This window comes from Melospiza georgiana, chromosome 2, assembly GCF_028018845.1.
Source record: "Melospiza georgiana isolate bMelGeo1 chromosome 2, bMelGeo1.pri, whole genome shotgun sequence".
Taxonomy (NCBI): domain Eukaryota; kingdom Metazoa; phylum Chordata; class Aves; order Passeriformes; family Passerellidae; genus Melospiza; species Melospiza georgiana.
The window spans coordinates 43,945,034-44,233,391 of NC_080431.1; the positions used below are offsets into that span (position 1 = coordinate 43,945,034).

General features: G+C 35.2%; 2 protein-coding genes across 3 annotated transcripts in view; one reads left to right on the forward strand and one right to left on the reverse strand.

Annotated features, from left to right (window-relative positions):
* The first annotated feature begins 20,105 nt into the window (after window positions 1-20,105).
* On the forward strand, window positions 20,106-205,956 carry KLHL1 (kelch like family member 1). 2 transcript variants are annotated; one of them, XM_058045329.1, is made up of 11 exons: window positions 20,106-20,593; window positions 77,874-78,056; window positions 86,328-86,464; window positions 101,478-101,674; window positions 138,362-138,574; window positions 156,987-157,173; window positions 172,304-172,528; window positions 184,797-184,959; window positions 198,235-198,447; window positions 202,578-202,749; window positions 203,739-205,956. In XM_058045329.1, exons 1-11 carry the CDS (start codon window positions 20,106-20,108, stop codon window positions 203,796-203,798), a joined length of 2,238 nt encoding a protein of 745 aa, XP_057901312.1. In that variant the 3' UTR covers window positions 203,799-205,956. The 2 variants fall into 2 exon arrangements, with proteins under 2 accessions (XP_057901312.1, XP_057901313.1); XM_058045330.1 differs by lacking the exon at window positions 172,304-172,528.
* An 80,887-nt stretch (window positions 205,957-286,843) lies between these two features.
* Window positions 286,844-288,358, reverse strand: part of CCDC70 (coiled-coil domain containing 70) — a 3,362-nt gene continuing 1,847 nt past the window's right edge. Inside the window, 3 exon segments of the mRNA XM_058045503.1 lie at window positions 286,844-287,142; window positions 287,145-287,606; window positions 287,609-287,617. Coding sequence (XP_057901486.1) covers window positions 286,844-287,142; window positions 287,145-287,606; window positions 287,609-287,617 — 770 coding nt within the window.

Consider the following 288,358-nt stretch of genomic DNA (forward strand, 5'->3'; position numbering starts at 1 on the left):
GTAGGGATAGTGGGCTTGAGTTATTCTCCAGTAATCTTGTTCCAATATAGCGATGATTTATGCTAGGTATTAATTTTGTCATGTTTCATATTGCATCTATTTATGTGTAGTTCTTGGTAAGAATAACTAGTCCAATATTCCTTAGGTAATGAGCTATTAAGTTCAACAAGTGAACTTACGGTGTCCTTTGAAATATAACATTCACATTTAGCTCTCATTCATGTCAGAGGTTAATAATTTCACAATTTAATAACTTCCATCTACCAAAGGTAATCAATATTATTTTTGTTCATATGTTGTAATGAATATAAATTTATCTTGATAACATGTATCAGTAGCATTAAAAATTAAAAAAAAAATTCTTTTCAGTTTCCAAGAAGTTTTTAAGAATTAAAATACCACTGAAAAGGAAATGAAAAGCTTTCACATTGTGGAAAGATAGCCCTAATTATTTTCATTACAGAAGTTGGAGATACATTCCAACAGCAGATGAAGTATCTTAAATTCATTTTGTGCTGCAGTGCTGACCACTCTTTGGATAAATAATCATTAAAATAATGTATAATTCTATATTACTGATTCTTCTCAGCAGCAACAAAATTCAAGAACCTTAAATCTGTCAGGGTCATGTGCACACCTTGTAAGCACTCATCTTGCATTTAGGGGCACTAGATAAAAGACATTTTGCCCCAGAATGTTTTTGGTATTATTTTGTAGACATAGCTAAATAAACTATCAGCCTATTTTGATTTCAGAACTCAACAACAGGTCAAGTAGACACTCCAATTACTTCACTAAGAAAAAAATCATTTGACCTAAAATGGGTTAACAGGTTCAAATAGAAAACTAACAGTTGTAAGAACAATTTCGAGTAAGTTCTTGGAGATCTGGATGTAAAAAAAGAGATTAATTATAGGTGAAATACTGAGCATATTGCAATCAAGAAGAAATTAAGCATAATTTTAACCTTTGAGAACTGTTCTACATGTTTTTCTTGTTCTCAGGTAATATAAAAATATTGACCACAATTCTGTTATATAGACTTCTCCATTCAAAAGTTACAATGTCCAATCTGCTTATTAAATGGTAAATATTTTCAAATTACTTGATTGTGTGTACCTAAATCTATTAAATTGACATAAGGGGTCAGTTCTCGCAGCAGAATCTTTTCTGGAAAGGGCTCTGCAACGGATTTATCTGAAATCAAAAGGATTGTGGGAGAAGCTATGGCACATGCATAAATAAACAAGAACAAAACAGGTTGCATAAAGAATGCCATGAATTTTTAGCAAAACCACATGATATTTTGTCTAAAAGCATATTGATATATGGATTGCAAAGTAAACCTGTCTAAAGAAATACATTTTCATGTGCAGGAAGAGAACTACATCTTTATAACACTTATACCAGACAAATTAAGATGCAACGAAGGACAGAATTAATTTATATGTGGATAGATGCGATCATTCAGTAGATTATGTATGCTTGCCTCTTTTTGTCAAGACAAAGAAATATTTTAAATTTCTCTTTTCAAATTGCATATTTATTCCACAACATCTATTGACTGGAGGAGAGGGCATATGACAAACAAACATACCCAAACAAAACTAAACCCACCAGAAAAAAGTATGTTTAAAACTCAATCTACAGCTTCTATATCAAAATAAACTTCTCTTGAAAGGGAAACAAAACTGTTCTTGATGTGCTCTGTGTCTTCAGAAGAAGGACTGTTAATCATGCATGGAGAAAACAGCCTCCCTGGGGCATGGTATTGTCTGAAGAGAATGGCACTGAACAGATACCTCTCACTGCTGGCTGACTATTGGCTCATCATTCAGCACTCTACTCAGTGTCCAATATGTCACTTCATTTAGGAAGCTAATAGTCCATCAAAATTGACCGGGATTTCAGTCTACAATGAACATATCTTCAAAATAGAGTTAAAAATGAGGAACAATAGCATGCTGCAGTGCCTAAATTCCCTTCCAAATTTAAACTCAAATTAATTTCTTACAACACTTTCACTGTTTGATTCTTTCTATTAATGTAGAATGTTAATCATGCTGGAAACATATTTGTTATAGCAACACTTTGAAAATAATATCTTTTTTACTGTTTCCAAATGAGCAATTCATAAACAAAATATATTGAGAGTAATTACATGAAACAATTTTGGAACTACAAGAGAAGAGATTTTGCTTTTAACATAATTGAACTAGTTTTTGTCATGAAATTGAATTGATATATTTTGGAGTACACAGCTATAATTGCTTCTGCAAAAGTAAGCAAACAAACAGAAATCAAACCAAATAATCAAGCAAAAATGATTCCTTTTCTGCCCAAGTGGTCTGGTGAAAGCGAGCAGAGATACCTAACAAATATGACTTATCTAGATGGGAGCAAAAAAAAAATGATTTGAGCTCTTAGACAAGTCAGAAGGCAGTCTTGAATTTTCTGGACTGTACAGTTCTGGATAAATTATATCCGAGGATCACAATGGGAGATGTTTGTATCACGGAGAAATATATTATTTTTATTACGTTTTGTTATTGATTCAAATTTCTATACAAGCAGTTATTTGGGCAGCTCAAATGAGAATTTAAAAAAAAAAACCTCCATAGTTCTGTGTTTTTTTATGATTTTGAGTTATCTTATTAATTGCAGGCTAACACATTACAAACCATGATTCTCTGTTTTCAATGAAAACGAAATCCTGAAAAATACTTCAAAAACCTTCTGCAGAGATTTTTTAAAATGCAAATTAAACCATAAAAATTACAATAAAAGAGGAGGAAGAAATATTCTGTAGATCTTTATCAGTGAACTTATGCCCAACTCTAACAGAAGACATATGTTTCATGAAAAGCTTTCCTCTGTCATGTCATCTGACACCTTAGTTTCTTCCAGTTCCTTCCATCATGTTGCCAAAATACTATTGCCAAAAAGCGCATGAAGATCAAAAAGCCTTTAGAGCAACAGAAGGAACATAACAATTGCCAAATCAAGTGCAGGAGAAGGTTTATTTGCTTATTTTTTATTTTGTTTTGGTTTTAATTTCCCTTCTTAACCATTTTTTATTTCATCATTTATATGGCCATTTCTGTAGCATCACTTTTCAGTCACAGAGGACTTTTACTTCTCAATCTCACTTGGCCAAAACTATTCCATACATGATGCTCTGCAGGGCACATTACCAAGTCAGACTTTTATCCACACAGGTAGCTTTCTATCAAGGAGGAATAATATGACATGGAAGTCTAATGAGGTTAGTCTGTGCTTCAGTCATTTCTGTTGGACACTAACTTCATTGAATTTGAGTTTTTTGACCAGTTATTCTTTCTAGCATCAATATAAATCCAAATAAACAGTTTATTAAATTACAAGTAAGGAAGTACTGACAAGAGAACATAGTGGCTGTGGTGCAATCCAACTTTCAAGCACATCTGAGACTCAGACATCATATTTCTATCTGTCCATATAATACACTTGGTTAAGAGCTAATACAGCATTAACGAATTTCTGTTGTTTAAACAGAACACAATGTACAGGCAAATCAGAGACTTCTACAAGGTTTGAATACACTATAACAAAAAATACCTAAAACACTATGTGAAAAAATTCCTAATAAATAGGCACTAGTAAATGAAATATGACAAATATTTTAAAAAAATCATCAGTAGAAGACATGTCTTTAAGTGCCTCACACAGCTGTAATTTGAAGGAGAGAAGGAGGACACAGGAACTGTGTAATATCTGTCATGTCACTTTGGATGGCAAGGCAACTGATGGTGCCAAATCATTGACTATAATGCAAAGCACAGATTTAACTTTCAAAACCACATGTGATATCTGAGCACACTAGATTTTTAGTGTGTGCAGTCTGGAACTCATTTGCAACTTGCATGACCTTAGGCTTCCTCTATCCTATGTTCTTACCAATTTCTGTCTTCTGGCCACAGAATTATCATTTAAAATCTGCCTTAAAACCTAAACTACACCTGAAAAAGGATCTGAAGACGGTGCAGGGAAACTAGAGATTATAAACTTTGCATTTTCTCTGTTTGTTAGCAGTAAAGTCAAAACCACTTTAATTGTTAGACACACTCAGAAAAGGGTCAAGTTCCAGACAATATGTGTACAGAAGACCAGATTCACTGATGGTCTATTTCCACACTAGGAAAATATACAAATATCTTGCGGAGTTTAGTGTACAAAATTGTAATAACTAATAGGCATGTTTCAACTACATTTTATTTCATAAATAAATAATAAAATGCAATACTTATCTAAAATAGCGATAATAATTTTAAGTTTTCAAAGTAAAACTCCAGCAATTGGTGGTAATTTTCTTTATAGCTAAAATGAAGAGCACTGAAGGAATAATCAATACCTCTGAAAGCAAAATTGACTTTGAGTGCATTTTTTAATTAACTTCTTAAATCACAGTTTGCTTTTAATAACATTTTAACATAATGAAATATCATATTGTTTGCAGTGTTCACAAATGTAGAATATTTTTTTAATTAGCTAAAATCTTTCATTCTCATACTTGATGACAAATCTTCATACAGAAAACATAAATACAATGGACTGCCAAATTCTCAGCCACAGCTTTGTAACTTTTTTCCTTGTTCAAACTTTGTAAGGATCATTTACACTAAAAGTCTAGAAGAGAATTTTTTTCCCCTAATAAGAGATGTTAAAGCATGTTTTTACAGTATGGATAATTTCAGTGAGAAGATGATGTCAAAGTTGATAAAGAAACAAGCAACTAGTAAAACGTGACATAAAGTGATGTAGTATAAATATGGTAATAGCATAGAAGTAAAATTTTATTGAAGGCTGAGAAAAGGAATCAAACCCAGATGGTTCTAATAGTTATCTGACATCTCTCAATGCCAAATATTTTTAGTAGTATTACTGGAAAAGTTAACTGACCACAGGAATGTTAGGAAGAGGGGTACAAAAGTGATGGGCATTTATCTCTATCTGTGCCATAAAAATTTGAACTTCTGTCATTGGCATTTTAGTCCCCTTAGTTGCCTGTGTTAAGAGTACAGTAAAAAGTCTGTACCTAAGTGTCCATGAACATGAAGATTGGCTTTAAACAGCTGTGAACTTACATAAAGGGTGGAATCTTGTTAGGGCTGCAAGCCCATGACTATGCTGTTGGCTATAACCGTGCCCCAAGATAAAGTTAACTGAGCTGGACACAGCACGGCATGGGAAATGGCTGGATGTGACAGATAACAGTATGAGGAGCTGAAATAAATTACAGAGAGCACCATGAGGCATGGCATGGGTGCAGAGGTGGTTAATGCAGAATTATCCAAGAAATGGCCAAATTTCACAGCTAATTGGAGGGATAACTTGGGACCTTCAGGATGGCAGTTTCTCACTGGCAAGCAGTGACAAGGCAACCACGTTAGCAATGACCTACACTGAGGCTCAGGCAACATGAGTAATGGTCACAGAAGTAAACAATTGGGATAAGGATGCAGCAAAACAAGCATCAATAGGGAAGAAGTAATTGAGGTCAATTACGAGGAGATTGGGACATAGAAAAGGAGGTGACAAAGAGAGTCAAGATAAAGGAAAAGAAGTAATAAGGTATGTTAATGTTGAAATTCGTGCTGCCTGGATGTACCTTCTGGGCAGTCTTGCACTTGACCATTGCAGCCTAAATCAGGACTGTAGACAAAACCTGTTCCTCTGAGCATAACACAGGAGTCAGCCCTGCAGGAAAGACACCTTAGAGGAGCACACTTGGAAAACCCAACCAACAGTGTCTCCACGTGAGGTCTTGTTCCTGACAACATCCACATCTACCCATCACTTCTACCAAGAACAAAAATTTGACACAAACATTTCCATACAGTTCATGCAATTCATATTTTGGATCTTTCAGCTGCAGATATAATTTGAAATAAGAATACTGTATCCACTGGAAATATGATATCAACATTTAATTATTTTGTGAGGTCAAAGCAATACTTTTCTTATTTTTTTTAATTGTTAGTATTCATAGTTTAGGATTCATCCAAGCACAATTACCAAGTTTTACTTTCAATAGTACCATAATGCTTCTTTTTTGACTTGCAAAAAATGGAGAATGGAAAAAAGTAAAAGGTAGACAACAGAGACTGTGCACACACCTGGGATGGATTAAACTGCTAGGAAGACTTTGCCTGAGAGCTGAAACACTTGGTTTCCTGTACCCGAGGAAGAACTTGAATTAGTATCTTGAATTTATTGCAATTAAATGGCACCTACTCACCTTAATAGTTGGCAATGCATGCACACATATACAACATTGCTGGACTGCAACTCTCTTAAATGGTGTCAGCAAGAAAGCTATAAAACTTAAGTACATGAAACACACTAGGGAGAAGAAACACAATTCTTTTCAGAAGTATTTGTAAATTCCTTATTCAGTTGTTTTTTTTTTTCATGGAGCCTTCATGATCAAAAGAATAACTTTAAATATTCACTGCCTACTCTTAACAAAATATGGAATAAACCGCAAAAAATGTAATTTACTGAGCTGAGAATCAAGTGCTACATATTAGAGAATCCATTGCTTCAAGAAGACTAAATATACATTACCTTTATTATCAAGTAAATTTCAACAGAACTTAATTGTGCCATCCTTCTGCTCATCCATCTCTATATCCTATACTTTCTTAGCAAAATGACTTTTTCATAATTTCTTATTAAACAAAAATATTTTCACTTCATTTATCTTAGATTTATACCTCCACATAAGGAGCAACATGCGATGAACTCCAAGCAGGAAAAACAGAAACTTTCAAAAGGAAGCAGCAGAAGTCTACTGCAGTAATGATAATTTCTTTTCTTGATTAGAAACAATTAAATATGGATCTAAAGAAATGAAAGCTCCCACCTCACTTTGTATAGATTTATCCTTCATTTGTAACATTATGGATTCCAATAAGGATTTTGTTCTATAGCACTTTAGTGCATTCAATAAAAAAGCAAACTTAACAAACCATGAAGTATTTAAAATACAGTAGAGGCCAGATTAAAAAAGGATTACTATATGACCAAATGATAGGATGTTATTTAATTATTTTAAGAGATACAGAAGGAAGAGTTTATATGCAGGCAGATTTAAAAAAAGAAAACTCTGTATAATCTGGTGTGGCTTCAGTTTTAAATATGTAGGCAAAGCCCTCACTTAGCTGTCCATTATTGGTTTCTTTTTCCAAATTAACATGAATCATATTCATTAAAATTGTCATAGTTTAGCAACTCTGACATTCAGAGACATTTTAAAATGTATCTTTGAAATAGTCCCTTCTGTTGTTAAGATGCCATGGAAGTTACAGCCTCAACAGCACTCTACAGTCAACTGATGGAGACATGGATGAGCATAGGAATGGTGGCAGTGACTTTGGAACTCAGAAGCAGGCAATGCTTCACAAATAAATTCTTCTCCTTGCAGAAGTGCCTTGTGAAACACTCCAGCTTACATTTCTGGAAATAAAAAAAAAATTTATGGGAAAACCCAGAATCAATCAAAAAAGACATGGGCTTAAATGTAAATAATGACTTTTCATTTCTTTCAGCATATTCCATCCTATTTTGTGCTTTGAATTTGTATTCTTACTAAAGGAAATAACCTAGACAGTTTTCGACAGTTAAAAAAAAATGTTGCACCATTAGATCTACTGTAATTTGGTCAAAAACTTATGGTGGGCCTTTCAGCTCTGAAACTCTTTCATGAAGATGCCTAACTTATATCCATCTAGATCTACCTCAAATCCTGTGGACAACACTTTCAGGTAAATCCTTTTCTTAACTGTTATTTTATATTTCTATTGTCATTAGGTTTCTTGGTCATCAGGACTCTTAATATTTTCAACCATATGATGCCTTTATATATACTCTAGATGTAACTAAGATGGTATTTTAACCTTAAAACTTGCTGGATCTGCACACCTGATGTAGCTGCAGTACTAAGGCTTATAAAATTTCTTTTTTGTGTCCTCAGTGCTTTGATTACCAATTTTATTGAGATGGAAAACACGAGGCAAATACAACATACTATTACTTCCCATACAATTTAGGGTAATAGAAATGGATGCTATATTGAGATATTTTCCAAGAATTGTTTACTGCCAAATGTTAATGAATAGTAGTTTAGATTTAATCAGGACAGTATTTCACATAAATTTCCAATTAAAAGGAATGTGTTTTTCTGTTGCCAAGAGATAAGTGGTGTTCAACGAAGTTTAAAATAGATCTAAAATTCAATTTTGATTTTGATACACATTTTATTAAATACATATCAGGAGGCATAAAAGCTAGTTTATTTGAGAATGTCATACAATCTACTTAACAAAGAGATTTAATTTATGATTAAATGTTAGGTGCTTTGTGACTCAGATATCAGTGACCAGCTATCATTAAAAATGCAAAAATATATATTCACTAATAAAAAAAAGCATATTTAACACTGAGAAATTTATTTAATTTTTGGAGGATGAGTAATGCCTTTAAAAAATTATAAAGTATACCAATGTTAATAATCTGAAGACAAATTTCAGATAACTATTGAACCTGAAATCCACAGAGAACCATAGAGTGGTTTTGGTTGGAAAAGATGATCTTTTTCTAATCCCCTTGCCATGGGCGGGGAACATTTAGTTACAACAAGTTGCTCAGAGCTCCATCCACACTTCCAAAAATAGAGCATTCACAACATCTCTGGCCAATCTGCTCTAGTGCTTTGCCACCTTCTCAGCAATTTGGTTTTTTTTTTTTAATATCTAATTAAACCTTCCCTATTTCAGTTTGAACCCATTCCCTCCTTGTCTTGTCACTGCATGCTCTTGCAAAATGTCTCCCTCCATTTTCTTCTAGGCTCAGTTCTGGCGCTGGAAGACCCCAATTAGGTCACCTTGAATTCTTCTCTCTTCCAGGCTGAACAAACTAAGTTCTGTCAGCCCTTCCTTGTAAGAGAGATGCTCCATCCCTCTAATCATCTTGGCTCTCCTCTTGCATCCAGAGGCAGACCTCTGGATTCGCTCCGATGGGTCAAAGTTTTTCCTGTACTGGAGACTGCAGAGCTGGATGCAGCACTCCAGGTGGGGTCTCACCAGAGAGGAGCAGAAGACAGAATCACCTCTCTTGACTTGCCTTTGATGCAGACCAGGGTATCCATAGCTTCCTGGTCTAAGTGGATGTTGTTGGTTCATTTCTCATCTCTCCTCCACCACCACCACCAAGTCCTTCTCAGCAGGGCTGCTCTCCATCAGTTCACCCCAGCTCTCACTGATACTGGGGATTCACCTGACCCAGCTGCAGCACCTTGCACTTGATCTTATTGAACCTTACAACATTACCACAGGCCCACTTGTCAATGGTTCCTCTGGATGGCATTTCCTCCTTCAGGTGTGTCAACAGCACCCCTCAGCTTAGTGTCCTCTGCAAATTTTCTGGGGGTGAAACTGATCTCACTGCCTACATCACTGATGAATGTATTAAATAACACTAGTTCCAGTATGGACTCTTGAGGGGCACCACTCTTCTCTGATGTCCACAGGGACCCCAAGTCATTGACCACTTCTCTCTGCATGCAACTTTCCAACTGACTCCTCATTCACCTAACAGTCCACCTGTCAAATCCATTTCTCTCCAATTTAGACTGTTTGTCTGCAATGCTTAACTGCTAAATTAAGCTTCTGGCTCCTTTTTGGAAATCTGTCAGTAGTCATCTTCAAGAATAATTTTTCATTAAAATGGCGAGGTGTCAGCAGCCTTTCTCCATTTGGTCACTGGGCTACTGATAATTTCCCTGTCTTCAGTAAGTTAAGAGCAGCCAAGATAGCCATGGCAAGGGAGGGAATACATACTGTCAGTTTATCAAAAGCAAAAGGGTAAGCACGAAAGAGCTGAGTCATTACTTAAGGGGCACCAAACACTGATGCTGGGAAGGATGAAGTGTCTACATTTCTGCTTCAGCTTTCATTAAGGAGATTAGGAATTAATAGACATCACACTAAGACAAAATAAGGAAAAAACTTACTTAGGTTTAAATGATGAAATTTCATCAAGTTGGTGAACTTTTCTACAGGGGATTTAGAAAAGTAACTAAGGAAAGAGAATAAATGATCTTCCAAAGTATTAGAATAAGAGAAAACCAATATTTTTTAAAAAAAGGAAAGGAAAATTTCCCTAGCAAACTGGGTCCCATTGAAGAAGAATATGTTAGTATAAAAATATGGAATATCAAAAGGTGTTTACTGTCGACCAGTACATTATGCCCTAACAAATTTCATTCAACCAGATACCTCATCTCATTAGTATGTTTGAAATACTAGGGTATTTCAGACAGTGCCTTGAACTATTTTCTTAAATGGCCTAGAAAATTACAGTAAAGAAAATCTGCCGCAAGGTAGAAATATAAATGGTAGGGAAAATGTACTTGGATGTTATTCATTGCACGCAGTAGTACACAAAAAAATGTTGTGCATGTTTGCATATGTATTTGTGTTTCCTTAACTACTGTTTATTACATTTATCATTTTATTACAGAAAATAGAGTACATTATTTAATTTTCAGACTTCAGACTGGTCTAGGCTTTGGAGACCATACTAAAATTCAAAGAGAGTTGAGAAACTGAAGTTGTTTATCTTCCAAAACAACTGCAAATGGAATGTTTGCTGACAATAATCCATTTTTAGCTTAAAAGAATAGGAAAGATAGCCATTGTCCTCAGTTAAAAACTACATCCTGACAGTCAAACTGCACATATGAATATTTGGGGCAAATAAGAAAATTGCCCAAAAGTTTACGATAATTTTTCTATTACTTGGTATTTTCTTCAGTCCCCTTCTTTAGATTATCAGAAATAATAAGCTTTCTCATTGTAGGTTTTCTAGGTAGCAGTGCTTTGTAGTGCCCATATAAATTCTACTGGACAGGTAACATATGTTCTGATCATCGCAGTATCCTAATTAGTGACCTTCTTGGTTAATTATGCCTTCTTATTTGTTATATGCTGTAGCAATCAAACTGCCAAACTCAGATTAGAACAAAATAATGAAAAAATATTTCAGTCCTTATTTACACATGTGCAGCTACAAACAAAGATTTGCCTTGGTTTTAAATTTAAATTTAATTTATATGTAATCTTATGGAACTGCTAAAGCCTACTGGAATAAAATGGAAAAAAAGATTGACTTTGCATTAAAAGCATTTTTTTAAAAATCAGAAAAATATCTGTTGGTTATAAATCACTCAACTTTGAGGGGAAATTTGAGAGGAGAAGGGGATAAAAGGAGAGTAAGAGAGAGATTAAGCAGAAAGATATCACCACCACATATTTTTTTGTGGCATCCTGCTAGTCCTTCTTCACCGTGGTCTTCTGTGGGGGAGTCCCAGAGTCATTCTCTGTACAAAAATACTTCTGTACAGTCCATGTCCCAGGTGTCCACAAGGCAGAAATGCCACTCCCACAACCTGGGTTGGCATGTGTATCCTTCCCCACAGTTTGTGACCATATCAATTATTTTTTTGTCTGGATGAGTCTTATCTCAAGTTCCCATAGTCTGCACACTCTGCTGTGCTACTTGCAAGTCTTCACCTTTGTTAGACGTGGAATTAAGGCCTTCCTGTTTTGCCACTTGTGCTTATCTCAAGTTCCTGATGTGGTGGCTTATCTTACAGGAACTTTCTTCAAAACAGTGTTTTGAGAAATGCAACTGCATTCTTTAAGTTCTCACAACATTCTACCTCTAAAAAAATCTGTGAGCAAGGGATTAAAAATATGGCATAGTTTGTTAGGTAAAATCAGAGAAAACACAGTAGGAAAACAATTCTGCAAACAGAAATAATTATAATTTTGTGAAACTTTATATATAAACTAATGTAAAAAAAATTTAGAATGTCCTTAACCGTAGAATCAAATCTTTCTGCTTTTGTACTATGAACCTAGAGCCAGGAATTTTCAAGCAATTTTTGATATTAAATTGTTATGTTAACAGTTATTACTGTAAGTGTCATGACATTTGGATGGAAAACTATTAAGTTGTTCAAACAATTACAATACTCTAATCTGAATCAAATAGCATTTTTTTTTCCAAAGGAAAAAGCCCCAACAGTATACACTTTGGGACACACAGTTCAAATGAAAGTGTGAATAGGCAGATTAAAAAACCATTCTCAAATATTTTTTAATTTGGTCAGGCACTGAATGTAAACAATCAAAAGACCATTTGTACACATAATCATAAACAAAGCCCCATCTTTCCTTTTCAAAAGGAAGGACAGAAGTGAAAAGAGTTTATTTTATTGTCTTATATTCAGTGCTGAAGAATTCTTTTAAAGAAATATTATATTTCTGAAAAAAAAGCGTAACTTCTTGCTCGCCTCTTTTTAATGCATTATCTGATTGTGACAGGAGATGTGAAAGAATGAAATGCATTGTAAATAAAGATTTCATTGTCATTAAAGTTACTTTAAAATTAAAATGGCAGTCAGAGATCCTCAAGAGCATAAATACATGTATATTTTCTTGTTAGGATTCCCAGAAAGAGCATGAAGTCAGAAGTTATCCAGACATCCAATATTCCTTGAAAACAACAGAAAAAAAATCTAAGGAAATATAAAACTTTAAACTACTCTTATTCATGTGGCAACAAGGCACTTGATACAAGTAACAAATATCTCTACTGCAACTAGAAAGTTTAATATCGTGGTGAAAAAGCCAGTAGCTTACTAATCTGGAAATATACAATTTTTCAGAACCTGGAAATCTGTCTACTGAGATGGGAAAATACAGGAAGGATAAGGTACTAAAAGTTTGATGCAAAATAATAAGTCAAGTGAAAGAATATACCTCTGTTCGAGATCTTAGATACCATGAGAATGGGGAAAATAGAGAAATGCTTCTTCTGTTAGTGTGTGTATGTTATATTTTCCTATAAAATAACAAATAAAATCATAAGTCAGACTTAGTAAAAAAATGTCAAAAGCTTCTTTTAAAACAACCTGTTCATAAAAGATCCTTACAAAATATCTCATAAAATGTTTTCAATGGTAAAATTACACCAAAATCATAATTTTTTTTAACTACAAAAGAACCTGTAAGCTGAAATATAACCATTGTAAGGTCATGTCCAGAACAGTAAACAAAATGTCCCTGTGTCTGTTCTCTGCTCTGTTCAGCCACTGGACCCAGGCCAAATGGCATGGCACCATTTACCTCCATATGGCTAAATGCTCCTTTCCTCCAAAATTCTAGCTCTATTCAAAGTGCCTACTGAGTATGTTCCTGAATTTTACTAACTTCTGAATGAGATTGAAAGATGCTGATTTGTACAACCAAAACAATTTAAAACTGTGATGCCTTATCAGTATTGACCATCTTATGCCAGTTTCATTGGCTCTGTTTAATTTAATTAAGTCCAATATAATTTACTACTACATGTGTAGTTACAAAATTTTAGCAATTCCCTTTTTATAGAGACTATGTTGCAAACCATTGGTGTCTCTATTACTGTGATTTGCCAACATATATTTGAAAATTTTCAATTCAGATTAAAAATAAACATTGAATAAAAGATCAGCAGGAAGCTGCAGATTTTTTGAACAGAACATGAAAGCAAACTGGTTCTAAGAACATTCTGAATCATAGAAAAATGACAGCAACTATTATTGAATCTAGCAAAGAAAAAACACCCTATTTTCTTCGCATTACCAGAGATGGATGTCATTCATAAAAACACCACCAGAAGTGTTAGTTTTAGATTAAAACAAAACAACATAGTGATTTTTACAATATATTCTAGCACTTAAAATATATAGTAATATTGTCTCTGTGAATCAGCAAGAGGTATGGATGGCCTCCAGATGCTGAGGTCGAAGGATGGAGTGTGGCATAGGAGCAGAGATGTGTGTGCTCTGCCAAACCTGTAGTAGGTGGAGTTCAGCTGTTTCTCTTGACCATAACTTAGGACAGAAGACATGACATTTTCTTCAAATAAGGGTGATTAATAGGCGTCTTGGGAACTGTGGGTAAAAAATATTTCACAAGAGAACTGACAACTGCTACAACCAGAGGAACTGTGGGAAATGATTTAGGAATTTAAGAACTTTAATATTCTTCAACTTCCCTACTTTTTGAAAAAAATTACAGTCATAATTTCATTTTCTCTAGCCTTAGTTTACTTGTGAATCTACCCACAACAAATCCTGTAGCATTTGCACTTCTTAAATGTAATTCTCCGACCATTTAAAAACTGCTTTAGGGTGTGTTTATACAACTGCTTGTGATCCTGGTGAAATGGATTAAGAAATTGCTGTCCCTTAAGCTTATATAAGATAAGCAACTGCTCTTCTAGGCTCCTGCAATGCCAAATAAAATGTATTTGTTCAAGTCACCACTAGGGGTAATTCATATATCATTTTTTAATCCGGCATTACTAGGGAGACACTCATAAACAACTGTGAAGAAATATTTTAAAACCCTGAAATAAGTGCCGTTGGTCATGTCACCACACTTTCAGAAACCTAGCCCGTGCTGCGCTAGCTCACTTTTAATTTTGAGAAATCACACCATTTGACTGTTCAACTTATTGAAGGCAAAATAATTCTCAAAATTTCAATCTCAGTTGAAAACTCACTACAAAAAAACATACCTAAGTACTGACAAATGAGTCAGCTCTGGTTTGTTTTTTGTCTGGTTTTGTTATTCCTTTATTGGCATTAGAAAACAATGATAGTAAATAAGTGTAGGCATATCTACAGTATTTTAAATATGACTTTGCATACTATTATGGGAGGAAAATCAACACAGCAACTTGACTCAGAGGAATAGCATGGTATTATGTGTATGCATTATAAACAACATAAGAGTTTAATTTCTCCCAACTACCATCTATTCCCAGGGTTTCTCAGTTTACTTACCAAAATAGATTCAGAATATATCTACATATCATAAAAATTGTTCAAAGGCTTTATACACACCAAAAGTCTAAATAATAATTCTAAAGCATTACTTATTTGCTTGAATCACTTAGCACACTGACATTTTCTGTACTGAGTTTTGATCTCTGTTGCTATAGGACATGAAATAAAACAACATGGGCACTGGAATCTCCAAGGTAAAAAGAAGGATGTTTAATTTCTGACTCCAACATTTATAGATTTTCAAAAGTGACAGTGGATTGGAGGGGGACAGTGCCACCTCTCCAATGACACTGGACAAACCAATAGTCCATCAAATTTCTCCTCTTTTAGAAAAGAATGCAAAACTATAATTATTTAGAGGAAAGCACATGAGAAAGTTCATTACAAGAAAATAAACATCAGAAGGCTTAGAAGATCTTAGAAGAACAGGGTAACAGATCTCTCAATGGATCTCCCATCCCATCAATTTCTTTCTCCACTTTCTTTAGCTTGAGTATTCTGTACTTCTGTTTCACATCATCTTTTAACACTCTCTAGCTTCTGAATGTGTAATTAACCACCCACCAAATAAGCATCTTTATAGCCGAAGTGCATGTTCATTCATTTGTGTGAGAACTCCCACATTAAAGTGAGAATTGTTGTAAAACTATTCATTCTAGTATCATCCTTACCCAAAGCACAGTGCTCTCTTTTTTATTTTTGCTTGTTTTTTCTTGTTTTTGTTTTTTGGGGTTTTTTTTGTTTGTTTGCTTTTCTGGTTTTGTGCTTATTCTCATTAAAATTTAGCGTCTTCTGGATTAAATTATGTGACAGGATGAAATTCAGTAACAAAATTATGCCTTATCCTTATAGTTTGCTGAGAGGTATATCCCTTCTCCTATTAGTAACTGCCATTCCCCAGTACACATATAAGCTCATCACTCTCAGACTCACTTGCTGCATCTTTTGACTTTCTGTAATGCAGAGACTCACATAAACTAAGACTACTCTTAACCCTAAGGGGTTTCTTTGCACGATGGCTCCTCTGTTGCTTGTCTTATCAATCAATAACCAACTGGAACTCAACTTCAGTTCTAATCCACCAGTTCTCCCTGGGATACAACATGCAAATAGCTCGACATAAATCATGTGCCTAAAAATAAACAGTACTCCAAACCTTTGCAACGGAAAGAAGGAAAAAAGAGGGTTAATAAAACCTTACTCATTTGGATACCTGCTTCAAGCTTTTTTTCTTTGGAAGTGCTTTTTACTACTTGAAAGATTTATTAAAAGGATATATATCCCTAGGCCATTTTTCCTATAAAACATGAGCATGAGACTTCCTTAGGGACATGACTATGTGAATTTATTTCATTTGAAGAGCATTAGAAAGGCAAAAACACAAAGAGAAAGTGTCAGGAATCTGACTCATAACAGGAACATAAAGATTAACCACTTTCATCTGTTTGCCTGACTAATAGATAAAGAAAAAAGAGCCTTGAATACTTTCAAGCAAAGTCTGTAAAGTTATTCAAGATTCGAGTGGCAATGAATAATCCAGGGAAACTACATCAAGGGTGGAAGTTGAGAAATGCTGTTTAATAAACAAAAATACAATGTGATACACAGTGTGCAACCAACAGACAGGAAAGTTTACCTGTGATCATTATTTTTTTGGCTAAATTTCATGGAACACGTAAGATATGGACGGAAGGCTGCAAGACATAAAAATGTTTCCCTTTGACAACCTAAAAAACAAGTATAATTTCATAGTTCTGTTCATATGTCTATGTCAATCTTATATCAGTAGACTAAGACATATTTGACTAGTAAGCTAATTATTTTAATGTAATTCCTATGAGTAAGGTCCCGAGAACTCCAGTAGGAGAACTATTTTTTCTTCTTCTTGATGGAGACTCAGGCCTAGACAAATTAGAAAGTTAAGTTAATATTTTTTATGTACCAGATGTTTCAACTGAAACTCAAATGTATTTTGTTTTTCTCTCATGTGATAATCCAGAATATGTTCTTTGCCTCCCCGGCATATGTCAAAAGCATTCACTGGGAAATATGAAGATAAGATTCTGTGAAAACCTAACTAAACCAGCCTGTTTAATTCTTTTACTTCATGCTCAGAAATTTAATAATTAACTGTAAATACTGACAATGACTGCATCTTCAATATAGCTTTTTTTGGGGGGTAGCTCTTGTTTTCTGTAAATTGACAAAGTAATTGTGATCATTATATGAACTAAAATAATCAAGACAGTTTTCCAGATTTCATTTTATGATACTTAAGTGTTCATACATCTTCATGTAGGAAAAAAAGCTGGCATACATGCCAAATTAATGCATCTCTTACTGCAAAAAATTATTTATGTACCAAAATATGAAAGGTTCAAGTAATGTTAAGTATGTCAATGCCTGTACATGATATATTGAAGAGCCCATTTTTTATTTATTAAAAAAATTCAAGACTTAATTTCAGTTACTGACATAACTGAAATAAAAACATGAATAACAAATAATCTAAAGCATTTTCTACCTTTTTCCTTATAATTGCTTGATAGCTTGTACTACATGGACAGGTGATAAAAAACCTAAATCACTTTCTTGGTTTGCACTATAATATATATTCATTGAGTGACCTCTGAAGCATATTTAGAAAATATAGTTTTTTGGAATGTACTGTCTTTTATATTTATCTATTTAGGTGAAGTAAAGATAGAATATCTAACTTATCAGTGGTTCACATCAAATTATCAATTTAAATATTAATGCAGATTTAAAAATTAATAAGATTTATAACATGGCAAGAAATGATGCAATTTTCCTCAAATCAGAATATCTGAATAGGCCTAATCAGTTAAGAGGTATTAAACACAGAGGAGATAGCATTCTATCTATCTATATATTACTTGATTAAGTATTTTATAAAAACACCCCCATCTTTTAGAGCATATAACTAGACACCAAGTATAGTCAGTATACCCTATAGATGATTTCATATATTTCATTATAAGACATGCATTTCTAGACTCTCAAATTATTGAAGTTTCATCTGTCCTATTCTAGATGAAGATTTCTAGGCATTTCTTCCCACTGCTCTCCTAAGCAGCACATACTCAGATCAGTTCCTGGATAAAAATGAACTGTGTCTTCTGTTTGATTTAGAATAGTTTTTGTCTTTTTTTTTTTTTTAATCACTGAAAACTGAGAAAAAAGTTGAGGCACCAGGGAGTTTTCAGTCCAGCTGTTGTAGCATAGATCAATATTTAAAATGCACAGAGGCAATTTTTCTTCCCTTGAAAGTAGGACTTTGTGCCCTGAATTCTGGTACTGTTAAATCCAAGACTTTATCAGTGTTGAACACAAACCCTAATATTGGTTTTTATCCAGAAGCACTACTCCACTGACAAACTAAACAAAACAGTAATATACTTCAGTCATCAAGTAAATATAACAGTAATAAAATTTTTAATTTGTGTTTGATTTTTTTGCTTCCCTGGAGGAATTTTCAAGCTATAATACTTTATGAATTAGGAGTTAAAACATTCCAGCTTGAGGGAAATAACTCCTTCAACCTTATTTCTTGATTTCACAGAGTTAGAACAACAAACTTTTGAGAGCTCACGAGTGCATGGGTAAAGCTGGCCAATGGAAAGGTTCCTGGTTGAAAATACGTTTCATCATTTTCCTAGGGATAAATCTTCTTCTAGAAGACTACTTAGTAAGGTACAGGTGAATTGCAGGTGTTCTGTGTATCATCTTATTGCCACCACCTTCTCATGTGTGGAGTTTATGAGCCAGGTGACAATATGCAATTTTGCTGCCATATCCCTCTCCTACATTGCACCATAAAGCTTTTAATTCTGTAATTATGTCCCCGATGCAGTGTACTCTGTGACACCCCTCCCAAGTGGGCAGATGTTCCTAAGCAGATCTCTTATGTTGTGAAAGGAATCTCCCTTGGGTTTAGCGCTGTCAGACTGCATTAAGAGCAGGTATGAAAGGTAAGAGGCAGATGCGTCGTGCTATTTCTGTTTGACACGCTGTACCTCCAGCCAATGTTTTCCACTGGTACAGCAACACTGAGCCAACAGGCTAATGAATGGAGCCTGCAGAATACATTGTTAACCTGCAACCTCACCCAGTCTCCATGCAGTCTATTAAGTCAGTACTCCTATCACTCACATTTTTGTGTTTACTACTGCTGATACATTTGCTGTTGTACTTTATTTTGCTCCCAGTAATATACAGCTGTCTCAGAACCAAAATACCAAGGTGGAGGGAGAGGAGGAGGAGGCTGTGAGGGGCAGTTGGTGACCTGCCGACTTACTTGCACGACGAAGCTTGCAGCATCTCCTTTTCCCTCTGTCTCCTCTCACTGACGGCCCCAGAGCACATCTGCGTCACATGCAAGGGAGGGGGCGGCTTGGTGAGAGGCGCCGAGATAGACAGAAAATTGTATACTGAGGACCTTGACAGCCTCACGGGCGGGATTTTTTTTTTTCCCCTCCTACGTACAGTGCATATAAAGAAGCCCCGATTTCTTCCTGTGCCAGCTCTCAGGCTTTGCCATCCCAGATAACGGCAGGCATGGGACTCCCCAGAGAAACGGGATGGGAAGGCGGGAGGTGGAGAGAGGCTTCCAGGTGACTTTTTCCTCTCCGCCTGCACTCGGTCACGGAGCTCTGAGAGACTGAGGAGGTGCCACCTGCCTCCCGCTGCGGCTGCTGCCGCCGCCGCTCCTCTCCGGGCTCTAGCTCGCTCCCCCGTTAATCAGATTAGCGCGTCCTAGCAGCCTCCCTCACCCGCTCTTCCCCCTCAAGTGTCCGTCTCCCCTGAGAGATGTCTCTCAATTCTGCCTCTCTCTCCTCCCCTTTCCACTGATCACCGTGCAGTCCTCGTCAGCTCTGGGCATCTCGCCCTCTGTCTTTCTCCCTTTCGTGCTGGCTGTCTCTACCTCCTCTTGGCTCTGTGCATCGCTCCATCCATCCTCCCTCTCTCTCCGCACGGTGTGTGCGCGCATCTCTCTCCGCCCGGCGGCTGCCACCCCTCGCCCTACAAGCCCAGCGCTGCCCGGAGGAGCCGCCGCTGCCGCTGCCGCCGCTGCCGCCGCCGGGCCCTGCCTGGCCGCCGTGAGTCCCGCCTCAGCCCGCGCCCGTCCCCCGCCCGCCGCGGCACCATGTCCGGCTCCGGCAGGAAAGACTTCGACGTGAAGCACATCCTGCGCCTCCGCTGGAAACTGTTCAGCCACCCCTCGCCGGCGGGCGGCCCGGCGGGGGGAGGCTGCCTGCCGCCCGACAGCAGCTTCGAGCACTGGGGACCGAGCCAGAGCCGCCTGCTGAAGAGCCAGGAGAGAGGCAACGGCGTCTTCTGGAAGAAATCCGCCTCCTCCGCCTCCTCCTCGGCGGCCACCACGGCCAGCCCGCCCAACGGGACGCTGCTGCCCGCCGGCGGCCGGCCGGCCGCGGGGCACGGCCCGGGACCGCCGCCGCCCCGCACCGTCTTCTACGTGGAGTCCCTGGAGGAGGAGGAGGAGGAGGCGGTGCCCGGCGGGATGGAGGTGGCCCGCGAGCCCGAGAAGCCCCTGGCGCCGGCGGAGCGGGAGGAGGCGCCGGGGGGCTGCGCCGATGGAGGCAGCCGGGCAACAGGTGACGGAGGCGGGCACAGGTAGGGCAGCTCCGGCGCCGCCTGCGCGCCCCGGTCCGCGGGGCATCGCGGGGCTCATCGCGGGGCTCATCGCGGGGCTCATCGCGGGGCTCATCGCGGGGCTCATCGCGGGGCTGTGCGGCCCCGGGGCGGGGGCGCAGCCGGGCCGGTGTGCTGGCCTTGGTGCGGGAGGGCGCGGGTCTGGGAGCGGGACGAGTCCTACAGTTTGAACCGGCGGGGTTTGGAGGCGGAGGGAAGGGCGGCTGGGGGGCTGCCCAGGGTCCCGGGGGAGACCGGCCAGCCTCACGGTCAAGGTGCCGCGGACCAGGGATGCTGTCCTTGGCCTGCCCCTGGCCGTGCCCCTGCTCCTGGCCTGTGGCTGCCCCTGACCTGTCCCTGTCCCTGTCCTGTCTCTGTCCGCACCTCCGCCCCTGCACCTGGGCTGCCCCTGCCCGAGAACAAGCTCCTCTCAAAGCCGGCGCTCCGCGCTGGGGACCGTCGCTCCCCAACTTTCTCAGAAGTTTATTAAAACGCTAGCGGGAGGTGGTGTTGTGCTCGGTACTGGGATGACAGGTGAAAGCTCGCAAGTAAAAGCGTCCACTTTCTTGAAACTCGGCGGTGTTGCAGCCTACCTCAGAGAAAAATAAGACCTGAAAGAATTTTATGAGTCATCAACTGAGTGACACATGAGAGAATGTAAGAGCAAGAAAGACACATCCAGATTCTTGCGTTTCACACAAATGCGTTAATGTTGAATTACTTTTCCTTCCCATTCCCTGCCCTCCTCATGCCCAGCTGAAACAGAAATTAAAATCTTTTGAAGAAGGAAATGCAGCTGACAGAGAGCTTTCAGAAAAACTCTGATACAGATAGTCCTAAGCGTAAAATGAGTCATTACTTTAACTCTGCTTGCTCCTGCCTCCCCACAGTTAAGATTACTTCATTTTAATTTCCCTTGGTTTTTATTTTTTTTTTCCCTATGGAGAGAAATGTGCTGTTCAGTTTCTAAATATGAAAAGAAATAAAATAAATTACTTGGTTTTTTGTTCTTATTTTCATATTAAAAATTAAATATATAGTATTAAATATTTTGTGACATGAAGGGATAGCACTGTGCTTATGTTTGGATTAGTACAGCTGTAGATAAACATATGGGTATGTAACTTTAAGTATGTTACACCTTTTCAGAGAGCTCTAAAGCATGTATTCTCTCCTTGAATCTCTTATTGTTTTGTCTGTTAGCATAGTTGATTTCATAGGAGCTACGTAATTTAAACATGTGAAATAGCTACTAAGTGGGTTACAGTATATTTTTAAAGCAAAAGCAATACTGAAGTTTTTATGAACACTGGAAGTTGCTCTGAGCAACAAGAAGGTGCTTATCCTAGGATTCAATTCAAATTATCAGATACACTACAAAGACAGGTAAGACACCAACCCTAAAATTATATCTTCAAGGTTTTTTAAGAGGGAATGGGAGAGGTTAAAAACTATTACAAATGTAATTTCATTCTATGGACTTTTCATTTAGGTGTGTCACTGATCTGAGATTCTGTAGAGATCTGCATACTAACCGAAATTTACTGAGTGGCATCACTTGATTTGTACATAAGATTTTACTTGATAGAATGTATGTACTCTGTGACACTATGTATCTGATTACTGCTCTCGATTTTCATAATCCATTTTATGTTCTTCATTCATTGTTACTGAAACAACACATCTAGTCATCAGTAGCTCATAATCCTGTTGAAGAAATATGCTCAAATTTGTTCAGATTTAAAATAACTGCTTCAGGAGATGTGATTTCATTATTGATGAAAATGCCACCTTTTAAAGTATGAAAATGTTTAAGATAGTTTTAGGGTCTAAGACTTGACTTTCTCTTTCTTATTAAAGAACCTTTCATTTTAAAGTATGAAAATGTTTAAGATAGTTTTAGGGTCTAAGACTTGACTTTCTCTTTCTTATTAAAGAACCTTTCATTTCCCTCTAGGAACATTGTATGTTATGTCAAGAGGTGGTCAAGTGCTGCAAAAATGACAGTTCTGTGCTTGAAAGTTCTTTGATCCAACAATCTTCTAATGCCCTGGAAAGTTATGTCTCACTCATTCTGTAGACATAAGTCTTTTTATAAATGTTTTTTCTGCTATTAACATATATGTAGAAGTGAAAATTGCTTTTTGTTTTTTATTTTTAGTGCCTACTTAGTATGATTGTATCTCCAAAATAGTGTTGGTTGGATTCTTGTTTGGGGTTTTTGTTTGTTAGTTTCTTTGTATTAATTTTTTTTCTCATTTACTCTCCTCAGCTTGGTACATGAATTTTGTACTAGTATCCTTTTTCAGCTCAGCTGGATTTGTTTTTCAGTGGAGTTTTAGTTACTGTTTCTACATCTAAGCTAAACACAAAGCTGGACAATCTTGAATTCTTGGTTTTAATTCTTGGTTCTGTTAGATATTGTGGGATTTATTTAATGAGAGAATATGGTTGTGTAATACATTCTACTTTGCTAATTTGGGTTTTTCTGCATGTTTCTGAAGAAGATCTTGTCATTAAAATTGTACAGTTTATCTATACATAAGTAAGGAATAAACGTGGATAGTCCTACTGGCATTGAGAAGACTGAAGGGTTAGATAGAGCATGTTATAAAGTATTTATCTAATTGTTCTACTTTCTATATTGTATCTGTAAAAAGAAAAAAAATGTTTTACAGTTAACAATTAGTGTTAGAACATGGTCCAATTGCTTGAAATTGGTTAGAAACATGCATATCAAATTGGTTTAGAACTGGCATGACAAAATTGTCAATAGATGCAGTGGGTATTTAAAGATTCTTTTTTTGATCTTCATTTCCTGAGACAAAACCGGTAGGAAAAAAAAAAATCTATAATATGAATTTTTAATTATAATTTACAAATCAGCCTCAAAATGCTTTGAAAAGACCATCAAAGCCTCAAGGTTTATAATGGAGATTTTACATGCTCACAATGGCTCTTTTCAGGTGACTTGTTAATCAACCCTCAACGTGAATGGGATTCACTTAATAGGAAAAGAGTTAGTATTTTAGCTCCTCCTTCCTGAATGGGTGGTAGCACGTTTTCCTTACCTCACGCTATTCAAATCCTATGAAGATGTAATTCCTCATGAGCCCTTGGCACTGTTCACCACTACACTCAATATGTTCCTCACAAACTAGTAACAGGTTTATTTTTGCAACAGCCCTATTCTACAGAGGAGGGGCAAGCCAGAAAGCGAGATAAAAGTTAAAAAAAAATTGAATTGATTGGTTTCAGAACATATAGCACTTTTCTCCCACTAATTTCTCTGTTCTCAATTGCACCCATAAATGATAAGCCCATCTGCAAACCAGTCCCAGACTCCTCTGTTTGTGTGTGAGAGGAGTGAAGAACACAGAATTCAATTAACATTTGGTTTAAGAGACACTTCCAAGAAGAATATGCCAGATATGCCTAACCCACGTAAAGCAAGCACTGACAATGCAGAAGTCTTTCATAAAACATACAAGAATTCAAAAATACAGCTTCTGAAAGAAGATGGCAAATCCTCCCACCATTCGATACTTTCTAATAGTGTACTGTAAAGAAAGAAGCAAAAGGACTGAATACTGTGCCTTCCTCACACAACAGAGTTTCATGCTCAAATGTTGAGTCACTAGAAAAGTAATGAGGAAGGTATTTTACTGTGTTTCTGTCAAGTTTTGTCAATGGGAAGTAAAAACTTCAGTATTAATGGGAATCCAAAAGGTTAATAAGTGAGAGAATAATTTTCTAATTCAAACATTAACTGAGAAATTTAGTTTGCATGTCTCTGTGGTCAAAACTATTTATTTAAATTAAATCACTGTGATCAGTGTAGAATCAGGAACATAAAAATGTGCATGGTTATACTATATGATCAACGCTTTTGTATAAGCATTTCTTTTGTATTTTTCTGCTCTGAGCCCAGAAATCCTGCATTTTGATGCTTTTGCCCATTAGTCTCCACTTCCAAGTCTTCTTCCTTTTCTCCTAGCAACCTACAATCTTGTGGTTGGCATGCTGCTGTAGAAAGTTACAAATTTGAAACCTATTAGGACGAGCAACATTCCCGATGCAGCTTTCTAATTTAATGAGAAAATATTTTGTCCATTTTAGAAAATGTAGATAAAACTGTCATAAAATATGCTACTTGACTATTTCATGTACTGATGTAACTTTATCTAGTCTTAGGAGAAGATTCTGGTCCCTGGTTTCTAAGTAAGTGGAGCTTCCTGTTTACAGCTTTCATCTTGGTACCTGAGCTTACAAGAAGAGGAGAATCAAGATCCCTTCCTGTGCCTTAGTCTACCCTGTGAGCTCTCACAACTGATCATGTGGCCTTTCTGAGGTGTTATCCATGTTTGAACCATACCTTCCTTCTCCTGTGATAACCAGATCCTAAAATTAGATCCTAAAGAAATCAAATTAATATCTGCTTATGTTTTTTGTATTATCTCATATAAACTGCTTTGTTAAGAAGGTAATTTAATTATTGGGGTGGAATATAGATCACACAATTCTGCATTTCTAGGTTATGGAATCAGAAGAGGATAATCCATTTGTTTTTGTCATGAGCCAGTTTTTCAACTTTATTATGAAACTTCTAGAAATGGTTATATAACTTGTAGGCTTTTATATTTATACTTTTAACTTTCACAACAAAAGAATCAGGGTTGCTACACAACACAGGCCACAGACCTTTCTCCTCCAAAGTTCTTATTCATTCTCAGAGGATCTATGCTCCGTGCATGGGATGCAGAAGAATCAGGTGATAAAAATAGTGCAAGATCACATAGCTGAAGACTGTATATATATATACGTGTATGGAATTAGATAAGTTACAAAGAGAATCTGGGTCTAGAATTTCCTAACTTTAAAAACTGGCTTTGGTACTTGTAGAACAGCATTTCTAAAGCTTGGCTGTTTGTTTTGGTTTGGTTTTTAACAAGCAGAAGAGCACACAAGTCACTTCATGTACTGGCAGTTCTTTCGTCCATCACTTGAATACAGAACTGAAGCCTGAGGATTCACTGTGTATCCCATTGCCACTTGAACTGATAGAATAACTGACATCAGAAGAAAGTTCTTAATTTTTTGTTGGTAATTAAAAGGGAGGTTGTGTACTTTCTCTGCCGGAATATTGAGGACTTCCACAGCGGAAGATATTGTAAGGCTTTAGAGTCTTCCACTGCATTTGGAATTTTTGTGAAAAGCAGACTCATATATCTTTCTTCCTGCTGCTCTGGAACTTACTGTCTTTTGTTACATTCGTTTTGCTTTTTTTGTGTTTTTTTTTTTTTTTTTAATTGAATACGTATTGTCCTCTACCTTATTCTTGCTTCTTTTTTTCATGCTTTCCATGGTCTCAAAGGATTTCCAATTGCCTTCTTCAAGTCCTAGGTTCCTTACCCAGAAATCATTACTTGGTTTTACCAACTTCTCTTACCATCTGCTTCATTGATTTACTAACCAGGTTACTTTCTGTCCAATCTTGCCTGTACCTTGTCCTGGATGCTTCCAAAACTGAAGTCAGATTTCCTCTAGTTCATTAACAGCTTCTTGGACCTCTCATTCTTCTGTTTCTCCCTAAGTATTTTGCAATCTTTGAATTTCAGTATAATTTTCCCTTATCTCCTTAGCCATTTTTTAAGAAAATCCTAATAGAATTCCCATTCCTATGTTTTTGCCTCAGCTCCCCATTTTACCTTGTTCTCTGATTTGTTTCATCACTGGCTGCCAAGCTGATGGTGGTATTTGCTGTGTTTAATGGGTTAGCAAGACACTTTAGTTTGAGTAACTCGTTCAGTCCATGATGGGGCTTTATCTTATCTCATCTCATCTTTATCTTAGATGCACATTTTTGAAGAAGGTGAATTATCTTTCAGATGTCCCTATTTCTCTTCATTGAGTGTAACAATAGTCTAAAGTGGCTAATTCAGGTTCAAATGTTTGATTTAAATGTTTAATGTTCAATCAAATTTGGTAAAAAGAACACCATTTGAAGTCTGCATTGCAAATTCAAGCTGTTCTAAAAAGATAGAATAAATGGATAGAATTATTGAATTATTATATTCTCACAGTGTTAGTAAGAAGCATATCACTCATCTCAAAAAAAGTATGGATGCTGCTAGAGAACACGAGCCCATTAAACATACCAGGAAGCAAAGGACTTGACCAGTTTTTTGATTGTTGTTATCCAAGTACTTTCAACATTGACAAAACCAACCATTGTTTTTTCCTATGGACTAAGTTGCACTGTTTTGCAGGAATATTTTTAAAAAATGCAACATTAAAGAAAGATTTGGCAGTGAAAATATCAGTTGCACAGGGAGTGACTGAATCAGTGAAATACCTCTAAAACTATGGACCTCTTAAGGGTAACATCAAAGAACATTGCAAAAGGGAAATGCTTTTCAACCTTTTCATAGTCAAAGTAAAAGAAAGAACAGAGAATAGCCATCTTTAAAATCCAATTGATGATGAATCATTGTAGATAAGTCTGCAGAAATACTGTTGGGTTGAATGTAATTTTTTCCCTCGACAAAATAATTTCTGGAATAATAACAGTAGGGACCTATATAAGTCTATATATGCTTGAATAAATATGTATCATCTGTATTTCTCTCTTAATATAAACATGATAAGATTTACATATATAAAAGTGCATATATGTGTATAATTTATATTGTTCTTAAGAAATAAATTAGAGTTGATTCCTATATAACATTTTTGTGAACACTGAAGTTCATTTAAATATTGTATATGGAAAAAATAGAGCATATTGTTGGAATCTGTTAAATTCATAAGAATGCTGCTGATACATACAGATAAACATACTCTTAACACATAATCATTGCTTTCCAGCAGCTTCTTCTTATCCTTGTGACACATTTTTTTGTACCCTGTTGGAAGCATTTTAAGAATTTGCTCTTTCTTTCTGTATCTCAAGCTTGTATTTTTTAGGTGAAAATTACTCCTTAAATGTTATGCTGTGATGTTTTGGCAGAATTTTCTAGCATACAAGTTTCCTGGTGTTGTTAGAACAATTTTTTAGAATACAGAACCGATGATCTAATGTAAACTATTGACACTAAGGAAAGAACTAGATGTTATTAAAAGTTTCAGAAAGGAAATTTATCTTGTAAAAAGTTGAGAACTGATGCAACCCAAATCCCCAAACTTCAACTTTACCAAAAATTTAATTTCATCAGTATCTAAATTTTCTGATTTTTATTTCAAAAAGTCATAACTTACCAATAATTTGAGATGAACATAGATCCAAAATACTAAACTATTATGATATTTTAGTAAGAGTGTAAGTTAAGGTTATAACTTTGTTTAGATGTTTTTCTATTAGTAATTTAAATCTTTTATTTCTAATTTTTTGAAAATGTTACTTTTAATAGTAATATTGGGTTGAAACATTATCATCATTTATACTTTTAAAATAGTGTTTTACGTGAAAACTTTTTTCTTCAAGATAAAAGAAATAAGTTTCTCCAAAATTCATGTTAAAATTTAGCTGGAAGTTTCAACACATGCTTCAAGTTTATGTCGCATTGTTCTTTCCATATCTTCTCTTTCCAGCTGAAGTCTTGAATATTTGTACTGGCTGTGCTGAGGATTACTGTCAGTTTAGGTCAGTGTTACAGTTCTGTAGTCCTAATGATATATATTCAAAGCATCAGAGGGGATTGTCACGAGTAGCCTGGTTTTCCAAAGCACATTTGTAATCATATCTCCTATTCCTTTACTCTTCAATCCTTTACTCCATCTCTCCCTGCCACATTTTGGCTGTCACACAGACCTTTCCTATCAATTAGGACCCTCAGTCCATTCTTTCACTTGCTCAGGCACATCTTATCTCTTGATTTCCATTTTGACTACTTTATGTGGAATTTCATCTGTTCTTGACTCATGGAAAATATTGACTTTAATTAATGAGATAAAATGGAAAATAATTTATGGGTGTTTAATTCTCAGAAATAAGCCAACAGAAAAACATGGAGAGAATTAAGACTTGGTTAAATGTTGTGTGTGTTCCAAAGTTTGGACTTCAACTTATTATATTAAAATGGAATATTAGAAATAAAACATGTAAGATTATGTAAAATTGAAAATAAGAGCTTTTAAATTTTAGTGTTTGCCGTTATCTCAAAATTTGAGAGATGGAAATGTCTTTTTCAAAATTTAAAAATTATCTTTTTAATCTTAACCAACAATCTTTATCACATAGGATTGATTTTATGGATTTAATAAGCAATGATTTTCTTATTCTTTAATAAGTAGCTGGGTTAAGTTCATGGAACACATCATCTGTAGTTCATTCCTTTTTTAACTGTATCAGTCAAATTTTCTGTTTGACTATATTTCATCAACATTAAAATATTCAACCTTTTGTAACATTTGTATTTTCCTGTCATCTGTTTTCATCCTTCCTCCCACTCTTACCATATGGAAAAAACAGCACTGTTTGGACCTTGGTGTCTTTTTGCTGCTACATAGGTTTGCTTTGTGCAAACTCATGGAGGAAAACAAAACCAAATTAAATTTTAAAAATCACAAAAGATCCTTGAATCTGAATGGGTATAATCACATGCAGCATCTTTGCTGAAAAAAGTCCTAGGACTGAATACTATTTGGCCTCCTAATTATTTCTAGAGATTCTTCGATGGTTTAAGTGAACCATACCTAAAAATAGTGTTGAATTATGTAAGGAGAAAAAAGTGCAGGATACATACTTCATGCCAAATTCTGTTGTGCTCTTTATTTTTCTTTGAAACTATGGTTTCTGAGATTATTTTATATTCTAGCTGGGAATAGGTTCTTTCAGAGTGTAGAAGTTATTTTACCTTCAGCAAGTATGGAGAAAACATTATAAAAACCACTGCATATGTATTTGCAGGAATATATGGCACTTCAGGTACTCAACTTTTGGATGGACTTCTGATTGCCTACAGAGATATAACTTATTTTCATTTCGTAGGCCTGTCAGATGCATCACCTGTCCAAGCCTTCAGGCCAATCTGGTTCACTGCTTTTTTTCTCATATTCCTTGTTATTTCTCTACTTATAAATTGGAATATGTAATATTGGTGTACCTCCATCCACTACTAATTTCCACGTGCATTGCTATAATTTTGTTCATGCAGTCAAATGATAATAGTTTATGAATGTCCAAAAGATTAAATTCATGAAGTTATTTCTGTTATAGAGTTTTGTAATGATAATCATCGTGCTAAATGCAAACCTTCTGTGTGTAATGTCTGGTGGCTTTTATGCTCTATTTATTTATTGAATTCTCTTCTGTCAGTTGTTTCATCATAATTTTTGCTATTAACTTAACCACAAAGATAATCACATTTTATATGAATTATCTGACGTTCAGAACAAAAATACCCCTTCAAAGCAGCAATAGTAAGAGCAACTCCAAAGTAAATGAGACATCAAAAATAGGGAAGGGAAAAGGAGAAAGAAGGGAAGAGAGAAAGTAAACAATATAAAATAAACAACTCCATATTATTAGTTAGTGGGAACAGTTTTTTAAACTATTTTTAGTCTTCTATTGATAAACATAAGGACTTCAAATTACAGTCACATCTAAGAAGTTGTTTTTTAATAGCAAAATTCAATTAATAATTGTTTGTTAATCAACAATGCCTTCACCAACATATTTGATGATAATTCATCCTCCTGAGTTAAGTTTTTGCATATCTTGACTCTGGTATTTTAATTTAGAAGATTAATGACTTTTGTTTGAAAAGTAATAGTCTTTGAGAGGATAGAAATTTAGATGAAAGTGAATGCTTCTCTACACTGTTCATTGGAGATTTAAATGGAATTTATGAAAACTGCTATAAAAGGAATTGAAGAGGAAAGCCTTGACATGCAAAATTAGGAACAGTAGTTGTATCAGTAGGAATTCGATGTTTCTTTTGCACCCAGTACTTTCATTTAAGTCAATAAGGACTAAATAATGAAGTAAAGCATATGCTTTTTAAAAATAAAAATGAAAATATTTTTAAATGATTCACCCATATGTTATAGGAGAGAATTAAAATACACGCAATAGTCTTGAAAAAAGTAAAAGACCTCTGAGAAAATGAATATGGAATAGTGCAACTTGCTATCCTGTCACAACCATAATCAGCAGAGATGTGAAGTAGGATCAAATGTCTAGATAGCATTCTGCAGAAGTGTTGCACTTAGTACAAAGCAAGTAAAATATGAATCGAGTATTCCATACAACTGCTAAAATTTAATCATAGGAGTACATGAACAGACACATAGCCTGTGAAAAAATGAATTTCTATTTTCTGATCTGTTTGGGTACAGCCTCAGCTCTACTGTATTGTCCAGAACAATCAAGGAATGCTTGGATTTTTTGAAGAAATTCCAGGTAAAAAAAGTTACTATCATTTTAGAAAACATGTTGTACCGAGAAAAGATTATCACAGGAAAGAAATGTTGCTGTATTTTTTAAATACAAAACAGTTTTACTGCTAGTGGTGTGGAGTCTTTAATATCTTGGATTATAAGATTATAGAAAACTAGACAAACTTCTGTCAACTGTGACATGTTTAGACATGACAATCTTTTTGCCTTGAAGAAAGAAGAACATTCAATAATATCTCACAAACTGTCACTAAGTATCTTTCTATGAAAATGTTGCCTGCAGATACTGACACAGATTAAAAAAAAATCTAAACTTTTGTATGAGGACTCAAAGTATTTTATCATTCACTTTTTACAACAGTCATTGAATATATCTTTTAGAATTTAAGTATATCCTCTCTTTAAGTTTTATGAGTCCATCTGATTTGCTCTTCTGCTGGAGTACTGTGGTGTGCCAAATCTCCTGACTATGCATAACCAAAATCAGTCCCCCCTAGTATTTAACATAATGCACAGACTGATCTCTTAAAAAGCTTAATGTTTAAAGAAATTCCACTTATTGAAAGTGAATGCCAGTACTATTATTTGTGGGCAATTTTTTTTTGTGTATTTGTTTACTGTGGGTTTTTTTTTTCTGCTTGTTTTCTAAGACAGAACACTGAAGCAAAAATAAATTAATTGCATGGGGAAATTTATGAACTGAAACTAGCGATTTTGAGTCTGAGTCCTTAAAGGCAAGATCCTAAATCTCCATCAAGTAAATGTTAAAGTAAAATAAATTTATCCACAGTACTCATAAAAAAGAAGCCTAAGTACATAATGAAAACTTTTGTATTTAGTTCATCAAACTGTAACTCTTTAACTATGTGAAATTTAATGTGTTCCTTTCTGTGCACAAGCTTTGTCGTTATCCCCCCTAACTATCCCACTCTATGTCAGATTTTTCATTACATTATCTTAAAAATATTGTGGAAAATATAATGAAGTTTCTTGCTTCCAGATAGTGAATTAGATACTAAATAAAAACTTAAAACCATTTTGTATGGTTCTCTAAGTAATGGCTAGTGACATTTCTCTCACCACCATGAAAGTTGAAAAGTTGATTTTTCTTCAGGTGATACTGTTTTCGTGACAGGCTTCAAACATTACTAAAACTGAGAGTTGAAATAAGACCTTTTTATGTGTAAGACTCTTAATCCTCTCATAATAAAAGAGTACACAATATTAAGAGTGTAATGCATAGAATGAAACATGGTTGTCTAATAAGGGAGATTTCTGTCTGAAGTGTCCCATTTCCTTTGTAGTGGTGACTGGAAATGGAGCAAAAAAGAGGCAGTGAGTAGCTAGGAAAGGAAGGAATGTGAGTTATCTTATGAATCCTAATATAAGAGGCTTACTTCAGAAGGAGAAATTCATTGGAAGCTTTCTTTCCAAATTTTGGCAATTAAGGAATGATACAGATGTTTCTTAAATCTTTGGTCTGCTGTTGAAATTAATTCCTTTAGGGATGACGCAAAAACATTTTGAAAAGAGAACAGTTAAAAAAAAAAGATACAAAAACCTAAAAAATATTGTGAGATCAATTAATCTCAAATGAAATTTGGAAAGTACCCTTTTTTTCTCCCCCCCCCCCCACAATCTAAGTGTTCTTTTACCACAGAGATGTGTCTAGGCATATGTTATTTTGCAAGGTGAAGTCAAATAACATCTCTCTTCAGGGGCTTGTTTTTGTTTTTCCCTCTTGGCTTTTTGTGTAGTCTAAACAGAGCCACCCATGATTTTTGTACTGTAGGAAAAGCTCAGTATACTTCAGGATCTTTACTTAGCTTGACTTTTTATGTTAGCATATGAAAACAGAAGTCGAAAAAACCAACCCAATCCAACAGATGGTCTGTGCATTCTGCTACAAGCAGATGATAGATTCACTCTCTAGTGTATGCATTGTCTGCTAAGAGTTTTCAATAAAGTATGATTATGGCCTAAATTGCTCAGAAAAATGTCAACATCTTTTTAAAAGTCATTTTAGATGGTGAGAAGTCTACATATTTCAACATATATACAGTTGTATGCTTCTGTGATATAATGAATATAGATATTTGATATTTAAATATAGTAAGACAAATCAGAAAAATGCTAATTTCTGGAAGTGTTCCTACCTCTCTTTGCAAGTGTCATGTTTTGACTATCTATTGCAAACTTTGCTGTCAGGGCCACAACACTGTAATGAAACTTTTCTCTCTGTATGTTTGAGCATATTGAAATAACAAGTAGATGGATCTCACTTTCCTCACTGATTTTTATTGATTTTTTAAATATATATTTTTCATTATTTAGTCCAAAATTTCCTGGAGAATACACAGATAGTAATACTGGCTTTTTTATCTTTTGAAAAAACCCACTACATTGGAGGAGAGTGTGATGGAACACAGAGAAATGCAATTCCCATTTGTGTGCAGGTGAAGTTTAATTTATCTAAGATTCCTTTCCATTACCATAAAAGGCAATCATTCTGTTGGAAAACAAAATCTAGCATCATATCAGAGTAAGCAGCAGATGTAATTACTCTCTTTCCACATTTGTAACAGTTTTTCTCTTCAGGAACAGAGCTTTGTCTAAAAATGTCTAAAAATGTGCACCAAATAAACACAAACTTTATGTCATGTACAGTAGACAATCTTAAGGATATCAAAACTCAATCTAAAGCTGACATAATTTAAAAATAAATTATCTATCAAAACCAGGTATTCCTAATGACTATTCATGTAAATGTATTGCATGCCTTGTCTTTGCTATGTGGTATTTCAGAAAATCTTGCAAGGTTGTGCATTTTTTTGCCATAACCTTTGTCTTCTAATCCCTAATTTCCTTTGTCTCATGCTTATTCATATAAGAATGTCTGCTTGCACTAAATGATTATACTAGAATGGTCCATGTAGCAAATTTCTTTAGGCTTGTTTGAAAATTAATGGAAGCCAAAGTGTGTTAAAAGTAGGAATAAATAATCCTTGTGTGTAAAATTTGATCATTCTATTCTAATTCAATTCACTGTGAATGGAAGGGTCAGTCAAAAAAAATCTGATGCTTCTTTTCTGTACACAAAGCAGGGATTAACATGACTTTGCCATGAAAATATTTTTGTGATAAAATACTGTTTTATAAAAAATGGTGGGAAGGTGTTGTTCCACTGATACCATTTATTGATTAAAATAAATAATTAAGCTTTTCAGAGTTACTGAAACTTCCTATATGGCATATGAAAAAAAAATCCCAGTCTCATTAGGAAAAAAAAATCACAGATCATAATTAGATAGTTAAAAAGCCTAAAGAGTATGACAAGAACTGGTGCTAAATTATTCAAATTATATGTTGGATTGAGCTGATAAGGATTTTTGTTTTGTGGTTTTTGCATTCTGGTTCATGAAATCATCAATGTTCTGATTGTATTGCTAGAATTATGGAAAATGATTTATCTCTAAATCTCATCAAATGGTTCAAGAGAAGATTTCAAATTTAATGAATGAATAAGGAAAATATATTTTATTATTAATTCTCACAGATCACATATGGTCACAGATCATATTTTGGGGAGTTTGGCAACCACATGAAAGTTTTTAAATTGCATACTTTTTTCTGAGCACATATGTTCTTCCCTGTGAACAGTTCTCTGGCTTAAGTAATCTTTTGGGTTTTAGAGTCTCCTATGTTTATATAGACTTGCTATATGATTGAGACTAGATAAAGGTTTCAATAACAGTAATAAGTTTTAGATGGATGATTTCACGCTACTTCATGCCATTTGAAGAAAATATGCTAAATAGTCTAATATGCTAAATTAGTCTTATATTAAAGTTTATAATTTACTCTCAGCATAATTTTTCAGTCTTATTTTCCATTACTGCTGATAGCTACTCAGTAAGATGTAGTGTCAAAAGGAAATGAGCCATAGCGATCTTATAGATAGGAAATAATATATTTGCTAAAAGCATAATAGGGGCAAAAAAAAAGCAGTATTATTCTTCTGCTAAGCTTTTTGTCACATGCTATGCATTGTCCCTGCTTTATGACCTTTTCAAATGGCATTTAATTTTAATTCTCCACATTGTATTTGAAACTAATTTCTGAGATAAAAGCAACATTACTTAGGGTTTATAATTAGAGAAATTAGGAGACATGGCATACAAATCAGAGGAACTGGATTTTTAGTAAACCTCCTCCAACTACTGTAACTTTTCTTACTCTTACTTTTGTGTATTGGATTACTAGGTCAAAAAAAATTTAATGACTTTTCCGAATTTTCTTTGCTAAAACTCGAAGCTTTGGTGAATTTCTTTCAGCCTTGTTTTTCAGGTGATGCATTAGTTTCTTCAATTTAATTTTACTCATCTAATAGAAAGACACCTAGTTCCATAGTCATCTAGTCAACATAATGTACTTGGTATTTGAATATAGCTTGTCTTAAAAAAGAAGATGTGCATGTTCTGCACGAGATGAGTCCTCTGTGTGATGAGAGGGAAGCAGGATCACAGTTCTTGAGTGAGATCATTATTGAGGTAGAGTATTTCAATGCATTTTAGCTGTTTTAATTTAGACTACACATTTTGATGTATCTTCCTATATTCTATAGAAAGTGGAGAAAAAGACATACTTTAAGCCATGGCTCAGCTGACATACATCAGATATCTATGGTAGTATGGATTGGATTGTGCTTAAGAAGTGCTTAAATTTCTGTACTACCCATTCTACATTTCCATAAAAATTGTCCATGATTAGAATAATGAAGAATAAACTGGGGCAAGGCAGAATCTGAATTTTACTCTTCTAATGAGCTTAAGTTTCTGGGAAGGCAGTCCAAGCTTGATCATCTTAACCTGAAATGATAAAAAGAATGAATGAAAGGAGAATAAATATTCCTTTAAAGGTAGAAATAAAGAATAATTTTTAGCTGCTCTCTTTCATACATAGATGGAGTTACTTCAAATTACATCTAATAATCTATATAAGAAGACATTAGGATAAAAAGGCAGTACATTAGTAACTCATAAGGTTCTAAAGAGATACAAAACAAGAATTGCACAGTGCTGCTAAAGAAAATTATATAAACTACTTTATAAGGAAAATTTTGCAAATTAGAAAAACAAATGCAAAATGAAAATTTCTGAAGTGATATTACTCTTGCAATTGAAAGTGTTGCAATTTTCAGTCCAAAGCACATATTTTTCACCTGTAGAGAAGAAAACCTGCAACTTTTTAACATTACTGAACCACCTGCTGAACCATCTATTCAAATTATTTTCAAATGTGCTTAAGAGCTGTATATAAGAATTTCATACAGAGATACTGTTCAGAGATGCTTGATGAAAATTTTTGAATTCAAACAGAATTTATTCAGATTGAGGCTCAACTTTACTGAGCTCCTGAGCTATTGACAGTGCTACTGGCATCGAATAAGATCTTTTTGATGTCCGGTGACTAGTAGTTCCTGATCAAATTTTGAGATTAGCCAAGACAAAATAATTGAAAGTTCTGAAAGAAAATTTGTAACAATTTAATTTTATTTGATCCCAATGCTTATTTTGCTTTTTCTTTTTTTCTGTTATGCATTGACCAAAAATAAATATCCCATGAGAAAGGAGTATCAAAAAAGCATATCCATAAAGCAGCAATGCAAAAAAATCTGTATTTTTTTACTTTCTGGTAGATACATTTGCTGTCTTTTAAACAGAAATTATCACAAGCTCAACTCTTGTCTTAATATTTCATAACCTTAAGCCTTATAAAACTTTAACTCAGATATAAAATTTTTATAGATAGCAGAAGATGCTGAATAAGAATATTTTGAAAGCGGTTCTTCCGCACAAAGAAAAAAGCAATGAAGTAATTGTGAATATTTCATGTTGTAAGAACTAGCTTCAATGTCAACCTTCATTTATTTGAGAAAAAAATTCCACCAAAAGGTTAGTTATAACCTTTGGAAAAGGTTACTTTATTAATACCAAGCAGGGAAGCATATGAAATGTTTGCAAGCCTTTGTGTTTTTAGTATGTCTGTTTCTGATGTCAATTAAAAATATCATCACTCAGGGAAAAGTGCATTTTGAAATAAACATTGGCATAAGCTTTATCCTTCAGAAAGTATATTAAAGGAAAACAAATAAGGGGGAAATGATTGATAAGTATTTCAGATTGAAGTCTGCAGGCCCCATTTTATTGTAGGAGTTAAACAGTAGCATTTGGATTTTCAGTTCTGACTGACTATACCATTTTGCTTGGCTTCATTGCTTCCTCTAAAATTAGAAACAGAAGTAATGAATGACAGCAACAGAATTTAAGAAAGTCCAACTAAAGAATCATGCCTGAGATCAAGATTATTTGATCACAGCTGGATGGGGTACTCCATTTATGGCAAGTTCTTCCAGTCACAAGTAGGTTGCTTAAAGCTATATGTGGTGGCACTATATTAATAAATTATTGGCTAACTAGTATGATTGATGGGTATCCAATGTTTTTGTGTTTCCTATCCACAACTCAGAAATAGCTTCAAGGACTGAAATGAGGGACATTTTGTTTTGAGCTGTCATTTCTTTGCTTCCTTTCCATGCCCCAGTTGCTCTGTAGTTTACAGCACTGTCAAATATGGGTCACCTTATCACTGACTACACAAGTTGTGACAAGCATTAATGTGAAGGAGAGTTTTATTCAGAATAAAGGAAACAGCTTTTCAAATTATCTTTTATTCTTCTTTTCTCTCACCCTTTTTTCCTCCTGTTTTTTCTTCTCACTCCTCAGCATTGAGCTGTATTGCTGTCATAGCCCTATGAAAATACTACTTTGCAAACTGCAAACATAATAAAATTGCTGGTCATGACAAATTACTCAAGTCAGTCTTTCCTATTAAGTCCATGTAATGGCTGCAGTATGTACTGTGCTGTACTGAGGAATTGGAGTACAGCCTCTGCAGGAACTAGCCTACCAATTTTTAACCTGAAGTAAATCAGACAACAATGAATTGTCTTCTTCTTCAAGAGTATTCATAAAGTCTCTACTGTGCATTTTCTGTGGAGGCAAAAGTTTCCCAGATTTCTGAAACCTTGTGCAGATTCTGTGTACTAGTTTTTCTTTTATCAGGTTTTGTTCCCAATTACATTGCATGCAAATTTCCATGGGGACTTTGAGAAGGTTTAGTTCAATAAAATGATATAAAATTGACTCTTCATTTTACATCTGAAAAGCGTGGACATTAGAGACATTACCAATACCTGACAGGTATAAGATGCTCACCAAGGTGCCTGTGGCCTATCATCTTAAATGTATGGTATCTGATTTAAACATGGTTCTAAGAAATATTTATTTTAAATAAAATGGCTGTGGTGGTACATTATGCATTCTAGATCACATATAGACACATACACAAGCAGATGAATTTTCCATTCCCGCAGAATAAATATAGTGAAAATCTCTCAAAATGAAACTGTGCCTGTATTTCAAAATATTAAGAAAAGAATGGTCTTTATTATGAGAATGCTAAAAGAGGATTAAAGTTAAATTACTGTCATATCAACTTTTTGAGAAGTTAAAGACAAAAACTCACTGCCAGATCAAAGATTCCAACATCTGACTTAGTAAGTGGCTGCTAAGCATATGTTAACATAAGGAAAGAGGATCAAATGGTATTCTATATTTATTAAGAAAACAAAATTATTGACAATTAATCCAGAGTTATTGTCTAAGTGGTAATAGCCAAATTTTAGCCAATTTAGAGCTTATTGTTTCCCATCTGTAGCAATTGTTCCCCAGTCTCCTTAATTCTGCCGTTTTCAACACTGAATTTAATCTACTTTTGGTAATGTTCAAATGTATTGCTCAGTCATTTAGAAGCATGAGATCTTTCTTATGCCTCTATGATCTGGTTAGATGTGATTATCTTTAATAATTCAAATAAAATATTTGATATACTCATTTTTCTTGGGTAAATAATTAACAACAAACGCAGCACACAGATTATTCAGGGATGTTTCTGTGTATATCTCTTCAGTATGAAAAATGACCCTTTGTTTAAATTCTTCTCAATTCCTATCTTTTAGCTGATAATTAATTCATTAAAGATCTTCTTCTTCCTTTAAAACAGGATAGGTTCTTTCAAAGGTGCTGAGGGGATGACTTAACCTCAGTTTTATTGAAAAAAAGAATATATTGTCCATATCATGTTTATATAATTGCTGATCCCTTTACATACTAAATCTTGTAAGCTCAGGGTTTATTCCTTGTAACCCAGTTTGAAACTGTAACTTATGTATTCATGTGTACATGAATCATGATTCTTATTTTATTTTTATACTAATTTCCTTGTAATAGAGACAATGACTAGACGTTTTCTTGCAGTTCATGTCACACTAATAGGTTCTGCCCATTGTTCTGATAACATTTGTCTGATTTAAGAAATGGCTTAAACCACAGCAGATTGCTGTTTATTTCACAGAAGATTTGTGGATGAACAGTGAATTATTCAGACAATTTATTGTTTTCTATTTCATAAACCCTTTTCTTTAGCAATTTCATTTTGTGACTACTTGTCAAATTTTGTTTCCAGTGAAAAGAAGACATCTGGTCAGAGAACCTACACGGGTCCCTCTGTGACTGAACTCTATTGTAAATAGCAAATTAGAAAAGATACATGAAAAAAACAAAACAAAACTGAATGAAGCATAGGGCTTTTCATATTTTTAAACCCTTGAAAGTTGCATATTTTTATGCAGCTTCCTTCCAGGTATGATTCACTCTTTCAGTGTGTGATACTGCAATATTTCTGCTATCCATTTCTTGTTCTTTGCTAGAGCTATCATCTTCATTTCAAGAGAATCTCAAAAAAAAAAAAAAAAAAAAGCAACAGGCATCTAAGAATAGGAAACTAAAAGATTGTTCGATTTTAGAGCTGTCATTCTGTCAAGCTTTTTGAAAAACGCATCAAAAATATGAGTTCATTATAACAGAAAAATAGAATGGGAAGGAATAATTTATTTCCTCTTTTTTGCTATCATTTTCTATAATTTTTCAGTATGCAAGGCAAAGTTAGAGATACTTAAATTTTAATAAAAAAGTTAATCCAAATATTAATTTTTTGTAGAAATGCATAATTATGAAATGAATTATATTTAATTTCTGTTATCAGATGTTTAGTAATGACTGTTTAAAGCTCAGCAAAGAGCCTTCTGGCTTTGTGAGTACAAGGAGATAATGTGGCATCTCACACAGAGATCATTTGATGCTCAGTGAAGCTCATTTGAGCCACTTAAGTTTCACCCTTTATTTGGGAAAAGGATTAGCTTCCTCATTACATTTCTCATATATAACAAAGCATCTTTGGGAAGGAAGAGCAGAAGGAAGGAAAACAGGAGTCGTTTAAATGCTTTTTAAATGTCCTCAGCTTTTGGTTATTCTCTGCATGAAAGTTCTACTGAAGTATACAATGGCCTGAGATAAAAGTCAAAGTTCAGGAGAGAGTCCAAGGCCAGGACATACATCAGAACATTTGCATGCCTCTTCCTGGCTATGCTGGGTGTTTAAACTCTCTGGGTTCTGGGACTTTTGGTTGGTTGGTTTTTATTTATTTAACTTCTAAGTCACTTAGCAGAAAGTAATCTGCTTTAATGCTGGAATTCTGATCAATGCTACTATATAACCATTTTACGCATTGAGTATTCTGGAAGTATTCTGATAATGCAGAAAAATAGTATGAGAAAGACTTTCTCCATTTTGAAGAAATCAGTTCAAATAGTTTGTTTATTAAACTTTCCATGTCTATGTTTGTACACAAATATATAAAATTGCAGAATTACAAGAACTTGAAATATGATGGTGAATTATGCTGCTAATGAATTCTGTACCCAAAATTTTCCTGTGAAAATTTTAGGCAAATAGAAGTCAAAAATAATGCAGTCCCCTACATTGTAATTTTATTTCCTTATTTAGGAAAGTTTGACCATGTCTCTGAATCATTTGTGAAAGACTGTCTTTATTCTTTAAAGGGTTTTAAAAAATATTTTGCTGACTAAAGGATTATAAAGGTCTTATTAAATTTAATAAGTTAGATTAAAAGCATAATTAGGGAATTATGTAATCACACCTCATTTCCTGCTCACTTTTATATGCACCTACTAGGAAAAATTCAAAGTAACTTACAGCAGACAGCTAACATGAAGCACAGGCAAATCTTGTTAACATAAATGTTTTTTTGGGGTTGGTTATATACAGATATGTGTGCATATAGATACACACATACATATGTGTCTCTATGGTCAAAATATATCTTTTTGTTCAGTGGAAACTCTCTATGGGAAATAGGCTTGGATGTTTTTACAGGAACCATTCACTTCTGGACACTAACAATCATTCCTCCCCCGCCACAGAGGGCTGAAAGACTGAGGAAGGGGAGATTAAATAACCCCATCCTGTCCTGAAGAGAGTACCAGAAAAGTTCAAGCATATCCCCTGATGCATAACTAGAAGAAAACAAATCAGTTTAAGTGAAAAATAGTTTTTAAAACTACGCAGTACAATAGTAGTGTAAATTATTTCTATAATTGATAAAAGACTATGACATTCAGTGCAAAAATTCCCATGAGCCTCATAGACTTTGAATGAAGATCTCATCTCTAGAAAGCCTTAGTTATTTCAAAATAGAGCACGTGTTGTTATTTTAAAATAAATTCAGTGTGTTAAAATTTTATTTTAAGAATAAGATATATATATATAATATTAGAAAATGTGGGTTTTTTTGTTGTTGTGCAGTATGTTTTTTAGATTAAAGTCAAGATGATACTTTCAATAGCATTGCAGGGCTGGCATAAGTTTATACAATTGTATCTTCCTGAGAGTCAAAACAATTGGCATGTTATTTCCAAATATTTTTATTTATTATTTAATGTAAATTACAATTATTAAAAAAGGTCATAAATTCTTATTGATATAAATATTTTAAAGTATTTTCATATATTCTGTAAAACATATTGATATCATCTTGACTTTAATCTAAAAAACATTATGCTACCTCTATGATAGTTCAAGTTTTAAAATTGTTCTTAATTATGTTATTGATTCTATATTAACTGGAGAAATTTAAATAAGAATGTATTTGCTTTCCTTAATGAGATCTTTCATGAACAGTATCTTCATTACAGTTGCTCTTCAATACATAGGAAAAAACTAACACTGAAGGATCTATGATTCCTTCTAAATAACATTATTACAAAACAGCGATAATGTTTTCATTCTTGAAAATTTTATTTGCGGCTTTTGACCACTGAACCAAACAGAATTGAAGAAGCTAGTCCTCTTCCTTTATGGAAGCTTTACACAACAGTAGAGTTTAAAAAGGGAACAAATAATTGAGAGTTTAACTTTTTAAATAGCTACTAAAGTTCAGAATGCCTTGTAAACAAAACCAGAATAAGGAGTCACCAGAAAGGTCTCATAAAGATGCCAGTTGGAGTCCTTATTCTATAAAGTATTTCCAGCTGTTTAAAGTTATCAGTGTTGTCAATAACTAAGGTAAAATGTGTGTGTGTGTGGGTGTGTGTGTGGGTGTGTGTTCAAGGACCAAAAGCATTGTTGGTTTTCTCCATACTTCTAAACAGGGAAGTGAGAGCAAAAGATGTTTGCCTCCTGTCTATCTCCCCACTGTTCACAAAAGAGCCCATAATGGCCCTTAGCCTTGCCTAAGCCTGGCTTTAGGCATCTGGTTGAGGCATAAAAGTGAGGAATACAAGAACTTGCCATAGTGATACTAGAAAAAAGAAAACTATTTCTCGGTAATCTAGCACATTTTCAGTCCGTTACAGCAGCTAACTCAGTGTGATAAATGGAGCTTCTCCTCATTATCACCTTCAGCTTTGTGACTCTTTCAAAGGGAGGCAAGAGAAAAATAAGGGAACATATGGTCGTGCTGTAAAAGGTATGGAATCAGCCTCTATGGAGGTCAGGGGAGACTGAGAAATTGCTCCCAGCAGACACCTCCTAGTCTATTTGCTCTAAGCAATTGCTCTCAGGTCAGTATTGGGCCATGAACTGTGGAATCCAGCTTGAAGGAAGCATAGATGCATACTTTCATGAGTCCAATATTATTCTATAAAATTAGATTTGCTGTGGAATTAAATTTCTTGTAGTCTTCTCTTGACTTCTTTCCTATGTTCTACCTTCACATGAGCCTATGACATGAACATTAAAGGAAGATGCAAATAGAATTCAATATCAGGCTGATGAAGTGACATTTAGAAACAGCTTTGTTTTTATTACAGACAAAAATCCAAATAGGTATAGATTTTTACATTCTAAGACCGTAAATCTCCTGCCCTTTAATGAGACTGTTACTGTCACTGATTGTTGCAATTTCAAATACCATTTTGAAAAATGTTTTTAGAAACTCAGAAACAATCATGTATGTTTCTACTAATTGAACTAAACAAATTTGGTGTGTCAGCCACATTTAATTGAGAGTGCTCTGCATGCATACGGGTTCAATATTGCAAAGCTGTCATCCATTAAGATGTTTTTCTTAGCATATTACCCGGATAAACTGAGTCAGTGTGCCTAACATAAACAGGAAGGAGAATATAAAAGCAAATTGATATCCTCATGCACGAGCATAAGTAAAGCATTCCAAGGAACAACACTCTAAAAAGGCACTCTTTGGAGAGGTACTGAAATGTTGCAATGGTTAATTCTTGTTTAACAATGGACTGGCAAAAAAAAAAAAGTATTTCTAAACTGAACAGCAGGCCTGCGAACACTTAAATGTTACTGAGTTAATAAATCCAAAGTAAATCTAAACTGACACATATTGGAAATCCTTGAATTAGGGCTGTCCATTAATGCCTTAAAATTTTTTATGCATAGATTGAAGTGAATGAACTCTCCCTTCCATTTTACCGTGTTGTTTGCCTTAAGGATTGTTGATCAATCTATCAATCAATTATTGCAGATACTCCCTCCGAGTAAAATTTGTAGCTACTCTTGTTATCCTTAGGCATTAAGCTAGAATTGCACACAGTTGTACTTAGGCAGCTAAATGTCAACATGCCAGTCAGGCATTGATCCACCTAAGTCTCTTCAAACATCTCTACTCAGACACTTCTGGAATAGCGTTGCTATTCATTGAAGAGAATAAAATGCTTAAATTTTTATCACTATTCTTTTATTTCAAGTGATTTTTTTTTAGAGCAGGAGAATGCACTTTACGATTCTGACACAGAGAATATAGTTCAGAAATACTCATTTGTTTATCACTCCCATGAAGTGACGCATGGGAAATTATAATATTGTCATGTGCTTGTGATACAAGACAGCTGATGGTTTGTGTGCCACCGTCTACCAGCTATATACAAATAACTGCTGAGGATGACAGCTGTGGTACTCCCACCTAGCAGCTTTGGTGGGACCCTTTCAGCTTCAACAGAATGTCTTAAAGAACATTCATGATGTGTGAGCAGTTAGGAGAATATTTGTCCGTTGACTACCCTATCTGGCTTTTTGAGCCCTAAGCAGTGTCCGAAGTTAGTGAAGTCAGGAATTTGTTTTTGCAGGCTTTACACAAATCCAAAGCTCAGAGCTTATATTTCATTATTTATAATTCCTGTTGCATAGCTGGATGTATGTACTTATCCACAGAAATGCTGTTGGATTTTTCTAATTTTATTAAATATATTATAAAGAATGAGCAGTAGCAATGTAATTATTAAACTCAAGAAATATTAATAAAATAACAGTTTGGTTTGCATTTAACAGTCAAAACAATGCCTGCTCCAGTTCCTTCTTTATGCAATTTTAAATCTTTTTATTGTCTTTTCAGGAACAATAAAATTTTACTTGCAACTTCTGACCACTGAGCCAAACAGAATTGGAAAAGCCAGTCATTTTACTTTACTTCAGTTCCTGTGATGTAGTCATTTGAATGTGGTCAAGCAATTAAGCACACGTTGTTAAAAGAAAAGCGAAATCATGCATTCAGAGACCTCATAATATCCTTACTAAAGGAAATGTCAGTAAATGTCCAGATGAATACTGCTCTAAGCTCCACTAACAGCTGAGTTCAGTTCCCTCTGGGTAGATATCTAGTGCCATTTGACATGCCTTAAGATGTCTGAGATATGTTCAATGGGGTTGACAGGAACTACACTGGATCTAGAGGAGACTGTTCTTTATCTGATGCCATCTGAAGACCAGACAAGACATGTGAGAGCCCCTTAGATTGCTTCAAGATTCTGGAATGTGGCAGTTGTGCTGATATAAGATAAAGAGTGCCACAGTCAAGGCATTAAGACTTCTGTCAGTAAGAAGTAATAATTTTAAATATACAGATTTGTTTTGTGTTTACTTGGTGAACAAGTATACTGCAGAAAGGATAATTTCATAATCCCACATGTAATATTACACATTTTACTAATTTCTCAATTTTAAAACAGCATAATAGGGTGATAATTGACATGTTACAAAATACTCATTTGTTACTTAATATACACATACAGCAGCTTTTGTTTCTAATATTAAAAATAAACAAAAGAGCCCAACGTCTCAAAGGGAAGATAGACTGTACTGTAATTTGGTTTTAACTACTGCAGTTTATTTTCAGGAAAAAAAATCCCACATGAGCCACATCATACTGTGATTTATGATGACATAGCACAACTAGAGTATTGAAAAAACTATGTTCCAATACAGGAATAAAAGCTGTTAATTGTGGTCATGAAAAGAAAATAAAACTTACTAAAAATATTTAAGATTCATATATCACATCTTTCCATTTAGTGTTTTCTCTCCTATATTATAAAATAGAGAACAGACACATTAATAATTTTTGCTGTGTTTCTTTACATAAGTTCTTCACTTAAATTGGTCCCTGCATTCCAAAGTTATTAATGATATGTATTCACTTCAGTTGCCGTGAAATTTCAAATCTAGGGAACAATTTTTGTAGACTCTTTCACTTTCAAGAGACTCTACTGCAAAGGTTTATTTAATGGGATAATCATTGACTATTTTGCTTGAAAGAAATGTCTCTTATTTCAGGAGTTTGAAAGCAGCAAAAAAGTGATGGATTTATAACAAATCAAGAGGGGATCATTGTATAGGCTTAAGACACATGGAGCACATAGACAGAATTTCACTGAGGTACTTTTATTCTCAACAAATAAACACTGATCTTATAAGATTGTGATCAAGAGATAAAACCTATCTTCCTATCACCAGTATTTGAATAAATCATGTCTAACCAATCTCTTTGTTAGATTGACTTTCTCAATTAATTAAAACCCAGGAAAGATTTTGGCACTTAAGCTAACTGATAAATGAACTATTGATATATGAGGTAGGTGTAATCTGCCTCTGGTAAGTGTTCAACTGCTTAAAAATCAATCACAGGATAGTTATTAAAGACTTCTTGTTATCTAAAAGGACATTTATTACAATTATGTTCAGAATCTAGTTTAATCCATTATTCTAATAGCTTGAATAATAAAATAAAAATTAATACAATATGCAGGTGAAAGGCAAAAGATATTAAAAAATATTTCAAATATAGAAGTCTGATCTTCCATTGATTTTAAACCATTTGGAAGGAAAAAACAAAAAAAAAAATGGAGAAATCTAGATTTTGAAACACAAATCTCACACATTCAAGCAAATTACCCATGGGTACTGTTTTACTAATCACAAGTGTGTATATCCCACAACAAATTCAAGGTAATTGGCAGTAACATATTTCTCTTGCAACAGTGATAAGCTATCCCACATTTTTACTGTCTGTGGCTAAGAATTGAAATTTTTGTCAGCTGACCAAAAATTTACTGTCTTTTGGGAACATGTTTATCCTGAGATATAAACACTGAAAACCATTATTACAGATACCTCTAAATCTCATTCACTAAGCAGTTTTGAGTTTTGAGAATTATCCAGATATCTTTTAGCAGTTTTCTAGGTTTGTGTAATTCTTACTAGGCAAATGTAAATTAACAAAAAAAAAAATTTAAATCACTTTTATTTTAGCTTTTTGTTCACTATATCAGAATCATATATCTTCCCATTACAGTTTATATAATGAGCATTTCTCACGTTTCTTGCGTGGCCAAATGCATCCAAACGATGAGCACTGTTCAGAAGAACCCCTCTGACTCGCTCTGAGGAATGCACCCTCATGTAATTTACAGAGTGCACCAGGAAGACCAGGAACAAGAGTGTCACCCCTGCCACCCATGTTCTGAATTTATCGGACTATTTACTGTGCAGTTGAACTAATCTGCCTTGTGTTCCTAAGTGATGTGTGTGCACAAATGCTGTCTGGATACCTGTGCTATCTGAGAGACACAAAGTGCTCAGCCTTCCCCAGGAAGCTGATGCCAGGTCTCCTAAGCAACCTGCTATGACTTGTTTACTCTTCCTGTGCCTTCCATTAGCCTTCATGACCTGCTGTCCAAGGACACTGTGAGTGGTGCAGCTCTGAAGTGGCACCTCCTGGTGCACAGCTAATGTGCGTGTACATCTCCTGAGCAATCTCAGGTCAATTCAGAATTGTTCTGCTTACTGACAGTATCATTATACAAGGAAATGCACTGCAGCAGTACTGCATGTGAGAAAATAAGGAAACGAGATTGGCAGAACAAATTAGTCTCTTACTGTAGCTTCTTTTGAGACCACAATAGCAGTCCCCTGCTGGTGTGTCTTTTCTCATCTCTAAATCTCAAGTCACACTATGTGCTAGCTCAGTAATTTGGTGCTGTGAACATTTCACAAGTTATCCACAGGTGTCAAACTCACAGCTGTCATTTTTTTATGAGCCATCATCCCTTCTGATAGGTCAGCATCTGTCCTACAGGCTCACCTTTCTCCCTGCCTGCCTGACTGTGTCTAAGGATGGCATGCAGCCACTCAGTTGTCCTCTTCAGTAACTCAAGGTTTCTACATGCACTTGCCATTAACTGCAGGAAAAGGAGCAATAGCTCACCTTACTGAGCAGGACCCCAGACACTGGCAATAGCTGGAAAGGGAAAAATTGGTAGCAAAATATGTGGTATTATAATTGCCAAGCTAAGATACTTCCACATCAAAGCTCAAGAAGAGAAAATTAATTCTCCCTCAGATATTGTAGTCGTAAGACTATCCTCTCTTCCAATTTAGGGCGCAGTTCTGCACACATGCATGTGTGTATGTGTACACACACGAGATATTTGTGCAGTGCAAGTGCAGTGCAAACCTGCTTGGCAAAAGTTGCTGTCTACATCTGGATGAGGTCTGCACTGTAATGAATTTTTCAAAAAGAAGGAAAAAGGAAACCTCAAATTAGATGTTTTTTTTTCTTTAGGAGTTCAGAGTATTCTGACAAAGTTATTTACTACACAGTGAAAAACTTCTGCTGCAATTGTGGCAGTAAATAAATTCCTCTGCTCATCTGCTCTCTCATTCCATACAGACAGTGATGATAAAACCTCTTTTTCAAGAGTAAACAATTTTTGTACTTATCTTTTCTTACTTATTTATATTTTTCAGCTTTATTAGATTGTTCTTATTTGTGTGTTTTTTTTTTTTAATGCAGATTTCTGAAATCTTTGCAAGAAGCAATCCTTTAAGAAGCATATAGATTTATACTTTTTTAAGATACAGCTAGATAGCAAAGTAAACAATCAATCTGTGGATCATCTGTTTTCTCAGTTCAGCATATTTTTCCAGGATTCAGCATGATTCCTGCCATAACAGAACTTGATGAACCAGTACTTCAAAGCTCTTATATTTGTTGTTATTTTGGCCACTGGTAAGTAGGCTATTGCAGCTAATGCTTAACTGTGGCCAAATCTATCAGAAGGAAATGACAGTCCATATAGTTTTATGTAGTCAGCAATGAATTTCACAGAAGCTTAAAGGTTAGGGTTTTTTCTGAAAAAAAATCAATTGCAGCTAAGCAATCCCGTATTTTTGCTCTCGCTGTTGTTAGATCTATGTTGGATTATTGCCACTAGTTAAGAATGCACATGCCAACCAGAAACTGAGTTTCATGTAGCATAAATGCAGTTTTGTTTTAAAAGAGATAATAATTTTATAGCTAGCTCATATTAACAAATGTAGATAGTAATAAGTAATTTATGCTGCTGCTTGTCCTCATCAAACTCATTACTGCAGAGTCTTTCATCCCTCTCCCTCAGAAATATGAAAAATTCTCCCAAAAGGCCATCTTCATATCTATTCCCTTTCCAATCCCCACAACTGAAATTTTCATATAAAAAAGTAATGAGAACAAGATCTCAGGACATGCAGTAAACAAGGTCTGGAAACAAGCTCCAGCTTTCTGTTGCCATTTTACTAAAAGGAGTGATTTCTCATGGTCAAAGCATAATTTAGATGCATGGAGTTCCCTGTAAAAAGGCAAGAGAACGGGGGGGGGAGTAGAATGGGAAGAAAAAGATAAAATTTACAGAATATTTTTGTAGAACTGCCTTTTAATTCAAACAGAATACAACCAATGGATTACCTTAAAATTTTCACCTTCCTTAATTTCATGACTGGGTCCTCAAATGGTTTTACTGCAAAAGTGTATCTCATATTTTTGGGAGAGGCGAGGTCAAGGACTGCTCTATAGGGAGGGGGAGCAGTGAGCAGAGGGTGACCATAACATGGACAATGATGGGGTACAGCCCCAAAGGATCTGAGCACAACACACAGAGAGCAGGGCTTGTCACTCAGTCTGTGCTAACCCCAACACAGCAAACAAGGCACCACAGCCAGGCTGCTTCCAGGGATCAAGACTAAAAGGAGACAAGGTCAGAGGAAGACTTGGAGATGAAGCTACAGTATAGACAGCAGTGGAGTTTTACTTCTGAAATGAATCCATTTCCTCTCATTATTTTAAATATGAGCTATATTCCTGCATGCCTGCAAAATCAGCAATAACTCAGAAAACTTCAATCAAGCCTATAGGACCATCAGTTTCTGTAGACGTTAGAAGGAAGAGTGCTGCCTTCCAGTTTTTATTCCCACATGGAAACAGTCTTAAGGTGCTTGTGGGTCCTTCAATTTAGATCTAGTTTGAGACATTAGAAGTATGCAGTCAAGATATATATACAGGCATATAAAGCAGGTAAACATGTCCATGAAAAATTCTGAGCAGGACTAAGAAACAAAGAGAACAATATTTTCAATATTAGGAAGAAATTTACTTTGCTAACATCAGAACCTGGTAGGCAGGATGTACTGAACATACAGCAATCATATGCCTGATATGGTGCATTTGTAAATTTTCTTTCATTGAAATGCTAAATGATCTGGTTTTAATTTGTGAGATGTTAATATTGAACTATTAAGAGTACATAATAGATAGCATTCATAGTAACAATATGATTATTAAAAGTGAAATTCTTCATCAAATCCTTGAATTATTATTTAAAAAAAGCCAAACAGAATGTTGGAGCATACGTCGATGTCTAAGGAAAAGTTTGTTTCTTCTAATAGTTCAAAAGGCCAGCTAAATGTTTCTGACAAACTAGTCCCATTTTAATCCTATGAAAATATTAGAGAAGTTGATGCCATATGCACTATGAATTAAGTAATTCAAAACAAAAGAGCTTAATGAAAGATAAGTTTTATCAACTCAAATTATCTTTCTTCAAAAGAAAAAACGGATACAGTTTTGTAACACACTAATAATACATTTTGACACCTGTAAGGTTTTATATTAGTCTTTCATAAGATTCTAATTTAAAAGAAAGTAGTTGGACATGGGGGTTTCTTTACCAAATAAATGAAGTGCAACTTGCATTGAGTTCATTAATTTTCTCTGCTCTAGACTTTATGCTGTCAACATGCATAAATATATAATTATTTTAAAGATAATATATAAATTTATTGATGCAATCTGCAGATGATTCTGAAATTATAGAATCTTACATAATAATTACAAGTAGTATGGTCAGCATCCATGCTAGTAATGGAATAATGCAAAGGGAATCTTTTGAATACAAGCTATTTCAAGATACCAATGTATATCTGCTAAGAATACAAAAATATATTCCTATGATAGGAAATAGCATCCTGGATGATAAAAAAAATGTAAAGAGAGGATCAACAAATTTTGAATGTAAAAAGAAAAAAAGATTAGTTAAGAAAATATATGGCAATGATAATGACATTACAAGAGCTCCACATGCTATACTGGTATGCATTTTAGAGAGATAATGGGTCTGAAAACCAAACAAAACATAGCAAAAAACTTTAGAGAAAAAAAGGAAGAATGATCTGATAATTATGCATTAAAGAAAATTAATAAGCCAAGTAATATTTTCTTGACCAGAGGAGAGGATTTACAAAGAATTTGATCATGCCCCAATTATTTGTACACAGGAATGCATTTCTTGTGTACCCTATTCTTTGTAAAGCAAAAGCATCACCATGTGATTTCTGACTTTCTGGATTTCAGAACTGGTATTTGAGTTATCTTGTAAATCCTGACTCCTTTCTGAGCAAGCAAAATATGTAGGAATATTACTCACATGAAGCATGTGTGTGTTTCTACTGAACTCAATTGAGTTCTCATGAGTTTTTCCAGATGGCTATGGGGAATTCAGTACTAAACTGCTGCAGCATTCCCTTCTGCATCATGTAATGTGTTCCCATGTGTATGACTGCATTCATCTTCCTGTATTCTGGGGCTCTTGCTGTCTGTTGCTCTCAGGCTTGTTGGTAAATATGCATTTAACGACAGCTTTCTGTACCTTTGACTCAGTAAAATGTTTCTTCCAGGGACATTAGTAACAGTTTGGACTCTAGAAAACATTCAAGGAGACATAATCAAGGAGGCGGATCTCAGTCATCTTGGAAACTCCTGAAAAATGTTCACAATAAATAAAGAAGCTGTAGATTAATATATATTTGGAAATAATTGTGGGGTTTTTTCCATTTATTATTTTCTTTGCATATTGTGGCAACGTTTCAGTTGTTTTGGTTTGAGTTTCGGATGCCAAGGAATTCCATGTATATTGAAAGGAAGTGGTATCTCTAATCAAATAAATTGTATTAAGTGTGAAAAGAGCACATCCTCTTTTTTTCCCCTCCAACTCCCCCTGCTCCATATTTGCATTGTCACTGTTGAGCTACAGTCTTTTATAGAGGAAGCCAGGAATTTCTTATGTAGACTCCCTTAAAGAGGAGTATGGCCTCTGAGGTTTATTAATATTATCCAGTTCTACTTTGTCTCCAGAGAAACAGTGGAATGTGGAAAGGGACAGAAGAAAAAATAGAATATAATTTATACTTATCTCTGATTCTCATTATACCTTAACTGAGAGACCATTTTTCTAATGAAAAGCATGGGTATCAAGGCACTGTAAAGGATTTTACTTCAGTGATTCTAGAAAAAAATTTAGCTAGGCTTTTTTGTTCTTACTTGGTTATCATTAACTTTGTGAAATACAAGATTTAAATGAAAAGAAAGGATGATTCTGTTGTTGAAACATTGTATTAATGTGCAGGAGATTTAAGATTAGATTTTGGTTTTACTTCACGCCTTCAATGTAATTTTGCAGACAAGTTACTTAATCTCAAAGCTTCCACATGAAGATATGATATAAAGATATAATAAGATATAAAGATATACATGAAATTATAAAGAATACATTATATAAAAATATTATATATAAAAGATACAATATAAAGATATAATAAGATATAAAGATATAATATAAAGATATCCTCATTTTTCTTTGTATTAGGCTTGAAGGGTAGTATTATTCTAATAACATGCGATATTAAACTCATTGAAATTTCTTTTTTTATTTGCCAAATATTGCAAAATATATAATTCTACAACTTTATTTGTAAACTCTTTACATTTTGGTAAGCTTTCCTATAACCTAAAAATTAAAAATAAGAGAGGCAAAAAAATTACTGCAAAAGAATAGTTGTTTAAGAATTAGAAGAAATCTGTCTGATATATTGCTCTTTTCATATCAGAGGATTTTCTTAGGATACAGCTATGAATGCTGATGTGTAGACACATTTAGGCATTCTTGTTTCTTCTACAGCTGATCTGATAAAACTTGTTTTAAACACAGGAAGAACCTGAATCCATAGGATCATAGGATCACAGAATCATGGAATGATTTGGGATAGAAGGGAACTTAAGGATATTTTGGTTCCAACCCCCCTGCCATAAGCAGGAGCACCTTCCACCTTCTGGGTTGCTCAGAGCCCCTTCAACCTGGCCTGGGACACTTCTAGGGGTGAATAATGGAAATGGTAGCACTGTGATTTGTATGGACTACCAGTGAAAATGCTAATTATTCTGATAAAAGACTTAACACTGAGGAAATTAATTGTGCAGCCAAAGGCATCTTCTCACCATAAAGTTATGTTTAAGTTACGATTAGTAATCTTTTAAATATTTGTTTCTTTTATTATTCTTTTCAGCATATATTCTTTTCATGATTCTTTCCAGCATATAAACAAATCAGCAAACTAAAATCTTCAAATATGGCAGAATAAAAGTGGCAAAAGTGAAAATGAAGTCTGTGGTTTAATATAACTGAAGGATACATAATTTTTATGTGCTGTACATTGACCTGCTTTTTGTCTGTGTATTACATGCATTTGTCTAATTAATGTTTGCCCTAAACAAATGAAAGAAAGAGAAGAAAAAAACTGATGACACATAAACTGCTTCTTTACTCATATTGGGGAAACAAGAGGGAGCAATAAGAGATCAGCCAAAAGATACTGGAAGGATATTGGCAGTGGGGCAGATTCTTGAGGAATAAAGTCATGTACTTGGATTAAGATCAATGCTTGCAAGGGTAGACTATTTATAACTCGTTTTCATCATTTAAATTGTCTGTTTTTGTTCAGGGATTATCTTTCTTTTTAAATAAAAGGTATTTTTGGTTTATGGTTTTGGTTTAAAAACCTATTTTTAATCTAAGAAGACACATTTCAATCAATGGGGAACACTGCTCAAACCTGACTTTCTCCAAAGGGCAGCGTTTCTTGATCTGAGTAAGAGTGCTTTATAAAGGCATAAAATCAGACATGTATAAAGATCATGAAGAGAGGAGATACAGTTATTTTAAGCTGTGCCATTCAACATTTATGCTAAAGCATAGTTTCCTGTTTAGAGTGTCCGCTTATGTATTAAAACAGAACTTTCAATTGGTTGCATTCTGCCAAGGAATCTTAAGGTTTTAAAATGGTTAATTCTAAGTGGTAAGCAGGTAATGTGAAATGGTTTTAAAGAAAGGAAAAAATAGTGAGGTGATTTAGTTGAGCTGAAAATTGAATACTAAAGACATATCTACAGAAGGGCAGATAGCTTTGAAGAAAAATAATTGGGAAAAAAGTGATTATGATTAGAAGGATTAAAGTATATTTAAATATGTGCAGTATATTAAACAGTAACTGTCTTTCCAACATTTGTAAAAGGAGTTGGATTAATTGTTTCTGTCAAAGTTGTGTTTGCTATTGACAAGATGGTACAGAACAGCTTGAATAGCTTTCAGAGATTAATTATGAATGCCAGTTTGAATCCTTTAGAATATATATCTTATGAATATATATAAAATGTATGTGGTAAGGAAAAATCTTTTAAAAACACATTAAAAGCTTGGGGAGAATAACTCAGTCAGTTGATGGTGAAGTCATTATTTCTACAAAGCTTAAAAGCAGTGTGGGGAAGCTGGGGAAAGCACACTGTTTGTGGTCCTTGGTCTTGAAATGAAGCATTCCAAAATGACATGTTATTGCAATTAATTTTTTTTCCTCAGCCAACATTTAACTTGGCATTGTATACATTAAAATCTCAAGATTAATTCAAAAGGCAGAGTTGTGAAAATGCAGTGTAGTGACAATTTCATGTTTAAGAAGTAGAATTTGTGGTGACTCTATTTCAAGTGACTATGGTTTGGAAACATATAGTGAGCAAAAGTAGTGTGAAGTGCACTGAAAAAGGCTTTTGGCTTTTTGTCCATGTATCGAATGGCAGAACTATGAATGCACAGCAGTATAATATCATTCCACAGAAGAAAAAATGTTATCTCATTTTTGTTCAGAGAGATGTAATACCACTTATGTATAATACTTTTTTCAAGCTTAAGAACATATCAAGTTCCTAAATTAAATTCCTTCTACATGGTCTTCTCTTGAGTCATAAATAACATGTTTCAGTTGTTACATGATGTAACAATCAATGTCAGTCGTCTGTGTTTTCTAGAGAGGCTTCCAGTACAGAATAGTGTCTAATCACATGAACAACAGGCTTTCCTGGGCTGGCAGACACAGAACTCACAGTTCTGGGCGTTAGACCCATATCTCTTACTGTCTGAGGAGATTCCTCTTACCCTGAGCCATTACAGACTGTTACTCTGAATAAGTGGACTGAATAATGTTAAAGGTCTTTTCCAAACTAAGTGATTCTATGATTAGTAAGTCCAGAATGGGTATGTGTCTCTTCATCTCTGTTTTATATTTATACTAGTTGAAGTCATGAGGGAGTCTCTTTTATGCTCTATGACTGTCTTTTCCAATCCTACAGCATAAGGAAATTCAATCTTTTTTCTTTTCCTGGTATTCTATGCTGGCTCAGTTAGGTGCTCCAACCTCTGATTATCTGAACTTGTTATGAAGCAAACAACTTTTTCTGTCTTCTACAATTCTACCTGTAGGTGCACTTATCAGTTTCATTTCTGGAAGTAATAAGCATACTGTTAGCATCTCATTATGGAGGGACAGAATGTAAGAGAATAGTGCAGAAGGCAATCTCACCCCTGAGGAGTTGCAGCTGGGCTAATCACCAAAGATTAGGAACAGGCCTGCCCTTGGAAGGCCACAGCTGTGTCCAATAAGAAGATGAGTGCTACAAAAGAGTGGGGTAGCTGGGTGAGGAGAGAGTTGGGGTTTGTTGGTTGTGCTTTGGAGAAGGAGTCAGTGCTGTGAGGAGAAGCCCATGAGAAATCACTGAGAAGGTATGGGAGCTTTTGCATTAAGAAGCCAACCAACATCTCATTACACCTATGAGTGTAATGAACTATAATTTAGGTTTAAATCCTTTGGATTTTGTTCATCCTGCAACAGATTTTACCTGACATTATTTTATTATCAGCTTAGCCCTCTTTGGTCAATCAAGGATGAACTGATGCAAGGTTACAGTATCCGCTCTCTTGGTTTCAAAATCTGTGAGATCTCTGGTTTTACAGGTGAGGGCAGCCCTTCAGTTGCACACATTTGCAGAATTTATACAAGAGGTGAGTCACTGCTGAGATGGTATTTCCAGAAGTAAAGATAAAGGGTAAACTCATGTTTGTTTCAGCCATTGGCAGGGCTTGGCAACAAACAGCTGTTAAGTTCATTGAGGTCATTTAATGTAACACGTTTCAGCTGTGAATTAGTACCCTTTTAGGCAGCATAATAGAGCTTGGTGGGAAGGCTATATTGGCTCTGGTTTTGTGTCTCAGGTTTAAAGGTTTTAAAACTCTACAGTAAAATAATTTGGAGTTAGTAATTTATCAATGAGAGCTGGAATTGAATTAAGGTGTAAAGGTCATTTTAAAGCATTATATAAATTTGCTCTTCTGTTTCATTTGGTTCCAAGAGTAGAATAGTTGATGGTTAGGTATGTAAGGGTATACGATGATTAATATGTGTATGTTATCAAAACATTGTTAGGACAATAAGAGCCTTTTAATGATAGGTAGGTTTGGGGTTTATTTTTAATTGGGAAGGTTAAGGATGAGATTTTAGTTGAGTTTTTTAATTGCCTTTTGTTTCTTTAGCAACAGTAGCTTGTATTTCCAATTAAATTTTTATTATAAGAGCTACCAGCATTTAAATGCGTATCTATTTCATCTGAGAGTAGAAATGTTTGGTGTATAATTGTTTTTCCGTGCCAAAACCTTTAAATAGATTAACTGTATAATCTTTTTAAAATCAAGTAAAATCTTTTTCCAAGGATACAAAATAAATTAATTTTAAAAGTAAAATTTACTTCATTATAGTATAAAACTTTATGTATCCCAGAAGTTGCAAATCTTTACTGCTAGATTTGCTGCTCTGACACATAGCAATTTTTCTTGTGTCTTGATACTTTAGTTATACAAAAATCTATTGTTTGTCCCTCTATTTAAAATTATTCCACAAATCTAGATGTAAAGTACACATATGCCATTGAGTAAGCAATGAGAGTGAAAAGTGCCTATTGGACTGTAAAGAAAAATCTTACTAAAAAGATTAGTCTTACAAACTCTGAGAAGTTAGGAGTCCTTCCTTTCCCTTTGCTAATAACTAGCATTCCATTCTCTTTTCCCCTTTCTTTCTTGGATAGGCTCTCTGGGTGAAGAATAACAGACTGCTTGTAAAGATGTGTGAACATTCAAGTGTATGGCTATTTTTACCTGAATACATTAAGCCTTTAAATATTATTTGAATGCTTTGATTTTTGAATGTTATTTTCCACACATTATTTATATTATTGTTCTTTAAATTGGCTCCTTGGTTTAATGTACTTAAGCTAGTTGCTTGTGGGCTTTGAAGCTAGTTTGTCTGTAGCCCAGAATAATCTGCTGGTATGTTTGAACACACAGGCTTTCAAGAATACATGACATGATAATTGAGACAAATCCTTTTTATTTCTGTAAAAAATCCTCCAAGAACTTTCAAAATATGATCCATCCTGCTGTCAAAATACTAAACCCTGTTGCTTCTCACCTCCATGCCATGATGGAAAGCAAAGAAGAAATCTACTAAATGATCCTAAGGGTCTTTTCCAACCTAATTAATTTTATGACTCTAAGTTTTAACTATTCCAAGGCACAGCTTCTGATATATTTTGTTTACTAATATTTATGAAGCTATTGGTTTTTTTTTGCTTGCCTACATTACGGTATTTACAGAAAATACAGCCTTTTCCTGAGCTACAAACATGATCTGGTTAATTCTGGCATTTATTGCATCATTTTTTTATTGGCCAGGATTTTTGCAAATACATCTTCATGTATTGATGACACAGCTTCTCCAATACTAAAATCCAGTTAGTAGTGATAGCATTTTTTTAAAGAACAATGATGTTGAATATGCACACTTTACCTAGATAATATTTGAGTTTAATAGAAATATTAGGTTAGGAAGAGTAAATTAGTATGAAGGGTCATATGAAGTCATAATGTGCTACATTAGTGTTAATCTCTTAATCTCTTAATGTTTTCATTTTGAATGCAAGAACTCTAAAGCAGTCAGTTCTTTGCATATTAATGCCTTTCCCAAATGTATCACATATGAAAAGGCATTGTAAGAAATTTATTTTTTCATTTTTCAAAATTAGGTGAGCTAAAATCTGTGAGAGTAGTTTGACAAAATCCAATTGAGATAATGCTACTAAAAGTTCATTAACTGAACTTGGCTGAACTGATGTACAGTGCATTACTGGTATCTTCTGAGAACTAATGTCTTAACCACACAGTCCTTGAGACCCATAATACCATCTTGAACTGTACCTGGAATTTAATACGCAGATGATGCAGCTTACAATGCAGTCAGGTCACAATGCATCCTTGGAAGTTTGGGGTTTTTTTCCTTTCAAAGCATTGTGAAGAATCACTAATTACAGCTATCCAGGCTAGAGGAGATCGAAAAGCCATGTTCTGATCTGACAGCTACGGTCATAATTATTGTGCAAAATGCATTTCAATTAGATGAACTTGACAGTGAACCACTTGAAACTTCACAGATTATTCCTGACCTTATTGAGTTCCTCCTACATGTGTAGCTCAGTAGTACTGCTAACAGTGCTTTATACAATTTTGCTTTCACTCCTTCTTTTGAATTGCACTGATTATTTTTTGTGTTAAACTAAAAGCTAAATGTGATATGCCGAAGCTCTTTGTGCATGTATATGTGTCTGTATGTTTGATCATATGCACATATAAATATGAAAACTCACACATACAAAATGTATTTTACACAAAATATATAAATGCCTAATAGATTAAAGTCAAAGGAAAACCCTGAAGAGAAAACGTTCTGGCACATCAGATGCCTGAATGGTCTGTTCCCTCTCTTCATTCAATAGTTTTTCTGGAGTGTGGAAAATGAAAGGTAAAAAGCCAGGTTTTTCTTTTCTTTTAAGGAAATGTACCCTCCAATTTCTGTGTCTCAGGTTACCACTGAAGGACTGTAAGAAAATGTTTAATGCTATACTTGGATTTCTTGTCCTCTACTGCTTGAAGAGGGTTATATGGTGCTCATGTGAGGAAAACTTTCTTAGCCTGAGGATTACTGTGTTTTTACCTGAGACAGAAGCACTCTTGTGGTTGTTTTTCCAATAATTGCCATTGGCATGTTTTTTCCGTAACTTTTTAATGTGTCTTACATTAAGACACTTTGAATTGGTGAACAAAATCAAGGTTCTTTGTGGTGTGAGATAAAGAATGCAGGGGCTGTGCCAGCAAGCAGAGTGGCCTTTGACTGTGGTATATCCAGGTGCCAGAAACTGGGCGATGGGGTGTCTGAACTTGGGTGCTGGAGACATCCAGAAGATGCATTGTGCATAACTTCTTTCTCCTGGGTTTTATTATGCTCTCTTTTCTTTTAATGACTATGCTATAATTATTGATAATCATAACTTAATTGCAACTATTATATGTGGGTTCTTATCTCAACCCACATGTTTTACCTTTTTCTGATCCTCCTCCCCATCCCACTGAGGGAGCAGGGTGTGGTGGGGAGTGAGCTTAAGGTGACACAGCAGTGTGCATTCCACCATTCAGAACTCCTATTAGAACAAAAGTGTTTTCAGATATTGCAGTTGTATCCTAAATATAACAGCACAGCATTGGAATTGACAAGCACTTCAATGAAATCATTTTGGTATTAAGGTAAATTTGTGATGTGTGATTTGTAACACAAGAATATGGAATGGATGCACCTTTGAGTTCAATATTAGTTTAAACTTATTTTGCATTTCAGCAACAGTGCAGAAGGTTTTCCGCAGAATTAGGAGTTCTGTCATGTATAATCAACTTGCTAAATAAACGAATGTGTTAAATGATTTCCTAAATATTTTTATAATCTGAATTGCTTGAGAAATTATGTACTAAATTGATTTTTCTTAATTTTTATTAAACCCAGTGATTTTAAATCATCAGAAAATATATTGCCAAGGAACAAAGTGAATAAATAAAACACAAACCAATAACCTTTTACTGTCTTTTATTGTAAATAGAATGATATTGTGCATGAAATTTTTTAATTATATACTTGTGCTAGCCATGCACATATATAATTTACTAATGAATTTGTGTTAAATTAAACCCATAATGATAAAGTCATCATAAATTGCTTAAGGAAGGTGAGCATACTATAATGAAAGCAAGAAAAGTGATAATGAAATGTTATTTTAAGATTTTTTTTAAGAGGCAGCATATAATGATTGGAAGTTAGGCTTTTTGAGTGTTTAGATATTCTGGTGATGTTTTAGGGATGAGATTCTTCCATACATGCATGAGTAGCATAATCTTGAATAGGCAGAGTTTTGGAAGAAAACTCAGAGTTGGTTCATTTGTTCTGTTTTGTGGGGCTTTTTCCTCCCAGCGTTGCTTGTACCTTTGAAATAACTTCTGTTGATGCCTTGTCAGTGGTGGCGTTTTAAATCAGAAAGCTCTGTCTAGAAAGAATGACTGGTATTTTACAATCTGTTGCAATTTCATGTTATGATTGAGAGATTTCATATCATTACAGGATGAATGAATCGGTCTTTTTGACAGTGAGAAAAAAAGATCACGTCAAGCACACTGGACAAGTTTCAATGAAATATGAATCCTGGAAATCTGTGCCAATAGCATAATGCATCCTTGACAGATGCCTAAATACAACAGCTGAGAAGCCCAAAAATTAGTGGGCTTGCACGATTTTTCAAATTGAATTCTCCATCATAGCAAATCTTGGCAGACATGAAAATCATTAGCAGGTGTATTTTGTTAATAAGAGCCAGTCTCATACACAATTTTACCTAATTTCATAATATATAGTATGCATGATTGCAGTTTTCTAACAAACATTTATTAGTAACTGCTCTATTATGGCCACACAGTCTACAGACAAGATAGCCTGGTTTGTTGCTCTGTTTAATAGTAGCTCTTGTTTTAGCTTCTGGCTATTAAAATGTGATGATAACGAATATTAGGATTGTCAAAATAATTTGGAAATAAAGAAATTGTACTCCACCATAACATGCATAAAAAATACAAGTATGCCGCCTTAATCTTTCATTAGTGAGAAGTTAAAGGTCCTCTCTACTAATAAAAACCCCAAAAAACTTGTGTTGGGAATTTACTGATGTGGAGTAAAGTTTCTTGACTTTAAACTGGAGCTGTCAGGGTCTTTTTTGATAAACCCTGAAAAAAATGCATAATCAAGCAATTGTTGTTCATTCTAGTAATTCTAGTTAACATTACTTCCTGTTAAAAGAAAATATTGCATGGTGTCCAGTGGTAGGCAATTTATCTTTGCTTCACATTAAGAAGTTTGGCAGATACCTTTGTGTTTGTTTTACAGCATTCCTAATCGGACGTGGGTCATGGTTACAAGGATTGATTTGTCTGCTAAGTTTGTGAATGCAAGTTGCTCAGGTACAGGAAGAAAGCTGTCAGCAAAGCTCTTGTAGCCTACAGACCTCTCTGGCCAAGAGACTGAGCCATAACATTGCCAAGTTGTCACATTCTGCCCTTAAGCATGTGTATGATAGTTTGATGTGTTCCACTTATAAAACCTTTTTATACAAGTTAGTTTTTTAAGTGACAACTAAACGAAATGAATTTCACAATTAAGGCTCTTTAAATATGCACTTTGTAAACTGCTCATCAGTTTCAATAGTGAAAAATTGTCATATCTATGATCATTCTTAGAGGTAGGCTAGTAATTACAGCATTAATGCCTTCTCTTTTGTCTTACAGCTGCCAAAAATATGGCAACATTCAGTCATGACTGGAAAGGGCTTTTCAGCAAAATAATCTCAAGCAAATAAATGGATATGGCAGCAGATAATGTGTTTTATAGCTAATGAATATTAGCTGTTGAATTGAATAAATAATGGACCTGCCAGGGCAGTGCACAGGACTAGGCAGTCAGTACAAATCATAGAGCTATTTAAAATGCTTCAGACGCAAACAATTACTTATAGATGGGGGTTCTGATCTGATTCTTTAATTTTCTTTTTAAAATTTTATTTAGTTTTTATTATTTTATTTATTTTATTAATTTTTATTACTTTTATTATTTTATTTAATCCTAAGGGCAGGATTTCATATTAATTTACTTCTTCCCTCCCCCTCAGACTTCTGATATGGAGGAATACTCTGGTAGCAAGAGTTTTGCCACACAGCAGCAAACCCTGAGGAGATAAACCTACCATGTCCCTTTTGCTGACATGAGATTGCCCTAGAGCTGTTCAAATTTGAGGATAGAAGTGAACAGTCCCAATAACCTTACAGGCAAAAAGGTTTCTCAGAGATACCCTGTGCTAGCACATTCAGTTGGGCTCTACATGAAACATGGTGAGGTTAGACATGAAATAAGACTGGTTTTGTTGCACCGATGTAAACAATTGTAATTGATTCACTATAATTATACTAGTATGTCTGTAGTTTGACTGGATTTCAAGTGGTTGAAGAAGAATATTTGTTGAGCCTCTATGTTTTGTTCTATGTATTACTGAATTTGATTTGTTGCAAAAGCAAATTTTATGTAAATCTATAGGTCTTTGTGCAACAGTGACTTTTCACTTTTTGGATATTTAGTTTATTTTAACATTTTATATTTGTTTTGATTTCATTTAATTTTACAATTTTGAAAATGCACTAGAAAACTCAGCTGAAGACTGTATATATACATATATGTATTTATAGACATAACTTCCATTTGAACTGATGTTGTAAAAAAACCCACAACCTTCTAAATATGAATCTAAAAGAATGTGGTACCTACTTGATTACAATCTTCATGACCTTTGGTTGTTTAATCCCAGAGGGACATTGGTAGTAGCTTGTTCAAGTCTGAGGCCTAAGAAATATGCTCCTTGCAGTGGGCAGGACTTTCTTTATCTTCTGAGTCATATGAAGGAACAGCACTAAATCTTAGAGCTTTTTTTGTTTAAGTAGGACTACTTTCATCTAAATAGGCTTTAAAATGTCATTTATTACTGAATTTGGGTAATGTCTGGATTCTTTCTAGTTTAAAAAAAATAATTGAAGTTTGCACTTATTTATTTATTTTTAAGGCACTCCTCGGGTGTGTTCTATTGTATTTACATTTCATCCAAAGAATGCCAAATCAGTCAAAATCTTTCTAATCTTTCTAATCTTGGGTACAGACATAAACAGTGTTACAGACATTTTTAAAGTGGGTTGATTACATTTTTGTTCTGCTTTTATATATTAATCTTCTCATTTCTTCTGAATATTAGATTGCTCAAGAAAGACTATTAAGTTATAGTATTCAAATGTACTGCTATATTTTGTAGCATTTTAATATTTATAGCAATATAATGTTTTTATAATAGAGTTATCAATGCAATGTATTTTAGTACCTTGTATTATGGTGAAGAGAACATTGAGTTATAATTCGAATAGATTTTTGCATAGTTTCAGATGTTTTCCTTCAATAAGTTGTATGACTATAGAACTAAGTAAAGTCACATTGTACAATCACTAGTCATTTTTAAGTGTATTTCCAGAGGTACTGGATCCCAAGAATATCACATTAATTGTGTTGAATGAATATCCCATAATAAAACTATTTAGTTGATTTAAGAATTATCTCAGAAGTTTGAAAAATTGTTCCAAATTTGACTTTGTCATTCATATCTTGACGCTGCTTGGTAACTTAATTGAGGTTGCAGGGATTCTTAAAGATGTAATATTTTTAATTCTTTATGAATGGTATGAACTTTAATTTTTTGTCTTTTCAAGTGTATTTGAGCTAGAATTTTATTTTATCCCAAAGTTATAGAAAGAAGTATAAAAAACCTATCAGTCACAGGTCTTAACTACTATTTGATTAGTACTGTAATTCACAGCTACACTATTCTACATAGATGAAGTTTGATTCAGATAGTCAGGGAATGGAAGGCCCTGAAAAGTATTCCATATGTACTAAAATTAGCTTGACATTTGAAAGCACATATTCAGAAAGCAAAAGTGAGTTCATGCAAGAAAAAAACCAAATAGACTTGAGACTTGACTAGGCAGACACTTTTTGAGATGCAGTACAAATTAGCCTGGTTTATAATGAGTCTAATTAAAATTAATCTTATTCTAGTCAGTAGTTCTTAATTTTGAAATAGTGTGGGGTTCACTGAAGCTAGTTAGGAGTGAATGCTTACAATTGTGTAGACCTGAAAAATTAGGGGATTACATATTTTGTAACACAAGTGGGTATTTTTAAAATACTTGACAAGTTCATGGATATTCCATATGGATTAAAGGAAAAATACCAAATAATCATTGCTATCATGCTTTAAAGCTGTTCTGAGACAGTAGATGTGACAGAAGATTCACAAAAGATGTGAATAGGTTTACTCTCTATGTATATGACCTGCAGTTTGTTTCTCTTGTTCTATATCTAAATATAAAATGGGAAAGAAAAAGAAAGAGAATGGCCTCAAAACAATTGTGATGTAATAGCCTAAGAAAAAATGGGAAGCATACACAGCAATCAGTGTTGTTACACAATACTCCTGGGCACTCCTTTTCACTTATACCAGTGTTACATTATATAGAATGTAGGTAGAAATGTAGACATTGCATATTCAGAAATCTAGACATTCCTTTTGTCATCACAGTAGCTCAGCTTCCAAAGGAGACTGTTGCTGCAATGTTCAGTGCTGAAAGGCCTAAGGATGGGTACCCATGGTGAAAAAAGATCCTTGGGTTCCTTAAATGCTTAATACAAAAGGCTAAGTACCACAAAATGGAGATCTGTGGAGAGCCTGGTTCAAACGTGGCTTAAAGAAAGAGGCCATGAAGGTATACAGCTGATGGGAAAGTGAAAAGGCAGCTGTAAAGCAGCAGCTCCCAGGCTTGATTCTGTAAATAAGTAGGTTCTCAGGCACATTTTCTATAAGCAACAAGATTCTCAGACAGTCTTCTCATAACAGGTAAACATTCTGTCCTTGGCTGCTCTGGGAACAGATAGCTGCTCTGGGAGCAGATATGAAGGTTTTGGGAACTTTTCATATCACAGTGAGAACACTAATCTTGGTTTCAATAAGCAAACCACAGGTATTGTAAACAAAAGGAGGGGTTAGAGTTTTCTCTGTAGCCTATCGTGAGCTCGAATTTTGCAATATGCATGATCTTAATTAACATTGCTATAAAAGGTGACTGATTTGATCAATAAATCTGAGTCGATGCTGATCAACAAAGATGGGTCGTCTCCCTTCACTTCAATAGAGATCCATAAAAGCCATCACACTTCAAGTCCTCCTAAACTAGCTAATTTAGGGCAGGTGAAACAAAAAGATACACCTTTCTTTATAGCTTGTTTTTTTTGTGTATGGCTGGAAGTACCTCCACTTGTGTCAGACTAGCAGGCAGAACTGTCTCATATCTGTATCTCTCCAAAGATATGAGAAAAAAGTGCAAAATTCCTGATCACTAAGGTCTGGCTTCTTTGTGCTATTTAGAATTAAATCTGTGGTGAGAGCACTAATGCTCTGCTCTTGATTCCTTCTCCAGGGAAAGGTCTTACGTTAGGTTTTACAGACTGATCTCTGAAGGAGAGAGTAGAAGTATTTCAGCTACCTCATCTTTCAAGAAAAGTTAAGCAAAAGGCAGAGAGATACAAAGAAATACCTTTGCTTTAATGAAAATAAAATCAGAATTCTAAGTTTTGTTTTACTGTTTGTGTCACATTTTGCATTTAAAAAAATTCTAATCAGTAATCTGGGAAAAACATAACACTGGGTTTTTTTTTTTTTTCAGTTCTGTGAGGTAATCATTAATTATGCCACAGGCTGCTCTGTAGCGCTCTGTAGCTGTACATAATTGTGAGGCTTTGACTGGAGGTTTCATACCTACAAATTTTCAAATTAAGGGCTGTATTTAATGTGGATGTATGTGTACTTACCTTTTTATTTGGTTCAGTCTAGCATATCACTCTTCTTGCTGGATTTGAGCCTCTCTAGATAGTAATTTTACAAATACTGCAGTAGACAAAAGCAGTATTAATGGCTAGGTGTTTGTGCCACCATGCATGCATATGAAAAATTCATTAGACCTTTTTCATATTGATCATAGGATGAAGAACACAGCTTGGGTTAATGAGTGGTAGCTATTATGAAATATGTAGAATTTAATTGCTTGCGAGTTAAATTCAGTGTTTTAGTGATCCTGCAGTGTAGAAACTGCAACCATCAAGTTCATCTTAGACAGGATTCACCAAATTGTCAATTTTAATTGGTGTTTTCAAGATTAGCAAAAAAATGTACTGACACTTCAAAACAGCAGGGTAAAATCACCTACAATTTATTTCTGTATTTCAGACATATCTTTCTCACTGATTTACAGGTGCTGTGAAATTTGAGAGAGCTGCCAAAAGATATATGACACTTGACAGATCTGTAATAAATAGCAGGAAGAGTTTGTATGCTGCTTCCCACTGAATGCTGCAAGCTCTATAAAAGCTTGTCTTGCAACAGGACATGGGCTGAATCATTCATAGTTTACTGAAGGGCAGGTGTGTTGTGATCTCCCACCTCACCAAGTGCAGTACTTAACTGAACTAGAATTTTCATCTGGGAGTTTTAAACATTCAGCCTCCAGTGGTCTATGATGTGATTTCCATCTCAGTTATAATGTGTTTTAAGCTCTGACATGCTACTTACGCTGTGGAATATCAGCACATAAAATAGTAGCACAATGAAATTTTATTGAAATGTGTCCTAAGCTCAATATTCATAAAACACTTGTTTATCCTTTTTTGAATGTCATTGCTATCACTCACATATATAACTTCTGTTTATATAAAGTCACTATGTCACAAATTAAATGTTGGAAGAAAATGTCTCTTAATAAAAAAGAGATGTGCATCCTTGTAAGTTTTTGTGCCCACTCTGAATAACTGTGTCAGCTAATTTACTTCATTTATTCATATAGAAATGGCCATTCATCATGTCTGGATAGTTAACACATGACACCAGCATTTCTCTTAGGCACAATGCAGGCCATCCATTCAGAAGACAGGGCACTGTTGCAGAAGGAAGCAAAAGCAGCTCTATTTTAGGTGTCTCGCTAGTAAATCAAGTCTCTTTTATAATCTGAAGTTGGATTATTCTGAGTAGCATGGAATAGAAGAGAGCTTCTATGTCAGTGGTACTGGCACTGATTTTATGTAGTCTTAAAGTGGCAGTTCTTGAAGAATCCACAGTACTGATAGCAGCTGGTTATGGAATTATACCCAGAGCTCCCTGAAAGATATGGGAGTTTTCCTCCATAGTGTATTAGAAAACTCTCCTGCGTGTAGTGTTGGCTTCATCAGTTTCTGAGTTTTTAGTGTGTATGTTTGTAAAAATCTTATTCTCTTTGGAAGCATTTCCATAAGTGCTGGGTGGTGATACTTGAATGATGTAGGAGAACTACTTTGTTGTGTTATGTTTGACCACTTAGGTAAACCACAAAGGCTAAGTGCAGTTTGTCATCTGGAATAAGATGTTTTAACAACTGGGCATTGAGGAAACTGAAAGTCTGTGCTTTGTGAGCGACTGAAGCCTGTGGTTTTGCTAGCTCTACTCAGCTGATAGTGCATAGTGGTATACAATACATTTCCATTAATTTTTTGAGCTATTAAGAAAGGAAAGAAAATTTTCTCATTTTCACTATGGCACCTATTTCTTGGTTTTCTTCCTCTGCTTGTCAGGCATTTAACTGCTCAGGGCAGTAATATTAGCCTCCTGTACAACAGTCTTACCATTTGTCTCAAACTTTCCAGATGATAACTCCCACTGGGAGGACTTCCACTTCTGTAGGGAATTTGAGGTTAAGTTAAATTAAGTTTTGAATTTCCGAATCCTAATAATTCTTTTCATTCAACTTTTGGTTGGTAGAAATGGGGAATCATAAAATGCTAAAAAATATTTAACCAGAGTGTTAAAAAAGTTTTATGGTGTCAGTCTGTCTTCATAATGGAGCTGATGTATTCCCATTATATTAACAACTGAGTAATTAAAATATGCATGAATGCATTGTGGCTACTTGATGCCTGTGATGGATACTGCCTGGACACTTTTCTGTTCTATGTATTTATTTGCCATAGGAGCATAAGAGGCTTGGAAGACAATAAATCAACTTTTGGTTTTGGGGTTTTTTTAATGAGAAGCAAACAGTCTCACAAATATAAGGGATTTCATTTTTTCAGTGGTGCAGTTTTATTTATTTATTATTTCAACTTAGAGTCAAAATCTTCATTAACTGATCATGGTGAATGAGGGCAATGATTTTGATGGGATTGGGGAATAATGGAGAAAGAGTGCCTATCTAAAGAAGTACTTTACTTCTAAAAAAAAGTTATTCCTGGTCTAAATCAAAGTTGTTTTCTTTCAGCAGGAATTTTGTCTACTGCTATGGTAGTAAAAGGAAAGAGGGAAGGAAAGCAGAGCATCTGGGTGGTACTCTGATGAAGCAGCCTTGCTTGAGTCTTGAGCTAGAAACAGAGAAATATTATTGTCAGCACATTCAGAAAAGGAGGTTGTGCTTCTTGATTGTTCTTTATTGTTCTTGAGTGTATGTATTTAAAAATTATGGTTTCCTGTGTAGTTTTTTTCTGTATTGTGTTTTCAGGAAGAATGTGTTCCCTCCTTTCCGGAAACAAATTGCCTATTACTGAACTTGCATTTTACTAAAAGCATGCTTTGGGGAATTTTGCATAGCACAAGGAAAACAGTTGCTAAAACCTTTTTCAACTGGAAGAGTTATAGAAAATGGATTTTTTCAGTAATTGAACCATTTCTTCCTGGGCTGCCCTTCATTTTCCCTCTCAGAATATCTAAATTGGAAAGGAAATGTCCCCATTAGTTGTACAGACCTGTAACTTTTCAATAGTGTGAGTTTATATGCACCTAGTATCTGTTTGCAGGGCTTTTATACTTGTAGGCTCTCTGTTTCCTGTATTCTTCAGGATACAAAAAAGAAATTCATTCAGCAAGATCCAATATAATAGAAAGTTCTGTCAGCAATGTGAATGTGTAAAATATATCAGTATGTTTCCCAGTCATTAAAATGTGACTGTGTTTAGCTAGGAGAACTCTGTTTGAGTTAATCATTGGTTTTCCAGGAACAGCTGGAACAAACTGCTCCCTCTATTTGGGCATGCAAAGCTGAAAAAGCAGTGGATGGATGCAGCATTAGCTGTGTGTGGGAGAGAGCAGTCCAACCAGCATCTTTTTCTGTTGCATAGCAAGACTATTTAGAGGCAGAATAAGTTGAAGATATGGGATGGAGGGCAGAAAGTGTGATTTGTCAAGGAAGTGTGATGGCTGCTAACTTGTGACAGAGGTTTGTAGTGGTACCATTATTACTATACCTGTCAGGTGCCTGGCACAGCCAGTATGATGAACCTTAAAAAATCAGCTTTCCTTCAACACTTTCCTCTGGATTTTAGGAAGTGCTTGGAACTTGAAATAGAGTTTATAAAATGATCATCTTTGTGTTGAAATGAGTTTCAGGAAGCGTGAGAATGGTTTTAGGTATGAATTTTCTGCTGTGCTACACTACAGTAAATTGTTGTATCTTTACATGGTGAGAGAAACACTATGAGATCTTAGTTACTTTTCAAGGACACTATAAGAAGCAATGGATTTGAAAAAGTATTAAAAAAAATAAAATATTCCTTTGATTGGTGGATGTTGTACAGAACAGAACAAAATAGAACAAAATATTTAATGTCTTAGATCCTGTGTGGCAACTCAGCTATCAGTCAAACTTTTAAATACAAACTTTTAGTTTAGGGGTTTTTTTTGTATTTATAATTTTTTAGTCATGATTTAGATATTTTGGGTTTTCAGGGAAAAAAATAAAAAGTGAGAACCTGTGAGAGAAACAGCCCTGCAGATGCCAAGGTCGGTGCAGGTGTGGGAGGAGGATGTTCTCCAGGCCCTGGAGTTGGGATTCCCCTGCAGTGTGTGGTGCAACACATGGAGGTCCATGATGCAGCAGAAATCCACCTGCTGCTGGTGGTGGACCTCAGGCCAGAGCAGGGCAAGACTGTGACCTCATCACTCTCTATAACTTCCTGAAAGGTGGCTGTAGTCAGGTGGGGTTGGTCTCTTTCTCCAGGCAGCAGTTGACAGAACCAGAGGACACGATCTCAAGCTTCATCAAGGGAAATATAGGTTGGGTATTAGGAAAAAGTTTTTACAGAAAGGGTGATAAATTTCTGAAATTTTCTACCCATGGAGGTGGTGGAGTCACCATCCCTGGGTGTGTTTAAAAAAAGACTGGATGTGGGACTTGGTGCCATGGTTTAGTTGAGCGTTAGGTCATGGGTTGGACTTGATGATCTTGAAGGTCTCTTCCAACCCAGTCATTCTGTGATTTTGTGAATTCTGTGTAAGGAGTCCTCCCCCTGAGGAAGAAGGAGTGGCAAAGTGTGATGACTTACTGCAACCCCCATTCCCCATCTCCCTGTGCTTCTGAGGGGGAGAAAGCAGAGAAACTGTGAGTGAAGTTAAACCCAGAAAAAGCGAGTTATTGGAGAAGGTGTTTAAAGATATGTTTTATTTCTCATTATCCCTCTGTTCTGATTGTTAGTAAATTAAATATCTCCAAATTAACTGGGTTTTTGCTTGTGATGGTGATTTTTGAGTGATCTTTAGAGTCATAAATTAGGTGTCTCAAATGCTGTTAAAATGAGATCTGAAATTCTGAATTAAACCAAAAACACACACACACGCATATGAAGCAAACAAAAACCTCCTCCAAAATACAAAATTAATCTTAAAAGACCAAATTGAATCAATTATCATATGTGAAACTAAGTCAGTTCCACAAACTTGCTCTTTGCTCAAATCATCTTTGGGGAATTTTGCTTAACTTCAGCAAAACAGTTGCTAACAATTTTTTTAACTGGAAAGGTTATATAAAATGGATATTTTCTCAGTAATGGCACCATTTCTGTCTGAGCTATCTTTCATTTTACCTCTCAGAATACATAAATTGGAAAGTGAATATCTCCATTAGTAGCACAGACCTGTAAATTTTCGGTTGGAAGCTTCCATATCAGAGTACTTTTATGCATTATTTTTTCCTGAAAATTCTTAAGTGAATAAAATTGATAAAAGCTATCCTTACAAGATAAGTATTTTGGTATATCTTTAAAGACAGTTTATAGTTGTAATGTAAAACAATATCAAAATGAAACTTTTTTACCTTGTCAAATAAAAGTATTACAATGTAGAAAAAAGGAAAAAAGCCCCCTCATCCCAACCCCTGAACCTTTGACTTAATTTAAAACTGCCAAACCAACAAACTTCAAATTTTACATATACTTAATTTTTCTGCAAGTATTATATTATGATATTTTAATTTTTTGAAAGTTTGAAATCATCCTATTGATAATTGTTGATGCTCACTCTGTCTTTATTTGGAAATTCCATTTTTTGAATATCAGTCTAAACTGTGTTGGACTGCCGAGCCCATTTATTCCCTAAATTGCTGGGAGCTGTAACTATTGGAGAGAGGTGCTGAAAATAATATTGACAGAAAGAAGAGCTCAATATTGGTAGGAGTACTAGTAGAGGTGTGCAAAGGCTTATGCTATTTTTAACACTGGGCACTGGACTGTGGAGAAAGACAAGAGGAAATAGGAAGCTTGAAGTAGTTGTTTAGAAGACTGTGGAGGATAAAAGATGGAAAAAGTATTCAGAGATAAAGGATCAATTGAATACCTAAAGAATGAACCAAACATCCTAACAGTTTAAGTGGTTCTTAAGGCATAGGACATGAAACAAACTCATTTCATCAATAAAAATAATAAAATCTGGAAAAAAATGGGGGAAGACTGAGGGAAGTTAAAGCATTTGTCATCAATATTACTGAATTCTGTAAGTAATTGCTTTCAGAACAATTAAATTTTTTATTAATTTATTAATTATTAATTGTATTTGAATTTTTATTTTTGCAACAAAAAAAGGCAAAATTAAGACATTTTAAAAAGAACTGAAATGTAAAAACCCTGGTATTTCAGGAGGCTATGGGATTTTTATGTTTTGGTTAATCACCACTGGCAATAGAGAGGTCTATGCTTGTAGCTTAAGTTAGACCATTATCTGGTGGAGGATCAGAAAAAAGCTGACTGAGAGTATTTTGAACTGATTCTCCCTTCCCTGGGGAGAGTTCTCCATGCAATTTTCCACCATAAGTCCATCCCACAGGCAGTGACTCTTCCACAGGCTGCAGCCCTTCAGGCATGGGCTGCTCCGGCGTGGGTCCCCCAAAAGATCACAAACCTTATGAAACGAAATCTGCTCCAGCATGGGCTCATCTCTCCACAGGCCTGCAGGTCCCTGCCAGTGCCACAGGGCTCCCACAAGTTCACAGCCTCCTCTCAGGCACCCAGCTGCTGTGGTGTTGGGCTCTTCAATGGGCAGCAGCTGGATCTCTGCATCCCCATGAACCTCCATGGGCTGCAGGGGCGCAGCTGCCTCTCCATGGTCTGCACCACGGGCTGCAGGGGAACCTCAGCTCCAGAGCCTGGAGCACCTTCTCCCCCTCCTTCTCCACTGACTGCAGGTGTTACTGTTGTTTCTGATTTGCCCAGCCTTGGCCAGCAGCACATCCATCTTAAATTTGCCTGGAATTGGCTTTGCTGGGCATGTAAGAAGTTCTAGCAGCTGCTTACAGAAGCCACCCCTGTAACCCACCCCCACTAATAAAATCCGATACAGCTCCTACACAAGGGAACTCTTTCTTCTCCATAGAAGCAGTTTGATGTGGTACAGTAGTCCCTTCTCATTGTCCTTCCCATGTTTCTGAAGAGCTCCTCAAACAATTTGTCCAGGATCACACAATAAACTGGTATTTAGTATTTTGTTTCTTGTGTCTGGTAATACTCTTAGGAGGTACAGAAATACAGAACAGAAGGGGATTCAGCTGCACTTTTGCTGGGCACACAGGTGTCCTATGACTGTCTTTTGCCTTATGGTGTTCAAAGAATGAGTTACAAGTATCTTGATTCAAAAATTGCCTTTAGGAGGAGATACCATTGTAAAGTATACATTACGCAGGTTTATCTATAGAATGAGTTTATAATATTCACTGTATTCTTTAATTTTTTTTATTATTTTCCATAGAGAAGGGATCTCTGAGACAGGACCAATTCTTCTCTGAGTGAATCTGGTAAAATTAAAAAGTCCTGTTTGATATTCTGATTATTTTTTTATCTGGCACTTCTACCTGCCGAAACTCTGGGCAGAGCCTGTAGTTGTAGACGTGTTTGCTGGTAGCAGAACTAAAAGAATAGATTTTGTTCACAAACAGAACTTTTAGCCTTGCTGTTGCACTAAGAAATCTTAAAGTCTTTATGAAACTCCCTCTTGCCTTTTTGCAAGTGATCACTAATGAAAGCCATGACTTCTGACAGTCCATCTTAGATGGTGCAATTCCACAGGCTATTGATTTTTAAGCATTCAATAAATAATTTTTAGAGAATGAATTGTGTGAAGTTTTTTTTTTCCACTCTTACATATGGAATACTTCTTCTGGCTTTGCAAGTTATAAATAGCAAATCAATGTTTCTTTCACTGAAGAACTGGATATATTTTGTTTCTTGACTATGTATTTTGGATATGTACCCAATAATATACACTAAATTAAACTGAACAGGTTCTGGATAAGTTTGTGCGATCAATCCTGCATAAGTGAAAGCTGAAAAAAAAACTGCTAAATAAAACAGGGTTTAATATTCCAGTAATGATGAAATTATACGACATTTTCTGGTTAAAGAGTTCTTTATTTGGGGCCAGGGCCTTCAGTGGAATGAAGAAACAAAGTATTTTAATTGAGTATTTAAAATACCTAAGTAATCTGTAAAGTTTTCTGCTATACACAGTGATATGAATCTGTTGTTTTCTGCACCTCTATGAATATAATTTCCAGAATGAAAATATTTCTAAATCTAAGCCTCTGTTTACACAGAGAAATGTGGTATAATTTCAAGTAATATAAATTCTCTATTTCTTGTTGTTCTTTTGTTCAGGATATGGTTGAACTACTGGTTTTACTAATTGCTTAACAAGAAAGGTATAGGTAGCTAAATCTGTGTGTGAAGTTCTTTCTTCCTTGGCATTTTCTCTTTAAATCCTTGACATCACTTTAGCTTAAAGGTTTTCATTTCTGCATTCTTCAAATCAGTGGTTTTTTTTCTTGTAAAAGAGAACCATTGTGGAGTCAGATGTTTTTGATTCTCTATTTTTTTATTTCTGTGTACACTGTTTTAATATCTGTGATGGCTCAAAGACTGGATTTTTCTCTACACCTTCAGGCTCTTTAATAATTTCTCTTTTAAGAGCAGGATACTGTTCTTAGCAGTGAAAATAGGATGTACAAATTTGCTAAGGTGGATTTTAAAATTTTTTTTTATTATTATGCAATATGCACGCTGGTTTGCCATTTCATTAAAAAAAACCTTTAAAGAATATTGGTTATTTGCAATGTTGATAATTTTTGTGAACCTTTTAGTATTCTCGTACTGCAGTCACCCTTCAGTAGCATTACTGTAATCTTGAGAAAGGTTTGATTTCCTTATTTTTGTGCTATTAACTAAGTCTTTTAAAGTATTTTAGGCTGGACAACTCCCAAATGTTTGAAATTTCCACACTGAGTTCAGGCTTTGCACTTGCCAGCTGAGGAAGATTATTGAAAAACTGGAGTCCGTCCAGTTCACTGATTTCAGGATTCTGAGGTACACAAATGCTAAAAAGGGTTTTGAAAGATTTAGGAAAATTTCAGTCAAATTTGTGTTGGAATTGCTGCTGAATGCAATCACAAAGCCTCTCACTCCATATGTGGTTTGAGTGCCCTGCACCTAAACAAGAGCAATATATGCAAAGTGACAATGTGATTTTCATATTGCTAATTGGCCCGGAGCACCTTTATATGCCTTTCACAAACTGATAATTGGTTATAAATGGTATTTGCTTTAACTAATTCCTACTTTAACAAGTTGCTATCTGAATTTAGAACATTGATTATGCAGACAGAGCATTTATAATGAAACAGAGATAGCTACTGAATAGGATACGTAGCAGGCTTTTTATCTGGGCTTTCTTAGAAAATAAATAGAAGATTAACTTATTGTCTTCTACCAAGCTTATTGCTTGCTATTTTTCATGATAATATTTAAAATATGCTTTAGTTTTTGGTGGCTTGCTTTTGAGCATTTATTGACTGGCAAAGTGACAGAAACACTGAGTTAGTGGGTAGAAAGTGTTGCTTATAAATGGCTAGCAGGAGAAAGCAAAATTTGTGGCAAACACTGCCTAGCAATTCAAGAACAAAATAGACTAAGCTTATAACAGTGCAATCTTAGTTCACAGGACCAGCATAAATTCAGTCAGGATAGTTCTCTTCTTCTGACCTGGGAAAGACAGCATTTTAAATAGGCAAAAAGATTCAGGACTAGTATCCTATCTGTTCAAATTTAAGCTAACCTAGCTCTACCTCCTGAACTAACAAACAGTATGAACCCATTAAGATCTGCTCTTTCCTGTTACTTTCCTTTCTCAGAACTGCTGTTGTCACTTCTAAATTCTCTAAAGGAGAGGAAGAAACATGTCTGTTTAAACCTATCAACCTCATTTATTAGGCATTAATTTATTTCTTGTAAATTATTTGACATTCTAGTTCTCCAGCAATAAAACTAAAGAAATCTATGTATGGCTACAAACATAAAATGGAAAAGAAAAAGAAAAAAAATAGCTGAAATATCTGCCCACTGCCCATTCTAATGAGCTTAGGTCTGTCAGTAGTTTTGTGGGAAAGCATCAGTTGATCAACCAAAGATATGAAAATAAACTTGGATATCTGATCAACATGGTTGGAATCCAGATTGGATAGGAATACATATGCAAATTTCGTCACTCACAGAATGAATGTGTTTGTTTTATCCAGGAGGAAATATCTGGTATTAAGTACTTGACAGTATAACAATATTACCTGTAACAGAATTAGGCAAATGGTTCTTTCTAAATCATCATTTTGTAACTGCTTCTGTTGAGAAATCACATTTAGTAACATTTTGCCAGTTCAGTTTCCTATATACAGGCTCAGGTATATGAAAACCTTTGCAGTGTAAAAATAAAAATATTGACTAATTTAAACCAACTGATAATTTTTTGCTATCCAACTTAATGTTACAAAAGTTTGTTTACTTATTTTAAATTAATTTTAAGTGAAGTTAACTTCACTATACTTAATTTTAAATCATAACTGATTCTGTTAAGCTAGTACCTGTACATGGCATAGAATGGGTGATGGGGGAGTGAGATACAGAAGTAGCTGTGCTGGTTCCCTGGGAAATTACCTGCATGTCACCTTCAATTATGCAGGATTCCGGCTACTTTAAAGGAGTGCCGTGAAGCCTAGTGATTCCTGTGATGGAAAGACAGGATCAGCCCTTCCTCCTTAAACCTGCTGAGCCCTGTGCAGTGACTGCAGGAGACTATGTGGGACACTTTTGTACAAAACATCATTCAGAAGCAAATCACTAGCATGTCTCAAGAATGTAGGGGTTTTTTTCTTATTTATATTTTTATAGCTGCATTTCATTCTGATGTTTAAGATTATTTTTATGCACTTTTCAATTTTTTTCCTGCACCAGGAATGCAGACTGCATTTTCTTACACATCTTTCAATATAATTTTTTTTGAGTGTAATACCTACTGAATTCAAACCTTGAGTAAGGAAACTGTTGTATTATTGTTCTAAATAATAAATGTTTTTTATGTGCTCTTTAATATTTCTATTTCAATAGAATATATAAAATGAGATTGTTTTGAATTAATTTATAATATTGTTTCATATGCTGGACTAAGATAAGTTGTCTATTGCTCTTCTATTGATTATGGAAATCTTTTGTATATATCTATTGAAGAATAAAAAATTAGCTTCATCTGTGAAATCCTTCATTTTCAGCACTATAAATCATACATATAATCTTAAGGCTTTCATTTAAATCCATCTCATTACATATTTGTAAAAGAGAAGGTATAATCTATGTTGAGAACTCTTTCAAAATTCTATCATAGTTTCATAATTTCCTCAAGGACTAGTGCTTCCTGACACTGAGTTTCTACTGCAACACTGAACTGAGTAACTTCAAACTAGGAATAGATGTCTATATAATGAAAAACAAAACAAAACATTTTTCTCCTGTTTATTCTTTGGTTTTTGTTTTTGTTTTTTTTCTTTTTAAATGTAGACATCGTTATCTTTGCAAGCTAAATTCAGTTTTTATTAATAAATATTTTTATTAAAATTAAGTATGTAATTCTTCATTGGGAAAGTAATCAGGATTCATTACAAATTAAGTCAATTAGAGTTTTATTTTTCTTCCCCAAGGGGAGCAAAATGAATGTGAATTTGAGAAAGTAAACTAGAAATTTGAGAGAAATTTGAACTGCTCACAATCAGTGGAAAGATAGGATTGCCTTTTCTATTTCTCTCCCAATGCAGTAAGATTTTTCTATCTTGTACTTCCAGTGATGAGAACAGGGAAAGGATGCATTGATTTGCATGTGTCAGGTTCTAGAAGCTGTGATGGAGTCAACACTTGGTCACATCTTACCAACCTGGAGTTTCTCTTGTTGTTTGCAGACTGTCAGGAGCCAGCCACCCCTTGCCACCCCACTGTGACATGGATTCCTGCAGCTCCGAGGAATTCTACCAGGCTGTTCACCACGCAGAGCAAACCTTCAGGAAAATGGAGAGCTACCTGAAGCAGCAGCAGCTCTGTGATGTTATCCTGATTGCTGGGGACCGCAAGATACCTGCACACAGGTAGGAGATTGGCATAAAGAACTGAAATTACAAAAGGCAGTGGTTGGGTATGTGTATTTCTTAGAGCAGTGTTTCCTGTTGCCCCTTACGATTATTTCCTCTTTCTTTAAACACAAGTGTAAGTGGCTGGAAAAGGTGAGTTTGAAGGTTGGGGCTTTGAAGGTGAGGGTTTTTTGTACAGCTTTCAAAAGTTCAAGTAGCACTCAACTAGCAAACTGATGGGTGAGTATGACTAACAATTCTCCCTGCTGTGATGCTATTCTTATGTGAAGAGAATGTGAATTTCTGAAATGGGGTGCTGTACAGCTACACTGAACAGAATCATTTCTAGCTTAAGATCCTGACCCTGTGATAAGTCTGTTGTACATTCTCTCAGACACTTAGAATAGAATACTGAATACTTTCTTCCTATGACCTGTGCCTTTCAATGAACTAAAAAATTCTTATTTACTTTTAATTATAATTATTGGGATAAAAATTATTGAACACTTTAATTTCGAAAATTCTGTAAGATTATCTGGTATTGAAGCAGCTAGTATTTATGAAACTTGGTTTTGGATAAAAATTAAACTTAAAATAGTTCTTCTTCATTGGGATTTTCATCTCAGAAATAGGTTTTCATTTAATGCATGAAAATAAAAATATGGTCCTAGAGTTTAGATTAAAATACAGAGAATAATTCAGAATTTCCAGGTGAGCAAGTATTTTTACATCTGAACTCTGCATAAGGCTGCAAACCAAGAGTAATCTATCTCCTGCTTGCATCCTGATTTCTCTGGTGAGATACTAAATTCAGAGCAGGATTATGGTTTCCCAGCAGGAAGTCAGAAAAACAGCCAGTGCATTTCTGAACTCACAAATTAACTTGGTGCAGAAGAATACTCTAAGGGCATCTTAACAACTTGGACCTTACAAAGTTCCTTTTGCCCTGAGTGAATATGGACACAGAGATTATTCCTGTTAAATAAAGAAGCTGAATAGTCCATATTTCAACTCCTACAATAGTGAGTAAAAGAAAAAAAATGCAATATATAAGACTGGAGAGCCAAAGTTATTTTCCAAATGCTAAGACGTAAAACCAGACAGAAACTTCATTCATATATTTAAATAATAGGGTTTTGTAAATTAGCTTCTTTCATTTCCCCTATTTTTAATTCCACTTTTCAAGTTTGGATGCATACCTTTTAGTAGTAAATTTAATTTCACATTTGTCAATTCAATTCTACAATGTATATAAATCCTGAGCTGAAAACATGCCCTCATAAGAAGACTAACCATGAAATAATACCCCTAATCCTATTTAGATTTTCTAATAAACCTTTGGACACCTTTACATGTAATTTTCTACTTCTCTGTGGTCTGCAGTCAAAATTCCAAATCTCAAATAACTGGAAAAGTTTTGGTAGTGTTTATTCTATGTTTGTTTAGACAGGTGTATCTGGACAAGCACAGTGAGCTGCTTCTTTTACTGTAGTCATTAAAATCCTAGAAATTACAGATTCAACTTTCCCTGCTCAAAGCAGGGTCAACTGCAAGGTTAGACCATTGAGGTCATGCATAGTTAATTTTTAATTATCATCTCTTGTGGACGTTCTTCTCTTGTTAACCTGTTCCAGTTTTTATTATCCTCACTGTTTTTAGTGGTGCAGGATGTGTCGAGGCAAACAAGTCTATGGGTAGCTACATCCTTCTTCTTAGGGATTTACATGAAAATTGACTTTTCCAGTCCTTAGAAACCTCCTGCAATTGTCATGACCCATTACAGATAGGAGAGAGTGATCCTTCAGTAACATTGTAGAGCTTACTCTGGTATTTCACTTTAAACTTGTACTCCAAACATAATAAACAAAAGACTGTGCCAAATAAAGCTTTTTTGAGCAGTGCACAAAATCTTTCAAAAGTTTTGCATTTGCTTCCAAGGTATTTACAGAAACTCTTCTTTCCTATCAAATCCCTTGCTGTCTTCATCTGTGCCTGACCTTTGGGCCTCTCTAATTCAATTTTTTTACATTGACGCAATGTTTCTATATTTCTCCTGCATCATTCATCTCTGCTTTCATTTTCCATGTACTTCTGTTGTGCATTTAGGAAGTAAATATTGTTCAGAAATATAGTGGCACTATCAGAGTAAATGAAAATTGTTAATCAAGTAATAATCACATGGGTCAACATAAAATTAAGTATGTGTTTGCCATCAATGATTTAGTGGTCTTGAGTGAAGGCAATTTACATTAATTGCACTGGTTTTAGATAGCTGTGCTTGAAATGTGGTATTCTACATCTGCTGAAGAAGCATCAAAAGTCCTGGGAAGAAAAGAGTTAAAGTCACTGCAAATGATAGATGGATCTTAATATTTTTGCTGGAAAGTTCATTAAAACTTCCATCTAGGACTGCAGAAATGTTAGAGCATCTCTAAACTAAGACTGTAGTTTATTATGACGTTTTGACTAGTAATGCTGCACAAAACAAGATAGGAACTCTATGCTGAAGGGAAACAAAAGAAGAACAAATGTTATATAAGGCTAAAATCCACCTGCCCCTATCCAATTAAAACACTACCATATAACAGAGACTCGATTCAATAAAACAGAAAATTCAATAAAACCAGAAAATGCAAAGAAGATGTAGAAGGGGAGTTACATACTCAGCTTACAGTTCTGACTTCCATTGCACTTGTTGAGAAAACAAGAAATCTACTTTTGTTGTTGTTATAATGTAGTCAGGTATAGTTTAGTGTATAATGAGAAATACAAGTTTTTATCTTCTGTTTTCTCTTAATATCAAAAAATAAAGTTTTTCTTTCCAATAATCAAGAAAAGGATCATGGGAGACTCCCACCATGGCAGAAAAGGTAGTACAGAACTACTGGAGAATTACCAATAACATATGAAACAAAGAAATACTTTATCAAGGTTACCCAAATATTTCTACTAGTATCTGAATTTAATATTACTCGTTCAACAAAATGTAGTTAGCGTTGTCTGTTTCACTGCTCTGGATAGTACCAACTTTTTTCAATGCATCTTGAGTGCTACTGCAGAGGTACAAAGTTAAAAAAACAGTAATAGTAGAATGAGGAAAACATTAATGGAGAAAGTTTACCTGAAAGGCAAGATGAAAGAATAAAGAACTAGGCAGAAAAGAAAGGAGAACCGGGCAGAGAAGGAAGGAAAGTCTAGAAGCAGGGAGTGAAAGAGGAAAAATGCACATTAGTCTGAAGATGCACATAATAGTCTGAAGACCTGTTTTCTGTCACCAGTCAGTAACAGATCCATGTGGAAAACACAGGCTAAAAGCAGTACAGCAGCTCTATGTTATTCCCAGATATCTGTAAGGTTTGAGGAACTTCCTGTATCATCTGAACTCATCTGAACAGAGTTGTTTAACACAACCCACTGTCTGTGAGTTTAAAAATAATTAATTCAAGTAATATAGTTGGGAAAGAACAACAACAACAGCAAAAATTCCTGCTATCAGAGGAGCAGCACGGCAATTTAGATGAGCTTTAAATTTTAACCTTGATTGATAATCTTGAAACGAGGGTTTGGGTTGCTGGTAAGTTGAATGAGAGTCAGCAGTGCCCTGGCAGCAAAGGGCCAACCACGCCCTGGGAAGCACCAGGCACAACATCACCAGCCCATCAAGGGGTGATTGCCTCTCTCTGCTCTGTGCTGGTACACCTTGAGTGTTGTGCGCAGTTCTGGGAGCCGCAATATACGGATATCACGCTGTTGGAGTGTGTCCAGAGGAGGGCATCCAAGGCGGTGAAAGGTTTTGAAGGAAAAATGGATAAGGAGAGCAGCTGAGGTCACTGGGCTCGTTCATCCTACAGAAAAGAAGGCTGAGGGATGACCTCAGTCTACAGCTTCCTTGAGGGGAGCAGCAGAAGGGGAGGTGGTGATCTCATCTGTCTGGTGACCAGGGACAGGACCCAAGGAAATGGATTGAAGTCAGGGGAAGTTCAGATTGGATATTAGAAAAAGGTTCTTCAGCAGAAGGATGGTAAGTTGTTCCAACAGTCCTCCCAGGGAAGTGGTAAGAGTTCAAGGAGCATCTAATCATGGGCTTAATCATTTGCTTTATTTTTGTTTTAGGAGCCTTAAAGGTCCTTTCCAGCTAGACATATTTTATTACTGTATTAAACCAGACTACTAATGCTAATACTTTATGGACTGGAAAAAGGTGCAGTTACTGAAATGGACTTTGAAGGGTGAAAGAGCCTACTCTTTTTACTTTGAAACCGTTCTCCCTTGTCCTATCACTGCATGACCATATAAAGAGTCCCTCTCCACTTTCTTTAAAGGCTCCTTCAGGTACTGAAAGGCAGCAATTAAGTAATCCCTAAGTCTTCTCTTTTCTAGGCTGAAAAAGCCAAATTCCCTCAATCTTTTCCTATGGGAGAGATGCTCCATCCCCCTAACCATTTTGGTGACTCACTCTAAGAGGTTGATGTCCTGCCTATGCTGTGAATTATACCAGTATTTATTGAATGTGAGATTTTATTCCTTTCAGAACTCAGAACTTAAAATAAGTAATACTTATGCAGCTTTTTAAAATAAGTAATACTTATGAATGCATATATATGTCTGTAGATACATATATATATATATATATACGTACTTTCACAATGCCATCTGACAAAAGGTCAATGAAAATTAAAATGTAGTGTGGAAAAATTCCAAATATTATAATTTTTTCCCTAGAATCTTTGTAAATGAAAGCTGTTTGTATGCAGTACTCCAAGTGGGGTCTCACCAAAGCAGAGTAGAGGGGCAGAATCTCCTCCCTCACCCTGCTGGTCCCCGCTGTTTTGATGCAGCCCAGAACATGTTTGGCTTTCTGGGCTGCTGTGAGTGTGCATTCCAGTCTCTCATCCAGAAGCATCACCAAGACAGTCTCAGCAGGGCTGCTCTCTGTCCATTCATCCCTCAGCCTGGATTGATACTGGGGGTTGCCCTAACCCAGGTGCAGCACCTTGCACTTGGTCCAGTTAAACCTCATGAGATTCTCCTGGGCTCAGTTCTCGAGAATATTCAGTTCCTATGTGTATTAGCATAATATGCATGGAGAAAAAATAGTGTCTCGCCTACGATTTTTTAGTGCAAATTACATCTGATATTCTACTCAGTTGGTAGTAAAATATTGTAAGAGTTTTCTTAAAGATTTTAAGGGATCAAGGTTTGTTTACTTCTTTTAATTAATAAATGCATCATCAGTGGTCAGGCAATTCTCTATCAAAAGTGTATATGAAAACAGTTGTGAAAGTACGAAAGAAATATTCTATAATAAACTAAAATAAAACCTGCTATCCTGGGAAAAAAGGTCACAACTCTAATCAGTCATATGGGTTACGTACAAAAGAAACCACAAATTGATCAGGCTGAAATTAGTTGTAAAGAGAAAGATGTGTCTTAATCAGGAGAAAATCTTTCTGGGTTCACAAACTCATTTTAAGCCATGAGTTACCTGCTATGAGTCTCAAGGATGAAAGAGTTTATTATGTATTCTCACTGCCAGATCCGAAGTTGAAAAGGTGACATCCTCAGCCACCTGACCTTTCTTGATTAATAGGTCAACATGCCTTTAAACCAAGATTTAGGGCTGTTTGGATTCTTCTGAACTACAAAAAGCAGCAGATCATTACAAATTAATTGATCTCTTTGATTTCTCACTTTTGATCTTCCATCTCAACCCTGGAATACAATAAAGATTTACAAAAGGTGTCACCTTTCAGAATCAAGTGTAATTAGCAAGTTCCCCTTTCTTCAGTTCAACGTGCGGAGCACTTCCCAAGGCAAAAGTTAGTGTCTTGAAACTTTGTCTTTTGGTTATAGTAAGTTGATGAAATAGCTGATTCAGTATTTCTGTTAAATATTGATTAACATAAGACACTTTAAAAAATAATCCTGTTTTTTTTTTATCACTATGTTCAAAAGCTTGTTTTGCGTCTGTAGGTGAGCTGCTACATCACAGAACCTTTCTGCACATTTAAGCCATCTTCTTTGATAGGTGGTACAAACCAGTAGGGATAAACCTCTAAGAAAAATGGGTAATGCTGAGGACCTGACATGTGTCTCATTTATTTTTCTTTATTTTTCCCACTTTGGGCTGACTCTTGTGTGCTCTTGTAGACTGAATTCTCCATTGCAGATTAAATCCATTAGATATCATCTTTGACTTTCCTCACACAAACTGTGGAAAATCACACATTTTTATAGAAGTTTGTGAAAGAGATTTAATCCTTCTGTTATTTATTTTCTGCCTTACCTCTGTTGTTTTTTGGAGTTTTTTGTTTTTAATTTGACCATATATGTATATATATATATACACACACACAGTATGATTATATAATAAGTAACTGCTGAACATAAATCATGTGAATTTAAAATCCAAGATATTACCTTTTGAAAATATTTTCAGTGATCATTAGCTGGTGTATTAAAATTTCTGTTCACTCATTTTTCCTTTTTATTTTTTGGATGCAGCCAAGGGTTTTAGCCTTGCTCTTTTGGCCAGTGATCAAATTGAATATCCATAGCTGAATTTAAATGATGGCTAGTAAATCTGAAGCAACAGCTAATGCAAAATGAAATTAAATTAAATCTCCATGAATGAAATTGTCTCAAATGAAAATCTCCATCACATACCTAAATTACATGTCTGATATCTGTGAGAATTTTGATCTCATATAAAATCATGTTTTTCCTTTCTGTGATTTTTGTGATGCTTGTGATGCTTTTATTGAAGCATCAATGAACAATACAATCACTTATTTATAAGTGGTCAGAAAAAGTACTAGAAGAGATTTACAAATATAATAATATATAAATAAGATAGAATAAATAAGCTAATGTAGAAGTAAATGTTCCTCAGTGATGAAAAAAATAGTAAATTAGGAGTTTCTAGTGGCAGCACCAAAGTCTAAGTTGATGTTTTTGTAGTCATTCCTTGACATTTAGTCATTACATAAATATAAATTGTTTATGAATTAAGATGTTTCCTTCTAAAATTCATGATTGCTGAAGTTGAGCACAACATGAAATGTGATAAAAGTACTATACCTATTTAATAATTTCCCATCCTTAGAGGCAAAGATCATATATATGTCTTCAGTCTGCCCTACTTGCTGATAAAATATAGCAGCTTAAAGCACTGTAAAATTACAAAGTCAATTCAAGCTGCCATATTTACTTAGCTATCGGGGTGAGCTAAGAGAGCAAAGACAATCAATTACCATGGTGGCTGATAAGAATTAACTTGTTTATCTTCCCTATTTTTTAAAATAATAATTTGCCCTGAGCAAACTAGCTAACAATATACAAAAGGATAATTGTTTTTCATTTGGTTTCCAAGTTCTCCACTTGTGATTGTAGTGTTTTTGTATTAATAGGTTTGTACATTATGTTTTCAAATTAATCCAGAAATGTGACTATCTTTATGGAAGTACATAGTACACTATTTATAGCTGTACCACACTTCTATCTCAAGTTCATCTGTGAATATTCAGTCCTAACAAAATCAAAATTTCACTGTAGATGGTATTTGGAAGAATGCCTTAACTTAAAGCCCCAGTAATTACAGTAGTATCTGATACTGCAGCGGTATTGATTTATCTATATCAGATCCCTAAACAGCAAGCTATGAACATTTTGTAGGTATTTTCAAAATATTTTCCTTGGACAGGTTTGTTAACAAAAACATTGTATTACACAGTGATTTTATTATATGTTTTTAGTGAGTAGCATGTTAATCTACTAACAGTTTAGCAGATTATATTTAGTAGGTATATAGATTGTCTGAAGTCACATGCTCTTATTAAAGTTTATAACAAATAATCCTTTAGGAACAAAGAAGAGTACCTCTGGATTATGAAAAGCCTGCCAATATGAAGTTGATGATTTGATACTGAGAGATTATCTTGTTAAGAGTTGGGACATCTGCATGATTGGAAGATTATCAGAAAGACTGAGTGCTAATTTCTATGTCTGTTTTATAGTCATATGCTAAAGTACCATTTGCTTCATATCACAGGAGGCAAAACCAAATTAGAATCAAATGTCATTCTGTATTTTGCTGCCAGCAGGCATTAATAATATATTCCTCCTAATAATTAAAAAATATTAGGAGGATTATTAATGCACATTGGCAGCAAAATACAGAATGATTTAATTAATTATTATAAAAATAATTTTTAAAGAAATTTATAAATATGTGACATTTATAATACATATATCCAAGCAAGTTACACCAGTTTCTTACTTTTTCTGCAGACTTGTCCTCAGTTCTGTCTCTGACTACTTTGCTGCCATGTTTACAAGTGATGTTTGTGAAGCCAAGCAAGAAGAGATCAAAATGGAAGGCATAGACCCCAATGCGCTGTGGGACCTTGTTCAGTTTGCATATACAGGTATTGTGGTGCATACATTATATATATACTTCCTATAGAGGCAGATGTTGATATCTTTGTTTTCTACTTTCCAATCAACTGTATTTTTGTATAAATGTTTTTATTTTTAAACATAATCATCCAAAAATATTTATTTACCATTTCTAGGGATGAATTCAAAATATTATCTCTTATCTCCAAACTGTTCAATATTTTAGACTTGTTAAGTTCAATAGGATAGTCAAGAAAATATATAATTTTTCTTGGTTTTCAAATACTTAAAAGGAATATATTATACCCTCATAACTCAAATTATGTAAGATCACTGAAGGAACAGGTGTATTTTTTAAAGAATAATTTTATATTGCTTTTTAAATCAAATCTCAGTTTAAATAATTGCATAAATCATTAAAAATTTGAAAGAAAAAATGTGAAGTTTGAATAAGCAAATATTTTAAAAGGTTTTATTATGAGCCAGATGCTTTCACTTTCATTTCCCTTCATATGCTGGTACTCTATTTTGAAGTGTAAACTTATGAATAACTCACAATTCAGAGTTAATAACTCAAAGCTCTCTTCTGAGTAGTTTTTATATTTTAATGCATTATAGATTTGAGATTTATACTTCTTAAGCAACTTGTTATGCACATTTTAAATGAAGTGCATTAATCTGTAAAAAAGAATGCAAATATTACAAAATAAGGTAATTGAAAGAGTGGGACTCCCTATTATATTTGCCTTGAATCACATAAGTATAAAATATATACTGTGTTCTATTTGTTTCCTAAAATACATCCTTATATTGCTTAAATTAACCATATTTTATCATGATGATTCTATTGTATATTTGATTTAGATTCAATTTTAAATAGATACCCCAAACTTTGCAGTTTTAATCTGCTTTAAATACACATATTATAATTTAATCACAAGTTACTGTTTGCTTTGTATTTAATCAGGATATGTTCTGGGGTTTTTATGACATAATAGCTTTGCCATCTTAATAGAAAACAGAAATGGCAAAGAGGCATAATTTAAGCTAAAAATACTCTTTTTGAGAATACCGTTTGAGAAATAAATGTTCTAGGAATGTAAGACCGTGATTTAGATAGTACTCTATACGTTAAAAGGGTAATGCCTACTCCCTTCAGCTGTGGCTTTGCACATCATCTGGAGGGTTTCAAGCTAGGCATCCATGAAATAAAATAGTTCAATAGGAAGGATACAATCTGATTCCTTGGTGAATGAATGGCACAGGAATACTGGGGCAAAATCAAGGATACCTTGGCACAGAACAGCAAAAAGACTACAGGTAATGTTAAATCCTTTTGTAGGACGGAGGTTAAAGATAGAGGAGGTAAGAGAAGGGACAGCGTTGTTCGCCTGGAAAGAAAACTGTGGAAATCCTAAAGTACTGAATTGTTGTTTTGCCTCAGTTTTCACTAAAATGTATCACCTGAAAAGATGCAAAAGAGTTGTTGTTGACAGCAAGAGATAGCATGTAAGTGTAGATAGGGAAAGAAGGAGATTCAGAAGAAAGGGAGGGGAAAAAAGATAAACGTTTTCAGTATGAATGAAGCTATCTAAGAACTTTATGGTTATCTTTGAGAACTTTGGAGACTGGATGAAGCAATGAAAAAGTAGAAGAAATAAACTTCTGCTTACCAAAAATGTTTAAAATTTTCAGCTCCTTTATGTTCCTTGATTCTCCATGCTGTATGATGTACTCGGGTATGTAAAACAAAAGTTTCTTTTTGGTGTAAGACAAATAAGGGCCAGACTTCACAAATGGATGAAAAGAGAGCTCCACAGCTAGTATAATTTGCATGTTTTCTAATTTACTTCATATGAATTTGCATCTGTAATATTCTTTCATTTCAACAGTCACACAGTCCAAAGTGCCTCAGAAATGGCAGCATTATGTACTATTGTAACATCACCTTGAAGAATTAGGAATTTAAGATGATAAGCAACATCTCTAATGTCTTTCAATTGAAGTGGTAATACACCATTATTCTTTTTTTATAACTCATTTTGGAGACCGAATAAAACTTTAAAATGCTTTAAGTTTACACTTGCAAGTTTCACAAACACTTAATGACAATAGAAGAGTGATGAGGGTTGGGAAACGTGAGACAATTTTAAATGCTAAAAGATTAAATATATGGGATGCCATAGATCATTCTGGTTTTGATTACTCTATCTTGCATTTCTCTTTCCATCAGGTTCTTTATCCTGATTTATTCTTGTTTATCCTTATTTATTCTTGGTTTCTGTCCTTATCTCCTGGAGTTGGTATGGGATTATTTCTTTCTGTATTCCTTTTCTCTGCATCAGATATCTTAGCAGACATCTAAATTTCCTAGCTGCAATTATGCTAATAAATTAAACAAGGCTGGGGAAGGCTTGCAAGCACTGGAACATAATTGTCTCTATTGATCCTGGAAGTTTTAGCCAAATCCAAATAGCAGTCTCTCTAACACATGGTGGTCATACCTTAGATACACAGCTTATCATTAATGTGGCCAGCCTTGCACAGAGGGTAAGGACATTCAAAAATCCTATAGAGAATTCAGTGACAACTCATATGATTTGTGAATTCCTAGAAAATAGTCTCAAACTTACTCAGTATAGTTAAATTAGATACAATCTAGGCTTCTCAGTTAATCACTCTGTTTTCCCTTGACCTTGCCAAAGCAAAACGTTTTCTTTTTCCCATTTTGTTTCCATCATCTCATATGATTTATCTATATTCATAGTTTCTTATCTCCTTGCTTGCACTCTGATTCCTTATTTACCACCAGCCTTGTGCTGCATGGATGTGGACAAGTGGAAATTTAAGAAAATAGCCAGTGTTTCAATACCCAGAAACACAGAAGCCAACAGAAATTCCCTTTCAGACTTTTGATGTCTAATTGGGAGCACACACCTGTCTAGACTGAGGCAGAATATCTGGAGAATCTGGCTGCCAAATTCCAAGTACTGATTGCAGATGTGAACAAGTTTTAGCAACTCATGTCTGTAACCAGCTTAGCTCTTTATTGTTTCACCTCAGGAATAGAAAATAGTTTTGACAAATGGGCAGTTATTTACTCCCATTTTCTTTTTCCTGTCATTGCCTTCTTAACTCAAGCAGCTTAAAAAAAACCCCACTAATAGTTGCCCCTGTTATAGAGGAGGTTTCCCCTGGGGCCAACTGAACAAATCAGAAAAAACACAGCTGAACATGGACTTGTTTGCAAAAATGTAGAAGTTAAGAATATTATAGTGCAAATATGTTTAGATGTGATTTAAAAGATGGAACTGTTTCCACATCTTGTTATCTGTAATTCAGTCAAGTTTATATTTTTTCATAAACTAGTGAAATTATTGCAATTTTACCTGTGAATCATACATATTAAGCTGAAGGTTAAGAAGGATAAAATAGATGTGTCTATGAAAAGCATTATTATAGGTGAATATATCATAAACTGATACCAGACCCTCCACCAATGTAATCTAATATGGTTGCAAAATATCAGAATTAAAGTTCGTCAAAAGGGAGACACCAGACACATAGGGAAAAATAGTCCTGGGGTGCACCAGGCACAGCATCAGCAGCTGAGCACGGGAGGGGATTGTCCTTCTCTGCTCTGAACTGGGGCAGCCTCGCCTTGAGTCCTGTGTGTGGTTTTGGGCACCACAATATTAAGAAAGGCATTAAATTATTATAGAGTGTCCAAAGGAGGGCCATGAGATTTGTGAAGGGGCTTGAGGAGCAGCTGAGTTCACCTGGTCTGTTCGGCCTTGAGAAGACTGAGGGTAAGACCCCATTGCAGTCTTCAACTTCCTCTTGAGGGGAAGAGGAGAGGCAGACACTGATCTCTTCTCTGTACAGAACCCAAGGGAATGGCCAGTACAGAACCCAAGGGAATGGCCCACAGATGTCTCAGGGGACATCTGAATTCAGGCTGAATCTCCTTCACTCAGAGGAGATTGGGTGCTGAAAGAGGCTCCCCAGGGAAGTGGCCACAGCATCAAGCCTGACGGAGTTCAAGGAGCGTTTGGACAGTGCACTCAGGCACATGGTGTGACTCTTGGGGTTGGTCTTGTGCAGGGCTTAGAGCTGAACTCAGTGATCCCTGAGGGTCCCTTCCAACTCAGCTTACTCTGTGATTCTGTGTAATATAAATAGATTTCTAAATAATTGGTGAGGTAGAATTACATGGTGACCGGGAGAGCATTAAATCTTGTACAGCCTTGATTAGAGCAGCTGCTGAGTGAAGGCACCTGCCAATCTTAGAGTATTAACAGGAAGACAGAAAATTAGACAACCAATTTAAAGATAGTAATGGGTGTTGAAGTTTCTGTGAAGATTCAATGTGAATAATTATGTTATTTTAAAGTTATGTCATTGATGTACTTGTAAAGCTGAATTTGATTAAAGCTGAAAAAATTGGCATGTGTTAAAATATATTCTGTAAACTCTGTGTTAGGTCAGTCTTGGTGCTGTTTTGGAAGTGTTTTAGGAGTTATATAAATATATATATATATATTTAACTTCCGTTTTTTGTAAACAAATTAATAATGTAGTGACTACATATTTTTTTATCTGAAATATGCACAAAGTTTTCTAATTACATAGATGCATTATAATGTAATTATGACTTATATAATTCAAATTATGTAGATGATGTGAATTTATTAGAAAAACACTCCATCAAAATTATTTGCTTCTTGTTCTATAGATATGCTCACAAGGATAAATCAAACAGCTTTACCACTGTTTTTTGTAAAGCATATATTTGACCAGTAAAAAATATGTGACTTCATTAATCTATCCACACTTTGCTGCCTTTTTTGGGTTTAGTCAAATAGACAAAGTATGTTTTGTCTGTGATATAGCAGAACTGTAACTTAATAGGAAACAAAACTTCCTCTTTTGCATATCTACTCCTTGAGAGCCAGCTGAGGAAATCGGAAGCCAACACAGACAGCTGCAATGGCTATGCAGGAAGTATGGTTAATATTTCAAGCAGCAAGATGATTGATAGCAAAAAAATCTATGATTGAGATCTCCCATCTGCTCTGGGATAGATGGATGTGTAGTCTTTGATCTTTTAAGAATTCAGTGTAGCAGTTATACAGATGAGTGTTTCTTCACCTTATTTTCTTAGGTAGTGCTTCTTTCTTGATCTTAAAACTCAAGATTTCATTATTTTCAGTTTTGCTTCAATAGTTCAGAGAAGACTGAAACTATGGATTGATATTCTGTTGTTTTTCTGCTATTGGTGACTGTGGGAGCCCTCCTTTGAAGATACAAAAGAGCTGTGAAGTTACTATAGATTTCCTATATCAGGAAATTTAATTAGCATTGGACATCTAATTAGTATGCATTCCCAACAGTGATCAGAAGAGTAGGTTGGTGCTTTCATACTGTTAATGAAACTGGAAAAGCAAAATCCATTTAAGCAATAGAAAACTAAAAATCCTTGATTTATTTATACACCTCTGAAAAAAAAAGAGAATATTTCATACATGGAGGAGGTTCAAGCCCTACAGTATAGCTTTTAATTAAACTTTATTTGGGAGAGTCTTTAATTAAAGTACTGTCAAGTGCCTTTGTCAGTGTTATAGCTAATAACACACACAGGGCAGACAGCAGGGATGTAGCAAGCAGGAACTCGCCTTTAAGCAAAAGGACCCTTAGGTTCTTGCAACACAGAAACGATATTAATTAAATATCTCAAGGAGATTTCTTTCTTGGTTTGGGGACTTTTTTTTATTTTTTAATTGGTGAAAGCCAGTTGTATATGTGAACAAACATTGACGACAACTCAGCAATACTTTTGGCTTGTGCTAATTAATAGTGTCGAGAGTCCAGGGGTTATCACAGCCACTGGACAATGCTACAACATGCTGTTTGAATGTGATTGCCATTGTTTGAGGATGACAGTGCTTGGAGTAAAACTGAGACCATTTCATTCCCTTTTGCCTCAGTGCTAGAGGGAAGTCCCAGACAAGTTTAACTCAATGGATACAGTGTAAGGTATTTTATTAAAACCCCGTGCTAAGACAAATAATGCCTGGATTTTAGGTACTGGTGGCATTTTTACAGTTTTTCAGGCTACTCCTCTCTAGTGTATATTGATCACATTGGGAAGTGGAGCTACCCTGATATTGTAAAGGTCTTTGCCTCTACCTCTGTGTCACGTTGAGTTTGTTCAAGAGTTATTTGTTCTGTAGTATCATGTTAGAGGTCCCTGGGAAGGTGGACCATGTCTTAGTAGCACTTTTTGAAGGAGACTATCACCTCCTGCTGTCCAACTGCATTTTCTCTGCCATGTATTTGATGGTTGACTTTGCACTTGCAGAGAATAAGCCCTTTAATTTCCATTCATTTCAGCTGGGAGATCATTTGTTCCAGGAACTCTGGGATGAGTGATAAAAGGACAAATTAAGGTAAATGAATTGATCTGAAGGACTTTATCAGCTGTTGTGTAATGGAGAGTACAGAAAAATGGTCACATATCATATTAGGTGCTCACAGATATTGAATAAACTTAACTCTGGATATGGAGAGTCCCCTGTGAAAGTCTCTTCTAGAAGCAGATACTTGTCATGATACATGTCATACTTTTCAGGAGTCAATAAAGAGAGTTATGCAAAGAGGCATAACCCTTCTTTATCAGGGTTGCTCCAGTTTAGGAAGTGGTAGTGATGGCATGATTTGTAGAGCCATAATTCAGATTATTTGTCCATGGATGTTCCACATTGACTACGCTTCAAAGTTCATATGTACCTTTGCTCCAGTTACATTTCAGATTGACATTTTCATATATAGTGTTCTGCATAAGATTCTTATTTATGCACCTGCATTAAATTCTCAACTATGCAGTTCATTTGTACTATGCAAAAACCATTCACAATTCCTCAATGTAGCTGTAGGTTCAGATTGTTGTCTCCTGTCCTCTGTGAATGTCAGCCTGCTTGGATCAAAATAGCTTCCTTCACAAAATATTTTTCTGATCCTAAAACAAACTGTGGCCTTTCACATAATTCAGGTCTGTAGGAAAGAACTTCAGAGACCCATTTATCGTAAGGAACTGCGGAGACTGACTGCCTCCTCAATTTTATTTACTTTTTTTTTTAGCCAGTCTCTGAGGATCTTGTTTCCATCTGGAGCAGATATTTTCCCTTCCTGTCACTGAAACACAAAGTCCTTGCTCGTTTCTGGAGCTCTACACTGCACTCCAATGAATTGTTATTCTTCCTTTTACCCAGGATACTTCATTAGCCGACAGAATTGGCAATTATGTACCAGGAACCAGCTGTTGTCTCATTCTTTTGGCAAAGTATATGATAACGGCTTAGGAAAGTGCTCTGAATTGGATATCCATAAATTTTAAGTATTCAGAATTATCCAGAATATTATGGAGAGATGGATAGTGACTGTGTTTCCTCGTACTCTGATGCAATCTGTTATTCCAGAGAAGTCAATAAAAATAAATTCAGGCAGACACAGGGAAGCAATGAGTATGGAGGTGAAGAGCAGAAAACTGGGTGCATTTCAGGGTGCATTTTTAAAGCTGTCCCTCACTAGGCTCAAAGTTCTTCATCTCCACAGTGAGATTAAAACAAGTACTGAACATTAATACAGGACACGGCTGGAAAGTGAGTGTTCCTTTGAATGGAGTATCATCCCTCTATGCCACCCTCTGGCACATGCCAGCCTGTAGCTTAAATGGCATCAGTGCAGTGATTGGACAGGCTGCTGTAGGATGGTTTGCCTCTTTAATGTGTTTGCTCCTACATTGGACATTTGTACCCATATCCATGCTCTTGAGCTCAGCTGTGTATCTCCAAAACAAAAGAAAAAGAATTGTGAAAAATTGCAATGATAGTTTGTGAAAGAGGTCCTGACCTTTCAGGTATTTACTCCTGCTCCTGCATTGAAAAACACCTTCACTGCCTTTCTGCTCTGTGCCCATCTGACAGCAGCTGTGATGAAATGTAGCCTCAGAACAGGATGTGACTGGAGTGCTCACATCTTCCAGCAGTGCAAGCCAGCCCAAAGAAAAGTAGTTTTCATTAGGCTGTAAGGTGGACTCATAAGGAAAAATCTTTTCTCGGCAATTGATGCCTCCATTTCTGTAACTTTTTGTTCTCTAAGCATGGATTTGAGCTGCTCTGTGCTGTAGCACAAGCTGCCAGATCACTGCCTGAGAAGTTAAGAAGCTTATCTGGCAGAGGTGAGTGCTCCTGCTTCTGAGCTAGCATCAGGTATGGAGAATAAAATACTGCTCCTTCAAATCTGAGAGCTGAGCTCCTCTGTCCTTGAGACATTTTTTTTCTTTTTTCTTTTTTTTTTATTTTTCCCACCAGAAGTTAAATCTTGATCATGTTCAGTGTAATAGAAAGGTTGTATCTCTCCAAGAAGTACTCAATATTTAGTACAAATCTTGTGGACTGAAACTTCCCCCCCTTCTCAAGCTGAAGTTTGCTTTTGTTTTCAAGCATAAATTCCTGGAGTGCCTTTTGATGTGTGCAGCATGATGAGCAGAACATACAGTCTGGACAAACATAAGTACTGAAGTCCATTGACTAAAAGCAGTTAAGAGAAACTAAGGCCTTGCAGATTAAATGAGCTTTTTGAAATAATTCTTGTCGTTTCCCAGCTTATTTTTTGAATGAGTGCAAAATTTGTGCTGTTTGAAATTTAATTAGTAAGCACTGTTTATATTTATGTATTTTTTGAGGTAACTTTTATCTTGGCTTGTTTTTTTCTTTGTTTTAAACGGTGAGGTTTTATTCCTCTATTTATATACATAATTCCATATTTATATACTTAATTCCAAATGCAATGCCTGTATATTAGCTGAATAACTGGTGAAAAAAATTGCTAACATAATGGTCCTCTGTGCAAGTACAAACCAGTAATATTTAGCATTTAATCCCAAGAATGATGTTCATATTTTGACAATTTTTCTATAAATAATGGAAAAACATATTTTTTTATCTCAGAGTGCTAACATATCTTTCTTCACAGTTGATAAAAAGGTTTTATTAAGATGAGGCTCACAGCTAAAATGATTTGCTGCTTTTAGTCCTGTTATTTGTATATACATCTTACAGGTCACTAAGTTCAACTGTATAAAATGAGCTAAGGCACATGAATGGCATAAGGAGAAAATAACATTTTAATGTCTCTAAAAAGCTGATCTGTATGACTCAGTGGACAAAATTTCTTTAATACTTGACATTTCAGTTATACAACAGAGGTGTTTTGGTTTGTAGCTTTGAGGGGTATTTTTCAGAACAGGAGATGAAAAGGTAAGGTGTTGTGGATTATTTTGGTTAATATAGTTTTCTGATCTTTAGCCAGACATTTGCAAGAAGTTTCCTGCTCAAGAGGATTTTAATTTGTTACTAGCATTTCCTTATCACTCTGCAATAGTGTAATTTTCCATGCTATTTGAATAAAGAAGACTGGCAGTACTGACGAAAGTCACATGATTAGGCCAGTTTAGTTCACTTACTCAAAAGATATGACATTAGGGTGCAAATAATTGTACAGTATTTTAAAAGAGTGACTCTAGTTAATTTATAAGAATTCTGATATTACTGTGATGGTGGTTTTTTTTTCATTTTTACAAGCTGCATATTTATATCTCTAGAATAATTTATGAAATTATTTCATATATAATAATATTTAAATGAAGTGAGCCTACGAGAGAGGTGGAATGGGGATATATATAAGAGCACATAGAGACAGAAAAAATGCTTCAAACTGAAGTACAGTAAGTTTCAATTAGATAAGAGGAAGAAATTCTTCACTGTGAGGGTGGTGTGATACTGCAGCAAGTTGCCCAGAGAAGCTGGAGATGCCCCACCCTGGAAGTGTTCAAGGCCAGGCTGGATTGGGGAAACCTGGTCTAGTGGGACATGTCCCTGCCCATGGCAGGAGGGCTGGAAGTAGATGATTGATTGCCGTGCGACTGAGGGATGGGACTTCAAAGGAGGGGTGCAAAACATAGTCCAAGCAAGAAACCAAAGCCCAAGCAAAAAGAAGTTCGAGTTGAAGTCATTGAAGTCGTTTACTGAAGTCGCAGTATTGTTCTCACAGGGCAGTTTTATACTGTTACAGCTCCAGGCAGCCACAGCTTTGAGCAAAAACTTCCCACTAGCTGCAGATAGCCTATTGTTCACATTACTTGGCTGCCTTACAAAACTACATAATTTCAAACACCTTGATAGTTACATATACAGTTCTTTTCCCAGTTCTTTTTCATATCTGTGATCTCATTTCCCAGGGTCTGTATCCTACCAAAGCCAGAACAACCCATTCCATAAGCTCCTCTGTGCTCTCTGTTCTGTCCCCCATTTGTTGTCCCATAGATGATCTTTATGGTCCCTTCCAACCCAAACTATTCTGTGATTCTAAATAAGCACAATTAGCCATAAAGTGGCTTCTTCCTCAAGTACATGATCAATGTGGTCTGCAGCAAATAATTAATAAAAAATGAAACACAATTTGATCAGAAGAAACCTCTGCTAAGTGAATATATTGTGTTCTGTTCTCTTTTCTGAAAACATCTTCACCTTTATAATAAGCATGGAAGACAATACAATGTAGAATTTATCTTTTAAGGCATAGGTCAAACTGGAGACTAAAAGATGTTCTGCTACACAGACGATACTTTTTATAGCATTCTTCATTGGCTGGTGATGGCAGATAGACATAAGAGGTGATATTACACACTATGTCACTACCAGAAATTGACCATAACAGAGGGAAGTGATCATCAGAATTGAACCCAAAGAGTATTTCATCACCTGAAACCTGATGGCTCTAATGATTCCAGTGCTGTGTTTGGGACCAGAGTAACTGAATTCATATCAACAAATATGAATATCAGAAGTGTCTCAGTAACTCAAATGAAGGTGCTCATTTCCTATCTGAAATCAAGAAATAGCCATTCAGGGAGTGATTCATCTCATTCTGCAGTACATGACTGAAACAGAGCAGGTAAAAACAGCTCTAAGGCTTCCTGTTTCTCTCCGTGAACTGTAAAAGGAGATCTTGGGTGATTAGGTCAGGTGGGTACCTCAGAGTACCTAAGATTTGGAATGATTAAGGCAAGGAATGGCAGAGAGGTTTATTATAGCAGTGTGTGAGGCATAGCACCTTTTAAATAAGGTTTTTCAAGTCTTCAATTGAATTAGATGATTTTTCAAGAAACCAATTTCTTATTGTAGTCAGTTAATCTACTATGCATAAGATGAATGAATATTATCTTGATACCATTTACTGCCTTTTAAAAAATATTTTTTTTTTAATTTTAAAAATGGATTAGCCTCCTAAAACAGATTACCCTCCAGAAATAATTTTACTCAACAGCGTTTCAAAAGTTCCACACAACTGGTCAAGACACATGAAATAGAAAAGTTAAGAAGATAAATACCTGATTTCAAGGAATTGGTTTTAGCCTTTGTTTCTTATTCCTTGACACTTCCATGATTTCCCTTGTACACACAACACTCTTAAGAATGTTGAAGAGTCTTGTGGGTAAGTGTGTAATTACAAAAGAGAAAAAAACCTACTGTGAACAGGATGTAAAATGATATTATGATGTGTTACAAATTTAGGTTAAAATTCATTGTTTATACACAGAGCAAATGTCCTGTACCTACTGAGTTGTCCTACCACAGGTCCAATCTGTTGGTCAATACTTGTGGGGACCTTATTTAACATCAGACAAAGGTGGGCAAAGGTGCAGTGATTCCCTGTAAACCAAAATAGTTCTAAAGTATAGTCAATAGTGTAGGAGAGAGAATAAAAGAGAAAAAGAAACCAACCCAAAATAAACAAACAAAAAAACCCAAACAGAACCCCCAAAACAACAACAAAATAAAAACCAGCAACAAACAAAACCTCACAAACCAACTCCAAGACATAACTGTCCCCGAACTTGGGAAAAGGTCTAGTAACAGAACAAGAATATCAGAGAATTCTTATTTTATCTCTGCTTCACATTTGGTAATGAGGTAATAAAATTTATGTAGTCGTTATGAGAATGCATGATAAAGACAGGCATTTTAATTTCTGCATAAGCAATGAACATAAAATTTTTTCACAAATGCAGCTATAGTTTAGAATAACAATTAGAATTCATTAAAGTTCTTTTGATTGTTTTTTCCACAAATTTTTTCATCTTAATAATGTAATACAAAAGGAGACTTTAAGTTCTAGTTAATTTGTTTTTCTCAGACTAAGGCACTTGTGCAAGCTTTTAGTGCATAAAAATATGAGGGGGAGGTGAATTGAAGAAGCAGTAATATTAATGCCCCTTGAATATCCCATTAAACATTTTTAAATAGATGCTTGGATCTTCTAATTGCCAATATGAAACTGTGTGAAGATTTCATATTTTATATACAAAGCCCCTTAACAGCTTTCTTTTTTCAAACTCTGACCATGCTAAACACTTGATATCCCAGAGGAATTTGCATAAAATGTCACAGCACTCTTCTGAAAAAGGGAATACAGACCCTGTGAACAAATTTATGAAAGTGTCTTGATGTTTAAAAAAGAAGATAATCAAGATTTAGAAGACATTTAGATGGATTAAAAACCTATTTATCATTGAAGCTAAAAGAATGAAGAAAAAAAACTTTAACTCATACTGAGTGTATTTTTCTAGCTTTTATCATAGATATATTAAGTAGTAAATTAGTATTTCTGAATTTAGTTAAAAATAAGTAAAACTATAATATATTCGTATCCCTAGATATCCCAGAAGTGGTTGCATGTTTACTTCCTCTATTAAAGTATAAAGCAGAAATGTGTTCACACTCTTCTATACAAATGTGAATAATCTTCTTCAAAATTTCCATGTTAGTTACATAAAGAAAGGCATAAATAACTTATTCATAAACCAGATAATATGTTTCATTGATTTAAACTCAGTTTAATCCTTTTGTTTCCCCAGTAATGCTGTACCAGGACTAGTGTACCTTAAAGCAAACAGAAAATATCTCAATTTGAAAACAAATAGATTGATGTGTTTCAACTGATTCCTTTGGGTTCAGCTCCTAAGGGTAGCTGCCTTTAGTGATAAAAAGGCCAAACCATGAGGGTATTACCTTTCCTCCTAATGTGAAGATTTTGAAAGTGATTCTTTCTATACTTATATAATTTTGTAAATGCTACCTGGATCAGTATTGTAGGGCCAGAGACTTTTTGAGCTCATTGTTGAAAAAGAAATAGCATGTAAGAAAAGCAGATTTAGAATTCCTTTTTTTTGTTGTTGTTTTTGTTTCCATTTCTCAGTTCATCCAATTTTCAAAGGTGCTTTACACGTTTTTAATTTTTTTTTACTTCTGTTACCAGGATGGTCAGTTTTAACCTGAAAACAACTATCTTTTGAATGCTTCCACTTTACACAGTGGAAGTGTCTTCCAGAATTTTGCGTTGAGCCAGCCATTACCTGCAGGCATGCAGCAAATGTGGGAGTGTCATTGATGAATGTGTGGGTCAGCCAAGGATCTGCTGCTGAGTGTGCCTTCTGACCACGCGGCATAAAGATGGGGTGCACAGAAATTGTGAGAAAAGGTTAGATAACGCAAAAAAACCCCCTCATGTGACATTAATAAAAGAATAAAAATAAGGAGAGGAAACCCACTGAAATTAGGCTGTGCACTTGATCTGATGCTCTGACCTTTGCAAAAGGATGTATTATAAATAAATCTAGTAAAGTATAACTTCACAGTTTCCCTCTTGTATTAAAAGCTCCAGATCTAGCGAAAGGAGAAAAGATCAGATGTGCAGTGTTAATGCTACTTTATTTTGGGTTTGGTATTGCAACATAAAGCATCTTCTCTTTCCAATGGCATGCTGTTGTGAAATTGAGGATTTTAGAACTCCTTAGCACCATGCAATAGAATTATTAAGATTTTTAGATTTTTTTTATGTGACTGCAAATACAAAGCTTTTGTGGGAAAAAGAGTAAGTTTATCTAGGTGTTAAACTATAATACTTTTAAGAGAAAGATCAATATGCACTTAATCCTCTAATAGTCAGAAATTATTTTCTCTGAGCACAGTACAGTACAATCAGAAGTATTTTTTGACAATTTGTATTAAATTTGCATATTTTATTTTCCTATTCTTTTTTTTTTCAGTTCTCCAAAATATCCTTGTAATCGTTAGTTTGAAGATTTTTAAGTTATTAATGTAAGAGATTTATAAGATTCTAATGTAAAAATAAAATTTAATATTATGGTTGGGGGGAGCATTATAACATGAGTTACTTATTCCAGCCTAAAATAAATTCTTTTTACAGTTTATTTTATTCTATTTTACATTTATTTATTAAAAAGTGTGTCAGTCTGCAAGGTAAATATAATGACTTGTGAAATTACAGAATTAAGTGCAATATAAGTATTAATTAATGGTTCTTTTCCCCAATATAAATTATTTTAGAGGAACTATGTGTTATGAGAAGCCTGCCATATGTTTCTCAGATAGCATTAATCCTGAAATCACATTATGAATAAGCAACACAATGTTTGAAGATTGTTAAGCCTTGTTTTGAAGATGTATTTATGGATTTATTCATACTATACTAAGCAGTTATTTTATTCTTTTCAGGGAAGTAAATGGCTGTGAGGTTTGCTCTGTGCCACTGAAGATAACACAAGTTTTAATATGAATTTCAATAAAAATAAGAAAAGAAACCCAATAAAAAAGCATTCACAGCCTGGCTGATATCGAGATATTCCAAGTCTTCTATTCCATTTGATACAGTACAGTCTCTCTTTTTATGCCTGTTATATAGTTGAATTAATAGTAGTTTAAAAAGCAATATTTCTAATACTGTAATTTCCAGATCTCTGGGGTGTTCAGTCAGGGAGATTAATCCTACTTTTCTTCACTTTTTCTCTAGAGTTATTTATATAGAGCTACAAGTATTTATAAAAATGCATTTTGATACTGTATGTTTGTAAATACTAAGTAAATAAGTTTGAATTTGTTATGAATATTTCTTTTTTAGGCTGCCTGGAATTAAAAGAAGACACCATTGAAAACCTTCTAGCAGCTGCCTGCCTTCTCCAGCTCCCCCAAGTGGTGGAGGTTTGCTGCCATTTTCTAATGAAGCTTTTGCACCCATCCAACTGCTTGGGAATACGAGCGTTTGCTGATGCACAAGGGTGCACAGAGCTTATGAAGGTGGCTCACAACTACACCATGGTAAGGCAGTTTTGGAATACCTAAATTCGAATCTTGTGAGTCCTATATATCCTCTAAAAGTAAATATACTGTGTTAGGTATTGGATTGAAATTATTCTGTCCTATATTTGGTATTTCTGTGGAACTTCATTTCATAAGTGAAAACCATTATAGTGGTGATTCCTAAGACCTTCAGTGAAGTTATGACATTTGGCCTTCTATGATGGATGCACTGTTTGCTGGGTCAGAATGGTATATAACTTACTTAGATGCATGCTCTCATTCAGATGATAATAGTAAAGTGTATGTAAATCGTTTTAATACTCTTTATTCACTTTAGTTTAGCTTTAGGGAAGCTTTGTAGTTGTCATTGTTCTGCATGGGAACACTATAAAGGGAAGTTTTGTTGGGTAGTTGGCTTGGAGTATTTTGTCAAGAATTTTAGTCATCCTTTTAGTCATCTGTGAAGTAGATTAAGAAAGGAACTTCTATAAATAGGAAATTTTATCTGCTAATATTTAATATTTTTCTAGTTTCATCTGACAGAAGAGGTATGCAATTAATGTCAAAAATTTAATCAGAATTAATGAAGCAGAAATATACTACTTATTCAGAAAATAAATTATATTGGTAGCCATTTGATTTTTCATAGTTTGACAAGATTAAAAACATCTGGCTCATTAAATTAAGCTTACATAAAGAGTAGATTATATATAATTTAGGAGAAATAATGGTCCCTTTAGGTCTCTACTGAAATTATTATTGAAGTAATAGAACACATTTCAATGAATCTCTTTCTCTTGTTTAACATTTATATCCTTATTTTATTTACTCTTTTCTATAACTAATAACACATTACAATTCACAGGTTTAACTGTGTTTTTTTAACACTACAGTTCAAGTAGTTATATCCATGTTACACTTCTGGATCAAGTTCTGTGATTTCCCTGTATTACAGGTCCAAGCTGGTCAGGTAAACCTTGGTATGTCAGTAGAGAGAAGTAAGCTGTCAGAGAAGAATTCATATGATTTGTTTTAGAATGAAATTTTATTAGGACTGAACAAATGTGTTTTGAAAAAATCCAGCCTTTTTATCAATATATTTCTTAGATTTATATATTACTTTTATATTTTCAGTTTGTTCTGTTGTATGAACATGAGAAAAATAGAGAAAAAATTTATTTCAATAATTTTTTAACTGTTTATGATTCTTTAAAATAACTTATTGAAATGTTTTTGGGTGAATTAAATTACTCATTATAGTTCATTTGAAGACTTGTGACTAATACATATCTAATGTATCACAAAGTTCACAAAGATCTGTGCCATGTCTCAGATATTGGGTATATGGTTTATTAATATTTTATGCTGAGGTCTAAAATCTCAATTATGTGTAATGGGGAAATCACAAAAAAAAAGCCAGATCATAAAGGAAGTCAGTTGTAATTAATAAGCAAGCTCTGATTTATCTTCAAGGGCATTTGCAAGCATGCACAAGTCATGCTTTCTCTTTGCAAGAAAAACAGACAATCACTGTCACAGACATATTTTCATAAAATCCTTTCTTTTAGGATTATCTGCTGTGAAATGTAGCAGGTGCACCAGTGATTGGCTCATGTTCCATGTTTACAATTGGGGGCCAATCACAGGAGCAAGCTCGGGGACAGATTCCCTGGACACAGAACTTTGTTATTTTTTCTTTCCTATGCTATGCTTAGCAGCTTCTGCAACTTCTCTCTCTATTCCTTTTAGTATAGTCGTAATGTATTATATATCATATATTAATAAATCCAGCCTTCTGATCATGAACCAAGATTCTCGTCCATCTCTCTCACCCTGAGGAATCCTCATCAAGTCGTTGTAATAAATCACCATGAAATGACAATATTTTTTTCTGACCCAGTGAAAACACAACCCTAAAAGATAAGCTTCATAGTGTGTGAAATCTTCACGGGCTTTGTGTTACTTCATTTGGGTGTGAGTCAGCTCACATCTAATTGACTTACTGTTTTGTGTTAATGTGTGTGGAAGACCAGTTCTGAGTGGGGAAGGAGTGCCTTATTGCCTATCTTCAGTACAGCACTTTCAATCAAAGAGAATCTACCCAAGAGAAAAGTGATTAGTTCTTCTGCATGGATACGTAACCAGGGAAAACTCACACGTTCAAGGAAGATACTCTGAGGGGTGTGATAGAGGAACACCAGAGACTGGGAATATGAAGAAAGGGGAGGAAAGTGAGGAGCACAGGCAAAGAGCAGATGCATAGTCTCTGAGGTGGCAGAAAGAATTATTTTTTCCTTCAGACTTCAGGACAGTCGTGGAGACTGTGATGAGGGCAAACAGAAAGTAGGACAAGAGGGAGTTTGTTAACAAACTCCTCCAGTCTTATGCAGAGGGCTTGAGGGGAAATGCTGGCTAAAAAAAAGGATAGAAAATAGTTCTCTCGCTTTCCAGAGAATGTCAAGGTCCCTTCTTTAAGGTTTTTTGGGGTGCTTTTTTTAAGAGTTCAAAGTGGTGTATCTCAAATTCTTGTTCTGTGAATCTTCTTCCATAGTGTTATTGCAAAAGCTTGTTATGAATGGGAAGTAAAAGTACTGCCTTAACTCTGGAATCTTGTGCAGTTGTTTGCTTGAGATAAAAACCTCAAAGAAACAATAGTTCTGTACTGGTGGAGGAATGGGGAGCAAGACAAAGTTTTTCAAATAATCTTGCAAAAAAAATTTTATAGGCATGGCTTATATGATTGTGTAATAATTTTGAGATATTACTAAAGTTAAATCTAATCTTTGAATAATTTTGCTTCTTAGCTAATTACATAGTTGAAATTAAATATTAATTTATTCATTTGAAAAAAACAAGTAGTAAAACAATAGCTCTCTGCCTGCATTATACCTGGCAAATGTTATAAAACTTTTCTCTACCAATTACTTTTAAGTAGAAAGTCACAATTGACTTTACAAGAGCATTCTAATGAAAATCAATATATTTTCAAGAAATATTTTGCTTCATTGAGTCTCCATAAGTGTTTTAGTGTTCATTTTTCAAAGAAATCTACTGTCCTAGTCTCAGACTTGATATAAGCTCTAAATTACACTGTTTTTATATGTCGTTTTGTGCTTTCAATAACATGTTATGAGGGCAAGACATTTGAGCTCATAAACTTCTTTGTACTGAAGAAGAAAAAGCTCCTGAAGATCAGACCAATTAATGTAAGAATTCTGTTGACAGGAGATATATAATTTCAGACATGTTTTTTGTCACATTGAATAACTTTTATTTCCCTAACCATGAAATCTGTGAAAACAAAGAATACAAATTTTATTTGCATAGGACTTGTAGTTATGTCCCATCTATACAAATAAAATTTGTTAACTATAAAGTTATATATACCTTTCCACGAGCAGAGGTTTAATATCCCTGGCATTTACTGGGATATTTAGCCTTAAGTGTCAAATATAAAATTAATAATTTGTAATGCAAAATCTAACCTAGGAAGAGCAAATGTGATCATAGAAGAGGGGAGAAAGTGAGGAAATGAAGATAAGAAAAGCAGTGAAGGAAAACCAGATAACATTTGAAAAATCCTAGAAAATACATTTGCCATATAGCAAAATATGAGATTTGTGGAAGAAAAGAGGAAGGTAGATTTCATAAAAATTTGGTGAACAATGAATGTTGGAGATTTCTGTGTTTGTGTTCCCTGTACTTTTTAGAAATGGAACTTGGATGGCAACATTTTAAATGAAAGCTTTACAAGGTAGAAGTTAATAAGAGAAAAAATGTAAATTGTCATTGGTTTCTTTTTTAGGCACATCAGATTTAATATAGTCTATTTCTGAGGTATGAAGATGCCCTACCAGTGTTTTATGGTGTGATATTTTATATTTTTTAATTATTTTTAATGGATCTGCTAATTTAAATGGCAGCACAAATATCCAAGTCTCTTGATTTAAGGCTTCTGAACTTCTTAATTGCAATCTGGGTTGTTACTAGCTTGTCAGTTTCTGAAAGCTTTCAATCTGCAGAACCATATGTCTGATAAGTTTAAATTCCTAGTTTATTGCCAGAGTTAAGTTAGATGATTGTAGAATGAAATGCATGTGTGATGTCTTAAAAAAAAAAACCCATAAAAGCAGCAAAATTAAACATATTAATGAGCTGAAGCAAATGATTTTTTCAAGCAAGCATTTTTAGTGACAGTTCTTTAGTCTAGTTATAAGGGGCTTCATATATAGGGAAGTGAACCTCTAAAGTCTTCAATTTATCAGCTTGTCCTAATTGTCAGAAATTTCAGTCATACTGTATGGACTTATCTGTCTCTAGAAAAGAGAGTGAAGTGTAATTTGAAATTGTGATGGCCATGTCATTGTGATGCAATTATTTTTAGAGTAGAAAATGTTTTCAAATATGCTCTAATTTGAATCATTGCTTGTTTATTTGTGAAGGTTTGTAATAGACCATACTAGATTAATAAACACTGTGGCTTTAAGGTACCATGTGCCCTTCTTACAACAACTACTTTGGTGCATTGGTAAATATTGAAAGGGGAAAAGTATGTCATATTTTTCCCTAAAAAGATAATTGCAGTTTGGTTTTAAAGCTTGGAAAATTATTTTAAAAAATACTCATACTGGGTATGGTTTTGAATACAAATGCTCTCTTTCTCCTAGTAAAGGCCATGGTTCTGCTTGGGTTACAATGTACAGGTAATGTTTAGAAACTGAGAGTATTACCTTAAAAGATACAGTACCAGATTCTTCATCTCATTATCATGCCATTTTACTTAACCCTGATTGCTTCAAACTGAAAATTGAAATACCTCATAGATATAGCTATCTAATCTCTCAGTGCTTCATCTCTTAGGAAACGTCACTTAAACCTCTGTGATCATTTTGCTTCTTGAAATTGCAGTTTGAGAGTTGAAATGATAGAGTTTCTTCCCTATTTTTATTTCACCATATTTCAAAATGAATTGCTAAGCATAAACTTGTAAAATCTTCAAATTATTTTGATGCACTGAGCTGAAGAATGGCCATAAATAAACATTCCTTGACCAGAAGAAGATGAATGAATAAAGTGATTGATGTGTCTGTAACCCACTCATAATGTTAGCAATATAAACAACCCTAACATATGTTACAGTTCCAAGCCTGGGAGATGCAGAAGGCTTGCAAGTGCCTTTGAATGAAGTGGTAAGAGGTTTAGCTTCTCAGAGATGCAGTTCTGTGCTTTGCACTGCAAGGGTCATTAGTCCCAGCACAACAAAACATTATTCAGTCTTAATTAGGAGCACGGATCTCAGTGACATGTGCTGACTCTATATGGGCTCTTTAATTTACTGAGAATTCTGATTGTACTGCAGATGGAGAAGCCATTTCATTTAGTTGAAGTGAATACCTTATGCAAATTTTTAATGATCTTTTATGTCGAAGAGCTTCAGTGATCATTTTATTAGTTATGTTTATTATCTAGGTTACAAAATTTCACAACAGGTGAAAAAAAACCTGTTGGGCTGGAGTGAGGGAGGAGTGATATGTAAAACTTTTCTATTTATAACATTTTATCCTGAAGCATATTGAAATATTGTGATGTTTTTCCATATTCAAATTAAGAAAAATATTATTGATATATTGATAAATAGTCAGAAGAGTCATTAATGAGTTATCATTGCACATTCAGACATCGGAGTTTATTTCAGTGTTAGTTTTAGTATAGCTTTAACCGAAGTCAGATAACAAATGAGGCAAGAAAACTCTCTAGTATTGTAATTTTAAAAAATAATAGTTCTTTAGAGTCTTGGGAAGGAGTAGTGTTCCTCAATTTAGTGTTCCCACTAAATCACTCCAAACCATGCACTGCTCACTCCCTCCCCCTGCAGCAGGACTGGAGGCACAAAAGGTAAAGATCATAGCTTGAGATAAGAACAATTTACGGGATACAGCAATGAGACAGGAAAAGGAACACTAGCAGCAACAATAGTGTACAAATGACAAAGTGCACAAGGATGAGGTAAATGATTCACATGTTCACCATGGGTTTCTCCCGCAGGAATTCTCAACTGCTTCATCTACCACACTAGCTGTCCTGGAAGGGAGTGTTTCCCAAGTCCCTGGAAAATGGTATGAGGTGATATAGAATAACCTATAGGTCCTTGCTACCCCTCCTCTTGGCTGCTGCAACAACTAACCCTGTCCTGGCTGAACCCTGCCCTGGTTGATTACCATCATATATGTACAGGGTTGTAAGATTTCTTTCTACTGTTTAACATAGCTGACCACATGCTGCTCAATAGATACTGATCAGATAACAGTTTTTTTTAACTTCAAGCTGTACTTTGTTTTGACCATTTTGACCTCTTCACCACCATATTGGTGACATATGGATAAACAGACAATGAGATGGATGGATGGATGGAAAGCTGACTGGACAGAGAGGCCCAGAGATCTGTGGTATGTAGTAAAAAGTCCAGCTGGTGACCAGCAAATAGTGAAGTTCCTCAAGGATAATTTTGGGGTCCAGCACTGTCTAGCAACTTCAGTAATTGTTAGCTGATAGGATGGAGTTCTCTCTCAGCAGGTTTGCAGATGTCATCAAACTGGCAGGAGGAGGTGACTGATATGTTTTAGAACAAGGCTGCTATTTAGAGGGCATGCTGAAGCAATAGGCTAAAGTCACAGAATCATTAAGGTTGAAAATGACCTCCAAGATTAACTCCTGCCTTTGAATAAATAACACCATACCCCCTAAACCATCTCAGTGCCAATTCTACTTATTTTTTTAATATCTCCAGGGACAGTGGTTTCACCAGTTTATTGGAGAACTTGTTCCAATGCTTCAGCACTCTTGCAGTGAAGAAATTTTTCCTGGTATGCTGAGCCTCCCTTCATGCAACTTGAAGCAATTTCCCTCCACTTCTCCTGTCTCTAGTTGCTTGGAAGAAGATGCCAAACCTCACTTCAACACAAGCTCCATTCAAGTAGTTGCAGAGAACAATAAAGTCTCTCCTGAACCTTCTTTTCACCAGGCTAAACCACCCCAGTAACCCCAGTCAGTCACCCTAAGAGGATTTGTGTTCCAGACCCTTCACTGGCTTTTTTTGTGTGATGGCCACTCATCCCCAAGCCTGCAGGGTTGTATGGGGTTGTTGTGACCCGAGTGCAGCACCTGCGCTTTGACATGTTGAGCCTCACACCACTGGCCTTGGCCCATCTATCCAGCCTTTCCAATCCCTCTACAGAGCTTTTCTACCCTTCAGCAGATGACACTCCTGCCCAACATTTTGTTTGCTGCAAACTTACTCAGGATTCACTTGATTTCCTCATCCAGATCACCAATAAAGGTATTAAAAAGGCCTGGTCCTGCAGTTCAGCAAAGGGAAGTGCAAAGTCCTGCAATCTAGGGACAAATAACCCCATGCACTGCTACAGGCTGGGGAGCAACTGTCTAGGAAACAGCCCTGCAGAAAAGTACACCAAGTTTAGAGTAAACCAGCAATGTACCCTTTTGCAAGAAGGCCATCAGCATCACTCTCATTCTCAGTGAGAGTGAGAAAGTTGAAGAAGGTGATCCTTCCTATTTGGCACCCAGGAGACCAAACACAAAGTGTTGTGTCTCCTTTTGCATTCCTCAGTACAAGAGAGACATGGATATAATGGAGTTAGTCCAGGGGAGATCACTGTGCTGGTTGGATGCTGGAAGTCTTGAGGATGCTGGATTTGATGAACTTGATGTACTGAGGGAGACCTTACTGCCCTCTGCATCTACACCACTGGGGAGATGTTGACAAGGGTCCAGACTGTTGTTGAGGGTGCAGATTAATAGGGAACAGACATAAATTAGGATATAGAAAATCTTAATTGGATATTAAGATTATCATTTTAGAACATTGGGAGTAATTAAGTGCTAGGAAAGTAACAATCACTGGAATTTTTGGGATCTGTTCTGGTAGGTATTCAAAACATGACTGAAAATGTTGCTAAGTAACATGACCTAGGTAAGACATGTACTGAACAGGGACTGTGACTACATGAGGTCACTTTGAAGCAAAATTATTCTGTAAGTCTATTAAATACATTTCCTGTATGTTTTTAGTGGTAGATCTGAGCTATGTATCCAGACATGACATGAAACCAAAGTTCAGATTTTTTTTTTTTAATTTTACTTTTCAAGCAATGTGCAACAGATGGGTTTCCTGGAGCTAGCATTTAATTGAATTTTATTAGCAGTAAGCTATTGGTAGCATGTTAGCAACAAGTTAACAGTAACACACTGATATTTTAAAACATTCTCCAATTTTCTGTTTCTTATGCTCAGAGTACTAGCTTGGAGTAAAATCTTTAATTATATCTCTATTTAAAATGCTTCTTTGGTCTACACAGAATGCTAATTTTAAAGAAAACAGGTCCCTTCACTTGACTAGGTAAATTCTGATTTCTGTTATTCTGATACTCTTTTTAAAGGTTGGTTTTTATAATATCCTTCCTCTCCCTAGCATCCCTTGGACAAGAAAAATTAAGTTGAAAATACTCCAAAGCCACAAGAATAATTAAAATAAATAATATTACCAGAAATAAGAAATGAAAAACATTTTGGAACTTACAATCCAGTATCACTTATGCCTGACTGATATTTTTTGAGGTCCAGAATTTTCTCTATTTTGCCCCTTTAAAGCCATACTAGTGATACACAAAAATGAACAATTGCCAAATGCAGCAGTGAAAACACAAGCAAGAGTGACAGAATCCTTGCCACTTTAAATTGAACCACGAAATTTGATCTTCTATTTCTCTTGATGACTTTCTTAAAATATTTCAGTAGCTTTTTTAAAATATAAGCTATTATTGCTATTATATGACTCCTACTCCCAATTTCTTTTTTCTTTTATTTTTTGAGGAGAAATTGTACTTTATAGATCGCCTTTCACACTTTCAGTATTTTTAAGATCCTTGTTTGAAAGCAATAATCAGCACTTAGCTCAGTGTGCTGCTTTCATTTTAAGTTCTCCTGAGTACAGCTGTGACATAGCACGTTACGGTACCACTCCATCAAGACACAGTTGGAGAAGAGGAAGGTAAGAGTGTTTCAAGAACTAGCATATGGACAGCAAGATAATGAATAGAAAATAGAAAAGACAACTGCTGGTAGAAAAATACTGTGAAATCTACAGGAAAATAGTTAAGGAAATAGTCTATAGTGCTTTAATCACAATATGATGGCTTCACAATCACCAGGAACTTCAATTTGGCTGCCTAGATGCTATATTAAAAAGGTTAGTATGGCAGAATTCTATATTATTCCTAGAGAGGGCTGCTCTGAAAAGCAGTGTTCTCAGCTAAATAATGTTTTTACATGATACACATATATCAACTGTTCCTATAGCTTTGATTTGTTTTTCAAGTTTATTCTAGTTCCAGAAAAGTGAATATTCAGCAGCACTGCTAATATCCCATTGAACAAATACCTTCTATGCTTTAGGCATATATTTGCATACTAAGGGTACTCCGATAGGTCTCTTCTTCATATATTAATTGTCTGTGAGGTCAGCTGATCTACAGCTCAATCTCTCCAGTGAAGAATATAGCAATTATAAATCCTGCTTTATCTGACTGAGCTGTAGGCAGCAATAAACTACTGCTCTTAGAGGTATCTCAGGGCAAGCAGACTTAACCTAACAAGCTTTGGTGAATGCCTAAAATCAGCATGAATTTGTTCCTGTATGTACAGAACTGCAAACATCAAGCTAAAAGAGCACTCCAAAGACAGTGAATATTGGAGGATTTTCTTGCCATTCATCGACAAAAGAAGATGAGAAACAAGGTAGCTGAATTTTGCAGCTGTAAATTCAAACCTTTGAGTCTGCACAGCAGTGTAGAATCAAATACCTGGCATTTTTGCCTGCGTTTGGTAAAGTCAAAGGATGTGTCTCTGTGCTAGGGATAAGCATTCTTTCTTTGTTTTCATGAAACTGTTCAAGGATGGGTAAATAAAAGCCCTACATGAGTTCTTAGACTGCGTGTGTCGAAAATTAGTTGATGTCTAAATTTTATGAAAATATAGTATGTAGTGAATTTCCAGTTCAGGGGTACCAAGAAAGCGTGACATAAGCTTTGAGTGCATTTTCTCTCTGCTGTTCCCAAGAGTTTAGCATTGAGAAGTGGTCCTTTAAGGTAGAAAGAAGCCTCACTATTGCTCTCCATGGTATTCTCAGACAACTAAGAATACAGTCTAACTGGAATATGCAGCTGGTGGGAGGTGAAAAAGAGCTATCATTGGACAGGGTGATTGAACTGATACTAGTATGGGGAACTCTGGTGGGAAAAGCAAAAGAAGGAAAGATACAGGAATGAGACATGATAGAATAGAGAATCTTAGTCCTTGGACTGTGGTTGAAGCGAACAGACAGTGTATGACCAGTAGAAATTTTACTCAGTAGAAACTCCATCACCAAGATTCTTTTCCCTGTTCATTGCTCTGCTTTCTGAAATCATCAGTAGCTTATATTGTTAAAATGTCTTGAAAATATTCAGTCTGATCTTATCTGGCAATACTGTGTTCAGTACAATGCAGGGCAGACCTCTCATTTATCTGTTGACTAAGAAAAAATTTGCAGTCATACAAAAATAAAATCAATGAAATCTCAAGGAATGTTATGTTTTTTGATACTTCCAGTACTGGGGGAAAAAAAAGGTAGCACTTCAGAATAGAGGTTAGACCTGGTCTTTTCTGAAGCAGGATAAGAAAATAAGGCTTTACAGTGTTCTGTCAATGTACAGGACCCCTTCAATACAATAATGACAGATGTTAGAAAATCTTCATACAGAGATATTGAGAAAATAATATCACCCACAAGTGTTTCTTCCTAGACTGGAGGCAGAGGAACAAAAGAGTGTACGTTCTCACTTAACACCATTGATATTTAAAGAAAAAAAAAATCTTATTGATATACAAGACTTTGGTCTTTCCATTTCATTAGCATGTTACTCCATCCTGAGACTTTTTATATGCTGTTCCATAAAATATTTCATTTTATTCACATTCAGAAAAATTCTTGTGGTATTGCAAACTTTCAGAAAGTTTTTTTTTTTTTTTTTTTTTGTTTTTTTTTTTTTTTTTTGTTGTGGAAACATCACAACCTTGCCTTAATAAAGACCTGGGTGACTGGATACAATGAGCCATAGCTGACAACACAATGACAATACAACTCACTCTAACAGAGACAGAGTATGATAAGCCTTGGTACAGGCTGTGGGTCAGCAAGCAAGAGAAAAGCAAAACCTAATGCTGCCAGAAAGTTGCATCATATCATCATGGACTGATTTGATTTGTGGCCTGTGTGACATCTGTCAGTAACAGGGGCTGGGACCAGAAGGGCAGGGGAGGGGACACTGAGCTGCAGAAATCACTGCATTTCCCCAGGCTCCACGATGTCAGCTCACATTTAGGGCCAGCTTTGGTAGCTGGAACTGTGTGTGGGCAGTATGTGTGGGAGTGTGAAGTTTTTCCTGACACAGTTTACCCACTGCTTTGGTTCAATTATTAAATAGAACTTTGCAGCATCACACTGTCTGGTGCTCTTTCTCCCTGCCCCCTCCTCCTTGACAACTGTTCATGGTGAATTTTTTTCTTGGCACCAAGAAACAACAGATCATCTCATATTGATTAGAAAACATTCTCATCAGAAGTACATTTTTTTTCTTAATGGAAACATAGAACTTAAAAACTATTACATTTTTGTAACTCATTTAGACTTAGATGTTTTAAAGACATTGTAATACATGATAGCTACAAAAGAAACCTATATGTATAAATAAAATATTCAAACCAAATATGTATCTACTTTTATCTAAAAATAATAAAAAGTTTTCTATGAAAATCTTTATGGAAAAGCTCATCAGCCGCATTGGATCTGGTTTTTTTCTCACAACATGTTCTGAAAAAGAAACAACAAAACTATGCAGCAGCAGTAAGTTGTGATTTTTATATGACCAACATGTAAAATGCAGGGAACTAGACCTGGAAATATAGCTGTACATAATGAATTACATCATTTCCTTTTTTGCCTCTCCCTGTCTTTCATAATATCATTATTTTCTTTCACTTTCCCTGCATCCTTCTCCTCTCCTTCCTTACTTGCTCTGTTCCTTCCAGTCTCTCCCTCCTCCTTCCACCTCCCCTATGTCCCTTTCTTCTCCTCCTCTTTCTCTTCCTGCTTTCCTTCCTTCATGTCCTCTCTGCTTGCTGCTTGCTTTCCTTCCTTCTTTCCTACCTCCTTCCCTCCTCTTTGATTTCCATGCTTTACTCTCTTTCCATCCATGATGGGTTCCACCTAAAGTAGACGTACCCTCAATACTTGTCAGTAGTAATTCTGTTCCACACTGAGAATACATAATGAAAACATTAGAAATTAAGTTGGAAAGGCAGTAAATATTGAGAAATTATGAATATATGTTAGCTTCACTGTTCAGGTATGCTGTTTGTTCATAAGTATGTATATATATTATATAAATATGTATTTATGTACATATATAACACATAAGCTATATATTATATGAAATTATGCTTGTCAGGTTCAATGTAATGTAATTTTAATTATGAAGGCCTTGATACTGTGTAAGCACTTCTCAGCAATAACAAAAACATCCCTGTGTTATCAATGTTGCTTTCAGTATAAATGCAAAAATCATAAAAATGTTTCCCAATTATTCTGAAAATGTAACCAATGCTGACATGGAATGATAACAGTAGTTATTGTTGCAAGTGTTTATATTTTCTAGGGAATGGGAAGCTTCTATCAATTCAGCATTCCCCTAGGTAGAGAAGACTTTTTTCAATTAACAATTATAGCTAATCCTTACTCCCATGAGGATTTGGAATCTGGAGATTCTTTTTATTTTTTCATGATCATGCTTCTTGTACTACTTTATGATCCCCCTTGTATGTAACCCCACTTTTGTGACATCCAATGTACTTGCAGCCTAGCAGCAAAGAGCAACTGTTCTAAGGAATAAGATGAATGGCTCAGAAATTAAAGGAGAGAAGAAAGATGAGAAGAAGAAAAAAACCTCTTTGTTTGAGTGATTCCTTTAAATAACTTCTAATCTTTTGGAATTGCAGTTCCAAAAGCCTGTCTGAAGATGACTGCTTCTGGATTACTTCAAAAATTAAAACATGCTTCAAAAGAAGATGAATCAGTTGGTTCTTAGAAGGAAATAGCCTTACTTGATTTTGAGATCATTATCACATCTAGCACTTTAAAAAGTATTTTGAGTAGCAAAAAATAATGTAATTTAAACAGACATAATTTCATTAGAGTCATTAAAGCTAATGTCTGTTTATATCAGCTGGCAAACACATAAACTTCTAGAATCACCCTATTAAGATTGTTTCAACTATTTTTAAGGGTATTGCACAAACCTTCTTGACTCTCCTTATATTGTTTCTTTACTTGCAACCCCTGGAATTATTTGTTTATAATATTGCCATATTAATATCATACCTGGTGTTAACCTGTTTACCAGTGTATTTTACAGGGTTGAGCATATAATAATATGGCATAATCTGAGTGTCCTCCATAAGGAAACATTATTAAGAGCAGGGTGTAGAGAATTTTGTGAATATTTCTTGGGGCATTACTATGGGATTAAAAAGTTGGAAAATCTATCACTTAACACTGATGTTGTTAAAAAACAGAACTTAAAAGGATATTCTGTATGGCTGAGGTTCCCATAATAAAAGACTGACAGTTGACTCAAGGTTAAATATAATTTACTTCAATAATTACTCAAAAATACTCAAGCCACTGAAGATTAGATTTAATATGAACTAGGTGTGTTTCATTCTCCCCTAAGTCATTGTCTTGAAACACTAGAATTTTCAACTTCAATATGAATTCATAGTTACTGAACTCTCATTACTTGTCATAGGCTTGACTGAAAATTTAATGCTCAACTGAAATTGTAAGTCATGGCAATTGGGTATTTAAATTCTTTTTTTCCAAGAGTTCATGTTTGCTGTCAATATTTTTATTTCATTCTTAGAACTCCCCCTGGTGGATCATGTAAAATCTAAACAAACTCTAAAGAATATGCCTCTAGAGGCTAATTTTGCAATTTTCAGTACTAAGAATATTTCAGTTACCATTTATTAATATAAGCTTTATTTATCTTGATATTAGTGATATATATTACTTAAGTTGATATTAATTCTCAGAGAATCTCTGAGGTTTTTTGCTTGTCTATAATGTGGGTGTCCTCTAGCATAAAAAGGAGAGTATATTAAAAAAACCCAAACCCAAATAAAACCCAGTTCCAATAAATTGAACAGTCTAAAATCCCTCAAAGATAAAAGGATTGTCAGGGCATTCATGAGAAATACCAGCCATGAAGAATTGCCTAGTCTGGTTACTTAACATTAAAATTATTTTTAATGTGCCCACAAGTGAGTTTGTTACATACCCTAGGAAAAAAAAAAAATGAAGGGTCTGAATTTGAAATTATACTCTAAATAAGAAGGACCAAGAGGGGAATGCTAGAGCACAGGAAACTGTAAGGGACAAGAAATATCTTAGTGATATGTAATTATTTATGTACTCAGGCTAAGACAGAGCAGGTAACTGAAGAAGTCTTTATTTAATGTGTGAAACTGGATTTTATACAGATAGCAACAAGCTGATTATTGTGAATTTCTTCCACACGTATGATACCATATGGCTCATTCATTAAAGGAAGAAAGTGAAAAGTAGTAATGGTAAATGGAGTGGTAGGTAGGTAAATAATAAGAATTAGCAATTATCAAATAAATTCTGATAAATTAAAAATGTAAGAATAATAAAATAGTTAAAAGTGTCTGTTGGAGACCTGTAGAACTAGACTTTTAAATAAATTCTGTTTTCTTTCAAGTTGTAGAAGTGAGAGATTTTACAAGGGATTGTCATAATGGAAGATTTGGAGAGGTAAAAAATGTCGTAGGTAAATATTGCTGATAAAAGTAGGAGCCAGTCATTTCCAGAGATAGTAGTTGCCAGGTTTCTTTACCAAATAATTACTAAGCCAAAGCAAATTCATGACCTCATGCTATGAGAGCATCATTGAAACATTTGTTCTGAAAGATAAAATTGATTCATGTGATGACTTTACATAAAAAGGATAAACAAAAAATGAGTAGCACCTAACAGTCTTGATTGCAATAGTAAAAAAAAATTATAATTTATTAGTCAACTTGGCCAAATAGTTCTTAAAACTAAGATGGTGAGGAGATCAAGATCTTTAAAATCAAAGGTATAATATAAAATTAGGTATAGAACTACTTAGATTTTACATTCCCATAGAGAGACGAAATGCTTGCACAGAGGATTCTAACCAAATAAATAATTTCCTCCAACACAAACTCATAAAAAAATTTAAAAATTAGCTAAGAACCTATAAATAATGAAAAAAATCAGTGCAGAAAAACTAGAAATCAGAACATACAGACATACAGTATAAAGTGTCAAGAGCATATTTTAATTATTTCTTTTTAAAAAAAATGCAAGGAAAAAAATCAGATTTTAATTGCTAAATCAAGAAAATAACAGTGTAATTACAGTGAGATAGTGAGTGTATCTACCACTAATTGTATAAATGACATGAAAATTAACAGAAACATGAATTTGCTTATAATAATTACACTAGTTGTCTACATGTATACCAGAGCAGGATCTGCTCAATGAAAACTGAAGTTCTTGAAGGGAAATTTACCACAATAAAAATCAAGGTAAAACTTGGTAAAACTTCAAAATATATGCTAATAATACATGTACATATATGTCTTTATGTACATACAAATATTTCTATATTCTATATATCTATACATATCTATATATATACAGATATATACTCAAATATCATATATATATATATATATATATATATATATATATATATATATATATATATATATATATATATATACATGTGGAATAGATAAAGAACTCCCTTCTCTGTCAGTCTGGTGGTGTGGGGGAAAAAAAACCCAAAAGCTAATCTCTGGATGCAGTGGTGGATTTTGTAATATTTTGTATAATTCTCATATTACCATTTTTAAATAGCACTTGACATTTGGAAAGTGTGAAGTGGGGAGACATATAGGATTACAGGACAAGAGAAAATGTCTTGCAATAAATATCTTAGAGTGCTCAGGCTGTTTCAGCTTATTAAAAAGAAAAGAAGACAGGGTTCTTGATGACAGTGTATCTCCACAGGGAGAAACTAGTGAGAACTAAAGAGCTCTTTAATCTATGTGAGAAATCTTAGGAAGAGCCAATTCAGTTTAGATTAATTGGAAATAAAGTACTTTTCCATCAACAAGATTGCTTAAACACTGGAACGAACTGGGATAAATGCAGAGAAAAGCATTGAATTCTCCATCTCTAGGTATTTTCATCTCAGGATTGAATATGTTTGAATAAAATTGAGATAAAGCAGAAGTTATTCTTAGTCACAGAGTAATTGGTGGACTGCATATGCAGAATATATTTGATTTACAAAAACCCCCTAGATAAATGACCTAACTAATTTTCTTGCCTTTAATTCTAAATATCTGTGTCATGCTAATCTGGTTGTTAGTGCTTGATATTTCCTGCTAAAAAGGTGCAACAGAGGAGCAGGGTGCCATTTTGTTGTCATGAATACTGAAAACTGAGTGAAGGGGAACTGCGTGGGACAAAGGCCAAGTTCTCTTTAACAGGTTGCTTAGCAAGGAGAACATTTTAGAAGTTTATAATGTCATTAGAGAAATTTTGCTAAGCAAGGAATCCACAGAGAAGATAGGAAATTCCTTAGCTCAGGAGGAAGCTAAAGCTTATAGGCAGTGGATTTTTTCAGGGCATCCCAGAGTATTCTGAGTCAGAAGGGACCCACAAGAATCATTAAGTCCAACTCCTATCACTTCAAAGCACCATTCCCAAGAGTTACACCATGTCCCTGAGAGCACTGTCCAAAGACTCTCTTGAATTCTTCAGGCTGGTGCTGTGACCCCTTCCCTGGGGAGCTGTTCCAATGCCCAGCCACCCTCTGGGGGAAGAACCTTTTCCTGAAGTACAGCCTGAACCTCTCCTGACACAGCTTCAGACCATTCCCTGGGTCCTCTCCTTGGTCACCACAGAGAAGAGACTTCTTGCAGGAGATATACAGAATTTGTTACAGCACAGAAATACATTATAGTTCAGCGAACAAGAGTCATAGTTGGTTGCAGTGTGCCCGCTAGGGGAAAGATGCAAGGAATTTAACCTCAGTGCTCCAGTGATTCTGGAGCCTCCCCTAATATCTAACTATTATTTGAAACCTTCATTGTCAAGGGTCATGTGGGTATGACATGCACACATAACTCATGTAGTCTTAAATAAACTTAAATAGACTAAATATCTTTGTTTGAAAAATAATTTAATATATGGAATTAAAAAAAACTGAACAGAAATATGTGAATTCATGTAAATTCCCATAGGGATGCTGGCTATCCAGGGAATGAAGGATTGATTTATATAAGTAAAATGTCAGTATTTCTGATACTGGAGAAATGAGCTAATTACATGTTACACATTAGCAACTACCCAAGTTTAAATTCAGATGATTAGTAGTTTACATGAGATGCAATACTTCTATCTGCTACCATTGTATCCCAGTAAAAATACAGAAGATTTTCCTTTCCATTTAAGAAAGAATAACAAGATTTGTTTACAATAAAATTTTTCTAAGGAGAATTTTAAAAAGACAATGCATCCAGGGGATTTGCTCTAAGATTACCTAAAATTTCCTTTTTTTCTTGCACACTTGGGAATGTCTTTCCATCTGAAAGTACAGACAGGTTAAATGTGTACAATATGCAGCATCACTTAAACAAAACTTCAATCCTTTTACAGAATTCAGATGGTAAATTTGGCTTATTATTAAACTAATAGAAACAATGATGATTCTTTTTTTTTTTTTTTTTTATGTTTTGCTTCTGTTAATGTCCTTAGACTCTTGTATCTGGAGCTGAAAAGCACTGTAGAAAATGAGACAACATTAGACCACCAAAATTTCCTGATACTTCTAATATGCTTAAATAAATGACATGACAGTCATTTGACAGTCAAATGACAGTAAAAAATGCATACAACCCACATCTAATTTTCAGTTTTCTTTGCAAAAATAATTGTCAGTAATGAATGACCTTGTCCCAATTAAAAAAATATTAGTTCATCCATGAATTCCTACTTACACCAGTGCCCACTTATTATTCACCTTTTAAAATTCAGAATGTAAATGAGAAGCCAGAGTTAGCTTGCATGATTTGGTCATGTTAATCTTGGTTGTCTGGTCTAAGCTTGATTTCCAGGCCTCTTCTGTCATCAGTGGAGAAAAAGAAGGTTCTCCAAAGGATGTTTAAATATCCTCTGTTTTCAATCTCACAGTAACAGTAACTACTTAAAGATCAAATATGAAACAATTCTTTATAATGATTCTATAAAATGTGTTTTCCACATCCTCATTTATGGAGACGAGTGAGAACAACTTGTTCCTTCCTCATAGTTCATTCAACTCCTGCATCCAGATCAGGGATATGTAACCTGTCACCAGCCAGATGTAGCCCCATTGCTACAATGTTCAAATTTCACTGTTTAGATAATTTTGTAAATGTAGAAATGTCCTTAACATCAAAGAAAAGCTCCTGAATTGTGCTCCAGAGACCAGATACTTAAGAAGCTGCCAAAGTATTTAAATTACTTTTGTTGCTTTCAGATTTCAGTGGAAAAGGTCATCCTTTCAAACAAAGACATTAAATTCTAGTGGTGTGTACAGTTCCACATAAACAAGGATAGTTACTCCATTTTCATTCGTTAAGTCAGCAGTGATTTCTTATTTGCTATAGTGATTTAATATTTATTCAGCCCATTTATTTGTTTTGTTAGGGAGCAGGTTTCCTTTCATAATAGGAAAACTATCATGGATTGATTTAAGAAAAGTGAGATATAAACATTGTTATGTATAATACATTTTCTTCATTGATTAAGCTTAGAATAAAAAATATCCTTTTCATTTCCATTTAATTTCCATTATATGTCCCTTATATATCTTTATGCAATACACTCTTGTTAATGGGAAATATAAAATAATTGCACATCTTTCAGATTTGTTTTATTCTAGACATTGGCTAACATTTGTTTTTATTTAGCCTATATCTTCTTTTTTTCATTATGACAAATGTTATGTGCTTTATAATTATGCAAGCTTTATCTGACAGGTTTCTAGCCTGCTGAGATTAGAGGTGCCTAGGTTGGGAAACATTTAAGAAGGAGACATAAAGGTTTATTTAGCTACTGAGTGCAAGAGACAAAACACTGTTCACTAGTTCATGTTAATGTAGATTTAATAGATAAATGTGAACAAGAACTTATTTCCTAGTGTTTCATAATTTTCTTTCTCATCTTTTAGATTGTAATCCTATGTGGTGCTGCTTTAATGTGATGGCACTAGCAAAACATTTTATTTTTACATTGCCCAGTGTTTAATTTTCATTTCTAAATTGGCACCAAATGAAATGTTAATGTAATCAGATATGTGGAGTATTCTGTGCAAGATTAAAGGTGGTTCTTTGTAAGTAAAGGAATGCTGGAATGCTGTTCAATTTTTTTTTTCATTTACCTAATTATTTATGGAAACAATCTGTGGTCTTGGAGCAAAGCTTAGGCTTTTGTGTCCACTGGAATACTTTATCATCATCAGAGTCAATAACAAATAAGGACTCTTAAGTTCTACTACCTTATTCTGTGACTACATCTTAATTAAATTATTAATTTTAAAACTACTCTTTGGAAGGTCACAACATTTCTTTTTATCAGTATTTTTATTTTAGCTCAGCAATTAGTGAATTAGGCTAGTATATCTTGATAAATTAATTATGAAAATGTCTATGAAACTCAACTTATCTGTCTGAACCTTCTCTCATCAGCACATTTCCATCAATGTCTGTCATGTTTTATTTCTTTACATCTGTGTTAGAATTCTATAGTCTTCCCTGCTAGCAATGAGTTGCCTAGACAAGGCTGCTCAAGAAATTAATCTGATGTGATTTATGAAATAGATCCTACTGAAAAAACATGATATTAAAAATAGCAATATTTTTCACCTATTTTCATAATATCATTTTGAGGTCCTGTCAATCCTGAGATGTTATTTTAAAATTCTTATGATTTAAATTGATCTTTCTAAATACAAAGTCTGACAGGCACATTGTACCCTTTGGCATAAATACTGCTGTTCTTGGGTACTGATGATTGCAGAGAATTGCAGAGAAGCTTTTCCATTTGTAAAACTAAGCTACATCTGTGTTTTTTATGTATCACTTCCTATTGCAATTAAGGAATTAAATTGTGATTTCTGTTTATTCTAGTTAAATAAAATAAAAAGAAAGAAATGTAAATTGTCAAAATGTGTTTGTTTAAATCTGCAGTGTCACAAAACCAAATTTTGACAGTGGTGCTGGTAGTTCAGTATGGCCTAGTGCAAAGTCTTAAATAGGTCTAGATCTGTCAGATTTTTTTATTGTTGTAAGAGCAGTGTTTTGTGCTTAACAGTAATATAATTTTTAGAAGGTGAAGTGCTGTGCACCAGTAACATTAACTAAAGAAACATCCCTCCCTTCAAACCCTTTCAGCAGGGTTGTATCTAGCCAGTGTAGCTGCTGTTTGCAGTAGGGTTAAACAAAATACAGTAAAGCCTGAGGATGCTGCTAACACAGCCAGGCAGGAAAGGAAATTGCTTTTCTTCAAGATACAAAGCTTAATGAGAATTAATCGTTTCACTTGTGTTGCATTAAAGACTTTCCTAAAGGTAGTGTAGTCTAATTCCCTTCTTCTGTATTATTCATTGAACTAGGTTTTTAAGACTTTAGTTAAAAGTTAAAAGCTGTTTCTTAGACATATATCCTTTTCATTTTGTTAAACTGCCAGTATGTGTTGAGAAGGTGATGATACCTCATCTCCCCACATATTTAGAAGGCCTCTTAGTTGGCATGTAATAATATTATAGTTTTCTATGGATTAATTCAAGTTGAGTCAAACCTGTTTTATTGTATCTCAGATGCCTTATGTTGTTTATTGGCTTTGCTGTTGTTTGCAGGGGTGGGGGAAGTTTGTTCTTTTTGTGCTTTCATCTAGGATGCTTTGTATTTTCTGGCTCCTAAAGGTTAATCAGTGTTTTTGCTTCACATGTAAAACACACCAGAATGTCTTGGATTTATCTTGGACTATTCTTACATGAACAATTTTTCTCTAAGATTTTATTTTTAAAAAGTTATTACACAAGTCTTTGGTTTGCTGAATGGAGAGCAACACACAGTCTACAGACCATCTGAATGACATGCAGCTAAAGACAACATTATCAGTTTTTAATGTGTGGACTCTCTACTGAAATTATTGAAATATTCTCTGCTGAGAATATTTTGTCTCTGCTGCATCTGTATGAAGACCAAGCATATACTCAGTTGCATTAGCCAGAGGATTGAAAGAACTCATTACTCCCCTCTACTCATGGTGCCAAAATGGAATGCATTTTCAGCTGGTGGCATTTCAATTGATGAGCAAATTGAACCGGCTATGAAGCTGAAGCAGGAAGCACACAATATACGAAGAGAAGCTGAGAGGGCATTCATGAAGAAAGCTAAGAGAGATGGTCTTTTCAGCACCCTATCAGGGGTTATGGTATAAAATCATTCTTTTCTTGAAGGTGCACAATGAGGGGACGTTGGGTACCAGTCCTAAGTTGCAGTTTCCAAGAGAAAAACACGTCTTCAAAGGGAGAGCAATACTTATTGAAGCCGTTTTCTCTGAGAGGCCGTGGAATCTCTGTGCTTGGAAATATTCCAAGCTAGACTCAACAAGACTATGAGCATCCTGTTTCATCAGTCAACCTGATGCATTTAAGTCTGAATTTCCTATATTTCACTGCTGTGCAATCAAGGGAAAATGTAATTTTCACTTAACACTCAGATGTATTTATTTGTGGCAATTCACATAACACTCAGATGTACTTATTTGTGTACAATTTTCAGTAGAAATTTCATGAGATTAGAGCTATGATTCAGATCAGATTCAAGAGTCTGTGGTGGAATGTCTTATATAAGTGTATGTTTATACATGCACGTACCCATATGCACGTGCATTTGTATGTGTATTTATATATTTGGGGGATTGCTGACCAAGTTCCAATTATGAAAAACACAGTTTAATCGATAATACCCATAATTATGGACATGCTACTTATGTAATTGAAATCAAGATAATTTAAAAGAAATGTGGTAATTCTTGTAAATTATTACTAAATAATAGCCTCTAGACAGGTGACATTATAAACTAAGCACATTCTGCAGAAAAGTCTGTGGGCAGAGAACTAAAAGCTATATCTGTGGCTCAAAAAGCAAAAAACTATTAGCCTAGGAGTGTAACTGTAAATTTGATTGTATCCTGCAATGGGCTTACTATGGAGTTAATAATTAGTGTTTCACACAGAAATTATGCTACATATTTAGAAAATGCCAACTTGTACATGCTATCACTTCACATAAGGAAAAACTGTCAAAACTGTGGAAATCACTAGCTGTTATGAAATATCTCCTTCTACTTGGAATTGGACCTGTGACAAGATTGTATCCAAACCCAATCAATTTTCCATCAGTCTTATGCTTTTCATGAGACTGAACATACTGATTGTTTTGATTCTGAAGACATGAGCCATGTACTGGCACACAGAGCAAGAACGAAAAGTATTGCTAAACTTCTCTGCTACTCTTCTGAGGATCCATATTTTAGAGTCATACAAACTTTCCCTTAAACCAGTTTAATTCAGCTGTAAAACCTATACAAAGTTCAGAGTATAATGGTTGTTAACAGCTTGGCATAGGTTTAGACAAAATCTGAGCTAGAGTTGTGAAATTCCTAAGGGAAAAAATAAACTGTATGTTAATTAGGATTTGATAACAATTTAAAAAATATATTAACTTAAGAATTTATTCAGAAGTAGATCTGGTAGCTTAGCTATTTGCAGTGAACCTTAGAAATGTGTTGCTTTGGTTTCCTCATTAAAGTTATCACAATGTACATCCACAAAAAGGATTTCACAATCTGATTTTTAAACACTTGTGTTTTTCTCATTACAAATGTTATACATATCAACATAGATTAATGAATTCTGTAGAATAAATTCTTGAATTAAAATCCACCTTTTTCTTTTTTTTAACATTTTGGTAGCTAAATTTCATTTGAATAACGTATGTTCTAAACATATGTTCTTAAGTCTTAACATTCTTAATCTGTTATATGCATCAGGACACGCTGAGATGTACTGCAACTGCCTTATGTATTGTATGCTTGGTAAAAACCTCTTCCTTTTAAGAAGAGAAATCCAAAATATATTTTGGAAATGCATTACATAATTCATTACTTCTTATTAAAGAGTTTTGTCCAGTACCTGCTGGAGAAAGTGTGTATGTGTGAAAATACAGATACTTTGATTGGTTTTCATTCAGAATGTTGCTGTACAATGAAGCAGAACTGCAGAATAGTATCTCCTGCTGTCTGTTTTTATTTTTAACTAAAATTGAGAAGAGGCAAGAACTTCCAGAGTTTATCAACACTTCAAAGTTTTCAGTAAAATTCAAAGTTAGCTGAAATAAGGTTGTGTTTGCTTTGCAGTATCTTTCTTACTAAGAAAAAACTTTACTGGGGAGACTTTAAGAGACACTTAAGACAGAAGTGACCTTGAAAGAGAGAATGGGATATTATTTCCCTCAAGTCAAGAATGGAGATTTCATCAATTCTATTTGAGCCACAAGTTTAAAAGTAAAACAACAACAAAAAATGAATATGTGCCTTTTATGGGCATGTGCTTAAATTGAAGAAATCATCCCAAAGACCTTCTAAGCATCTCATACACGAAATCACTACCTGTGATTTCAAAATCTGTGATACATGGAGAAGATAGGATATTCACCATTTAATCTCCTTCTAATCATTTTCTAAATTACAATTGGTCACTGGTCACAAATGTATCTCTTGTTCTAACCCCATACAGCCCTTTTTGTGTCCCATGAGCATTTAAACACTGTGTATCACCTAGAAACCTAAATTCTGTGCAAGACTTAATCAGCTATCAATAAGTTTATCTGAATAAATACAATTTTAAATATAATGGGTAGCTTCTAAAACATAAGAGAATCAGAAGATCCATTACTACAAATTTAACAAATCCTCATGTCATTTCAAATTCTTCATTTTAAAAAATGTTTCCATTTCTATTCTGCTGTCTAAGGTAGCATAATTTCAAATGTAAAAATCATGTAATAGTTTCTGTTTATTTACAGAAAAAAATTGTGTATCTATTTGTGTTGGGTCCTGCACTTGATTCAAAACAATCTCATTCAGCACTACTGGCTTGAGGAAGAGTGGTTGGAAAGCTGCTCAGCAGAAGAGAGCCTGGGCCTGCTGGTCAACAGCCAGCTGAGCATGGTCCAGTACCTGCCCAGGTGGCTGAGAAAGCCAGTGGCATCCTGGCTTGTATCAGCAACAGTGTGGCCAGCAGGACCAGGGCAGGGATTGCCCCACTGTGCTTGATGAGGCCCTACTTTAAATGCCATGCTCACTTTTGGGTCCCTCACTACAAGAAGGACACTGAGGACCTGAGGCATGTCCAGGGAAGGAGCTGGTAAAGGGTCTGGAGCACAAATCTTATGAGTAGTGTCTCAGAGATCCGGGGTTCCTGGAATAAAGGAGGCTCAGGGATATCTTATCACACTCTACAGCTCACCTGAAAAGAGGTTGCTGTGAGGAGGGCATTCATCTCTTTCCAAAGCAACAAGTGGCTGGACAAGAGAAAGTGGCCTCAAGTTGCACAAGAGGAGGTTTACATCAAATATTAGGAAAACATTCTTCACTGAAAGAGTGCTCAAACATAGAAATAAGCTACCCAGGTAAGTGATGGAATCATCAAGCCTGGAAGTGTTCAAAAGGTACATGAATATGACTCTTGGGGATTTGTTTTAGTGGTGCTGGATTGGATTCAATAATTTTACAGAACTTTTCAAACCTTAATGATTCTTTATTTCTATGAACTTGAACACAGGCTAATGAAAAAAACTCCTAAAAATCAACAGCAAATCACAGCTATAAAGTTCTCTTTGTCTCCTTCCCTTTACAAATAAAGAAATTACACTAAGAAATTAATGTGCATTACAGTTAGTTGACAGCATGAGATTATTTGATGTTAACTTACACTCCTGGAAAGAGTGAAATGTAATATCTGTTCCCTCCAAATTTGTAATTTTCAAAGCAGCAATAAAACAAGAATAACTGTCAGTATAATCAACATTATGTGCAGGGTGACAAATGTGTTACAATTTAATTTCAGTCTGAAATTTGTCTTTTGAGATTTACACAGTAGATTAATATATTTTCAGCATTCGTTTAATAGTTTTTTTAAAGTGTTTTATTAAACAACCTTATGCGACAAGTTTTCAGCAGCCTTTTATCTTGACAATCACTTACATCCAGTGCTTGTTTTACATTATATACCATTATTTTGTTGGAATGAGTGTGGAAATTCCATTGTTAATGGTCAGACATCTTCATGTGAATCATTCTATTTTGTGAAACATTGTGGAGTACAAAAATTTCAGTCATCTAAAAGAGGGCCCATCTTAATTGAATTTGTATCATGATACTGATTCTTGAGCGTTATCCTGGATTTAATAATGTGCTTGAAGGTTGTAAGTGCTGTCAGAAAATGATTACCATATGAGTTTCTTAAAAATTGCTTATAGTGTGAAAATCTTTGGAAGTCCCTTTTTAGCTGAAAGTCCCCTCCGAGTACCCTTTCAGTGGTTGTTTCCCAGAATCATGTTTGCGTCCTGATGTTTGTTTAATTTGAAATATATTCTCTTTTTCCATTCTAAAATTCTCAGGAATTCTTCAATTTATGCTGGATCAGTTGAAAGGTGAATCAGAGTTTAACATCAGAAAAGAAAGCATATCAGGGAATGATTAAGGCACATAACTCAGGCCTTTCCTTAACTTTATCTTTTCCCTGCAGTGGGTTTTTTTTTGTTGTTTTTAGAATGCTCTTGGCTGGTATATACATTTTCAATACAGTGATTCACTATAAATTATTAAGAAATGTTAACATTTTCATGTGTCTCTGATATGATATTTTAAATATTTGGTTTCAGTTAAAATGACTACCGTATAGGAAATACTAATATAAACTACCATTTGAAAATATTTCACTCCTCAAACAAAACTTTAACTGAAACATTCTCCAGAAACCATTTACATGACATGACACAAAATACATAAGCTTTGAGACGCATAGTGAAGGTAAAAGAAACAGTATTGTTGCAAGCCTTTATGGTGTGGAGAGTCACAGAGAAAAGCATTTTTTCTGTATGATCTTGCAATTACCCATGAATGTATTTTGATTTTAATGGCTACCTGTTTTTAATTCAAGTCTGAAGAACAGGAATACAAAAAAAAAATCACTCCAGTCCTGACTGATGTTCCAATTACCTTTTGAAATACTTTCTTAATTACTGTATTTATTAATCTTTAATTAAAGTTGAGGCTTTTTTTATGGACATGATCTTGCATATCCCTTCAGCCCTTGCTTTGCGCTGTATTCCATCACATTTCAAGGCTAAGTAGCGCCAGAATAGGTCAATGGATGATTATGAGATTACAAGTATATTTTTAGGTGCTACCAAAAGAATAGTGCTAATGATTAAGTATCCTGTTTTCACTCCTGAACATTACAACAGTTACAGACTGTGAATGAATTGTAAAAGCAAGGCCATAACCACTCAGCCCCTTTGAGTTATTAAAGACCCAAGAGATTATTTTGTGGCTTTTAAGTTTTGGTGCTAATGGGCTCATCAATCAGATGGAGAAATTCATAATAAGAACCAGTATGTATGAGTAGAAGACAGACAAGTTCAAATGGGGTATTAGACATACATTTTAATGTTCAGAATGATTGCTTCTGAAAGTTACTGTGAAAGTGGCAAATTATCCATCTCCACATGTGTTTGAGTTGATGCCTTTATAGGAAGAAATTTTCAGTGAATCAGATGTTATTAGGCTCAACAGAAGGATAACTGGGCCGAAACAAAAACTGAAAGGGGTTCCAAGGCAGCTTCCTGCTTTGAGAAACTGTTTTAACACAAAGCTGAAAGGAATTGCTGACACTCTAGAGAGCTGTGCAGCCCTTCAGAAGCACCTGGACAGGCTGGAGAGAGGAACTGTCTGAAATTCATCAAGGGCAAAACAGGGTCCTGCACCTGTATAGTAATAACTCTGTGCACCAGTACAGGCTGGGGACTGACCTGCTGGAAAGAAACTCTCAGGACATGAAGAGGACTTGGGGGTCCTGATGGACAACAAGCTGTCCATGAGCTGGCAGTGAGCTCTTGTGGCCTAGAGGGCCAACAGAATCCTGGGATGCATTAGGAAGAGCATTGTGAGCAGGTCAAGGGAAGAGATGCTTCTCCTCTACTCAGCCCTGGTGAAGCCACTACTGGAGTGCTGTTTCCAGACTGGGCTTCTCAATACAAGAGAGACCTGGAGCTCCAGGAGCAAGTCCAGCAGAGGGCTCTGAAGATGATGAACATCTCTGTTATAAGGAAAGGTTGAGGAGTTGGGCCTATTCAGCTTTGGGGAAGAGACAGCTGAAAAAGGACCTCATCAATGTATATAAATATGATAAGGGAGAGTCAATGATATGGTGTCAAACAATAGGACAAGAGGCAATGGACAGAAATTGATTAGCAAAAAGTTCCCTAAATATGAGAAAGAACTTCCTTACTGTGCAGGTGACCACACATTCAAGGAGGTTGTCCAGAGAGCTTGTGTAGTCTCTCTCATTGGAGATATTTAAGAAACATATGGACAAAATCCTGTGAAATATGCTCTAGGATAACCCTGCTTGATCAGAGAGGTTGGACTGGGTGACCTTTCCAACCTTCCCTTTTGTAAACTGTACCCCACGTTATTACACTGGTTTTAACAGTCATGTTCCCATCCTATCCTCTGGAAATCTGTTCCAGAGCTGAATGCTTTAGCAGCAAGGAATATTTTTTTTTCAATTTCCAGTTTTATTTTAATCAGATTTAATTTATGTGAGTTTCCTGTTAGACTTGTTACCCTCCATTTTCCTTGTTTTCCTCTTCTGTGTCTGTAATCAGTATAAACAAGACAGGGGCTCTATTAGGACATAAATATGCTCATCTTTTACATAAATCAACATTACCATAAATCAACGTTATCAATATTATTCTCATACTGAGTGCAAAAAGCAGCACTGCATCAGCTAAGAAAATGAGCTCCATCACAGCCAAAAGCAGTACAGTAGGAAAGAACGAAATGTTGTGCTAGGAAAGTAAGAAACTGAGATTGTCATGGTGACTACTTTCCTGAAGTGTTATAATTTAAACCCAGAAAATTGTCATTCTGTTATCTACGTGAGAAGGGTTGCATTCCTGCTGTGGAAACAGCACAATTTAAACAGCTCATATTTTCCATACTTGGGAAGTGCTAGGGGTAAATCTTAGACAAGTAACAGCAAAACCAGACAATCACCAGAGTCAGTATACCAGTATGTACCCAGACTATACAATACTGCATCATTGTGACAATTTGCACTGTGATTCTGTATTTTTGCTACTTGCAGCCCTTTAAATCCAAAGTGTCTCTGGATGATTCACAGTACTGATCTCTTCTGCTATTTTCTTGAAATTGTGCTGCGAACCTTTCTGATGACAAATAAATCAATCTGGGCCAATTCAAGTCAGAGAACAGAATCATAGAATATGTTAAGTTGAAAGGGGATCTCAGGGATCATTTAGTACAACTGCACAGGACAGTTCCCAAGAGTCACAACATGTACCTAAGAGCTTCTTGAACTCTGTCTGGTTTAGTGTTTTCACCACTACCCTGGGGAGCCTGTTCCACTGCCTAAAAACCATCTAGGTGGAGGATCTTTTCCTACTCTCCAACCTAAACGTCCCCAATGCAATTTCTGGCTGTTCCTTCAGGTCCTGTCACTGGCACCACATCAGTGCTAGCCCCTCCTTTTCCATTCATGGGGAAGTTGTAACTGCAATGATGTCTCCTCTCAGTCTTCTCCAGGCTGAACAGACCAAGTGACCTCAGCCAGTCCTCATACAGCCTTTCCACCCATCACCATCCTTATTATCCTCCTCTGGATGCTCTCTAACAGCTTACAGTATCTTATATTGTGATGCCCAAAACTGTCATCAGCACTTGAGGTGAGGCTGCCCCAGTGCAGAGCAGAGAGGGACAATCCCCTCCCTTGCCTGGCTGGCCATGCTGTGCCTGATGCACCCCAGGGTTTGCCCTCCTGGCTGCCAGGGCACTGCGGACATTCAACTTGCCATTGACCAGGAGCCCCAGGTCCTTTCCATGTCACTGCTCTGCAGCTTCTAATTCCCCTGTCTGTCTGTCTGTCTGTACATCCAGAGTTACCCCATCCCAGGAACAGGCACTTCCTCTTGTTGAACTTCATGCAATTGGCGATTGCCCAGTCCTCTGACTTGTCAAAGTCTCTCTGCAGAGCTTCTCTGCCTTTGAGGGAGTCAACAGCTCCTCCCAGTTTTGTATCATCTGTGACCTTGCTTAATGTCCCTCCCAGTCCAGTGTCCAAGTAATTTCTGAAGAAGTGGAAGAGCACATGGCCTAAGATGGAGCCGTGTGGACCCCTACTAGAAACAGGTCATCAGTCTGATGTCAAAGATGACATCTTTTCAAGTAAGCTTCCCTAGGACCTGTTCCATAAAGTTCTCATCCAGGCATTTTAGGAACCTTCTTGCCTGGGTTATACCAGCTGTGTGATGCACCCAGTTAGTTGTGGCAAGTTGAAGTCTAGGGTATTTGACTTGGAAATGTCCCTTAAGTTCTCAAAGGAGAATCCATCAGCATCATCATCCTGGCTAGGAGGTCTGTAATAAACTCCTGTGGTGACATCTGAAGTATCTGTTTTCCCCTTGATTCTCCCCTAGAGGCTTTCAACTGTGCTGTGGCCAGCTGTGAGCTCCATACATTCTAACCCTTCTGTTGCACACAGTGTCACCCCTCTGTCTCTTCTGCTCTGCCTTTCACTCCTGCAGAGCCTGGAACCACCCAACAGGGTACTCCAGTCACAGCACTCATCCCAACAGGTTTCACTTGATGTCAAATCCCTGGCACTGGGCCAAAGGTGTCAGTAGACTCATCAGATGTCAATAAAAAAGTGTTGAGTAGATCATCCCATCACCTGGGGGCTACAACCTCTAGGTTTTTCTGCTTGCACCAACCTCAGAGCAGTGCATTGACCTGATGGATCTGCCTCTTGCTATCAGTATTTTTTAGGTATTTTAGGTCCCCAAGCTGTGCTCCCTCATTCTACTAACTTTATTTTGGAAAGGTAAACAAGCAATTATAAAGACCCCCAAAAAAGAAAAGAAAGAAAGAAAGAAAGAAAGAAAGAAAGAAAGAAAGAAAGAAAGAAAGAAAGAAAGAAAGAAAGAAAGAAAGAAAGAAAGAAAGAAAGAAAGAAAGAAAGAAAGGATGAAGTAATTAATAATGAATTGATTTACAGGCTGCTAGAGTTTTGGTTTTCCTAGATACCATGGTAAGAAGAAAATGTCATGCATACATAAAGACCTAATCCCAAGAAGTTCCAGGGTTTGTAGGATGCAGGACCTTCCAGGATAGTGTTGGAAGATTTTTTAGGTCAGGGGGAGCAAGATGTGTACATGTCCTCATCCATCTAGCAAATTGTGCCTGTTTTGTGTACAGGTTTAGGCTTCTTGAATCTTCTTGGATGTGAAAAAGAATATATGCATGGTGTGAGACAATATCCTTCATTAATACAGGAAAAAAATGTTAATCATTCTGACATAGCTTGAAAGTTTCAGACAGTTTATCATAATAAACCAGCATATCACGTAATGTCTATGAGCAACTGATTGTGAGCTATCCTTAGAGTGTGAAATCCCAGAATGCCATCTCATATTCACAATGAATTAGACTATAATATGGCTAATTCTGCAGCCTCATACCCTAAACTCTACTATTATTAATTTTTTAATTAAATCAAAAGACGCAAGTAAAAAAGAAATTTTTTAGATTGTGAAAGTCTAACTTAGTTATCTAGAAGTCTCATACTAAGATTTCAGTATGCTGTATGAGATTGCACCCATAGTCACAGTCTCTTCTATCCTTAACTTGCTGTCTCCTCTCCCCAAATGCAGCACTTGGTTATCTCTCTTCCCACTGGCAGAGTTGAAGGAGGAGGTTACACAGATACATCAGATCTCTTTCCACTGTCCTTTGAACAAACTCAGCCTTAATACCCCTTTTGTAGTGGTGATACCAGGCTGGCATCTTCTGGTGCTGGAAGAAACATAGCTCTTTGGATTACACAGGTCAGATGGAGCTTGCTCTCAGATGAAGTCTGAGATTTGGTTAGAGATTCAGGATCCCAGGTTCAGGTTTCCAGATGGAATCTGGGATTTGGCTAGAGAGCCAGACCATAAGCATATTAATAAATTCTGGTCCTTTGTCTAATGGGAGTTCATAATGGACTGAAAAGTCCATTCTCCTTAGGGAAGAAGTTACACAATATTGTAAAGGAGGTGTAGTCTTATATGAAACACACGTGATACAGAAAATGTGGCATAAGAACAAGAGATGTGAATTCAGTGTATCACAGCAGCAATAATTCCAGACTGAAATAATTTGGGAATTGACCAAAATCAAAATTTTCTTTCATATCTTATCACTTCAGAAGGTATACTGCCAGTATGATTTAATATTAAAATCAGATGCACTATTTATTCATCTATTTAAATATTCTCATGAAAACTTAAGTTCTAAACTGAAAGTAGTATGAGCTTAAAATATTATAGACATTTGGTATGAAATAAATGAAAGCCTAGTATATGGATTTTTTTTTTTTTTGGCATGAGTTTATGTGATTTTAATTTTTTAATTGTTAAGGCCACAGCATCCAAATCACAAAAATATAAAGCATTTTAAATAACACCCCTACATCCAAAACCAAAACACCAGCTAAGCATTTTACTTGGTAACTCTGATGTAGCAGGTTCTGAATAGCGCTCTCAGAATATGACATTCTTTGTCAACAAATGAAATGATTTAATATTTTTCAGGTTCTTAATTATAACTGATACATGCTGATTAGTGAAATCAATGATATAACCATCAATGAAAACTAGCTTTTGCAAGATAATTTGATTACATGTGGAATAATAATCATTACAAGTTAAGATTAAAAAAAAAATCTAATTTAATTGTGTTGGTGTCATCATTATAAAGATATATGGCGTTAAATTCCATTTGGTAATAGTTTAATTTTATTAGCGCCTTAATGTTCCTATGATGCACAATCTGCTAGATACTTGGGCGCTTGCCTATCTACCATTAAACATCAATATGTTTTGTTTACATGGCTCGGCTGTTCTAATATTTCCTGCTTATTTAAGGCTAACCTTGTGTACTGCTAAAAAGGTTTAAAAGTGAAGCAGCTCTGCCATTGAAATGCTATAGCCCCACACCAGTGCTTACTGTATGGTCATTTTTAGAAAGTGGAAGAGCAATCAAGTGACACAGCTTTGTCCAGGTGGGTTCAGAGACTGTCATACTTTCTACTCTGAGTTACATTTTCTGAATTAAAAATAGCAATCTACTACTCCACTTAATTAAAACATGGAAAGGCTACGTGAATGATGCATGCAGAGCAGATCCAGTGCATCTTATAAGATTTATGAGATGGTAAAGACCGATCCACAAAGCCTCTGAAAGTATTAGAGTCAAAAATGACAGGTCCTGGACGCTCATCTAACTCTGTCACATAATCTTTGGCATGCTTAAAGGTTCAGTACCCTGGTTCCCATAATAAAGGTTTACCTTCCCATGAGGCCCTAGGCATTCCTGAAAGCACTTCACCAGAGCAGGATGAGAGGAAATGGCCTCCACTTGTGCCAAGGAACAATGCCATTGGATATTAGGAGAAATTTCTTCACTGAAAGGGTAATCATAGTGTGGAATCACCATCCCTGGAAGTATTCAAACAACATCTAGATTCAGTACCTGGGACATAGTTTAGTGAAGATGCCAGTGTTACATTAATGACTGAACTGGATGATCTTAAGTCTTTTCCAGCTGCATTGAATCTGTGATTGCATAACTGTGTACCTCAATTCCTATCTTGCATCTTAATCTCAGGAGAATTTAAAATTTATTTAATGTATCCTGAAAAGATATCACATATTTCTGTTGAAGCCTATTCTCTAAAGTGCAAAAAAAGACTAGTCATATTAAAAAAAAAAATATGGATATTTTTTCACAATTAGCATATGAGAAATTATTGTGGTAGAACAGCTAGCCATTGAAATATGCTTTGCTGCTCCAGATGAAATGAACCTGAAGGAGTTAAAACATTATCTAGGAAGATTTAAAATTCATTAGTCAGTTCAGGAAATGCTAATAAGTTGGAGGGAGTTTTTACCTCAGAAGATCAAAAGCCTGGATTCTATATATAAATCAGAATTATATATATTACATTTATATTATATATAAGAATACATATGGTATATTTATAATATATATGGTGTATTATAGATATAAAACATAATCTATATTTTTATTTTCTGAAATACTCATGCCCACGTAGCATGAAATTCATGTAAGTCCAGATATTTAGAAAAAGAGATTTGAGCTTATATGTTTTGTCTGAAAACTTTGTTTGATTCTGCAATCAGTACAGAGGCTGGAATAAGTTCTCTTTAAGCATGTATGCAGAAAAAATACAATTTAAGATGACCAAAAGAAGCCCTTATCAAATCTAAAATTATTGTTCTGAAGTTAAAACTCCTGCTTGGAATGTTACTCTTAATAAATTAAGTTCTGTGGGTTCATGAAATTTGTTCCACCATCACAATTCACCTCTATAGTATTAGGTCTTTGGATTAATATACTATTGCAAAGTTTGATGTTTTGCTATTGCAAAGTTTGATGTTTGATGTACCTCCCATTAAGAGGTAGAGTTATTTCTTTTTTTTTATAATGGGATTTAATGTCAGTTGAACCAGGCTTAATTAAACTTTGTCTTATAAATCATTTTATTGAGAAGTGCAATGAAATCTTGTGAGTTTTATGACTTTTTAATTAAAATGAATTAAGCCAGCTTGTGGTTAAGTGCCTCCCTGCAAACTAGTTCCCTTACATTTCCAAGCCATTCTAAAATGTTCTGGACACACAATTTAAACTTTATCACTAGGTAATGGTTTAAAACCTCATTCCAGAAAAATCTACATTTTTAGGGACCTATTGACATTTAATGTAGCAATTTTAAAAATAATTGAGTCATGTTTTGGTCCAATTATCAATTATGTTAAGGTAGCATAACAGCATGGTCAATGTAGGTCATGACCACAAATACATCTTTCATTTTCTGTTGTGTCAGCATCCTATATATGTTGAGTTAAAAAGCAACACATTGAGTTAAGTTGTACATATCAAACCATTCACAGTTTTAATAATAAACATCATTTTCAACTTTGTCAAATTTATTCTATCTGTGCTTATGTATTTTATCTGTAATTACATTACAAATTTCAAGAAACTTCTATCTCGTGATTTTGTCATGTCTATGTCTGCAATATTAATTTCTACTGTCATATATAAAATAATATGCAGTTAATTTTTAATAAATATGTTTAAACAGTACATTTCAAAAAGTATGAATTTGGAGAATTAAAATAAGAGTTTCCTTCTATTGAATAAGTCAGGGAAGGACAGCATGTGACATACTAGAGTCAGAGTATACTTCTACTCTTTTAAGTCTTGCACATTATTTTCTTGTATTTGTTATAATGTCTTCTATTTCAGTTTTGATGACCAGTCAGTCTTTCCCCTGGTTGAGACACAATCAAGCAATTATAGGCAACATTGGTTGGATTTTGATATGCTAAAAACTGAATTTAGAGTGTGTAACAGTGGAATAATCCATTTCGCTCAGTTTTGATGTTCATACATTTAAGTCCTCCTTGACTGATGCTTTGTCATTCTTTCCCACTTCTCATCCTAAAAATTCTATCCAAAACAGCATAATAAAATTCATTATTATTTTTCATAAATTGGATGTTGCAACTTAATGTTCCCAATACTGCTTTTTACATTTTCAGTTTACATAAAAATTTAGTTTAGTTTTTTCTTCTTTTTTTTGCACCTCCAGTCTTCAATTACCTCACTTTCTTTCTGTCTATAAATTGAGAATATGAAAACACACTTACAATTTCTCCATGGAGATAAAACACCCTAAAAGAAATATTTTGAGAAAAAATATCTGTAGAATTATGATTCTACTGTGTCCTGTTGATGTAGAGTAGGTAGTTCAAGGAGGGTTTAATTCAGTCCTTAGGATTCAGATAACTAAATGCAACGCTTTTTGGGGGGTTTGTTTGTTGTTTTTTGTTTGTTTTTAGTTTTTTATATAGTTTATAGGGTTTTTAAAAAAGGTTTTTAGTTATTCCTATTTTTATTTGTCCTGATTCTGTCCAATGTTTTTTTAAGTAGCCAGGAGTGAGGCATAACTAGGACACAGGGGTTAGTCTGTAAAACCTGATGTCGTTGATGGAAGGGGGGAGAAAGGTCTCTTCCAAGGGGAAGGGGTTCTTTCTGCTTGAGTAAATGCGACAGAGGGATCCATCTGGTGTTGTCTCTTGGGGATGGGGGGAGTGGGTGTGAGGGCTGTGGCTCTGTGGGAATCGTTTCCTTTCTTGTATCTGTCATTAGTATGGTTCCTGTTACTCCTTGTTTCCTTACCTCATTGCTGTTTCCTGCAAATTGTTCCTATCTCAACCAGTGAGCTTTACCTGTTGTGCCTCCAATTTTCCTCTCCAGCCCACTGCAGTGTGGAAGGGTGAGCAGAAGAGCAGGAGAGCAAAAGAGTGTCAGTGGTTTGGAGAGTCTCAGTGGGGGCACTGAACTGGGGAGTACAGTTCCTAACCTGCAACAGTACAATAGTTCTCAATACTGTGAGATCTTAATTGCTGTAAACTATTTATTTGCATGATAACTAGATATTAAAAATCTGTTCTGAACAATGTCAAAAAATAATCTTTAATTCATTATGTTGGTGGTCCCCTCAGCCTTGTCATATGTGTAGACAGAAATCTAGATATTCATAATACAACTACAGGACTGACAAGTTATTTAAGAAATAGTGAAAGAAAGACAGTGAAAATATCCTGGAAAATGTAGTATGAGTATGTAAAGACTTACAATATATATTACATACTCATAGTATGAGTATGTAAAGATTTACAATATAAACTCAATGAGTTTATAAAAATTTCAAACAATAGCCTTTACTAGTTCTGACAATTTTAATTATGATATTATCATATAATCCTCATCTTGTTTTTGAAATATATTTATATATGAATTGCAACTATAGCTGCTGAACTCTAATAATTTGTTTTGTTTTTCTCATGAGCTGCAAGGTTATGGTAAAGCATTACCCATATCTGGGTATGGCAGATATTGACTAATCCTTTGGTTTATTAGCTTTAACATGGTTTTAATTTTCTTGCAGTATTACTGAATCTGAAATATTTTTCTTTTCTCAGGAGAATATAATGGAAGTTATAAGAAATCAAGAATTTTTACTTCTACCTGCTGAAGAACTCCATAAACTTCTTGCCAGTGATGATGTGAATGTTCCTGATGAAGAGACCATTTTCCATGCCTTAATGATGTGGGTGAAATATGATATGCAGAGGCGATGCAATGACCTAAGTATGCTGCTTGCTTATATCAGATTACCACTCCTTCCACCTCAGGTATTTTTAAAATTATGTAACCATGGCCATAATAACAACAAGAACATCATTGTTATTGTGTGCTTGTGAAAACTCTCTCAGTTTATAATCTGCAATTTCTGAACACACTGTGTGTTTAAAAACAAAGCTGTTCAGAATCAGAAAAAAATTAGTGACAACCTTTTACACAGGGTGATCTCAATAAACTTGAGGATTGGACCAATACATTCACAAGAAGGGCAGAGTTGTGAAACTGAAGAGGAGTAACTGCAGATTTTCAAACGTGCTAAGAAAAAACAGGTAGAATAATAAATATTCTCAGAAAAACCAACAAAACAGAACAAACAAACCAACAATAAAAAAACCCCAAACACATGGGATTTATACAGATACCAGGCTGAGGATGAGTCAACAGTATGAATTAAGAAAACTCAGTATTGTTTTACAACACAAAAAATTCTGTCACCAGGCAATATGAAGTTATTTTTCCCATAACACCTGGTGCTGCTGAGGCTGCACCTACACAATTGTTTCCAATTTTGTACCCCATGATTTGAAAGGCATAGGAACAAATTGGAGAAGATTCAGGGGTGGGCTGCCAAGATGGTATGTCTAGAAAGAGGAAGCAGAAGTGGGCTTGTTCAAACTAGTGAAAAGGATGCTAAGCAATGAGCTAATAGCAGCTTAAGACCTGAAGGCAAGATCATGGAACCGCATTCCTGAGCACATCACAAAGTGTAAGAGACAAACTAACTTGTAGCATGGACAGTTCAGGTTGGACATTGGCTTGGGGAGGAATCACTTGGAATGCAGTGAACAAATGCAGCAGTTTTTTAAAGGCCAAGTGACCTTCTTGAAGGTTTTCCTGAATTAGCTAGACCACATCACTAAATCCAGTGTTGACAGAAGCCCTGATTTGAGTGAGTGAGCAGCCTGCAGCCTAGTTACCTAGTTGATCACTGGCAGTCATTTGGATCTCCATACTTCAGTTCCTTTTTTTTTTCCTTTTCCCAGAGAACTAAGTAGCAATTCTTTTCCATAATTCCATACACTCAGTTCTCCTTTCAGTTAGTGTACTGGGCCTGGCTGGAGTGAACTTTCTTCATGACAGCTGATAATGTGCTGTAGTTTACACTTATTGATGAAACAGAAGGTGAGAGTAACCCATCCTGTTAATAGATCCCTTGGGGAGTGAAACAACTCTGAATAACTGTTGTTTTTAAACACACACATGTAGGCTTTATTGTAGAACAATTTGATTGCACAGAAAAACAGGTATATAACTAGTTGCAATATAAAAGCATAAAAATATCACTTAAGAAAATGTTTAAGAAAGAGAAGGAAGGCATAAGATTAGAAAGACCTTACCACCCACAGGCCTCAAGGCAAGACTTGTTTGGGGCAATTTTTGCTGTCTGTTGAAGTGATGGTCACCATCTTAGTCAAAGTGACAACTTCAGATTTGATCACCATTTGGTGATGGAGGAAATCCCAATGAAATCCACAGCACAGGAAAGCTATTTGGTTTATATTCAGTTCAGGTAGGAAAGCCCAGGTACCTCTCTTGGAGTGGGGAATTTCAGCTGGATGAGGTAATGTGGATCATGGGACACTTGGGGAGTTTTTGACACCTTCTAAGATACAGATGCCTATTACATCAATGAATTTGAGTCCCTTAAGACCCATTGTGGCCCATCAGCAGAGATTGATACCTTCAGGCTACACGTGAATGCCCCAGTACTTCCCCAAAGGGGAGTTATCACAGCTGAGTCACTTGAGTAAGGACAAAGAGGCAGCAGTGGCCTCCCAGGATTTGCCTCTGTCCTTACCTGGTTCAACACCAGCTGTAGCCTGAGGTGTCAGGTGTGCTCTCCCACTGCACCTGAGAGGTAAATTTGCACATCAGCAGCTTGTCCGTGATTGTTTGAGCCATCAGCATTCCAATCTCTCTTCCAGCATCACTTCTGGGGTGCCCCCTTTATCTCATCTCAAGTTCCCCTCACAGTCCAAATTCCAGTTAGCAGGCATATTTAGGGAGATGTGGGTTTTGATGGCCACAGATGAACGACTGGATCTTTGCAGTTTTCTACAGTAGGCAAAAGTCCCCCAATGATTTTAGCAATGTTTAAGCCATCAACTATTTCAGTCTCTCACACAGTGCTGGTAACACGTTTTGGCTATTGCTGAGCTGCATTTATGTAGCAAGGAGGTAGGTGACTAGGGAGCTGGGTACATGAAAAGAAAAAGGTTTAAAAACTCTTTATGAAGAAATTTAGAAATAAATATTTTACAGTAAAATACCGGCAATTCTCTTGAACTTTCTGTTCAATTTAATCTAGAAATTGAGTCTTATACACTGGTGCTGCTCTGTAATTGAGAACTGCATCATAAATATATCAACTGTAATGCTAAAAGAGTAAGGTCTTTTTCAAAATTAGAATTAAGACATAACAGAATTTCAACAAAAATTATTGGGAACTGAAAGTGAAATTTTACTTTTTTTATTATCAAAAGGTTTGTTTTTTTTTGTCCCCTCTGTTTTGGTTTATACTTAAATATGTATCAAATAACACCCTCTGTCATTTTCATTGCACTGAAAATTAACTGAAGATTTCTCTGGAAAGAACCCAGGTCAAAATTAGCTGCTCATCATTGGACCTTTGGGAAAAAAAACAACAACTACTTTCATTCCTTACTTTTAAGTTCCCTTTAAAAAGAGGAAGTCAAAGACTACAGAAGTTATTGACAGACTGGAAAGATTGTACTGAGATCCACTTAAAATGAAGGTTTAAATTTATAGTCTGAGTTTCCATGATACCTCATTTCACTCTCAAGGTGCAGTAATTGTATTGGCAATGTAGTCAGACTTAAGCAGTACAATATTAAACATTGTAATTCATAATCCAGTAGATAAATTTAGGAGAAGGCAAGCCAGTGTTAACTTGTTAAAAGGAAACTATTATGAAGCTGAAAATTAAATAATAGAACCTGCAATGTTGCCATAGAAACTTTTTTGCTTCTTTGATTTTCTTGGAACCATCTTCTAAACTAAAATGGTTCTTATCTCTTCCTTCAAGTCAAAACAGAAAGACTGGTGGCTTGGCCAACATAAGAACTTATTTCACATTATAATAGGTAATAATATATGTATTAGGCAATATTATATAATAGATAATATAATATGAACACTTTTCAGTAGGTGTTCCAGATATTTAATGTTCATCTGTACAGAAAACAGAATTTATGCTCATTTTTATTCTTAAGGGATTTGGGGAGAGTAAAAATGTAGTGGCATCCTTATACCTTATTAATGCTGAAGTATTTTAGATCATTTTTTGAATTGTTAATTCAAGCTTATAAAATATTTTTCCTGTGACTTTTGATAGCATTTTTAACAGAGAGTAACTTAACAAGCCAATTAAGAAACAAGCAAAAACTGTAGTTAAGGGGACCTTTTTTCAGTTCTTCAAAAAAGTGTAAGAAACTACTTTTGTGCCTGAATGGTGCCACTGTTGTCCTCAATTTTCAATTTTTGAATGCATTTTAAATAAAACTCATTAATGTTAAAAAAACCCTAACAAAATTAGCACATGTAAAACAATACAGAAACACTACAGATAATGTATTTAAAGGGGGGTGTGTGTGTGTATTTTTTTACATTATGTGATAAACATATACACAATCACAGAATCAAAAGACAGAATGCCTGAGGTTGGAAGGAACCTCTGAATAACCTCTGTTCCAAAACTTCTGCTCAAGCAGAGATAACCTAGAGCCATTTGCACAGCACTCTGTCTAAACAGTTTTAAGTAATTCCAAGGATTCTGCCAGTGCTCAGTCACCCTAACAGTACTAAAGTGTTTCCTGATGTTCAGAGGAGCCTCCTGTGTTTCAGTTTGTGCCCATTGACTCTCATCCTCCGGGCACCACTGAAGAAAGTCTGCATCTCTCCTTTATGCACCTTCTCTCCAGGTATTTATGAATCTTACATTAATAAGATTTCTCAAAGGCTCCTCTTTTCTGGGATAAGCTGACCCAGCTCTCTCAACATTCCTTTATAAGAGAGGTGCTCCAGTGCCTTCATCATCTTTGTGAGCCTTCATTGTATTCTCTGCAGTATGTTCATGTCTCTCTTGTACTGAGGAGTCTAGCATCGGACACAGCTCTCCTGATTTGGCCTCTCCAGTGCTCACTCTTGGGGAAGAATCATTCTCCTTGACTTACTGACAATACTTTGTGTAATGCAGCTCCAGATATCACCTGCCTTCTGAGGCCAGGGCACAGTGCTGGCTCTTGTTCTGCCAAGCTGCTTTCTGGTGCCACACAGCATCTGTTAGTGCATGAATGTTGACTAAACACACACACACACATATGCATGGATATGCAAATATACATAGGAATTTATTTAATTCTTTTATAGTAGAATGTAGTTAGGAACCCTTTTCTTAGAAGTGAAAACCTATGTTGTGGAAAGATGTATACAATAAAGTATGATTAGAACAGTTGAAGGTGTTCTTACCTAGTTCTCTGATGACATGTGATATAGTGATTGCCGTTCCCACCCCTCAGGGAGCAAAACAGTTCATCTAAATCCTCACTAATTGTGTGTAGACAAAAGTCTAACCTTGTCTGCCGGTGAAGCTGAAACATTAACTTCTGACCATGAAGGCAAATAGCACAGAAGAGATTATATCTATGACACTAGACTCTCCTTTTCTTTCTCTCCATCTTTCCCAAAAGACAATAATTTATTCTATGTTTGAATCACCTGTTCCCTGACTCATGCTGTACCGTGAAACATTCAATGCAATGCAGCAGCATAGTTGAGCCTCTGTCTGTTTTGATTACTAATGATGTAACCTCATTTACTGAGACAAAAACCTGGTTTCTGCATTTTGTCAGTACACAGTGTAATGTATCTGTTCATGTTGATGCTGCAGCATGAGCCAAGAATGTGTGCAGCTTCTATTGGGCAAAACATTATTTTTATGGTGTTTTTTAAGAGTGTGAGAAGTTGCTAATTATACCCGGGCTGCTGAAGAAATTTGCAAGCAAGAGAAGTTAACATAATACTGAGTATCTAGAATAGCATGACAGTAAAGATGAGGATGTTTAGTGTTTGTAAGTGAAGATGTACATGATGAAAAGAGTACAAATGTTTCCTTATAGAAATGCTTAAGTTAAAGCTAATTGGTATTCCACAGGTGTACTGGGTTTATAAAGGCTGTTATTTGCATCTGCCTGTAACAGTAGATCACTGGTTTAACTAGGAAAGTTAAAAAATAGCATAAAGCAGAGATATTACTGTCTTTTCCTCTATAACACTTTTAATAATATCATTTTCAGAGGGTTGCAAATCACATCAGTAGGATAATGCATAGTCTTTGGGTATTAAATACACTGTGGCTCAGATCCAGTGAATCTGTTATATGTATCTAAATTAGATTTCTTGCCCTGAAGCAGAAACAATGCAGTCCTTATAAAATGAAGTACTTAAATACCATGTAAGCCACTGGAGAGAAAGTGAACAGATCCACATGAGCTCTCTTATTTCTACAGAGATGTTGTAGGTAAACTGTAAGAAGCACTGAGCCTCTAAAATCCCCTTAGAATCATGCATTACATCTGACTGTACATTATCTTAAAAGTGCATAAGAATTTGCATGTAATAATTCAGTAGAAACCCTTTAAATCTTAGCTTAGATAACTGACATGATTATGTAAACTTGTAAATTCCTTCCACAACTCAGCTGGCATTTGGCAAAGAAGTATTTCTTTGTGCTACTAAAAAAGCCCAATTAACTAAGCAGTTGTCAGACAGGTTCTTTAAGTTTTGACCATTTCAACATGTATTGAGCTAGAGAAAACAATTGAAGGTTCCTTTGCTTAGCAAAAATTGAGGGTATCATTCTATGTCAGTCAATCTTTAAATTTGTCTTTGAGAGCAGTGACTGATAGTGTGAACTGAGAAGCTTCCTCAGTTCTCTGTCTCCAGTGTCACTAAACAAGTGCAGCTGATAAGAACTCACACCTGAGTTCTAGGTTTTAAGGTTGGTTCCTACGTACTGGTTGGGGGGAAATCCTAAGGGTGTCTGTAATCTTTGTCAGCCTCTGCAACATTTTGTAAATTCTTTCAATCATTTCTAAATAATTGCATACCAGGAGATTATAACTTGGATCTGAAAAGTCTGAAGGTATGAGTGAGTTTCTTGTTCACCTGTGTGTGCAGGCTTCTCCACATCAGCTAGATTACTAACCTCTCACTATAGGCAATGAAGATCTGGTGCACTTCCCAACACAAAGGAGCAAACCTGTGTGCTGATTTGAGAAGTCCCATGGTTTATTATGCTGCCTGGCTCCAAGCAATTTTTCTAGAAAAAATCCACAGCTATATTTACTGGCTCTGTGTGTATTCTTAAGACACCCTGTGGCATCTCAATTTGTGCTAAATGCTTAGTTTTGTGCAAGTGGCTTAAGCCAATTAAGCCAAGCAATATTTTTAAAGAAATATTTATGTTAATATCAAGCAAACAAAGATAAATTAATTACCTTAAGAATTAATAAGTTCCCAGCCCTCAACAAATGAATTTCTGACAAGCTTCTAGGATGATCTCCATATTCCTCTCTTAAGTTATCAATGCAATAAAAATTTGGGCTTGAAATTTCAGTTGCCTGTATAATGACATTAATTGAGTGTAGCCAGTATACACAAGATAAACTGTTGTGTTTTTACTTTTCTTATATAGATCATACAGTAAAGCTAGATTTTTACTTTTTCATAGCAGCTTCTCAGGCAGTGGATGTAGCTTGTCAGCTGATACTTTACCTGAATAAAGATGATACTTCATTGCAGTGTGCAAGATACAGTCCAAAGGATTTTTTTTTGCCTTTTAGATAGTTCTAAAATTGTCCAAAATTCTTGTCAATATGGCTGGGATTTTTTTTTGTGTAGATAAATGACATGTTAGCATTTGTAAATAGTGAAAATGATAACTGCTGAACACAGTTTTGTGTGACCTTAATTTCCAAATGCATTTTATTACCAGTAAAGTTTATTAAATACCGGTAAATATCAGTAAAGTTTCAGTAAATGCTTTGAAGCTGTCACAAGGTGCTGTTGAAATAAAAGAACATGATAACATAATTCTTTAATACTATTTCTTTATATCACGCACAGGCAACTTACCTGTCTTTTTATTCAGTTTCTCATTATATACTGAGCTTATGGTTCACTGCTAAATATTTTGGGGTAAATTTATTCAATGGAAGACTGGATTTCCACTAATTAAATCACATTTTCAAATAGTCATAAAATATAAACTTGTGCCACTTAAATCTATTCCGTGTTGTGAAATATTTAGAAAAATAATTTTCTAAAGTATGTTTCATACATATCCCCACTAGAATGTATAGACTGTGTCCATGTGAAAACACATATTTATGAATAAATTAGACTATATTAAATAATCAATTAGAAGCTCTGGTCATACAATTAAGAGGCTATCTTTCCTTGACCTTTGAAATAGCACCATTCTTAAATGAGTTGCATTCATACTACAGTTGCATTCACATAAAATGATGTCTTCCATTTTGAGCAGACATGTTTTGCCTGTTGCTTATGTTTTTACAAGGTCATATGATCTGTAGTCATTTTTTGGCAGGTTTATATATTTTTCTCTCTTACTGACTGTCAGATTGACAATCATATTGTTGTGGGTTGCTCCTGGCTGGATGCCACTCTGCCCTCCCCTCCAAAAATGGTCAGGGGAGAGGAAGTGCCATGCAAGGCTCATGAATTGCTTATTGTTGATGTTCCATAAACCATGTCTCCAGAGATCATGCAAATATAACTTATTGAATGTGATTAGGACAAAGATCAGTCACTGCTTTCAGCAAGTGTTAACAGGTAGCTTTAGAAGCAAATACCATTATTGCTGTTGATGTCATTGAAATCTGTCACTCTTAAATAAAGAAGGAAGGAAAAAGGGAGGGCTAAGAAATGGCTTGGACTTACTTTCCATAATGTTAAGTCCCTATTTTTTGTAGTGTAGTGTTCTTTTCTGCTTTCTTTCTTATTCCTTAGATTGATTCAGCATAATAGACAAGCACAATATAGTACACATTTCCTTTCTAGTTTTTTTAGTTGAGTCATCAACATTTCAGAGATTGTGAATATCTTAAAAGAATTCTTCCTATTCAACATTTGTAACATTTAAAAATTAAATGTACTGTCTGGAAAAGGTGATTAAATACAATCCCCTGTCTGTGATGTTTTCTTATCGTTTTTGCCTACTTCTAATACTAAAGATCATATTTTAATCAGGAGAACATCATTTATGGAAAAAAAATATGCTTCGTTTATGTTCCATTTCTTTGTACTTATTCTCATAATAGAATTTTATAAATATTACATCAATTCTGGTAGACTACAGCTTACTGCAGTTAAGAGGTAACTACAGTAAAAAAATAAAATGCCAGTAATTTTCAAATATGGGCTGTTAGTTGTTATTGACTGAATAATGTTTATATTCAATTTGTTAGCATCTGTCATGCTTTTACCTAATCTCTTATTTATCACTTTTAGAAGGAAAAAAAATTAATTCAATTCAAAAGAACTTCAACTAAAGGCATCTGTCTTCAAACAAAAGGAGACCAGCCAGCATTTTGTCAAAGGCCAACCTTTTTGTTGCTTCTAGTGTTGGGGTGTTTTTTATACTGTCTCTTATTTTAAATCTGATTGGGGTTTTATTAATTTTGTTTCACTTTCTTTTGAATTAAATTTGACCTTTTGAATGCAATTTGACATTTTCTTATTTCTCATGTAGTATTTTAATAATATGGCAAAATATACATAACTTTCAGAATTATGAACCTAATTTTTTCCTCAAGGAGTAGAGAAGAAAACCTGCAAGGTGCTCTACAAGACATTAATCTTACCTAACTTTATCTAGAAACTTAATATTTACTTTAAGGAGCAATTTATTTTGAAATAAAGATATTTTTCTTAACTTTCTGGAGAATAAGCATACGATGATGAAGTAAAGTGTAGAACTGGGCATCATTAGAATTGTGTAGTAACCTTGCATCTTAGATTTTGCTCTCCTTATTTCAGCCTCTCTGTAAAAGAAATAGGTTGATAAAATTGTCATTAAAAAATGTCACTGGAGGCAGAAGCTGGGGTGGGAGGGTTTAAAACAATTTCTCTTTTCCTAAACTGAATAACATTTGAATCAATAATACATCTAGTTGATAAGTCAATTGGTCAAATTAGTACCAGTTTCAAAGACAGACCTGGTTGTACAAGGAGTTCAACAAAGGTCAGTATGTGTGCCAAAAAAGTGTGGGCATATTTATAAATGAAGTTAAAATTTTAACAGTGTCATAAAAGATAACATGGGTTTACTTATAGAAAACAATGCTAAAGATTTTAATAAATGAGATTGCTAAACCATAAGCTTTGGAGAAGAGTTAATGTTGTGAAAGTGATTCCAATGCCACAGTTTAATTACTCGCCACAGATGCTACCAGTGAATGTTCCAATTCCATTACATAGTTTATTTGACAGGAATGGGGGGAAAAGTCAATTTCTTTATTTCTGTATCAAATGTACAGCCTCAGGGAATGTGTGTGCACATGGCTGATTGTTTCTCTAGTAAATTCTTTAGGGTAATCTAATGGTAAGTTAAAGAAAACAAACTTCAACTATGCTATACTCAGTTTTTTGGTTTGGATTTTGTACCCTGATGTGGGGGAGGAATAGGGAGGACTTGTTTATAACTGAAGGGTAGAAAGCCAGTTTAAAATTTCTTCTGAATATGAAATAATATTTAATGTGTTGGGGAAAAGGAATTGTAAATCAAATTAATACTGAGCACATTTTCTCAGCCAGTGACTATGGTCATCAAAAATGCAAGCTTAGTAGATGTCAGAATTTGGATTTTAAAGAAAAAACACAATTGAATCTTTTTTCCAAAATTCCAGTCTGAGACTAATCATTATTACTGGTATGTGACTGATCTCTATGCAACATATTATCACCTGCATGCCTGCAGAGATCACAGACTTGCATTGAGACTAATGAAAGTCTGTGGTGTCTAAGCAGTAAATCCTGATGTAGATTATTTGTAAAGAAACGATTAGCCACATGTTTCTAGGAAGAACTGGTCCAAAGATCCTTGGTCTGCTGCATCTTATTGCTGAGAAGAAAATAATCTTTGTCTGAGAATACAGAAATCTGAGGGATTTAATATAGTCTTTCTTCCTGAGTTGGTTGAGCAGCTGGCTTGACTAACACATCATGAATAATTCAGTCCATAAGCAAGACAAATATTGAATTTCATATACTGAATATTTGTTGTACTTCAGAAAAATGCCTGGAAATCTCTGCACTAAAAAAACTTTACTGAAATCATTAATTAAACATGAATAAGAAAAAACAGAATTTAGAAGAGATCCAGAATGTTCAATGAGCTGAGAAAAGATGGTAGAAAACAAAATGAGATGTGATAAATTTGAGGTATTATTAATAGCAGATATTTTTCATTATTTTTTTCTAAGACTAAATATTGAAATTACTGTTTTAAAAGCTAGCAAAACCTCAAATAAAAAATTAGAAATAAGCTTTTAAAATAATTCAGTATAGGCCTCCTGATTACAAGTCAAGTGAGTAAAGCAGATGGTTATGTTGGATATAGCTCGATACATTCAATTTTAGCAAAACAAAAAGGTTGTTTATTAATATTGCAAAGGTTCCTATGGATCAAATGGAATATAGTAATGGAATTGAAACTTCAGGTATACAGGATCACTTTGAGACCTTGTGTTCTCTATGTTTAGAAGTCCCCAAAAAAGTTAACAAATTTTATAGTTTTTTCATTGTTTAAAACCTAAAGGGCAGCCTGAGGGATGGTTTAAATGTTTTCTTTTTCTTTATATAAAATCTAATTGCAAATGAGGATCTGTATAATAAATGACACTATTGATAATACCTCAGAATGCAAAAATTCGCAGAAAATTCTATGACTGCAGTGCATTTTACTTTCAAGATTAGTAATTTAAAAGAAAAAGTGATATGTATCTTTGCAGTAAATTCACAATTATGCAATTCTTGATGTTGTACTTTCTGTTATGAAAAGCAAAGGGCTTTTTTTGTGTACAGAACTGTCTAATTTTCCCATAATTTTTGATGGTTTTTATGATGGCAATCAAAAATTTTATTCTGAACTTTTAAAGGTTTTAAATTTATTCTTGTTCTCTGAGTATAATTCTTAAACATTGTTACAATGTTAATGCTTAATAAATAGTCCCAAATATTTTCTCACATAAATGGTGCAAATGTGCTGCTCTTCTCACTCCTGTTTCCTTCGGATTTTTTTCATGAATACCTAATTTAGTATGTATAAAAATAAGATTTATTGTATATTTTGTATATTTTTCCTTTTGAAAGTATTATTAATGACTGAAATATCTTGCTGATTTTACTTTTCTTTACTTTTTTTTACTTTAATTTTTGAATATTTAATAATATTACTACTGCCATCACTTACATTTCTAGTGTAAACATGTAAATTAATACCTTGCATTGTCAAGGCAGTCATAACGATCTCTTATTAAAGTCTGTTCTTTTCAATAATAGATGTTAGGCAGAATATTTAGTTAATATTGAAACAGCAAGAATTAATCTGATATTGAAAGAAGCAAACCATACCTTAATTCTATTCCCCAGTACCTGTGATTAATTTTCATAACCTCATCACAGGCAAGACCATCAAATTGGTAAGAAAACGTGGTAAATTTTCAACTGAAATTTTCAACTGTAATTGCTTAGGTCACTATTATGCCTATCCCATAAATTCAAAGCTTTTTAACGAAGAAGTTCCAATACATTAAAAAACAGTCTTTATACCAAAAAAAGTGCTATCCAATTGAATTAGCTAAGAGTTTATTCCTTATGTAAAAAAAAGAAGTAACACTTCTTGGGGGACTATTTTTTTCTTTCATGTTTGCAGTGAAACATAAATAGCCTGATTTTTCTTAAAATGGGTATGTTTATATAAAACTTTAATCAGAATGGCAATTAATTAAATTGAAATTTGCAGTTGCAATAACATTACAGCCATTTCCTTCAACTATCTTATAGTCAGAAAACACAAAATGTCAGCAAATTTATTCCTTTCACCACATTAATCAATAGAAATGCTTGTATTCATATGGTAATATTTTGATGTAGGAATCATGACCTCTAGCAGCTTTAGACAGATAAAAATTCTTCAAATTGGAGTTTTGTCCATAGAAACACAGTATTTCCTAACATCTTGAGCAGCTTGAGCATGGTAAGACTTTGAAACGATACAACTATTTCTGTAGAAAATTTCAAAGCAGCATTTTTATTTGTTCCAGAAACTCATATAAAACCTTTATTTGCTTTTAATTTTAATCTGTACAAAGAACAATCATGACCTTATACTTCAGAATTCTATTTTTTCCTAGCAGCAACATTACTGTGATCATCAACAATAACCAGCTGTAACAAATCTGTACGTGGAAGAAGACTCATAAAAGGACAATGATGGCTAATCTAACTTCTCTCTTGAAAAACATTCAAAATGCAAACTTTAGGTCATTAATTCTTCAGGATTTTGTTTCATATGGTAATGTGATTCTCTGACTCAAGGTTGTCAAGTGACTTGGGATATATTTTGGATCAAGGAAGAGACTTGTGGCCTTTTTTAAAATGAAATGTGCCATGAAAATCCACATTTCATTTATTCACAATGCATTTAGAGGACTTTTAACTTTTTGTTCTTCTGTTATAATTATTAATACTATTACGATAATTCTAATCCTCTGTTCTGTGTGACATTGGTATGTAAGTTTCTAAGGGCACAGAACTCTTTAGGGTTTTTCAGAGAGAAAATGCATCTAGATACTGGGATAATTTTTAGACAACTGGAAGTTGCTTTCTGCCTGTGAAAAAATTAATATGTTTGGGTATGAAATTTAATCCTAATCTGTGGTGTACAGAATAATTATATGTTTTTAAGGACTATTCAAGATTCTAAATCATAATAGACAGTCATGGGCAGATAATGACCACATAAAGCATAATTTTGAAGGATGCTGTCCCTCTTTTAGAAATATAAATCTCTTGGATTACAGATTAAAACTTTTGCATGTGCTGAGTATTTAATTTTGGTACGCAGGGAGTACTTTCTCAATTTGTTCACTTTTATAGCCCTGTCCTGGAGGAAATAGCCATGGTTTTTCATTTTAGTGGTAGGAATCTGATGGTGTTTTCATCATCTCCCCTTTTGGTCAATTACTGTGTCTGAGGCACCTATCAAGGTGGAATCTGAGGTTAGGTCATCCTGATTGAGTGAATATTGTCACGCCTTGCATTTTTCACAAGATAGAAAGTTTTATCTCAATAACCAGGGGGTGTTCTCTGCCTCTTCAGAAGTATAAAGTCACTACAGAATCTTTGGTGAGGCAGCTCTTTGCTTCTTCCATTGCCTTATAGTCTCTCCCAAGAGTGGAGTAAAGGAAAAAAGTGGTCTTTTTCTTTCCAGGTAGGTGGAAACTGTTTCCCTAGTGGTGGCTGAATTTCATCTTAGATGACACAGGGCAGAAAGGGACCAGTTCCATCTCTCAGATGATCGATTATGTGGAATTTGTGCGACTTTGCTTAAGGTCATTCAAATAAAGTATTCAGATTCCCACAATCATAGCTGCAAATCACTGGGATAACAGAGAGGCTGGGGGAGATCTGCCAGGAAGCAACAAATGCAGAGCTGATCATCAAGGAAGGAAGTGGCGGAAGGAGGGAAGGAAGGAAGGAAGGAAGGAAGGAAGGAAGGAAGGAAGGAAGGAAGGAAGGAAGGAAGGAAGGAAGGAAGGAAGGAAGGAAGGAAGGAAGGAAGGAAGGAAGGAAGGAAGGAAGGAAGGAAGGAAGGAAGGAAGGAAGGAAGGAAGGAAGGAAGGAAGGAAGGAAGGAAGGAAGGAAGGAAGGAAGGAAGGAAGGAAGGAAGGAAGGAAGGAAGGAAGGAAGGAAGGAAGGAAGGAAGAGGAAGGAAGGAAGGAAGGAAGGAAGGAAGGAAGGAAGGAAGGAAGGAAGGAAGGAAGGAAGGAAGGAAGGAAGGAAGGAAGGAAGGAAGGAAGGAAGGAAGGAAGGAAGGAAGGAAGGAAGGAAGGAAGGAAGGAAGGAGGCAGCTGAGGGTAAGAGCAAGGCAGGCAGCAATCGGTGCAGTCCTGTGGTGCACCCACAGTCGCTCACTGAACCAGTACCCAACTACTCCTTTTTTCTCATTAGACATTTTCCTTTTGGCAGTTCTTGAATGCTTTACACAACAGATCTCAAACTGAGTGTGCTTCACTGAGTTGAAACACGCCTGCTCTCTGCAGCATGGTGCTGGAAGTCTTTGGAAGTATGTCTAAGGAAGGACTTTTTGGAGGTTTTAATTGGGAAAAAATGAGAAACATGATGACACAAAGGGACAAAAAATTCTCAGGATATTGCTAGTCTGAGACGTTCTAGCAATGGTAAAGTTAACTATGCTGGCACTGATACTGTAGTCTTTTGAGAAGCTGCAGCTCTGGGAATTTCCACATTACAAAGCCCAGCAATATTCAGTTAGTATTAGATACAATTCTCTCTTAATGAATTATGTCATAGACATGGAATAGCAAGCTGAACATAATATGGTTTCCAGGGAAACATCCTTATTAACTGAATTTCCTGATCAAGTGCATCCTGATTTAATAAAAATATATTGATTGTTGTGACATAATCAGGAAAGATCATTATGGAGTAGAAAAACTTTGACACAGATTACTGAAATTTAGACAACATGAAACAGCTTTATATAACTTCTGATTTCTAAATAGTAGCTTCAATTTAATTTTTTTTATTCATAACTTCTAGTCTTTAGGAGATTCAGAAATACAGTTTTTATCACAACTTAGCCCATGTTTTAAAAAATTTAATAGAAGAAATGATTAATTTATTTTTAAGGGACATGAACAAATGTTTCTGTCCAATTTTAAATTTTTGTTTGAATTTTTTTCTGTTGTTTTTTTCCATTTTCTATTCATTTTTAAGGTGAATTTCTAACCTGAAAGAAAAAGAGATTCAGCTTTTATTTGTGGTTGGTGAATTAAGTCTCAGAATTGAGTCTCAGAATTTTGGGACAGAACAGTGTTCACAGATTATTTCTTCTTCATTTGAAACACCTGGCAACTCAGTTGAGATATTTTAAAGATAAACATTTGCTTTAAGAGCCTAAGCATTTCTGGGTAAAGGAGTAATGGTCTAAAAAGAAATCACTGATATTATTGTTGGACTTTGATCCTGACTGGTATAATAGGCTTGCCATTAAAACCTTTGTCATCAATTTCATTAATTCCATTAAGCATTAGAAAGTCTATGTAACTTAATATTACCTCAAATTTGTGCAGAGAAAACTGGTAATTTGATTTCTTAGCTCTCTTGTGCCTGTATTCTATTTAGTTAATGTTGACAGGGTACTCTGGTTGGTTCTGTAGTCCTAAATGTGTGTTAAATCATTTTGCAGTCATCCTACCTAAAATCTGGACATGATTTGTCTTCCGATCTTTGATTTTCTAGTCTACTGAGCAGTGTGCTGAACACTGTAAAGGAAAAGAAAAATCACAAAAGAATATACCAAAAATCTTAAGATTATGAGATAAAAAATAACCTAGTGTTATGAAATATGCCTATCACGCCTGTTTATAAACATACTTTTAATATTCTTATTTAGTAATATTAATTGAATAATAACCAGAACAGGCACACACAAATACACAAAAACCTTTGTCATAGAATCATAGAGTGGTTTGTGTTGTCAGGACCCTTGCAGATCATCTTGTTCCAGCTTCCCTACCAAGGGCAGGCGCACCTTCCACTAGATCAGGTAGCTCAAAGCCCCATTCAGCCTGGCCTTGAGCACCTCTGTGGGGACCCTAAGAGGCATCCCCCGAGTTAGGGGACACAAGCCACTCCCTCCCAACTCCTGAATTTTTACACCTCCAGGGGTGTGGCATCCGCAATTTCTCTGGACAACCAGTTCCAGTGCCTCACCACCCTCAGAGAAAAAAATTCTCCTTATGTCTAATTTAAAGCTACTCTTCTAATTTGAAACCATTCCCTATAGTCCTGTCACTGCATGCTCTTGTAAGGAGTCTTTCTTCATCATTCTTGTAAATTCACTTCTGGTACTGGAAGGCTGCAATTAAGTCACTCCAAAGCCTTTTCCAGGCTGAACAATCCCAATTCTCTCAGTCTTTCCTCATGGGAGAGCTGTTCCATTCCTCTAAACATCTTGGTGGCTCTCCTCTGGACTTACTTCAACAGGTCCTATGCTGGGACCCCAGAGCTGATGTCGCCCTGCAGGTGGGGTCAGAGCAGAGCAGAGGGGCAGAATCCCCTCCCTGTCCCTGCTGCCCACGCTGCTCTGGATGCAGCCCAGGACACGTTTGGCTCTCTGGGCTGTGAGTGCCCACGGCTGGGTCATGCCCAGCCCCTCACCCACCAGCACCCCCAAGCCCTTCTGGGCAGGGCTGCTCTGGGGCTGTTCATCCCCCAGCCTGTGTTGATACTGGGGTCTGCAACATCTATCTATTGCCTTTCTTTCAACCATCAATTCATTTCATGACTAATGCCTAAAATCAGAAGCAGACAGCAGCTGTCTACATGTGCCAGCTGTTAATATTTCAGATGTCACAGAAAATGTGTTATCTGCCAAAATCTGACGGATTGACAAAGGACATTCAAGCTTCTTCTGCAGCCATTGAAGTCCAGATGAAATAGCTGAGAGCTCTTAAAAGGAATCTAGCTTCCTCTATTTAGGCAACTGCAAAACAATTTGCATATGATTGCATCTATATGTCTGTAGGAAGACATCCTTACACTCCTGGAATGAGATTCTTCTGCTTGCTAGCTTTAGATGCTTCTCTGACTATTATTTGGTCTCCCAGATAATGTTCTATGATATCTAGGAATTTACTGCTCTGTACAGATATGTCGTTATATGCAATTAAATCCTGAACTAATTGGGATGTCTTAGGTTGTCTGATGTACCCATATGGGTCTGGCAGATATGGCACAAAATCTGCATGAGCTTTTGTCCTGGTTTGGGGCAAATTTGGTAGAGAACCTGCAAAGGAGGGCCCCTCCAGAAAGCAAACCCACACGGCCCCTCCCCCCAACCGGTTCGGGAAAAAATTCCTTGGAGAGAAGTGGAAAGAACCTGTTTATTTAACAGGCACAGCACCCCCAGCACACAAAATGAACAATGCCCGATGACACCGCTCTGAGAAAGATGACAAAATCAGAAAGTCTCTTTCGGGGGTGGTTGCTCTGTTCTCAGTCCCTCTGGCGCTGGGGCAGCTGCTGCAGCCACACGGTGCAAACCCTCGGTGTTCCCAGGTCCCAGTCCGGAGCAGGTTCAGATGATCACAGAAACAGGAGAGGAGAAACAGTCCAGGAAGGAATTTGGACTGTTTAACTAAATTAGCTAATAAGCAGAAGCAAAAGCAAAAGCGAGAGCAGAGAGACAGCAAGTGAAGCAGAAAAGCCAAAAGCAAAAAGCAAAAAGCGAAAACAGCCCTATGTACTGCCTGTCTGTGTCCCTGATAAGAGAAAACCAAACAAAACTTTCACTCTTCAGAGCCGGTCTTAAAGGCACAGAACAGATGAATGGGGATACAAGCATCATAACGTCACCCCAGAACAGCTTTGCACTCTTCTGGCCTGACATCAGTGAGATCACAGAATAGGAGAATCATTCAGGTGGGAGCAGGCCTCAGGAGAGCTCAGTCCAACTCCTGCTCAGAGCTAGGTCAGTTGTGAGGTTAACCCAGATTGCATAATTCTATGGGATCTTGAAAACTTACATGGTCATTTACAACATCTCAAAAGCTGGTAGATACATGCATATAGGCAAGTGAATCAAACACAACATTTACAACTTGCAGCCTCCTTCTTTGGAATCACAATAGAATATTCTTTTACCTGTATGAACTGAGCATTGTTGGCTTTCAGGTGGGAACATTGTTTTTGTTTGGTTTTAAAAATAAGGGATGCTCCTGCAAAGAGATGCCTTCTGGGTTCTTTCAGTGTTGTGCTGGAAACCATTAAAAATAAGTCAACTACAATATTTATTTTTTTTCAAAGCCTTCAGTAAAAGATTGGTAAGACTGTAGTCTTAAGGGCTGGTGAAACACTAGCCTTAAAATCCTTTAAAAATCAACTATTTAATTTTCTCTCTGTGTTCCAAGAAAAAAAAAACCCTGCAAAACTGTGTGTTCTCAAATGAAGAAATAGACTTGTGACATCCATTTGTGTTTGTCTCTCATTGCATATTATTGCTTTTCTAGGAATTTCTAGGATGTTTTATTCACTTATTTTCATTCACAGATATTGGCTGACCTGGAAAATCATGCACTTTTTAAGGATGACCTAGAATGTCAGAAGCTTATTCTGGAAGCCATGAAATATCATCTTTTACCAGAAAGAAGAACTCTCATGCAAAGTCCAAGAACTAAGCCTAGAAAATCTACAGTTGGAACACTTTATGCTGTTGGAGGAATGGATAACAACAAAGGTATTATTGGGTGTTTGTTTTTTATTATTTATAATTCATATTTTCTTTGTCAGAAAATGGCGACACAACTTTCTATTCCAAGATTGGTGGGGAATGTCTAAATCAGTCAAGAAATATTGCCAAGATTTTGCTACTACTGATATTAAAGGAAAAGAATGATACATTTAGAGAAAGAAACTGAGTTTTGAGTTCATTCTTTGTTCAAAATTATTATAATTTTCAGAAAGAAATTTAAGAAAAAAAAAAGTAGAATGGTAGTAATATGCCTTAGTTATAGATTTCTAGAATTTGTTTTTCCTTTATAAGTCAAATAACTCTCTCAGTTTTTTTAACCTTTGATAAAAGGCAGTTTGATATGCAATGTATTCGATGCCCAAGTAATTGTCTGGGATAGTAATGATGATTTATGGGTCTTCAATGCAGAAATTTTTAAGTCTTCTAGAGAAAAAAGATAACTGTCTTGAACTAGATTGCTAGTTTGTCAACAGATAAAGAAAGGTAAAATTACCCCTATTTTTCTAAGAAGTAGGAAGAAGTGGAAAATTTATTAAAGCATTTTGTTGTTATTTGTTTGGAATAAGAGTTATGATGATAGGTTGTGCTTTTATTTCTGGTAAATTTAATCCACTGATTTCTCGAATGGAGTGGAACAAAATATTTGAACTAAAAGCTAGCTATATTAAAATTTTATATACTCAAAAAGACTTTATAATTTTTTTTGTGATATTCACTAACAATTCCACAGCATTTAAATTTTCACATCCATATTTAGACTGAAGACAATACCTTCAGAAACACTAGTTCTAATATAAAATAAACTGTACTTTAAAAAAGTATAGTATAAAATTATATGTTTGGTATTTCACAACTCTTTATCTAGGTCCTGTTATTGAAGTTGTTTCACTAAATAGCTGTGACAATATTGTTTGCAAAATTGCATGTGTTTTTCCCATAAAGTCGTACCAGTGATTAGGATGTATGACATCTGTGCCTGTGTGAAAATAAATGGATGGCATCAAGAGAAATATGACAAGCAAGTTGAGGCAGCTTCATGCTTTTGGAATGAAGCTGTGCCAGGGGAGTTTTAGATCAGATATCAGAAAAATATTCTTCACCCAAAGGGTGATTGGGCACTGGAAGAGCCTCCCCAGGGAAGTGGTTACATCACAAAGTCTGTCTGAGTTCAAAAAGTGTTTGGAAAATGCTCTCAGGCACATGGTGTGACTCTTGGGGGTGTCCTGTGCAGGGCCAGGAGTTGGACTGGATGGTCCTTGTGTGTGCCTTCCAACTCAGCTTATTCTGTAACTCTGTGACTGTGATTCTGCCCTTCCACCCCACTTTCTTGAGGCCCCCCATGGAGTATTGAAACTATTTCTGGGATCCCATAATGACCCCATCTGGAGTGAGTCTAGAGCAGGGCCACAAAGTTGATCAGAGCGCTGGAGCACCTCTCCTGTGAAGGCAGGCTGAGAGACCTGGGACTCTTCAGCACAGAGAAAAAAGGGCTCCAGGGAGACCTTATAATAACCCACCTTCCAATACCTAAAGGAGCCAACAAGAGAGCTGGTGACAGCTTTACAAGGGCGTGTAGTCATAGCACAAGGGGTAATGACTTTAAACTGAGATTGTAGGTTCAGATCAGACATTAAGAAGTAATTGGTTACTGAGGGTGGTGGCAAGATACTGGGGCATGTTGCCCAAAGAAATTGCCCCATGCCTGGAAGTGTTCAAGGCCAGGCTAGATAAGGCTTTGAGCAATGTGGTCTGGTGAAAGGTATCAATATAGCGGCTCAAGGGTTGGAACTAGATGCTCTTTTGTGTTTGCAGGTCCCTTCAATCCCAAACTGTTCAATGATTCTATGACAATAAGAAATTGTTGATGAAGGAACCAATACATATTTATATATATATTCTTAAAGTAGCTGCAGATTATTTTTGTCCTTTTAGCAGTTATAAACAATTGTGTAGCTAAATGTTAGTCAGGGATGCGCAGGGAACATTGTCTTTGGATGATAAAATACAAATTTCCTCTTACTTATGACAAATTACAATAAACACAAGGATTCAGGTAGGAAATGACCCAGTAATAAATCCAATTTGGGTGCAGCTGTATTTGTTCTCATTTTCTATTAATATCTGTTTTTCAATAAAAATACAGAAATATTTAGGATGACAGCATGAGGCAAAGAACCATTACCACATCAAGACACAGCCAATTTTGCAGATTCAGGTCAGGCAGAAGCAGTTCATTTCTGTAGCAGCAGGAGAAAGCACATAGCAGCAGAGTTCAGCCCTCTGTTGCTGCAGTCTCTGACTGAAAACTAGCAGGACTTTTACACGTTTACAGCAGATAAAAACTGCTTTGAGGATGGGCTGGTATGGCAGAGGAGCAGCTGCATAGCAGGAGCCTGCGTTACAGCTGATGCAATATGTATTCCCAGCAACCCAGGCTCTGCAGCTGTGCTGTCTCAGCTTGCATCTGTTCAGCTCACTCTCTTGTGATCCTGCTGTGTTCTTGACTAGCTTTTATGCCCAATGAATCTTGTTTCCACAGGTCCATTCAGGAGACCTGAGTGCTCTTTGCCTGCTTTGAAGAGTCACTGAGTTCATAAAGTGAGCCTGGGCTGGGAGATGATGCTGATACTATATTATCTCTCCTAAGGAATTAGCAATTGGTTTTTTCTCCCACAACTTTCTTCACTGAAAGACTGATATGGATGGTTGAAATTCACAATGATGAATTTTTAATACTTCCTGATGTTTTCTACCAAATGTGAAACCATTGCAAATAATTAGATGAGCTAGACAAATTAGTAATTTATTAACTAGCATATAAAATAGTGGCTAAGTGCAAATATTATGAAAGCATTTGAAGGTTATATGGCTCATCACATAAAATGTAGCCTAGCATGCTAAGTTTGTTTTGAAGTCTCTTCTATAATTATCTTCCTTTCCATAAAAATGAAGTGATAATTAAACTCCAGCAAACAGCGACTGGAATTTTGCCTGATGTGAGAAATTAATGCAGCATAGTACTAAATGGATAGAGAGGAAAGCATCAAAGTTAGATGGATTTGTAATTTTAATTTCCTAGACAAACTAAAAGAATTTAAATCTCTTTTTCCACACACCTTTACTTATTTATTAATTTAATTTAAGGGCACATATAAGAAACACACTTTCTCAGTATGTCTGCATTAATGGAATGGGATGCATTAATAGATTGTGGGTATGTGCTGCTGACAATGTTCCATTCACTTTACCCATTAATATCATCACACTGACTTCTCTAATTTGGATTAGCCATATTTAATCATGTAATATTACACAGAAGTCCACAAATAGAGGAGGATGATTGACTGAAATAAATGAGTAATTGCAAGAAGTGGACATACAGCAATTTTTAGGAATGATTAAGCTCTGACTTCCTGCAGCCATCCTGGAAACCCAAATATAGAGCAGAAGCCAAGTGGTAGAACATGATGTATATGGTCTATGTTAGATGGTGCTATGGATTATGAGCAGTAAAATATGCAGCAAGTGGAGATTCATGTCAGTAATCAAGCAGTGTTGTAATGATGTCAGAATGCTGATTAATTCCTCCTGAGGTGTTTTAACCTGTCTCACTCTAGGTAGCAGTTAGAATAATAGGGGAAAAGGAGAACTTGCAGGAAAAGTAAATAAAGGTGTTACAGTAACCACTATCCAAAACACTGGTATATATTATTTTTGGAATAGCCCTAGACTAGTTCCTCAAAGTCTTAGATTAGTTATTTGTTTACTGAATCCCAGTCTTTAAATAAATTCAAAGGAAAAAGTAATGAAAAGTTGCATGAGCAAGGAACTCTTCCATAAAAATGTAGTAGGTCATTTTGAAAAGTGATGGAATAGTCAATTTACTGAAGCACTGATATTATATATTTTTTTTTCATTAATCTTATGACTAGACATAAAACCTGCTGCCAAAAGTACCCTGGTGGTAAACAGGTAATGTTCATCATTAAGCTGTATCAAGCTATAATAAAAGTTCTTTTATTGTTGTATAGATACCGTTTAGAAAGATCTCTTCTATTGCCACAGGTATATTAAAAAAATTAACCCTTTGAAACATGAAATTGAGGCCTCCAGTCATTTTTCCTTATACACCCATGTTGCATATTTTTTTCCTTTTCTTTAATGTATTTTACATCATTGCAATAATCCTCTTTGCTTCACAATTACAGTTTATCAAATGTGGTTTATGACACATATATATATATATAATTATTTCACAGGAATGCCATCTAGCATAACTATACGAAGTTACTCTTGTTCTAGTGAATTTTGGAGATGTTTTTTTTTTCTACACTTTTTTAGTTTTGATTTTTCTTTATGTTTTGTTTAATTTTTTTCTAACATGAACATTTCTCAAAACAGATTTCATTTAAACTTTATTTTAAATTTATATTTTTTCATTCTCATATAGGCATGTTTTTTTAAATGCTGAAAGAAATTTGCAAAAACCTATTGTAAATACAGTAAAAAAGGGGCAAAAATAGGGAAAGATCATGTTTTTCCTCTTAGGTAGTTCTTCCAGCTTCTTGAGATATGTGTCTGAGTTGTCTGTGACTTGAATCTGCCTTCTTCCTCTTCAGTTTAGTAGGAATTTGTTAAAAAATAGAATTAAAAATAAAAAAAATACACAAAAAAGAAGTAAATTAAATTTATCAAGATTGTTATATAGCATTTTGCAAGTTGTAAAAATTGTGACAAACCACTTTGTCTTCACATACATAAAACGTTTGACAGCATTCATTATCTATCCATTTGATGCAATAAACTATCTTGATTAAACACCTTATCTTCATCTTACTTGCATTTTTATTCTAAATATGCAACGTACAGTAACTGTGTTTAATTTTCAGAATGTGGGTGGCTAAAGTCCTGTATTTGTATAATATGCAAACAGCAAAATCTACTTATGAAGACTATTTTCCTTTGAAAGAAAGAAAAGTCCAAAGTGGTTATTACTGAATATTTCTCCCTGATGTGCTTTTTGAAACCTTTTATATAAATATGCATACTTTGTAAGTATACTTATGTATGTGCATATATCAGCCCTGGTCTGACTCCAGGAGCAGCCCCTGTCAAGCAGGAACATAAACAAACATGCTGTTGTTGCCGAGTGCATAAACAGATGTTCACAAAAGAAGTGAGAAGTGATAACTTCATGGTCCTTCTTGTAATCCTGCTCTTTTTATTGATAGTATCACATATATGTCATTACCACTCCCCTGTACGAGTTTCTTCTGCCTTTGGTGCTAACTTGTTTTCACCAGTGTTTTCCATGAGGACATTTGTTAACTTAAAGAATTTAAAGAATGTATTCATAGCCTTAAAATACCTCAGAAGGACAATAAGCCAAAATAAATTGTACTGCTGACATTCCAAGCAGCTGTCACTATACCACTTTTTATTTAGACACCTACAGTTTTTCTCTGAAGTCTTGTCTGCTCTATTTAAGTAGCAGTTCTATGTCAGCCAAACAACTGCAGCGTTTCAAGCATCAGAAGTAAATAATTTTGCTGAGATAAGTGTGAAGGAGCAGCCAAGGGTACTGGGGTTGTTTAGGCTGCAGAAAGGATGCTCTGGAGAGATATTATCGCACTGTACCACTACCTGAAAGGAGTTTGTGCAAGGTGGGAGTCGGTGTCATTTCCCTAGTAATAAGCAATAGAACAAGAGGTAATTACACCAAATTTCACCAGCAGAGGCTTTGACTGGATATTAGGAAAAATTTTTCTGGTGAAAGAGTTGTCAAGTATTGGAAAAGGCTGCCCTGTGAAATAGTTGAGTCTCCATCCCTGGAGGTAAATGAAAGCTATGCAGATGCAGCACAGAGGAACAAGGTTTTATGGTTCACTCAGCAGTGCTGGGTTAAGGGTTGGCAATCTTTTCCAACCAAAATGAATCTATGATTTTGTGTTTGCTCAGTTCCATGTAGTATATTTCACGATTCTTTCTTATAGTTTCTGGAATTCATTTTTTCAAAGTATTGACCCATTTAAAGGGTTTTTTTTTTTTAAATATAAAAATGTGTGTTGGCATAATCCAGTGTTTTCCTAGACATTCTCTAGTTAGATATGGAAGACATTGGAAATGGAAAGCAATTTACCTTAAATCTAAAATGCACTAATAAACAAGTAACATTCCATTAGCTTTAGGTCAACATTGTACCAATGTCTTGTTTTCCTTTTTCGTGCTTTCTGGAAGACTCAACAGGAAAATGATAATGGAATATATAAACAGAAACAACAACACAGAGAAGTATACTCTTGTTGGAGAAATCAAGATAGCATAGTAATGTCATCGTGGTGGGTTTTCATGAGAAAATTAGAATACCAGAGTAAGTGGCAGGCAGGCTATGCAGAATGAATAAGTAAAATTTTCAGTGCCTGCATTGCAAATATGCATTGAAACTCACCTTTCCTTGTATGTTCCTTAAACAGAAAAGATGTAATTTAGCTGTGGGGAAAAGAAAAATACACTACTTTTTAAAAAAGAAAACCAGACAATGGATTTTGGGAGAATTGGTTTATCTTTTGCAGAAATTTATACTTTTTAATATAGCCCAAGAGTTCATTATTGAATATATTCTTGATAAACTAAAAGAGAGTCTGATTTTTAGTTTGATTCACACAATAATAAACAGAGAACAAAATGAACTGTTTCGAGAAATATCTATCTATCTATCTATCTATCTATCTATCTATCTATCTATCTATCTATCTATCTTATATTTAGCTAACAACAAAACATTCTGGAGAGAGAAACCATAATTAATGAAACAGCAGGAAGTAACCTCATGAAGTTCAATGTGGGGAAGCACAAAGTCCTGTGTCCGTTTCTGACAGGAACAACCCCTGGAACCAGTGTAATTTGAGGGCCACCCAGCTGGAGAGCAGCTTGGCAGAAAAGTGCCTGGGATCATTTTGCCCCAAACATCTGCCAAACGATTGTTCGGATATTTGGAAACAGCAAAATTGCACTTGCAGATTTGATCCCTGGGAACAGATCTAGGGAGCAGGGGAAGCTGTAGAGAGCAGCCACCCTCTCCACCCACTGTCTGCTCCGTGGGAGCCCTTGCATGGGAATTTTAAAGCATATGCTGCTATGAAAGAAGATATGAGGGGATTTTTTTTCCCTGTTTTCACTTGCTTTTGGTTTCCCTTTAAGGCACCGAGAGAAAGATATGCCTCAATACTCACTGCAGAGGGGTGAGATGTTCCCAGAGAATTTCCCCTCAGCAGGTGGTACCATGAGAGGTCACTTTACATGCCTCACTACTAAGACAATGCTCTGCATCTCTTTGAGAACTGGGGCTATGTCAAGAATAAGGAAACAGTCTTTTCCTAGGTAGTTCGGGAAAAAAGATGCGTAAAATACCACGATTTGAGGTTTAAATCGCCCTCTATCCCTTCTCTTTTCAGTCATCAAATTGCTTACATCCTCCCCACTCTGGTCAGATCTCACTGGAAACACTGGTCAGTCCTTTAAGAGCATCTCAGACAGGTGATGAAAGGACTGGAGCCTCTCTCCTGTGAAGAAAGGCTGAGAGATTTGGGACTGCTCAGCCTAGAGAAGAGATGACCTCCAGAGGTCCCTTCCAGCCTCACAGAGTTCTATGACTTTGCAACATGTTAAAGTAATTGTAGAGTAAAAGTAGAGCCTGGCTAATTACTTCACCAGAGGAATATAAAATACACTGGCTAATTACTAATGAGATAATTAAATGTATAAATCACACTAAAATTCTCTTCTCGTCCAGTTCTTATAAGTATTAGCATGATTACTTCCTTCTTTTCACTCCTATGATTTTCAATATGTTCCAAAACAGTCAGTCTCATAGGCTAATTAGCAGTTTAAGTACTCTGATTTAGCAGAGCATTTCAGAATACAAAACAAAATAAAAAAACAAAAAAAAAAAAAAAAAAAAAAAAAAACATCCATATTTTAAAACCATCTGGTACTTTTTCAGTACTTATTTTATATCGCTAAATTTCTGGGGTTTTTTCAGTGTAATTATCTTCTGAAACTGCTGATTCATTTATAGTTTGAAACAAAAGGAAGATCCTGAAGTGACTTACTCTGAAGCCTTCATGGCTTCAAATGTCAGAGAAGACCAAAAGTTATTACACACAAGATACATTTTATAAACCCACAAACTTCTTACCTTGACAATCTGTTGCCCTGGAACTCACAACTGTTGGTACAAACTATGGGGTTATGCAGACAGCACAAGGGGGTTGTGCATTGAGGGTTCATAAGAGGGATTATTATCCCAAGAACAACCCTCTGTTCCTCTTAATTACTTCCCTGCAACTTACGCTATTGTCTGGCATTTCCAGTGAAGATACCTTATCACTTGAAAAAAAACCAACAAAAAAAAAAACAAACAAAAAAAAACCAACCCAAAAACAAACAACCAAAAAAATCCCAAAAAACCACATGAAAAACCGCACCTCTGTGTGTGAGGTAGAGAAGACACATGCCTGGCAGATAGATAACTTAGAGAACTTCTATACTATCAGAAACCTTAGCTTTTTCTTTACACCAGCCAATTTCTGTACCCTGATCACCAAAGTTTCATTAATAGTTGTCACTACTGGTATTGGCTTTAGAATAAAACATCACAAGTTCTGAATCTTGCTCTACAAATAGTTCAGATCTGGAACCCTCAACAGCCAGTGTGGGTAAGGCTTGAAAAATGCTGACATCTCCCAGTGTAGTCCTCCAGCTCTATCTTGCACCTTCAGCCACCTCACAAATCGCCTTGCTGAACTCTAGGAAATGCTCTAGAAGCCTCTATTGTGAAGCACAAGAACATCCAAGTAAGCTTCAGTAGAGCTTTCACCTTATTTTTAATATTCTGAACTGGAAAACCATATAAACACAATTATCTTTTTAAACTGCAGATGGCGCCATGTAGAATCCAATCAGCGTTAGCTGGGTCACACCTGTAAAGATTAGGAATAGCACCCTGTGCAGTGGGTTTACCTTAGAGGAAAGTATTGCAAAGCAGAGTCTCCCATGAGCTGAGCCAAGGGCCAAGCACTGTGGATGAGCATCTCTACATCTATAATGAAAAGTAATGAACGAGGGCTGGGGGTTATGAGAAATTGGTACTGTTGAGCACCAAACTGCTCAGCTCACATTATTTAACCAAATGATCAAAGAGGATTACTGATTTAGTATGGTAAGTAATGAACTCCCAATCAGATGAACCATGTGCTTAGAATCAGTATCAATCATGCAGTAGATAAACTGCAATACTAGACACTTGCAAAGTATGAATTTGCATCTTTAAATTACTTTATGTTCTTCGTGACCAAATCCCTGAAGGTTCTAGGCAGAGACCCACATGTACATAGACACACAAACACAGACACACAGCTTGTGTTGGTCACCATCACCTGCTCCCCACTGGTGAGAGCTCCAGTGGGTGTACATCCCTCCTGCAGAATATGTAGTTCCCCTAGAATTTGCATTTGTCCACATGTGGAACTTCTGTTATTATTGTTAACACACTATTTGCACAATTTTCATTGAGAACAGAACCGTTTTAAAAGAAGAGGCTTGAATTTGTTGCTGAGCAAAGGTAGATTATCATACTGCATGGCATAAATAATTAATAAAAGGAGCTTTTGTAAGTTTTACACTACATAAAAATATGAAATAAACCATGAATATTTTATGTAATAGCACATAACACTATATTGTAAAACAAAGTGCATAACATCAAAAACATTGCCTAAAATCACTGTTGAAAAGCTGTCAGTTCTGATACTTTCAGAAATATAAAGATTTGTGGGAAAAACTTGTATGGTTTTAGAGAATTCTGCTCATATAGAATAATTGAAAATTCCCAGAGCTTCACTGATTTTTATTTAATATCACTATATGGAAAATACTTCTGACATTTTAATACATGTTTTCATAAAAAAAAAAAAAAGGTGAAATTCTTTTTGTGTATGTGTTATACATTTTTGGAGTGCTTAAAGGAATATATAGCAGTCTTATTATAGAGTAATGAAATGTTACCCTATGCTACCATTTTCTGTGTAGCTGTTTCTTTACCAAAATAATGTCCTTGGTATCTGCATCAGTAACCTCCTTGGGTCACGTTCGTTCCACTTGAGTCACCATCTTTTCAGTTCAAAATGTAATGTTGCAGATCACTAGATCAAGGTCATCATTTTGCGCCTACTCACAGCAGCATCTCTAAATCTTGAACAAAATGATCAGAGTACATGTCAGCAACAGCTTTAGTAATAGCAAAATCAGCAGAAAGTCTTACAGAGAAAAAAAAAGAAGTAGAATTTTTCTGATGATAAATGCAGAACTCCTACCCTTCTTCAGGGGTTTAAATACTGAATCATTCTACCAATAAGGGGAGAAAAAAAAAGGTATTTTATGTGGAAATGTTTACACTGAATACAAAGATAGTTGAGCAAGGGGAATATGTTTGGCATTTTCATCTGCTTCTGAAGAAATTTTCACTTTGCTTATATGAAAAGTCCTGCATTTATACCTAGCTAAAATAAATATGTCACAATCATAGTCTCAGACAATCTTCATTACTTCATGTAGCCAATGTCAGCTTGTTCAAAAATGCTTAAAAATATCTTTGAAGGACAGGTTTCTAGGTATTTCTGTGTTTGACTTAAAATACTGAGTTGCAAATAATATTGCTATCCAAATATTCTTTTTCACTCATTGACCTTGCTGTATTATTAGTCTTCAGTCGTCAACAATGCAAAAAATGTGAGAATGTCAGTAAGGTTCCTACAAAAATCTTGATTTATAAGTCATTAGCAAGGAACTGAAATATTCTAAATTTTAGAAATAGACAAAGTTTAAGAGAAGATAATTAGAGGATCATTTGAAAGGTTTCACCAAAACAATTTCACACATTCATGTGCTTAAAAATGGCTACAAAACCAAAGAAATAGAAATTTGTATTTAGTGCAATGGTGTACTGCTCTGTAAATAAAGGTGAAATTGTGAGAGCTGGTACCATAATGTTTCATCAGAAACATGGAGTGGTAGGATTGTCTTCATCCCTGCTGCATACACAGAGGAATTGTCGGCAGCAGTTGGACATTAATGCAAAATTAACCTGATCATCTATGGCATTTCATTTCTGAAGTTGTCTTTCTCTGTAGGACTCTCATTACTTCATAAACCTTGATTAATCAGGGTTTATAATGCCCATATGCACAATACACAGAACTAATTTCATCCAATGCCCAGCTGGATCCTAAGTAGAATTTAAGTTAGGCCAAAAAAAAATAAAGTTGAAATGTGCCCAAAACACCAAGAAACATTGTTATGCTCTTACCAGAAATCATTTGTGCTGCCACAGTCATGGAATAGTTTTTTAATTTACTACACAATTTTCTTTATCATGCAAATGGCTATTAAATTAATTCTGCTTCACTTCACTATGTCTTTTTCATATACTCTCTCTTCAGTGCTACAGCCTGAAATTAGTCAGTTCTAGAGCTCTGTCCATCTGAAAAATAGGAGTTTATGTGTGTATAGAGGAATTGTCTGGGTGTGCAGTACTTTTATTATAAAATCTTCAATATTCTGTATATTTGTTTTTCTTTCATCTTTACAATTTCATACCCACTATCTTAAAGACAGTCTAGTAAATAATTTGTTTCCTCTTTACCATTAGACCACTCAAAAAGCATTAGTGATACATCAGTGAAGGAAACAATAATAGAATAAATTGTAAAATATAATTTCATGTACTTTTTAATATAGTTTGTATTTTTATTTGGATCTATGTGTGTATTATTTATTCTGTGGTATTCCATCTGTTTTGTTTTGTTGGAAAATGTGTCTATCTCTGCATAATCAGCAGATATGCTTCAGCTCAACATGAATAATGAATTTTTCCTTTATTTATTTTATTCATATCTTCACATTAGCCTGTATCTCCAATTTCCATAAATATATATACCAGTCACTTCCCAATTGCTTCCTACCATCCTCATGTTCATGGGAAATTGGATTTTCTGATTTTCTGAAACATGTAATCAGAATTACTCTGGTTTCTTCACGGGGATTAGACAAAAGTCCTTGTCTACAGATTTCTGACATTGCTAAGACATCCTTTCACAGCCTGTACAGACTGAGGCTGGCAGTATTAACCAACACAGCTCCTTTCTTTGAGTTTGCACAGTTTGGAAGTTGCTTCTGTTACGACCTGGCTCTGTTGACTGCCATCCACTAGTTATGGCAGAGAGGAGAAAACTTTCTTAGCTGTGATGTGATGCTACCAATTTTTGCTAGTCACTGGAGCCAGCACATGAGTGAGTGCCTGTTCTTCCACTGCACCACAGCATGATGGTTTAACAACCTAGATAATGATCTCACCTTAGAAGTGATGAAAGTGAGTGGAGACAGGGTTCTGTCCCTCTCTCTGGTAGTTCCATGAGGGGTACTCTGTTTTCCTTCCACATCTGGCAGAAAAGAGTGGCTCATCATCCTGCAATGTAACTATTGATTATAAATTCACTGTGCTCAGCACTGTTGAGGCCTCACCTCAAATCCTGTGTCCGGTTTTGGGTCCCTCACTGCAAGAAGGACATTGAGCTCCCAGAGTGTGTCCAGAGAAGGGCAGTGGAACTGGTGAGGGGTATGGGTATAAGTCTTGTGAGGAGTGCTTGAGGGAGCTGAGGTGCTGTAGCCTGGGGAAAAAAAAAAAGAAGGCTTATCACTCTCTACAACATCCTGAAAGGAAGTTGTAGCAAGGTGAGTGTCAGTCTCTTATCCCAAGTAACAAGTGATAGGACAACAGGAAATGGTTTCAAATTGCACCAGAGAATTGGATATGAGGAAAAATTGCTTCACTGAAAGTGTTATCAAGTGTTATTGGAATTGCCTGGGGAAGTGATGGATTCCCCATTCCTGGAGGTATTTAAAAGAAATGTAGCAGTGGCGCTTGGGGTTTAGTAGAGGATTTGACAGTGCTGGGTTAAAGGGTGAATTATTTTAAAAGTCTTTTCCAACCTAAATGATTCTGCAATTTGACAATTCTATGATCCACTTAGACTTCTGACAAAGACAGAACTACTATGCAAAGTCATAAAATGCAATCAGTTACGTAAATGCTAAAACAGATTTCCAAGGAATTTCCCCAAAACCTTAATGTTTATGAATTTCTTAGCTCCAGTAGCCTTATCATAGATAAATTTTTGTCAATATAGAATTAGCAGAAAAGGCTGTGAGAGAATCTAAGAATGACATTGCTGTCCTTTTGAATTAAGATTCCTAAAAAATGGGAAAATGGATATTTTGTAGTCCACTTAGTGACAGGAGATTTTAGCAAAAGTAACTCAAAGGTATTGTCAAGATAAAGCAATGGCTTTGTTTGTGCTGTGTTTGATGCACCCCTGGATACTTTAGAGCTCCTGCTTTTATTCTGTTGCAGAGCAAATTTGTGATGTCAACATTTGGCATTGCAATAGTACTTTCATTCTAGAGTATTATATGTAAATATATTCAAGCCATAAAATACATGATAGATGAAAGTCAATATTTCAATATGGTATTGGTTTTATATAAACCAGAGGACTTGACTCTTAAATAGCTAAACTAATTTGTCTAGTAAAATCCTATTGGTATCAAGACTTGGCCTCCTCTCCTAGGTGCAGAAAATCTTTTTACTTTCAAGATCAAAACAATTGAGCTAAAGAAAAGGAACCTATTCCTTTTTCAGAAATACACAGTTTTCTTCCTAGGAAAGGCAGAATTTTATCCTCTTTTAGTGTCTAAGCTGTATGAATATTTGACCATATGTATGGGAATGAAGCACAGTCTAAATATTATAAAAAAGAAATTCTCAAAAATCTGCAATTAAAGATATCCTAAAATCTCTGCTGATGATACCTTTCAGTTGTTCCACCACCTTTTTGTTTAAAGATTTTTCTATTTTGAGTGTTACTATTGCAGAGTCATTGCCATCAAAATTAATTACTGTTATTTAAGAGGTCTTTTTTTCTTGCCTGAATTGCAGTCTAGAATATATTATATTCATGTTCCTGAGAATGATTTTATAGGAATGACACCTATTTCACTTTATGTGGGTGAGTTTTGTCATTATTCTCATTTCCATTTCTATTGTTAGTATTATATTATTCTATCTTCCTCATCATCATTAGAAATTAGCAAGGCACCTTATTGGATAAACAGAATTTAAGCAGTCCAGGAACTCCTGGGTTAGGTTCTCAGTATGTAATATAATAAAATCTTTTGGCAACCCAGACTTAGTCAATATTAGAAAATATGTAGCTGAGCATAATTTAGACTGTTATACAAGTGCGATTTTCTGAAATCAGAATGAGAAAACTTTTAAACTGTACTTTTTTCCATTGAAGTAAACAGCTTTACAGAATTCACGTGCTACAGGTCTAGCTTTTAACACAAATAGATTCAGCATATAAAACATTAAAATTTTATGAATATGAATCATTATAATATGCCCTGCACCACCTCCAAGAAATTGTATCAAATAAACTGTATATTTTGTTCTTTCAAACCTAAGTATTAATGAATTTAAAGCTGTTTATTTTAAACTATGATCAAAAAGATCTCTCTCTAAATTGAATGCAAAATTTGATTCATGTATCTTGTGGCTTAATAAAACTGGAAGGGAATTTAATACATACATTTGTATCCTACATTATTGTTCCTCTGCTACACTTATATACAAATTGAATTTAACTTATGTCTTTTTTTGTCCAGTTAACAAACCTATAGCTTTCATGATGTTTATTTGGACTTGGTTCATTGCTTGCTGCTTCCACATAATGAATGAATCCTGACAGAATTATTTTCCATGGAATTATAACATTTTATTATAATCCAAAGGGTTAGTTCCAAAAAGTAACGCTTCATAATTATGTTGAATTTATTTTTCCGTAGGATATTTAAATTTTGAAAGTGAAGCACTCTTATGTGTATGTTAAAATAAAACACTGCTTACATTTCAGATTAATCATTAGACTATTCTCTTAAGCATTAATTTAAATGCATCTATAATTTTGATATTTGTAGTTCTGCTTTTATGTCTCATCAGGAGCTACAACTATTGAAAAGTATGATCTCAGAACAAACATATGGATTCAGGCTGGAGTAATGAATGGCAGGAGGCTTCAGTTTGGTGTTGCTGTCATCGATGACAAGCTGTTTGTCATTGGAGGCCGGGATGGTTTAAAGACATTAAACACTGTTGAATGTTACAATCCAAAGACCAAGGCTTGGACTGTGTTACCACCTATGTCAACACATAGGCATGGCTTAGGTAAGAAAAAAATATTTTTAAACATATCACTTTTTTCTTTTTTGTTATGTAACTTTTAATAGAAAACTCAGTACTTTTAAGCTCTAGTAGCATTCCTACCGGTAACAATAATTAGGTTTGCAGCATGATAAAAGAACTATCGTGCCTCCACAAGGTCTGCTTCTCATTGGCCTCCAGTGGTGGGTGGTCACCCCCTCTGATTTATGCGGACCAGAGGCTTCACCATCATCCACTCAAAATTTCACCTTCTCACCCTTGGGAGGGTGCACATTGTAGGGTGCAAGCCCTGGTCAAGCAAAGCACCCTAGCACCTCTACAAATGGGCAAATGTTTGACCCACTAACATCTCAGACTCCCACAGACACGTGTGGGGATGAAAGTGTTAAAAGCGGGAGAATGACAAGGAAGATGGCAGATTTGCTCAAGTGACCTTTCAGCCTGGAATGCCAAGGCCTGGAGAACAACAGTGTGGGAGCCTCATATATATGTTATGCCTACTGCTGTTTATCTCTGTTTTGAGAAGTAAAATTTCTGTTTAGAAATAACATAGGTGTTTGGGGAGGCTTATGGACATGTTTGAGCTCCCTGTTTTGGGACAGAGGTCATAAAAAGCCCAGAGGAGATCCCAGCACATTGGTAAATTGTGCATGAGTGGGTGCTTGATAAATGGGTGCAAGAAGCAGCCCAGCCACCTGCTGGGATTGTGTTCCTCCTGCCTGTGTGTGTCTCTGCCTGGGTGTTGCTTTGGCATCCTCTGGTTGGGAAGGTAATAAATAGGAAACAAATTTACTCTTTTCATTTCAGCAGTGGTTTTGTGGTTATTCTGTCTGCCTGCCTGCCTGTGTTGACTCATGAAACCCACAATGTTATCCTGTCCATTCCCCTGAGCTGCAATCAGCAAGTCCTTTGTTGTACTATTCCATCAATACCTCACAAAATGACCATGCTTTCCCGCCCTTCGCTCATGTCATTGGACACTTGCAATGTCCATATGCACTCTTGCTGTCAAACAAGTCTTACAATAGAAAATGGGAATCTATATCAGATAGCACCATGACACTGAATATCTCACTGATTTAAAACTGTTTCCTAAGTTTAAATTTAATTGTAAATTAGAAAATACATGAGAAAATACACTATTTAAATGCAAAAATACATCATGTCTTCTCTGCCAGTGTTCGAGAATTTCACAGAATCAGTGCTGGTCCACAGGGCAGTAAAAATGCAATGGCTTCAGCTGTAACTACAGGAAAGTAATAATAAGACAGTAGGGTATGCTGAATAGAGAAAATATTTGTCTCAGTGACAAAAGAGGTAAACCTATGATTGAAAACACTTGGTAATCAGTTAAAAAAAATAATTCTGAACTATAATTTTACAGATGATTTTGCTCAACAGAATTAAAAAATTGTAGTTTAAGTTGAGGAATGTTAAGATTATGACTGGAGAAAAACTAGTAGGCTTTCAATACTAGAAAAAAAAATCAAACTAGGCATTTGACCATTTGAGGAGTTTTTTTTCTTAATATAAAATAATTTTTTAATTTTTATATTGAAGTAATTCAGGCTTTTTGCAAAAAACATGTAAAATGAGAAAAGAAGTCCAAGTTGGGACGATTAAATGCAGTTGTTTGGGAGGCATTAGAAAGGTGTTCTTTATCTGGAATTATGTACTAATCATATTATTACCTAAGAAGCTTAGGTAATAGAATTTAATTAGTTTTTTAAAATTTTTTTCTAATAACCTATAAAGTTATTTTAGTAAATGCCTTTTGTAATGAAAGTAAATCTGAAGTAATTTTTTTAAATTATTTTTTTTCTAAACTATGTTATGTTATATCCATGTAGTAATAATGCTAGAGCAGTTTGAATTGGGTTTTGTGTACAGGATAGAAATAAGCCCCCATCCTTTACATGGATGCATTTTTGTTGATACAGGAAAAAAATTGTCAGATGAACCCCATTGTAACTAAGGCCACAACCAGGTAATACAATTCACTTTATCCTGTATTCATATAATCTTCAGAAGAAGCATATGTATAGAAGTTGATACATGTAGAAATGAGGAAATAAAAGTTGACAGGCCCTGTGGTACAAGTCCATAGTGTAGGAGGTCATATGCTAGGCCGTTTTAAAGCCGCCAATTGAAGATGAGTGAAAGCTCTTTTAATGGCAGTGTTTGAAATAAGTGGTGCTAAAGTACAAAAAAGAAAGGGCAGACTGTGGAATCCAAAACTATTATTTAAAGTAATAGTGATTCTAATATCCCTGTTGAGTAGTCCATAAAACAGAATGGAGTATGAAAGAGCAATAAGATACCAGAAAGGTGTGTCAAAGGCAAACATGAAATATGGGAAAGGTGAAACCTGACAAACAGGAAGACCAAATCAAAATCTGTGTAGGAAAGGAAGAAAGAGACTGAAAGGACAAAGATGTGAAAAAATGTAAAACAGATTCTGGTTTATTAATTCAGCAGTTTTATGAAGCAACACTGTCTCCACTTTTTCAATTTCCATACTCAACTTAATAGTCTATGTGGAAGAGGGGAGAGAAGGGAAATATAGAACTAATGATAGACTAATTAAGATTTTAGTTATCAAATCCAATGAAACTGTGATTAAAATAAAAAAAAAAAAAAAGCTAGAAAAAACTGGTATTTGACTTATCTTTACAAAAGAAACAATTTAAGTGCCACAGTGAGAAAATTAGTCTTCCAGTATAACTAGAGGAGAACAGCAGTCTTTTCAGGTAAGTGTTCAAAACTGTCCTTTTGATGAACTATATAAAGTGTGTCTAAGCTTCTGTTTTAGGTTTTGGTTTGAAAATATACTGATCTCACTACCCATAGTCAAACACCTATTTGCAAGATGATCAGCATGGAAGGAGGCTGACAGGACATGGTATTACCTCTTAAAATCCTGTGCAGCTTAGAGTGGAGGCAAGTTACATATATTTTTCCTCATCCCCTCTTGGAAGAGAGAGTCTTGTCAGTTGCATTTTCTGAGTGAAAATGCTATAAAAATATTAATATCTGATGAGAAAGCCTTAGATTTATTTACACAGGATATAGGCCTAGGGTGGATAGAATTCACTCTACCCAGAGTGAATGGTCACGGAAGACCTAAAGAATTTCCAATTCTCACTTTATACAGTGGGTTAGGATTCAACCTATTGTTCTGAAAAAACTAAATATGTAATGTAAATGCATTTTAAAGGACCTGAGGTTTATGCCTAAAATTCAAGTGAATACTTGCTTATAATGTGGTTGTCATGAAACTGGTCTGTGCAGGAATGAATATCTAAAAGACTAAGTTCAAAATTCAGAAGTGGAAAGAGAATACATATAGTTAGGGAGCATCAAGATAAAGACTCTCAGAATATCTCAGATGGTGCTGACAAAATATCAGATTGCACTATGGGTTTGCATGAAAGCAAACTTCTATATTTCACTAAGAGGGAGCACCCACTGTGCTTCTTAGACCCAGCCTGATTCTCAACTTTCATGCCTTCTACTCTAGAGTCCAGCTCATGAGTCAGAGGGAAGGGAAAAAAATTACTTGGGAAAAATACAGGGATGCTCTGGAACTTTCAAGTAGTAATGAGAAACACTAATAGAGGGAAAGACTGGGGAGAAACTGAATTATCAGTATTCTTAACACATAGTAAATCTCAGCAGTCAAAAATACATGTATAAATATAGGTAATAAAAAAAATGTAAAAATATTTTAAAATAGACATATAAATTACTTATTATCAGGCTGTATGATTTTTAAATCACTAAATGATAATTTAGAAAATATTTTATCTACTTTTAAAAGTATTCAAGTGTTGACTACTTCATTGATTCAAAATTAGTGAAATTCTTTAGAAGTAATATTTGTATTGTCAAAAGGAATTATTGTTTATGAAATAATTTTGCATTGTTTGAAAGCTTAGAGCATAAATACAACTGTAGTTTTAGAGGTCTAAGAATTTGTGTAGGATTCAGCAGCCTAAGCAGGTATATTGTACAATGGAGTAGAGCAACTGTGATGGCATAATCTGATTTTCATGGGAATAAGAAATATAGCATGTTTAGAATAAAATTATTTGTGGCTTGGGAAGAGTTCCTGCTTCTCAAGGTACAACAAATACCATTGAGTAGACTGGAAACTGAGAATCTGGTAATGCAAAAATAACTTAGATTCCAGTTGCACTGGCGCTTTTAAAAAGAAAGCCAATGGTGTTTTATTGGGTATTTATGCCTGTATGTGTGTATGATTTGAGAGATGTGAAAAATATTGATTCTTGAGAAACTATTGAAGATAAAAAACTAAACAAAAAAATACAGTAAATTTTTATGAACACTTTTATTTAAATAAAGCTAGGATAGTGATGAAGTACATAATGTCTTAAAGGGCAAGCAGTAACTGTGTAGCATCAATGGAACTGCTTCCAGGTTAATAATTTCTCGTGAAATTATTCCTTCATAAAGCAGTAAATTGAAAAAAATAGTATTCTGTATCACAATTCTCGATATAAATATTGACATAAAGCAGATATATTTAATCCCATTGTTCTCTCTTGGTGAAGTAAATAATTTCTGACAATAAATTTGTAAAATTTCAATAATTTCTTAAAATAAGCCTGCAGTGCAATATCAGAAAAAGTATCAGATACTAGAAAACTTAATAGATCCATAATAGCAAAATGAGTATTGGATTGCACTGAAACAAGTGAAGGAGAAACACATAGGTAACGCATATTTGATACAATAAATTTATAATGATCAGGTCATTGCAATAAAATTATATCTATTAACGATGCATTTTATGAGATGAATATGGAAAGTAATCACCTCTAATTTATTTTATGTCAAATATTTTGTTAGGAAACAAAACCTTTGAAGAATCAGTGCTACTGACAAATTTTTAAAACCGTTCCACCCGGAAAATGTGGGCTGTAGGATTCATGAGCAGAGTAGATCAGATACCCAGCAAAGTACCAAAATTATTAACTATATGAGTTTTACCTCTTTCAAGAAACATAATATAAGATAGATTATTACTTACTCAACACTGAAAATTTAATGATGAATGATACCTTTATTTAGAACTAGTTTGAAAGATCGTTTTGAAGTCAGTGAGAGCTGAACTTTCATCCACCATTTTAAAACCTGTTGCTATGGAAGTTAAGCAATGGTGTTATTTTAGAAAGTGCTTAAGCCCCAATAAAAACATGTTTGTCTGTGGAGTTACAGTGTGTCAGAAAGCATTCTCGAAGAGTAGATACCATTAAAATAGACTAGGAATATAAATAAAAGCCTTAACACACCCATTCATGGTAGCTGTAAAATAAACTATAAAAATGTTGAAGATAAAAGGGATCTTTGTTTTTCTTTCTCTGCTATCTTGCATGATAGTTCTTCTTTTTATGTTTCACCATTCCTGGGCTACTAAAGAGCCAAAAATGGCAAATTTACATTTTTTTTATTAACATATAACAAAAAAAAAGTAGTTATTTTTTCTAGGTTTGGATTTTTTTTAAATTTTACAACATTATGAATACAGAATTTTTTTGTATGTTTTCTGTATGTAAAAAAAAATATTGTGGAGATTAAAAAGTGCAGAGGTGCAGAGACAGATGCATGAGAATCTGAGGTTCCATTCTGGATGTCAGGGCATATGTGAACCTGTAGACCAGAGACAAAAGGCAGGAAGAAAGAAATGTCAGTCAAATGAAGAGAATTGAATTAGCATTGAAACCAACAGATTAGGTCATACCCTATTAATATGATAAAACTGTAATTACTTATGACTAATTAATTTCCCAATATTGTAGAGCAAATATTTATAAATAAAAGAATATTGAATTATATAATCATATTTTTGCATAATGTTTGTTACAGTGCCAAACAGCTGGATAAAGGAAACTTTTCCAGATAGTAGTTTCTTAGAGCATGCAGACAACTGAAAATATTACAGCACTTCATGCTATCATATATATGATACTGACCAAATTCTACTGAGCTGGGCAGTGACAATCCAGATTTCCAGAGCATGATGCCATACAGTATCTTTTTGATATCATTTTGATGCCATATCATATCATATCATATCATATCATATCATATCATATCATATCATATATCATTTTGATATGGCAAAGCTGGGGTCAGCTGGGAAAGATTCATGTCCCATAAAAGTTCAACTCAAGATCCTATTGTAAATATCTTATTTTTCCGCAATGGTAAATCTTTCTGGGTACATCAGCATCTCATAAAAGCAATGCTATAGTTAAGATGTGTGTTCTCCATCTTTATGGGGTGATTTCTTTGCACAGAAAACCCCACAACCCAAAAAACACAACAAACAAAAACACCAAAACGTATTGCCAACTAAGCATTGAGTGGAAGAGCTCCACAACAGACTGGCTTACCAGAGCACAGCAGTCTTCTGATATAGATGTTTTCTATACCCCAGAAGCAGCTGTTAAGAGATTAGTTAGAGAATCTTTATTTTAGGCAACATTGACTGGTACTACATGCCTCCATGTAGTGAAAAGATTATTATTTTTTCCATGTGAAATCTCAGGAAAAATGACTGCTTTCACTGTGAGTTGCAATAAGGGCTGAACAATTTAAAGTATTTCATCTTGAATATTGCTTTGCATGTATATCAGATTTTTGCTTTGGATTTTTCTCCTAATCATGGGGAACATCAGAGGGATTTTTTCCCTTAGTTATTAAGTACCTTTTCTTTGTACTTTGTACCTATACTAAGTAGCAGATCATGACCCAATTCACTAAAGAGTTACAAATCATAACAGCAACACTCATAATAATTTCTAAGTCATGTTCTCAGGATAATAGTGTAGCAGAATTGAGAACCTAGTGTCTTATCTACAAAACTGAATGTAAACAGAGGGTCGACAGGCAGATCTTTGCTTCTATAAATTTGCATTATATTAGCAAGTTAACGTAATATCTTCTGGCCCAAGAGGGCAGTGATATTGCTATAATTCTTTAAACCATCCTTGATACTTGTGAATTTACATAGGAATTGGTGTTTTCAACATTGAGTCACTGAATATTCTCTAAGGAAGGTAGGTCAGGTCCAATTCTCCAATTAATGACACAGTAAATTCCAAGATTAGCCTATGGCAGTCCTATATGCAGCATCCAAAGAACAGTATTTGTGTTTCTCAGTCAGTTAATATTATGGCTTTGAGAACTAATTACAAGAATTTATTCATCATTTAATTTACGATGTACATTTTAAATCAAATTAGACTTTACTTTCTTTGATACCACTGCTATGGAAAAAATGTGGTTTAAGACTTAAAGAGAGAAAAAATAGAGTAAGAAAAGGCAGCAATATTAATTACAATTAATACAAAATTGTATAAATATGCTTTTGTGGGTATGGGTGAGAAAGGAGTTTGTTAAAAAATGCACTCCTACCTGGACATAAAATAAATGCAGAGCCTAAAAAGGGTAGAATAAAGTCCGGATGTTATTTAATCAAACTTCATACTTGGAGAGCAAACTACTGATTTGTCTTCTCACCTTCAATGTCATGACATATTTTATGTCTGTTATCTTCTTGAAAGGTAATGTCCTTATTTGAAGTTGTTGGATACAAGTATATCCTTACCAGTTAAAATATAACATCTCTGCAAATATCCAAATGCAGAGACTACAGTAAAGCTAGGACCACAGAAAATTTTTCTTTGACATTTTGTAACCAAATATCAGTATGAAACTATATTTATAAATATTTAATTTTAAAAAATAAAATTTTAAATTTTTTTTTGTAAAATTAGGTCCATCAGGCAGATAAGGAACTGCAGAATTAAAAATATTATAGGCAGTGCTCCTTTATTTTGCAACATTACAGAAAAGCAATTTAAAATCCCATTCCAGTCTTCAAGTATAAATAATTGGAACTGTACAGATTGAGCACCTAATTAGGCATAATAGGGTTTTGTGCTGCATAGCTTTGTGAAGGCAATCAAAAGGAAAATGCCTGCCATTGCAAACTAGACAATTAATTTTTTAGATCTCATTTAGTTTAGAAAGAATACTGTTTACTTTTATAAATTCCTAGGTCAAAATGCTTAGAAGAATTATTTTCCAGGTACTTTTTTATTCAGGAAAACATTAAGGTTTCTCTGCACTGTAGTTACAGCACTTAACTACTCAAGATATTGCTGAAAACATATCTCCTCTTAAGAAAAGAGGTTGCTTCCTTTCTTAAAATGAATGTTCATAGATGGTTCAGCTCTGCAACTCTATGAGAACTAGGAAAGCCAAACTATTGTGTCAGTTAAATGAAAGTAGTCCATCAAAAGATGGGTAGAACAAATTACTCCCTCAGTGCCAGAATTATTATTTTCTACAAATTAAAAAAGTAAGATTTGATTCTTCCAATTTTCAGTTTCTTTGTTCAGATAAATAACTTTTGTTATTTAATGTAATTCTCTTACAGTAAAATACTCCCTTTCTGAATGTTTTATTACTTTTGTCAGAAAACAACAAAGCACTAGTATCATGTGAAAAATTAAATCCAAGAGGATTTTTTCTTTTCTTGTGGCTTAAATTGGTTTTGCCAAATTGTTGAAGACGACATACAGGAGGAAAATGTATGAGGGCATTCTGTCCTTTCTCTTCTCTTAGCAAAGTCTCCTGAAAGAGCCAACAGCATTATTCTTCTGTGCAATTTGCTTAGTGACAAATAAGAGTTCAAGTGTCAGCTGGAAATAATTATTTTCTCATTTATAAACAGGAAAATCCCATTCCTGTAGATATTTTTCAATATCTACAATCTGAGTGTAAATATAGGTGGATGTATATTATTTTGCGGACAGAGATGACAGAAAACAAAATTATGTACTCTGACATCAGTATACTAGGTTATACAATGAACATGAAAACCTGTCTCATGAAGTTGAAATGAACTCTGATCTTCTAACACACTGTTCAGTATCTTGACTACAAAAAAATGAAAAATCTTATCTCAAGAGACCAAGAAGAAATTGGCTGCACCATTTAAAAAAATAAAAGGCATATAGAGTTCAGTACCTTTGCTCTTTAAGGAGGAGGAATTCTACAGTGTGGTAATAGTATTGGAACCCTGACATTTCAACACAGACTACTTACAATGAATTTTTTTTCTTCTATTAAACCAAATGACCTGGAACATTAAGAAAAGAGAATAGTCTTGCTTCATCAGTTTTACTGGAAAATCTTTTGCTTTGTGATCTTGGGGAATGTGTCCCTTAAGATTTTGATTGTGGTGCTGCCATTAGCTGTTATCATGGAGTGTTCAGTAATTTCAGTCAGAGAAGAGGTGCACTGCAATCCATCCTGCATAAGGAGGCTACAAGGAATACCTTTGGGAATACCTTTTAGTCCATATGTGTGATATAAAAATCACAGACATTCTGGCATCTAAGCTTAGAATGAATCCAAATGCTTGAATTCAATGTTTGAATATTGAATTTTTCATATAAGACACAGTCCCTCTAATATAAAATATGTATTTATATACTTACTTGGGCAAGATGATTACATTATCATTACTACTCATTAGAATATTTTGAAACATTTGATTCAAGCACTGCCTGATGGGGAAAGTAATTACTTCTGTGTAGCTTAGAACACTGCCAGCCTGGCTTCTTAGAAAATATAAGAATCAAATGTGGGGTTTCATAGATAGGTTGGTCTAAACACAGGTAACAGAGATGCAACCCAGCAGATGCAACAGTTTGTGCAGCAGCTTCCACAGAAGGGCACCAGAAACTACTGAGGGAGGTATATTGGTTTCTGCAATGGGTAAAAAATCAGTAGGATCTGTGCATCTCACAGGGCTTTATCTGCATTGTATAAACTCAGAAAAGTCATGATGAGAAGAACAGAGAAGCCATTGAAGACTATTTTCTGTATAAAGTGCAGTTACTCAATGTTACTTTTCTCTCTTTGCAAAAGAAATGCAGAGAGAAAGTAACATTACATTAATGCAATGAACTTATCTTTTTTCATTGTCATTAAAAAAAAATAAAGCTCCATGAAAATGCAGGAAGAATGGTATTTTGATTAAGAGGAAATCAAATTTCCTACAAAAAGTGAATTAAATAATTGTAATGGCTTAATTTCCAGCAGGAAATAGATGAGAATAAAGCTCAAATATGAAGGACTTGAAATAAAATCATTAAATACTGAATGAGATAAAAAGAGTAATTGAGGAAAACACTTTCTATCCTAGTGAAAGTGCAAATAAGTTATCTCAGGAAATAAAAGCTGGAAATTTCAAAATTGAAGAGATGTGATTTTTATGTGCATCATAGATTCCTTGTGAAATTCACTTCATAATAATATAACACTGCTTATGTGTGAAAGTGAGAGGGTTTGTGTTTTTGTCTAGACACCAACAATGTGTACATGTATGTGTATAAAAACGTTTACCCTTCTGAACTTCCTTTGAATATGATTCATTTTTTATCCCAAAAAGAACTTGATTTTCTATTTAACTTTGCATTTAATGAACAGTATATGGATGAAAAAGCTAAGGGGAACCATGTTTTTTATAGCAAGCCATAGTAAATATTTTTTTTACAATGTAAACCTCATTGTTCAGGATTTAAAAATATTTAAAATATTAAATACTAGAGTAAATAAAAATCACATCCAAACTATATATTTTAGCATATAATCCCATAATTTTTATGTGACCACTGTCACATCTTCCCACATACTGGTTATGTTCTGAGATTAAATAGTGAGCTATATGAATCATTACTTCAGATTAATATCCACTTTAATATTCTGGAGAAATTATAACTGGAACATGTGATTGAAAAGAAAGAATTTCTAGGCAAGGCAATGAAAACAATTGGAGAATGAGTTCTATAGAAAAAGAAAAGGTTTAGCTTTCATTTGGAGGAACACTTTTCTAAGGGTTAGTAGGCTTTTTTAAATTATTTTCTTTTTTAAGTTAAAAAATATTGACAAACAAAAATCAACATCCAAAGTGCAGAAACATTTTCTGTGAACACTGGCATGAAAAATATTCACATTGATAAATATAGTTTTAAAGTAAAATAAGCTTTTAATGAATTAACTTTCTGAAATGAGACAAAACATTCCTACATGGAAAGTGGAGACTTCACACGGTTGAAAATTAAAGACAGACTTTCCTGCAAGAAAAAAACAAAGCCATTCTCTGCAACTTTAATGATTTCTTGTTTTCTGACTTTTTGATGAGTTCAAATTTGTGAAATGGAGTGAGGATAAAAAAGACTTTGCCTTAGAAGCAGGACTGGATTTAGCCTGAGATTTTTCAGAGCAATGTTCATTTGGGATCATGGATTCATAGAATGGAATTACTGAGTTCACTGTCTTGTAACAAATGGTGCTTAGCTATATCTTATTTTCTAGAGCCTTCTAAGCTTAACTGAAGAGACCGTGAGATAGAGAATTCATCAATTCCTTTGACTGGGTGATTCAAACTGTTCACAGTTAAAAAATTGTTTCTTATTGAAATATGTTCAACTTCAGTTTTCACACGTTACAATTTTTTTTTCAGTAGATAAAAGAATACTCATATGTTCGTTAAATTATTATAATATATCCAACATTATTTTTCTGTGAAGGTGTGTGGCTATTTATTTTTCTTTTTTGATAGAATGAAACTGAGGAAGCAGCTTAAATTTCTCAGTCTAATTACTTGCTCAAGCCTTCAATTGTCTTTTTTGATTCTGTACCAGTCCATCAATCTTCCTGCTACTGAAGAATTGTTCATTTTCTTCTATGTGATTGACGAAAATGGTACAAAAACCAGACTTCAACTCCTCTAGAAGCAATTCCATTCAGTGAAATCCCCCTTAGGTTGACAATAGCGAGAGATCTACCAGGTATCCAGTCCCTACGTTATTGTATGCTTTACTGCTATTCTAAAGAGCTAATTCATGTTCAGAATGTTATGAGAAACCAAAGGGAATAGAGAAAGCTAAGAGGATCATATCATTGACAGGTTATTCTCTGAAGCAAACACTCCTCTCAAGAAATGAAATTAAATTTGTTTGACAAGACCTGTTTTTCATAGAGCCATGTGGAGTGGCATTAATTTTATTCCTGTCTGTTGATTCTTAATTAATCAAATCTCAAATTGGTACTTTCATTTTGAATATAAAAGTTCATTTGTTGGTTGTGTTTTGGAAAAGTTTTTTATTTTTTACTATTGACAGAGGAAACACACTTTTATCTTCTCTCACTTTCTCCTTCGTTCTAGGAGTTACAGTGCTTGAAGGGCCTATTTATGCGGTGGGAGGACATGATGGTTGGAGTTATTTGAACACAGTTGAGAGGTGGGACCCTCAAAGTCAGCAGTGGACATTTGTGGCAAGTATGTCAATTGCCAGAAGCACTGTTGGAGTAGCAGCATTAAATGGCAAGTGAGTAGGGTGTGCTTGCACAATTGAAACACTTCTTTTGAAAACTAATGAAGCTTAATTGTCATTGCTTTCCCTTATTAAGTTGCGGTGGCATTGAATTGTTCCAAAGAAGATCAAATGGTCAAAGCTGCTTTAATAGCCCTCTTACTCTGAAAGAAACTGGTTTCGGTGGTGCACAAGCCATGCAGCAGACTAGCAGAAACAACATCTAGAGAAAAAACCCTGGAAAATTTGATCTGAAGTCATGAAGACCAGCATATGATTATGGAAATATATTCCAGCTTTGTTTCTCTTGCACAGCTGACCATATATTTAATGCTTCCCAGTTAAAAGATACTCAATCGAATTTCTCATGACTTATATCAAGCACTTTTAAATAAAAAAAGATGTTATTTGTGTCCAAACAAGGTAGGATGGACACCAAAGAAAACTGAAAAGTAGTGGTCTCCCTGCAGCAAGTAGAAATGTGCCATTGATTTTTATTCTTTTTATCTGAGTACTCATCTTTAAAAAATATCCAATATGCCAAGAACTGCAACTTGAAAACCTATTTAAGAACCTTTCAAATTCCCAATGCTATTCTTGCTACATTGCCTTTCCATACAACTGACATGTGCTGCATTCCTCAGGATAATGGAAATGGATATCTCATTGAGAAACAAAATGTTGGGTTTAACATTCAGCAAAGGAAAAAAGTTTTTCCATTTTAATATGGAAGTTCTGAGGAATTTTTTTTTTTGGTTATTCATTATGATTTCTTTCTTCAACAGTGAATTAAATAGGAAATAAATGAAATGCAATAGATGCTTGTTGAAGTGAGAGTGCTACAAACTATTCTGCATGTGTATCTCTCACACTGCTTTGGGCACTTTACATAAAATGGATACTGGATGCTAAATATTTCAAATGTGAGTTTCTTAAAAGACTTGAAAAAGTATAGCCAGTTCTTGTGTTCTCACATTAAAACACAAAATATTGTGTTTTAATGTGAGAAACCATTCCATTTGTGATTTTCCATCGCTCTATAGTTGGTTGAATTTGTTTTCCATTTAAATTAATCTTAAGCAGAAAAATGAATTGGCTTATGATGGAAATAAAAAAACTTCAAGCTTTCATATTCTGATCTCATCAGGCTCTGAGTGGGGAGATGGATTTGTAAGTTACCTCTTATTAGTTCCTGATGTATTGAAGTGTTTCAGAAGGTCACTTGTGTAGACCATGCAAGTAAATTATCAATTATTTTGCTGCTCAAACAAATTGAAAGCAATACTATCTAAATTCAGCAAAACAAGATGCACAGAAATGAATGCTTTTTCACTGAAATACATTTTTTAATTTAAACTGAAATTCTTATATCAACATCTTTCCTAAAATAGGAAAAGGATTGTGTCAACATGTACATCATAAACTAATTTGAAAAACATTTAATTATTAAAGCAATACAATCCTACTGAATTTCTCAGAAATTTAGAGATAACTACCTGAAGTTTGGGATTTTTTAAATTTTAAACTTAGTCCATTTGCCAGGGCTCTTTTCTATACTCATGTTGCCTCATTGCATTTAGAAGTTGCAGTGCTATTTTCCCCAGGAGGGCTTAACGGAGTATCTTCACCTCCCCACACAAAGGTCACCTGGTTGTTACCTCCACATTTCCCAGAGTAATAGGATATAATAGTTACTATCCTTCAGTGAGGAACACAAGCAATATTCATTTTCTTAAATGTCTTAGTTGTAAGGAGAGCTAGAACAACTAATAAAAGATAAAGGTGTTTTTTGAGATAAAAGAAAGACACATAACAAATTTATTTACCAGAATTTCAACAGAGCAATTTATCTGGCGCTACATATGAAATAAATAATTAAGATGAAAAAACGGTGAGTATTACAGGGATTTGAAGAAGAAAAGGACTCTATTCAATAACTAGGATGTCACAGTAATCCCTGGAATTCTTTACAGATCTGTCCTGGGTTAAATGAGTATAACAGCAGGAGCAAGCTAGTTACATTACTAAACCAAGTGGCACCAAAGGGAATAATATCATATGGTTCACATTGGCCACATGAATACATGATGGCCAAATGGCCAAATTCATGTTGGCCACGCTAATTTGGATGATCTTAAGAAGCAACACAAACAGTATATTTAGTAGTATATGTGTGAATTAACAAGCCTTGTGTTTGAATAAAATTAATGTTAAGAAGTAAAAGAAGAGGTGAATAAAGCTTTGTATGCTTTTATACAGAAAAAGAACAGAAGAAGAAATCGGGGGAATAAAAGGAAATGCTACTGAAGAATGCATAAATTTTTATGAATATTGGAAATATGTTGTCTTAGTGTGTGGAATTCTGGTCATCCATATCAAAGGCAGTTCAAGTGAAATTGCAAAGGCTATATAATGCATACCATGACTATCAAGAATGCACGCCATACAAAAGAAAAGCCGCAAAACTGATACAGCTGGCAAAGAAACATGCACAAAATAGCTGCAATTCAGCTGGGAAAATAGAGATGAAATAAAAGTAATATGGGGACAATAAGATGGTGTCCACAAACCTCTCATCAGGTTCTAAACACCTGTTTATTCGTTCACAAAAAGGGTAATGTTATGTTGTTTTATCTAACACCAAAGATTGGAATCTGAGAATTTTCCTTTTCAGTGATATTTTTGCTTTCCCAAGTCAACAATAAGTTCCAGACACCACTAACAATGTTTGCTGAGGCTTTGGAGACTCCATCTCCTACATCTTCACTTCTTTCCCATTGTCAAACAGTAACACAAAAGTGGAGTGTGTTATCCTTACTATATATAAAAATTATTTTTAACTTGATGTCTTTATCAGTTTTAACCATATTTTGCTAAATATAGGTGTTGTAGGACTTGCCATGACTGTAGAATTTCCTAGGATAAAATATGGTCAGTAATTCCTTCTGATATGGAAACAGCATCCTCCCTTCTGCCTTGTTACTGTTAACAACCCTGTTGCAGATACTGGAAGAGAAAGAGTGCATGAACTTCCTCAGATCAGCAATAGATATGGCTGTTAAATTACTAAATGTGGGATGGAAATCTACATTTTGAAAAAAAAACCTGGTAGAGAATGGTGTTTTTTATATGCAGATAGTGAGTCAAAAGTTGGGATTACTTATTTGAATCTTCTTTGGGGCTCACATAAGTGGTGTGTAAGTAGTGTGCAACTTATTCTATATAAGATCAGCATTCTACAGTTGTCAGCAGATAGTGCTGAAGCAAAAGAACTACTCTTCAGTATGAGTTAGAAGCACCAAGGAACAAAAAATGTGAAAAGGTATATATTTGCCAGAAACTTTTTGAAATTATCACTTAACTATTTCAAGGTTTTCTTAATTTCTTGATTTTAAACTCAAGAAGAACAAAAATCCAGTCAACACCTTCAAGCCAACCAATACTAATCCTTTTATTAACTTAAAATGTAAATGCTTCCAAATTTATAGCTAATAACATAGATATTTATTATCCTTCTATTAGAAATTCTAATACATGAGCTGCTCATTCCCTAAGAACACTAAAGCTTTCCACTACTTTAATTTCAGTACATATTTAATGCTAATGGTGTAGTGCTAAGTGAAAATGAAATTTAGTTTACACACTTTCATCAGGAATACATACTCCTCAAAAACATTCTCTGTATCATACAGATTAGTGTTATTCTAAACATTTTTGTGTCACTACCATAACTGAAGTTTTTCTATATTGCCCTATTATATGTCCACAAAGACTACATTACAAAAATATTCCTTAGTTTCTACTGCTATATTCAAAATTATCAATATTTTTTGAAGCAACTGTACCTTTCTGCCATGAAAGTCCGGCCCTTTAGTCTTGATCCCTTCAATGATTATCAGTAAATCTATGTTGCAAAAGCATAAAATGCTCAGCTGTTGATAGCATCCACAGACTGACTTTGAATGGTAGAACATCACAGCAGTGCCAAAAATCATGACTTTGACACACACTGGCAAGAAGCTCAAACTCATGCTAACATCTTGTGGAGTCAAGAAAAAGGAGTCCTGTCCTTTATTGATTGCCACATACTCAAATATGTTCTATAGTGAGCTTGGTCTCTCCCCCTGCTGCTGGGGTTCTTATTAAATACCACAGAACACCATTGGTATATGATAGATGACAAAAAGCAAGGAATTGTTTAATCTTAACTTTTAGAAATACAACTGTGCAAGTACTCTTTTAAATAATATTTTACTTTTATTTGAGGAAAAGTAAAGTTCTGTAGGTGTTTTTTTTTCTGAAGGAAAGTAAAAGAGCAAGGAGAAATGCTGCAAGAAAATATTATTCCCCATCAATATCCATCTGACTGCTTACCATTTGGTGTCACAGGCAAAATAGGCTTGACTTGGGGAAAATTAATGCAATTCATTAGTAATAAAAATAGATTCTGGCTCATGAGAAGCAACCCCAAATTTTAAATTGCCGCTTTTGTTCCCCCCTTTTCCCAGGCTCAATTTATGTCTTATATCGCATTATAGCCCCACCCCTGACTGGTGCAGGGGGATGGAAATGGGGGTTGTGGTCAGACCATAATTCTCAGACCCTTCTCTCTGCCCTCCTTCCTCACACATTTCCCTTGCTCCATCATGGGCTCTCCACGGGCTGCAGTCCTTGGGGAGATAACCTCCTACTCCAGTGTGGTGTCCTCCATAGGCCACTGTGCCTGTGACTGGTGATCATCGTTAGCAGGAAAATGAAATGCCAAGACTACAGGCAAGATACATAAGCTGACCCAGAGATATTTTCCTTTACAGGAAAAAACCCCTAAGCATAGATCCTCTTAATCAAATCCAACAGGTTTAAAATTGGAGTTATTTGGCAAGGCTCATCTCTCTCAATCAATTATGTTGGAAAAAAGTCCTTTTTCCTGTTTGCCTGAGACACTGATTTTTTTTCATATTATTGTTGAAATACAGTCCAACATGAAAAAAAAAAACAACACTTTTCTGGTTGTGTCCTTTAAGTAATTATTTATTATCAATTGGTAATGTCAAATTTTGTCTCTTATTTAACTGCAACAGATAGAATTTATATCAGATTCTACATCCTATTAATTCTGCATAAGTACTGATAGAATATACTAATTTTTATTTTTAAAAAATGCATTTGTATATACATATTTATTATTTTTCCTTTACATTCATGACAATTAATGCGTTGCATTTTCAATTTTACTAGTTAGGTAGAGAGACTTTAATAACTGTGCAGCTTTGGGATTTTTTTAATAGTTATTTATCTGTTTATATTCGGTTACATTCATTCAGTTCCACCACTTTTGCAATAATTGGATTTATTTAGTAATGGATTGTCATAAATTAGATTATTGGTTTGGCAGTGCTTTCCCAGCTATTCTCTGTTTCATTTTGAAAGGGAAACACAAAGCTGCCCAATAGAGATGTTGGCTTATGCACAGTGGAATGTTTTGTGTTCAGGCCATTTAATGAGAAAAACTGGAAAGAAACTTGTGTTATTTAGATCAATATTATGTCTGCTGTAAATAGCAGCAGTTTAGTTTAACATGTCCCTTAAAATTATTATGCACTATTACAAAGTAACTAACTATCAGAAAGTTTAGCCTGATGAACCTTAATTTTAAAGAAAAGTAGCAAAATTCAAACCAAATTAGTGTGAGCACAAGAAAGGTTCTCAAAATCATCTTATAGGTAGTCACTCACCAGGACTATAATTGCTTTGAACTGACCTAGGAGAGACGAAGGTTAATAATTCCACAAAGTCCTTAATAGTAGTTCAGTGTTGGGCATGAGAGAATTAGGAATGTATTACATTCATATAACCACCTACAAAACTTGATTGTATGGCTGATTATGGCCTCCTCCAGGAGTTCTGCTCCTTTGGCTTTCATGCATCATATAATAAACTATCTGTGGCATTTTCTCTTAGCAGAATCATTAAGGCTTATTACTAATTCAGTGCCCTGCTCTGATCTTTTGTGCTTTTGCACACAAGTTCATATTTTCTACATGGGAGTCTCATGCAGCTCAGTGACTCTACCATTTAATTCAAAGTGCATTACAGTCTCTCTTTCTCAAGCAAGATTTAACTTGTTATTTCGCATCCAGCCTGTAAAGAGAGAGAATCTGCACAGGTCTACTTTTCTTTCTGTGGGTCGAGGCTAGCCTTAAAAAGATACAAACTAAGTAAATTTATATCACTCTTATAAGAGAAAAGCGAAATCATGAAGCTTTACTGAAATCATGCATCTTTAATGTAAAGCCACTATTTTTTCTACAGTCCAAGGCAGATGCATATGCAGCTAGGACACTTTCCCCTTTAGAAGCTATGTCATTGGTAGGAGACACAACATTGCTTATTTGCAGAGTGGGAACTTGATGAGGCTATTTTCTCTGGCTATACTGTGGCCAGGGTCCCAGATGCTTGGACCACATTTCTATTTTGAATGTTTACTGCTCATCTACATCTTTTAGATGCCCCTCTCTTCAACCCTTACCCGCACAGCAAAATTTTCAGACTAGCTGGCTGTTGACTATTGTACAGCTGGAATGACTGTAACTTGTGATTAGGTCTGTCATTCAGGTTTTATAAAAAGAAACCATTTTTCTCTACTACATAATTCCTTTTTTTTTGTCCTGTAAGTTTTTTAATGAATTATGAATTCTACATAAATATGCATATGATCTAGTGTGGTATGAATTAACTTGGACACACATGTTGCTATGCTATTGCCAAAGTTCCATACCTTGTTGGTGATTTCTCATAGACATCTCCTCACAGCACTGAATCCTTCTTCTGCATAGTACAGCCAAAAACACCAACTCTCTCCTCACCCACCTAATCCACTCTTTTATATCACTCATCCTTATTAGACACAGCTGTGGCCTGTTAAGACCAGGCCTGTTCCTAATCTTTGATAATTAGTGCAGCTGCAACTCTTCAGGGGCGAGATTACCTTCAGCACTATCTTTATTTTCTTCCATTCTATCCCTCCACACATGCATGGGTACTTCAGGCCAGACAGACATAGCAAGTTAACTTAGTCCTAATACATGGTAGAAAAAGGCAGTGGTGTCACTCCATCTAATATAAGCTTTTAAATCTAATATATGTGCCAGTCTAGACAGTAGGAAGCAGTGTGGGTAATGCCTAGGAAAATCCACTGCCTATTTTTCAAATGCACAGCTTCCCCAGTTAAGCACAGATTTTTTTTTTTTTTAAACTGGTAAGCAATGACTGTTTTCTTTCTTGTGGTCAAGACTGCAAAAAGTATTAATATCATATATTGTTTATTATGACTAAAGTTTAGCTTTTCATTATTATCTGTAGCAGGAGATGGCGTATGAGAATCCGAACCTGTCTCACATGGTTCTTGGCGCCTGTGTGCTGGGACAGGAAGGAAGCCCTTGTGCAGTGCAGTTGGAGCAGTCTAGAGATCCTCCCACACTGAAGATGTAGGCTTCAACTTAGACTACGCACACAGACCTGTGTACATATGTTATTCCTGTGTGTTATAATGTATACTCACATACTTCCTTATTTCCACATGTGTGTCATCTGGAAGGATATTTAAATATACACATCTGACTGAAATTAAATAAATCTAAATATTAATTTAATGCTCAACTAAACACCTTTATGGGCAACAGGCATTACAACAGCTGACAAATACCTACTGTACTCAGCAGAATAGAATGCAAATCCATCTCCACTCTTAACTTCCTATTTTTCCAATTTGAAACTTGATTAACTTCTTAATAACTAATATTTGGGTAAGATGAAATTTCTTTTGACTCAGTAGACTATCTTCAGATAAATCTTGCATTATTGCTTGAGTTTGTTGAACAGAGAAGGGTTTGTTCATTGTGAAGACCACAAGCTAAATGACCTAAGGCTTTTTTGCAAGTCAGCCATAAAATTGCAATGCATGGATAATTTTCATACTTCAGCAAAGACTAGGGAACTGCTCAAAATTATTAAATAAAGGAAGTATTAATATGCTTTCATTGTGTTTTTAAGGCTGAAGTAACAATTCAGAATTTCATGCCAAACTAACAAGACAAGAAAGTATGACCAAAACTACTACCTTTCCCATCAGTGCCATTTTTTTTCTCATAGCTTTTGTTGCTTGAGGTTTTCTTTGCTCTTATGCCTTATTGGTCATTCTTTTCTATTCTGTAACTAATCCATTAAAACTAAGAAAAATACCTTGATTGGCATACATATGGTCATGGAAGGAGAAAAGAAAATGTTTTAAAGTGCATGCTTTCTGCCCACAATATTGTCACTAACTACAAGCAAATCACTATATTAAGTGTGATGCAGATATTTTGCATGCTGCTAAATTACAGCAGCGCTTTTTATTGCCAAAACAATTCATGCTGTCACATATCTGCTTTCATCTATACCATCTACCTGACCAGACAGTATCTCAAATTTGCCTTAAGAAATTATTAGCTATTATTAATGAACTTCGTGAAACTCTTTTGGAATGGGAAGAATAACAAACATACTTCAAAGACTAGCTCACCAGTTACCAGCCTTAGAATCTTTTTGGTTGAAAATTTTTTCTCTGTTATTACTATGTTTTCCTCTAAATGTACTTTGGCCTATAAATAGTTTTATAACTTAATTTGAATCCTGAGAGGTTATTTCATGTTCTTTTATGACAGTTTTTATGCTGCTGCTGTATTATAAATATGATGTTTGTTAACTTCTGGTTTAAACCAAACTCTTTTTATTCTGTATCCCACTATGGGAAAAATGAGACACATATTGAAATTATTCTTCCTCAACTGTGGAAACTACAAAAAAGTGTAGATATTTTAAAATATTATAGTCAAAATCATTAAATAAATGGATACTGAGACCAAAAAAAGGAAAAACTCTATGATCTAAAATTAAATTCACAAAGAAAATTAGTATCATAAGTATTATTGCAGTCTAGAGCAAAGTAATTCTATGGATTCATTAAAAATTCTTATTTAATGACAGGTTTACTATGCATCTTGATAATAGAGTAAATAAAAGTCCTCGTGCACATGCTATAGCAAATGATTAATTTAAAAAGACTATTTTGCCGTACCTACTTTATAGCCTAATAAAGTCAAGAACATTCTTTAACTGGTGGAATCTACATTGAGCCCATGGTCTTGTATAAGGAATGTAGCCCATATAATTCTGATTACAGTTAAAATTGCGTGAAACAAGTTCTTTCTATTAGGAAACTAAAATTTCCAGTGTAGGAAGTCAAACTTTTTCATAACAATATTATCCATGCAAAGGGTGTTTTTGTCTCAATATTTTATGTCACAGAATCATAGAAGGCCTTGGGTTGGAAGGGACCTCAAAGATCATTGAGTTCCAAATCCCCTTTCATGGCAGAAACACCAGCCCTTAGAACAAGTTCTGAGGGCCCTCATCTAACTTATTAGTAATTACTGCTACTACTACTACTAAGTAGGAGTTCAATTCCAGGAACTTACTCTATAACTATATATTTTTCCATTTTTGGGGGATGAAATTCTATTTTTTATTTACTTCCCTACTGCATTACAAATGCATGAAATAACCTTCCAAATTTACACACAGAAATAAGACTTCATTAATGCTTTCCATTCACAAAATTTTTGTATTCTCAACTTTTGCCAGTGAGCTACATTGGCTTAATCAAGGCAGCATGGATAAATATCTCTCTCTAGGCCAGGTATGGACTGATTCAGCAATACAGTAGTCCAGCACCGATGTAAGTTATTTGTGACCCTCAGTCCTACAAAGGAGACATCTTTTGTGCCAGAGTAATTCTCTGCTGCTCTTTCAGACACACTGAAAGGCCAGAAAAGGGTACAAAAGGGTCTAAGCAAAAGGCTGGATAAGGTCTTTGATATTCAGAGCGAAAGAATGTTGAAAGGGAAAAACCTCATTAAGAAATGCAGAAAGGGCATGATTCAACTGGTTTCACAAGCCATACCCACCTCACATCAAAGGCAATCTGGTCTTTTGAGGTTGGCTTGTCAAACTGAATTTAAAACTGTCTTTTCTGAGTAGTTATCAAAGGTTTGTAGTGACAGAACTGAGATAAATGCTTTTGATCCAGCTGGTCAGGATTTCTCCTAATGTTTCCTTACTTTGAAACCTCTACTTCATTTTTCTAGCCAATTATATGTATGGTTATATATATACAAATGTTCAGGAATCTCTCTCCATCTTAGTAAAAGAAGTGAAAAAACCCTGAAAAGACAGAAGAGGCTGAGCTTGGCCTAATTTCATATCTATGCACAGTGTCTGAATCAGCTGAAATGTAGACTATTTAGGAATAGAAATCTATAATATCTCCACAGGCAGAACTTTCACTGTGGAGATAAAAATGATCAGTACTGGATGCTTTCTTTTCCTTGCTGGTCTTGCTCTCTAAGGAGGGATATATGATTATTATTTTTATAATAATTCTAGTTTTGATGGGATGAAGAGTAATGAAGAGTAATTCAGTTAATTCAGAGAAATACATGATATTTTTCCCTATAGAAATTATATTACAAATTTTTGACAAGCTGGACAAAGCTGAAAAAATTGTTTAATTTTAAAGTCATCTAATAAAATAATACCCTAAGCTCTAAAAGGGGAAGTAAGACTACTAAATAGCTTTAATTATAAGGATTTCAAAAGTTTCAGATTCCTGATTCAGTATCCTGAACATTCCATGCTTTTTGCAGAGCTGTTCCCCAATCATTTTGTGCCTTTGTGAATACAGATTTGGAAATTGGTTGAAGACTGGAAGCAATTTCTGACTGAATTGTTCAAGCTCAGCCACAACCAGAGCTTTAAACAGTTACTACTTTTTCTTGTCTGAACTATTTTTATTTACTCTTGCAAAATTAAAAAAAAAATTATTCCTTAGAGAAAAAAATAGAAACATAATCAAACTCTAAAATGTTAATTCCAAAATATGATTGTGAAAATGAATTTTGTTCTGAATAGCTGAGAGCATTTTAGCAACAGACTAGGTGGTCCGAATGACTTTTATCAGTTACTTACGAACAGCATTTGCTGTCTTTTTGCCAGAAACTCAAGAATGCCTTCAGCTATATTTTATTAGCTGACAATTGGAATAGAGGAATGAGAGAGAATATTTTACTTTCAGTGTGCAAATATCATCTTATTGATTTATTTCAGTTGAAAGATGATGGAATAAATAGGAACTTTTCATGCCAGAAAAAATACCAAATTGGTGGAGATTTTGACTAGGGGTACACAAGATTATTTGCACTCAAGTCTGCAGAAGTGTTGGTTCTTTGCATTTTTTAAATGGTGTTCAGTGTTTATGTGTCCAAATATCCAACAATCTCAGAAATCTTAATCATGGTTTATATTTTTGGGGATCAATTCACTTATTGACGTGTAGTTGTCTACTGGCTCCAGGGTGCCAGCAGTCATGTTTTTTTTCTGCTGGGTTTTGTACTGTACTATTTTCCATATCTCTCAGCCTGGACAGAATGTCAGCATAACTTAAATGTCACAAAAAATGTTTCATCACTGTCTATGGGTAGCTGAACCAAGTCACCATCTTTGAAAATAAAGATAAGATCCTTGCAGACACCTATATGTAAATGTTTATATTTACATTTATATTAATATAAATGCTTTTGCTCACATGTTTAAATATTTTCCGTGCTGTTCTTTAGGCTCAGATGACTACTCTGAGTGTAACAGCAAGTTGGACACTGTAGACATCCACAGATTAACAGAATTGGATGCTTTAATGTTGAGTTCATCTGTACATGTCTGATACTCATAGATAAAGTTAAATATGTTAGTTCTGAATCCAAAAGAAAAAAAAAAGTATATTTGCTTTAGTATCTCTCACAGAGGAGTATGGATTCTCCTGGGTGCTTTAGTCAGAGCACAGGTATGTCTGTCAGGCACTACCAAAATGTTCTCAGGCTTCAGTGACATATTTAGTGGTTGTACAGCACTTCCTTATTCATCAGCATCCATAGCAATGAAATGTAATGGTAAATGCACATTTAAATGGCTCTGAATTCATGGAGTGCTTAGGACAGTAAAAGCTTCCAAACGAGTAATTGCTTTGCAGAGACAGCTCTCACATCCAAAATTGCTTAGTGGTTGGACTTTAAAATAGCCTGTGTTTCTATTAGTTAATCTCCAGGCACTATATAAAAGGCAACAGACTGCAAAAAGGTTCATGTGGAATGAATACAGCATGGTATTAGGTGGAAAGAACAATCAGAACTATTTCCTCCTGGGACCCATTATAAACAGTAGAACAAAACAAGTTTCTTGCCTGCAGATGCTTACCAACACAACATCATCTTTGTTAAACCACATTTTTTATAATTTCAAGTTTAAAATACTCTTCAGAAGTTGTCCATGACTTTCCAACCTAAGTCTACCCTCATAAAACATTCTGATGAAGAAAAACAAGACACCGTGGTTGGGGGTTATCATTGTCTTGCAAAATAGACACTTTGCTTTTCGTGTGGATAAGAATTTTCTTCAGCATAAGCAAGAGCCTTGAAACTGAGGTAGTAATTTTTTAAAATCCATGTTTAAAACATAATGTGATAGTCCTCTCTGCAACACATTTCATATTTGATCTCTACTATATTCTAAGTGTAAAACTCATACTGGAAATGTGTTCCCATTGATAGATCTTTATGTGGAACTTGTTCAATATCAGATCTTGTTTTCTATATTTTTTGTGCTTCTTAATATTTTGATGCAGAGCAAAAACACAGAGAAACTATAATAAATTGGCTGCATATTTCTTCCTTGTCTGGATTAACAGATATAAGTTTGCACTTCCACTTCCATCTCATAGATGGTGAGCTTAGGCAGTGTCAGGGTTTGACACTGGCGCAATGCCAGTGTCCCCATGAAAATATATTCTCCCCTGCTTACATGATTTTTAAACCTACAGAGACAAACCTGCATGTCATTTGTGGTGCTGCTGACTGAATATGCAGTAAAGAAAGAATGAAAATATTCATTAGCAGAAAGAAATATTTTCCTTTCTCTTCAGGTGGACAAAATACTAAGTAGCACGTGAGTTTGGTAATAATATTGAAAACATCTGTGGTTTTGCCACTATATGAGATTCACATGGTTTCAAACCTAATGTATTTTGGTTTTTTCTATTTTCTGATGTCAGATAAAAAAACAGTTACTCATTGTTTTTATTTTTTTCTGCAATTCTGAGCTCTTGTTTGTCAACATTTTTATTTGCATGGACTTTCTTAGGTTATATTCGGTTGGAGGTCGGGATGGAAGTTCATGTTTGAGTTCAATGGAATATTATGATCCTCACACAAATAAATGGAATATGTGTGCTCCTATGTGCAAGAGAAGAGGAGGTGTAGGAGTGGCTACCTGTGATGGCTTTCTTTATGCAGTTGGAGGTCACGATGCTCCGGCTTCTAATCACTGCTCTCGACTGCTGGACTATGTGGAAAGGTATCAAATTGTACATGCATTTTTTAAATACAAAATAATATCTGGTAGCATTATTTTCTTAGCTTAGTTATGGCAAGTTTAAACAGTTCTTAACCCTAGAAATGTCTAGTTCGTTCTTACTTGAAAAATTCTATAAAGGTGTGTGAAAGACAATCTCTTTGAATCTTATTGTAATCCCTTTTTATTTACTATACTATTATATATTACCACAAACACAAAAACCCATTCTTTTCACATCCAATTTAAGTAATTTTAGGACACTATATGATGCATTGAAGGGTCACAAACTAAAACTTGTAGAGTTAATTTTTTTCCTTAAAATAATTTTATAACACAAAATTGAATTATATTTAGAATATTTTCTAACTCCAAAAACATAGCTAAGCAAATAAGAAATAAAGAACTGTTTAAGTGGTGGATATTCACATAACAATGGATTCCTTCCTTTATCAAAATTTCCACTTTCTAATGTGGTGATGTAAGCCTGATACACTTACAATACCTTGAATTTTGCAAGTAGATTTTCTACTAATCCAAGTATATCTAGCAGAGCAGTGCTAGATGAAGCACAGATGAAGTGATTAAAGCACTCAGTTTAAAGGTATTCTTCAAATTTTTCATGAATGTTTGATTTTTTTTTTCCTGTTTCTGAATGCTATAAAATAGAATAGGGAAAATATTCACTCCAAAAGTGCACAGATTGCAAAAGTTAAAGTAGGTATGCTTGAGTAACTGGTTTATCTTAACATATAAGATGGGATAATTTACCTTGTTATTTCTTTTCAGAAGGGCCTGATTAGATGTCAGTTATTTCTTCTGGTAAATCCAGTTTGGTATTCAATATTTAATTGAAAAAATATAAGTTAAAACTCCTTATGTTATCCATATGATTATGCTCAATCTTAGACCCATTGCTATGTCTACCATATGTAAGCAAACATCATTGCCAAATTCTTCTCATCTGCAACAGAGGGACATTTAATCAGGGAAATCCCCTGATGCCTGTACTTACAGGGACGATGCTTGTGAACCCCTCTTTATAAGGAGCAATACCAAGAATTTTCAATTAAATAAATTTTTATTAGGACTACTAGTGGCAGTCTTAATGATATATTTTCAACTGCTTCTGCTTATTGGTACTCAGAAGGGAGCTTTTATTTCATTTTTCATTCTCTGAGAAGAAAACCCTTCTGGTGTTGATGACAAACCATACTCTATCACATTTTTCTTTCTCAAGAGAGACTGCAAAGATCAGCTAGACCTTTCTTTATGCTGTTTTATGTACTATTGTTAGAGTGAAAATATATGGTATCCTTCATCTAGATATTTTTTCCACTGGCAGCAAAAAGAGTGGATGATGTAGTTCATCAATAGTTCACTTTGAGTCTAAGAGTTGAGACTAACAAACCAAAACTTGAAAGATTATAAACTTACATGGACTGGACGTGAGTTAACTGGTGGACTCCACTGAAATGTGAAAAAACTCTCATGGCCCTCACAGTGATAGTTAGGTTATAAGATGGCTGGAATGTTATTTAGTGTGTCTGTTTTTTTATTCCAAAATAATGCATCACTTCCAAAAAATAAAAGCTTTTCAATATCTTAAGAAAACAAAGAATAGTAAGTGATGAGGAGATCTATTATCTGAGTAATTTTATATCTCTCTGAAAGTTTTTCTTTCTGTAAATATTGATGGCCTGCTTTTTAACTCTGTTCTTCTTCAGGAATGAGTCTGCTTCAGTCATTTTGTCATTCTGATGCATACTGGTAGGATGTGCTTTATTCCAGTACCAATTTATTCCTGGAAGACTGTCAAACCAAACATAATATTTTAAAATTTATTTTTGAGGTTGTGCAAATATAGTGGAGGCAGCAGATAGGTGTTTTCTTAATGCTACTGCTTAAGTACTGCTCAATAGTAGTTAGGTATTGCAGTTTACTTCCTTGTAAGGTTGATTCATTTAGAAAGGATTTTGTCTAGATACAAGCATTCTGAAATAATAGTTACATTTCATTCATCTTCACAAGTTGGCAAAGTGCAATCTTCTGTTCCTTTTTAAAAGCAAAACAACTACTTCATCAGAATTATAAAATTTTCAAGATATTTTGGCAGGTTCCATAAAGCAGGTTTTCTTCCTCACATGTTACTTAAAACTTGACAGATGCTAAAAACATAGTCATTTGACCTATAGTTTTTTTCCCCCTTGTCTCATCTTGATTTCAAAATTGATTTCTTCCCACGTTTAGGAGCTTTTATCATAACCCTGTTCAGCCTGGGGCATAGCTAGTTATTATAAAGATGACATATACAGTTGCTTTTTAGCAGCAAAAAGGATGTAAGAAATCTCAGGTGTTTTCCTGGCAGTTGCAAAACCGACAAGTTCCCGCGCAGTTCTATTTCATTGACAGAATTGAGTTATAAGGGTTCATTTTAGCCTTGCATACCTGTTTATGGGAAGAAGAAGGAAAAAGAAAAGGTCAAATGATGATGTCAGTTTTATTGTTTTCCAGCTTTAACTTTTGCACCTCCTCACCTTGGTCTTTGTAATTTAAGAGGAGTGTATGGAGGAGTCTATTAAACATTTATTACCTTTAGGTAGGTGAAGATACAAGGCACACTGGTGCATTTCACTGGATGGGAAACTGTTTCAGCTAGAGGCATATGATGCTGTTGTTGAAAAACCCACACAGTCTTTGAAAAAAAAAAAATTTTTTTTTTTTTTTGGGCTTGTTACATGGTCAGTTCCCTTCCACACATTCAAGCAATATTTTGCAGTATTTTCCTCTAAAGTTAGGAAGACATTTATCATGTATCTAGATATTTGAGATTTTATTTTCTGAGAAGTCTCCCAAATGCCAAGATTGGCAGCTAGCGCACAAGTAGATTGTTTTCTTAAAATGTATTTACGTCTCAAGAACAATATGAACAAGGTCACAAACAATTCTTTTATCGTCCAATTTAAAAGTTAGATTTATGAACCAAAAGGCTATTACAAGCAAAACACTAACGTTGCTGTTTCAGTGCTTGTATTAATATATATATATAATATATATTTATAAAATATTTCTTTGTTCAGATATGTAGGACTTCAGACAGTATCCCTCCAAGGTGCTTATTGATAATATGACTTACTAAATTTAAGCAAACTAATAAAGTCGGGCTTTTTAGAGGCTTTGTAGACTGAAACTTCTTCTTTTCTCCACTGATCACATGATTCTATTACATAGTAAACTTGCTTAAGGACAGATTAAATTAATTCTGTTATACTGTGAGGCACTATTCTGTTTTAGCACTATTTGACATCTAAAATAAGGTATCCAGTGTAACCTAATACTCCAGACATCCTTGGTAAAAAACTATCAAAAGATAATTAATAATAATAATAATAATAATAATAATTTCTCGTTTATGCATGTCCAAAAGAGTTACAATGGAATGACTTCAGAAATTAAACAATTTTACTGTGTTAAGGACTATCTAAATGGAAACCTAGGTTAAATATTTAATTTTTAAATTACCGTCATTATACAAAAGGATTTTTACCCTCAGTTATAAAAATTCAGTTGTGATTATGTCTAAGAAACAGTATTACTTAATCTACTTGAGCAAATATCAGGAGGAAACACTAACTGTAATGCAGTTAAGCATTAGAATACATAAGGAGATTTTTACTCTTGTACAGTAGAGTTTCATAAATTGAAATATAATGAAATTTAATTTTAGAAATGATATTTCTAATCTTTTAGATGTGCTATGGGAAATACCCCACTTTAAATGTATACATAACAGATAAATGAAATGCTATAACCATCCATTCAGATATTGCTCATATCTTTATGGTCATATATCTTTATATATCAGATCTCTTTATGACACCCTATCCTACAAATACCTTACTTCATTCTAGAAGGTTCTAAGCAAAAGTTTCTAATCAGCAGCTACAGGGTTGAATTGGCAACACAATCAATCTGTATTTTTTCTTTTTGATATTAGGAAGAATTCTTTTGGATAGGATACTAAAGGTTTGGTTTTTTCCCCCCAGGAAAAAAGAACTATATGCAAGTGAATATCAACATGAATTGATGCTTGTCTTCTCTGCACATACCCAGTCTCATTTTTCTTTGCTCAGGTATGACCCAAAAACTGATACATGGACAATGGTGGCTCCACTGAGTATGCCTCGAGATGCTGTTGGTGTTTGTCTCCTTGGTGACAAATTATATGCAGTAGGTGGCTACGATGGTCAATCATACCTGAACACTATGGAAGCATATGACCCTCAAACTAATGAGTGGACACAGGTAATTGTAAAGTTTATTTTATATATACACATGTGCACATACACATGCATATACACACTTATATGTATGAATTAGCCGAGATTTCTTTAAACCTAGTGCAGAAAGGTTCATACTTCAGAATCGTGATCTTAAAATAAGCATTTAAAATAGGTGAGATATATTATACTCAACAATGCCCACTTCTTTTTATGATTGTAAGGGGGAACTTCTGTTGACAAGCTTGCATGTAGACACAAATGCTTTAAAGTTAGTACAGAAGGCCATATTTTTTAATCTACTATGAATTACTCGGAAGAGCATTTTTGTGATGTTCTGTAGGAGATACTAAATTAATTTGGGAATATTTTCTTTTTGCAAAACCACCAGTTCACATTAAAAACCATTAATAAACATGATTGGACAGGTAGTTTGGAGACATGTAAACAATGTTGTGATTTATACAGTTGCACCAATTACAGATTGTGGTTACATACATATAAACTAACTCTACTGTGATAGTTTCAGTGAGATTCAGTCCCCTAAAGGTTTTAATCCTTGTGTTGTCTTGAAAACTGTTTAAAATTGTCAAAAATATTTAGAATTAAAAGACACGTGAACCTGTTTAGGAATACTGGAACCATTTCTGTATATTCATAGCTTTCACCTTGCCTCAAGGACTAGAGTGGAAGCATCAGCCACAGTACAGAATACAGAACCCCCTTGCATATCAATTGTTCACAAAATTGATGACAACTCTAAAATTAATTCCTGCTTCCTGTTCTCACATCTTTCAAATGAAAGATGTCAGGTGTGAGTAAGCAATTTTAAATTACAATAGTAGCATAACGTGGGTTTTGTTTATTTCCAGCAATTTATACTCCCATTAGTTTTGACCATTTTAAAATAATTTTGACTCCGCGCTTTGACAATCTTTGCATGTCTTGCTCCTGTTTGGCAATCTTTTGCATGGTTTTTTCCTATTCAGTTAATTTGTGTCTGTTTTTCTGCAGATGGCGTCCTTAAATATTGGAAGGGCTGGTGCCTGTGTTGTAGTCGTCAAACAACCGTGACTTTGTCAGCCCTGCTTAGGATTTTACTGACTGTGAAATGATTATTTTTCTACGAGACAAAGAGAATGATAACTTCACAAGAACAAGGATCTACACAGTGAATACACTGTTGATCACAAACTTGAAGAACTTTGGAAGTGACAAAGATTAAGTATTTATGCCCTATAAAATCATAAAACTGTTCACAGTCAGTGAACAAGGGAAAAGCCCCAGAGTATTGTAGGCGTAAATATGTGAATGTAGAGTAGTAAGTTCGGGTATTGTTCTCATGAGTGTGTCCTGGAGAACTGGATAATCATGGGAAACCTACACAAAGAGTGGAAAGGAATATGAGAACAGTTTTCATGGCTGCAAGAGAACTGCAGAAACATGAAAGTTTATTTAATCAATTTTAAATTGTGTTTTTTAAAAGAGAAAAGTGGGTAGTAATATAATTATTTTGCTGTTCAAGTCTTGTCTTCAAATGGGTTATGGTCTTGTTATTTAAATGAGCAGTTTGGCTTTACTGAAAGGAAGAGGTCAAATGGTCTGGATATTCATAGTGACTCAGCTGTGACTCTAAAGCAGGAAGAAACACAAAACTAAAAGTAGACTTTTTTGTAACTTCAGGTTGTACCTCCTCACCTGTATTAATGCATCTTATAAATTAGTCTGTTGAGGGAAGCCTGTGTGTTTAATCAAATAATATAATGCAGTCCTGTGCCTGCGCTGGGGCTTTGTTGCAAATATAGGAGTCAAAGAAACAGTTACCTAATTCTTTTTTAATCTCATATTCAATTTAAGCATGTGGGCTCTAACCTCATTGTTTAATGCATCTACTGCATGTTGGAAGCTCATGACAAGCTGGAAAATTGATCCCCTTGTTTCGCTGCATCACGTTAATGGATGAACCATGACAAGAACAGTCTATAGAGACTCTTCTAACATTTCAAAAGGGCGAAAATTCCTACATTTTATTTCTCTCTGATGCTTGTACATACACAATTTTGCCTACTTAGAGCTGCAAATTTATTACTTTCCACTTGTGACTGAGAATAACTGCAAGTCAGAAAATCAGAATAAATGCAAGTGGAATAAGGAAAATTAGGCAATTGATCTAATAAATTTCATATGGTAAATATACTATTGTCATCTGTGCTTCCCTTTAGGGTTGATAATTTCTGCCAGTAATGATAGTTTGAGCTTTTGATTTGGCAGTAGATTTGGGGCTGATGCTTTCTGTCTGCTCAGCTGAATCAGTTAGAACCTAAGGACACTACTGGAATATGAAATTCTGCTATTCAGGGATGCACAGCTTCTGGGAACAGGGCACCAAATATACTTCTCTAAAGCCTTGCTGATCCTATAGGAAACAACTTATGGCACAAAAGCCAAAATTTCACAATCCTCTGTCACTAGCAATTTTGAGAAGGAATTCTGGTTGCACTAAAATGAGTTTTCTTAGGGGAAACCTCTGCAATCATTTGAGATGAAAAAATATGTAGAACTTCCATCTTGAGACATTTGATTTGAAGGTGTGTCTTTCCTTCTAACTGCATCAGTATGCATGGAGGTCCTTGTTTACTGATGTAAGTTGAATTGCAATTCTGAAGCCTAAGTATATGGATTTAAGTCTTTTAAGTATTTCTCTGCCCTAATTTGGAATCAGCTGAAAACACTTCAACATTAATTTTCCACAGCCAGTTGCCTTTTGAGTTGCAATTAGTCTTTCACAGACAAACATATGAATTTTTCTCCAACTACAAAAAGCTGTTGAATAGAAATGTTACCTCTCTAAAGATTTTGCTTCACATAAGCACAAGTTTTGGGGAACAAATGAAGAAGATTCTAAAATTATAACTGTAATTTAATATAGATATTGGCATTCAGAACTCCTACAGAGATAGCTAAAGAATGTAGAAATTGAATTTTAATTCTATTCCCAGAACTTTCTTTTGATTTCATTATATTAATATATAATAGAAATATTATTGCTCTACCTGTACACCAATTTTCAAAGTCGAATGATTCCTGTTAATTTCATTCTGTGCCAAATTTGTTTAAAGTGCCTTGATCATTATTTTCTTCCATTTATCCTCATTTCATTTTTGATTCTCAGTTTCCTTTTCTACTTTTTCAATTTGGTTTTAATTTGCCAAAAGGATTCTCATGTGAATTTTTTCAGTCTATTCCATTTCTCTTATTTTGAAAAAATAAAATTTGTTTTATTTTGATTATGTAAAATCTAGCCACAATAAGAATCAAAATTGGTGTTCATATTTATACAAGTGTTACAAGTTTCTTCTAAAGAGAATTTATGAAAAAATTTAAATCTTTCTTCTTTACTATTATGGTTGCTTTCACTAAAAATAATAATAGTTTACCTTTTCCTCAGAGAAAATGTCTTTTAATCCAAGTACTAAGTAATTGTAGTCTTGATTTCTGTGGTTCATTAAAACCATCTTATACTTTCTTATGTATAAGAGTTAAAACCACTTCTGATGCACTAAATTGTGCTAAACAATGTTAAGTTTACTTATTAAGAAAGCCGCTGTCTTTTCAAAAAACCGGTAAACTAGTTCATCTACCATGATTTATTTTCTCTCACATGATTTCTTTGATTTGAAAGTACGAAAATCACAGGGAAATCAGAGCTGCAACAAACATTAATTTTACTGAAATCGATGAATAAATTCCTTGAAATGTAGATATTTCCTAATAAGTTGGAACCCTTGTATATCTACAAGTTATGCAAGTTATATGCAAGTTTTAATGGCTCAGACTTGATGTCCATGAGCAAAAACCAGAAAAGCTGTAAATTGTGATTAGGAATGAAATACACTTTTTCCACAAGAGAATTTGCATTCTGGAAAACTTTCCTTATTATTTTGCCCACAATGAGCTGGGGAAAGAAATGTGACCTATGACTTATGTTATCTATGAATTTACAGTAGTTATTTCATGAGGAATAAATACAGAAGGCATTTCCACAAAGACTTCATAAAAGCTCTTGTAACTTCTTTCAAATAGCAGTAATAGATTCCATCATTTAAATTCTAAAATATCAAATTATTGGAATTTTTGCATTTACTGTATCAAATAAATGAGCATACACTAGGTGATGCAGGCTTACTTCCAGCTCAGAATCTCAATATGTTAAATTAACTCCAGATATATTTCTTTAAAAAGAGATTATCCATGCAGTATATCTGTTCTAACTTGAATGAGAATGCATAAAATTTTCAGCAGAATAATTATTCTTCAGCATTATTCTAAATCCAGTGTAAAGCTGCTCAAATTGGCATAGCCTTGCAATTCATTGCAAATTCCCTCATTATAGTTCTGCTTCATAGTTCATGGGGACTGGGTACACTCTGAGATAGAGAAACCAGTGAAAATCATTATATCAGCATAAGCTTGATTTCCACATGCAGGACTACAGCTGTCAGACATTAAACCATAAAGAAAATTGCTAGCACAGGTAAGAATTGTGGTGACAGGGAACAAGACAGCTTTGAATCACTGGCTATTCACATCTTCACCTTGGGGAATTTGTGCAGCGGCCAAATTCATCACCTGCTAAGAGTTGCAAAAGTATTCAAAGCTGAGGCGCAAGCTGCTTACACGTCTATCACCCCATACTTTCCCAGATTTCCCATGATGATTAAATATGGACAAAAATTAAAACGATGATAATAAATCCACTCTTGCAGAAGTCTAGTACTGCTCAGAATTAGCTCTGTGAACCAGGGTCATGTTCAGTCTTCTTTGCTCAGGTGGCCTAGGCTGTGTGTTAAGTCTGGTGGCATCTTTAGTGAACTCTTTCTAATGTCCCCAACAAAAGTGTTGTAAGAGGGCTGCCTTTGATGGCCTCCAGGAAGAAATGATGTTTCAAAGGTGAGATGTTTCCATTAAATAGATGAGCATTCAGTTTAGTCACCCCCACATAAGTACCTGATACCACGTGAGATGCCCAAAATTATCTAAGTCATCCACACTGGGCTGGCACATATGACACAGATGAAGTTATGGAGTGGTAACAGGAGTTTGAATGGGCTCTAAAGTATCCCAGATGATATTAGATACCTTTTGGTAGGCAAATAGAATCCATGATCCCATATATATATATATGTATGCATATGCACCCAGTACCACTAGTTATTTGAAGTTATTATCTAACAACCCACCTGTGTGATGGGACAGCCTGAATTTAAAAATATTTTACTTCAGGTTGCTTAAGCTTGAAAATATTACCCTCAGTTGCCCAATGAAGGATACAAAGAGTGAGAATAGGTGTGATATCCATTAATACTTATAATGCTGGCAAGTAAGGGAAATGCTAACCTGTAGAGATCCTCTTTATATGGAAAATTAACTTTTTTTGCATCACTTCAGTCAAAAATATGCTCTGTAACCAAGTCAGGAGTAAATCACCCTTGCTCAGCAGTTATTGAGAAAAATCACCAGCATTGGTTGCTATTACCTAATGTACACTTTTTGGGTTTTTTCTTCTATTTAACAGTAAAATGTTTCTGAGTGCAATTTTGTGAAGGTTTGGGTGGCACATTTCAGTCACATTGTGGAAAATCTCACATAGAGACATAGTGTGAACACAGACTATTTGGCTTAGGTTTTTTCTTGTTTGTATATCTGTATATTTTTCCAGGATATCAGTTAATTTTAAATGGCCATTTGATACATTTCAATGGTGAAAGAGAAAGAAGACTTGCTGCAGCAGGCTGAACGGATAAATATTCATGTTTTAATAAAGAGGGTTCTACTGCACAAATGTCCACATCAAAATTATACATGCAAAGGATTTTCTTATAGGCAGAGTAGAAAAATCACTATTTCCAGGACATGATTCATCACATTAATAGGTGAAATAAATCGCACTTTAAAAATGTGTTTCTCTCCATTGATTGCAAAAGTGCTTAAAATTACTAGTTCAGGCAGAATTACTTAAGCTGGATAAGATGCATCTCTACCCTTTGAGAATTGCCTAGAAGGAACTGGCCCCACAAATATTTATTTCCAATAAATATGACAGGAATTTAATTTAGAATATAACTCCAAGACTCAAATATGCATTGAACAAAAAACAATTTCCCTGTTCTGAAATCAAACACTTATGATATTCAGAAAGTGGATAATTTGGAGCTTTCAAATTACAGGCAAAGGTAGAAAAAGACATCTCTTTGTTAACCTAGAAGGAGAAAAAGTGTTACAAAAATTGCAGCTGCAGCTCCTGTTTACCTAAACTTTTCGATATCCTATATTTGAGGGATAGGGGAGCGATTTAATACAGTAACCTACAAGACATATCTATATAATTAAACTTCACAAACTTTCAGAACATGAAATAGAATTGTATAAAACCAGAATTGCTGGAATCAATGGGCATCATTATTCCAGGCCCTTGTGTGGGAAGAGAAAAACTGGAGGAAAGCAGACATCTCCCATCAGATAGGTCATCTCAGCCAAATGTAGGCATACAGAAAAATCACCTCCTTGAAATACACTGTTTTCCTTTTTGATCTACAAAGGTGCCAATGAGAATAACCAGATTTAGGTACCTAAATTAGTAGAAATACCAACAATGAAGTGTAGAAAAATGCCAATATTATGACCTATCTGTAATTATAAATCCACTTGACTCGCTTATACATTTATCCATGTTATCATTTATCTCACAAGTAGTATACACCATACTACATATTCTTTGACAGCTCTACGTATATACACAATAAAGAGATATATTTTATGTGATCAAAATCAACTTTTGAAATAACACCCATTGTACAGCTAATGTAGGTGAATTTTTCTTTTTATGGGATTTCATAGTTTTGTGCAGTTCTGCACAAAGTTCAAAACACTGGATTAATTGTTCATTTCATTATAAACTGTGAATGTTTAGCACCTTCTAAAATCACAGACCATATTCTTTGCTCTTTAAAATCAGATGCTTACATTTTTATTCCATTTTTCAAAATTGTGGCTATATTTTATATGAGACATTTTTATGAAACATATGTTTATGTGTCTGGAACCTTGCAGAAAAATACATGTCAGGATTCTGTTGGAATGAGATTAAAAATGCACAAACTCTTATAAATGTATTTCCTATGTCACGTACTTAACATATCTTTGGTTATGTTTAGTTGACTTCAGGAAACTGAGTCAGAGTTCTTAAAAAATTTATAAAGGAAATGAAACCAAGATTTTGGTTCAAAGAATTTAAAAAATAAACTTTACTTGCTTGACTGCTGTCATTCCCCTCTTCCCTCCTAAAAAGCAACAACAACAACAACAAAAAAAAAAAAAAAAAGAACCCCAGATAAGTTCCAAGTCCTTTTTAATTTCAGTGTACATTTAATAATTTATATTGTCATACATTATTATTATTTGTAAAATTAGAATTAGAGGAAGAGCTGCTACCAAACTGACATAGAAATAACAGTTATGCACAAATTGCAGGTCATCATTAACTGGGGAAATAAAAACGAATTTTTCTAGAATGGTCTAGTAAACACAAAGTGTCAGCAGACTTATGCTAATGGATGGCTCACTCTTTAACTAAAATGCTTCTGCCTTCACCTTGCATACCAAAAGAGCTTGTATCAGATTATGGCTGCTTGCTTTGAGGAAGAGACTGGAAAATGATGTCTGAGTCTTTAATGCAAGAGGAGCATTGTTAAAGCAGGAATGGTGTGGTTAACAGCATATCACAAATATAAACTTTCCAGTGCTATCATATGAGCATGCAACTGTTTGAAGATGTATTATAGGATTTTTTTGCATCAAATGGATCCAGTCAGAAGTTTTGAAGCTTTAGTCAAAAACGAAATCAGAATTGAAGAAATATGTTGGGATGCTGACTTATGAGTTCACTTAGTATGGAAAAGGAGTACAGAGCAAAATAAGTGTACAATGTTTTGGAATGTAAGACGACAAATACATTAAGAAAATGTAAAAATATGGTTGTAAATACATTCAATTAAGCTGTCCTAAGTTTTGCAATATTTGCAGAGCAGTTTACTGAATGTTATGCTTTTACCATGGTTCTGTTATATCTTGGACATGTATGTATAGAATGCAAGTGGAGACAATAGAGCACAATGTTAAACTCTTAACCTTTGTTTGACACAAATTGTTTCTAAGAAATTTGAATATTGAAAATGTCACTGTGCAAAAATAAACATGCCTGTTTTTATGTGTTGCAGAGGTGATTCTTTTAAGTGAATATGATAACACAATTAGGGGTTCAGCTTGCATATTTTAAACTTGCCCATACAGTTTCACTTGATTAGATCCAAAGGGCAAGAATCTTAAGATTCTGATAAATATTATTATTTGTTATTTATCCTTTTCTTGAGTCAGACTATCAAGAATATAATGGGATGACAAATAACATCATTAAAAATTCAGTTTTAAGGTTTTTGATCATCTTTTATTGGAAACAACAAATGAAGTTCTTTCCCTCAAAAAGAAAAAGAAGTCTACATAGAGACCTATGTGATTTAAGTAGAATATCATGAACTACAAGTGATTCTTATATGCTGTTTAATATGATCAATAAGAAAATTAATTTTCAGTGGAAAGAAATATACCTCTTCAGGCAAAACAGCTATCTTGAGTCACATGTGTTTGAAGAGTTTTCTTGAATCACATATATTTTAGTGTCCAAAATGCTAACCTGAGGTATAATAAATTTATGTTATAGGATTTTGAAGTAATTCATATTTCTTTGATCTACTTCCAGATTCCAGATTTGTTCTGATTTTATCTTAGAGTGAGATCCAGCTGCACTCTACTGTCTGGGTAGACATTTCAGATTGACTGAGATTGAATCGTTTTCCCAGTTTTCATGTGTAATTTGGGAGAATCATGTGTTCTGTTTTTTAAATCCATTCCCTCATTCTGTGAAACATGGATCATACTGTATACTTAAAATGCACAGGATTTCTGAGAAGATACACTAAACTATGTTGAAGAAGATATCAGAGGGATGCATGACAGATAGGTTGAAAATTCTGCCAAAGTCAAATTTGAATAGAGACTCCTGAAGTGTAAAGAATGCATGTACTACAATTTCCATTAAATAATTTCAAACTGCTTAGAGAGACAAATACTTTAGACATGAGTGCACCAATAAGCACGAATTTTGAATAACTGATATCAGGCTTTCTATGGTGGACAGCTTAAATGCAGAAACTTTGCTGAGAATGTACTTCTCTTTAACATTTATCTTAACCTATTTTGGATGAGGGTTGAAGTGTCAAAATTCTTTTTTGCAAGAGATGCTTGGAAATATTCAAGCAAGAAATTATTTTTGTGTTCAGCTGAGTATAACTTTGGATGCAATGAACCTTTGACACATAACTTACTTTTCCCATGGTCTCAACATTTCTCTTGAGTAATATACAGTCAAACAATGGGTAATTATTTATTATTCAAATTGATGAAAAGGAGATTGTCAAAAGCAGCCATATATTCTATATCATATTAATTCATGGAACTTTTGCTCTGCCAATACATGGCCAAACCTGTCTGACCTGTTAACATAGCTTTCCAAAAGAAATACAACGGGCTTGAGCCCTGATCACTGTATTTCAGATCATAAACAGGATAATATAACAAGGTTCATAGAATCAAAAACATTCTCTTATAGGAGGAGAGCTTTTATTTAATAAACAGAGATATTAAATTATTTAATACTTTATTGTGCAAGATTCAGTTTTGAATCACCATATGAAAATGCCAGACCTGTGAAGAAATGACATCTGTGCTTTCTTACTGCTTACTCTTTTATGCATACTTTTCTCCTTTTTTTTACCCATGTTTCATCCTACTCTCAATTCCAGCTTTCTGTCCCATTCAAATGATAAGTTTCTTCCTTTTAATAAATGCTACTATTTCGTGTTTTCATTCTTTTCCCAATTTTCTTCTTCTTGTAGTATTCTACCCAATCTCTGGGAACTTAATTTTTCTTACTAATTCTTATTATCGTGGGTTGCAATATCTCCTATGTCTCTCTCCTTTCAGCTGGACCTCATAGATTTCTTCTCCGTCTCAGTACTTTTCCTTCAAATTCCTCTATTTTTCTATATGTGTACACATACATAACCAAGAAGTCCTGCCTGCATTTTCTTGAAAATTGCTATATTACAGCCATCCATCCTTTAAAATTTTCCTTTTGTCCTATTATAAGCATTGTGAAATTATTTTTATGAGAATGAATTATTAGCAATATTGACCTACAAAAAAGAAAAGAATTGCTAATTGTTCAGTCATAAAGGCTTTGTTTTTTCTTCGTACCATCTTTCCTACTATAACTTCATATACTCATGTTGCACAACACATTGCCTAATTTCCCTGCCAGAAAAACTTCATATATGTAAAAGACCAGCTGTTAATGCTAATTTTCCTCTGGTAATTGTGTTCAATGAAACTATGAAGAGTTGAACAAGGGCCTTCAGACTCTACAAGGGATTCTTGTAAAGCACAGTTAAATGTGAAAATAAGAACTACAACCACTACCTGCAAAGAGAAGTCAGGAAAAATTGGCAGCTAACAAAGAGGAAATAATTATTTACAGAGTCAGAATGGGCAGGAAAAAATACATTTAGAGGAGTTAGGAAAAAAAACGTGTAGACAGAAAATAAAAAAAATATTTTTAAGTCAGAGAAGACTAAATTTATGGAATTACCTTTTAACAAAAGTGTTTAGAAGTTAACTCGAAAATTGATTAATAAACTCTAAAGGACATAAACCCTACGTTACTCCTATAACAGATCATTTTATCACATTTTGGCAAGGTCCCAAATTGTTCTGAGAGGACTCTGCATCTTCGAAAATTAAGTTTTAGAAGAAGGAGTTTGGCAATAGGAGGTACCCAAAGCTGATGCCATTCCTTGAAAATTGTAAACGTAAATGAAGATTCTAAATATTATAGCAGCTTTTCTAATAACATCCACATAGTTCTCTTGTCCTCTTTTTACAACAGCATATTACTTTAACCGGGAAAAAAGTGCAGGAATAAATCAGTTTGGTATCTTGATCCACAATATCCTTTAGCCCAAGGACTGTAAAAAGTGTTACTTTGTGAATTCATGATGCTACACTCTCTCTGTAGCCTCATGCTTAACTTTTACATTCGCTATACTCATCAGCCTTGCAGCTGGTGCCCCAGCTATGATGAGGGGAACTCACAGAACACGATCTCCACATTGCTGCAAATGTGTCATTAGGCAGCAAAGAATGAGAGGTTCATGGAGCCAGAGAGAGCATGAGCACCAGTGTGAGAAGGAATATGACTTTCTAATCTATTAATCTGCACATACATCATACAAAGTTTCTGGGGTTTAGCTCTGCATAAAATGTTTCATATATTACATTTTGCAGTTTATGATCCTTTATTATTAAAAAGATATGAGGCAAAATAATCATCAATGAAATGTAGTCCTGGATCTTCCCATTTTCAGAATTTGCTCTCATCTAATTTAGGTAGTTTTAATCACTTATATGTTGATTGGTTATGTACCCTGCTTAGATTAGCTTAGATTCCTGATCTTGGGCAGTTTTAGGTACATGAGCTTATATTTACACTCTGTACAGTTATATTCCTGCTTTACCTCTTTAAATTACTTAGGGCAAATTGATGAACGTAAACCCAGATATTTAACTTCCAGGAAATTTACTAATAGAAGTTCTAAGTAATTTTAACACAGTGCCACAGACCTACACTTCATCAGAGGAAGTTCATTTATAATTAATACATATTTTATAAATCTATTCTTAAAAAAATTGCATAGCTCCTCCCTCCTCCCCCTACAGTTTCACCATAGATAGGAAGTTTAAAGTTCATACAGTATTTGGTAGCCAGACAATTTCTTAAATGGAGAAGGACAGCAAAAAACATGGCAGCTTAACAACAAGAAGTCCTACTATGAATCTAAAGGAATTTTCAGAATTTTAAAGGACCAAGGAAATAAAATTGTGACTGAATTTCTGAAGATAAAGATGATATCTTTGAAGCAATGGGAATAAATTTCCTTGACTTTATCCAAGCTAGAACATAGGAGTGCATTGTAGTGAGTATGCTTTCTTGCATCACCTAACCTACATTACTAGGATCAGGAAACTAGTAAATCTTTTAAACAAGGAAAAATTGTTTGAATTATAAAACCTGGTTAGCAGGTTAAAAAAAAATCAAAATTGAAATTGTTAATTTCTATTTATCAAAATTTATGCTGGCACTTGTCTATAATGGCAGCCTGTGACCTGTAGTAGTCAAAGAATTAAGCAGCTGTAGGGATTATTTTTCATTTTTGTTGTGTTTTATATAGCCTAACTACCTGTGTTACCTACCTCTAGCTACCTACCTCACTCATGCAGGTTTTATTGGCATTGGTTTTAAAATATAGAAAATTAGTTTAATTCAGAACATTAAAGAACACAAAATTGGTGGTTTTTTTCTTCTCTCTCTCTCTTTTATTTTCTTTTTGATGGTATTATATAGCAAGTCAAAGATATTCATCAAACAGGCGAACATAAAAGAGAGGCTGTCTGACCACAGGCAGAGTCCTTCAGAGCCTGACAGATGCCTTCATCTGATGCCTGGTACCATTACACCAAGATACATTTAAAGGATAAATTACAAAAACAAATACAAAGCTCAGCCTTCCTGAAACTGCCTTTGAAGAGTTTGATGAATCCCATGGCTGTATAAGATAAACATAATGGTGATGCTAAAATATCTCAGGATTGCCCTATTATGACAGCAGAAAGGTATCTAGAATTTCATTAGGTAACTCAGGCCGGTGTTGAACAAAGAGTTTAGGCTAAACATCAAGGGACTTGTGCAGCTGATACTATTGGTAAAATAAAGTAATAGCAAAAATTCCTCTGTGGTGTCTCCAGTGTATAAGGAAGAATCAAATGAAGGGCTTTCTGCTGTATCAGAGAGGAAAGCACAAGCTGCCTAAAGGAAATTAGTTGGGAACACATCATGACAGACTTTGAGTTATTTTGAATATTTCACAAAGAACAAGAAAACCTGCCTGTAAGAACATAGAAATGGCTGTGCTATTTCTGATGGAAGACCCATTAACACTGTAATTTTATCTTTGAGTGGTGACCACCAACAGGAGCTTCAGAAAAAAAGTTTATGGGGTTAGTTTGTCACCTACTCCTGCCCAGCTTCTCTAACTACCTGAAAACTTGAGTCGGCAACAAAACTTTTTGTATTGTCAAAAAGAAAGAATTCCTGTGTTATAACAAAGTAAGAATGAGTTCTCTTTCCTTGTTTTCTCAAATCTTTTCATTTTACTTTACTCATAATTTTACATAACTCACTATCTTTCATCCATGGTGTCTTTTTTCTGCTTAAAGAGACTTATTTTATTTTCATTTTACTGTACTTACTCTGTAGCTACAGTTCTTTGTCAAGTTGTTACTGCTTTTTTAAAGGCAATTTTATTATATCATGGTTCCTGAACTATATACCGTATTTAAAATTTATGTCCTGGAGGTTCAATGCCATCTGTATGTTTACTATTTTTTCCTTTATTTTATTAGAAAGTTGTGAGATATTTACCTTTTACATGGTTGCATTTTATGATGATGATATTGCAGATTTATTTTTAAAGATTATATAGATAATTTAGAAATGTTTACAATTTGTTTAAATTAATTTAATTTTTGACACAGGATTATATCTATTGACCTTTAATTTTACCTTTATATCTATTGACCTTTAATTTTACCTTTTTATCAAGTTATTAGAACATTCAATTCAGGATTTAGTTTTACAGTAAAGCATAATTTTTATTAGTTTCAAATGTAATAATCTGAGAAATTTAAATTTATGTCTTAATAAGTTTGAGGAAGTATTTTCTCAATTTTTCTTCTAGCCATTTTCATTAAGGTTTTATATTTTTCTCTTCTGTTTTCTTTGTTTCATCATATCTTTTATCAGTTGAAGATTTCTTTTATTTTATACACATATCTCCTTTTTTTTTCCCAACAATTTAAATTTTTGGAGTTGGTTTTGATAGGTGGCAAATATTTCCATTGAGGCACCAATGCATGGTTATATTACATAACAGCTTCTCACTAATACATTACTAGGCCATTGCAAAGCTTTTTATTAAAATATTATTTTCTCCTTCTGCCACAAATGGCTGATAAATGCCAAGAATAATGGATGGTCCTTCATATGACCTATGAGACATCTAAAAAATGTCAACAAAAAGGGGAGGAAAAGGTGACTTGTATATTCATTTCCTGAGATTTACTCAGTAGGATGTAAATTATGAAGTCATATAATACAGTCTTTATGTCTATGTTACTCTTTTTCTTTTCAATTGTGTGAAATTCTCCAGTACCACTAGGAAGATACTTCTTGCTTCAAGTTGGTATGATAAACATTTGAAAATATTGTATAGCTTTAAGTATTTAATCTTTCACTTTTAAGCTTTACTTTCAGAAATGTAAAATGTACCATGTGAAACTTATGTGTCACTTAATAGCATTAATCCTTGCAATAGGAATTACAATTTCATAGGAAAATTTTCAGTAGCAGGTATGTTACTTTCAAATGACTGAACATTGTAGTGGTCACAATGGTTTCATACACCCTTGCATCAAAAAGCAGAAACAATTTTGTTTAGTTTAAGCAGAAATTATTAAAAATATGCCAACAATAGATACACGGCTGAAGGCTTTAAACCCTAATACAAGACAAATATTGTGGTATGACAACCTTTGCTATCAGAGTTAATAATGAATATTGAACAGGCTTCTGATGCATGAAATACACAATATATGAAATTTTAATCTCATTTTAGTCAGTTGCCTTGAACTAAGAAAAGAAAAATGTAAATTGAGAAAGACAAGCTCACTACTTATTTTGTGCATGAAAATGAGCTGTATGTGGTAAATTTGATCATAATCTTTTCAATAAGTATGCTTACATAAAAACTCATAACGCCATAAATATGAGCTTGTATTTTTAAAACTTCAAGGCCACTTTCTTAAAGTGGATAGTAAGATATCAGACAGGGATATATCTGGTGCTACTGCAGCAGAGAAAAATTAAAATATCTCACATTTTTGTTCAGAGATGTGTCTGGTAGATAAAATAGAAGTCTTAGCATTAGAACAGTTATTTATTCTTGTTGTGGAAAGCATAGTAGATCTAGGAAAACCAGAATTCTTTCTGCATGGTGTTCCCTTAAAACTATCTGAATCTTCCTTGTGTGTTTGTGTTAAGTGCAGAGAGTAAAGAAATCATTATAGAAGTGTAGAAGTGACATTGAACTATCAGGAAATGTGGTTATTTGAAATATGTAATAAATTCCTTTTTTTAAAGACCTTTTAGATATGTCAGCCATGGGACACTGTTTTTTTATAGACCAAAAAAAGAAGGTTTAAGGAATAAATATAATAAAGTACTTTAAATGTAAATTAAATTTGCATTAGTATGTGTGCTTGCCACTTATAAAATTCTATGGTGAGAGTCTTATTGAAAAAGAAAAATGACTATACTAAAAAATTAAATTAAATTATTTTATTAAATAACTGTTTTTCTCTCCACTCCTTAAACATCCCTCAGCAGATCACCCCTTTTCACAGTCCTCAGTCTTGTCTTCACAACTTCTCCTTTCCTCTCCTAGTTCTTTGGTCTTCCATTTCTTTGGTCCCTCCTTAACACTGAAAGAAAAGTTACTTTATTCAAATTCCTTGTTACTTATATTCTCTTCTGAAACCCAATGAACCACAATAATCTTCCCTTCTTTTCCAATTCCATTCTATAGTGTTTCACTTTAAGTCTCTTCAGATATATTTTAGCTTATTAATGTTAAGGCATGGAGGGAAAATATTCTTCAAAGCAAACTACTTTCTTAGGCTGAAAAGGAAGGAGTAATAAGAATATTTCATAGGATCCAGCCATGCCTCAAGGCTCTCTGATTTTTTGCATAAGGTGAACTAATTTAGATAGTTAGGGAAAGAGAAATGATACTAGAATTTTCTCTTTCAAAAGGGGAAGTCTAATTGTTCAGGCTTATGAACAGTCTAACTGTTCATAAGGGGAGTCTAATTAAATAGCTCAGAAACAGAGGTGTGGTGCATACAACTAAACTTTAGTGAGAGGGATACTGCATAAATGTCAACTTTTATCTTAAGGTACAGATTCATAAAGAACATAGTGGCAATCTTTAATAATTAAATTTGTTAAATTTGACAGCACATCTCTTGACTCAGAGCAGCTTCTGATTTCAGTCATTTACAGTAATGCAAAATGACAGTCGTCCTATTAGTCTAGAAATGTTCATACAGTAAGATAATGACTACTGGAAATTTCTCTGCAGTGATTTTTAAACTCATTCCTCCATGATTTATACCCAGTATTCCTTCATATTGTTTCCTCTTCCAAGTAATGAATGGCTCATCTTCTCCTCTTGGACAAGAAATGTTCCCGATGAAAAATTTTCCATAGTAACCATATGTATTACACATTTACCTTGAAAATAAAACTAGAATATAGTATCATTACATTTCCTAAATAGGAACATTGTCTTATATCTCTTTGTTACAAAAAGGAAGAAAATGTTCCTTTTTCTTGTGGCAAGATAGACATTAAAAGTCAGACTCCACTACATGGAAAATCTGAATTCATAGAGACATTCATGCAAGGAACAAAACTGAATCCCATTGGGAAGAAAGAGGAAGTAATTTTAAAGTGTAAACCTAAAAGATGGTCTAGGATTTTAAAGTGTAAACCTAAAAGATGCAGACACATGAGATCCACATAGGTTCTGAAGAATCAGGAAACTTTATTTTACTCAAGAAACTGGAAACTGAAAGTTTTCAGTTTGATAGCTTTGACCCTCTGATTTTTTTTGTTTAGACTGGGGTTACCACAGTTTGAGTTTTCACTTGGAGAATTAAGATGAAAACCAGCAGGGAAGGCTACTCATCCTTAATAGTGAAATGAGAAAGTTTTTTATGTGAAACTGTCTGAAAAGCAGAGAAAACCTTCTATAATGGTACTGTAATGGTCTCAGGCATTGTCCCTGTTGCTGTAATATCATGGAGGCACACAAGACTAGAACCCAGAAAGCTTTGTGCAACATAATACAGGAGCTTCTCCTGCATATTTCTTCAGTTAGAGCTTGAAATATTGGTCAGATGATCACTCTGAAAATCCTGAAAAGTCAGAACAAATATGAACAAATGTTATTTGGGATTATTTTTGGTTTGCTAACATTGCTGAAGAAACCTCTAAGAGCAAAATGCTACAATAATTGAAGAAATTTGTTGGCAGAATTCCAACACAGGTCATTGAAATAATTTTCTAATAGGAATGTAGTGGTGGGTAGGTAAAAAGCATATGTATGTACTTTCAACCAATTCTAAGTATTTCAGATTTGATAAATATTTTTCCCTTGGTGAGATGAGGCTCACTTTTATTTTTTAGATTTAGAAAATATTTATATGCAATTTTTATATATGTTCATTTGTTTTGTATAGAAGTACTCTTCATACACATATATAAATGCAAACATGGATGATGCTCACTCCAAGTTGCTGGATGAATTTTGAACAGATGTATCTGTACTGCCAGGCTAGTCTCACATGACTACTTACCTCACTTTCGGGGGTGACCATGCACTAACATAAACCATGTGATAAGTCTCAAAATAAAACTGCGCTGATTAATTTGCCATGACCTTACAAGATGTAGCAGAAGAACACAATCAGTATTTTAAAAAGGATGTATTGTGTTTTACAAAAATTTCTTACACAAATTTCATCAAGTTGCAGTCAATGTTTGTGTCCTAAGACTTTTTTAAGGAAGATCTTCATTTTTGTAGTCTTTAATCTCAGAAACAAATGAACATAATTTGCTACTAAATATTCTATGATCATCCATAAGCACCACATCTTGCTTTTCTGGAAAAAAAAATTGATTTAATGCTATAATCCAAGGCTTTATCTAAAGAGTGACTTTTTCTTCTTGGTCTTTGGCTTGGTAAATAAACTGATGGATTAGTATCTACTATGAAAAAGACCACATTTACAGTTCTATATTTATTTGAATTATCTTGGAATTCCTTTAACTCAAACACATTGGGAAACTATAATACCTTGTTCAGCAGGTACTTAATACCTGGCCATATTTTCATAATGACGTACATTCAATCTTTTGGGTTCACTTACACATAACATACAATAGTTTGATTAACTTGACACCAGCAGTGCAAATTTCAGCTTTTCTGTACTCCTAATTAATAAGATAAATAAAATTTTTGATAATTTGTGGGGAGGGGGGTGGGACGTTATTGTTTTTTTCTTGTCAACCATCCTGAGGTAAGAGGTTTATCTGTATCATGCATTTCTGAAGATTAATGAACTCAGGAAACACATAAAAAAAAAGAGAAAATTTTCTAATGTCAGATAGGAATACTATAATTCTCTGTGACTCAGACAAAAGTAAATTATGATACTTACACTGAAGTGTGCAAGACACATTTTCAAAAGTTGTGCTGAAATGAGGCAACTGCCTCAGTAATATACTTCTCAACATTAATACCTGATCTTCAGTTATGATTTTGTTGATTTTGTAAATTTCTCTGTTGGTCTTGTATGTATTATTCTTAGTAAGTGCTCAGAAGGAATTCCATAGGAGTATAGCTCACAAATAGATATTTTTAAAATAAATAATAGTGAAACAAGTGCAACCTCAGTAGAAGGACTGCGGCAGGTATGTCCTCATCTCCCTCCATTCTCTGCCACATAAATTTTCTTAAATTTACATTTTATTACCTTTGTCCTTCAGAACCTTTATCTCTGTAGAGGAGCACATTCTCTGTTAATAAGGAGTAAAAATTGAGTACAGTCCCCGTGAGTTCCTGATTGTCCTGGGCATAGCCCTACGTATAAATGTGGATTTAATACTGCTGCAGTTCACTGAACATCCGAAAAGATAAATGTTCCCTACACCGACTGCTGTGATGACTTTGACATTGCTGGACATATATTTCCACAGGAGTGACATTCTCTGAGGAGACAAAAGAAGGATTAAACATTATAATTGTACTTTGACAAGAACATATGACTTCTGGGATGGATTAATACTCCTGTGGAGGGTTTTACTACTATGTCTGACAATACTGCCTCATGAACTTTTATTCTGGGTGCCTTTTATCTTTTGCAGGAAAATGATGCCTGAAGTGCTCTGAAGAAACCTCTGTCTTTATTCCAAGCAAAATATACTGCAAATTTATGAAAGGTTATCCAGACCTTTCCACTGCTAGCAGAATTTGGTCATCTCATCTGCCCTTACAGTAGGTCAGAGATTTTTACTTTTTATCCTGACTGACCTCTTCTTCTGCCTATTAATCTCAGATAACTAAGGTTTGATTTTTTTTTCCTGCTGTATAAGTCTGAAATCCATTATAGACTCCATTTAGATTGGCCAAACTACATGTAAGCAGAGCTTTTTCTGGTCATAATTATAATTTTTCTACTGAACCTTTGCAGATGGCCAGACTCATATCTTCCTCAACAATAACAGTACCTTCAGTGGTCTGTCTTTAGTGATTTCAATGGGATCCTTATTTACACAAATATTTGAAATAGAACTGTCTAGGTTCTTTCTTAGAGAGTATTACCAGAGTAACAAAATTACCAGAAAGGCTTTAAAACAAAATTAACAAATCCCAAAAAACAAGAAAACAAAATAAATAAAAACCCATTGAACTCAGTCCCTGCCAAAACCCAACCCAACCAAGAAAAAAAAAAAAAACAAACCAAAAAACATAAGTAAGAATCCATTATAATGGTGGTGCGTCACAGGAAAAGTTCACTCAGAGCAGGTGTGAATGCCTCATCCCTGGCAAGATTTAAAATCAGGTTGGATGAGGCTTTGAGCAACTTGATTTAGTGTAAGATGTCCCTGACCATTGCAGAGGGGTTAAGAGTACATGATCTTTAAGGTCCCTTCCAAACCAAGCCATTCTATGATTCCATGATTCCATGATCATTTTTCTCTGATGCATGCTGGCAATGAACTATTCATGCTGATTTATAAACAGAATTACAAATAAATATTTGCATGTAATTTTCTCCTTTTAAGTTCCTATAATTTTATGGCTGATATTTATTAAGAAAAAGATATTTTGATGGATTTTCAGATGTTAGTGGTTTTCCTCTTCTTCATAGCCTTATAAGAATTAAAAAAACCTTTTAAAAGTATCTTGAAAATTTTAATCATTACCTTAGTAAGAATTTCTTAATTATATTTCTCGAAATACAACTTTTCTGTCATTATTAAAGTTTTTCAGACTCCTATTAATCAATCACAGACACCAAAAGATCATCATCCGAGAATGCAGTTTGGTTAGTCTCAGGATTTCCCAATAGACAGTGCATCAAAGCTTTCAGACACAGCAACTGGAAAAGAAACCTCTCATCACAGAGGAATACACCCACACCCATGCTTCAGGTCTGTTTGAAGGAGATATATTGAGAGTCATACACTGAAAGGAAAAGATCATTTCAGCTGTGCAACTTCAAAGTTTTTCTAATATAAATCAGATCCTCACAAATACTCAAGTCCCAAAAGACAGAAAATGCCTTTTGGCAGGGAAAATTCATCTCCACTTTGACAAAGGGAAGGAAAAATAATAAAGTTTTACTTGTTAAATGACAATATGATGGTAGAGACTCCATGTATAGACTAACAGTATATTAAAAATAAATTGTTTATTTAAATCAAAGCATATTCATGCCAGGTGGAAATTTTTTGTTTCTTTGTTTTGTTTGTTGATGTTGTTGCTGTGTTTTAATTGGAAAATATGATTAAATTATGAATGTATTTGTGTAAGCACTCTCCACCACTCAGATCACAATGACGTCTTAGTAGCTAAGTATATTAGTATATGATGACGTACATGAATAATACACATTGTTATCTAGAAATCCTATCTTGTTAAAATTCAGGACAATTTATAACATGTTCAAAATCCACTTGCAACATTAAAAAATTGCTGCAGAATTCAATATATTACTAATCATTCATATTTTAACATCTATGAGGACTGAAGGATATAGGGAATCCAGAAAGATGCCAGTCCTGTTTTTTGAAGCAAAGATGAAGGAGGTTGAGAACCATACAACCACATTTAGTCCATGCTTCAAAGGGAGCAACTGAATTGAAAGGAAACCAGATATTTTCTTGAGGTGATACCAGGACATAAATCATCAGTAGTGTCCCAAAAACACGCAAGGCCAACAGTATCCTGGGCTGCAGAAGGAGAAGCATTATCAGCAAGGATGAGTGAGGTGATCCCCCTGCAATAGTGAGACACATCTGGTGCTCTGGGTCCAGGCCTGGGCTCCCCCGTGCAAGGGAGACACGGACGCAGTGGAGCAGATCCAGTAAAGGGACACCAAGATCATCAAAGGACTGGAGCATTTGTCACCTGAGAAGGGCTGAACAAGCTGAAGCTGTTTCTCCTGGGGAAGAGAAGCTCAGGAGGTCTTATTAATATGCATGAATAGTTAGTGGGAGAGTTTTAAAACGGTTTAAAGAAGGCAGAGCGAAGATCAGTGGTGCTCTGCAACCCAACAAGAAACAAGGGGCATACATTGAAATATAAAAGATACCACTCAAACATTAAAAAAAAAGAAAAAAAAAGTCAATGAAGGGATGGTCAAACATTGGACAGGTAGCCCAGAGAAGTTATATGTGTCCCCCAGTTATCACAGGTAATATTTTGCTACCTGATTTGTATTCTCTCTTCCTTTGTCCAGATACTCAGCAAGCCCCTCCAGACACTTCTCAATCAATTTTCCCTAGCATAATGATCTTCCTTTTCTGGTAGAGTCTTTCAGGTCTGAATTCTTACCAATCCCAGGTAAAACTGCTGAAAGCGACAGCATTGATTCATTCACTTAATGACAAATGTGCTGAAAGAATAATGTTTATCTTCTATCAAATCTCACCCAAATTGAGTGGAAAATTACTAATTAAATCTTTCTGCAGCTCATTTGCAATTCCGTAAAAATGGGAATAATGCTATTGCAAGACAATAAATGAGTGTAGTTAATATCCATTAATAAATTCTAGTCACATGGTGATGACAGAAAAATTCAGAATAAAATTTGCCATTTACTTTTAGAGCAATTTCCATGGACAATTTGGACTGGAAAAATTATTTGAAATTATGTTAAACATTAATCAGTTTGACAAAAAAAAAAAAAAAGGTTTATTTTCATGTCCATGCTAACCTTTCATGTACTCTGATTGTCTTAAGATCTGTCTTAAGAAAGCAGAAGAAGTAAATTAAGTAAGACTTTATTTTAATGCTGAAGCTCGACCCTAAAACAGTGAATTAAAATTTCACAAGCTTTCACATGCGACATTAATTTTGGTATTTCAAGTCTATAAAGCTCTTGACCCTATGAAGTAATTTAATGTTTGTTTAAGACGTTTCCAAAATATTCATACAATCTTCAACAAACTTATTTTCCTATAAAGTTACTTTGGGTATTTTTTAAAGATTTCAAAACAGGAGAAGGTCTCTATTTCTGGATTTAATATCTATATTTTTTTTTTTCTTTTTAATCTCTTGTTTCCTTACTGCTGGTTGTTTTTGCTTTGTTTTGGGTTTTCTTGGATAGGAAATTTATGGGGTTTTGTTTACTTGTTTGTTTCCCTAAAGTATATAACATGTTTGTCTCAGGATACTTGTTGGCTAATCTATACATCTTGTTTGCATTTGCAGTGAACTGGAAATGCACATAAGCAGGCTATAACTAAAAATTAGGTTTTATTTTCTCAAATATTTCAGATTTCATAAAATAACTGGAAAAGGCTAAATATTAATACTTTAAATAAGTAAATATTTAATGACTTTGGAATTAAATGCCTAATGACTTTGGAAATCTAGTGTTTAAATGCATTCTTTTAACTATTTTACAAAAATCTCTTTTTACGACTGTTAGAATTCATTTCCATGGCTACATACTTGTGCTAAGGATTTTGTCTTCATTTCAAAATGAAATTCCTAAGTTTTCAAAAAAGCAGTAATAATAGATGTTAGCATTATTGTTCATGAATTACAGAGAGTAGTCATAGAAATTGTCAGTAAATCTTATTTATATATGTATAGAGATGCATGTATCTCCCTCATTCCCTCCCCCCCCCCCAAAAAAAAAAAGAAGGAAAAAAAAAATTACAGCACAGCTTTAGAAATGCTTACCAAAATGTAAAGCTCCAATATTTTTTCATTTGTTGTGTGGAGGTCATCAGTTTTTCAGAGAAATCCAGTTCCACATGCAGCAAAGGCTGAGGATAGAGGAAACTTACAGTACTGGCCATATTAATGCCTGGTGTGAAAGGATGTGCTGTTGCATTTCATACTTGTGCATTTGCACCTTGGGATTGTGTCCTGCCAGAGAGTTATCTATGGCTTCTAAAGGATCAGTGAGCATTACTGACAAAGGCAGATCCACCAGAGGCAAGCTTAAATACTGCAAGGCCTGAGTTGTTACTGGGCTTTTTTATGGATTGGTAAAATAAGATTACCTTGAAGTAAAGAGTCTGGGATATTTCTAATAGTAATAGTCTGGACTTTAAAAATTTTATCTCATTTCCGCATACTTGTTGATATAATTTTTAATTAAAGATCACTAAGACAATGAAGGCCATAAACTCAGCAGGTTTCACTGTCATAAGCAAAAGTTTTCTTCTTCATCTCCTCCTCAAAATTTATATTTAAAAGTAGTGGTTGGACAATCTTAACAAGATATATTGCAATGCAAGTCTCAGAAGGCTAGTCTTTTATTTCATATATCATTCAAGCTCACTATATCTAGGCAAAAAATTCTGTAAAATAGTATCATTAAATAAAATTATGTGCATTTCACAGCACTGTTTTACAATATTTTGATTTAAATATATTTTATAAGGTAATACCTTTCCAAGCTACTATCTTTTCTTCCTAGCATTTTAACAAAAACAGAATCTAGCATCTTATCATGTATATCCTGTAATATTATTTTTAATTCACCAGTTGAATCCCATTGTTTTGGCATATACATGGTTCAGTTTACTTGTTGCAAGTGACCTGTAGTAAAGCTGATAAACCACACACAGCAGCAAGGCAAAGCTGCTGAGAAAATCACTGTTGGTTCCTACAGTAATTATCAGGAATAGTGGCTGCCTAGAGGATGGTGAAGATATCAAGACAAAGAGCCTGCCACATGAATATTTTTCATGTTAAACAAGATTATGATACAAACAGCATAGCGACAAAGAATGTTAGGCAGACACAGTTTAGGAAGTCCAAAAGTGCAGCATCTCCTAACAACTAAGAATGGTAATACTGCTCTGCAGAGTCCAGGCTAAACAGAAATAGCCTTTCCACATAGTCTTAAGACAATATAACAGTGTTAACCATTGTCTTGCACCAAAAATTATTACTGTCATGTTTCTTGGCATACCAGGTTGTTTTGAGTGCACCAATGAAAGTTATAAGTTCATAAGCCTATCAATGTGGTGAATAAGCAACTGCTATCATTAGTCACAATCTTTTTCTTACCTCAGGAATACTGTGTTTGATTCTTCCCGAACTCTAAATACTATTTGAGAGGTTTATTATTCTAGCTGATTGCTTTCATGCTGAAAAAAATTCTCTCCAATGAGGAAGCATTCATCACAACAAAGTGCTACCTTTGATAAAAAAATATTTATTTAATTAATAAATATCAAAGTTTTGAAATCTAGTACTTCGTAACTTGGTTGACAGTAGGGACCAGATCTTAAATGAGAAGCTACTTTTAATGTGCATCTTTTGTAGGCCTTGAGATACTAATCTTTTAAATCAAATAAATTTTAAAATCTCCTTCATAGTTTCATAAGTTATGGCCCATTATACTGACTGTAAAAAGCTGTTGCCATAACTAAAGATCTATCTTCAGTAGAAGATTATCTGAAACATTTGCAATTTCAAAACTAAATAAGCAGTTGCTGAAATAGAGACCCAGTGACATAAAGGACATTTGTACTATATAGGAACAGACTCTATTTTCAATCATATATGTAAATATCTAATAGGTTTAAAATCTGCTCTTTCCTGGTGTTCTTTAATGGAAAGCCCTATAATTTAAGATAAATTCCCTGCTGGCAATATTTAATGTAATTCAACCCAGAACACCATTAACCCCCTTTTCAGCAAAAGCAATTCCCTAGTTTATGTATGACTTGGTGGCCACCAGGATCTCCAGGGCTTTTTCTACCAAGCTGCTTTCCTGGTGGGTGGCCCCCAACATATACTGGTTGTTCATCCACAGGTACAGGACTTTGGATTTCTCCTTATAACACTGTCATAAACCCTAATAAGTATTTCTCACTGTTTATATGTAAGTAATGCCACAGAAATTCAAAATGTTGGGCAGCGTATGAACTGAAAATAAAAATTAATTCACAAAGAAATGAGAACATTCAATGTTTGGCACAGCATAGAATAACTGTAGTGAAACATTTTTTGGAAAAAAAATGCAAATATGAAAAATTTCTCTGGGATGAGACCTTTACTTAATGTATTACTGAAGAACAAACTATCAAATACTTACAAGTAGATTCATGTAGCTTTTGAGATAGAAATATATGTGACAAAAAGTTCTTTTCAGTTTCTATTATGAGCTATTTTTTATTATAAACATTTCTGTTAGTATCCTAAAGCAAACATTTCTGGACTGAAACATAGTTATATAAGAACAGAAATTGCACTATAAATACATATCTCTCTGTAAATATATCTATCAATTCAGCATTTTAATAATGAAAAGGAAATCTACATAGGATGTTCCTTCACTAAATTTTTTTTTCAGATATTTTCCCCTTTGTATTTTCTTTAAATAAAGTGATCACACTTCCACAACTTTTCACCTTGCGAGCTATTACCCCAAAACTAAACCAAATACCTAACCCTTGTGATCAATGTTCCATTCCTTCAGCAACCTCAGTCAATTAAAACTTCATTCTTAGCTCAACTTGCATTTAAATTCAACTTGAAAATATAGCCAGGTTACACCTTATTTTGCATTGCATAAAAGGCTGAGGATTTACTATATGAAACTAAACTGACAATCTTTTGTTCTAGTCTGTAGCAAATATAAATATTTTAGACTGAACAATATGATAATTATTATGAGAGATTACGATTTTTTTCCTGCAATTTAGGGATTATTAAAGGCTAAAATTTAACAGACTGAATGCAACATACATTTTTTTCTGTTTGAATTGGCTGTTTTTCTTTCTTCTCTGAAGAACTTTCAGTTCTGTGCAATTATTTTGTTGAAAAGAATCGGTTCAGGGAGGATCACAGTTGCACTAGAGAAGGAAAGGCTTAGTTGAAGAGTTATCAAATCCAAACAGAAGACAATATAAGCTGCAAAAGAGTCGAGCTATGTTCATAAGCTTGCCTCAGGCAATCCAAATGTTCAGTTCACTTTTACTCCTTATTTGCCAGAGAAAGAGACTATAAAAGCTAGGGAAAAAAAGTCTTTGATCATACTTTATTCCTATGAAAACTTGCTGTATCTAAAGTAGTATGATCTCTCGTATTTGTGATGGGGAGAGTGATCTCTGGAAAGCACCAGGTCTGTTCAAACCCCCTGAAGTGAAATTTTCACATACAGTACTTTTGAAGACACATCGCCATTGGAAATGCCAATCCTCTATGGCACAGCTAAGATTTAACTATCATTTTGTTTAAGTAGCTGGCTTTAATATGTTTCAGCTGCTTCTGGAGGGGGGGTAAAGCATGCTTTTATTAACAGTGTGTATTTAGAAATGATCTTCCTGAGTCTTGGGAGGAGCCCACTGAGCCCCAAGCAGAGATCTCTGACATTGACTGAAATACAGAGCGGCTAGGGAAAAAAGAACCAACTGCCTTTTTTTTTTTTTTGACAAGCCCATTCAAAATAAAGGCACAAAAAAGGAAAAGTTGCATGATTTCAAATTTGTAATAAACTTGAATGGATAATGAATGAATGGAATAAACTTGACATGGATTATTTGTGTAGTCAACCTTACTGTGATTTTCCCTATCATGTCTGCAGAGCAGGCAGAGAAGGAGCTCAAGTGTACAGTGTGCACCTAACCTCTTCTGCTACTCATTCTGCCAATGAGACAGATCATTATAACAGGCAGCAAGAGAAACAGAAAGGGGAAGGAAAAGGATGTGACAGGTGAGGATAACATTGTCAGAGGCAGCATGATGCACAGCTGTTAAATGAAAACATGCTCTGTGAGATTCTGAAATGTGATAAAATTGCATATTGCCACAAACAAGGACTTTACAGCCCAAGATCCTCTAGTAACTTTGCATAGAAGCCAGGCTAGCTCAGAGCTGACCAGCTCAGAGAATATACTCAGATTTCACCATCTGAAGCAATGCTAATGGCAGAGTATGTCATAACCAAGATTGAAGAGTAAGTGGTGTGGCCAAGAGGATTTCCACTGAGATACTTGTGCCTGCAGTGAGATTCCTCTAGCAGCTGACAGGCCTGGCTATGTTTATGGCCGTGGCCACTTAAAGAACAAGTGAAATTGGGAGCCATTTGAGGAACTTATCTGAGGACAAATTATTCTTCCCGTACTTGAATTTGATCTCTCTCTAACATCGATAAATAGGCAACCATCTCCTTGTTACACCATAAGCACGAACTGATGCCACCTCGTAGCTGGCATAGATGTACAAGAGAGGGTTAATTGTCCTGAAACTGAGGTGTCTGTGGTATCTGAGAAGCCAGGGCTGCACAGTGATCAGGAGTCTGAGGGCTGGGTACTGGAGGGACAGACCAGAAGTCACAGCCAGATTTGATGTGTTGCAATAGGACACAAAATGAAACTATGCAGACACGCAACTCTCCAAGGTAAAAAAGAGAGCTTTTAATTTCTGACTCCAACATTTATAGATTTTCAAAAGTGACAGTGAGTTGAAGGGTGACAATGTCACCTCTCCAAAGACACTGGACAAACCAACAGTCCATCAAATTTCTCCTCCTCCACAAAAGAATGTAAAACAATATTATTTGCTAAAAGTGCGTGAGAAAGTTTGTTACAAGAATGCAAACATCAGAAGGCTTAGAAAAATTTAGAAAAACTTAAAAAAACAGGGCGACATTGATGGGATCCATAGTTGTGCCTCAGGGGGTGGTGAGATCTGACGGGCAGCAGGAGCAAGATCAGACCATTTCTGCTGCTCACCCTTATGGCAGTGAGGTTCAAGTGTAATGTGCTACCAGTAAAGGCACCACAATTTACCAGTCCAAGGGCTTAGATGTGCGCTAGCACACATATGGGTCCTGCAGTCTATCAGATTCAGTCTGATATTAAGTATTTACACAAACATTGCTCTCTGCACATCCATGATTAGGCTAGTGAGTCAGAAGCCAGATGCCATACTAGAGTTAGCAATCCACAGCTACTGCAATCCAGAGAGACAAGCAGGGAATGTGGATGCTATGAGGAAAATATTTAAGTAGTGTGAAAGAACCATAAATTAAAAATAAAAAATGGGTGTTTTAAGGTTTCCTTCAACAGATGAAAACACTTGAATCCCAAACTGTAGCAGTGCAAATGAAATCTTGTGACAAAACACTTTCATTTGATGCAAAATGTAGTAAATATAAATGTTGTCATCATAGTTTTTCATTTACAGTGATAAATTATAGAAGTGCAATATGTAGAAATATAATATGGAAAACCAAATTTTCCTCTGAAAATAGTGTAATTGATTGCCATCATAGTATAGTTTTCATATTTTCAGTGTTTTAGTAGGATCATATGTCAAGATTTTCTACAATTATTCTTCAGGCTTTCAAGTGCAGAAGTTATTTTAGAGTAGGCTCACTAGTGATAAACCCTAAGCTAAACATATTAATTATTTTGCCTTGTTATTAAGGTAGGTAATATTAACCTCCTTCAATACATGAATTTGGAAACAAAATTTATTGCTATTGGTTGTTTCTGTCAAGCTTGATTAATTCTCTCACAAAAATAATTAGTTATTTCTGTATCTGTAAATATGTCACATGCAGAATGCACTCAGATAATTTTAATTCAGTATTCTCTATATTTCAAGAAGTCTCTCAAATTAAGATAGCAGAATATATTAACAGGCAAAATCCACCTGTGCTAAAATGTATTTTGTAGTAGAATATTTTAACATCACGATACTCCTCCTAAATTACAGAAGAGCTGTTGCTGATGCTGGCCCCTGGATTATGAGGTAAAATGGTAAATACTCATGAAGTATATATATGGTCCAATTTCAATTGTATATGTGCAAATTTTATCTTACTTATTGTAAAAGATGTTTCTTATTTCCAAATAAAAGAATGCAATAAAAAAGTTATAGTTTTAAGCACAGAACATTAATAAGTATCGATATAAAATAACATGTCAGAAAATAAATAAAATAAAATAAAATAAAATAAAATAAAATAAAATAAAATAAAATAAAATAAAATAAAATAAATTTTCATCATAATCAGATGCTTGAATTCTTAGTGAATGCATCAAACATTCCTTAGTTACTAGGCAATGCCTACCAAAACTCTACAAGTACACTTTTCATCACTAGCATTAGCTAGTTTATATCAAGGGACTTTTGTCTAAAATTTATTTTGCTTGCTAGTTGCGTGCTTGCTTCTGAGAGCACACTTTCATAGCATACTTCATGTTTTGGAGTGACAGATGTCATAAGATCAGGCTTGCTCAGCAAATGAAGAAAAATCTAGCACTTCAGCTTCCTTCGTACTTCGTACTTGCACTCCTTTGTACTTTGAGAGGGGAAATGACAAGCTTACAGTAATTTGAGGATTTGAAACATATATCGTGTAATACCATAAACCTGTAAAATAGGAGTATTTGAATACAGATGCTACCTATTTCATAGCTCAGGTTTTTAATATTGTGAGGTTAGATACTAAACTTCAAAAGCAATCCAAGGGGATTTATTGGTATTACTACTGGATTTGAAAGGAAGTCAAAGGTTTAATCCTTATGTACTCCTCTGTTTAAAAAACAAAAACAAAACAAAGATAAAACAAAGACAAAGACAAAACAAAAACAAAAACAAAAACAAAACCAAAACCAAAACCAAAACCAAAACCAAAACCAAAACCAAAACCAAAACCAAAACCAAAAACAAAAATAAAACCAAAACCAAAACAAAAACCAAAAACAAAAAACAAAACCAAAAACAAACTATAGATTTCTGAACAAAGAACAGGATTTGTACATAGCAAATTTTAACCTTGAAAGAAAATAGAACAATCCTGTCATCTTATGCTTGTTATTTTAACAGTATATCTTATTTCACCTGTTCACCATAATATGAGCTGGAGAGAGCTGGCAGGTCTTTAAGAACATTATTCTTGGAGTGAAAGAGCTCTAAATTCCCACATGTAAGAAATTGGAAAAGGACAGCAGGAGACCAACATGGCTGAATAAAAACCTCTTGATCAAACTAAGTTGTTAGAATGAAATACACAGGGACATTTGTTCTGGGAAGAATATAGGGACATTTCCCAGATAGGTAGGGATGGGATTAGGAAAGCCAAAGTGTAGCTTGACAAGGCATGCAAAGAATAATAAAGGCTTCTAAAGATACATCTGTCAGAAATAGAAAATTAAAGAAAATATACTCCCCCTGGTAAATAAACAGAAAAACGAGTAGCAACCAACATGGATAAGGTTGGGGCATTTTTTTCCTCAATTTTCAGTGTTAGTTTCTTTTCTCATACTTTTAAAGTCCCTGAACCTCAAGGCAAGGATAGTGGGAATGAAGGCTCTCCCACCATAAGTGAAGATCATGTTCGAGACCACCTGACGAATATAAACATACACAAGCCCATGGGAACTGATGAGATGCATCCCAGAATCCTGAGGGAATTGGCTCATGCAGTTGCTAATTCACTGTCCATTATATTTGAAAAGTTGTGGCAGTAAGACAAAGTCACCAGTAACTGGAAAAAAAGGGAACAGTACACCCATTGTCAAAAAGGGTAAAATGGAGGCCCCTGGAAAATACTGACAAGACAAACTCCCCTCTGTACGCAGCAGGATCATGGTACAGAACTTGCTGGAAGATATGTAAAAGCATATGGAAGACAAGGAGGTGGTTAGGGACAGGTGACATGGCTTCACAAAGGGCAATTTGTACCTGGATCATCCAGACGTCTTCTATGATGGAGTGCCTGTATCTGTGGACAAGGAAGAATTACAGATATTTTCTATCTGGGTTTCTGTGAAGGGTCCAGTGCCAGACTGAGTGGGGTTTTGAGCAACCTGGCCTAGTTGAAGTTATACCTGCCTATGGCAGGGAGATTGGAACTAAAGGATCTCTGTGTTCCTTTCCAACACAAATTATTTTACAACAACAACAACAACAACAACAACAATAATAATAATAATAATAAACCCTAAAATCAAAATTAATTATTTTTTGTCTTCAGTTACTGGCAAAAAAAAGTCCATTCAAAATGTGTCAATAGATATTTAGAAATGGAAGCAATTTTGCTTTGCTCTTATTTTTGGCACCATATTTTTAGTCACTAGTAGAAGGTGGGTTTTGTTAAGGAAATTTCTTTGCCCAGGCTTCCCAAAGCAAATTCTCAGACATCTGATTCCAGAAAAAAAAAATTAATAATTTAGTGGTACAGAAACAGGAACAGCTTGAACTGGGTGCCTCCAGAGAGGGGCTGAGAACAAAGAAATTCCTGGACCTTTATAATCTTACAGTCTGTATTACTGATCCTCACAGACTCTTCATGTACCTTACATGTGATTATTGATTGAGTGGTGAGTTTTGGCCTGTGGTCTTCTTTATGCCTTAGTGAATTGTGTCTCTGTCTTGTGGCAGATCGTTATCCATTTCTTATCTGGACAGGTTGTGCTTCTGATCACAATCATGGCTTCCCTATCTCCCCATTTACATTACCTTCAGGCCCTCCCATTGTACAACAGCTCAAGGTAAGTTAGAGAGGGCTGGGAGCTTCCTGCCTAAGACTTCAGCTACTTTATCATCTTGTGCCGAATTTACTCAGACAAAAGAATGCAGTTGAAAGAATGAAGTTAAATAAATGAACTTATCTCTGTATGCACACTTCCTGTGGGAGAAAAGGGATGCTCTGTTTTAAAATGCACCTCTGCTGGCATCATCACCTTGATATATTGCTGAGAAATCAGCCATACTTGCACACTCGAGGTGCGATTCCTGCAGTATCACCCTGAGTGATGCACCCTCCAGTGCCACTCCACTCGGCAGAGAGCAGCTGCTCACACTGCCCCATGTCTGCTCTGTCCTGCATGGGCAGGGCTGGGGCACTGCAGGGTGATTTCCAGCATTGCCAACACAGGTTTGACTGCTGCTGCGTCCCTTACAATGTCTCTGAACTCTGATTTTTCTTCAAGTTTCCTCCTTTGTTTGACAAGTCACTTGGTAGTTTACTGTTTACTGTTTAAAACAGTGGATTGGTCATCTTTCTTTTTCATGTGTAAAAGCCTGTCTTTGGCAGACACCCTCATGAGAATTTTGGTTGTGTTATTCACTCCACATTTTTTTTTTACCCTCATTTCTACCTTAACAGCTTTGCCAATCGTGGGCTGCATGAGCTTCCCTAGAAATTCTGTCCTGTACTGAAGTAATACCTATAATAAGATTTTATAAAAAAAATATTGTTCAGACTTTTTAAAAGGGCATTTAACATTTTGGAAAGTCTTTTCCATAAGATCACCCCAATTATGGATAGGTTTAATACGAAGTAGTAATTTTTAGTAGCAATATTTCAGTAATGCTTGTAAGAAGTAAGTTTGAGAAATTCTTTAAACCAAGAATATGAACAAAGGTTTTAATTCTCTCATTTTCATTGAAAGTTGAACACGCACAGAAAAATATGAAAAACACCTTTAATAAAGAAAATGACATCTGTAGAAGTTGTACTTCACACAGATAATTCCTGAAAAAGTAAATTAAAAAAGTAAATTAAAAAAATTTCTTGTTTTGCTTCTTTATAAATTCCTGTTGATTCATCAGCTAGTCCTTCCTAGAAATCTTCTCCACTGATCATGAGTTTTTATGGTATTATATGAAGGGTAGCTTAATCTTTTGGGTAACTCTGAGAAAATTCATCAATTTATTTCTGAGTTTCAGAACTAATTCTGAAACATGTATTTAGACAACTGATGAAGTGAAAACATGTGTTGGTTGCTTCCCAGTGCTGGGAAGGGATGTGATCATCCCTAGACTTTGCCAGGATAAAGTTAACATCATCCTAAAACACTTAAGTGACAAACCTATAACAAAAGTGTTGCCATTTCTTATCCCACAATTCTGTTCCAGCAAAGGAAAAGCACCAAGAAATCCTGTATAGTTCAATTCAATAAAATAAATTTATATTTTAGTACCATATTTTTCTTACATGGTGTTTCCTACTGAGGAAACAGTTTCCTCTTTCTCCAGCCAAAAGCTAATTTACAAAAGCTGTAGGGCTTTAACCAGAATCACTAAATGAAAAATCACCTGCATTACCCTCACTCCAAAATATTTTCTAAAATATTTTCTGGCTCTCCATGGAATATACCCATGCAACAGATATCTGTACTTTCAGTCCAAATTAATACCTCTTCTCATTTAGGTGTCTTTAACTCACACTTTTTCATAAATGGTAACTGTTGCAAAAAATGTTTTACACAATGTAAGCATCTTTTTAGTGAAGTATGACTAACAGAACATGACTCATGTGTTTAAAAGTTGGTAGAAAATCTTTTTTCTTTCACACTAAGTTTAGAAGTTAGTGACTTCTACTGACTTTTATTAGAAATCATAAGGCTCATTCCATCTAATTTTAATCATCCAGTTGTAATATACTGACACCTCTTCTGCTAATTCTCTTTCACTCTATTAGCTACTTAGGGAATTAAGAACTAATTTCCAAGTCTCATTCACATCTCAGTTACATTTTTTAAGTACACAAAACAGAGAGTGTGAATAATGCCTTATCTGTTTCTGCTGCCACTCAAAACCTGAGCCATCCTAAGTTGACATTTACCACTCTCTTCTGTGTATTAAGAACAGATCTGCTTTCAGAGAGAGGGAGAATTTACTAAACTTTTATTTAGCTGGTGATTTCAGAACAGATTTCTCAAAACCTGGGATCCTATGGGTTAATACTGTATGGTTGAATTGATTTTCTGTGGTTTAGGTAGAGAGGGACTATGGAAGTGGCTTCTGTGAGATGTCCAACAGAGCTGGCTCCAAGATGGACCTGCCACTGGGCAAGGAGAAGCCCATCAGCACTAGTGGATAAAGTATTTAAAGGCATGGAAAAAACTCTGCAATTGTAGCAGAGAGAGGAGTGAAAATACATGAGAGCAACAGCCTTGCAGGCACCAAGGTCAGTGAAGGAGGGGGAGGAGTTGCTCCAGCACAGCAGCAGAGATGCCCCTGCAGCCCATGGTGAAGATCATGGAGAGGGAGGTTGTCCCCCTGCAAGCCATGGAGGTCCATAGTGGGGCAGAGATCCATTTGCAGCCCATGGTGGACTACAGGACCACAGGACTACAGAGAGACTGCCTGATGGAGGCTGTGACCCTGTGGGAAGCCTGCACGGGAAAAAGCTCCTGACAGAATCTGTAGTCCCATGGAGAGAGGAGCCCACAATGGATATTAGGTTATCTGGCAGGACTTGTGACCCTGTGGGGGACTCTCACTTCAGCACTCTGTCCTGTAGGGCTGCACCCCATGGAAAGGACCCGTGCTGGAACAGTTTTTAAAGAAGTGTAGCGGACGGGAAGGACTCATATTGGAGAAGTTAATAGATTACACTTTTCTGTGTCAGGGACTACACATTGGCAAAAGAGTGAGGAAAAGTGAGAGAAAGTGAGGAAAAGTGAGGAAAAGAAGTAAGGAGACCTCTACCTGTAGAGGAAGGAGCAGTAGAGATGTTTTATGAACTGACTACAAATACCATTTCTCATCCCCCTACACCACTGGAAGGGAAGAGGCAGAGAAAGTAAGAAGTGAAGTTAAGCTTGGAGAGAAGGGAGGGATGAGAGAAGAGTATCTTTAGTATTTTGGTTTATTCCTCATTATCCCACCCTGATTTAATTAGTAAGAAATGAAGCTAATTTCCCCAAGTCTAGGTGCCAGTGAGCAAGCCTTTACATGTTGCTATATATGCTATCCATCCAAGTAACTGGACTCGGAACATTGTCACCTCCCAGGCAAGCAAACAAGCGCTGTTCTTTACAATTTATATTTGCTCTGTTAGTACATTGACAGAGGAGGGGAACATTTTTAGGGAAATGTAATTGAGTCATGTATATTTTAAGTGAAAGTGGAACAAACCCTAGCATAGTTTTGGATTGCAACAAGTAACGCTCTGCCTGACAATTTCTGGGCACAGCTCAGGAGCTGATATGAGCCAGGATCATCTTCCATATTCAGTTTGGGTGTTGCCAGATTTTTTTCTGAGGTGAAGATGGATTAATAGAACAGATATGGGCTCTTGGCCCGAGTGCCAGAAAAAAATTCTGGGCATGTTTAACTTACTGACAGATGAAGTGCTAATTTAGATGGATTAAATCACCCTTTGGATACCTTCAACAGAATATATCTTCCTCATAACATCATTATAAATGTATATGTGGAACACAGCTGAAGAATATGGTGTCCTATGATTCTACAAACATCATAAAACCAAGTAGAGAGTTTTATAGTAAAAAACAGAAAGATTCTCTATAGAAAAGGGAAAGAAAATTTTGGCAGAAGGTCAAAAATGAAGAAGCCAGAATAGTAAGAAGGTTAGTATATGTCACCTATAACTGAAAAATTTAGTCCAGTATAGCCTGTGTCTATAAAATAAACTTACTCATCAGAAATTGATAACCTATAATTGCAGAAATAATCAGACCCTAAATTTGCATTATACTCACAGGGAGTATAATGCCATGCCTCACTCAGGAATTACAGAATGAGGAATTCTGAGATAAGTAGCACTCTGAATCCTTAGGGTTGGAAAGAAACCTCTAAGATCATTGAGATAGACCTTTAACCTAGTACTAACATGTCCACCACTAAGTCATTTCACCAAGTTCCACATCCACATATTTTTTGGACAATTCCTGGGATAGTGATTCTACCAACCAGCCTTGACCCATCAATCCAGCCTGTCCAGGTCCCTCTGCAGAGCCTTCCCACCCTCCAGCAAAGCAACACTCCCACCCAACTTGGTGTTGTCTGAAAATTGACTCAGAGTGCTCTTGACGCTCTCTTCAGGTTGATAAAGATGCAAAACAGGACTGGCCTTAATACTGAGCCCTGGGGAACACCACTGGTGACTGGCCACCAACTGGATGTATATCCACTCACTACCACTCTGAGCCCAGGTACCCATCCAATTTTTTACCCATTGAAGAGTATATCTGTCTAAACCATGATGAACCAGTTTCTCCAGGAGCATGCTGTTGGAAGAAGTATCAAATGTTTTACTAAAGTCCAGTTATACTCTAAACTCTTTAATATTAGTAAGTTAAAGGGATATTTATAGAGAATTAGCTTAGCAGAAATGCTTAAAAATAAAGATTTCTATATTTTTTCTAGTTTTCAGATGATATATAAAGATCTAGACTGGGTCATAGAAATTTCACCAGGCAGTAATTTTCTGGTTTTTTTTTTTTTTTTTTCATTTTAGTGATTAAAGTCTCTCTACATAAGTATTTTTAGATCCAATGGCCTTTCAACACCTTCACAAATATCTTGGATGAAGAACTCAAAGGTAAATTCCACAATTTTGCCAATAGGTGCCTGGGGACAGACATTGGTCAGCAGGTGGTGAAAAACTCCTTTGTGCATTATTTGTTCTTGGGTTTTATTCCTCTCTCATTCTGTATTACTATTGTTATTATTACTATTAGTAGTAGTAGTAGTATTGCTGTTGTTGTTTTCATCATTACTGTTGCTGCTATTGTTTGTTGGTTTATTTTCAATTATTAAGTTGTTATTATTTCAACCCAAGAGTTTTTACCTTTTTCCTGATTCTCCTCCCCCACCCGGGAAGGGGTGGGAAGTGAGCAAGTGGCTGGTCGGGACTTAGCTGCCAGGTGGGGTTAAACCACAAAACATTTATCCTTTTAATCCTTTGGAAAATTATTTATTTTTCCTTATCTAAAGAAAAAGATGAAGACAAAAAGTTCTCAGCTGTTCTGGACTGGAATAATTATGACCAAAAAGGGAAATTAAGAGTGATATCAAGCTTCTGAAGTTGAATTCTAGCTCTTACAGAATATCATGTAACACACCTTTCCCCACACAAAAGTAATTTTGCAGGAACAAGTTGAGAGATTGCTTTCTCCTTAGAGGTGTGACATTCTTATGAGAAATGCTGTGCATATGAAATGTAATGTGAAGTGTTATTTGAGTTGGCATCCTTAAACAGAAAAATGGAAATTGCCTAAAGATGATGGTGGACTCTGTGTTCAAAAAAATAAGATCTACCCATAGAAAAGCTTAACTGCAGCTGGTGTGATTGTGAAAAACATTGGTGATTTAATCAGAATTTAAGAAACAATTCAACCAAAAAAAAAAAGCCCCAGAAAAAATGCCAAAAACCCCCCAAAGAAACCTGCAGAAAAACACATTTTTTCCTTCCCTAAAATATCCTTTGAAATAAGTCTTTCACTTAAGTAATAAATCTTAAAATTTACATAAATTAAACACAGTTTAGAGATATCAATGGTATTGTCATATTTGAACTGCTATTTGTCAATATGGCTATTTGCTGTCTATACATTGCCTCCCTATTTTTTTTTTGTTCTGAAATAACAGAATACACAAAGATAACAAAACGGTATTTAATATTTAGTCTTTTTATTTTTTCATATTTATACCTACTCCTCAGAAAAAAAGTTTCTTTGGGATAATTTTTTGATAGGGACACTGTAAAAATTGATGAAAAATAGTATATACATTGTAAGTTATGATTATACCATCTGGTGTTTCAACTTTGACACTTGTACTAAACTATTTTGCATACAACTTGCTTAATTTACTCTTTTTGTCTGATTTATCAGATTTTGTCCTAAGGAATCTGAAATTAAGCCAGTGCTACTTATCAAACATCTAATAAAATATGAATATTCTAATTGCATCTATGAGTGAATGAAGTGATTATTCACAGTAGGATGGCAATTATAATCAAACAGTAGTTTTTGCTACACAAGGGAAAGGTCTTCATAATGTTAAGTATCAATTCAAATAGAAATAATGCTATATCAAATATATTATACTTCATGGACACTTGATTCTTCAACTTTGGAAGAGAATAGAAAATTCAGTTATACCTGGAGAACACTTAGAGTATATTAGCTTTGAATTTTTTCAACAGTCAAGAGGAAAAATTACTTAGATAAAGACGGGATTACACTTATTTAAATGAAAAGTGAAAAAAGAGAAAAGTTTTCTCAAAAGGGAAAATAACGAACTACTAAAGAATCCTGTCCCTGATTAAAGAGTCCTTGCATTTGCAGATTTGAAATAGATCACTAACCTTGAAAAAAGTATCTAAACTAATCCCTTTTTGAGGACATGCAAGAAATGTCTAAAGTTTTGGGGACACAGCAGGATTTCTTTAAAGACAAGGAGGTAATAACCTGCAAGACCATGGCCAGAGAGTTTTTTGTGCCATCCCCAGAGGGTGTTCTCATCTTAGAAGGAACCACATTTCCCATCAGAGGTGGCAGGAAGGGCCAGGGTGGGTGTGTGTGGCCATCATTTGTCGCTGTCACAAAGACTAAAGACAAAATTTATTGGAGTGAAACTACACAGCAAAATTTCTTGGAAAGAGAATGGTGGCCAAGGTGACCTCCTCAGGACCTTTCAGCTCTCTTGTCCAACCCTCACTGATAAGAACACCAGTGATATAGGCACTAAGGAAAAGGACTTGGAACGGTCATGTACAAACTGGTTTCCATACAGCTAAGATATTTAAAAGCATCACTTTTCCTATCTTCATCTATATGTCTAGAAAAGGGACAGAATTCTCATCTATCAGCAGCCTAGAGGAACATCATCTGACTTATATCCAACTCTCAGATAAAGAACTGGGCATTAATTTAATGTCTGTGTATTGCATTATATGTTGTTTCCTTTCTGTGAATCTGTTACTGTTACCATTTTTCTAACTTTGGGAGGAGAAAACATGTGCTACCCTGGCGTTGAAGTAGAAATGGAAACATAGTGAAATCCAGAAAATTCAATTTTTCAGAGAGAAAACAACCATAGATTAGGGTATGGAGGATGTTGTATGGGTTATGCAGTTTCTGCTGAAGCTGCTGCATCATCCCTTCTGCCTCCTCAAACTGCCTCAAGTGAACATTTCTCTGGGAGTTTTTATTCCAGATTTTTATGTCACTTGGGTACACTAAGGCCTCAAGTAACATATCATGACATGAAGGAACACCAGTGAATCCTCAGTCATGGAAAAACTAGAAAATGCTCTGAACTCCCAATGTGTTATGCCTCCAGATCTTTCACAAGGTTACAGCACATAAAGACTACAGTTTAAAATTACTTTTGATAGACAATAATTTCCTCACTAGGGTCTTTCTGTCATGAGCTGTGCTAAATTATCTTTGTCTTATTGGTTCAAAGAATTATCTGTAGTGCTTATTTAATTGGAGAGTTTGTGATTAACTTTTGTAAACAGCTTTTTCTTCCTTCTATAAAAATATAATGATAAATCTACCACACTTTGCAAGGCTACATCCACTCTGAAAACTCCAATATATTTGATTTGAAGAATGTAACATTAGGAAAAGATCACATTAAGATGAGAACATAGTAGTTTTCAGTTTTTCTCCTTTTCAGAGACTAATCATGCTAGAAAAATTCCCTTGTAATTCCATTCAGGGTATCCCAGCTCCACCTTCAAAAAGTCTTCCGGAAGAAACTCTTCCATGTGCACATATATTTTGCAGTCAGAAAAGCAGTAATCAAAGAAGAAAAGTAGGATTTTTCTGCAAAATATTGAGAAATTAAAATAAAATACTAAGCATGCAGAGCATAGTTTGAAAGAACTTCGTTTGAACTCACAAGCAGAAGAAGCCAAAGAAGTAATGAAGAATCAGAGACAAGGTATAAGCCATGTTACATAAAATTAGTGCACAAGGAACAAACCACAAAAAAGACATCTGATCTATTTAATTCTGTCTTTTTTAGCTGTTAGTCAATGAGACAAAACCTGTTAAACTGTTGTGAGACATGTCCATTTCTTTTTAGGTGGAAAACACTTAGTGGAGCTATCTAGTTAAAAGAAAAAGAAAATTATGTGTCTTTCTCATAGTGAAGGGTATGTACTATTTTTATAATAAAATGCAATTTAATTTTAAGGATAAAAATATATTTTTAGAACTCAGTCGTTAGGTTTGTTTTACTATGGCCTTTTCATCATTTAATGTATCTCCTTCTTTTTCCAGTCAGCAGTAAAGGTTTTCACATTGAAAGCTGAGCAAATATTTAGGCCTTTTGTGTGATTATTCCCTAATCCCACAGCAATTTGGATGAGCATGTCCTAAACTTCAGGATGGAACTCTGCTTTTATGCAATGTTCACTATGAGTAAGAAGACCTACCGTTCTAACCATCTACCTATTTTTCATTTATCTACATGGCGGGTGAATGGCATACAGGTCTTTAATCTAACCTAAATCATCAGGTAAATTGTTCATCACCTGTTTATTTTCATGGACATTCAACATATTCTGTGAAAAGGAAGGTTTTCTACAGTTCAGTGAAGGTTTTGGACCAAATGACTTCAACAATTCTCATTAGCGCAAAGAGAGATTAATAACCCTATAGCACAGATACAGGTGAAGTTGCAGCCTTTTGAGGCATAAAATAAAGTAGAAGCAGAGGTCTGAAATTTTTTTTCTCTTTCTTTTCATTTTCTGATTATATGTTTTTCTAATTTGTCAACTCTGTTAAACGCAGCTATTTCTGCATCTCTTGCAATGTGCATTTTCACAAGAACTCCCAGTGTGTTAGGACTCTGGATCTTTAAGAAGGCTACAATCCACGCAAGCTGCAATTTAAAATAACTTTAGATAGACAATAACTTGAACAGCAGGGCCTTTCTACTCTGAATTGTGTTAAATTACTGTTGTCTTAATGGCTTGAAGAATTCTCTGTAGGGCTTATTTCACTGAAAAGTTTCTGATTGTCTTTTTGCAAATTACTTTAGCCTCTTTCTATACAATGTGCAGGTAGCTGTCTTTCCCAGATGAATTTCCACAGTTCATGGCTTTTAAAACAAATTCAGTCACTTCTTTCACTCATATCATTGTAGGATATTATTAACCTATTTTGAAGTCTTTTTGAAAGGCAGTGACAAACTGTCAAAAATCCAGAAATGTCTCCAGTAGATTCAAACCTGTGTAAAATTTCATTGAAACAAACAGGACAAATTATGTATATTTTAACCTTGATGAATTTTTAGTAGAAAAAAAGAGAGAAAATACTGCACACCCATATCAATGCAATTGTTTCGCCCAGAAGAAAACTAGCATTTACTGTACTGCTTCTCCTATGACATCTCATAAGTGTTTCAGTTAGAACATTAAAGGCTTGAAATAGTGCTTCATGTGGATAAAAATTTGCAATTCACTCAGTTTCCGTTATAAAAATCCATTTCCCTTGACCCTAAGTGTCTGACCTAGGGAACAAAAAAAAAAACTTAAGAATCAAACAGGAAGGTAGGTTTTTCTATTAAAAACCATCAAAGACACTTGTCTCTATCCTTTGTCTACATTTGCAAGTTAAGCACTTTTTAAACAGACTAAATATCTCTTCTTAAATTATCCATTCATTAGTGTTTCACCCTACCTTTGGAGGAACTTTAAAGGATTTCCTAATCTATTTCTGTGTTTCTATTCTCATATAAAAGTGTCAGGTAAGTATGAAAAAAATAAAAAAAAATCTGAAATTCTGTGTGACTAGGTAAGTTCTCTTTTTGCATTTAAAGTTGAAATTGTGACATGGACAGAAGATATGAACATTTAGCAGTTTCTGCAAACAAACTGGAATACTATCGGAGTCATATGCATCTCTCCAACAGAATTTTCAGATCACATTCATAGCCAATGGATAAACAAACAGTGGCTCAAACTGCCAAACAAAATTCTTATGTCTCTGCAAATTATGTGAAAACTCTCATTACTAACCTCTCTCATTAACTCTCATTAATAATAAGAATAATGAATTCAGTTCCAAATAAGAATACTGTTCATGGCACCTTTATGTGAATTACTTGTGCTACAATACAATGTTGTATTAGGTATCAGTGCCTTGTAATGTAAATTAATCTGCTGCAACACAGTAATTCATCTAATAATATGACAAAGATTACACTCTTCTAAAAAAATCATGGTGGTATTTTTACTTGTTTTAAAGTTTATTATAGCACTTTGGAGTGGTTAGGCAAAGATTTACAATGTTTAACTAACAATTTTTTAATACTGTAAATGTATATATAAAAACTCTCTATTTTTTGTTTTTAAAAACTCTTAGAGATAAGTGTAAAAGGAGCTTGATCTGCCTACTTAATTAGTCCTTGTGCTTGATTCTGAAATATGACACAGCTGACTTTTCATCCTTCCTTTTCATTCATAACCAAAAAATATTGCTAAACTATCAGGTCTGTATGTATCAACAAAAGTAATTAGTACACATTAAGTCATCCATACAAACACATGCACATGTAAGTAAGAAAGTAACTAATAAATCATTACATGAAAGCTTATATTTATTTTGGTACACAAAATAGTGTGTACATGTAAACTCTTTTCAGAAGATGCTAATCCATGTCAGGAGAGAATAAAATCAATAGAACAAATGTGCTATCACTGGCTCTAAAGAGACATTCTAGAGAGTTGGGGAAAAATCCCACAAGAAAAAAAAGATTGTGGTTTGACTGACTTAAAATTGAACAAAAGCTTACAGTTCTGATTTTTATCTAACAAGAATCTTGATGTAAAACTTCACTTATAGAAATTTATAGTGAACAAGTCCTAACTATACAAAAGGATTTTTAATTTATGCCATTACAAAAGCTACACAAAAAAAAATAAAAAAAATACCTGTGAACTATTAATTTCAGTTTTATTTATAGAGAATATTTTCCTCACAAAATAGGCTGTTTTGCAGAGAACTGCAGGCAATTTGTGTAACAGCTTTATAAATTCTGTATATATGGATCCCACATGCATCATAAATTCAATGACAACACAGTTCCTTTCTATATTCTTTACTTTTCTTTTTACTGACACAGAAGAGGAAGAAAGGTAACTTTTAAAAGAACTATTTTAAAAACCTATTACAAAAAAAAGATAAAATCAATGGTTCCCTTCATAAAAGTCATGCAGGCAAACAGACGACTGGAATACTTTGTGAGTGACTGTACATCAGAAGGAAAAAATCAATAGTTTCCGTAAAGAAGGTATCCTCAGGGACAGAAAGCTTCAAGGTATGAATAGAACAGTAGCTACAGTGCTTGGAATCTGCAGAAGTGATAATATATTTTCTAATCCCTGACCAAGAGTGGCTAAAAGAATACACTGTTTCAAAGTTTTAATGATCCGGGGTGAATATATTACACTATCTTTCCTGCTGAGATGCCTGAGCCCTACTTTACCTGTGGGATATGTTCAGAGACAAATCAAATAATTCAGAAAACCTCACAGCTTAGCCAGAAATGTTGGAATGATGTTTACCCTTACTTCTGGGTCCTCTAATGTTTGCTGAAATCTCAGATACTTACCTCAGGCAGCAATTTGATATTTACTAGCAAAGATTTTATTGGTAGGAAGGAAGAAACAAAAAGTATAGTCTTTGTAAATCTCTTTTGTGCATTAAATTCACCTTGAAGTACAGAAAATACTAAACCAAACAGGAATTTCAGGTGTTTGGGATTAAATGTTTCCACTGGCTGGTAATGTCCTGACTCCACATCTTCATTCTCCATTTCTCTCTGCCCTGTTCCAGATTCTATGCAAGAAAAACTAGAATTGCAGTGTATTAGCAGTGTAACTGCCCCAGCTGACAACATCACACTCTGCTTACAGGAAACAAAGGTGGGATAACTTAGACATATACTCACTGTCAGATTTCTTCATTGTAATTGTTTTTCTTGATGATGTCAATCCACCATCCATGTTGCATGCATGGTAGTTTGCTTCAAGACAAAACAAATCACAAAAAGATGACTTTGAGGATATAGTTCACACCAAAAATTATTCTCTAAAATCAGTAAAAAAGAATTTCAACCTGGTGTAGGTGTTTTTGTCTCTACAATGTTGCCCACGATTTCCTAGAAATACATTAAGAAAAGCCATTGAGAAAAGAAGCAAACGGACTTGTATTAAGAAACTGCCCTGGGATACTAAATATATGATTTATCTCCCAAGTAAGAGTGCTGTGCAGAAAGAAGGCAAGGAAAAGCAAATGGTTGGAGAAAATGAAGAAGAGAAAAAAGGGTAACAGACAGTGAAATGAAGACAGAAAGAAAAAAAAAAACTAAAAAGAAAGATTGGAACAAAAACAGATGGAGAGCAAGAAAGATAAAAGGAAAGACAGGTGGACAGAAAGACAGGCAGATGAGCAGACAGACAAAGTAGGAAGGCAGCAAGGAAGGGAGGAAATGTGTTACTTTATTTTAGACCTTTTAAACTGAAGTTATGCCTTAGGGTTCCAGGGATGCCTCAAGTCTGAGAGGACTCAGGGCCAAATGTCCAGTAGTTTGATCATCTGACTTTAGAGATTACCTGAGAAATATGTCTGGAAACCTCTCTGATCTGCTAGACTGTGAGGGGAGTGTGTGCCCCTTGGGTTCGCTTCATTTATCAGTACAGATGTAGCTATAGTGAATATTGCATAAGGATACTAATTAATATCCCTAACCATTTGAAGAGATTATTTCGACAAATAAAGCAAGGTTTACCTTAGAGATGTACAGATTGCCACCCTTTATCCAAAAAAGCAGTGAAGACAGAAATGACAGTCTTTGAGGGGCATAAGTTATCTGCCCTTCAGATGCGCGTACCCTAGCTGGGTGAGACAATCTTCTGTCATCACATTTAAAGTAAGCTGTGCTTCTGTTGAGTCTGTTAAATATACACAGGCAATATCTGTTCAGACTGTTCTTTTGTCATGATAAAATGAAAAGCACTGAAGAAGATCCTTACATCTCTGAGAGGCTCCCTGCAGGTCTCTGAATCCCAAGCAGCTGCAGGTGTCAAGCAAAATGGTTAAGAGCTGCAGAGCATTTTAAGTTTCAGATTTTAAGTTTCGGATTTTATTTTTTCCTTCCATGAGTGCAAGTTAATACATGCTGTCCATTTCACTGTGGTGCTTAGGAAAAAAGCACACACATGTGACACTGCATGTAAAATATCCTTGAATCTATGTATAATCTAAGCATAGAATAAGAAAATGCAGAAAGATCTCATGGTTACACCATAAAGTTTGAATGACCCAGATTTGTCATGTATTTGACACTCTCTTTTCTGATTTCATTTGTGTAAACTTAGTACTACAACCCAATACTGTCATGTTATTGAGCATATACCATAACTTCCAGTCCCTATCTAGAGTTCTTTTAGTCAAAAGATGTACACAAAAGTTCCAGATAAGCAAACATTGATAAATACTCTCCAATCATTCTGAGGGTTGTCTTATGTGCTGCGCTACTTTTGCAGGTTTTATCTATAAAAGTCAGGCTGATCTAAATTTATAAGCTTTCTAATTTTCACCTTTATCAGTCTAAGGTATGGCTTTTCAGTTGGAGAGGAAATCTGGTCATGTTTAAGCACTAAGTTTTCTGTCATGTCTTTCTAAGGTGCCTATTTCTCTATTTTCAAAATGCATTTGGCAATGTAGCTAGCACTGTAATTGATTAGGTGACTGCAAGGCATGCTGAATGTTTTTCTTTCTTTGAGGAGAAGCCTTCAGAAGTTTTCCTGCTCTACATCTCCTGCTGTGCTGAATAATAATTTTACTTCACAAAATGAAAGTGATAATGATGAATCTTGTAGAAATTCCTGATGGCTGTTTATTTAAGCAAACAGATGGGAAAAAAACCCTTTGGTTATTTAAAATTTTTATACAGTATTGCCAGAGGAAATGGTGACATAATTAAAACACTAAATAATGTCTAATTTTGCAATGTAGAAGTTTGCTAAATTTTACTCAACATATTTAAAAAACAAAATATACTTTCATAATATATTGGTATGAGATTTTCTTGCTGAGTTTTCTCAACACAATTCAGAAATATAATCTTTCTTTCTACAATTATGAGTATTAATCCCAGAAATATAAATATTTTCAGATATAAATTATGAAATCTATCAATTAGTCTCAGGATGCTTTGATGTCCTACTTCTGTAGGGTGAAATTTAAATATTGGAAAAGTACAGGAAAATACAACATAATAAAAGTAGTCTAAATAACTTAATTGAAATTATATATAATTTCATAATGTTTAAAGAAAACTTTTTTTTATTTATTAGTACTTTAATATTTCATAGAAGAATTTTAAAATATTCTGTGGGTTTCCATATCATCAGGTAAAGTGTATCTGGATTCTGTCTTTGGGCTCTCATTTCCCAGTCAGTTGCAGTGCATGCTGATTTGCTCTTAAGCTGTCATTTTTAATGAAGAATCACATTATCTTTAGGACACAATACAGCTCTCAGGAAAGTTAATTCCCCAGGCTCCATGTAATTACCCTCCATGTAAACAAAATGGAAAAACTAGCCCCAAATTACTCCCTTTACCATGTAGATTAGCAAATTATGTGCCCTGAAAAACACTACATGCTCTCAAATGCCATTTCAGGATATGTAATGTACATTTTTTGGTATATCATCCTAGTGAGCTGTGATATAGCATTTAACTGAAAAAGAATTAAAAAAGTGATGATTGCTCCTGAGGGTACTGAGACTCGCTGGGAAAGTTCTCTGCAGTTGAATATGGCCAGTCCACCCTGATGGACCTTAACTGATGACTGCAGACACAAAAAATTCTATTATATTCTAGCTGGAGGACTGGGGATTTATCAAGTATGCCTTTAGTTACAAAGACATGGATTGTCTTGTGAACTGTACTACTATATTTGAAAAAGGTTCATACATTTCCTAGTAATTATTCAAAGGGCTACAAAATAGCAGCTGCTCCTTCAGATTCAGCTTTTTCTTTACAGATACTGTTGAACAGTCTGTAGAGCAATCACAATTTGCAATTGTGTAGGAAATAGATTCATTTTAAAGAATGCCAAAGCAGTACATTAAATACTACTGATTAAATTATTCAATTGCTTTTGCAGCCTTGGGTGTCTTGGATTTCTCAGATTTATACAGCTGAACAATTTATGTTATTATTTGAGAAAGGATAAGTTTTTTTTCACTGCGTCAACACAGCCAATTTTAATTCCAAAAATCCAGTAGTCTTAAATAACAAGAAAGTGGGGGAAAAAACAAACAACAAAACCCCAAACCACCACCAAACAAAAGAGAGAAATAGATAGAACTTGGCTGATGTAAATTGCAGGATTACCTAGCTGAAGGGGAATTCACCATCTTGCAGTATGATTTTGTGTGGTTTTGAAAGAATATTAAATAAATGTCAAGACTAGAGATAGGAAAACACAATTATGTGAAACTATTAAAGAATATGCAAGTGTGTTTTTAAATACGAAATTATCAGAAGATCGTGTTGTTGTGCCTTGTTTTATTTAATAGATACATCCAGAAAATTACAAGCTTTTGGATGTCTTCATTTGCATTTCAGTCTTTAGCAAATTTCGCAGTAATATTTCTTGTTGTGATAGTATGCTCTACTAGAGGCCCTTTCTTCAGGAGCTTTTTAAGATTCTTCTTTCAAAAGAAAATGAAAAAGATATTAAGTTTTCAAAAATAATTACAGCAAGAACACAGAGATAAAGACCTATCACAAATTAGTATAATATTTAATAATTGTTCTCTCTAAGAAATCAGCTCATTCATACTTTTTCTCAGTCAAACAAGTAAAACATGAATTAATTCTAACAGAATTTAGTTTTTTTACCATTATTTAGATAACTTGTGAGGTCTGCTTTGCAGTAATATTTCTGTTAAAGGTCTTGTAAATAATTCAAAAGAAAAAACATCCATGTTGAAAGTCAGTTTGTTATAAATATATACACTGTTTTTTAAAAAAAGTTTGTGTCCAATTGCCTTTTCCAATTTTAAAAAGATTTTTAAAGAAGAAAATTAATTTTTGCTACTTTTTGAAATTATTATTTCTTTTGTATAATGAGTTTTCTGTAAGAAACACATGAAATAGAAGCTATGTGAACTCAAGACAAATTTTTTTCCAAGTGAAGGATAGTGACTCATAACTTCTAAAAGTACTTTCAGTGACAAAAAATATATCAGATTTTGTTTTATGTTTTCAGCATGAGAATAACTTTGGAGAACATTTTAATAGGAGAGACTTACGTTCCCCTTATTTTTGGGTCAGAAAGCAGCTCTCTTGTGCCCCTCGTAAATCTCTTGCGTGCAATGTAATATATCCATGTCAGTGGTGAATCTCACCTGATAGAAATATGAAATGAAGTGTCTAAGACACATATCTAAAATGGTACAGAAGAAAATTTTGGAGTTATTCTGTTACTAATTTGTTCCTTCTGTGTTGCTGTGATTTTCTTCTATCTGCAGCTGACCTTGCCACATAGAATCAAAGAATTGTTTAGGTTGGAAAGACCTTTAAGATCAAGTCATACTATTGTCCAAAATCACCACTAAACCATGTCCCTAAGTGCCACATCCACAAGTCTTTTGAATACCTCCAGGGATGGTGACTCAGCCACCTCCAGCCACACATCCCTAGGTCCATAGCATGGAGTTGTTTGGACCCTAGTGCAGGATCCTGTGCTTTGCCACGTTCAGCCTCACACCATTACCTCAGCCCATAGATCCAACTTGTCCAGATCCCTCTGCAGGGCATTCCTACCCTCCAGATCAACAACCTCACCCAAATTTGTGTTGGGAACTTCATTCTCCCCCTGTCCCTTTCTTCTGCTGAGAGCTCTGGGTGCCCAGTAAATATCTGGTCTCACTAGCAAAGACTGAGGCAAAGAAGGCATAAAGAACTTCTCTCAGCCTTTCCCTCAGCCTTTGTCACTTACCAAATTAATTCTTATCAGTTTTACTTAGTATGTAAATACATCCCTATACTAGACAGTGCAGCAGTATGGAAGGCAATTATTTTTTCTGTAGAAAACCAACTTTATGAAAGTAACAAATGTTTGGTATGGATATGCTGGACCATACAACTAAAATAAATCCCAAATGAATACCAGGACATATGGTATTTGTAATAAGGGATTTTTGTTCTGCTTGATAGAAACTAATCATGTTTTTTTAACCAGAAAATGAATGGCAACATTTTGTTTAGGCTTTTATGGATTCCACAATTGTTGTTACTGTTCAGGGTTAAGAGTTCTACTCTAATTGCTGTTTTTACAGAAGCGTTTCCAAGTCTGTTTTCATCTTTGCTGTCTTTATATTTTTTCATATCTTTTCATACCTTCTGGATTCTATTAAAGGTAGAGGGTCAGAACTGCATACACTTTATTATGTACCAACCGAGACATATAACTCTATTTTATTTTCTTTTTTTCCTGGATAAAGTAATTTTGGTTTTTTGGTCGCAAAGCCCCATTTACAGCTACTCAATGTATGTTCAAGCAAGCTGAATTATATTTTTTAATATGAATTTCTTGGGAATTATATTTAAAATGTTTTGTCTCCATTTTATTTTCTGATAAATCCGTAGTATTAAATCCTTCAGTAACTCTTTAGCCCTTGACAAAATACATAAATTTTGTCTTTAGTAGTCCTCTTCTCAATCATTAATTATAAAATGCATTTTTTGCCAGATATGCCCATACTCAGCACCCTAACATCCTCATGGCATTCCATTGATGAATTTCTTTCAATATGAAGCTTACTATCTACTCCTACAAATTTTTCTCAAGTCTTTTCACTAGTCATTGTAGAACAATTTTCTATTTCACCCCATCATACTTTGTTTTCTCCAGGTCTTGTGGTAAGGGCTCTATCCAGCACACTTACTAACTACTTCAGGAAAATCTGGAATATAAAGGACCAGCCTTCCTTACTTTCTGTCATAGATATGAAGTGTGACTTTGGCTTGCTCAAGCTAAGATTCAGAATAAACTGATATATTGCATGATGTAGAGCTAAATTCATAAAGATTGATACTGTTCTGGTAACAGGTTTTCATCCACATCAGTCATATCAGCTTTTTCTAGGCCACCATAGCCCAAGAAATGCTGATCCATAAATCTCTTCTGTTCAGGATGCCCTATGATTAATTGATTTTGCTGTCTACAATAAGCTGGAAAATATGTTGTTAAATCATTTTTCCAAATGTTAAAAAAAAAAAAGAAAAGAAAAAAAGCTTATATCCACCCTCTTTAGGAGAACAATAACATCTCAGGAACATAGATCCTCATGTCTACATTTTGTGACTTTTTTTAAATCACACTTTCTTTTGAAATATTTTTTGCTTGTTACAAATAACTCTTAACAACTCCACAATTTAAACTACACAAAAGCATTATTAAAAAAAAACAAAAAACCCCCCCCCCAAAAAAAAAAAAATCAAAAAAACAAAACAACCCCTACAGTAAACACCAAAATTAAGGAGAATTTTTTTTTTTTTTTAATTTTAAGAGCAGCATTACTTTGGTTAATGATCTGAAGGTTGGTCTACTTGTTTGTCAGTCTTAAGCCCCTGTCCAGTTCTCTAGTAAACAAAGGCAAACTGCCACAAAGCCTGGAGGGCCAGCTGTGTGCTGGGGTGCCTCAGGCACAGCATCACAGCCAGGCAAGGGAGGGGATTGTCCCCTCTGCTCTGAGCTGGGGCAGCCTCACCTCGAGGGCTGGGGGCAGTTGTGGCTTTCAGAATAAGACATTAAGCTGTTAGAGAGCATCCAAGACATAACAGAGGTGGTGAAGGGCCTTGAGGGGAAGCCATATGAGGAGTGGCTGAGGTCTTTTGGTCTGTTCAGTCTGGAGAAGAGGAGACTGAGAGGAGACCTGATTGCAGTCTGCAACTTTCTTGTGAGGGGAAGAGGAGGGGCACTGATCTCTTTTCTCTGGTTGCCAGCAACAGAATGTGAGGTAATGGCCTGAAGCTGTATCAGGGGAGATTTAGGTTATATGGTAGGACAAAGTTCTTCACCCAGAGGGTGGTTGAACTGGCTCCCCAAGGAAGAGGACACAGCACCGAGCCTGACAGAGTTCACACATTTGGATAACACTCTAGAGCACCTGGTGTGACTCTTGGGGATGGTGCTGTTCAAGGCCAGGAGTTGGAATTAATGATCCTTCTGGGTCCCTTCCAGCTCAGGATATTCTATGACTCTGTGATTTTATGACATCTTCCATTTTTGAATTTCAAAAAATTATGGTTTTCCCCACTTAGTGGATCCAGGTAATTGTCAGTTTGATCCTTCAAATGAGGGACAATTAAGGGGAAGAATTTTATCTCAAGATTAACATTTTATGGTATATTATTTTCAGTGATAGGTCATGGTTAGAAGTATTGAGGGTTGATGTGCAACATTAATGGCCCTTAGGATTTCTATAGTTGAGATACATCTGCTTTGACTTTGACATGAGAAAATTAGAGTTGAAAAGCATTTTCAGACTCTAGAAATTTAAATGTCAATGTCTGCATATAGAATTTTCAATTTTAGACTAAGCTAATGGCTCTCTGGGTCCTTTAATTGTTGATTAGCGACTCCTTTAATTTTGTAGACTTTGTTGTTTATTATTTTTTGAAATGCCTTGGGGTATCTTGGCCATCAACTGCCACATGAGAAGGATACAAGTACAAAAATAAGTCCTGCCTTATACACTGTTACAAATGACCACATACCCTAGGGCGTCTTCTATGTCACAATATCCCTACATGAGAAAAACTATACTGATTTCTTAAATTTTCATTTGGTATAATCAGGGAGACAAGTCCAGTCTTACTTTTGACAGTCTATGAACAGCATCCCACACCAGCTGCCTTACAAAGGCAATATAAAGTCCTTTTCTATTCAACAGAGAGTAATAGGAAGCTCTGGAGAGGAGTTTATCTGCTTCTAAGGCATTGCAAAGTAAACAATCAATCACCTGGCGCTTGTTTCTAGGCCTTGGCTGTAAAAGTTTCTAGATCAGATGTAGATATGGGATATCTAAGAGACAGAGATGTAAAACCATTCTCTTGCTTGTTGTTACACTGCTCTCTGTAGCTTCACTTTTTTTCTTGGAAGAATCTTTGAGTGAAGCCTCTTCAAACACACATTGTGGCAACAAAGAAGGAAATGACTGGGAAGAATTTGTGTGGATTTGCCAAGGATAAGTCTGAATGACCTGACTGCCTCTTAAGACAAAATGACTGAATTTGTGGGTGAAGGGAGAGGAGAAGGTGTAGTTTGAAAAATCAAGCCTTTCAATACAACCTCCCACAACACTTAGGATGCTGTGGCATGGATGGGAAAGCTCAGAAAGACCTGGCTAGATGATTAGGCTGAGCAGATAATCATTAATGGTTTGCACTCTGCTAGGATGCAGCAGTCAGAGAATGCTGCAGAAGCCTGTGCTGGGGCCTGTCCTGCTCAGCATCTATGTCAGTGACCTGCAGGCACACAGTCAGTGTGCCATCAGCAAGCCTGCATGTGACATGGATCTTGGCGGATGCATATGCTTCAGGGCAGGGCTATCTTTCAGGACAGACAGGAGGGAGAAATTAATGAAATTCAACAAGCACAGAAAGTCCCACCCCTGGGGGAGAAGATCCCCTGACATCAATACAGACTGGGGAAAAGCTAGTGACCCACATAGTGGAAAAAGCTTTTGGGAATCCTTGGCAGGCTGTGACTGAATGTTAGCCAGCAATGTGGCCTGGCTGTAGAGGTAGCCCAGAGTCTCCAGGAGTGTATTAGCAGGAGCCTAGGTATCAGATAAAAGGAGGGGCTTATTTCCTGCATTCAGCACTAAGACCATATTTAGAAAATTATGCCTAATTTTGGACCCCCCCCATTCCAGGAAAGACATTGTCAAAGTGAAGCAAGTTTATCAGATAGAGGCCAGGTTGGTCAGGTGAGAAGATTCTGTGAGAGAGGAGCTGGTTCAGCTCAGAGAAGAGACTCTGTGGTGGAACCTCACAGAATTCCTGCCATTACCTACAGGGAGGTTACCAAGAGGATGGAGCCAGGCTCTGCACAGCAGTGTATGAGAAGAGTATCTGAGATGAAGGGCATAAATCTGAATGAGTCAGGTTTACATTGGATATAAGGAGCATCTTTTCCCCCATTCTCAATTGAATAAATTGCCCAGAAACACTGTGCAGTGTCCAGCCTTGAAGGATTCCTAGCTGTGATTAAATTGGAACCTGAAAAACCTGATGTAACCCCACAGCTGGCCTGCAGTTACCAGGAGGTTGGACCAGAACCTCTTTAAATCCCTTTTTGCCTGTTATACTAAGGCTAATCTCCTGATACATGTTCCAGATTTATGAAAAAAACACAGGAAGAACATTTTTATATCTGACTACTTGTTTTCTACTTTCTCACTAAATTTCAGCTACTTTCAATATAAATTCCAGAATTTATTACCTTACTTGATTTTTATAGTCAATCAAACTAAATACCAGTCCTCTCATCCTAAAGTAGATTAGACAAATCTAAAATGACAAAGAGCCATTGCTTTAAATGTAGAATATGCACTGAAAATATTTTAACTCTAGGAAGATGAATCCCCATCCAGAAGGATCTAATTTAGTCAGATGACTTCTCACTTCGGAAGTTATCTATGCAATGAAAAATCAAATATTTGAGCTCAGTTTTTGGCTGGAGTGAACCAATCGTCATTTATTGTTCTCGATGTATTGAGAGTAACTTTGGTTCCTGAAGAACTTTTGCTACTTCACTGAAATCTGAATCTTTCTTAAAAAAAATAGCAATAGTATATTATACAGATTTTTCTGAGAACAAAATCAGATTGCAGTTATTTTGATTTTTTGACTTAGTATTATCTCTAAACCATACAAATAATTACCTGTTTCATGATTTTGTAAAATGCATAAAAGGACCAACAAAAAGAAAAATTTATTTTGTAATCCTCCTTTAAACTGACAAATATCTAACACATTGCTTCAAATGCAGGTATGATTGTCAAATAGTATACTTAACACTGACTTCTATTAAACACATGCATGATACAGCACTGTAAATTCATGTCTGCTGAGCCTTACAGAATGAATAGACTGATAAAAGCTATTTTCAGTGAAGTCCAAATACATAAATGAAAAAATGTGACTTCATAAGAAAAGCTGCCATTTCAAAAGAAAATGATTGGCATCTTAATTGTGAATAAAACACTCATTACAAGAAAAAATTCTGCTTAGAAATGAGAAGGAACATAATTTAAGTAACAGAATAATATAATTTAACTAGAGGAGAAAATGTATTATGTCAAATGGTTCATCAGTCTGGTGATTCATAATTACCCCTTGTCAAGTTTTCAATAGAGTTTTGCCTGATTTAGTTTTAAATGTTCAAGAGAAATAACACACTTCATTTCCCACAGGAGACTCTAGTGGCTGTGAAAGCTCATTTGAAGGAATTTTTTTCAAGTTCAGTTTAATACTCACTGTTTCTACAAATAACTGGTAGTTATTATTACAATAATTATTGCTGTTGATGCTATTGTTATTATAATCTTAAGTTTTACTCTCTTCTCACCTAATATTCTAAAATAATGTTTTCTTTTTTAATGCATATGTATATATTACTTTGAAATAATGCCCCTGTATGTGATCTCTCCAACTTCAAGCACTTATCAGTATCTTTAGATCTGTCTCAACACAGTTGTTCAGAGGAAGAATGATACCTTCAAAAGGCTACATTCAGAACTTTTTGTTATTATTCATTGCAAAGTGGTGGATATTTCTTTTGGGGTTTCACTTCTCATTAGCTTTTGCTTGTTACACAACATCAAATATTTTTACATTCTAAGAGAGCAGAGAATTTGTTAGATGAAGATTTGGTAAGTGAAAACCATTTTTGATGTTAATATGCAGAGAAAAAATAGAAAGTGTTAGTGGGCAAGGCATTCAGCAGATAAGTGTGTGAGGATTGGTGGTATAGGAACTGTCACTAGGTTTCATAATCAATGAAACCACTAATCAATGGAGTTACATAAATGTATAAATAGCTCTATTTTAGTTCTATCTTTAGAGTCGGAGTAGCAGACAACTGTCTTCCAAGAGTCACAGAGGCACATACCTGTCTCAGCATGTGCCACAGTTGAGACAGCCACAATACACCAAGTATCACCACACAACTTTACAAGGCTTCAGCCCATGGAGAATAACCCCAAACCACACCAGAAGGCTTCAAACATCACCTCTCCTCATGCTTAATCCAACCTTTTACAGCCTTTATCTTACATGCTTTATACGTGTGTGTCTTCTGTTCTCTCTCGAGATTGGTCAGTGCAGCTGGGCGCTGCATCTGTCATCACCTCCAATGCTGCTCACCTGCCCTGCACAGCTGTAGCCCACTGGGGATGAGGCTCAGTGCACCTGGGCTCTCCAGGTCCCATTACCTTCAGTGCTGGTCACCTGCTTTTCACAGCTGTAGCCCATTAGGTTTGTGGCTTGGCTGCAGCCCCACTCCCAATTACCCCAAACTCTGTGCCTACGCCTACTCGCTAACACGATGTGTAAGAGGTGTGCTGCTTACTGAGGCAGGGGCGTGTTCCAGAGATTTCGTTGGGAGCATACCAAGCTTCATACTGTCCTCTGACTATTATTCAGTGCTACAGTTTCGGTGTAGGTACTAGAGATACAGCCAGGAGCAGTGTGAGGCTCATCAAGAAGAATTACAGAGTTTTAGGAGTGGTAAAGGACTATGGAGCAGAGGTAGTTTCTGCATTCTATGAAAACCATTCAATGATTATAGCTTTTGATTATTCTTTTGCAATAATATTTCTGCTTTTCTTCCCCCCCAGGTTAAAGGGGTCCCAGATCCCTGTGAACAGGTACTCCTGATTTTGTATAATGTGCCAATTGAATTAAGAGTTGTAAGTGAGAACTCAGATGTCTCTGTTTACATAAATCCTTGTGAAACTAGAGTTTGTGTTGCATTTTATCTGTAATGAAAGATATTGTTTTTGTCATATACATTTTATTTTAGCTATTTTTCCTATTCTTTGCTTAATTTTTTAAAACATTTATGGTTATATCCAATCTGGTATTATTAAATCCTATTTTTATTTCCAGTAATTGTGCATGATTTTATTTCTCTTTTTTTCATACAAAATTATTATTATTCAATTCTATTACTTAATCCTCTCCACTCTGTAATTATTTTAACACAAAAAGTGGAATACAACAATGGCTATAAAATCACTTCAATGAGAAACAGTTAACAAGCACTGTCTTGTAGCTGCTCCCATAGATTTAGAAATGGAAATGAAACCTGTCAATGTTAAAATGTCCTTTTGACAGGTTGTTACTAGCATCAGTAAGTGATCTCTCATTATCCTTAACGATTACCAAGTTTTGATTAATTCTTGACATTATGGAGTCTGAAGGAAACCAGGACAAACAGTTTAAACCACGCAAGGATGTTTTGGAGGACACACTGGTGTTTGGGAAGGCCTTTACCTCGGTTGCTGTCACAGTCTCTCTGCCTGGAGGACCTGAAATATGATATTTTGGTTTGCAAGCAAATACTCCTATTAACTGGCGGTTATACAGCTGGAATCCTAATGAGCACAGAATGTTTGTGAAACAATATATTTTTTTTCCCCATACTGTCCAAAGCATATGCATATTTTCTCACTTGAGCTGTCAATCCCTCCCATTACAGTCACCAGTTTCAGCAGTCAGAAAACAGTGATGTGTTTTATTTTTACACCAAATGACATTAAATTTCATGCCAATAAAAAATGCCTCTTTCTTACTTCAGCATGCAGACCCATTTTCCCATTCTTACAATATAGGAAATAAAACTGGGATTTACCATAATGTGGCTCTGGAAGTCTTCATATTACAATCTACTATAATTGGCTCATTTATCTTTGACTTATTTATGCTACCTCTCAAAATGAAGTTATCAAATTTTAATATTTTGACTAGATTTTCTATTTTATTAAGTATGATTCATCTCACTTGAGCACTATTTGTACACATTTTTAATTACTTGTAAAGACACATAAAATGTACCTGTGTGGTACAAGATATCACTGAAAAACAAGTAACATTCCTGTGTCCTAAACTCTACTTCACTCTTTAGACTTTTATATTTGTAATTGCTGTAAAATTCTTCAGAGAAACTTCCTTTTGGTAGAAAATAAATATATTGTAGATGTGATGGAATTTATAAAATAATAAAATAAGAGTATTATTATGTGGCAGAATATTCTTGGAAACAGTAAAAGCAAACTGGTCTGACATAAATGGTGAAGTAAAATATATGAAAGCATTTCAAACATTAATTGCTGTATCTGCAGGGTGAAATAAGGAAGTAGGCTCTGATTGTTTGTACAGATAAGCAAGATGGTGAAGTGCCCTGAACTGCAATCATGTGGGATTTCAACTATCCTGGTGCTGAAATCAATGAAAAAATAAAATCAACCAAGAAATTGAAGCAACCCCCCAAAAACCTGCAGAAAATTAAACAAAAATACTCCCAAACACTTTCTATCTCCAAACCATAAAATATGAATACCCAAGCATGCTTCTTTTGGCTACTGACTATTCAGCAGATAGGCACTAGCTGTAATCCTGAGAAACAGAATAATATGATAAATGAGATAAAATGGGTCTCATCTTATACAGCACCAGTGGGGACCCATCCCTGTGGGGAAGTAGATTCTGGTTTTGTCAGGACACTATCCTCACACCTCTAATTTTTGCCTGAGGCCTGCCAACAAAAGCCTTTAGATGCCATATCAATACATCCCTGGAGCACTACACACTCTGTTGTCAGCCAGTATTCAACATTTTAACTGCTGTGCTGAACAGCCTTAGGCCTCTGGACATCACTTTGTGCCTCTAGGGATCATTAGCAGAAAACAGGGAATCAAGAAAATTATATTATTATTTCAGAAATAATATATGAAACACAGTTTCCATTTCTTTCTAGAAGAAAATACTTTAGGTTTCTTCTACATTTCAGTTAGGGGTCATGTATCACGTCTTAGGTCGTGTAAGGTTTTGATTAATCTTGTGAGCAAAATAGCAGCTTTATTATAAGTATAGCATGAAATATTCATACACAAAAATAAACAAAAGGCGAACTGAAAGGAATAGGAATGTTACAATCAGAGAATATTCTGAGTGGAGGGGACCCACAAGTATCATCGTGCCCAGCTCTTAAGCGAATGGCCCATAAAGGGATCAAGCACCCAACGCAGGCACTTGTAGTATCATGCTGTAACCAAGGTAAATGTTGTTATCAAACTTCTTGGGACACGTGCTTTATGTTTTTAAAGCCATAATAAGTAAATTGTCATAGTTTGTATGTTAGGTATTATAAGATTGTTGAGGATGACAGTCATCTATCATTCAATGAATTTAGAAAATTAAGAGAAAGTAATTGTGTATTGAAAATTTAAAGTTTTATCTGAAGAATTTTTAGGAGAAGCTTTGCAGAAAAAGTGAAAGGGAATGCAATTATTCAGTAATACTTTTATAGATTTTCAGAAAAAATATTTAATTACTGAGATTATATTTGATTATTAAGAGTAATTCTCATTAATTTTTTTTTTAATTGTTCTTATTGAACTCAGAAAGTACCTGTTTCTTTAAATTTTTAGCCCCCCTTTTTTTCTATTTTGGTGATGTTGCAATGCATTCTAATAAACTCTTCCAACAATGCAAGCTATGTCCTGAAAATCTTCCTAACTGAAGCTGTCATTAAAAATCACTGGACTTATGTGGAGTATTTAATACTACGTCAGGAAATGAAACAAACTTGTCAGATTTATAATGATATGAAACCAAATGATGACATACAAAAACTAAACTGTCATTGAGAAGAGTTTTCATGATAATGAATTTTGTACGTGGAGATGCTTCATACAAAAAAATACAGAAAATCACTGAGGCATCTCAGTGCAGCTGCCAACCACATGATACTAAAGATATAGCTAACTGTTGTAGTCAGGAGGCTGATTTCCACAAAATATCTTAAAAAAAGGAAAAATCTGACAACAGAATGGAGCCTAATGAGATTTCATGTACCTTTAAGTTTCCTGCTTCTGAAATGCCACTGAAATAAAACCAGAAAATAATTTTGACTGGAGAGGACCTCTTGAGCTCACCTGTTCCAAACCCTGTCACATCAAATTTGAAGCTGGATCTAACTTCAAAGTTTAATGAAGTTGCTTATTATCTTCTTTGATTGATTTTTTTTTCATATTTAAAGACAGATTCAACAAGCATTGTGTGACCCAGTTGTGGGTTTTTCCTGACAAATAATGATTTTCCTTATTGCAACTGATATCTCTTGTCCTACACTTTATAGTTGTACTTGTCCAAGAACAATCTGGATTCTTACACACTATAAGACAATATAGATATTTGAAGGCAACCATAAAATTATTTCTTAGTCTTCATTTATTGTGATTGAATAAGTCTAGCTCTTTCTTTTTTTCCTAATCTCTCATATTTAAGAATATTAATGGCTACAGTATCTACAGGGCAGTTCTCTGCCACATAGTTTCTGTTTTCACAAATGAAATCTCAGAGCACTTGTAACTAGCTAGCAGCCACAGTGCTTGATATAGGAAAATTCAGAATCAAAATTCTATTCTTTTATCTGTCATTTAGAAAGTATAAGGATTTCTAAAAGTGCACTAATTTTCACTTTTTTTTTTTTTTTTTTTTTTTTTTTTCAGCAGTGATATGCAACACTGCACTTCTGAACCCTGCATCAGGACCAGATTTGTGTAAAACATCTTCATTCCACAACCCGTGCGATTGTGCAAGTATGTACTGACATCTGGTGGACGTTTGACCAAACATTTCAATAAAACACTGCGATACATAATGCTCATTCAAAGAAAGTACTTAGAGTGGGTTTCATTGCATTGGTTCTGAGTCATCTTTCCAACAAAACCTATGGGAGAAAATAAAACCCCAGTAAAGATTTCAACGTCAAGATTTCAACGTCAAGATTTCTGTTTCTACCACGCCATTTGGGAAGAAAATATTTTCAAAGAAAGTCTAATTATTTTCTGGTTTTATTTGTAAACAAAGGCACCTTTTAAAACATATACAACAGCACGATCAAAACATTTAGACACATATGACTATATTCACATATGTCCATCTGTCAGTATGTGACAGAGTTTAGCCCATTTCTACTTCAGAAACCCCCACATTATAGCACTTGCCAGCTGCTAGTCCATGGGGCTGTGCTGAATGAGCACCAATCTCTTCAAGGAACAGATATTGTTCAAGAATAAATGAGTGTGCTGGTCCACAGAAGCTCGACAGGAACTAGCAGTGTGCCCTGGAAGCCAGGAGGGAAGACCACATCCTGAGATGCATCAAAAACATCTTACCAGTCGGGACAAAGACATGATTATCCTGCTGTATTCAACATCACCTGGAGTGGCCTCACCTGGAGTGCTGTGTGCAGCTCTGAACCCCACAATTTAAGATGGATGTGAAGGTGCTTGATTGTGCCCAGGGAAAGGCAACAAAGTTGGGGAAAGACCTGAAATGAATGTCCTGTGAAGAGTGACTGAGGAATATTCTGTGGGATTGTCTAGAGGGGGAGGCTGAGGGATGACCTCACAGCTCCTACAGTTCTCTACAGCTTCCTCAGGAGGTGAAGTGGAAAGGAAGGTGCTTTTCCTGGTATCCAGTGCTAGAATGCATGGGAATGCTCAAAAGCTGCCCCAGGGGAGAAACAGACTGAATATCAGGAAATATTTCTTTGCTGAGAGGGTGGCCAAACCCTGTAACAGGCTTCCTAGAGAAGCAGACAATGCCCCAACAGTGTCAGTCTTTACAAGGCATTTGAACAATTCTCTTAAGAACATACTTCAACTTTTAGTCAGCCCTGAACAGGTCAGGCAGCTGGACTATAGCATTGCTGTACATCCCTTCAACTTCTCTCTTTGTCGCAGACATTTCTCCACAGAAATCCTTTCTTTCAGATTTCTGTGTCTTCTGGAAGGCAGAGGCCTCCGAAGAGAAGGTAAACAATTATTATCAGCTGCTGTGGAATGCAATAGGATTCACCTTGATTGGCTCATTTTCTATGTTTATAATTAAGGGCCAATCACCAGTGCAAGCTAGGGGACTGAGTCCCTGGACACAACTTTGTTTGGGATTCTTTTCTATCTATTCTTAGCTTAGCTAGCAGCTCTGCAAACCTCTCTCTATATTCTTTTAGTATAGTCATAATGTATTATATATAATATCTTAATAAATAAGCCTTCTGATCAAGATACAAGATTCACCGTCTCTCTATCACCAGCTGCGACCCACTCAGGTCACTGTAATATCTCTTCTCTTCTCTTCTCTTCTCTTCTCTTCTCTTCTCTTCTCTTCTCTTCTCTTCTCTTCTCTTCTCTTCTCTTCTCTTCTCTTCTCTTCTCGATGAAGTGAAGGGAGACGACCTTCACTGTGAAGGGAGATTGATGAGCATCGAACTCCAGCTTTATTGATCCAAAAGGCACGTTTTTATAACCGTGTTAATTAAGTTCATACATATTGCAAAACTCGAGCTCACCATAGGCTACAGGTCAAACACTAACCCCTCCCTTTGTTTTCAATACCTGTGGTTTGTTTATTGAAACCAAGATTTATTTTCTCACCCTGTTATGAAAGTTCTCAAGGCCTCCATGTTATTGAAGACAGGCTTGAGAACTTAGCTGTTTACAGAAACAGGCTGTGAGAATTTGCTCCTCACAGCTGCCTTTTAAGCCATTTCTGAGCAAAATTCTCCAACATCTTCTCTCTTCTCTTCTCTTCTCTTCTCTTCTCTTCTCTTCTCTTCTCTTCTCTTCTCTTCTCTTCTCTTCTCTTCTCTTCTCTTCTCTTCTCTTCTCTTCTCTTCTCTTCTCTTCTCTTCTCTTCTCTTCTCTTCTCTTCTCTTCTCTTCTCTTCTCTTCTCTTCTCTTCTCTTCTCTTCTCTTCTCTTCTCTTCTCTTCTCTTCTCTTCTCTTCTCTTCTCTTCTCTTCTCTTCTCTTCTCTTCTCTTCTCTTCCCTTCCCTTCCCTTCCCTTCCCTTCCCTTCCCTTCCCTTCCCTTCCCTTCCCTTCCCTTCCCTTCCCTTCCCTTCCCTTCCCTTCCCTTCCCTTCCCTTCCCTTCCCTTCCCTTCCCTTCCCTTCCCTTCCCTTCCCTTCCCTTCCCTTCCCTTCCCTTCCCTTCCCTTCCCTTCCCTTCCCTTCCCTTCCCTTCCCTTCCCTTCCCTCTCAGCTTACAACAGATCAAACAGATAATCCACAAAGTGAACTTTTACAACTGTAATTTAATTTTGCATGTTCTTGACTGTCTGGTCTGTATGTGGGGGGGTTCTGTAGTTTCTTACTCAAAAGTAATTTTTCTTTTTGGTCTTCCATTTATCACTGCTGAGTTTCTCATTTTCTACCTCCATTCCTTCAAAGTTCCGACTTAATTTTCAATCTTTTTTGCTCTTATGCTCTGCTTCACACTGATAAAATCAGTGCAACATCCACCACTGATGAAGCATAAAAACCTTACTTGCTGCCTATGTACTTTAAAGGCCATTAATGTTTTCATATTAGAGGATGACAGATGAGAGATGTCATTCACAAACTGCTCTGTGAACAGACAAGCTACATAAGCTGGCTGGGTGTTAAAAAAGTTATGTAGCATCAAGAAAACAATGATTAAGAATTTTTAAATATCTACTGAATATTTGTTGGGAAACAAACAAGAAAATGTAAGAAGTAGAGGAGTTGCTAATTTAACACTTTTATTGCACTGTGTGCCCTTCATTAAACTTCAGATGATGTTTTATCTTTCACGATATTCATACAACATACAACAGCCTGTTTTCATCTACACAGCAAGGAAAAAATATCCCATCACTTTTAATGGCTTAACTTGTTATGATTTTTTTACTTTTTAGCAATAAGGATCAGCTTTTAAAAGACAGTTTTATATCATAAAGATTGCAAAATTATTAGGACCTGAAAAATTATTTATCCTATATATACTGCTCAGACGAAGAGATAGCTTATATAATTATAATTTTAAAAATCCTGAATTTCCATTCACAGAATTTCAGCTCACTAGCCTTTCATTTTTGGTAAACTCTGATGTCCATTTCCACAATAAGGGAAGACTGGTTTTTACAGTTTCATGCATAAATTCAATTACAAGTTAGTTTAGAGAGTTGACATTCTTGGCTTGAAGTCATAAGAATTACAAGGAAAATATATCTTTGACTACAAAAGATGTTATGTCTTTTGACTGTCTTGATTCAGGCATATTACTTTTAAATTCTGTTCCAAATATTCTGATGAATTTAATAGGGAGTTATTGTTTGAGTTGCTTTTTACTGTTATTCTGTTTTGTTTGATGTTTCATTGTATGAAAAGGAGTTCAATGTAGTTACATGTCTTCTAAAGCAGAAGATTTCAGTGAAGTAATACATATAATTACATTGCAGAAAAAAGCTTTGGTCTAACAATACAACCTTGTGATTTGCCATGTCTTTATTTATTGTTCTATGATCACATTACATGATTACAGCTGAAAATAAAACCAAAGGCATAACATTTAAAGTATGAAATTATAAACATCTGGTGTTTTGAAGAGAGACAATGAGAAAACTTTATTTTGCACATGGAGGGAAAAAACCTACACATGAATTCTTAAACCTGAAGTGCCAACAATATGTACATTTTATTTATTTTTGCATTTTCATTTGCTATTTTCCATGATTAGAAATGCAGTGGAAGTGCTTGGAAGATGTAGGTCCTCTGCTGAACACGGCTGGCAAGATATGAAAATGACGCGGAAAAAGCTGAGGTATCTTGTGTCTTCTATGACTCAGTTCTCATGGGGAAGTATTCAGTCTCCAAGTATCCATCTGAAATATAGAATGAAAAAGGAAACAACAGAATAACTTCCAGAATAAAAAAATTAAAAAGTTAAAATTGAGCGAATAATTGCTTAGTTGACAACATCCCACATAGCCTTTGGGGACAAACTGGCAGGAAGGACTGGAGAGATGCACCATGATATGAATGGAAAGCTGGATGGACTATCAAGCTCAAGCCAAGCTTGAAGGGAGGTGATCAGTTGTTCAAAAGCTGAACTGACAAACTCCATACACTGTAAGACTTTTTCACCATGCATGTGGGACACTTACAGGGCGAGTGGGTCCTGCTGATCATTCCTTGGCTCTCCAGTTAAGTCTCAGTTGGTGCAACACTGTCGCTGGTGCCCTGTGCTAGTAATGATAGGCACCTGTGGTCCTTTGGCTTTCAGCAACCTCAAAACAAAAGGGAGAGATCTGACAAGGTAGAACAGCTTCTTATTTTCTTCCATCCCCAAGGCAACTATACTGAAAATCCAATGGTTTACTTTTGGGCCTTTGAAATACCCTTTGCTGAGATAACTAGTCTACGCCAAAGACACATAGAACATCTGGGCCAGCACAATGGGATACTTTTGCCGCTCATTCCTAGTTTGGCTCATTTCAACTTCCAATAGTTTTAGCTGTTGAGATCCTCCTGTCACTCTGGAAATAAAAATGTGTCCTGCTCCTGTATAGCTTTGAGGCATAAGGGTACATTGTGCACCAGTACATGACTGGGCCCTTTTATCTCTGTGAGTCTGATGTGCCAGGCCATCAAATCCACGCATACCAGCAAATCTGGTTGTCCCTCTCTTCCACCCGGCTAGAGGCCAGGCCTCGCTAGTACTGATCATAGGAATCTCCACTTACCTCTTGTAAAAACAGATTAGAATCTTTTCCCATAGAATCAGGAGTAATATCAGCAGTTCTACACTCTCTGGGTTGCTGCCCACTGGAGACTGGAGCAGCAACTTCCCTGGAAGGACTCCCATTTGTGATTGTTTTTCCATGTGATTCCCACACCTATGCTTCTAGGACAGAGGTAGTTTTTCCATCCCACCTCCTTATGTTGTCTCTTTGGCCACACAGGAAGGAGACTGTATGATGTGTACCTTCTATATCCTCACCCTGGAGGAAAAAATACTTACTGTTCACAGCTGAGATGCAAGTGCATACAGGTGGGAAGTGGGACATATCCTCTTTTGATTTGCTGGAACCCCTGGGACAGTTTTCCCCACTTTTTGGACAATTTTTCCATTACCAAGATGCCAGCCTGTAGGGAGAAGGGAGGTTTTATTTGTATTTCCAGAGTTAGAGGGACAATTCATGTATTGATGGTGACTGTCTCTCCAGGTCATTACTGCCATTGGGTTGGCATGTGGGAATTGTGTGCTCTGTTTGAATTTCCACCGCATGGTTCATCTGCACTGGACTTCTGGATCTGCAGGTGACTGCATACTTTTTAACTCATAATAGATCATCTCTATCACAACTAATTCCCTCAGGTGCTAGATACCTCTGTCTATTGTGGCATTTATCTGTGTGACAAACAATATTTTCCTTGAAAGAGTTTCCTTTCCTTCACACTTGACAGGAGTTGCCTCCAGAGACTCAGGACTTGTGTCCCTTTCCCAACTGCCTTATCAAAGCCTCTTTCCCTTGCAAGTGATGCCATGTGTTTGACCTCTCTATCCTCTAGTGGCAGCCTGTCAGCCTTGTGAGCACAGCATCAGACAAACCAGGTGATAACATGCTGAAGTATTTTCACTTATCCTATAACACACTCAGAGATAGCAATTTTTGGTTTTAACTCTTGTTCTTCTTCCTTCCCCCTGTTCTTGTAGTGACCATGTTTTGCTCTCCTTAGTAAGCAGCAAGCTGACTTTCATGTCCATTTCAGCTTATAGAGAGAGGTTACTGATGCTGGCATGGATTGGTTCTCTGGCTCAGTTGTACCACTCTTCACCAGAGTTTGAGTAGCTGCAGTGCCCCTCTCTAAGCAGGGTTTGAATAACCACAATTCCCATCAGCAGGCTTTGTGTAGCTGCAGTGCTTGTCACAGGGTTTGGAGTCGTCACAAAGAGTTGCTAAACCATGAACAAGAGCTGAACCACATTCATAGTTCCTAGCAATAGGACTATGTTGGCTTTAACATCCCAAGGAAATTAAAAATTTTCAAAATTCTTAAACACTATTGCAATTGTCCTGCAGGAGAAGATGATATGGGAGGCTGTCTCCTCTACAGACTGTCTCTCCGAGCAGGTAAAAGTGTAATTATTGACCATTTCCGATAGATGGCTCCCGAAGTACAGAGCTGATGGCAATGCCGAGGCAAGCACCGTATCAGTGTCAGGACCAGTAATTCCATCATGTCATAAGGCAGTGTTACAGAGTTCAGCAACGTGATAACCTTAGTCCAGCACCCAGAGGTGATAATAGCACAATAGTGTGATAAGGAACACACACTGCAAGTTAAACGTAGCTCTGAGAACAAGCACAACTCTGAGAGCAAATAAAATATTATAACCAGCAAATATTCAACTTATGAATACTTATAAAAAATTGTTTTAACATGCTCTTGACAGACCTGTTGTTATATCAACCCTCCATGCCCCACCTTGTGTTTCAAAAGGACTTTTTGTGGTTTAACCCCAGCCTGCAATTAAACACCATACAGCTGCTGGCTCACTTCTGCCACCTCCCCCACTGGGATGTGGGAGAGACCAGCAAACAGCTAAAACACATGGATTGAAATTAGAATAGTTTAATAATTAAAATAATAATAATAATAACAAGAAAAAAAAAAGAAAAAAGTGAGAGAAGCATAAAGCCCAGGAAACGCTGGAGATGAGCAATACACTTGCTCACCAGCCTCTTACTCCCCTGACCCTCTGATGCCTTGTCCATTCCCCAGCAGTGAACAGCCCCTCTGGCCAACCCTCTCCAGTTTGTATACTGGGAATGATTTCCTAGTATATGGATTATCATGTTGTCCAGTTCAGGTCAGATTTCCAGCTGTGCTCCCTCCCAGCTTCTTGTGCATTTGATCGCTGATGGAGTATGGGAAATTGGAAGTCCTTGACTTAATGTAAGCCCTACTAGCAGCAACCAAAACAAGCTTCAAAATTTATGTAATTTCTTCACAAGAAGTGTTATTTCCCAGTTCTTATTTGCCAATTTGCGGTCCAGTTCCAAACTGAATCAGAAACACTTTTGGAAATAAAGAACATCATTGAAAGGCTGTGTGTGCCAGGAGAGGGGCTTGGATCTATTCATTGTCCTCCTCTAGAGATGAGGACATCCCGTGAATGATCTCCCCACCCCAAGGAAGTGCCACATGGAGGTGCAGTAGAGTGATAGATCAGGGCCAGAGGGCAGAGGCTGAGAGTATTGTCCTGCAGTGCAGTAAACACAGTCATGCCATTGGTAGCACCAGGCCATGGCTTTTTGCTGAGTTCACATAGCCTAGGGCTAAGGCTTGTCAGTCTTACTTTTTTGACATGTTAAATCCCTAAGAATTTAGCCTCTGGAGTGAGTTAAACTACTCATTCAAATAAAACTGCTGACATTTTGTTATTATTTATTGTTGAATCAGAGTGTATTTTGAGAACTGTGACATTAAATTTACTTGTTTTGCATGTCATTTTTTTAATATTGAGAAATTCAACTATAGGTATATTTAAGTCCTTTTGTCTTTTTCGCTCCAAATTTGATAAAGGAATTACTGTAATCCAAGAATGTAATGACATGTTTCTTTCAAGTTGGTTTGTTAAGCTTTAATATTTAAATCTCACCATAAATTCCTTCCACTCTTGAGTCACCTCAGCATTTACATCTATGTCATGCACAATCACTTTCTAGACTGCATTTATGTTGGTAACTTAAACAGAACCAGGCAGGCAATGCAATTGTCTGTATTTTTAAGCTCTTAGACTATTCTCAGGAATATTTTTCACCTGAGCCAAATAGCAAACTCTTAACTAATTCATGGATGTGGTTTAGAAAGTTGAATATTCCAGCTACTGTGTCTTAATGTCAGCTGGCATTTTATGTGTAGCCACTCTCTTTTTGTTGTTAAAAGCATTTAATAATAGATTTGGGTCATTCAATTTAACCCCATGCCCAGAAAGTTTTCTGACTTCTGTTTAATCTGACACAGCTATTGACATAGCTTTAGCTCCTGAGATTGAAGATTTTCATCCATCATGTTCATCTGGTGATACACAAACTAGAGGTTGATGTACTTTAAAGAGAGTTTGACTAATTTGCAAGAACAGCTTTTTTGATTTCAAGGGTAAATTTTTTTGCCTTTTTTAGGAAAACCTTTATTAGCTCTATGGAAAGTTATAAGCGTACCAAAATCATGCAAGAGCTCACAGATATTTTAAATTTTATTTCTTCACATATCTTTCATGAGACAATAACCTTTTTTGATACAACATCTTCCATCTGAAGATCTCAAAGTATAGCTGAACATTAATAAATGAGTCAGTAAAACCTTGTAACATAGCAATGAGCTGGGGAAAATTGAAAGCTGGATTTATCATTTGTTATTATCGCAGCTACATATTAGTACATGCCTCTTAGAAGCAGAAAAGCCATATCAAACAAAAGTCCCATAGCCTGCCTAAAGACATTTCATCACCATTTGATGAGAGCAGGTTAGTAAAGAGTAATTAATCTACTTGCCAAACATTGGTGAGTGTAACTCCCATTAGTACTAAACTCCAGACATCAATTTTCCCCCTGTAACAGAGATTTACCCTCCATTATTCAAATGTCCAAATTCTGCATTAAACATGAAGTGCCTAATCCCTGATAGCAATCACTACCTTTTCTGCAGTACACCATTTCCCGAAGCTGTTTTGCACTGTTCTCTCCTAATCAGCAGAGGTACTACTGAAAATCCCTTCATTCTGGGCAGAAAAGGGAGATTGCTCAGTCATCTAGGACTACAGTAAGGGATTCCCAGAAGTTCCCTTTTATGAGAATGAAGAAGTTGCAGCTAAAAGTTTTGGGGTCAGGCATGAATGCAGTCAGTAGATGCTGCGGAGCAGGTGCTCAGCACAGTTCATTTAAGCGAGCACCAGCTATAAGATGACCAATTCTGAACACAACATCACAGAAAAACTTGGCTCAAATCCCTTTCTGAGCACCTCTCACTTGCTACAAGTATATCCTTGTTTTACAGAGGATAACCAGAGGTAAACCACTGCACAAAAGAAGCAGAAGCAATAGCAGTTTAGTCATTTTTCTTCATTATTTTTAAGATCTTCAGTCTTGTGTGGCCAGTACTCCTGATCGTATGTTACATCTATTTTGATTGTTCTATCTTTGCTTTGCAGCAATAATTTTTGCCATCTTGTCTAGGCTGGCTATTATTTTAAGCCTTCCTATTAGAATAAAATAGAATAACTTATTTTCAACAGCCTATGTTTTGGTGAATAAGAATTATTTCTCCAGATTTATAGTCAAATTATCCCTATCTGCTGCACAGCCAGACAGAGTTCTGATATTGTTTTTCCTACTACCTCAAATTGCATAAAAAAACATTTTTAAAGTGGTCCTCAAAATACTCAAACTTGTTACAGTGCAGAAACAGTTATAGCCACAAGAGAGAGCTCTTGTAAAAACATAAGGCTGCTTGAGAAATAAGTACATTTTGCACTTTAAAAATGAAAAATAGTTTTAGTAATTAGTGTTTACTTTAATTATTGTATTTCAGGAAATTAAACAATGATGTAAATTAGCACAGTATTCCCAATTCCATTTATATTCACCTTTTTATTTGTTTTTAATTAAAGCCAAGAACTAGTAAATAACGTATATAGCTACATTTTTTTTGAAATAACAAACTACGTTATGCAATCATATTTTCTTTAACATTTGATCCCTTGATCTTTGCTTGCACAGTGCAATGACCCTTAGAGACAAAACAGATCAATTCAATATGAAAATGCAGCTCCGCTCTCAGTAATGTGATTGCTCTACAGAATAAGGTTTATATCTGAGAAAATCTTCCTCGTGCCCTTTGTGGGTTAAATTACACCTTTTTTTAGGTGCTTAAATACAAGCTTATGCCTTTGGGGTCTTTAGAAGGACATATGTCTCCATGTCCCAGAAGAGGGTGCTTTGTAAATGCAGAGTAGAGCGTGGTACACAAAGTCGTAAACCAGTGGAGTTCTGCAATATAACAGTAATTATATCTTCCTATCTTGTTCAAACTGAACTTTTTAGAGAGAACACAGGATTATAAGGGAGTTAGCTCTTCCTTCTTGATTTGAGCTACCTAGATTTGTTGAAGATCTAAGTATAGGGCTGCCCTAGTTTATGTACAAATGGGTATCTGCTTGTGTGACAACTTTCTCTCGTAAAAATCATTTAAATCCAAAGAAATTAAGGTACTTTTGTTAACTGTTTTCCAGAGCACTGTTCCCCCGACTAGAGGGCTTGGCCTGTGGTTATGTTTAGCCCCTTGAAGTTCAATTTGTGTTTTCAAAGCAGCAAACTGCCTCAATTGGAGAATGTGGTCTTTTATGTTTACAACTTTTTCTCACCACTTCTGATGACATACTTTATTCTACTCTCATTAAAATCAATGGGAAAGCTCTGTTTATTCCAGTCACTGCAGGATCTGGCCATTAATATGTTAATTTCTAATCTTCCCTTCCAAATTCTACCATCTGCTTTTTTTCCCCCTGTTTTGAATTAAAAAAATGTGTTTTACAGACATATTTTCACATACTAATGTTGTTACTTTCCTTATGCCTAATTCTCTTCAGCTGAACTTTCCAGATGGTATCCAAGATTCAAGCATCTTTACTTTAGATTCTTCATTTCAAAGTTGTTACTGCATGATAAATATTAAATTAGAATAACAACCTTTCTCATGTACCAAAATAGCTCACCCCTCTGATCTCATTATTTTCTTCCATTCTTTCTCTAAATCTAATAGCTTTCTGTCCCCAAATTGCAGCGCTTAAAATATCTATGACTCATTAATTGTAAAAAAATTGTCTTTTTATTCATTAGTAGTAGAGCTTTGCCATGAACGTCCCAGCAGTGGCCCAAGACAATTTAGATAAAAAACCATTATTTCTTCTGTCTAGACAGGAATGAATTTGTAATTTTGCCCTTTTGCATGGAAATGATGGAGAATTGTTGTCATTTGATGCAATAGAGAAAGGACATTTGCACCTTTAATCTGCAGATCAGATATTATCAACATTCCCTTTAGGACCAAGGTGGCCACAGTTCATCCAAGTACTTAAACAGATGTTTTTCCTTAATGATGTAATTTCACAGTAATTGTGATTGTATTTAAAGTTACACTTGTGATCAATACATTGGCTTTCTGGGCTTTATTATTTGAATGGAAAGAAAAGAGATTATTTTTCTTTCTTTTAAATAAAACATCACCAGGCTTCATTTTCCCTAATAGAGACTTCACACTAAGTATAGATCACTAAATTCTAAGCCTGGAAATAAAAATCTTCAGTCCATAACTAATACTGAGTAGCAGATGGAATCATCAGACAAGACAAGACTGCACGTCTTATGATACTCAGTAACTACAGATATGAATAAAGTACACATTTAATCAGAAGTATTTATAGAAAATACCTTGTTATATATGTCATCTATGTTCCATAAGTTTATAGAACGTGCATAATATATTACATACATACATTACATACAACATATATTACACATTTCCTTTCTCGTCCCAGAAAACTTTATAATACTTTAATATTTCCTTATACTCAATATAAAAAAAAAAAAGTTCATTTGGGTTTCAATTAAGGAAACAACCTTTCTTTTTCAGAAATGCAATGCGCATCTACTTAAAGCCTCTTGACATGAGCCTAAACCTTTTATAGGTCCAATACCGAGCCTTAAAATTCTTTCAAGTTAGTCAGGCCAAACCATGGTAACTACTAAAATTTATGATGAAGATGTTCAGTTACAGAAGGCCTGGTTTATTTTTCCAGTCACTTCTCTTGTGCCTGCTTTCAAGGTACTTTTTCAGCTACGGCAGAACACTGTTTTTTACAGCAGAACTCAGTTTTCAGAACACTGAGTGCCAGTAAAGCAAACTCCTGCCTACCTACAAAATGTGTGCAAACATACGTGTAGTAGTAATTCTAAGTAACATTACTGGATTTTGTCTTCATTAATTTCTAGCTATGGCCAGGCTCTGAAATTTCCATCCTCAATACCTGCATCTGTGGCAGGCTGTTTTGAGGTGTGAATCTGCCTTGCACCTGTTATCTGTAGTCTTCCAGTCGGTGTTTGAGCACAGCAGTGGCGCACCCAAGTGATTTCCTTCCTGGTGGAATCATAACCAAAGTCATTTCTGGGACACATCTATAGCACACCATCAGCACTGCAGATGAAGGGTCCTCCAGGGCTTGGTTCTTTAGAATGTATCTGTCATTCCTGGGAATGATACAACGACACAAATTACTTGTAAACTATCACATAAATATATGGTCGGAGGGCAAAAATCTGTGATGTGAAACCAAGTATTGGTCATTCCCTCTTGTTAATGTAGAAGCTGGAGATGCAAGTGCAATGAAAGAGAAGAAAAGTTATGCTATGAGAGGTAAGAAGTAGAGCATCTCTTAATCTTGTTCAGCAACCAGAAAAAAACCTATATTAAGAGTATTAATAATATTATTTCTTAATATTATTATATTATTATGGATATTATTATATATTATGGATATAATAATATAATATGGATATAATGGATATATAATGGATATAATAATATAATATGGATATAATAATATATAATATAAATATATAATATTATATTATTATATCCATAATATTATATATTATGGATATAATAATATAATATTTTTATATTATTATGGATATTAAGAGTAGTAATAATAAGAAAACCATTTACAGGAAGTGCATCTAAGGACATGTGAAGCAATGAGTTCCTTGCATCCAGCTATGATGGCTGACAGATCACTGAGTTGTTTTACAGTGAAAAGTACTTTTGTAATAATTGCTAATAATTTGTTATGAGCAGTGTATGTCCACAGATCCTGTACTTAGATAGATCTCCTCCCATTGTGTTTCCCACTCAGATGAACCGTGTTTTTCAGTACTTATCTTACTAGACTAAGCTAGCCATAGGTTTTTATTCTCAAATTGTAAAATATATTTTCCATTCATCTTCATTTCTTCAATTTCAGATTTGTGCTTCCTGACCACACGTGACCAGAAATGAATACAACTACAGGTAGACTAACATTACCTTCTGTAAAAATATTACCAAGATTTTCAGACATTTATTTATTTATTTATTTTGAGGTTCTAAGACTTCATTGAGAAATCAGCAGATTATTGTCATCACAGTTTCTTTCCATCTGTCATAGTCCCTAAAAAAATCAACCCTTGATTTAGAGATATATTATGTACTTCAAATACAACACAATTTCTGTGATATCAATATTCAATGTAATTTTTTCCTCTCAGAGGGCTGGTCAAAATTTTGAACTTGGTGTATTGCATGGACTTCAGGATTTATACTTGAAAACACAGCCAATTAGGAGAATAATAAATATTTATTACAAGACTGAGCCCTAGAAACTCTGCAATCTTCCCTTCATTTCAGTAACGTGTATTTAATAATGGCCAAAATTGTCTCTTTATCCATTTAATAAAATTTTTATTAACTGATGGAAGATTTCCAACTTGAACTTTTTTATGATACTATCATGCTGTTTAGATATCAAGTCTTTTCAATTAACCTTATCTTGGAAATTAATCTATTAGGGGAGATGTTTAATAACTCAAATGTGATATGTCTTCAATGAGTCCATTTATGTTTTATATCATTGTTCGTTTCCTTCTGTCTCTGATAATACTGATGTCTTTAATAAAATTCTGTTAAAAGAACCCAAAACATGATCCTTAGAATAAAGTAACTGGCTATAATGTCTCATTCTGCTTTCTTCTTCCTTTTTTATTTTAATCTGAATAACGTGTTTTTCTCCTACTATATTGCCTGGATCTGTTAAGGTATGATTTAATATGTTAGTTCTTTAAGTAGCTGGGGCATAGATTTTTCAGATATTCAAGAAAATCATTACAAGCAGACAAAAATTTACAGCTCATGTATGTTTTTCTAATTCCTCTTTCTCATTGGCTTTATATTACATTTCCATTGGTATTACTTGCATCATCATCCTAATTGAAACAAGAACAGAACATGTATTTAGTAGGTTAGCAACACTTACATCATTCCTGATCTTTATCTTTCCCTCCACAGACTCTGGTCCAACTTATGTTTTCGTCCTCTTTCCATATAGATCTGGGGAGAACTTTTTCACCCTTCATTTTATTTTCTTACTACTTTTTGAACTTCTGAAACACAACAGTCCTGATCATACACTCACAGAAACACAGAATGTTTGAGTTGACCTTAGGAGGTCACCTGGTGTAACCACCCTGCTGAAGGACACCCTGGGACACTTGCTGAGGACAGTGTGCAGGTGGCTTTTGAGAATCTCCACAGATGTGCCTTCACAACCTTTCTGGGCAGTGTAGCAGTGCTCAGTTACCCTGACAGTAAAAGAGGTTTTCCCCATGTTCAGAAGTCCTGACAGTGGAGACCACCTTAAAGAGCCTGACCATGTCTTCTTTACACCTTCCCTTCAAATATTGATATACATTGATAAGATCCTCCTAAGGTAAACCTCTCAGGATCAGAGAAATGGCCTCAAGCTGAACCAGGGGATATTTAGATTGGATATTATGGAAAATTTTTCTTCACTGAAAGGATGATTGGTCATGGGGAAAGGCTTCCCAGGGAAGTGGGCCATCCTGAAACAGTTTATTGTAAATGTAACACTGGATGTCCTGAGACTGCTAGATAACTTTCTCATCAATCTAACTCTTATTGTGCAAGAAAACTGAAGTTACTGAATTGTCTGCTCTTCCACAGGAGATCTAAGAAAAACTTTTCACTTATAGGTAGCCTTAAACTAAAGCACCTCCTTTTTTTCCATGGTTTTTAATTTTCAAGCAATATGTATGAAATGAACCCTCTTTTAAAATTTTATTTTATTTTATTTTATTTTATTTTATTTTATTTTATTTTATTTTATTTTATTTTATTTTATTTTATTTCCTATTTTTGGTCTTATTTAGCTTGTTTCTAAAAAGCTTTCCTCACCCAGAGGTGTTGTTAATATTATGCTCCAGGTAAAATAACCAGCAAGTGGAACTTCAGTGGAAGCTATACCCACCCATTTAACATTTTCCTAAAACTCATCCTAAGTTATAAAAGCATGCCTTTAAAAAGTTAGTATGTCTACTAACTCCTGGGTACACTGAGCTGAAGCATATCCAATGTCTGTAACTGTAGGCAAGAAACAGAAAACTATGCATCTGGCTCAGAGAATTTTTGAAGCTTTGCAGCTCTGCCAACCAAGATATGTGTATTCCCATATACAAAGAGATTGTATATTGAATTTATACATCAATTGTCTTCATTTTATTGACTTTCAATATTTTGATCCTTTTAATAAGCCTCAAACCCTTATTCAAACAGATAGTTCTGCCTTCTGGGGCCCCTGTCAATTTTATATTTTATTTTATATTACATTTAATATTCCAAGTTAATGCCATGAGGATGTTTGAATGAGATATCTACTTAGTTTAAGAAATCTCCTGGGGCAACTGAAAATGTAATATTTTTAAAGGGTAGAAATATTTTTTCCACACAATTAACACAAAACCATTTTTTCATTGCTTTGCCTTAAGCTGGCACAAACTTTCTTAAAAGACTCCTTTGTAGGAGCTAAGTGTAGAGCCGAACACATTTCTGCTGCGGTAACTTCAACTTTCCCTAACATCTGACAAGAACAGAGGATCTCTTCTACCGTGCAAAGAAAGGCATAAAATTTTTATCCAGAAGAAATTGTTCCTGCTTACCAGCTGATAATACATTTCAGACTCTTCTAGCAATTATTTTTCGCATTTGGAAGATTCTGACTTTTATTAGATTCACTACAGCCTGGCAAACACTTGACAGAACCAAGGTCATTCATGGTGGGTACCAAGCTGAGGATTTTATTTGTTCTGTTTTTGGAACTGAGAGCGTAGTGTAAGATGCTGAATAGCTTGAGACTGAAACTCACTAATGTGCAGAGATATAGCTTTTAGGTAATGCCCTTCAGAAGATTTCCTCCCTACATAGTTTAATGATGTACTTTTCCTGTAAACTCCTTGCAAAACACTTACAAGTCCTCTACAGCACTGCACTTTCATCTTCCTTGGCATGTTTACTTCTTCAGTAAAGCTGCAGGGATGTGCATTCATCTCTCTGTGTCTTTGCTGTGATTCTGCTAGTGGTGCTACCCCTTCCTGGGACCTTAAAGCCCTCTAACTTTCCTTTTATGTCTCAAAGGTTTCTGGATAGTGAGATAATTTTTGAGAACATAAGACTGCTTCAGAATGTGTAAGACTTTGCTGATATTTGAAATTTGTACTGTTTTTTCTCCCATTATAACATAATAATTTTGGTCACCACACAACCATCAAATCTGAGGGTTTGGCACTACAGAATTTTCCATCATCGGGAAGCATTCTCTAAGGATATATTTCATTGGAAAATGAATCCAAAATACAAACATATTTTTTTGAATGATCATAAGTAAGATTGTTGCACATTTCCCTCCAATGTTAGCATTTGATATTTTTTCTTTTGTGTCTTATATTCACAGCATATTTATCTTGGTTTTATGTGCCTGCAGTCTCTGTAACTAGTATCGTCTTTTACGTAGCTCACCCGACCAAAAGAATGTCCCTCCTGTATATTAAAATGTCTGTGCAGGTATCTCCATATGTCCATGAGCATTGTGGTTTAATCCAGCCAGCAACCAAACTGCACATAATTGCTTCCTCACTCCCCCACCAGTGGGATAGGAAAGACAATCAGAAGGGTAAAAGCTAGAAAACTCGTGGGTTGAAATAAAGACAGTTAAATAGGGAAAGCAAAAGCCACACATGCAAGAAAAACAAAACAAGGAATTAATTCATTGCTTCCCATGGGCACTCAGGAGTTCAGCCATCTCCAGGACAGCAGGGCCCCATCACATGTAACAGTGACTTGGGAAGACAAACATCATCACTTTGAACATCCTCCCATACTTCCCTTTCTATTTCCCCTGCTTTAAATACAGAGCATGATGCCATCTGGTTTGGAATATCCCTTTGACCAGTTTGGGCCACCTGTTCCAGCTCTCTCTCCTCCAAACCTCTGATGCACCCCTACAATGCTTGCCAGTGTGGCAGCAGGAAGAGCAGCAAAGGCCTTGGCTCTGTGTAAGCTCTGATCAGTGATCGAAGAAACATCTCTGTATTATCAACTCTGTGTTTGGCACAAACACAAAACACAGCCCCATACCAGACCTTGTGAAGAAAATTACCCCAGACGAAACCAGCACACTCAGGCAATGTGTTACCAAAAATTATCCCCTCCTGTATGTTAAAAGTGTCTGTGCAGGAAGCTCCAAAAGTTCATGAGTCAACTACATGCACATTAAAATCCTACAGAGATGGCTGGGAAAAAAACTGAGCAGGACATTGAATTTACCACCCCGATAAGGGAAATTGCAATGCTATTTTCATGCAATTACTTTCCCTTTAACTCCTCTTTCTCTTTGTGGCTATGGAAACATGTAAAAAATATTTTTTACCAATAGATATGGGAATTTCACAATTTTTGAAAGCATCTATTATAAGGCAGATTCAATTTATGTTTGTTATCCCTTGTGTCATATTTGAAAAATGATAAGAGGGATAGAAGGAAAAGGGATAAAGTTTAAAACAATAATATAAGAAAAGATCAAGTTAAAGGGCTTATATTTTCAAAAGATCTTAAAACTGAACACCTTGCATATTGTAATTGCATTTAAAGACTTCTAGTAGCATTTCTCTGCTTTTACCTTTTTTTTGTTTTTTTTTTTTTTTTCGTGGCTGTAAAAGTTGCAATTCAAATCCCATTCAATTAGATAGCTCTTAAATCCCCAGTGGAAAAGATTATCACAAAATATTCTTTTCCTAACCTTGATCTGAACTGGATCATGATGCTGATGCTAATAGCATCATTCTTTAAATACATTGTCTGTACTTCTGTGTAATGCTTGTTTCTGAGGTTATTCTGCTTGCATCCTTACTGAAAATTTAAAGAAACCCTATGGCAGGAAAGAAACCGTCAGGTTAAGCTAGAAGTAGAAGGTGCTTAGCAAACATCAGTGGTCTCGATGGCTGGAACGGTAAGCCAAAGAATCAGAGAATGGTTGAGGTTGGAAGGGGCCACTGCAAATTGTGCTGTCCAGCCCCATGCCCAAAGAACAAGAGCTTGCCCAGGCAAAAGTCCAAGATATTAAATTTTTGAATACCTCTAAAAATGGAAGCTTTGCAATCTCATTGGACATCATATTCCAAAGGCTGATAACTCTTACAATTAAAAGTGGGGAGATTTTAATAATATAAAAAATATCCCTGGATTTCTTATATCATAATTTCTGTCCATTACCTCTGGTTTTTTACTAGATAACACAGACAAGAGTCTTGCTCCAAATTCTTTACTGCTCTCCTCCCCTGCTCAAATCAGTTATATATACATATGCATAAGATTCCCCTGAATCTTCTCTTCTCCAAACTGAACAGTTCCAGGTCTGCCAGCCTGTACTCAATGACTTAAACTGAGAGACAGTAGCCCTTTGTTTGACTCTCTCCAATAAATCCATACCTCTCTTGTATTGAGGTGTCCAGAGCTGGATGCACTATTTAATTGTGGCCTCATCAACAGTGAGGGGGAGGATCACCTCCCTGCTGTCAACACTTTTCCTAATGCAGCCCAGGATACCATTAACTTTCTGTACTGCAAGGTCACACTGACATCTCCTTTTCAACTCAGTGTCTGCCAATGCCTCAGGTCAGTTTTTTTTTTTTTGCAAAGCTGCTTTCCAGATGGTCAGCAGGAAGCATTTACTGGTACATGAGCTTATTCCTCCACAGGAATTTCCCTGGGGAAATATGTGTTTGATTTTGCTGAACTTCATTAGGTTCCTATCTGTCCAAGGCTCCAGTCCATTCATCTGAATGGCAGCACAACCATAGGGAATATCAGTCACTCCTCCTGGTTTTAAGTCATCTGCAAACTTGCTGAGGGTGCATGCTATCCTATTCTCTGGATCAGTAATGAGGGTGTTAAGCAGCATGGGCTTCAGTATTAATGCCTGATGCACACTGCTGGTACCTGGGTTTTGGGATTGGGGTTTGCGTGGCCAGGTTTTGGTAGAGGGGTTGGGGCGCAGACTGGCTTCTCTAAGTTGCCAGAAGCTTCCCCCATGTCCAACAGAGCCAATGCCAATCAGTTACAAGACGGATCTCTAGGTGGTCAAGGCTGAGCCAGAGATGGTAGTAGCAACTCTATGATAAGATATTTAAGAAGGAAGAGGAAGTCATTGTGCAAATTTAAGCATGCTGAGAGAAGACAGAAGTGAGAATATGTGAGAGAAGCAACTCTGGAAAAAGGTCAGTGAAAAGGAGGCAGAGGATGTGCTCCAGGTGCTGGAGCTGAGATTCCCGTGAAGCCTGTTGTGAAGACTATGGTGAGTAAAGCTGTCCCCATGAAGCCTGTGGAGGTCGATGGTGGAGACCCAAGCCAGAGCAGATGTATACCTGAAAAAGGGCTGTGAACCTTTGGGAAATCCATGCTGGAGCAGCTTTCTGGCAGGGTCCTGTGCACTCATGAAGGGAGGAAACCATGCTGAAGCAGATTTTCTAGCAGGACTTGTGACACTGTTAGGACCCCAATGTTGAGTAGGCTGATCCTGAAGGACTGGATGTTACAGGAAAGGGACCCACAGTGGAACAGTTAATGAAGAACTGTAGCCTGTGGGAAAGACTGCCTCTGGAGAAGTTAATTGAGAATTGTCTCCTTTGGCAGGAATGTTATGCTGGAGCAGGGGAAGGACTGCAGCATCAGAGCAGTGACAGAAACAGCATGTGATAAATTGACTGTAACCCCCACTCCCCATGTCCCTGCACTTCTGTCAGGGAGGTGGTACAGCCCATGAAGGAGGAAAGGTGTTTTTAAGATTTGTTTTACTTCTCATTATCCTTCTCTGAATATGATCAGTAATAAATTAATTTACTATTCTCAAGCTGAGTCTGTTTTTCCTGTGACAGTAATCAGTGAATGATTTCTCCCTCTCCCTATCTCAAGCCATGAACCTTTTTTTTTATATTTCCTCTCCCCTGTCCTGCAGTGGAGGGGAGTAATGGAGCAGATTTGATGGATACCTGTCATCCAATCACAGTAAACCCACCAAACCTCCAGGACTTAATTCTGTTTGTTACAGCCAAGACCTTCATCATCACACAAAAGCCAATCTATCAATATACAGATTTAGCTGAAGCTTTATCATCACTTCTTATACCACAGTGGTGTTCAGTTTTTCACAGGAAATAAACAGCTAATTTAGAATACTTTGAAACACTGTTAATCGTACTTGAAGTTTTTAATTACACACAATAATTTTGTGATGTTTTAAACATAATGTATTTATGGAATAATTAATTTATTTGTATGCAAGTAAATGTAATCATATTAATGCAATAAAGACAAATTAAAGCACCATATTTCTTCATTATATAAGTATCCGATCCCAGAATTAAAATACACCCAAATGAAATTAGAATTTAATGCAGTATTTTCCAAAAGGCATATTATCATCACTAGCACATAATCTTGCCAAGTTATTATCATAGTCCCTTATTCTGACTAAACACATCATAAAATTCCAAGGGGACCAAGGGAAGAAAAAAATCAGAGAAAGCAGCTCTAGAAGAACACTTTCATATACTTCAACAGAACTTGAAAAATACTTGGATATGAGATTATCAGAAAACAGGAAAGACTTCTTTCTCCTCACAGGTATGGGGAGCCATGAGTTCAGGTGCAAGCTCTGTCTGAGTGTCTCACAGGTCACACAGCTATGTGTGCCCAGTTTCCATGGGGCTGGTCACCACGCAGCTAGTAACAAATAAAGGTTGAGACTTTCTGCTGCACAACAGCAAATTCTGTCTTTTTTCTGTGTAAGGGTTTGCTCCTTTTATAGATATCCCATCTGAGACAAAGCATAAGCTATCACTTAAGTTATGTGTGTACCAGGACTGTCTAGCTTGGATGAGTCTGACATTTGACTCAAAATGTGTCTTAACTACCCCAGCTTACTGCCCTGAGTCCTTGTCCAGTAAACAATTTGCCTCTGCATTAAATTTTAAAAAATCTGTCCGCTGCAATCACAAATTCCTCTATCTTTGTGTGAACAAACCCTTAGGATTTTCTGCTGCTGTGCAGACTAAACTATGAGTCATTAGACTTTGCAAATCATGATTAGGAGCATTATCCAAGAAACCTGATGCAATTCATCTCTGAATGGCAGAACAGAAGAGAAAGTTATCTAGAAAATGGTATTTGTGAGTCGCAAGGCACAGAAACTATAATTGCTTATCCAATATGGAAAAAACCCATGACTGAAATGCACCCACGCATCCATTTTATACCTAGCTGAAAAAGTTATCTGACACAAGGTCCAGGCTAGGGAACAGAACCATTCTCATACTGGTGATGTAATAAAGGTATAGGAATACTGTATTGAGTATAACTGGTAGGCTGGCTGGGTTTCTGTTAGCTGCAAGGTGCATTCTGAGGAGAAGGGTCTGAACTACTCTGAACCAGTAGGCTTTGGCAAGCTTTGGCACTGCCATAAGCAACTCATCTTCAATTAAACCTGCAGCAAGGCAAGGGAGCTCCCAGCATCCTGATTTATACCTGCTCAGGAAAGAGAACCTGTTACTGGAGGCATGAAAAAAATGGGAAAAACACCTCCAGAGAAATTGCAGGACACTTGCAGAGTACATTCACCATTTTTTCCCCTGAAACCACATCTCCCAGAGATGCTGTGGCTCTGCCACCTCTCTCTGCACCTAGGACCCGTCAGACATGTCCAGTACTGGACCAATGAACCAAGCAGAGGAACCAGGCAAATATTGGAGACAGATGCGTTTTCCTTCCCCCATTCTAAGGTAGCATTGCTTAATGTTCTTCTTATGTAAAGTAACCTGAAATCGGTCATTGCTTTCAATTAGTGACCTCTAAAGGTCATATGCAACCTAAATATTTCTATGGTTATAGAGGTTTGTTGCCTTTTTTTTAGCTCATATGATATTCAACAATTACTATACAGTATTTACATAAGCAGTTATGTAATTTAGCCTACAGTCATAAAAAACTTTTATATACTGATCTGTAGTCCACAGTTCATCTCTCCTTAGCTCTTTCTTCTGTGATCACTCAAATCACAAGAGAAGATCACAAAAAAAGATCACAAGCAAGATAGACATCTACTAACAATGCCTTTAACATAAAGTGTCTGTATCCAAAGGAAGGGGCTGAATAAAAAAATCTCTAATCTGAGGATAAATTTGTCTTGTCAGTGTTCTTACTGGGAAATCATCTGTACAAGCAAAAAACCTCCTGATTATTCTCCAGTGCAATATTTCCAAATTGCAACAGTTTTCTCAGGTGTGATGTCCACTAGTACAACACTGTGCTCAACTTTACAAAGCCTATCTGGTCTTTAGGCCAGAGATGTAATTATTAAGAGTTTAACATTTGGCCAAAGAAATAAAATGTAAATTTGTCTCTCAGGTGCTAGCTACTACGCATGTCATTGCTCTACTGCCTGAAATACTCCTCCTCCTTGATATTTTGGAACCATGACTAGAAAACTTTCTTTGTCATCCCTACTGTTTCTACACTAACAAGTATTCTGCATTTTAACATATTTTTTTGTTAACTGAGTTTCTGGGTGAACAAGAAATATTTTCCAAAGACCTGGACTCAAGGTCATGTGTCGAGTACTCCACTTGTGTGTCAGTCTGGTTATGGTTAGACTTAATAAAAGCAGACTGGTCACATCCACACAATGAGTTCTTGTCCCTGATTTCCTGAATGCACACCATGTAGTCTCAATGTGTTGGTTTTATTCTGGTCTGGTCTTTTTGGTTTCAAGATTTTGAAAAAATATTTTTGCACACCACAAGGGCAGTATTTTTATCATACTATAGCACAACATTTTTTATGGGCACTGAAATGTGATATAAATACATGTACAGGTGTCAAAGGGTACAAAGCTTACAAGGCTGACATTTGAGGAACCTATACCATTAAAGACAAACACTGGCTCATCTAAGTATTGCTTTTGGCAGTAGTTGTGCATACTGGCTTTGAAATTGCACAAAGCAGAAAAAAGTAGCATGGTGGACTGTCCAGGAAAACAGTCTTCAAGCTTGTTTCATAATATTTCTTTTTTTAGTAGCACAGATATACTGCATTATTTGTCCCACAATTCAAGTTAAAATTGGATCTTTGAAGGAAAACCTCCAGGAGAAAGAATTTGTTAGCATATTCTGAAATTATTTCGTATCAATTATTTTCAGAAATGTTATATGACTGGTAAATGTAGATGCAAAAAATAAGTCTGTCACAAGATCACTTGTATATGACTTTAATATTAATTATATTAGAATCCATTTTCTAATAATATCTCCTAGTATTCTATGGTAAAAAGTGTTAATCTAACCTTCTAAATACTAAAATAAGTTGTTCTCTTTGATATTCAATACCTCTGTATAGCAGACATCTACAGATATTCATTATGTATTGCAGCATTAATTTACTAGGCTTCAGGGATCTGAAATACCAACATCCATGCTTCAGCACTTCTGCAAGACCTCTGCACTAAGCCTAACAGGCTGCTTGATGCCTCTTTTCGTCCATTACTTGCTGATGTTTGGACAACAACAAAAAATACTGTTTTTTCTAAACTCTTCAGTCCTGCTGCAAAATCTCCCAAAGCACCTGGTTCTTCACTTATATTACATTGTTCCTTCTCTTGAAGTATCTTCTTCCATTCATAGAGGTCTCTGTGATGTTCTTGGAGAGCTTTCTCCTAACCTCCTAGGGCCTTTTACTTATTTGAAGGGGCATATTCCCTTCTTGCAGAGCAAATTTCTGCTCACTGAGAGAGAATTTTTCTTCACAAACAGCTTTTTCCTCCACCTGAATGGCTTTGTTGTCCTCTTGAAGAACTCTAAGCTGGTCCTTGAAGGCTTTGTGTTTTTCTCAGAAAGCTAAAATCTCATTGTGAAGAGCTTTTTCCTTCAATGCAAATGCTCATTCATATCCTCTGAGAGACTTAATCTCTTCTCTGAGGGCTTTATTTTGTTGGCAAGCCTTTTGCTGTTTCTCAAGGTTCTTTGTTTCCTCTGAAGAGTCCCTATGCTTCCTTTGAAGGGTTTTATTCTTTTCCCAAAGGACTTTGTTCTGTCTGTGGACACTTAGATTCTCCTAATAGTAGGCTTTGTTCTCAATATGAAAATTTTGTTATTTTTGCCGAAAATTTTGACTGTCTTCTTGAAAGACCAGATTGTCCTTCCAGTTTGGTTAAATCATGCCATATGACAGGAGATGGCAAATAGGAGTGGGAGCAGCAGTGATAAATTGCTGATGTTTCTCAAAGAATATTTATCCTTTGAGTCAGATACTTTCCCACTTATCTGCACCACTCAGGGAAGGTGATTTCACCTTCCATATGCAGTAGTCATGGAATAGAGAATAGAGGTTAAGTGTCCAAGTAAGTAAGTAAATAAATAAATATAGTATTAAATCTAAAATAAAAAGAACAGTAAATCAATACTGACATTTGACAAACACTGTATATTTTTGTATGTGCTGAAGTACGTTCAGCAGATTAAATTTCACAAGGCTAATTTGATTATACTACTTCCTCTTAGAGTCCTTTCAGAGTCCAAAAACTTTGTCAATTGTTCTCGTTAACTTGTTTATAACCGAGGTAAGGTAGCAATAAACACTTTTAATTGTTGTTTATTCCTCATTCTACCCTGCTGCAACAATGTTAGATTGTTTGGATTGGAACAAATGTACAGACTAAGTAGGATTTTTATAAATTTATTTTCAATATAAAGGACAATATTTTAAAATCAAGGATGTTTTGGATATATGCCTGGTGTTTACTTGGAAACACTAAACAATTAGTTAACATGCTGCTCAATCATATAATTTATACATACAGCTAAATGCAAACACATATTCTAGCTGTTCAGAGAAACTATGTTATATCTGTGGAGTATCCAGCAGAAAAATTATGATAAATTAAGGAAATAATGCAATA

Excerpts from the sequence above, each read along its gene's own strand:
- KLHL1 (XM_058045329.1), top strand. The coding sequence starts at position 20,106 with ATGTCCGGCTCCGGCAGGAAAGACTTCGACGTGAAGCACATCCTGCGC. Across the intron at positions 172,529-184,796 it reads AACACATAGGCATGGCTTAG|GAGTTACAGTGCTTGAAGGG; the intron begins GTAAGAAAAAAA and ends CCTTCGTTCTAG. Across the intron at positions 198,448-202,577 it reads CTGCTGGACTATGTGGAAAG|GTATGACCCAAAAACTGATA; the intron begins GTATCAAATTGT and ends TTCTTTGCTCAG.